The sequence below is a fragment of the Dendropsophus ebraccatus genome, chromosome 3, assembly GCF_027789765.1.
Source record: "Dendropsophus ebraccatus isolate aDenEbr1 chromosome 3, aDenEbr1.pat, whole genome shotgun sequence".
NCBI classification, from domain to species: Eukaryota; Metazoa; Chordata; class Amphibia; order Anura; family Hylidae; genus Dendropsophus; species Dendropsophus ebraccatus.
In genome coordinates this window covers 190,736,500-191,024,857 of record NC_091456.1, presented here as the reverse complement: position 1 = coordinate 191,024,857, position 288,358 = coordinate 190,736,500, and the positions used below count along the sequence as shown (strand labels likewise).

Genomic DNA, 288,358 nt, shown 5'->3' with positions numbered 1-288,358 from the left:
ACTAAGACCAAGATTAAATAGGCATATTGACTCCTGGGATCTGTCATTTGTACTACAGCAGTTATGTCTTCCTCCCTTTGAACCACTTGAAATGGTGGACTTGAAGTTTCTCACTTTGAAGTGCACTCTCCTTCTAGCAGTAAATACGGCTAAACGTGTAGGAGAGCTTCAAGCTCTTGGATCTACATCTCCATACCTCATAATTGCGGAAGACAAAGTCACCCTTAGGTTTTTGCCGGGGTTTATACCCAAAGTGGCTTCATTTGTTAATATCAATGAACCAATCGTCCTTCCAGTATACTCACCATCAGATCCATCCCAAGAGATAGCTCTTTATTGGATGTACCTAGAGTTCTAAAGATCGATTTAGACAGACTGGGTCCTTTAAGAAAGGATGAAAACCTACTTATTCTGTTTACAGGGAAAAACAAAGGAAAGAAGGCTTCCAAACCGTCCATTTCCAGGTGGATTTGTGAAGCGATTGAGTTATGCTACTCTACAGTTAATAAATCTCCTCCATCTTTTACCAGAGCCCACTCCACCAGGGCTGTCGCCTCTACTTGGGCAGAAAGATCATTGGTTTCTTTACAAGACATCTGCCAAGCTGCCTCTTGGTCTTCTACTTCTACATTTGTTAAAGGGGTTGTCCGGCGATAAAAAATTATTCACAGAATAACACACATTACAAAGTTATACAACTTTGTAATGTATGTTATGTCTGTGAATGGCCCCCTTCCCCGTGTCCCACCACCCCCACCCGTGTACCCGGAAGTGTGGTGCGCTATACATTACCTGTCACGTGCCGACCACGGTCTCCGATCCTCAGCAGTGACGTCTTCTTCGGGAGGCCGGCGGATCTTCCCGAGTGCCGGACGCCCTCTGCAGCGTCATCCGAAGCTTAGCCGCGATTGGCTGAGCATAACTGTGCTCAGCCAATCGCGGCTGAGCGGCTGATGACGCGGCCACGTCATCAGCTGCTCAGCCGCGATTGGCTGAGCACAGTTATGCTCAGCCAATCGCGGCTGAGCTTCGGATGACGCTGCAGAGGGCCGCCGGCACTCGGGAAGATCCGCCGGCCTCCCGAAGAAGACGTCACTGCTGAGGATCGGAGACCGTGGACGACACGAGATGCGGTGAGTATAATGCACCACACTTCCGGGTCTAGCGTGGGTGGGGGGAAACACGGGGAAGGGGGCCATTCCCAGACATAACATACATTACAAAGTTGTTTGTAATGTGTGTTATTCTGTGAATAATTTTTTATCGCCGGACAACCCCTTTAAGCATTACAGGCTGGATGCTAAACTTTCTACCAGAACAGCGTTTGCCAGATCGGTGCTTAATGCTGCTGTTCCGGATGTCCCGCCCTTAGGGGATGGTACTTGCTAATTCCCCTATCATTGTGATGCCAATGGGACGCAAGGGAAGCAAAAATTATAATGTTTATTTGTTTTCCCTAAGACCCATTGGCATCACAAGACTCCCTACCCTTGATTTTTTTCTTGTTTATTGACTGATGATTGTGGGGAGGAGGGACTACTTATACTTCCTGTGGGAGGGGTTAATGAAAATTCATTAAAGTTTGTTATGTTTTCATTAAATATTCCTTCGTCCCAGGGACTCGCAGGGGCGATAATACCCCTATCGTTGTGATGCCAATGGGTCTTAGGGAAAACAAATTAACATTATAATTTTTGCTTATCTAAAGAAAGTAGAGGAGTAAAGAGTATCATTACTACATACTGTTTTTCCCTCCTAGCCACAATTACCCAGATGGTGTCCACATGCTACCATACTTTTCCCTATCAATTCTATCATCACCCTAAGGGTCCTTTTCCACGGGCCGACCAGGGCCCGATCAACGATGTAAACGAGTGGCGATCTACTAGATCGCCGCTCGTTTACTGGGCCTATTCCACGGCCCGATGATCGTTGAGCGAGGGCTGCAGGGACATCGTTACCGATGTCCTTGCAGCCCTTGCAGCATCATACATTACCTGTCCAGGTTTCTTCTCCGCGCTGTCTTCTTCCCCGGGTCTTGCGCGCTCTAGCTTCAGAATGGCCGGTCAGCTGACAGGCCACACTCAGCCAATCACAGGCCGCGGCAGTCCTGGCCTGTGATTGGCTGAGCGCTCCGTCAGCTGACTGGCCATTCTGAAGATAGAGCGCGCAGGACCCGGGGATGAAGACAGAGCGGAGGAGAAGCCCTGACAGGTAATGTATGATGCTGCTGCTTGTCAAATCGTCGGTCGCCCACCGCGCACCGCTATTCAACCGTAGCGATGTGCGGTGGGGGAATGATGATTTTAGGTCTGGCCCTAAATGAACGATCAGACGATGACATGATCTTCAGCTGATCGTTCTCTCTATTTCACCTAACGATAATCGGCCGAATCCTGCCAAATGGGGCCGATCCAGCCGATTATCGTTACTGTGGAATAGGGCCCTAAGTCTCCGTCAACCGTTGGTTTCTTCACTGAGGTTGAGACGGGCCTCCCCCTAATAGGAAGACCCCCCTTTGTAGTCAGACTTTGCCTCAGGAGATGGTGGTGATTCCCTATTCTCCCCCTATTGATCAGGTAGTGGTTTGACCAGCTGCAATGTGACAGGTATATGTATACAGGATATTCTCTTTGCTATCTTTACTGCAGTGGGAATTGTTAAAAATACCTGATATGGACCCTCCCACCTTGTATTCTACCAATACTTCTTCCTTATGTTTTTTTTTTTTTTTTAGCAGGATCCAGTCTCCTGGTTTTTCAGCCAAAGGTGGATTCACAGCATCACCTGAAACAGTTAGAAATGGAAATCTCTTTATTGGTTAACATTCTGACCATATAATCTGCCAATGTTTGATCTGCCTCTTCATCCGATCTCTTAAAAAGTCTTAATTGTGGTATTATGTAGGTTTTCTGGTTACTACCGTGTTTCCCCGATAGTAAGACACCCCCGAAAGTAAGACATAGTTGGACTTTCGGGGGCTGGGCTAAAGTAAGACATACCCCCGAATGTAAGACATAGTACAGTACAGTCATGTGCAGCCGCTGGTGGTCCCTCTGATTGGCCCAGCGGATTCCTGACGAGGAGAAGCCACACCCAGCGCCGCTGGTGGCACCTCTGATTGGCCCAGCGGGTCCCTGAACGTGGAAGAAGAAACAGCAAGTAAGGCGTGCTGCTGATGATGAGAGGGGAGAGAGGAGCGCAGCGGCCCCCCTCCCCTCTCCATAGGTATGGCTGTAACCCGGCCCTGCTCTCAGTACCGTAGCAGCAGCACGTGGGTGTGTTTATTGCTGTAACCCAGCCCGGCCCCTGCTCATTCTTATGGAGAGGAGAGGGGGGCCGCTGCGCTCTCTCCCCTCTCAGCAGCACGGAATCAGCAGGGCCCCCCTCCCCTCTCCATAGCAATCAGCAGGGCTGGGTTACAGCCATACCTCCCAACCGTTGCTGGGCAGTGTGGTCTTAACCCTTTCCTTAACAGTGTGGCATTAATCCTCTCCTGGGCACTGTGGCATTAACCCTTTCATGGACACTGTGGCATTAACCCTTTCATGGGCACTGTGGCATTAACCCTCTCCTGGGCACTGTGGCATTAACCCTCTCCTGGGCACTGTGGCATTAACCCTCTCCTGGGCACTGTGGCATTAACCCTCTCCTGGGCACTGTGGCATTAACCCTTTCATGGACACTGCGGCAAGTCCCCATACGGTACATTGCATGGAGACTTGCTGCGATTGCTGTGGGATAATGTACGGGGATGTAATCCTATGGGAGACTGTGATATGAAATATTAGGAATTCTTATATCGTACACTATATTTTTGCCCATAGACATGAGCGCTTCCGGTTCCAGTGGTAAAAGGAAGAGCTACACCGTGGAGTATAAAAAAGCGATTGTCGAAGAATCTTGGGGCAAAAATTTAGTGGAGTTCTGCAAGAATAAAATGTTGGATCACCGACTGGTCCAAAAATGGCGTGCAGAATACACTAACCTGAGTGAAAAAGTGGAGAGCGGAATGGCTAAAAAGCGCAAGATTGGATGTGGCCGTCAGCCAATGTATACAGAGCTGGAAAGCCTGGTCTGTGAGTGGGTTGCGGACAGGAGAGCAAAGACATTGGTGGTGACCAGGGCTCAGATTCAGGAATATGCTCTTGCAGTGGCACCACAGTTTGACATTTCCCCTGAACAATTCAAGGCATCACAGCACTGGGTGGATAACTTTCTTGAACGCAATGACCTGTCATTGAGAAGAGCAACAACCCTCTTTAGGCTGGAAGATGCTGAGGTCGTTAAACGTGCATTTGCCTACAAGAAGTTTGTAGATGACATTGACTTCTCTAAGTACAGTCTGTGTAACATGATCGCCATGGATGAAACTGCCGTGTTTATGGGCCAAGCAGCTCAAACCACCATTGATCAACGAGGTGCCTCCTCAGTGTACGTTCCCTCCACCGCTTATGAAAGTGCACGTGTCACCTGCATATTGGCGATTCGTCTGGATGGCACTAAAGTAACACCGCTACTCATTGCAAAGGGCAAGAAGGAGAAGATTGAGCGGTTTTCTGGCATTTATGTGCTGGAAACTGAAAAAGCCTGGGCCACACAAGCTGCTATAAGGAAGTGGCTTGATGTAATGCTGCCGCTTGTTATGAGAGGGAACAAAAGAGGGATGCTGATCTGGGATGCAGCCAGCACACACCGCGCCAAAACCATGAAAAGCTTCCTTCATGAGCGGAGAATCGACCAAATCATGATTCCTGCAGGGATGACTGCTTATCTTCAGACTCTGGATATCGCCATTAACAAGCCGTTCAAGGACCATCTTCGTGCGGAAATCAATGACTACATTGAAAACCGAATGGAGAGGAATGTACGTGGGAACTTTGTAAAGCCCAGACTGCCAGAAATTGTGAACTGGGTGAAGAATTCATGGGATAAGATCACTGACACGTGCATTGCAAATGCACTGCGAGCTGGCTACCTGGACAAGACCTGCTCATTTCAGGACAGTGCCATTGCTACTCATGAGAGATATGGGCCAATCATTCAGCAGAAAATAGAGTCCCAAGAAAATCCACAGGAACCTCAGAGTGTGGATATTTATGATGATGTTCCTGAAGATGATGACATGGTTGTCATGGAATAAATCTGTTTTATCTTCAGTATAACATATTCAGACTGTTCGTTCTTACCGTTTTTCATTGTTGTACATGTTTTACATGGAAATACCGTCATGATACGGTTGTAACAAGACATTCTTGGCACTTGCTTTTATAAACCTGTTTTGTGGTGAATACCATACTGTTCAGGTTGTTAATAAATGTTAATTTTATGGTTAAAACAAAAATCAAAATTTTTTTTTCCAATATAAGACATACCCCAAAAGTAAGACATAGTGGGACTTTTGGGAGTAAAAAGAACGTAAGACACTGTCTTACTTTCGGGGAAACACGGTAGTGGTAATTTTTCCTGTCTTTTCCATGATCTTTCTGAGTTTACTCCTAAGTATACCATTACATCACTCCACCAAGTCCATGCCTATATTGAAATGTGTACTGTGGTTGTGGAAATTAGTAAAATTCCCTGTACACTGTTATGCACAAACATGGCAGGACAATTTATTTTTTTATTTTTTTTATTTTTATTTTTTTTTTAGTAATAAGTGAATCCGTATGCTGTAAATACCTTAGATATCACCTCTACCATCCCTCCTGTTGAGACATGGTTTGTCCCATGGCTCGATATTGCTGCATATCTGAAAAGATTACTAGGTAGGATGTATTTACCTAGTGGACATGCACCTTTATTTACCCATTCTGTTATTTACATCATCATCCCTAATATCAGGTTACCTAAATAAATTTCAATTAGTATCCAACTCCACTATGTGTACAGCACCAGGTATATATCTGCAGAGAATTGCAGGCTTTTCATTTTAATTTGTTTTCTCTTTTTCTTTTTCCTGGTAGGACATAATATATTTGTTAGGAGGAACAAAGAACTGTTACATCTACCTTAACCCCTTCAGGACCAGGCTAATTTTTGTTTTTGCGTTTTCGTTTTTTCCTCCTTGTGCTTAAAAGGCCATAGCACTTGCATTTTTACACCTACAGACCCACATGAGCCCTTATTTTTTGCGTCACTAATTGTACTTTGCAATGACAGGCTGAATTTTTGCATAAAATATGCTGCGAAACCAGAAAAAAATTATATGCGCAGTGAAATTGAAAAAAAAAAACACAATTCTTTTTCTTTGGGGGAATGTGTTTTTACGCCATGTGTCCTATGGAAAAACTGACATATTATATGTTCCTCAAGTCGTTATGATTAAAATGATATATAACATGTATAACTTATATTGTATCTGATGGCCTGTAAAAAAATTAAAACCATTGTTAACAAATATATGTTCCTTAAAATCGCTCCATTCCCAGGCTTATAGCGCTTTTATCCTTTGGTCTATGGGGCTGTGTCAGATGTAATTTTTTGCGCCATGATGTGTTCTTTCTATCGGTACCTTGATTGCGCATATGCAACTTTTTGATCGCTTTTTATTACAATTTTTCTGGGTTTGATGCGACCAAAAATGCGCAATTTTGCACTTTGGGATTTTTTTGCGCCGACGCCGTTTACCGTGCGAGATCAGGAATGTGATTAATTAATAGTTCGGGCGATTACGCACGCGGTGATACAAAACATGTTTATTTATTTATTTACTTTTATTTATAAACTGGGAAAAGGGGGGTGATTCAGACTTTTATTAGGGGAGGGGGCTTTTTATTCACAACAACACTTTATTAATTTTTTTACACATCTACTAGAAGGGTTATTTCCCCCCCCCCCTGGGGTTAGGGTTATTTCCCTCCCCCCCCCCCCTGGGGTTAGGGTTATTTCTCCCCCCCCCCTGGGGTTAGGGTTATTTCTCCCCCCCCCCTGGGGTTAGGGTTATTCCCCCTAGGGGACTTCTAGTATATACACTTTGATCTCTCATTGAGATTTTTGCTGTATACTTATACAGCAAAGATCAATGAGATCGGCACTCGTTTGCTTTCGGCTGCTGCAGCCGAAAACAAACGAGTGCCGAACCGGGGGCGGCGCCATATTGGAGCGGACCCCGGCCGGCATCAGGTACGGAGATCGCTCCTCTAGGACAACGTCCCAGAGGAGCGATCTCCCCCACTAGACACTAGGGAATGGCTGAATCCGGTAATCGGAGGCAGCTGTCATCTTTGACAGCTGCCTCCGATTATCTAATTAGCGGGCACGGCGATCGGACCATGCCCGATAATAGCCGCGATCCCGGGCTACATGAGGCACCCGGGATCGCAGCGGTTCAGAGCGGGGTCGCCGCGTGGCCCCGCTCTGAACGCCCGCACCCGCACGAGGACGTACAGTTACGTCTTCGTGCGGGAAAGGGTTAAAGGACTGTCATTCTCCTCTGAGACCCCACCTCTCTCCTCCTATCCCTCTATGTCACCAGTCTCCACCCACGTGAATTTGCACTCCTCTTGTTTCCCCAGTTAGCTGCTGTCTGGGGATAAACTCTGGCCAACTGGCTGGTAGTCACACAGTAACACAAAACATACAAAACAGTACAGACATGTCACGCAGACATGTACATCACAGATCACACATGGGCCCATCACACCATACATTTCCTTCAAAAAAGTAACACTAACCAAAAATGCGAAAATAGCCAAAACTACTATGCATTATGTATTCTTGCAAAAATATGATCCATCAAATCAAAATTGCACTACTAAGTATAGCACATTATTTTTTTTCCCTTTTTGGCCAAATTCCTGAAATGTAAGCAGATGGTTAATGACATTTTCACATGCTGGGGGCTTTCTCGATGTCATCCTGCAATTGTAAAAAAAAAAATTATCATTGGGCAGATCAGTACAACTTCTCAGATCTATCACCACGTGGATTTACTTTTCAACACATCAATTTAAATGGATCCATCACATCATATATGTTCCATCAACCTAAGATTCAAACAGCTTCACGGCGGAATATAACGTTTCTTGCAATTCGTAACACATATCACACACATAATATAATATATATTATTTCTTTTCATATATATATCTACAAAATGTAGCTGTGTCATCATAGAACATCAGACCAGCATTTATCTTACTAGTCTCCCCAGTAAGAGAACTCGCTCTGCTGTGACACTACTTCCCACACAGCTTTCCTAGGTGTTGTATCTCCTCACACAGCTTTCCTAGGTGTTGTATCTCCTCCCACAGCTCTCCTAGGTGTTGTATCTCCTCCCACAGCTCTCCTAGGTGTTGTATCTCCTCCCACAGCTTTCCTAGGTGTTGTATAGCAACAAGCAACTATCAGTACATTCCTTTAATCTTTAAAGGACAACTCCCATGAAAAGCTTTTTCCCAGTAATTGAAGCACATTACAAAGTTATATAACTCTGTAATATGCTTCAATCACCTATCTGCTACCCTTCCCTGTCTTTTCCCCCCTCCAGGAAGTGTACTAAACTCACACAGACCTAATCACTGTCGTCACCGTCACCAAGCTCTTCTCTCAGCTACTTCTAGTGACGATCAGCAGGAGGGCTGGGCTAGCTCCTGTTACAGCAGCCTCCCCCTCCCCTGCCTTGTCAGGTGACTCAGCTTGCTCAGCTCCCATTGGAGCAATAAAGAGCTATTTTTACAATATCTGGTAATAGTGATAAGAAATCGGTTTGTATAGGTGTCAATGAGCAGACTCCTAAATCTTACTCCGGACCCCTTCCCTGACATGACCTCTTCCTTTCTCACAAATTCCTTAACTGTGACTTCCTCCAGGTACAATTACTTATTTTAAGCAGCAAATATCAATGAGTATATCAATAATCCATATTAGAAGAAATCAAGTTAACCCTTTATAATATATTTTAAAGCATTTTTCTAACACGTACCTCGTCCTCCGCTCCTCCCTCCGTGATGGATCCGTCTGCTGCCATGGCGCCGGCCGAACGCCCGAGTGACTTCTGGCGTCCTCGGAATGCTGTGCTTTGCTGCCTCCTCCCCTTGCCGATGACGAATGGAGCCGACCAGAGCCCAGGGCCCCCGGACTGGGGATGCAGAGCCTGCCTGTTGAGCCACTCATCGCTGAACTTCTGTTCCTGGGTGAAAACTCGGGTAGGAATAAACAGGTTTGGCCCCCGGGCATGCCTGTATATTGACGGTTCTTTTCCGTGGATAGCTGAGTTGCGGGAATCGGAGCCGGATTAGGACAGGCAATCCTTGGACACCTCTGGTGGTGAACAGGGATATAAGAAGGACCCTTGGTAACTGGGGTCAGTTGTGTTGTGGGTGTGAGAGTGGACGCCAGCTGACCATATCTGGGAGAGCCCTTAGCTTTTACTCTTTTTTTCTGATTTTCCCTGCCTTTGCTGCACAGTAAGCGAATTGAATTACTTGCGAAATGCCTTTATTTTACTAACTGTTGAATGAACTGAAATGAAAAACTATGTTGGTATTATGAGGGTCAAAAAGGCTGAGGAAATTCTGGCATGTATTATCATTGTTAAGGTGATGCTCTTAGTGGATTTAGTCTGCAAGGGTCGGCTTTTGAATGTGTTAAAATTGGATTCCATCAGGTACAGCTTTGTCCAGAATAAAGGAGGTGGCGTTGTGGTGGAAATCTGAAAAAGCTTGGATTAGCAGGCACTCAAGGTGGACTCTGTGTGTGATAAATCAAACCTGACTGAAGGGCTTATTGCAGATTCTGTTTAGGATCTAGGTGCGAGTTGTGACTAATATGGTAACGCCATAAAGTTTATAGTATACGGATTGTATTGGGTAGTGACCTTGGCTTTCAAAAAAGGAATAAGAACTGCTGAAATGGATGAAATATAACTTTATGCACCTTTAAATTTTCCTATTTGTAGTGTTCTCCGGTCGGCAAGTACTACAAGAGAACTTTTTCTGCATACCTTCTCCATGGGTCACAAGGCACAGTCAAGGAAGTCTGGAGGCTCCACACTGGTTAAAGTTACTGGGAAAGCAACAAAAATGAAAAAATACTTAAATACTTGAAAAATACTTCTCTCCAGAAAAAACATCAGGGACAGACTAATATTCTGCAAGAGGTTCAGGGAGTGGACTGCTGAGGACTGGGATAAAGTCATTTTCTCTGATGAATCCCCTTTCCGATTGTTTGGGACATCTGGAAAACAGCTTATTCGGAGAAGACGAGGTGAGCGCTACCACCAGTCTTGTCTCATGCCAATTGTAACCGGCATCCTGAAACCATTCATGTGTGGGGTTGCTTCTCAGCCAAGGGAATCGGCTCACAGTTTTGCCTAAAAACACAGCCATGAATAAAGAATGGTACTAGAATGTCCTCCAAGAGCAACTTCTCCCAACCGTCCAAGAGCAGTTTGGCGATCAACAATGCCTTTTCCAGCATGATGGAGCACCTTGCCATAAAGCAAAGGTGATAAGTAAATGGCTCAGGGAACAAAACATAGAGATTTTGGGTCCATGGCCTGGAAACTCCCCAGATCTTAATCCCTTAACTTGTGGTCAATCATCAAGAGACGGGTGGGCAAACAAAAACCAACAAATTCTGACAAAATGCAAGCATTGATTGTGCAAGAATGGACGGCTATCAGTCAGGATTTGGTCCAGAAGTTGATTGAGAGCAGCCAGGGAGAATTGCAGAGGTCCTGAAGAAGAAGGGACAACACTGCAAATATTGACTTGCTGCAGTAACTCATTCTAACTGACAATATAAGCTTTTGTTAATAATAATAATAAACAATAATAGTAATATTTATTTGTATAGCACCAACAGATTCCGCAGCGCTTATTTAAATATATAAATACATTACAGGTTATATATTAAATTATACAATGAATTAAAATACCAAATTAGAGACCTGCTCTCAAGAGCGTACAAACTAGGATGACTGGAAGTAACACGAGAGGCAACAAGTGCTTTATTTGTCAATGTTCCAGTCAGTATACGTAGAATCTCCAAGTGCCTATAGGTGACTGGGCGAGCCAGTCACAAGCCATTTTCTGAGCTCAGATAACAAGGACAGTGTAACAAGCACCAAAGAAGTTGTAGAGAGGATGGAGAAGGGATAGCAAAGGGAGACGAGATTACAAAATGTTATAAGCACGCCTGAAGAGATGGGTCTTCAGGGCACGCTTGAAACTGGGGATGTTGGAAATAAGTATGAGGTCTTTGGGTAGGGAGTTCTAGAGAACTGGTGCAGCACGAGAGAAGTCTTGGAGGCGGGAATGAGAAGTTCTGATTAAAGAAGAGGTTAGTGTGAGATCATTAGCAGAACGCAGAGCACGGGAAGGATGGTAGGTGGAGATGTATGGAAGGACAGAGTTGTGGAGATGAGGGAGGAGATGTATGGAGGGGCAGAGTTGTGAAGATGAGGGAGGAGATTATGGAGGGGCAGAGTTGTGGAGATGAGGGAGGAGATGTATTGAGGGGCAGAGTTGTGAAGCGCTTTATGGGTGAGGGTGAGGAGTTTGAACTGTGTTCTATATTTAATGGGTAACCAGTGCAGGGACTGGCACAGAGGGGAGACGTCGGTATAGCAGCTGGAGAGGAAGATTAGCCTGGCTGCTGCGTTCAGGATAAACTGGAGAGGGGAGAGCTTAGAGAAAGGAAGACCGATTAGTAGGGAGTTACAGTAGTCAAGACGGGAAGGGATCAGGGCGACAGTCAGAGTCTTATTTTGAGATGAAGATGACAGGAGCGTGTAAGAGTTTGGATATAGGGAGTGAATGATAGATCAGAGTCTAGCATAACGCCGAGACATTGAGCTTGATGCACAGGAGTGATGCTAGTACCACAGACTGAGAGGGAGATGTCAGGTTTAGGTTTGTTAGAGGGAGGAAATACAAGAAGTTCAGTTTTAGAGAGATTAAGTTTGAGGAACAGAGAGGTCATAGTGTTAGAGAGAGCAGATAGACAGTCACTAGTATTTTGCAGGAAGGCAGGGGAGATGTCGCGGGAGGAGGTGTATAACTGGGTGTCATCAGCATAAAGATGGTATTGCAGGCCAAACCTGCTGATGGTCTGTCCGATGGGGGCTGTAGGGAGAAGAGGAGAGGACCCAGGACCGACCCCTGGTGAACCCCAACAGAGAGAGGTAAGGGAGAAGAAGTAGAGCCCGAGAAGGATACACTGAAGGAGCAGTCAGAGAGGTAGGAAGAGAACCAAGAAAGAACAGAGTCCTTAAGACCAAGAGAGCTGAGCATGGAGAGGAGAAGCTGGTGGTCCACAGTGTCAAACGCTGCTGAGAGATCCAAGAGAATCAGCAAGGAGTAGTTTCCTTGTGACTTGGCCTTCAGGAGGTTGTTTGACACCTTGGTGAGAGCAGTTTCAGTGGAGTGAAGGGGTCGGAAGCCAGACTGTAGAGGGTCAAGAAGAGAGTTATCAGAGAGATAGCGAATAAGGCGAGAGTAGACAAGACGTTCCAGGAGCTTAGAGATGAAGGGGAGATTGGAGACAGGCCGATAGTTGGCTGCACAGGATGGGTCTAGAGAAGGTTTTTTCAGTAACGGGGTAATAACAGAGTGCTTGAATGAGGAGGGAAAGATACCAGAGGAGAGGGAGAGGTTCAATATTTTGGTGAGGTGAGTAGTGACAGCGGGAGAGAGAGACTGCAGGTTGTGTGAGGGAATAGGGTCACTAGGGCAGGTAGTAGGACGAGAGGAGGAGTGTAGCTTGGCGACCTCTTCCTCTGTGTCTGGATCAAAAGCAGAGAGTGAAGAGAAGGTGGGAGAGGGGATGGGATCTATGGGGCTTTGGGGCTGGGAGGTGATGTCAGAACGGATGGTGTCAATTTTGGATTTGAAGTAGGAGGCCAAATCTTCACCGCAGAGGTCAGTGATGGGTGACTGAGCTTTGGGCTTGAGAAGAGAATTAAAGGTGTCGAAAAGGCGTTTTGGATTTTTTGACAGTGAAGACATGAGGGAGGTGACATAATATTGTTTGGCGAGGTGAAGGGCAGAGTAATAAGATTTGAGGGTGAATTTGTAATGAATGAAATCTGCGGAGGTTCTCGATTTCCTCCACAGACGTTCGACTGTCCTAGAGCACCGCAGAAGAAAGCGAGTTTCCGGGGTGTGCTAGGGCTGCCGGCATCTGTGGCGGGGTGTGCGGAGAGTAGAGGGAGCTACAGAGTCTAGGGTCACTTTCAGGGTGTTGTGGTAGTGTTTGGCGGCCATGTTTGGGCAGTTGAGGGATGAGATTGGGGACAGTGAGGATTGTAGGGAGTCTATGAGTTGTTGAGTGTTGATGCCACGCAGATTTCTATATATGTGTGGGGTAGGAGTGTCAGGAGGGGGGCGATTGTTAGTAATTGTGAAATAGAGGAGGTTGTGGTCGGATAACTCTGAGGGATCATTTGTGAAGTTGGAGGGAGATGAAAAAGTGGCGGAAGAAGATCAGGTCCAGGGAATTCCCACCCTTGTGTGTAGGAGAGTTTGTTAGCTGAGAGAGGCCGAAAGACGTGGTTAGAGAGAGAAGCTGAGAGGCGGGAGAGGACATAGGAGTATCGACAGGAATGTTGAGGTCACCCAGGATTAGTGTGGGAACTTCAGCAGATAAGAAATGAGGGAGCCAGGTGGCAAAGTGGTCGAGGAATTGTCGTGGAGAGCCAGGGGGACGATAGATAACAGTAACTCTGAGGGGAAGTGGGCGGAAGAGTCTGAGGGTGTGAACCTCAAAAGAGGGGAATGAGAGTGAGGGCTCAGGGGGAATGACCTGGAAGGTGCACTGCTGGGAGAGAAGACCAACTCCTCCGCCATGCCTGCCCTCAGGTGCCCTGGGGGTGTATTAGAGAAGAAGACCACCATAGGATAGAGCAGCAGGGGAAGCAGTGTCAGATGGTTGTAGCCAGGTTTCAGTGAGAGCCAGAAGGGTGAAGGATTTAGCGATGAAGAGAGTTTTTTGCACACGAAGCGAGAATTTAGGAGAGTGCAGGTAAAAGATACTGGAGAGACAGAGGGAGCAGAAGATGGCAGACAGCGGTTCTTGGTGAAGCTTAAAGAGTTACTTGAGGGAAGTAAGAGAGGGTCAATAGCGAGGCAGCAGGTGGTTTAGCAGGAGGTTAAAAGACTTGTGAGAGCGACTTCTGTGCTGCACAGTGGAAGGAGTTGTAGGGAGGTGAGTGAGAGTGTACAGAGTATGGGAGCAATACATAGGGGAAGGGAGGAGATATGATTGCAATTATATTTCTGTATGTGATAAAAACATCTGACAAACACACAAAAAGCAGAGGGCAGCAGATCATGTGAAAATATAAGATTTGTGTCATTCTCAAAACTTTTGGCCATGACTGTACACATTACTATTCTACTAGACATGAGAGAATTTACAGTAGGAAGGAAGGGAATCACTTTATTCCTATCTGACATCTGCTCATCAGGCTGCAATCTTTTATGTCTGCTCTGCTTCATGCCGCTCCTCCCCGAGTGCTGGGAAAAGATGGATCCAGTCCTATGAAAGTGGGAGAAGTTCTCCAGGACTGGATCCATCTTTTCAAGCAGACTTCAAAGCCGGCAGCCTGATGAGCAGAATACAGATAGGAAAGAAGCCATTCCCTTCCTTCCTACTGTAAATTCACTCATCTTTATTTTTTACTATAATAAGCAGATTTCCCTTCATCATCCTTTAGAATTCTTTATATTCATTTACCTCATTGTGAAGAGGAAAATGGCTGCTCCCTTTTGTGAATTTTTTCATGAACCACAAGATATGATTTCTGATTACAACATTTCCCACATTCTGAACATGAAAATGGCTTCTCCCCTGTGTGAATTCTTTGATGGGTAACAAGCTTTGATCTATGATTAAAGCTTTTCCCACATTCCAAACATAAAAATGGCTTCTCCCCTGTGTGAGTTCTCTGATGCGTAACAAGATTTGATTTCCGAAGAAAACATTTCCCACATTCCAAACATAAAAATGGCTTCTCCCCTGTGTGAGTTCTCTGATGCGTAACTAGACATGATTTCTCAGTAAAACATTTTGTACATTCTGAACATGAAAATGGCTTTTCCCCTCTGTGAGTTCTTTGATGCTTAACAAGATCTGATTTTGCAATAAAACATTTCCCACATTCTGAACATGAAAATGGCTTCTCCCCTGTGTGAATTCTTTGATGGGTAACAACCTTTGATCTCTGAGTAAAACATTTCCCACATTCTGAACATGAAAATGGCTTCTCCCCTGTGTGAATTCTCTGATGCGTAACAAGATCTGATTTCCGAATAAAACATTTCCCACATTCCAAACATAAAAATGGCTTCTCCCCTGTGTGAGTTCTCTGATGCGTAACTAGACATGATTTCTCAGTAAAACATTTTGTACATTCTGAACATGAAAATGGCTTTTCCCCTGTGTGAGTTCTTTGATGCTTAACAAGATCTGATTTCGCAATAAAACATTTCCTACATTCTGAACATGAAAATGGCTTCTCCCCTGTGTGAATTCTTTGATGGGTAACAACCTTTGATCTCTGAGTAAAACATTTCCCACATTCTGAACATGAAAATGGCTTCTCCCCTGTGTGAATTCTTTGATGGGAAACAAGCTTTGATCTATGAGTAAAACATTTCCCACATTCTGAACATGAAAACCGAGACTTTCCTGTCTTTTCTCTTTGATGTTCATCGTCTTCTCTGTAAATGTCAGCTTGCTGTGATGGAGCAGAAGATGGGACTTGTATAACAGGATGAGAGGAGAGATCTTTGCTGTGAGTGGCTGAGGGTGTATCTGGGATAGTGGACGGCTCCTCATATGTATCTTGTGTGATATGATCCTCTGAGGAGATCTGATGTCCCCCTGAGCTCCTGGTAGAATCATCTGCAAAGGAGAAAACACCATTTCTCTTATTTCCCAGTAATAGAAGCTTAAACATATTGCAGACATATGTAACATAATAAGAATGATCAGATCTGTTCCCATTCACCCAATGTATCTGTGGGCCAAATTTGGGGTCAGACGGTTCAGGCGTTTGGAAGTCTATACGGGACAGACAGACAGACAGACTTTCATTTTTATGATATAGATATACACACACATACATATACACTTACATGGGGACAAACAGGGGGCATGCCTGGCTACTTAGGGGCTTAGGGGGGAGATGTTGCCTTCAACATGGATTCTAAAATTTGAAATCCAGCTATGACAGGTTGATCCATCTTCCCTCCATGTCTGGTCACTGCAGATGGTATCAGGAAGCTGGACTGGAGGTTATTGCTGTTATATGCCCGAACACCTGGAAAGTTCCGGCCCCAATTAGATCTGGATTGTTATAGAAGATGGAAGAGGATTCTTGTTCTTCCAGATGAAGGAGCGATTCCCAGATATGTGATTGAGGAGGAACACAAGTGGAACGGGTAGACATAGGTCCAGTGTGGAAATGGAGGACCTGGAAGCAATAGGGCTCTGACTTGTCTATGTATATGGTATAACCTGAACGCTTAGTGCCGTGACCTGGGGTCGCTAGGTGTGGTTAGCAGCCGGCTAGTGTGGTGGTATTATTTAGGCACTTGTCACAGTGACCAGGAGTGGTGATTCCCACCCCCAGGTACACAACCACTAGGCTTTGACAAGGGTAGGACCAGGTGCGTACAGGTGCTAGTGCGACAGAGTCCAGTACCAGAAGATGACTTTACTTGAGAACTTCAGTGCAATCCAGGTGAAATATCTTTTGTAGGTGCAGGTACAGGTGATAGTGACTGATAGTAGAAGGTAGAAGAAGAAGAAGTGTCGCTTGACTTTGGATAGATTCAGGGACTGTCTAGGGGACCTTGCCTAATTGGTGCAGTACTCGGCCAGGATGGCTGTGTAAGATAGCCCAGTGTTGTGTAAGAAGAGGACCTCATACGGTTAGAATAAGTAGAGAATAAGACCACCTTTTGCCAAACTAGTCCAGTGACTGTCAGGTTTGGTAGCACGAGTCTCAGGCTTGAACTATTGGGCGAAGCTAACCCTGTTGGTCGGCAAGGGAGGGACGGTTTCGACACAGCAAAGGAGAGGACAACCCCAGGCGAAGCTCGGGATCCTCGGCACCGTCATGTGACTACGCTGCGGACGGGGCAGCATAAGAAGATCCGGCAGCAACATCCAGGGATGGTGCGCTGGTTTAACACGAGGCAGCTTCGCAGTCGAATGGCCCTGCAAACTGCGGTTCGCTGCTGGATGAGTGTGGGGCTGAGAGATTTGCCACCAGCCACCTTGGGAAAGCTCTTAGTACCTGTGGAGGCGGTAAGAGCTTTCTATAACCCTGAGCTGTAAGCCAGGAATGAACTAACTACTGCATACCCTCATACCCTCACTGATACCCCTGCATTCCTGTGTATATGACTGGGGGATCGGGGGAATTCCTGAGGTGCAATAAGTACTCCAAGAGTGACAAGTAATATCTGCAGGCTAGTATTGCCAGATCCAGCTCATAGCCGGAAGACTTCTAATTGTAATATTGCAGTATCTCCAAGGTATGAGGTCCGTCCTGTATTATAGAGCTCATGGCCGCTGGCTGGGGTCATTAATGACAACTAATGTTTATTTTGTAGACTTTTGTGGAGCAGTCCCCTGTTACCTTCCTCCTCCTGGATAAGAGATCAGGATGCCGACAAAAGCACAACCTAGGAGGCCGGGGGTGTTCAAGATCTGCAACAGCCCCAGAAGATAGAAAAATATTTAAAATCTCCTTTAACTAATACTAAGACTCGCGGCCAGAAAAATGTTTCCCCCAAAGCAGGGGCTGTGAGCAAAGGAGCTGGTTATGCTGGTCTAGAGTTAGAGGATGGAGCTTCTATCCCTGGGGGACTGGTGTCTGATGTTTAAAATCCTCTCAGAAGTACTGAGGTGTAACTCTGGAATGTCTGAGATGAGGATGCAAATTGGCGGACTGGTCACGGATGTGTCATTAATCCGGGACCATCTAAATAAAATTAGAGACCGGGTTCATAATGTGGAAAAAAAACTGTAGATCCCATACAGGCACAGTTAAAAAACCTGGAGGTTGAGATGAAATCCCTTAAATCTAACTATGGCTCAGTGACTAGTCGCCTCACAGACAAGGAGGACAGGTCTCGACGTGCCAATATTAGAATGGTGGGTCTCCCAGAGGGGGAGGAAGGGGAGAAGTGCATTGATTTCTGCGTCCAGTGGATAAAGGATAACATGGATGCCTCTCTCCTTTCACCGTATTTTGATGTAGAGAAGGTACATCAGTTGCCATTTAAGTCGCCGCCTCCGGGCGCCTCGCCTAGAAATTTGTTGGTTCACATTAAGTTTTTTAGGGATAGGGACATCATCCTTCGGCATTTGAGGCAGAACGGAGAAGTTCTATTTAATGGTAATAAGATTTCACTCTCTCCAGATTACTCAAAGGCAACACAGAAACAGATGGAATCTTTTAAAGATGTTAAAGGGAACCAATCAGCCCGTTTGGGCTGATATGGTTCCCTGGATCCTTGTATAATGATCCAGTAACGTACCTCTCTGCCTGTCAATCATCCCGCCGAGCGTGCTGACAGGCAGAGCGATGTGACTAGATATGAGCGGGGAGCCGCCCACCATGACTACTTCCCCGCTCGTATCTAGTCACGAGCCGGGGAATAAAAGTCATTTTCTCCATTATAAAGCACCTGCTGCAGCCGTGACCGGTACGTGCTGGGGCCGCTCCAGGTGCTTTATACAATGCTCAAGGGCTGATTGGTTCCCTTTAAGCGTAGCTTAGAGAATTAAATATTCCTTTTTCCCTTCTGTTTCCGTCAAAGCTTCAAGTGACCTATATGGATAGAGTCCATATATTTGTAACACCCTCTGATGTACTTGAATGGATTGAGAGCAAAGGGCGATTCCCCTTTCACAGCTAGAGCTAGATAGCGCCCTCAGATAATTTACTAGAAGCTCGGGCCCCGGGCCCGACGGCTTACCATTTGCGGTATATAAAAAATATAAAAAAGCTCTGTTACCTATTATGTATGAGTTGATTAAAGTGTAACTATAATTTCAGTAGCCAAAAAATGAAATTCCTCAAATAAAAAGCCCATGTGTTAACCTTTAAAAAGAGCCCTAAACTGCGTTGATAGCTTGTGCGCTCGCTGAGATATCACCAGTTGTTTGGCTCAGAAGAATAAATGAATTTTTCTTCTGGCTGACTGAAAGTGGGCGTGGCCTATCCCTCATCTCCCTGGCTGGGTCCCTCCATTCACTGACCAGCACCTTAGCAGATGTATCACACATAGCAGGATTAGATACAGCCCCAACATACAGTATCACAATGTAAGATTAGATACAGAGCCCTAGCAGATGGTATCACACACAGTGGGATTAGATACAGTCATCTGCTCTCATAACACTGTAGGATAATGTCAGCCATGGAGGTGGGGGCACCTGCTGCAGACATCTGATAGTGAGTGTTATATCTACCAATGAAGGACTACAGCTGTGTTGTGCTGGGACTTGTAGTCCTTCACTCAGTGACTCACCCACTCTCCCTCATGTAGTACATTGGAGTGATGGTGGCACTGGATACACTTGTCCCTCTATCCAACTCTTCCCCTGCGCTGCTCCTTACACACACAACACCCTCAGCTCTGCTTAGTCACCTCTGTGAGGGGAGGGGGAGGACGTGCTGCTAGGAGGTGGGGGAGGAGGATTTGTTTATGTTTCTCTCTGTGTCAGGGCTGTTATCTGATCCTCCTGTCAAGAGTCTGTACTCTAAGGATCTGCAGAGAGGGGGCGTGTCCAGCAGGAATGCAGAAATAAGTCAGAGGCAAAAACAGCTTAATGGGGACTTTATGCTTCATGTATTTAAAAAACTTTTCATTTTAGGTTATTAATGTATATTGCAAAAATTCTTATGACCTAAGCTAACTAAAACTGAAAGGTCAAAATATTTTATAGTTACGCTTTAACCCCTAGACGACCCTGGACGTAGGGTTACGTCATGGAAGTCTGTCCCCAGACGACCCATGACGTAACCTTACGTCCTGGGTGTTATTCCCGCTATGAAGCGCGCTCCGGAGCGGAGCGCGCTTCATAGCAGGTGGGGGCCGGCTGCAATCAGCAGCCGGGACCTCACCGGTAATGACACGCTGCAGCGATCGCGCTGCCGCGTGTCATTAACCCCTTAAACGCCACGATCGCGGCGTTTAAGTGTAAGTGACAGGGGGAGTCCCCTGTCACTTACCGATCGGGACCCCCGCAGTGTGACTGCGGGGGTCCCGATCGTTGAAACGGACTGCCGGAGGTCTCTTACCTGCCTCCGTACGGTCCGATCGGCGATCTGCTACACTGAGCCTGCACAGGCAGGCTCAATGAGCAGATCGCCGATAACACTGATAACACTGATTAATGCTATGCCTATGGCATAGCAATCATCAGTGTAGAAATCAAAGTAATGTATGTAGAAGTCCCCCAAAGGGACTTCAAAAGTGTAAAAAAAAAAAAGTTCAAAACACACTACCCCAAAACCCCTCCCCCAATAAAAGTCTAAATCACCCCCCTTTCCCATTATATAAATAAAACATATAAAAATGAATAAATAAACATATAATATACCGTAGCGTGCGTAATTGTCCGATCTATTAAAATATAACAAGCGTCATTGCGACCGGTAAACGGCGTACACGAAAAGAGGGGAAAAAGTGCGCAGATTACCGATTTTATGTTACATTATATATTAAAAAAATCAATAAAAAGTGATCAAAACGTCCGATCTTCACAAATATGGTATTAATAAAAACTAGAGATCATGGCGGAAAAAATGACACCACATACAGCCCCGTAGGTGAAAAAATAAAACCGTTATAAGCATCACAATAGGCCCATTTTATTAATATTTAATTGCCAAAAAAAAGTATTTCATAAAAAAATATATATATAACATTAGAGAATCTGTGTAACCTGCATATGGTTGTGTTCGTACTGACCTATAGAGTAATAGTATCATGTCGCTGTTACCATATAGTGTATTACGTAGACACAGGAACCCCCAAACGTTACCATATTGCATTCTTTCTTACGATTTCACCTATTTATATCTTCATAAATAATATATTTGGAATTCCATCATACATGTTATGGTAAAATGAATGACGCTATTACACAGTACAACTATTCCTGTAAAAAACAAGCACTTACATGGCCTGTAGATAGAAAACTGAGAGTGCTGGAGATCTTAGAAGGGGAGGAGGGAAAAACGAAAGCACTAAGATCAAAATTTGCGCGGTCCACTGGGTCATTTTGGGCCTGGTCCTCAAAGGGTTAAAGAATCCTGTTGTCAGGGCTGGGATAAACAGACAACAGAGGAACGTGAGCCCTGAGCTTACACCAACCTCTGTCCCTGCCTATTGCCCCACCCACGCTAGACCGTGGGGCGACAACCACGATGACTGCGATATAGACTGACAAGGGTGCAGGGGATGGAAGACAAGAGACAGACAAACAAACAGAAGAATGGTCAATAAGGCCAAGTCAAAACCAGGAAAGTGCGTCAGGACAAAATCACAAAGCTAAAAATAGTCAAAAACAACCAGTGGCGAAGTACAAAGGGATCAGGCAAAGAGATGGTCAGAACACAGAGCAAGGTCAGAACTGCAGAGATCAAATCACCAAACTAGCTAGTGCAGAGATATTCAAACACTGGCAACCAGCAGCCTGTTTGCAGACCTTAAATGCAGCCTGGAATCCCCACCCCTACAGGTGAGAGCAGGAGAAACTCCAGAGAGCAATTAACCCTTGGGTGACCAGGTCAGTACAACATGGCAATTGATTATAATGCTCGCGTTCTCCGGCGTGCACCTAATGATCGAGAACACGAGCGAGCAGCCACCTCACCTGCAGAGTCAGAGGCAGGACCGATGGCACGGACGCCATGACCGCCAGTACTGACACCTGTGGTCTGGGAGAACTAACCCCTTCGATGTATGAAGCAATGATTCTACTCATTTAAAAAAAAAAGGAAAGGACCCACTGGATGTTGGTTCTTATAGGCCGATATCCTTATTAAACACTGGTACTAACATTTTTGCGAAACTTATAGTCCAGAGGCTGAAGGACCTGATGCCAATATTGGTGAGTGAGGATCAGAGAGGATTTGTATCGGGCTGTTCAGTCTTCTCTAACATAGAAGAGACATTTGCTAACATACATATATCGAGGGGGTTGCCCCGCTCCATCCTGGAGGATATATATTTCCTATATCCCTGATAAAGATAGGGATGCTGTTGCTGTTGGAGACATGGCTGCTCAGGTGATTTCCAATGGGGATGTTGTTTTGGATGGGCCACTGAGGGCAGAAGTAAAGGTTAGTAAGAAGAGAAGGCATCTTCTAGTTGGTGACTCGATTGTTAGAGGTGTTGTGGTAGGACAGGAGGAGGATGTGTTTAGAGAGGTGAGATGTCTCCCAGGTGCTACTGTCAGGAGGGATAGGAGACGGATTGTGAACATTGTGAAGGCTGCTAGCATAGATAGCAAGATTGAATCTCAAGAAGAAAATCTAGGTTCCAGTGACCACCAGTGTCTATGGTTTGACGTACAAACTGACTACGTCCAATCCCATACTACAACAAGAGTATTGGATTTTAGGAAGACAGATTTTAATAAAATGGGGGAGTATTTAGATAAAGAATTAAGAGGGTGGGATAAAACATCGGGGGCGAGCACTCAGTGGGCAGAATTAAAAAATGTCATATTAAAGGCAACTAGACTATATGTACGAGAAGTTAGCAAAAGTAAAAGGAAGAAGAATCCATTATGGTTTACTAGAGAGGTTAAGGCCATTGTAAAAGGAAAAAAGGCAGCGTATAGGAAGTATAAGGAGACTGGGAATGAAGCTGACAGAGAGACGTACAAAAGTATACAGAAGGAGGCAAAGCAGATTATAAATGCTGCTAAGGCCTCAAAAGAAGAGGAAATGGCAAAATCTGTTACTGCGGGGAATAAAACCTTCTTCAGATATATAAGTGACAGGAAGAAGAAGAAGAATGGCTGCAGCATTACTAAAATAAGTAATGGGGAGAATACGTTTATTGATGGAGATAAGGAGGTCGCTGACTATTTGAATAGTTACTTCTGCTCAGTGTTTTCAGAAGGCGGCCTTCACAATCACAGGATGGTTGGACACAACATTGCCTCCAGCTATATGGGTTCGGCTCCAGTATTTTCAGAGGCTGAAGTTGCAGAGGAACTTGCCCGTTTAAAGCTGAATAAGGCGATGGGTCCAGATGGGATCCATCCCAGGGTTCTTAAAGAACTCAGATCTGTGATTGCTGCCCCCCTGACAGATCTGTATAACCAATCCCTGCTAACAGGAGATGTCCCCGATGATTGGAGAACGGCTAATGTTATACCAATCCACAAGAAGGGGAATAGAGAAGAGCCCAGTAACTACAGGCCAGTGAGCCTGACATCTGTAGTAGTGAAAATGATGGAAACTCTTCTAAAAAAGAAGATAATGGATCACCTAAGAATCAACAATTTGATGGATCCAAACCAGCACGGCTTTACTGAGGGCCGATCATGTCAGACTAATCTCATTGATTTCTTTGATTATGCCACAAAAGTGCTGGATGAAGGTGGTGCTGTGGATATCGCCTATCTGGACTTCAGCAAAGCTTTTGATACAGTTCCCCATAAAGAGCTGATAGAGAAGTTGGAGAAAATTGGACTAAATCCCTGGATAGTTCAGTGGATTTGTGGTTGGCTGAAGGATAGATATCAGAGGGTTGTTGTTAATGGTGAATATTCTGAGCAGAGACTGGTTACAAGTGGTGGCCACAAGGGTCTGTTCTGGGTCCTATTCTTTTTAATATGTTTGTAAGTGACATAGGAGAAGGGTTGATAGGTAAAGTTTGTCTGTTTGCTGACGACACAAAAGTGTGCAATAGGGTGGATATTCCTGGAGGTGTCAGTAATATGGAAAATGATTTAGCTTTGCTAGATACGTGGTCCAAACAGTGGAAATTGAAGTTCAACGTTTCCAAATGTAAAATAATGCACTTGGGGAGGAGGAATCCTCTATCCGAGTATCACATCGGCAGTACTGTGTTGGAAAAGACTTCAGAAGAGAAGGATTTAGGGGTAATGATTTCTGAAAGCCTTAAAATGAGTCACCAGTGCAACCAGGCTGTGGGGAAAGCAAATCGTATGCTGGGGTGTATAGCTAGAGGTATAACCAGTAGGAAGAGGGAGATTGTGATCCCGCTGTATAGAGCTCTGGTGAGGCCACATCTGGAATACTGTGTCCAGTTCTGGAGACCTCACCTAAAAAAGGACATTGATAAAATAGAACAGGTCCAAAGACGAGCTACAAAAATGGTGGAGGGTGTGAGGCATAAACCATATCAGGAAAGACTTAAGGATTTGAATCTGTATAGTCTGGAGGAAAGACGGGAAAGGGGGGACATGATTGAAACCTTTAAGTATGTTAAGGGACTAAATAAGGTTCAAGAGGGGAGTGTTTTTAGTAAAAAACTGAGCTCAAGAACAAGAGGACACAGTGAGAGGTTAGTTGGGGGAAAGATCAGAAGCAATGTAAGAAAATATTATTTTACTGAAAGAGTAGTAGATACCTGGAACAAACTTCCAGCAGAGGTGGTTGGTAAATCTACAATAACAGAATTTAAACACGCCTGGGATAGACATATATCTATCCTAAGATAATAAGGAAGAAAATACTAAAAGGGCGGACTAGATGGACCCAGTGGTCTTTTTCTGCCGACAATCTTCTATGTTTCTATGTCTATAGATGGTGTAAAGGCTATTGACAGGGTGGAGTGGGGATTCCTTTGGGAAACCCTTAGGACCTTTGGACTGTAATTCAATATGTGAAGATGTTGTATGTTAAGCCCATGGCATGTTTGCTGGAGAATGGAGCGGTGTCAAAGGCGTTTAGATTAGAGGGGCACCAGACAGGGCTGCCCCCTCTCACCCATCTTGTTTGCACTATACATAGAGCCCCTTTCTCAATTAATAAAAAAAGATCAACGTATAGAAGGTTTCGGACTAAAAGGTATAAGGAGCAAAGTTATTATGTATGCAGACGGCGTACTGATGTTCATCCGGGACCCAGGTCACGGCCTTCCAGCAGCAATGGAACAACTGGAGTTATTTGGTACAAGTACATACTCAGGTTTCCAAATCAACTGGTCCAAATCCGTACTGCTTGAGTTGGATCATCCCCAAATGGAGGCTCTGGCCAATCTGAGGAATGTAGATTATTTAGGTGTAAAGGTCTCTGCAAACTCAGAAAGGTACACTGCCTCAAACATTAAACCCTATTTAAATAAACTGGAGGGAGATACCATACTTTTACTTTACCGTCTGATTTGGGGGGCTGGTGTTTACCAGACTTCCGATTTTACTTTTTATGTATAAATTGCTGCAGATAAAACATAATAATAGTAATATTAATCTTTGGAGGAATGTAGTTTTCGGCCTTGAGAATCTGAGATATGAATCACTGTATCAATTCCTGGAATCCAATAGATGGTCCCTTGTATATTATAGAGAATGGAAGATGGTGAGAATGTGGGGCAAGGTTCGGGTGAAAATGAAGAAACTGTTGGGCATAACAGCTAGCACAAAGTACACCCCCTCGTGGGGAAATACACAACTGACACACTTAAATAGTCTTTTTGGTATAATCGCAGAATCACCTTAGTGTCTCATCTATTTCGGGATGGGGCCATAAAAACATTTGAGGAAATAAAGATAGAATTTTCACTTCAAGAGACTCACTGGCTGAAATATAGACAGCTGCAGCACGCACTTAATTCTACTTTAGGAGGGAGTTTGGCAATAGTCAAAAATGTTACTTTTATGGATGTGGTGGATGATTGCCAAGGGAATAAAAAAGGGGAATTTTAAAAAATTATTCACGATTTTCACAGAAAATTTATACACTGACTGGTTTAGGAATTATAAGAAAAGCACAGAGTGGGAAGAAGAAGAAGTGGGGGAGATTCCGGAGGTAGAATGGGATAACATTTTGGGAAACATTAGGAAAAGTAGTGTTAACAAAAATCACCAACTCATACAGTTTAAAATCATTCACGTCTGCATTACCATCTGTCCTTTCTATTGATTTTTTTTTAATTCAGAACAGGTACGCTGTAAGAGGAGGACAGTCACTATAGATGCAGCAACGTGAGACTGATAGTGATATATTGTCCGCTGGGACTGTGCTGTATATTAGAATTTAGGCTGAATGATTATATAGCTGGAAAACTGACAGGACACAGAGCTTATAATATTCCACACAGAATAGTTACAGCCGGTGACTGAGGAGAATGTGTGACTGTTCTCTGCATTTAGTGGTCACTACTCACCTGGGCGGTTACCTGTAGTGATGTCCTCCTTATACTGCTCATCACTGCTGTCATCTGTCTCCTCTTCATCCACCTCTTCCTTTACCCTAATGTCTGTAGCATTAAAACAGTTCAGTTTATTTCCTCTAGTAGCTTCCTCCTTATACTGCTCATCACTGCTCACATCTGTCTCTTCTTCTTCTTTTACTGTCACACCTGGAGCATTCATCTCAATTAGATCTTCCCCCTGATTCATAAGATATGAGAGAAATATAGTAAAAGTCATCAGAAAGTAGGAGAAGTCAGGTGGGATGTACAGATCATAGGGAACATCTCCATCTACCTGATCCTGATCCTGTGGGAGAAGAGGACGGGGACATCTCTCTGGTGCTGTTCTCTTACTGGATCTGACTGGAGGGAACACATACGGAGACTGAATTCATTCTTTCCATCCAGATAATACAGAGAGGAGGTGTGTATATAGTCCTGTCTATTACCTGCTGATGGGAGGGGCTGCTGATCCTCCAGCATCACATCCTTGTACTGATCCTTGTGTCCTTCTACATACTCCCACTCCTCCATGGAGAAATAGACCGCCACGTCCTGACACCTTATAGGAACCTGACACACACAATGATCACACACAGGGCCGGTTTTAGACTAGATGTGGCCCTGGGCAAAGTTGAAGGTGGGGCCCCAAATGCTGAAATATTTTAGCAACAATTTAAGGTCCCCATACATGTTACTCTTTTGTTGGTGGTACCTGTTGCTCCTGGTGGGTTCGGCCATCAGTGTAAGGTGTATGGGGCTCTCTGGACAGTCCTCTGAGAGATGATATCAGTGGACATAGGGGGTCAAGCTTGATGGAAAATCAACGCCCAACCTCTTTGTTCTCAGAGAGATAAGCCGCCATCAGATCTGTATGGCTATGGCTTTCCCCCTCTCATAGAGAACACAGAACACTCAGATGTGCCAAATTTCTGTGTATGGGGAGGACGGGACCGGATGGGACAGATAATTGTCAGCTGAAGGATTGTTCAGCCAGCAGTTATTGGAAGTGTACGGCCACTTTTAAGGCCGTATTACACGGCCTGATATTCTGCAGAAGTGAGCGCCAATCTGGTAGAATGGAGCTCGCTTAGAGAGCCTACTACATGGCTCTTTTATGATGCAGGAAAAGCTATGGAGGAGATTTATCAAACTGGTGTAAAGAAGAATTGGCTCAGTTGCCCCTAGCAACCAATCAGATTCCACCTACTTAGAATCTGAGTAATGAAAGGTGGAATCTGATTGGTTGCTAGGGGTAACGGAGCCAGTTTCACTTTACACCATGTTTGATAAATCTCCCCCTATGTGTATATATACAGTATATCATTAGTGATGTGTGTGCAATCCTTGCTGTATAAAGCAAACAATAAAGATATATATACTACCTGATCACGTTCCCCAGTGCCCTCAGGCCTTGTCTGTGATATATACTACCTGATCATGTTCCCCGGTGTCCTCAGGCCTTGTCTGTGATATATACTACCTGATCATGTTCCCCGGTGTCCTCACAGAGCAATAGCGTCCTGATTCGGACTATTTTCGCTCCATGTATTAGGCCCCTTACTCAGTTCAGAAGGTTACATGCCGGGACTGCCGCTACATGTCAGGACTGCCCCTACATGTCAGGACTGCCACTATATGCCAGGACTGCCGCTACATTCTGGGACTGCCGCTACATGTCAGGACTGCCGCTACATTCTGGGACTGCCGCTACATGTCAGGACTGCCCCTACATTCTGGGACTGCCGCTACATGTCAGGACTGCCCCTACATTCTGGGACTGCCGCTACATGTCAGGACTGCCGCTACATTCTGGGACTGCCGCTACATGCCGGGACTGCCGCTACATGTCAGGACTGCCCCTACATTCTGGGACTGCCCCTACATTCTGGGACTGCCGCTACATGTCAGGACTGCCCCTACATGTCAGGACTGCCCCTACATTCTGGGACTGCCCCTAAATGCCAGGACTGCCGCTACATGTCAGGACTGCCCCTAAATGCCAGGACTGCCACTACATTCTGGGACTGCCGCTACATTCTGGGACTGCCGCTACATTCTGGGACTGCCGCTTCATGCCAGGACTGCCGCTAGTGGTGTAAACAGAAGAACTATTTATATGAATTGCTTTAAAAAAAAAAAAAAAAAAAATCACTATAATCAGGACCAAATATTACCTCCATACCGTTATTGAAGAAAACTTTACTATATATAGGCCAATATTACCACCATAAAGTGACCGCCCCATAATGACTCTATATATACACTATATACAGACCAATATTACTGCCATAGAGAGACCACCGCATGACTCTATATACACTATATACAGACCAATATTACCGCTATAGACTTTCCACTGTATAATGAATGACTCTTTATACCCTGTATACAGACCAATATTATGTGGCTGTCACTCTATGGCTGTACTTTTGGTCTGTATATAGTGTATATATAGTGTCATTATGTGGTGGTCACTGTATGGCGGTAATATTGGTCTGTATATAGTGTCATTATGTGGTAGTCAATCTATGGCAGTAATGACTATATATACACTATATACAGATCAATATTAATGCCAAAGAGTGACCACTGCATAATGACACTATATACAGACCAATATTACCGCCATACAGTGACCACCACCTAAAGACTGAATACCACCTTATTTTTTTCTCAGTAAAATACACCGTATTGCCTTAGTGATGTCATCATACACTATACATAGGAACTGCAGCAATTACATAGGACTGATGAGGCCGGAGAATGGCTGCAGCTCCTATATACAGTCTATTCACCTCAACACTTGGGAGTCAGCAGTGCTTATACACACACACTAATATATATATATATATACACTCACACATCCATGAAAACACATTATACAGATACAAACCATCCAGTCCACACACACAGGACATGTAACACACACTGCATTAATCCATTATACACTTACATTCATACACATTACACACTACATATACAGTATACTTACTCTGTCTAGCATGCTGGGTGCAGTGGTGAATCCCCCATATGTACCATGCAGCAGGCTGTCATCCTCTCCTCCATCGTCCCGACAGCTCCACACCAGAGGAGGAAGTCACGTGCAGTAAGAGGAGCTGGAGGGAGGGGGAGGGGGAGCTACACACACGGAGCAGACACCAAGCAGCGTCCTGCAGCCTCTGCGTGACCCCTGATAGCAGCAGCCAAGGATCACTGCCAGACGCTGCAGGACGCTCTCCTACTGGAACTGCGGGAGGGGGCCCCTGGGGGATGGGGGCCCTGGGCATTTGCCCTGCTTGCCCCCCCCTAACGCCGGCCCTGATCACACAGTCATCCCCCCCACCCCTCCAGTGGTGTTACTGTATAATGTCCCAGCATTCCCAGCAGCCACAGTCTCACCTCTCCACTCAGCAGCTCCACCATCTTGTTGGTGACTTCTAGGATCTTCTCTTCCTCCATTTCCTCATGTATCAGGGGCCCCGGGATTGGGCTCAGGGTTCTTCCCCATCCTTCACACCCAGGGGCCCCACAGCGCCCACTAGAGGACTTCTTCACTACTGTGTAATCCTGTGTATGGAGAGACTTATTACTATCACTCCATCCATTCCCAGAATCCCTCACCTCTCCAGTCCTATCCATCTGTTATTCCATAGATAAGAATGATGTCATGATGACATCACTCCCAGAATCCCTCACCTCTCCAGTCCTATCCATCTGTTATTCCATAGATAAGAATGATGTCATGATGACATCACTCCCAGAATCCCTCACCTCTCCAGTAAGCCGGAAGAGAATCTCTAGGGTGAGGGTTATTATCCTCTCCGCTATCTTGCTCCTGTCTCTCTTCATCCTTGAGGAGTCAATTTGGAAAATGATCTCATGTAGAAGATATCAGCAGCTGATGTTACTGTAGGAACCTAAAGGGAACAGAGATGGGGAATGTAAAAACCACATAAAATTGTATGATAATAATAATAATAATAATAATAATAATAATAATAATAATAATAATAATAATAAAGCACATACTGGAGATAAAAAGAGAAAAATATTCACATTCCTGGACGTTCTATGGCAGCACAACAGTGGGTTAATTTTATATCCCGCGCAATGAGGCAGAAGAGACGTTCATTAGCTATACATAGTACTTAGGCCTTATTTACACGTTCCATGTTCCGCACAGATCTCTGGTATGATGCTGGGAGCGGGGGAGCTGTATGGATAGGCTCTGCGCTATGATGACAGAGCCACTCGGCTTCACGGTTCCAAAGCCAAACAACAAACATCAGCTTATCATAGACCTCACCTACCTCAACAAACATCTTCATGAGAAGCATTTCAAAATGGAAAACTCTGTCATCTCCATATTGCAACCAAGCGACTTCATGGCGACAATAGATTTGACGGATGCCTATCTTCACATACCCATATTACCTGTTATCCGGAAATTCCTCAGGCTTGCCCTCCAAACCAAGAAGGATATAATCCATCTGCAATTCACATGCCTTTCTTTTGGACTTTCTTCTGCCCCAAGGGTATCCACAAAAGTGGCGATAGTCCTGATGGCATCCTTGCGTCTGAGAGGGATCATGGTCGTCCCCTACCTCGACTATTGGCTGGTGAAAGCAGGATCAGAAGCTCTCCTTTCCTCCCATCTGCAGACTACACTTCAGCTTCTTCAGGACCATGAGTTTAATAGTCAACTCGGGAGAAATCATATCTCTTCTCAGAAAATTAAATGTCTTGAGTTTCGTCTAGACTCCAGCCGTATGTCTCTCCATCACCTGAGAGAATTTCAAAGATCCTATATGAAGTTTGGTTTTGGTTCAGAACCCCTTATCATCGGTGAGAGCAGCAATAAGAGTTCTGGGTTGTCTCACTTCGGCCTTGGACGTGGTTTCCTCGGCAAAGACTCCTACAAGGGACCTTCAAACTAGCATCCTCTAAGCCTGGAACAGGAGTCATTTTTCTCTAGACAAACTACTGTGGCTCTCTTGGTCAATTTACCAAGATCTGAAATGGTCACCTGAAAGAGGAGATATCTCTATATGTCGAGAACAGCTGGTTCTCAAAAGGTCTGGAAGAGGTGAAATTGAATGGAGCAAGAGCCATTTTCAAACATTTCTGCCCTGTCAGGCTTGGTTCTCTCTTGCATTAAAGAGGACCTGTCACCCCCCGTGACGGGGTGACAGGCTCCCAACCCCCAGCTAGATCCCCTTACACTTACCTCATGTCGCTGAGACCCGCTGCCAGAGCCGGTCCCGGGACAGAGATATCCCGGTCAGAAGCCGGCGCGCGTGCTGTGGAGATGGGTCCGGCGTCCATAGAGAATGAATGGAGCCGGACTCTTTGCAGCACGAGAACGGCTCCATTCATTCTCTATGGACGACGGACCTCTCTTCAGAATGCGCGTGCCGGCTTCTGACCAGGATATCTCCGTCCCGGGACCGGCTCCGGGAGCAGGACTCAGCGACATGAGGTAAGTATAAGGGGATCTAGCTGGGGGTCGGGAGCCTGTCACCCCGGCACGGGGGGGGGGGGTGACAGGTCTCCTTTAAGTCTCTCGAAAAGCAAATATTGGAAAATTCTCTTCCAACCAGATCTGCTTTCTTAGAGGCGGATCCACCATCTAGATACCAAGAGACTCCATATTATGTCTTGGTTTGTATATTATGTGACCTTCAGGAGGTCATCCGAGGTTCACTGAGGAAGTATTTTCCACCCTCTGCAATGCTAGAAAGCCAAGCACTCATAAAATTTATGCTAAAATTTGGAAGATATTCAAAGCAAGTCTACCATCAGGGATTTCTCTCACACAGAGTCTTCATTTCCTCCAAGAGGATCTCAAAAAGGCTTAAAGAGGATGTACCATCAGGGGAAGCCGGTGACAAGGTCCGTTTTTCGAACGGCGGCCCGGTTCCCGTGTATGGCGCCATTCTATGCACGGTAACTGGCCGGTGCTCAGGCACTGGAGGCGGGCCGGTCCCTCTCCTCTATGATGCGGCTCCATTGATTTTAAAAGAGCCGCGTCATAGAGGGGCAGGAATTCCCTCCCACTGTGGGCGGCCCGGCCTGCCTCCAGTGCCTGAGCACATACACGGGAACCGGGCCACGGTTTAAAAAACGGACCGCGGCACCAGCTTCCCCATGACAGCGCCATTCTATCAGTGTGTTAAATTCAAGAGGATGTACCTGATGGTACATCCTCTTTAAGGCTAAATAGTCTCAATCACCAGTTTTCCACCATCGATTCTTTTTTGAGTGGAAAATATTCTCGGGATTCCCTTGTGAGAACATTCTTTAAAGCTGGGAGAAATCTTAATCCACCAGTAAGGCACCAATTCCTTCCCGGGACCCAAAGGTAGTGCTGAATTTAGTTCCACCATCCTTTGAGGTCAGAATCAAGTTTCTTTCCTGGAAAGCCTTGTTCCATGTAGCCATCGCTTTTGCTCGACATACAAGTGAATTATAAGCCATATTTAGGGAATTTGGGGCACTGTCTTTCTCTGCACAGAATGCCAGGTTTTCTACCTGAAGTTTCTTCTACATTTAGATTTTTCTTTCTTCTACCCAGTCTGATGACTCTTCCATCTCACTGCTGGATTTTAGAAGAGCAGTCCTGTTAACTGGACATAGTTAAGTCATCGAAAAAAGCAGGACAGCTTTTTCTCTAGTATGTGTTGAGGTCTAACAGATGTAAGGTCAGTCTTCACTATCCAGATACATCAAAGAGACTACTGCCTTCTGTTATCAACAAGAGGATCTCCAAGTGCCACCAGTCTTGAGAGTGCACTCTACTCGCTCCACTGCAACTTGCTGGTTGTAGTCACAGTTCCATTGGAAGAGATCGGCTATGTGGGTAAGTGCATCCACCTTTGTAAAGCCCTACAGTCTAAATAAGTCTTATACTCCAAATGGGTTATCCAGTGCTACAAAAACATGGCCACTTTCTTCCAGAGACAGTCCCACTCATGTCTCCAGCTTGGGTGGGGTTTTGCTGCTCAGTTCCATTGAAGTGAATGGAGCTTAAAGGGGTTACCCAGCGCTACAAAAACATGGCCACTTTTCCCCCTACTGTTGTCTCCAGTTCAGGTGCGGTTTACAATTACTTCTATTTACTTCAATGGAACGGAGTTTAAAACCCCACCCAATCTGGAGACAACAGTAGGGGCAAAAGCGTCCATGTTTTTGTAGCGCTGGATTACCCCTTTAAGTGCAAACCGCACCTAAACAAGAGTCGTATTGTCTCTGAAAGAAAGCGACTATATTTTGGTAGCACTGGATAAGCCCTTTAAGTAAACCCTCCTTTTAACTCCTTCACGTCCACAATACGGCAATATACGTTCCGCTTCAATGTGATTGGCCGCACACACATTAATGTCCCTGATACCGGAGGTAATGACAGGCAGCCACAGTCACGAAGCTGCCCCGTCATTAACCTCTTAAATGTCACGATCTATAGCAATTGCGGCATGTAAGGAAGTCAGTGACAGCATGAGTGCTGATTTTTTTTTTAAATTATAAATCAGAAAAAACGTCTATAAAGGGGTCAGAATTTTTTGGTACCAATAAAAACTAGAGACCACGGCGCAAAAAGTGACACCATAACCAGCCCTGTAGGTAGAAAAATAAAAGTTTTATAGTTTTAAGAAGTTGAGGAGGAGAGTGCTGCTTTATTGTGACCTAGACATCTGTGAATCAATGACCTTCGGTCATAAAGGGGTTAAGTTACTTTTTAAGTCGAATTATTGTGCTGTCATATAATGTGCAGGAAGGGATAACATTTTCCTGGAGTCTGCAGGCAGCACAAGCTACCCCCCAATTGGGGTCCGGGTGCTGAGACCCCCGCTGATCGTTAGAATGAAGAAGCGCAGGCTTTGCCTCATCTCCATCTCACTGCTAAAGTAGCAGATGACAGAATTATAATGGAGCCCTATGGAAGTTCCAGTACAGCGACTACCAGAAGTTCCATTGGGCTCTGCTATAATTCTGCTGACTGCTACTTTAGCAGTGAGATGGAGATGAAGAGGCACAGCGCTTGCTTCATTCTAACGATCGGCGGGGTCTCAGCACCTGGACCCCGACCAATACAAACCTCTGACATGTCGCTATGAAATTGTATCCCTTTGTTTACGTGATAGGTACCCTTTAACAAACACAATAACCTGTTCTTGAACCACAAGACAGTTATCTGGCCTAAAAGAAAGGGCAAAAACAACTGTGTATGAACACGACCTAAATGTTATTTGGCTTATCCCAGAAGCCAAGGCCGGAGGAGAAGGCTGTACAGGGGCAGAGAGTCCAATAACTGTGAACCGATGGAGGAGGTGACTGTCCTCTCCCCAGGTCACACACCTGCACCTCTCCTACCTCCTGACCGGGCTCCATCCTGCCTCCTGTATAACAGATACTAAGGGGGGAGACTTAGGGCTCTATCTTATAGTAGGATTCTCCTTTGTTGACCAATCACCGCTAAGCTTTCATTTTACCAGAGCAGTGAGCTGTGATTGGTTGCTATGGGCAACAAAGGAGAATCCTACAATATGCGTAAGGCTGAAACATGACACAAATACAAATACAACAATAGCCCATACAGCGACCGCAACGGCGGAGAACAATACAACGGAGATTCATCCTTCACACCCAAAACTGTGGAATCCTGAAGGGGTTAATCCTCCTGCTGTCCCCCAGCTCCTCCACACATCCCTCCACCTGCAGAGCTGTACAGGAGCCGTGTGCTTACGGTAGATGCTATTTCCAAGTGAATCTATGTACCATTGATGATGTCACACTCATGTGACTTGTGTGGGAGGAGCTTATTTTTACCCGGCCTTTCTGAGCAGTAGTGAGGAAGCAGCCGGTCAGGGTCAGTCAGGACTGTGTTGCTGCAGGGTCTGTCTGTTTCCCGGGCTTTCTGTGAGGTAAAACACAACAGTAATGGCTGCTTATCCTGTGCTTCCAGGACCTGCCATGATGTCACAGTCATGTGATCAGTCACATGGAGGAGGGGGAGGAGTCACATGATCAGGGGCTGCTGCTCAGTGTATGCAGGACTCTGCTGTGCTGGATGAGCTGAAGTGATGTGTATGCTGCAGAGCTGTCTGTGTGTGATGTGTGTGGAGCAGAGCTGTGTGTGTGTGTGTGTTATATATGCCTGCAGAAGAGCCCTGTGTGTAATGTACATGTAGCTGAGCTGTATATGTGTGTAATGTACATGTAGCTGAGCTGTATATGTGTAATGTACATGTAGCTGAGCTGTATGTGTGCAATGTACATGTAGCTGAGCTGTATGTGTGTAATGTACATGTAGCTGAGCTGTATATGTGTAATGTACATGTAGCTGAGCTGTATGTGTGTAATGTACATGTAGCTGAGCTGTATGTGTGCAATGTACATGTAGCTGAGCTGTATATGTGTAATGTACATGTAGCTGAGCTGTATATGTGTAATGTACATGTAGCTGAGCTGTATGTGTGTAATGTACATGTAGCTGAGCTGTATATGTGTGTAATGTACATGTAGCTGAGCTGTATATGTGTAATGTACATGTAGCTGAGCTGTATGTGTGTAATGTACATGTAGCTGAGCTGTATGTGTGTAATGTACATGTAGCTGAGCTGTATGTGTGCAATGTACATGTAGCTGAGCTGTATATGTGTAATGTACATGTAGCTGAGCTGTATGTGTGTAATGTACATGTAGCTGAGCTGTATGTGTGTAATGTACATGTAGCTGAGCTGTATGTGTGTAATGTACATGTAGCTGAGCTGTATATGTGTAATGTACATGTAGCTGAGCTATATGTGTAATGTACATGTAGCTGAGCTGTATGTGTAATGTACATGTAGCTGAGCTGTATATGTGTAATGTACATGTAGCTGAGCTGTATGTGTAATGTACATGTAGCTGAGCTGTATGTGTGTAATGTACATGTAGCTGAGCTGTATGTGTGTAATGTACATGTAGCTGAGCAGTATATGTGTAATGTACATGTAGCTGAGCTGTATGTGTGTAAAGTACATGTAGCTGAGCTGTATGTGTGTAATGTACATGTAGCTGAGCTGTATGTGTGTAATGTACATGTAGCTGAGCAGTATATGTGTGTAATGTACATGTAGCTGAGCTGTATGTGTGTAATGTACATGTAGCTGAGCTGTATGTGTGTAATGTACATGTAGCTGAGCTGTATGTGTGTAATGTACATGTAGCTGAGCTGTATGTGTGTAATGTACATGTAGCTGAGCTGTATATGTGTAATGTACATGTAGCTGAGCTGTATATATGTGTAATGTACATGTAGCTGAGCTGTATGTGTGTAATGTACATGTAGCTGAGCTGTATGTGTGTAATGTACATGTAGCTGAGCTGTATGTGTGTAATGTACATGTAGCTGAGCTGTATATGTGTGTAATGTACATGTAGATGAGCTGTATATGTGTAATGTACATGTAGATGAGCTGTATATGTGTAATGTACATGTAGCTGAGCTGTATATGTGTAATGTACATGTAGCTGAGCTGTATGTGTGTAATGTACATGTAGCTGAGCTGTATGTGTGTAATGTACATGTAGCTGAGCTGTATGTGTGCAATGTACATGTAGCTGAGCTGTATGTGTGTAATGTACATGGAGCTGAGCTGTATGTTTACATGGTAGAGCTGTATATGTGTAATGTACATGTAGCTGAGCTGTATGTGTGTATGATATACAGTGGTTTGCAATAAATTAGAATATCAACAAAAAGTTTTTTTGTTTTTTTTTCTCCTCTCGCCCTATGACGGCACCCCTAGAGAGGACCGCCTCCTCCCATTGGACAGGAAACAGGACCACTGGGCCTTTAAAAGAAGCATTTCCTCCTGCTCGCTGGTTTTTCTCTTTTTAAAGAAGTTTTTAAGACTGGGGCACCCGGCGTACCTATGTTGCCGTCATCCCGGCTGTTTAAGTCTCCGCTGTAGGAGCCGCGGCCAAGTCTGTCCTCCGCCCCAGCACCTCCTGGAGAGGGTCCCCGTGTGACCCCGGCGCCTCCAGTCCCGAGCTGCGCTATCTCCTCTGAGTGTTGGGTCCTGGTTGTACCTCTGGGCGCAGCCGCGCGCGCGCGGCCTGGTGGTTCCTGGCGCCGCCGTTGGCGTGCGTGCGTGGCGCGCTTACGTCACGACGCAGGACGCTGGCGCCCCGGGATGACGTCACGCGCTTGGGCCTGTGAGTGGGATATCCTGCGGCCTTGCCGGCAGCATCCGGGCTTCGGCCTGTCGGGGGTGGGAGTTCCACACACACGGGAGGGTGTGCCGCATCAGCGCCGCGGCAGGGGGCGGAGCCAGCCGGTCTTCTGTCAGCAGGTGCCAGAAATAAAAGCTGGATTCTGTCTCTGAGGCAGTGTACATCCAGGAAAGCTTGCTGCTAGTACAGGTGTACTCAGCCACTGTTTGGTGGTTTTTTTTTTTTCTCTTTTCAACTCCTTAAAATTCCAATAAGAAGAATATCATGGAGTCACAAGGTGCTGAACCTTCGGATAATCCTCAACCTGAGACCATTGCGGTATGGTGTGGGTAAGAGGGGTTCCCCCCAATGGAGACTTGTTTCTTATTAGAGTCTAAAATAGGTTTTTTTCTCTCTCTCTCTCTCTGTATATCTAGGAGGTTGCTAGGAAAGCCAGAGCTAAACCTAGGGATTGCCCTATATGTAAGAAGAGACTAAGTAGTTCCTACACAAAGACCTTATGTGGTGGCTGTATGAATAGAATGTTGGATGACCAGGGGCCCGCATTCTTGAGAAGTATGAAAGGGTTAATTAAGAGGCAAATTCGGGTAGGTGTATTAATTCTTATTTTTTCCAAAAAAAAAAAAAAAGGGGGAGAGAGAGAGGAGGATATTTTATGGTGGATTTTTTGTGTATTACAGGCCTCTCTCCCTTCCACATCCACTTCTACTCTGCCTTCAGTAGATCCCGTGGTGGAGATTCCTCCTAGGGAGATCCCAGGTCCTAGTGGGGAAGCTCCGAGTATTCCCTATGAGGAGGTGGAGGATGAGGAGGAGGAAGAGGCTGAAGGGGATGAACAGCTATCTGGCCTGGAGGAACCAGGAGAGCTTTTACAGACCATAGAAACCCAAGGGGAGGATACGGCAAAAAAGCTCATGCCAGTTGAGCTGGTTGACAATATTGTAAAGGCTGTCAGGCAGACCATGGCCATAGAGGACAATCCACAGCCTAGGTCCATTCAGGACATCATGTTCGAGGGTCTGGCCCCCAGACAGCACCCGGTCTTTCCTATACATCAGAGGTTAAAGACATTGATTGCAAACGAATGGGCTCGCCCGGACAGAAAATTCTTTGTTCCTCGGGCTGTAAGTTCCACAAATTGTGGGGTTTTTTTTACAAAGAATGCCTTATATTGTTCCTCGTACTTATTTAGATTTTTTCCTTCCTTAGCATAAGAGAAAATATCCGTTTAACGCTGAGGAGATATTAACGTGGGAGGCAGCGCCTAAAATTGATCCTCCGGTGGCAAAATTGACAAGGAAGGATGCTTTGCCCTTTGAGGATTCCGCATCCATGAAAGACCCTATGGATAAAAGAGCAGAGGTCTATTTAAGGAAAAATTGGGAAGCAACAACTGCCACATTTAAACCTCTCATAGCTACTACCTCGGTAGCGAGGGCCACAGAAATCTGGGTGACACAACTAAAAGAACAGATTAGATCTGGGGCCACTAGAGAGGAATTACTGGACAAATTTCCCATCATAGAGGGTTCAATTTCCTTCATGGCGGAGGCCTCTGCGGACGCTTTAAGATTATCGGCCAGGTCGGCAGCCCTTTCCAATTCTGCGAGGAGGACCCTATGGCTTAGGGACTGGAAGGGAGATGTTACATCCAGAGCTAAGCTCTGTGCGGTCCCTTGTGAGGGCAATCTCTTATTTGGCTCGGCCTTAGAGAAGGTGCTAGAGAAGGCCTCAGATAAGAAGAAAAGCTTCCCACTAGTCTCTACACAAACATCCAGGCCTTCTAGAGGTAGAGGCAGAGGTGGCGCCCAAGTAGGAAGAAAGGAGTGGAGGCCCCCTAAGAAAGGTAGAGGTCTCATGTTTTCAGGAGGGGATACCTCTAAGAAACTATCACAATGACGCCAGATTCCTGTGGGAGGGCGATTACAATTTTTCTGTTCAGAATGGTTTGCTATTTCGAACAGTTCCTTTGTGTGTGACATAATAAAGTCTGGACTTAAGATTTCTTTTGTGTCCTCCCCAGGAGAAAGATTTATTATTACTAATGTTACCCCTAATCCTGAGAGACATACGGCCATGGTGACTGAGGTCAGGTCCCTAATAGAGAAACGGGTTTTAGTTCCGGTACCGGAAGACCAGAAAGGTAGGGGGTTTTATTCGTCCCTCTTTTTGGTTAAGAAACCCAATGGCTCCTTTCGGACCATTATCAATCTCAAACCCCTTAACCAGGTTCTCTCCTATGAAAAATTTAGAATGGAGTCCATCTCCACGGCTATTCTAAACTTGTCCCATAATTGCTATATGGCCACAATTGATCTTAGGGACGCGTATTACCACATCCCCGTTCATCCAGATCACCAGAAATTCCTGAGAGTAGCAGTGAATATAGAGGGATCGGTGTTTCACTATCAGTACACGGCCATGCCGTTTGGTATTTCCCAGGCGCCCAGGATTTTCACCAAAGTTATGGCTGAGGTTATGGCCCATGTCAGAGAAAGAGACATTATTATTATCCCATATCTTGACGATTTTCTTATGGTCGGTGAGTCCATGGCCTCAGTGACAGCAAACATCTCCATAGTGGAAGAGGTGTTCTCCAGGCTGGGATGGGAAGTAAATGATGAAAAATCTAATAAGACCCCATCACAGTATTGTAAATTTCTTGGAATCTGCCTAGATTCGGTTGCTCAGAGATCCTTTTTGCCTGAATATAAGATACTGTCGGTCATCCAAAAGGTCCAGGAACTAATAGACCACCCGGAAGTTGCTATTAGGAGAGCAATGTCAGTGTTGGGACTTTTTACCTCCTGCATCCCGGCAGTTCAATGGGCCCAGTATCATTCAAGGACCTTACAATTACAGATATTAGAGGTATGGAATAGAGATACTGACAATCTAGACGATGTGTTTGTTTTATCTCCACAGACTCTCAGGTCGCTCTCTTGGTGGACAGAACGACGCAACTTGAACAAGGGTATGCCTTGGAACGTACAGGAGTTACTAACGATAACTACAGACGCAAGCCCGTACGGTTGGGGGGCTCACTCAGACTCACTGGTTCTTCAGGGGGTATGGAACCCGGAGCACTCCAGACAGTCACAAAATGTGAGAGAACTAAGGGCAGTATTTCTGGCACTATCACAAGCACTTCCAGTCATCAGGGGAAGAAATGTAAGAATCCTCACGGACAATGCAACAGCAGTAGCCTACCTAAACCACCAGGGGGGCACCAGGTCAGTGGAACTAATGAAGATTTCCCACTTTATATTCAAGCTGGCAGAACTTCACCTTCTCTCCCTGTCAGCTCTGCATCTCAAGGGAGTAGACAACTGCAGAGCAGACTTCCTAAGCCGACATCAACTGCACCAGGGGGAGTGGGAATTAAATCAGGAGGTATTCCAGCAGATTTGCCTTCTATGGGGCTATCCGCAGATAGACCTGTTCGCCTCCCGTCAGAACAAGAAGACCAAAGCATTCTATTCCCTATGCCAGTCGGACAAACCACTAGCACTGGACGCTCTGGCACAGTCATGGCAGAAGGGTCTACTCTACGCCTTCCCGCCTATTCGACTCCTACCACGAGTCATCAGGAAGATCAGGCAGGACAAGGCACATATAATATTAATTGCTCCATTTTGGCCCAGGAGGGTATGGTTCACTTGGCTCCGCAAGATGTCTCTGGCGGATCCCTGGGTTCTACCCGAACGAATGGATCTCCTGAACCAGGGCCCAGTATACCATCCAGAAATAAAGAGCCTCCATCTGACAGCCTGGCTTTTGAAAGGCAGTTACTGAGAGACCGGGGACTCTCGAACGAAGTAATATCTACTATGCTGGCTAGCAGGAAAAAGGTCACTTCAGACATTTACTTCAGAACCTGGAGGACCTTTCTCCGATTTGTTGGTCATCCCATTAATGTCCTGGAACCACCCAACATCCCTCTGGTTCTAGATTTCCTACAAGAAGGTCTCAAAAAACACCTCAGGCCAAGTACTATTAAGGTACAGATTTCTGCCCTCAGTGTACTATATGACTATAAATTAGCAGAGCATCCTTGGGTCAAGCGCTTTGTTAACGCAGCAGTGAGGCTCCAACCGTCAGTAAGAAACAAGCTGCCGCCATGGGATTTAAATCTGGTGCTCTCAGGATTAACGACATCCCCTTTCGAGCCAATTGCAGAGATACAGATCAAATTTCTTTCCTGGAAGGTGGCATTCCTTCTAGCAATCACTTCCGCTAGAAGAGTTGGAGAGATCAGAGCTTTCTCCATCACTCAGCCTTACATGGTTATTAGAGATGATAGAATCACACTCTCCCCTGATCCAGCCTTTCTTCCTAAGGTAGTGTCAGAATTTCACAGATCTCAGGAAGTGATCCTTCCTTCCTTTTGTGTAGATGCATCTAATGATATGGAGGCTTCATTTCACTCGTTAGACGTTAGACGTGCTATAATACACTACCTTGAAGTTACCAGGGAATGGAGAATAGATAATAACATCCTGATAGCCTTCCAGGGGAAGAATAGAGGTAGGGCAGCCTCCTCACAGACTATATCTAGGTGGATTAGGCAGGCCATCAAGGAATGTTACAGAAGTAGTAATAAGGAACTCCCTACCTCTATAACAGCACACTCTACTAGAGCAGTCTCTACTTCATGGGCTGAGAGGGCCGCAGTATCTATAGAAGAGATATGTAGAGCAGCTACCTGGAGTTCCCCGCATACATTCTTCAGACATTACAGGTTACAACTTTCTCCTTCGGAGGATCTTAGCTTTGGCCGTAGAGTACTACAGGCGGTAGTCCCTCCCTAGGCGGATATTCCTAGTCTACTCTCCAGGGGTGCCGTCATAGGGCGAGAGGAGAAAATATAAAATTACTAACCGGTAATTTCTTTTCTTTGAGCCTATGACGGCACCCCGCCTATACCCACCCATTAGAAATTATTACACTTAATTAAGGTTATGCACATAGAAAGATAGTATATATTCTGAGATACTTTCACTTTCCTTGCACACATGTGTTACAATTGTTACTGTGTGTCCTTTTCTACATGTATGTTTGTTAAGCCTTCGCTCCTAGGTTCTTGCTAACAGACTGGCGTGAATGGGGCGAGATGCTTCTTTTAAAGGCCCAGTGGTCCTGTTTCCTGTCCAATGGGAGGAGGCGGTCCTCTCTAGGGGTGCCGTCATAGGCTCAAAGAAAAGAAATTACCGGTTAGTAATTTTATATTTTTCCAGTAATTCAATTCAAAAAGTGACCTCATATATTCTATAGAGTCATTACATACAGAGTGAAATTTTTCAAGCGTTTATTTCTGTTAAAGTTGATGATTATGGATTACAGCCAAGAAAAACCCAAAAGTCAGTATTCTAGAAAATTAGAACAATGAACCCAAAACACCTGCAGTGGCTTCCTAAGTGTTATAAAAGGTCTCTAAGGGTCCATTTACACAGAAAGATTATCTGCCAAAGATTCGAAGCCAAAGCCAGGTATGGATTTGAAAAGAGGAAAGATTCTAGTCTTTCCTTTATGAACCGTTCCCTGTTTATAGTCTGTTCCTGGCTTTGGCTTCAAAGATCTGTTAGATAAATCTCTCTGTGTAAACGCACCATTAGTCTGGTTTAGTATGCAACACAATCATGGGGAATACTGCTGACTTGAAAGATGTCCAGAAGGCAGTCATTCACACACTCCACAAGGAGGGTAAGCCACAAAAGTTCATTGCTAAAGAAGCTGGCTGTTCTCAGAGTGCTGTATCAAAAGTAGATTAATGGAAAGTTGAGTGGAAGGAAAAAGCGTGGTAGAAAAAGGTGCACATGCAACCGGGAGAACCGCAGTGTTAACAGGATTGTAACAAAAATGCCATTCAAAAATTTGGGAGAGATTCACAAAGAGTGGACGGCTGCTGGAGTCAGTGCTTCAAAAGCCACAAGCACATCCAGACGTCTGCAGGACATGGGCTACAAGTGTTGCATCCCATGTGTCACTCCTGACCAAGAAACAAGGCCAGAAGCGTCTTATCTGGGCCAAGGAGAAGAAGAACTGGACTGGTGATCAGGGATCCAAGGGGCTGATTTCAGAGGAAAGTAAATGTTGCATTTCATTTGGAAATCTCGTTCCCACAGTCTGGAGGAAAAGTGGAGAGGCCCAATCCAAGCTGCTGGAGGTCTAGTGTGAAGTTTCCACAATCAGTGATGGTTTGGGGAGCCATGTCATCTGCTGGGGTAGGGTCACTGGGTTTCATCAACACCAAAGTCACCGCTGCCGTCTACCAGGAAATCTTAGAGCACTTCATGCTTCCCTGCGCTGAAAAGATTTTTGGAGATGGAATTTTTATCTTCCAGCAGGATTTGGCACCTGTCCACACGGCCAAAAGTACCAATCCCTGGTTTACTAACCACAGCATCACTGTGCTTGATTGGTCGGCAAACTCGCCAGACCTTAACCCCATGGAGAATTTATGGGGTATTGTCAAGAGTAGAGATGAGCGAACCGGGTTCGAGTCCATCCGAACCTGAACGTTCGGCATTTTGATTAGCGGTGGCTGCTGATGTTGGATAAAGCTCTAAGGTTGCCTGGAAAACATGGATACAGCCAATGACTATATCCATGTTTTCCACATAGCCTTAGGGCTTTATCCAACTTCAGCAGCCCCCACTAATCAAATGCCGAAAGTTTGGGTTCAGATGGACTCGAGCATGCTCCAGGTTCGCTCATCTCTATTCAAGAGGAAGATGAAAGACACCAGAGCCAACAATGCAGACGAGCTGAAGGCCGATATCACAGCAAACTGGGCTTCACTAACCTCTCTGCAGTGCCATCAGCTGATCGCCTCCATGCCACATTGATGCCGTCATTCATGCAAAAGGTGCCCCGACCAAGTATTGAGGGCATTTACCGGACAGACTTTTCATTTGGTCGACATTTCTGTGTTAAAAACATTTTTTTTCAGTTGGTTTTGTATAATAATCAAATTTTCTGAAATACTGACTTTTGGGTTTTTCTTGGCTGTAATCCATAATCATTGACTTTAACAGAAATAAACACTTGAAAAAGTTCACTCTGTAATGACTCTATAGAATATATGAGGTCACTTTTTGAATTGAATTACTTAAAAAAAAATAATAATAACTTTGTTGATATTCTAATTTATTGCAAACCACTATCTATATACACAACATATACAGCTCTGCTACATGTACATTACACATATACAGTTATACGGTGTACACATACAGTCATGGCCAAAAGTTTTGAGAGACACAAATATTATATTTTCACATGATCTGCTGCCCTCTGGTTTTTATGTGTGTTTGTCAGATGTTTTTACCTGATACAAAAATATAATTGCAATCATATTATGAGTAACAAAAGCTTATACTGAACAGTTAGAATGAGTTAATGCAGCAAGTTAATATTTGCAGTGACCTCTTCAAGACCTCTGCAATTCTCCCCGGCTGCTCTCAATCAACTTCTGGACCAAATCCTGACTGATAGCCGTACATTCTTGCACAATCAATGCTTGCATTTTGTCAGAATTTGTTGGTTTTTGTTTGTCCACCCGTCTGTTGATGATTGACCACAAGTTCTCAATGGGATTAAGATCTGGGGAGTTTCCAGGCCATGGACCCAAAATCTCTATGTTTTGTTCCCTGAGCCTTTTAGTTATCACCTTTGCTTTATGTCAAGGTGCTCCATCATGCTGGAAAAGGCATTGTTGATGGCCAAACTGCTCTTGGACGGTTGGGAGAAGTTGCTCTTGGAGGACATTCTGGTCCCATTCTTTATTCATGGCTGTGTTTTTAGGCAAGACTGTGAGAGAGCCGATTCCCTTGGCTGAGAAGCAACCCTACACATGAATGGTTTCAGGATGCTTTACAGTTGGCATGAGACAAGACTGGTGGTAGCGCTCACCTCGTCTTCTCCCAATAAGCTGTTTTCCAGATGTCCCAAACAATCGGAAAGGGGATTCTTCAGAGAAAATGACTTTACCCCAGTCCTCAGCAGTCCACTCCCTGCACCTTTTGCAGAATATCAGTCTGTCCCTGATGTTTTTTCTGGAGAGAAGTGACTTCTTTGCTGCCCTCCTTGAGACCAGGCCTTGCTCCAAGAGTCTCCGCAGTCTCACAGTGCATGCAGATGCCCTCACACCTGCCTGCTGCCATTCCTGAGCAAGCTCTGCACTGCTGGTAGCCCTATCCCGCAGCTGAAACACTTTTAGGAGACGGTCCTGGCACTTGCTGGTCTTTCTTGGGCGTCCTGGAGCCTTTTTGGCAACAATGGAACCTCTCTCCTTGAAGTTCTTGATGATGCGATAGATTGTTGACTGAGGTGCAATCTTTCTAGCTGTGATACTCTTCCCTGTTAGGCCATTTTTGTGCAGTGCAATGATGACTGCACATGTTTCTTTAGAGATAACCATGGTCAACAAAAGAGAAACAATGATGCCAAGCACCAGCCTCCTTTCAAAGTGTCCAGTGGTGTCATTCTTACTTAACCATGACAGATTGATCTCCAGTCCTGTCCTCATCAACACCCACACCTGTGTTAATGGAGCAATCAGTGAAACGATGTTAGCTGGTCCTTGTAAGGGCCCTTTTACACAGAAAGATTATCTGACAGATTATCTGCCACAGATTTTAAGCCAAAACCAGGAACAGACTATAAACAGAGATCAGGTCATAAAGAAAAGCCTAAGATTTCTTCTATTTTCAAATCCAGTCCTGGCTTTGGCTTCAAATCTTTGGCAGATAATCTGTCAGATAATCTTTCTGTGTAAAAGGGCCCTAAGGCAGGGCTGCAATGATGTTGAAATGTGTTTTGGGGGATAAAGTTAATTTCCTAGGCAAATATTGACTTTGCAAGTAATTGCTGTTAAGCTGATCACTCTTTATAACATTCTGGAGTATATGCAAATTGCCATTTTAAAAACTAAAGTAGTAGACTTTGTAATAATTAATATTTGTATGATTCTTAAAACTTTTGGCCATGACTGTACATTACAGATATATACAGCTCAGCTACATGTACATTACACATATACAGCTCAGCTACATGTACATTACACACATACAGCTCAGCTACATGTACATTACACATATACAGCTCAGCTACATGTACATTACACACATACAGCTCAGCTACATGTACATTACACACATACAGCTCAGCTACATGTACATTACACATATACAGCTCAGCTACATGTACATTACACATATGCAGCTCAGGTACATGTACATTACACATATACAGCTCAGTTACATGTACATTACACACATACAGCTCAGCTACATGTACATTACACACATACAGCTCAGCTACATGTACATTACACACATATACAGCTCAGCTACATGTACATTACACACATACAGCTCAGCTACATGTACATTACACACATACAGCTCAGTTACATGTACATTACACACATACAGCTCAGCTACATGTACATTACACATATACAGCTCAGCTACATGTACATTACACACATACAGCTCAGCTACATGTACATTACACACATACAGCTCAGCTACATGTACATTACACACATACAGCTCAGCTACATGTACATTACACACACATACAGCTCAGCTACATGTACATTACACACACATACAGCTCAGCTACATGTACATTACACATATACAGCTCAGCTACATGTACATTACACATATACAGCTCAACTACATGTACATTACACATATACAGCTCAGCTACATGTACATTACACACATACAGCTCAGTTACATGTACATTACACACATACAGCTCAGCTACATGTACATTACACATATACAGCTCAGCTACATGTACATTACACACATACAGCTCAGCTACATGTACATTACACACATACAGCTCAGCTACATGTACATTACACACATACAGCTCAGCTACATGTACATTACACACATACAGCTCAGCTACATGTACATTACACACACATACAGCTCAGCTACATGTACATTACACACACATACAGCTCAGCTACATGTACATTACACATATACAGCTCAGCTACATGTACATTACACATATACAGCTCAGCTACATGTACATTACACACGCTGCAGACATACACTTACCGGCCACTTTATTAGGTACATCTGTCCAACTGCACGTTACCACTTAATTTCTAATCAGCCAATCACATGGCATGTACATGACATGTAGGCATGTAGGTCAAGACAATCTCCTGCAGTTCAAACCGAGCATCAGTATGGGAAAGAAAGGTGATTTGAGTGCCTTTGAACGTGGCATGGTTGTTGGTGCTAGAAGGGCTGGTCTGAGTATTTCAGAAACTGTTGATCTACTGGGATTTTCACGCACAACCATCTCTAGGGTTTACAGAGAATGGTCCGAAAAAGAAAAAACATCCAGTGAGCGGCAGTTCTGTGGGCGGAAATGCCTTGTTGATGCCAGAGGTCAGAGGAGAATGGGCAGACTGGTTTGAGCTGATAGAAAGGCAACAGTGACTCAAATAGCCAACCGTTACAACCAAGGTAGGCAGAAGAGCATCTCTGACCGCACAGTACAGAGATGGGCTACAGCAGCAGAAGACCACACCGGGTGCCACTCCTTTCAGCTAAGAACAGGAAACTGAGGCTACAATTTGCACAAGCTCATCGAAATTGGACAGTAAAAGATTGGAAAAACGTTGCCTGGTCTGATGAGTCTCGATTTCTGCTGCGACATTCGGATGGTAGGGTCAGAATTTGGCGTCAACAACATGAAAGCATGGAACCATCCTGCCTTGTATCAACGGTTCAGGCTGGTGGTGGTGGTGTCATGGTGTGGGGAATATTTTCTTGGCACTCTTTGGGCCCCTTGGTACCAATTGAGCATCGTTGCAACGCCACAGCCTACCTGAGTATTGTTGCTGACCATGTCCATCCCTTTATGACCACAATGTACCCAACATCTGATGGCTACTTTCAGCAGGATAATGCGCCATGTCATAAAGCTAGAATCATCTCAGACTGGTTTCTTGAACATGACAATGAGGTCACTGTACTCCAATGGCCTCCACAGTCACCAGATCTCAATCCAATAGAGCATCTTTGGGATGTGGTGGAACGGGAGATTCGCATCATGGATGTGCAGCCGACAAATCTGCGGCAACTGTGTGATGCCATCATGTCAATATGGACCAAAATCTCTAAGGAAGCTTCCAGCACCTTGTTGTATCTATGCCACGAAGAATTGAGGCAGTTCTGAAGACAAAAGGAGGTCCAACCCGTTACTAGCATGGTGTACCTAATAAAGTGGCCGGTGAGTATATAACACACACACAGACAGCTCTGCTCTACACACATCACTTCAGCTCGTCCTGCATACACTGAGCAGCAGCCCCTGATCATGTGACGACTCCTCCTCCATGTGACTGATCACATGACTGTGACATCATGGCAGGTCCTGGAAGCACAGGGGAAGCACACGGCTCCTGTACAGCTCTGCAGGCGGCTTCCTGACTTGTTTATCAGCTGCTGCTGGACTGTCCCGCCCGCTCCCTGCCCACAGTTTGTACTAATGCTGGGTCACTGCTCACCTCTTGTACTTTTTCTTCCCATTCTTTATTATACATTGTATCCTCTACTTTCTATTCATCTCTCCAGGATCCTCTGCTGATATCTTCTATATAAGAGACCGACCCATCAACCATGGAGAGAGACAGAGACAAGATGGCCGAGAGGATAATAACCCTCACCCTACACATACTCTTCCTGCTTACTGGGGAGGTGAGGGATTCTGGGAGTGATGTCATCATGACATCATTCTTATCTATGGAATAACAGATGGATAGGACTGGAGAGGTGAGGGATTCTGGGAGTGATGTCATCATGACATCATTCTTATCTATGGAATAACAGATGGATAGGACTGGAGAGGTGAGGGATTCTGGGAATGGATGGAGTAATAGTAATGTGTCTCTCCATACACAGGATTACACAGTAGTGAAGAAGTCCTCTAGTGGGCGCTGTGGGGCCCCTGGGTGTGAAGGATGGGGAAGAACCCTGAGCCCAATCCCGGGGCCCCTGATACATGAGGAAATGGAGGAAGAGAAGATCCTAGAAGTCACCAACAAGATGGTGGAGCTGCTGAGTGGAGAGGTGAGACTGTGGCTGCTGGGAATGCTGGGACATTATACAGTAACACCACTGGAGGGGTGGGGGGGATGACTGTGTGATCATTGTGTGTGTCAGGTTCCTATAAGGTGTCAGGACGTGGCGGTCTATTTCTCCATGGAGGAGTGGGAGTATGTAGAAGGACACAAGGATCAGTACAAGGATGTGATGCTGGAGGATCAGCAGCCCCTCCCATCAGCAGGTAATAGACAGGACTATATACACACCTCCTCTCTGTATTATCTGGATGGAAAGAATGAATTCAGTCTCTGTATGTGTTCCCTCCAGTCAGATCCAGTAAGAGAACAGCACCAGAGAGATGTCCCCGTCCTCTTCTCCCACAGGATCAGGATCAGGTAGATGGAGATGTTCCCTATGATCTGTACATCCCACCTGACTTCTCCTACTGTCTGATGACTTCTACAATATTTCTCTCACATCTTATGAATCAGGGGGAAGATAGGAACAATAATAATGCTCCAGAGACAGATGTGAGCGGTGCTGAGCAGTATAAGGAGAACATCACTACAGAGAAGGATCTGAAATATTTTAACGCCACGGTCAAGGTGGTAAAAGAAGAGGAGACATACATGAGCGGTGATGAGCAGTATAAGGAGGATGTTACCGGAGGGAAGAAACTGAACTGTTTTAATGCCACGGACTTAAGGGTAAAGGAAGAGACGGATGAAGAAGAGACAGATGACAGCAGTGATGAGCAGTATAAGGAGGACATCACTACAGGTAACCTCCCAGGTGAGTAGTGACCACTAAATGCAGAGAACAGTCACACATTCTCCTCAGTCACCGGCTGTAACTATTCTGTGTGGAATATTATAAGCTCTGTGTCCTGTCAGTTTTCCAGCTATATAATCATTCAGCCTAAGTTCTAATATAATATAGATGAGGATGTGACGCGGCTGCAGGTAATAACACATGATGTGTGTATAATATATGGAATACAGTCATATAATATGTGTGCGCTGTGCCGCCCTGTAGCTGGGTTGTGCTTCACTATCTGGAGAAAAGTGCGGCACTGCCAGCAGAACATTCCCCGTCTGATGAACATGTCTCCAGTTCTGTTAGAATTTCCCACACTTGAATAGTCGTGTCCCACCGGCCCCCGGACTGATGGCGTCTGTAGCTTTTATACATTTTCCCTCTATTTCAACCTTTAAACTCTATAACCTGCACTCAAGGTCATAGAGGACTTTTCAACGAGTTTGGCCAATATTCATAACCAAACTCAGCCTGAGAACAACATAGAGTTCCTGCAGATGATGTTATTACCCATAATGCATAGTGACGCTGGAGTCTTGTTTTACTCTCAATAATAGGAAATAGAAATCAGAGAAATGGTGTTTTCTCCTTTGCAGATGATTCTACCAGGAGCTCAGGGGGACATCAGATCTCCTCAGAGGATCATATCACACAAGATACATATGAGGAGCCGTCCACTATCCCAGATACACCCTCAGCCCCTCACAGCAAAGATCTCTCATCTCATCCTGTTATACAAGTCCCATCTTCTGCTCCATCACAGCAAGCTGACATTTACAGAGAAGACGATGAACATCAAAGAGAAAATACAGGAAAGCCTCAGTTTTCATGTTCAGAATGTAAAAAGATCTTTGCTCTAAAAAAAAATCTAAAGAGACATCAGAAAATTCACACAGGGGAGAAGCCATTTTCATGTTCAGAATGTGGGAAATGTTTTACCCGGAAATCAAATGTTCTTGAACATCAAAAAATTCACACAGGGGAGAAGTCATTTTCATGCTCAGAATGTGGGAAATGTTTTACTTGGAAATCAAGGCTTCTTGAACATCAAAAAATTCACATAGGAGAGAAGCCATTTTCATGTTCAGAATGTGGGAAATGTTTTACTCGGAAATCAAATGTTCTTGAACATCAAAAAATTCACAGAGGGGAGAAGCCTTTTTCATGCTCAGAATGTGGGAAATGTTTTATTTGGAAATCAAAGCTTCTTGAACATCAAAGAACTCACACAGGGGAAAAGCCATTTTCATGTTCAGAATGTGGGAAATGTTTTGCTTATAAATTAAGTCTTCTTGAACATCAACAAATTCACACAGGGGAGAAGCCATTTTCATGTTCAGAATGTGGAAAATGTTTTACTCGGAAATCAAATGTTCTTGTACATCAAAAAATTCACACAGGGGAGAGGTCATTTTCATGTTCAGAATGTGGGAAATGTTTTACTTGGAAATCAAGGCTTCTTGAACATCAAAAAATTCACACAGGGGCGAAGCCATTTTCATGCTCAGAATGTGAGAAATGTTTTATTCAGAAATCAGATCTTGTTAAACATCAAAAAATTCACACAGGGGAGAAGCCATTTTCATGTTCAGAATGTGGAAAATGTTTTACTTGTAAGTCAAATCAACTTAAACATCAAAAAATTCACATAGGGGAGAAACCTTTTTCATGCTCAGAATGTGGAAAATGTTTTGCTTATAAATCAAGTCTTCTTGAACATCAACAAATTCACACTGGGGAGAAGCCATTTTCATGTTCAGAATGTGGGAAATGTTTTATTCAGAAATCAGATCTTGTTAAACATCAAAGAATTCACACAGGGGAGAAGCCATTTTCATGTTCAGAATGTGGGAAATGTTTTATTCAGAAATCAGATCTTGTTAAACATCAAAGAATTCACACAGGGGAGAAGCCATTTTCATGTTCAGAATGTGAGAAATGTTTTACTGGGAAATCAGATCTTGTTAAACATCAAAGAATTCACACTGGGGAGAAGCCATTTTCTTGTTCAGAATGTGAGAAATGTTTTGGTCACAAATCAAGTCTTCTTGAACATCAACAAATTCACACAGGGGAGAAGCCATTTTCATGTTTAGAATGTGGATAATGTTTTACTTGGAAATCAAAGGTTCTTGAACATCAAAAAATTCACACGGGAGAAGTCATTTTCATGTTCAGAATGTGGGAAATGTTTTACTTGCAAGTCAAATCAACTTAAACTTCACAAAATTCACACAGGGGAAAAACCTTTTTTGTGTTCAGAATGTGGGAAATGTTTTATTCAGAAATCAGATTCTTTTAATCATCAAAAAATTCATACTGGGGAGAAGCCATTTTCATATTCAGAATGTGGGAAATCTTTTAGTCAAATCAAATATTCTTAAACATCAAAACATTCCCGTGGGGAAAAGCCACTTTCGTGTTCACAATGTGGGAAATGTTATGGTCATAAATTAAATCCTCTTCGACATCAAAACATTCACACGGGAGAACTTATTTTCGTGTCCAGAATGTGAAAAATATTTTGCTCTGAAATTAACCTGGTAGCCATTAAAAAGTTCAAACAAGGAAGAAGCCGTTTTCAGGTTTAGAATGTGTGAAATGTTTTACTCAAAAAACAATTCTTGTTGAGCATCAGAGAATTCACACGGGGAGAAGCCGTTTTCATGCTCAAAATAGGGTAAATGAATATAAAGGATTGTAAATAATTATGAAGGAAAATCCTAGTTAAACATCACACAGGGCTGATGACTGTATGTTGTAGGAGTAATGCCAGGAGGTGCTGCAGGAGTAATGCCAGGAGGTGCTGTAGGGGTAATGCCAGGAGGTGCTGCAGGAGTAATGCCAGAAGGTGTTGCAGGAGTAATGCCAGGAGGTGCTGTAGGGGTAATGCCAGGAGGTGTTGTAGGAGTAATACCAGGAGGTGCTGCAGGGGTAATGCCAGGAGGTGCTGTAGGAGTAAGGCCAGGAGGTGTTGCAGGAGTAATGCCAGGAGGTGCTGCAGGAGTAATGCCAGGAGGTGCTGTAGGAGTAATGCCAGGAGGTGCTGCAGGAGTAATGCCAGAAGGTGTTGCAGGAGTAATGCCAGGAGGTGCTGTAGGGGTAATACCAGGAGGTGTTGTAGGAGTAATGCCAGGAGGTGCTGCAGGGGTAATGCCAGGAGGTGCTGTAGGAGTAATGCCAGGAGGTGTTGTAGGAGTAATGCCAGGTGGTGTTGTAGGAGTAATGCCAGGAGGTGTTGCAGGAGTAATGCCAGGAGGTGCTGTAGGGGTAATGCCAGGGGGTGTTGTAGGAGTAATGCCAGGAGGTGCTGTAGGAGTAATCTAATATCAAGTCTGAACACCGGTTAAATAACACACAGGGGGTGTAGCGTGTCTATCTTGGGAGTTGCTTTACTCCTTAACCAGTAACGTGTATGCATGAATTTGACCCACGTGTTTGTAATGATACCTTAGGGGTGTCAAATGGGGGTGGGGGGTACCTGATGATATTAAGGCCGGGACCAGGGAAAAGCTGGATTTAAATCACTGATCCCTATTATAACAGTAACAAGAATGTAGATGGTATAAACTACACCCGAGAGGCAAATACGTAGCTGATAATAGCGCCAACAGGGAGAGCGGGTGGAGAGCTTATGGGTACAGGAGTACGGCTTATGGGTATAGGAGGGAGGCTTATGGGTATAGGAGGACGGCTTATGGGTATAGGAGGGGTGCTTATGGGTATAGGAAGGTGGCTTATGGGTATAGGAGGGAGGCTTATGGGTATAGGAGGGAGGCTTATGGGTATAGGAGGGGGGCTTATGGGTATAGGAGGGAGGTTTATGGGTATAGGAGGGTGGCTTATGGGTATAGGAGGGAGGCTTATGGGTATAGGAGGACGGCTTATGGGTATAGGAGGGAGGTTTATGGGTATAGGAGGGTGGCTTATGGGTATAGGAGGGAGGCTTATGGGTATAGGAGGACGGCTTATGGGTATAGGAGGGAGGTTTATGGGTATAGGAGGGGGGCTTATAGGTATAGGAGGAAGGCTTATGTGTATAGGAGGGGGGCTTATGGGTATAGGAGGGAGGTTTATGGGTATAGGAGGATGGCTTATGGGTTCAGGAGGGAGGTTTATGGGTATAGGAGGGCGGCTTATGGGTATAGGAGGGAGGTTTATGGGTATAGGAAGGTGGTTTATGGGTATAGGAGGACGGCTTATGGGTATAGGAAGGTGGCTTATGGGTATAGGAGGGAGGCTTATGGGTATAGGAGGCCGGCTTATGGGTATAGAAGGGAGGTTTATGGGTATAGGAGGGGGGCTTATAGGTATAGGAGGAAGGCTTATGGGTATAGGAGGGGGGCTAATGGGAGAAGTACGGCTTATGGGTATAGGAGTACGGCTTATGGGTATAGGAGGGGTGCTTATGGGTATAGGAGGACGGCTTATGGGTACAGGAGGGGGGCTTATGGGTATAGGAGGGAGGTTTATGGGTATAGGAGGGAGGCTTATGGGTACAGGAGGGGGGCTTATGGGTTCAGGAGTACGGCTTATGGGTATAGGAGTACGGCTTATGAGTACAGGAGTACGGCTTATGGGTATAGGAGGACGGCTTATGGGTACAGGAGTGCGGCTTATGGGTATAGGAGGGCGGCTTATGGGTATAGGAGGGGGGCTTATGAGTACAGGAGTACGGCTTATGGGTACAGGAGTACGGCTTATGGGTATAGGAGTACGGCTTATGAGTACAGGAGTACGGCTTATGGGTATAGGAGGACGGCTTATGGGTACAGGAGGACGGCTTATGGGTACAGGAGGACGGCTTATGGGTACAGGAGGGTGGCTTATGGGTATAGGAGGGCGGCTTATGGGTATAGGAGGGGGGCTTATGGGTATAGGAGGGGGGCTTATGTGTGTACTTCAAGCTCTTTTTCCATTCACCTTATATCTATATTATATTATATGTAATTGTGAGACTAAAATGTGTTTCATTTCATGTGCATGCAAGAAAACTGCGACGAAACCGCGGATATCATACACTATGGAGGTCCAGGACAAGGATATCATACACTATGGAGGTCCAGGACAAGGATATCATACACTATGGAGGTCCAGGACAAGGACATCATACACTATGGAGGTCCAGGACAAGGATATCATACACTATGGAGGTCCAGGACAAGGACATCATACACTATGGAGGTCCAGGACAAGGATATCATACACTATGGAGGTCCAGGACAAGGATATCATACACTATGGAGGTCCAGGACAAGGACATCATACACTATGGAGGTCCAGGACAAGGATATCATACACTATGGAGGTCCAGGACAAGGACATCATACACTATGGAGGTCCAGGACAAGGATATCATACACTATGGAGGTCCAGGACAAGGATATCATACACTATGGAGGTCCAGGACAAGGACATCATACACTATGGAGGTCCAGGACAAGGATATCATACACTATGGAGGTCCAGGACAAGGATATCATACACTATGGAGGTCCAGGACAAGGACTCTCTCAACAGTACAAAGGACTGATTGAACCCTTGCACCTCCTTCAACCGTTGTGCCTTGCGGAGTTCGGCAAAGAACCATAAAGAATGGACAATGGGGGTGAAGGGGAGGTGGATGGTGCTAATGCAGGATATGGAAACAACATGGCTCCTCCTACCTTTTTTCTAAGTTCTTCGTCAAGATATAACTACGAGATTCTCACTGAATAAACAGAATCAGCTTGAACACTGTGGCGGTATCATGTGTTTGGTTGATACTCGCGGCAGACTGCAGCTGCCATACTACTTTACCAATTTGGCCCAGGTATAGCTGAGAGGCTTTATTCTAAGTCTCACCCTAACAACACTCCTTGGTTCGGGGTCTTTAGCTGGGAGATATGACAGCAGGGGCGTGTCTAGAATGGAGTTGGTCCTGTGAGGTATGATTTCCCACCAAGGGGCGTGGCTGGGCCCAGGAAGGGGCGGAGTCTCCTTGTTTCAGTACTGAAACAGGAAGGAGCTGTCTGGTTTGGCGGGAGATGTGGAGAAGTGCTGTTTACTTCTACAAGTTGGATATTTCATTTTAACATGGAACTGCATTGAGGTAGATACTGTCTGTAGATGCCCTGACTGGGTTTGTGGGGACTGAGGGATGCACTGTTACATGGGACTGACGGGGTTTGTGGGGACTGAGGGATGCACTGTTACATGGGACTGATGGGGTTTGTGGGGACTGAGAGATGCACTGTTACATGGGACTGACGGGGTTTGTGGGGACTGAGGGATGCACTGTTACATGGGACTGACGGGGTTTGTGGGGACTGAGGGATGCACTGTTACATGGGACTGACAAGGGTTTGTGGGGACTGAGGGATGCACTGTTACATGGGACTGACGGGGTTTGTGGGGACTGAGAGATGCACTGTTACATGGGACTGACGGGGTTTGTGGGGACTGAGAGATGCACTGTTACATGGGACTGAGGGGGTTTGTGGGGAATGAGGGATGCACTGTTACATGGGACTGACAGGGTTTGTGGGGACTGAGGGACATGATGTAAATGCACTGTTACATGGGACTGACGGGGTTTGTGGGGACTGAGGGATGCACTGTTACATGGGACTGACTAGGTTTGTGGGGATTGAGGGATGCACTGTTACATGGGACTGACTGGGTTTGTGGGGACTGAGGGATGCACTGTTACATGGGACTGACTGGGTTTGTGGGGACTGAGGGACATGATGTAAATGCACTGTTACATGGGACTGACTGGGCTTGTGGGGATTGAGGGACATACTGACGGGGTTTGTGGGGACTGAGGGATGCACTGTTACATGGGACTGACTAGCTTTGTGGGGATTGAGGGATATCATGTAAATACACTGTTACATGGGACTGACTGGGTTTGTGGGGATTGAGGGATGCACTGTTACATGGGACTGACTGGGTTTGTGGGGATTGAGGGATGCACTGTTACATGGGACTGACTGGGTTTGTGGGGATTGAGGGATGCACTGTTACATGGGACTGACGGGGTTTGTGGGGACTGAGAGATGCACTGTTACATGGGACTGACGGGGTTTGTGGGGACTGAGAGATGCACTGTTACATGGGACTGACGGGGTTTGTGGGGACTGAGAGATGCACTGTTACATGGGACTGAGGGGGTTTGTGGGGAATGAGGGATGCACTGTTACATGGGACTGACGGGGTTTGTGGGGACTGAGGGACATGATGTAAATGCACTGTTACATGGGACTGACGGGGTTTGTGGGGACTGAGGGACATGATGTAAATGCACTGTTACATGGGACTGACGGGGTTTGTGGGGACTGAGGGATGCACTGTTACATGGGACTGACTAGGTTTGTGGGGATTGAGGGATGCACTGTTACATGGGACTGACTGGGTTTGTGGGGACTGAGGGATGCACTGTTACATGGGACTGACTGGGTTTGTGGGGACTGAGGGACATGATGTAAATGCACTGTTACATGGGACTGACTGGGTTTGTGGGGACTGAGGGATGCACTGTTACATGGGACTGACTAGCTTTGTGGGGATTGAGGGATATCATGTAAATACACTGTTACATGGGACTGACAAGGGTTTGTGGGGACTGAGGTATGCACTGTTACATGGGACTGACGGGGTTTGTGGGGACTGAGGGATGCACTGTTACATGGGACTGACTGGGTTTGTGGGGATTGAGGGACATACTGACTGGAGGCACTGTTACATGGGACTGACAGGGTTTGTGTGGACTGAGGGATGCACTGTTACATGGGACTGACTGGGTTTGTGGGGAATGACTGGGTTTGTGGGAACTGAGAGATGCACTGTTACATGGGACTGACTGGGTTTGTGGGGACTGAGGGACATGATGTAAATGCACTGTTACATGGGACTGACTAGGCTTGTGGGGATTGAGGGACATACTGACTGGATACACTGTTACATGGGACTGACGGGGTTTGTGGGGACTGAGGGTTTCACTGTTACATGGGACTGACTGGGTTTGTGAGGACTGACTGGGTTTGTGGGGACTGAGGGATGCACTGTTACATGTGACTGACTGGGTTTGTGAGGACTGACTGGGTTTGTGGGGACTGAGGGATGCACTGTTACATGGGACTGACTAGGTTTGTGGGGATTGAGGAATGCACTGTTACATGGGACTGACTGGGTTTGTGAGGACTGACTGGGTTTGTGGGGACTGAGGGATGCACTGTTACATGGGACTGACTGGGTTTGTAGGGACTGAGGGACATGATGTAAATGCACTGTTACATGGGACTGACTGGGCTTGTGGGGATTGAGGGACATACTGACTGGATGCACTGTTACATGGGACTGACAAGGGTTTGTGGGGACTGAGGGATGCACTGTTACATGGGACTGACGGGGTTTGTGGGGACTGAGGGATGCACTGTTACATGGGACTGACTGGGTTTGTGGGGACTGAGGGATCCCTTCAGAAACTCCAGTCTAGTCACCTCACTACTGATTCGTCTACATTGGAGTTGCTCCTGTGAGGTTCTCCTTTCAGCAACTCCAATCTAGTCCCTCCACTAGTGAGTGAGCTAGAAGGGAGGACCTCACAGCAGTAACTCCATTCTACATGTGATACTGCTCCATGTTACAGGCCTAGGAAAAAGGAGTGATGTTTTTACATTGGGCTTAGGCTCCATTCACATCAGTTTTCCCCTCCGTTGCCGGGATCCTTCGGCTGTCAAAATAATCTGCTGACGTATCCCTGCACAGAGGGGAATGGGCGCCATTCATTTCAATGGATTGTACAGCTAGTGACTCCGTTTGGGTCATTTTGTGCTGTCAGAGTTTTTTTTGGGTCAAAAAACACACACTTTTTATTATAGTAATAATTGCAGTTTACTCCCAAATTACCCCTAACCCCTCCCCAGATTGCTGTAACCACCCCAAATTACATGTACCCACCCCAGATTACCTATAAGCACTTCAGTTTATCAGTAACAATCCCAGATTGTCTGTAACCCTTCCAGGTTGCACATAACCCCCCCAGGTTCCCCGTAATCATGCCAGATTACATGTAACCTCCCCCCAGATTGCACGTAACCACCGTGCGTCGCCTCTGACCACGCCACGTCGCCTCTGACCACGCCGCGTCGCCTCTGACCACGCCACGTCGCCTCTGACCACGCCACGTCGCCTCTGACCACGCCACGTCGCCTCTGACCACGCCACGTCGCCTCTGACCACGCCACGTCGCCTCTGACCACCGCACGTCGCCTCTGACCACCTCACGTCGCCTCTGACCACCCCATATTGCCAATGACCCCCTCCAGATTGCGGTGCCCATGCCAGATTACAGGTAACCACCCCAGATTGCCTATAAGAACTTCAGTTTATCCAAAACCACCCCACGTTGCCCGTAACCACCCCAGATTGTCTGTAAGCACTGCAGGTTGCCCGTAACCACCCCACGTTGCCCGTAACCACCCCAGATTGTCTGTAAGCACTGCAGGTTGCCCGTAACCACCCCACGTTGCCCGTATCCACCCCAGATTGTCTGTAAGCACTGCAGGTTGCCCGTAACCACCCCACGTTTCCCGTAACCATCCCAGATTGTCTGTAAGCACAGCAGGTTGCCCGTGACCACCCCACGTTGCCCGTGACCACCCCACGTTGCCCGTGACCACCCCACGTTGCCCGTGACCACCCCACGTTGCCCGTAACCACCCCACGTTGCCCGTAACCACCCCACGTTGCCCATGACCACCCCATGTTGTCCATAACCACCCCAGATTACCTGTAACCACCTCAGGTTGCACATAACCCCCCCAGGTTCCCCGTAATCATGCCAGATTACATGTAACCTCCCCCCAGATTGCACGTAACCACCGTGCGTCGCCTCTGACCACGCCACGTCGCCTCTGACCACGCCGCGTCGCCTCTGACCACGCCACGTCGCCTCTGACCACGCCACGTCGCCTCTGACCACGCCACGTCGCCTCTGACCACGCCACGTCGCCTCTGACCACGCCACGTCGCCTCTGACCACCGCACGTCGCCTCTGACCACCTCACGTCGCCTCTGACCACCCCATATTGCCAATGACCCCCTCCAGATTGCGGTGCCCATGCCAGATTACAGGTAACCACCCCAGATTGCCTATAAGAACTTCAGTTTATCCAAAACCACCCCACGTTGCCCGTAACCACCCCAGGTTGTCAGTAAGCACTGCAGGTTGCCCGTAACCACCCCACGTTGCCCGTAACCACCCCAGATTGTCTGTAAGCACTGCAGGTTGCCCGTAACCACCCCACGTTGCCCGTATCCACCCCAGATTGTCTGTAAGCACTGCAGGTTGCCCGTAACCACCCCACGTTTCCCGTAACCATCCCAGATTGTCTGTAAGCACAGCAGGTTGCCCGTGACCACCCCACGTTGCCCGTGACCACCCCACGTTGCCCGTGACCACCCCACGTTGCCCGTGACCACCCCACGTTGCCCGTAACCACCCCACGTTGCCCGTAACCACCCCACGTTGCCCATGACCACCCCATGTTGTCCATAACCACCCCAGATTACCTGTAACCACCTCAGGTTGCCCATAACCACCCCAGGTTGCCCGTAACCACCCCACATTACCTGTAATCTCATTTTTTTTTATTTTATTTTAGTAACTGCGCTATTCTAATAACCATTACTAGCTGCGGTTTTGCTCCAGCAAATTGGCGCTCCTTCCCTTCTGAGCCCTGCTGTGTGCCCATACAGTGGTTTATGCCCACATATGGGGTACCGTTGTACTCAGGAGAACCTGCGTTACAGATTTCGGGGTACGTTTTCTCTCCTGTTCCTCGTCAAATTGAGAAATTTCAAACTAAACCAACATATTATTGGAAAAATTCGAGTTTTTCATTTTTACTGGCCAATTTTGAATACTTTCCTCTAATACCTGTGGGGTAAAAATGGTCACCACACCCCAAGATGAATTCTTTGAGGGGTGCACTTTCCAAAATGGGGTGACTTTTGGGGGGTTCTCTTCTGCTGACACTACAGGGACTCTGCAAACGCACCTGGCGCTCAGAAACTTCTTCAGAAAAATCTGCACTGAAAATGCTAATTGGCGCTCCTTCCCTTCTGAGCCCGGCTGTGTGCCCATGCAGTGGTTTATGTCCACATATGGGGTACCGTTCTACTCAGGAGAACCTGCTTTACATATATTGGGGTGACATTTCTCTCCTGTTCCTCGTGAAATTGAGAAATTTCAAACTAAAGGAACATATTATTGGAAAAAATCGAGTTTTTCATTTTTACTGTCTACTTTTGAATACTTTCCTCTAATACCTATGGGGTCAAAATGCTCACCACACCCCAAAATAAATTCTTTGAGGGGTGCACTTTCCAAAATGGGGTGACTTATTTGGAGATTTTACTCCGCTGACACTACAGGGGCACTGCAAACGCACCTGGCGCTCGGAAACTTCTTCAGCAAAATCTGCATTGAAAAAGCTAATTGGCGCTCCTTTCCTTCTGAGCCCTCCTGTGTGCCCATGCAGTGGTTTATGCCCACATATGAGGTACCTTTTCACTTAGGAGAACCTGCGTTACAAATTTTGGGGTACTTTTTTCCTCTTGTTCCTCATAAAATTGAGAAATTTCAAACTAAAAGAACATAATATTGGAAAAAATCGAGTTTTTCATTTTTACTGTCTACTTTCGAATACTTTCCTCTAATACCTGTGGGGTCAAAATGGTCACCACACACCAAGATGAATTCTTTGAGGGGTGCACTTTCCAAAATGGGGTGACTTATGGGGGGTTTTCTCTCTGCTGACACTACAGGGGCTCTGCAAACGCACCTGGCGCTCAGAAACTTCTTCAGCAAAATTTGCATTGGAAAAGCCAATTGGCGCTCCCTTCCTTCTGAGCCCAGCTGTGTGCCCATACAGTGTGGTTTACGCCCACATATGGGGTACCGTTGTACTCAAGAGAGCCTGCATTACAAATTTTGGGGTGCTTTTTGTCTCATATTTCTTTTGAAAATGAGAAACTTTAATCTAAACGTATATATTATTGGAAAATTTAAATTTTCAATTTTTTTACTGCCTAATTGTGAATACTTTCCTCCAGCCCCTGTAGGGTTAAAATGCTCATTATACCCCTAGATTAATTCTTTAAGGTGTGTAGTTTCCAAAATGGGGTCACTTATGGGGGTTTTCAGGATACCAGACTTCTAAATCCATTTAAAAAAAGAACTGGTCCCTAAAAAAATCAGTTTCACGAAAATGTGATAATTTGCTGATAAATTTCTAAGCCCCATAACAGCCTAAAAAAGTAAAATATGTTTACCAAATTATGCCAGAATAAAGAAGACATATTGGTAATGTGACTTAGTAACTAATTTATGTGCTACAACTTTCTCTTTTTAGAAGCAGAGAATTTCAAAGTTCATAAAATGCAAATTTTTAAAATTTTTCATGATATTTTGATGTTTTTCACAAAAAACACACAAAGTAGTGACCAAATTTTGCCACTAACATAAAGTGCCATATGTCACGAAAAAACAATCTCAGAATCGCTAGCATACGTTAAAGCATCACTGAGCTATAAGCGCATAAAGTGAGACAGGTCAGATTTTGAAAAATTAGCCTGGTCATTAAGGCCCAAACTAGCTGCAGCACGAAGGGGTTAATATTTGTATGATTCTTAAAACTTTTGGCCATGACTGTGCAGCTCAGCTACATGTACATTACACACATACAGCTCAGCTACATGTACATTACAGATATATACAGCTCAGCTACATGTACATTACACACATACAGCTCAGCTACATGTACATTACACACATACAGCTCAGCTACATGTACATTACACATATACAGCTCAGCTACATGTACATTACACATATATACAGCTCAGCTACATGTACATTACACACATATACAGCTCAGCTACATGTACATTACACATATACAGCTCAGCTACATGTACATTACACATATACAGCTCAGCTACATGTACATTACACACATACAGCTCAGCTACATGTACATTACACACATACAGCTCAGCTACATGTACATTACACACATACAGCTCAGCTACATGTACATTACACATATACAGCTCAGCTACATGTACATTACACACACATACAGCTCAGCTACATGTACATTACACACACATACAGCTCAGCTACATGTACATTACACACACATACAGCTCAGCTACATGTACATTACACATATACAGCTCAGCTACATGTACATTACACACATACAGCTCAGCTACATGTACATTACACATATATACAGCTCAGCTACATGTACATTACACATATACAGCTCAGCTACATGTACATTACACATATACAGCTCAGCTACATGTACATTACACATATACAGCTCAGCTACATGTACATTACACACATACAGCTCAGCTACATGTACATTACACACATACAGCTCAGCTACATGTACATTACACATATATACAGCTCAGCTACATGTACATTACACACATACAGCTCAGCTACATGTACATTACACACATACAGCTCAGCTACATGTACATTACACATATATACAGCTCAGCTACATGTACATTACACATATACAGCTCAGCTACATGTACATTACACACATACAGCTCAGCTACATGTACATTACACACATACAGCTCAGCTACATGTACATTACACATATATACAGCTCAGCTACATGTACATTACACATATACAGCTCAGCTACATGTACATTACACATATACAGCTCAGCTACATGTACATTACACATATACAGCTCAGCTACATGTACATTACACACATACAGCTCAGCTACATGTACATTACACACATACAGCTCAGCTACATGTACATTACACATATATACAGCTCAGCTACATGTACATTACACACATACAGCTCAGCTACATGTACATTACACACATACAGCTCAGCTACATGTACATTACACACATACAGCTCAGCTACATGTACATTACACATATACAGCTCAGCTACATGTACATTACACATATACAGCTCAGCTACATGTACATTACACATGTACATTACACACATACAGCTCAGCTACATGTACATTACACATATATACAGCTCAGCTACATGTACATTACACATATACAGCTCAGCTACATGTACATTACACATATACAGCTCAGCTACATGTACATTACACATATACAGCTCAGCTACATGTACATTACACACATACAGCTCAGCTACATGTACATTACACACATACAGCTCAGCTACATGTACATTACACACATACAGCTCAGCTACATGTACATTACACATATATACAGCTCAGCTACATGTACATTACACATATACAGCTCAGCTACATGTACATTACACACATACAGCTCAGCTACATGTACATTACACACATACAGCTCAGCTACATGTACATTACACATATACAGCTCAGCTACATGTACATTACACACATACAGCTCAGCTACATGTACATTACACATATACAGCTCAGCTACATGTACATTACACACATACAGCTCAGCTACATGTACATTACACACATATACAGCTCAGCTACATGTACATCACACACACACAGCTCTGCTCCACACACATCACTTCAGCTCATCCAGCACAGCAGAGTCCTGCATACACTGAGCAGCAGCCCCTGATCATGTGACTCCTCCTCCTCCATGTGACTGATCACATGACTGTGACATCATGGCAGTTCCTGGAAGCACACGGCTCCTGTACAGCTCTGCAGGCGGCTTCCTGACTTATCAGCTGCTGCTGGACTGTCCCGCCCACAGTATGTACTAATGCTGGGTCACTGCTCACCTCTTGTACTTTTTCTTCCCATTCTTTATTATACATTGTATCCTCTACTTTCTATTCATCTCTCCAGGATCCTCTGCTGATATCTTCTATATAAGAGACCGACCCATCAACCATGGAGAGAGACAGAGACAAGATGGCCGAGAGGATAATAACCCTCACCCTACACATACTCTTCCTGCTTACTGGGGAGGTGAGGGATTCTGGGAGTGATGTCATCATGACATCATTCTTATCTATGGAATAACAGATGGATAGGACTGGAGAGGTGAGGGATTCTGGGAGTGATGTCATCATGACATCATTCTTATCTATGGAATAACAGATGGATAGGACTGGAGAGGTGAGGGATTCTGGGAGTGATGTCATCATGACATCATTCTTATCTATGGAATAACAGATGGATAGGACTGGAGAGGTGAGGGATTCTGGGAATGGATGGAGTGATAGTAATGTGTCTCTCCATACACAGGATTACACAGTAGTGAAGAAGTCCTCTAGTGGGCGCTGTGGGGCCCCTGGGTGTGAAGGATGGGGAAGAACCCTGAGCCCAATCCCGGGGCCCCTGATACATGAGGAAATGGAGGAAGAGAAGATCCTAGAAGTCACCAACAAGATGGTGGAGCTGCTGAGTGGAGAGGTGAGACTGTGGCTGCTGGGAATGCTGGGACATTATACAGTAACACCACAGGAGGGGTGGGGGGGATGACTGTGTGATCATTGTGTGTGTCAGGTTCCTATAAGGTGTCAGGACGTGGCGGTCTATTTTTCCATGGAGGAGTGGGAGTATGTAGAAGGACACAAGGATCAGTACAAGGATGTGATGCTGGAGGATCAGCAGCCCCTCCCATCAGCAGGTAATAGACAGGACTATATACACACCTCCTCTCTGTATTATCTGGATGGAAAGAATGAATTCAGTCTCTGTATGTGTTCCCTCCAGTCAGATCCAGTAAGAGAACAGCACCAGAGAGATGTCCCCGTCCTCTTCTCCCACAGGATCAGGATCAGGTAGATGGAGATGTTCCCTATGATCTGTACATCCCACCTGACTTCTCCTACTGTCTGATGACTTTTACAATATTTCTCTCACATCTTATGAATCAGGGGGAAGATGGGAACAATATTAATGCTCCAGAGACAGATGTGAGCGGTGATGAGCAGTATAAGGAGGACATCACTACAGGGAAGGATATGAACCATAATATTGCTATGGACGAGATAAAAGAAGAGACAGATGACAGCAGTGATGAGCAGTATAAGGAGAACATTACTACAGGGAAGGATCTGAACTATATTAATGCCACAGTCAAGGTGGTAAAAGAAGAGGAGGAGACATACATGAGCAGTGATGAGCAGTATAAGGAGGAAGTTACTGGAGGGAAGAAACTGAAGTGTTTTAATGCTAAAGACATTAGGGTAAAGGAAGAGTCGGATGAAGAAGAGACAGATGACAGCAGTGATGAGCAGTATAAGGAGGACATCACTACAGGTAACCGCCCAGGTGAGTAGTGACCACTAAATGCAGAGAACAGTCACACATTCTCCTCAGTCACCGGCTGTAACTATTCTGTGTGGAATATTATAAGCTCTGTGTCCTGTCAGTTTTCCAGCTATATAATCATTCAGCTTAAGTTCTAATATACAGCACAGTCCCAGCGGACAATATATCACTATCAGTCTCATGCTGCTGCATCTATAGTGACTGTCCTCATCTTAGGCTCCAGTGCACACGGAGCAAAAGTGGCAGAATTGTCCATTGGTGTGTTTCTTTGTTAACTCATTTCATTGAGAAGTAAAGTCAGAAATAATAAAGCATACAGTACAGAAAACATCTCACAGTAATGGTAACATGGCATATAGCATCAGTGGTACAAATCCCAGATATATGATGGTCAAACAACAACCAAGTTACAGTCACACAGTATAAATTGTCCAACAGTAATCTGCTCCTCACTCCAGCAGTGCAGGCCGGCACAATTTTTAAGGAAATCGACAGGGGTTGTGATCACAAACAGTTATGTAATCTGCTCACTTTTATTTATTTTGTATAATTATACAGTTACATCAGTGTTATACATACCGCCGAGCTGTGCTCCATGTTCCCTTTGTGATGATATTTGTATTTTTCTTTCTTTAAAAAGAGACCAAACACAGAAAGTCCCAGCGCTCACAGACATGGCTCGGTAATGGCTGACAGTGATGTTCAGCAAGAACTAAAATGCTGGAGAGCTTGTTACTAGAATTGAGAATTTTTCAATGCCTGAGTTATGACCTTTGACCATTATACTTAGTGTAGATGCAGGAAAGGCCTCCGACAAGACCTCATGGCCCTTTATTCCCACCACTATTCAGCGTAGAAGGTTTGGTTCTATATTCTCCCAATATATTATAGCTTATACACAAACTGACCGCAACTCCAGATTAATCATTTACAGTCTTAAAGCGACTCTGTTCCCACAATCTGTCCCCCCCCAAACCACTTGTACCTTGGGATAGCTGCTTTTAATCCAAGATCTGTCCTGTGGTCCGTTCGGCAGGTGATGCAGTTATTGTCCTAAAAAACAACTTAAACTTGCAGCCCTGTGTCAAACTGGCGTGGCCTAGAGTGTGTGTACCCAAGCCTTTCACCGCCTTTCTGCCCCTCCTCCCGCCCTCCTCATCATTAGGAATTCTCTGGGCAGTATTTTTCCTATTCATCACATGAGTGGGATCATTAAAGGAGAAGTCCGGCCAAAATTATTTTTTGATATGTTATTACTTATGGAAAGTTAGACAAATTTCTAATGTACATTAATTATGGGAAATGCACATATAGGATTATTTCCCTTAATGTAGTAGATCAGGAAGTGTTAGAATTCTCTCAGAACCAGTGACGTCACGACGAATGGTGTAATTCCTATGGAGTGTCTATTCCTATGGAGCGCACTATATATAGAAGTCTATGGGACTTTATTGTTTGTATGGATGTCTATGTAAACTAATGTAATGTAATGTAGTGTGATTTATTGAATAAACACATTTATGGAATACTTTGGGGAGCAAGTGTCCTTGCTCCCCAAAGTATTCCATAAATGTATTCAATCAGTACATTTGCAAGGCATCGAGCAGGGAGGGAGAGAGGGGCCTGTGCATCTACCTTCTCCCCAAAGTATTTTATAAATGTATTCATTCAATAAAGCACACTACATTACATTACATTAGTTTACATAGACATCAATAGAAACATCCCATAGACTTCTACATATACAGCGCCCCCTGCTGGACACTCACTTGGAATTACACCCTTTGTCGTGACGTCACTGTATCTGAGAGAATTCTAACACTCCATGATCTACTAAATCAAGGAAAATAGCAGTATATGAGCATTTCCCATAATTAATGTACATTAGAAATTTGTATAACTTTCCATAAGTAATAACATATTAAAAAATAATTTGGGCCGGACTTCTCCTTTAAGGCACCTGTGCAGTGTTCAGACAGGTGATGAATAGGAAAAATACTGCCCAGGGCATTTCTAATGATGAGGAGGGATGGAATGGCAGTGCAAGGCTTGGGTACACACACTCTAGGCCACGCCAATTTGACACGGGGCTGCAAGTTTAAGTTGTTTTTTTAGGACAATAACTGCATCACCTGGCACACGGACCCCAGGACAGATCTTGGATTAAAAGCAGCTATCTGAAGGTACAAGTGGTTTGGGGGGGTCAGATTGTGGGTACAGAATCGCTTTAAAGGACAACTCCGGCGCTGATTCACTTCCTGGTTTGTCTAAGGTGCCCCTCCCCCCCCCCCCCCCCCCAACACACACAAACGCTCTTCTCTCTCTTTTCAAGTTGTGATCTGCCCCCAGTAATGCCATGCTGGTTGGGGTCCAGCAGGTTATTGGTATGTAGGGGATCAATAGTCCTATTTTTTAACTACCATCTGTATGCTGATGACAGCCAGCTATACTCCTCTTCCCGTGACATTGTCTCCGTTCTCTCTAATACTGTGACCTCTCGATTTCTCAAACTTAAGCTCTTACACCAACATCTTCCATTATCAGAACCTCTCACTCCGGCCTCCAGGACTTCTCTCGTGCTGCACCAGTTCTCTGGAATTCATTACCCAAAGACCTCAGACTCATTTCCAACACCCACAGTGTCAGACATGTCCTGAAGACTCATCTCCTCAGGCTTATAACATTCCCTAATCTCGTCTTCCCTCTGCTATCCCCTCGCCTTCTACCCTATATCTCCTCTTGTTCCATGTATGTATTACCTGTACTCAGACATTGGCCGGGGACTGGCTCACCCAACACTTACAGACACTTTCTGACTCTGTATAATGGCTGGACCATCGGCAAATAAAGCCCCCCCCCCCCCAGTCCTCCCAGTCTGTAAGCTCTCGCCAGCAGGTCTCTCACTCCCTTTGTATCTTTATTTATATATTTTAATGATTTAATTCTACAATGTGTAAATGTAACCTCTGTATTGTGTGTGTATAAAAAAAAAGCTGCAGAATCTGTTGGCGCTATACAGATGAATATTATTATAATTATTATTATTATTTTTAGTTTGAGAAGAGTTTCTGTTACTTTTCCTACTAAGGACGTCATCTCCCCGGCTACTTTTCCTACTAAGGACGTCATCTCCCCGGCCTCCAGCTTCTAGATTCTTCTCCCTGACACTTCCTGTGGATGGGAACAGATCTGATCATTCTTATTATGTTACATAAAAAAGAGTAACTTTCCATGTCTGCAATATGTTTAAGCTTCTATTACTGGGAAATAAGAGAAATGGTGTTTTCTCCTTTGCAGATGATTCTACCAGGAGCTCAGGGGGACATCAGATCTCCTCAGAGGATCATATCACACAAGATACATATGAGGAGCCGTCCACTATCCCAGATACACCCTCAGCCCCTCACAGCAAAGATCTCTCATCTCATCCTGTTATACAAGTCCCATCTTCTGCTCCATCACAGCAAGCTGACATTTACAGAGAAGACGATGAACATCAAAGAGGAAATACAGGAAAGCCTCAGTTTTCACATTTACAACATGAAAAATATCTTACGGGGGAGAAGCCATTTTCATGTTCAGAATGTGGGAAATGTTATATTTGGAAATCAACTCTTGTTAAGCATCAGAAAACTCACACAGGGGAGAAGCCATTTTTATGTTTGGAATGTGGGAAGTGTTTTTATCAGAAATCATCTCTTGTTGTGCATCAGAGAACTCACACAGGGGAGAAACCTTTTCCATGTTCAGAATGTGGCAAATGTTATGCTGGGAAAACAGGTCTTGTTATCCATCAAAGAACTCACACAGGGGAGAAGCCATATTCATGTTCGGAATGTGGGAAAGGTTTTATTGAGAAATCACGTCTTGTTATGCATCTGAGAACTCACAGAGGGGAGAAGCCATTTTCATGTTCGGAATGTGAGAGAGGTTTTAATCAGAAAAGAGACCTTGTTGCACATCAGAGAACTCACACCGGGGAGAAGCCATTTTTTTGTTCGGAATGTGGGAAATCTTTTACTCGTAATGAAAATTTTTTAAGACATCTGAGAACTCACACAGGGGAAAAGCCATTTTCATGTTCATAGTGTGGGAAATGTTTTAATTAAAAAAAACGAAAAGGGAGAAGCCATTATCTTGTTCACAATGACGTAAATAAATCTAAAGAATTTTAAATGATTATGAAGGAAAATCTGCATTTTATAGTAAAATAGTTCAGTGTATAGTATTAGTAACTGTACTCACTGCACTTACTGACAGCAGCTCCCTGTGTACCCCATAGAGCTATAATCAGGCTCCCCTCCTCCAGCCTGTGCCATCCTGCTCTGTGGTGATTCTGTCCATAAGATGGCCGTGCCCATGCCCCTCCCCCAGTGTCCTCCATAGACACATACAGGCTTTATGGGCCACAAATAACACATCTTGGACACTATAAGACACACAGAGGATGGAAGTAATAGAGAGGAGCAGCTGGAGGGGAAAGAGGATAGAAGTGAGAAGTGTTGTGTGCAGGAGATGGTGTCATACTACCTGCTGGACTTTTATTCCATTCATCATATCGGAACAGTGACGACAAACATAAGGGAACAGTCCTAAAGCCTGGATAAAAAAGAAAAATAATTCTATCAACATAAACTGCTCAAAAATACAGGGAACCCTCAGATAACCCCTCCTAGGTCTGAGGGAATGAAATCTTCTCAGTGATACTTTGTTCTGTACAACCCCAACAAACGTCCTGCCAATTATATCAAGTGCAACAATGTCCAAAACAACCAAAGAAATTGCACAAATAGATTAAAATATAACAAAAGTCTTTTATTTCAATAATCAATTCATAAAAACACATAAAAGAAAGATATGGGATAGAACACAGAGGTCATAACCCAGAGGGGGAGGAAGATATCAGTGTGGTATTAAAGGGGTACTCCGGCCCGAGGGTATTTTTAAGCTATGGCCAGGGAGGGGGTGGTTATAAAGGGCGACAATCACTTACCTCCTGTCAGGGCTGCAGCGGCGTCCTGTGCTCCGGGCCGTCGCCGCAACCTCCCTCTGTCCCAGGCAGCCGCCGGTGTCCGTGTGCAGGGAACCGGCGCTGCGGCTAGTTTGGCCCCCGGGGGCGCCTTACCTCACCCCGCTCCTGTCTCCGTCTGTCCCCGCCTGTCACAGGTTTAAAGGGCCAGTCCGCCTCCAATTGGTAGTTGCACATAATCACTCCCTATAAATCCCAGCATGCCCTGTCCCTCGTGTTGGAGCCTCCACATGCTTCCCATAGCGTTTTGGCCCAGCCCCCTGTTGTTCCTGTCCGCTGCCCTTGTCCCTTGTTTCTGTCTGTTGTCCTTGTCCGAGGTTCCTGTACATGGTCCCTGCCACCTGCGGTTACGCCTAAGACCACTGTCTGCACAGTCACCTGCCTACTGCCCCTGCTTCACCTTGCCCGCCGTCACTAGCAAACCAAACCAGGGCGTCGCCTGCCGCAGCAAGCCCATCCCGCCTTGCGGCGGGCTCTGGTGAAAACCAGCGGCCCCTTAGACTCCGCTCCCTGGTGTGGTTTATGCCATTGCTGGTGACGTTACAGAGGATCCACGACTCCCAGCGTTACACCTCCCCGGTTCCAGCGCCGGGTCCCGGGTTGCGCCACCCCGTACACCCGGGGACTCTGCTACGGCCGCTGAATGGCTGAGCTGCCTTGAGACGTCAGCTCACACCAGGAAGCGGCCACAGGACGGGTGTACGGGGTGGCACAATCCAGGACCCGACGCTGGAACCGGGGAGGTAAGTGATAGCTGCCGTCTATAACCACCCCCTCCCCGCCATAGCTTAAAAATACCCCCGGGCCGGAGTACCCCTTTAAATGCAAATAATATAGAGTAGTATACTGTGGTGGGTTTGAGCACACCACCACCATCTGGTGGTCACTACTTGTATGGCAACCTGAAGCACCCAAAATCAAGATATAATTTAAATAGTGCTGGGATTAATTACTAAATGAAATAGACTAATGGTGCATTTACACAGACAGATTTATCTGACAGATTTTTGAAGCCAAAACCAGGAACAGACTATAAACAGAGAACAGGTCATAAAGGAAAGACTGAGATTTCTCCTCTTTTCAAATCCATTCCTGGCTTTGGCTTCCAAAATCTGTCTGTGTAAACACACCATAAACTAGGGAGGGGAACTGTATGTAGCCCCTACACATGTGGGGAACCTACAGTCAGATTTAGTCAATCACAATATAATTTATAAGAGACCCCAAATTAGAATAACAAAATTAATTCATATACAGCCATACAAATGAACGCTATAAACCAACACTGAAATCCTAACCCCGCTGCCGATCCGGTAGGTGTGAACGCAGTGTAAACAGGATAACGTCCGTTTACTTAGTGCTTCGGTGTTAAAAATAGGTTTCTTCTTCAATAGCAACAATAGGTGTAGACAGGAGAGTAAGGAAGTGTTAGTCTGTGAACAGAAGAGCATGGAGTAGTGGAGCATCTTGAGGGCCTTGCCCAATGTAGTACTGTGCTCTGCCAGGGATAGCGTAGCTGGGTGTAATAGAGAAGAAGAGGAGAAGATACTCGTACTCACATTTACTGAACCGCCCAATGCTCTACAGTGTAGAGGTACCCGGCCTATGAGGGTAGTACGAGGTCCCAGGTCCCTGTGCTGGGTTGAGCAGACTCCTTGAAGCTTTCCAGGATAGCCGTGCGTTACGCAGTGGAATACATAGGCTAACTGCTGCTTTGTTCCACTGGGGTCAGTGCCTAGCTGGAGCCAGATCACTGTGTTCCTCACAGGACGTCCTTTGCCTCCTGAGGTCGAGTACTGCATGCTAGTGGTTGCTTGCTCTGAGAGAAGGAAAAAAAGTTTGAGTCTCTAGGTCCCTGACAAGGGTCCTAGCCGGAGCCAGGCCCTGCCCTTACTGCAGCAGGAACTGTGTCTTGTAGTCTTGCTCTGTCTGTTTAGACTGATTAGAAGGAACCACCCACCTGGAGTTAGACTCCCTTTTCTTTTCAAAAACTTTTTTTTATTGAAAATAGACATAGACGCATTTTTTTGCATTACTAACAACAGTATTATGATGGCCCGACAGGAGGCCGAAAAGAAAGAGAAGAAGTACAAAGTGCAAATTCAATAATGTTTTGGCAAAAGATCATAATTCCATTCTCCCCCAGGACTAGATATTTTGCAAGCGTCACAATAGTAGAAAGCAAGATAAGAAGTTTTTTTTCCCCAATATTCCAACTCAAATCCCCTTCCCAACCATCCCCCCCCTTCCTCTCTCGTCCATATGAAGCATTCCTTAACTAGTCCTTCTATCTGGTATCTGCTTCCTTACCACTCCGTACATCTGAAAATTTTCATAAGGTCCTCTATCTCTCCAGATGTGAGATGATATTTAGACTCCCTTTTCTTAGGCATCTTAGGCTTTCCTGTGATTGGTGGGGGCTGGGCGTGTGAGAGAAAAGGGATAGGATAGGGTAGAAAAAGGAGGGGAAGTAGTCTGTACCTACAATTGGACAAGATAATAAAGTGACAAAAAAACCATTAACTCAGTACTGTTCTGAGCTGTGCACAGAATAAGTTACTAAGAAAACACAGTGACACCCAGTGGGTAAAACACAGAATACACTTAGACCATCTCCGAATCTGTGACCCTGAGAGAGAACTTTACACAGGTGCATAGGAAACTTAGTAAAACACCTTGTGCTGGGGCACTATGCATACATACTGGTTTTGTCATATTCATACTGACCCACTTGAATAAAGGTAACATGCATGCGGGGGGGGGGGGGTAGTTTTATCTTTTTCCCATTTCCACAATAACAGCAGATAAATATACAACCCCTCCCACGAAAAATAAGTTGTCAGGAACCGAGCCGCGCACTCGGCCCCTGCTTCTGCCGAGGTGCACGGTTCGGTTGTGAGGGACGCCAACGGTGTACTTAGCAGCTGGACTGCTGTTTGTGTGCTGCAGTGTTTTTTTTTTACCTTAGTCCGTTCCTGGTTTTTGTTACATTCTTTGTTTGTCGTCTGTGATCCGGTCCGTGTTTTCCCTGCACTTTCCTTGCTGTGGCTTTATCACTAATTGTTTCTGCCTGTGTTCGTATTGACAGCTGACCTGGCCAGTCAGCTGTCAGCACCTAGTTTCCTGTCCACTATAAATCCCAGCCCCTGGTCTCAGTCCAGGGCCTGTGAAAGAGCTTTGTGCCTGGATCAAGTGTTTCTCTGTTTGCCACTGATATTTCTGACCTTGGATTTAGTACCCTGACTTTGCTTACTGCTTCTGATTTTGTACTTTAGCTGCCCGATTGTTGCTGACCTCAGTCTGCTGACTACTCTTTATTGTGTTTGTTTGTCTTGCCTTGTCCTGTGTTGCACTTATTCTAGTGTAAGGCTTTGTCGACCAGTTGTCCCTAGCTGTTAGAGCTTTAAGGCAAGTAGGCAGGGACAGCGGGGCAGGCGCAGCTCAGGGCTCACCTGTCCTTGTCTCCTGTCCTACCTGACATTTTCACAGGCCCCTTTTTTACCAGGTGAAGGCATGAGCACCGATAACTTGGTCGCAGACCGTCTGGAAGCTTTGACCACTCAGCTGGAGGGTGTTGCTGGATTGGTGGCATGTCTTGCTAGTCGGGTTGATGCTATAACTACTTCTGCTTCCCCCTTCTGCTGCGATGCCCCAGTCCTCAGCTGAAGCTCCAGTCCAAGTGGTAGAGCATAAAACCAAGATGCTCTTGCCCGACATGTTTCAGGGTGACACTGGTAGATTTGTATTCTATATTTCAGACATAATCCCTTTCTGTCCGACGCTGAGAAAGTGGCCCTTATGGTTTCGCTACTCCAGGGACCACCACTGGACTGGGCTCTATCTCTCCCTGCGGGGGCTCCCGAATGGAATTCAGTGGAAATATTTTTGCTGTCCCTGGGCCAAATCTATGACGATCCCAACCGGGCCGCAGTGGTAGAATCTCATCTTCTGTCCATCCAGGAGGGGAGCCGCTCTGCAGAAGAATATTGTGCAGAGTTCCGTCAATGGTGCATCCTGACTGGATGGCCAGATTCCCCACTTAGAACCCTTTTTCGACAGGGACTGACGCCATTAAGGTTGTGATTGTTAGCCATCCCACTCCAACCTCCCTCAGTGACTACATGACTCTTGCTGTTACTAATGTCCAAAATAACAGATTATACCAGCTCACTGTGTGTCTGTAGGATTAGCAGGGTGGGTCCCAGAAAGTGCAGAGCAGGTGGAGAAATAGTCCAGGCCTTTCACTGGGATAATGAATGCAAAAGAGGGAAGTCCACAGCTCCATGCAGTGAAAAAATCGTAGAAAACTTTATTCCATAAGCTTTAAAAATCCATACAATGATTAAAATAGCGCTGACGCGTTTCGGAAAAATAATTCCTCAATCATGGCAGTTACAACATGCTATTGCACAGACTTCAATACAAGAGTAAATGAACACCAAAATACAGAACACGCCCACATCTGGGCGGGACAATGCAGTCACATGTCAAGGGTAGATCATGTAGGCTATATGACATGTGTTATCCAACATAAATCACGTTGCATAGTCAAATACAAGCATGGACATAACAAATTCAAAGGGAATAGGCATGGCATGGCATAAAAAAATAAAATAAAATTTAAAAAAAATATTTGAGAAAAAAAAAATTACAAAAAAGGATAATGTGCTCAAAATATGTAAAAAAGATTATTTTTGGGAATCCTTCCAGCTGGAGCTCTGGTGCCTAGACGCAGTATCCAAAAAGCCTCCCTCTTTCTTAAAGGGGTATTCCCCCCAAAATTATTTTTGCATTAATACTTTGCTCACCCGTAGCTTTCCACCTTTCCAATATAAATTTATTACGGATTCTGCACAGTTTTGCTGTTATCTAGGTGCCCCCACCCCACGGATTGCATAGAATCATCAGCTCTCAGTCCACTCCGACACGCTCCCTGCTCCTGGCCCCCACCCTCCGAGACGGCATCACGTGTCCTCCTTCTCTTCAATGGGCCGGGTTAGCGCTTCTAACCCAGCACACTGAAGAGAGGGAGGGCACTGAGACAGTGACAGCTGTTGCTGCTGAGCACTGTCACCCTCTCTGACAGCAGATTGTACCCAGCCCCAAGCTCACCCCACTGTGTGCCCCCCCATCCCTCCCTCAGTAGAGGCCGTGGTGGCGTTCGCCCGCTGCTCACCCCGGTGCTCCTGTGCACCTGCAGCTGTGTCCGCCCACCCGCCCGCCACCCGCTCGCCGGGAGCTCCTGTGTGTGATCTCCCGGTGGCCGCCCACCCCCTGCTCACCGCTCACCCCGGAGCTCCTGCAGCAGCGGCGCCCACCGCTCCTGTGCACCTGTGCTCGCCCGCCCCCCACTCACCCCCAGGAGCTCCTGTGAGTGATCTCCCGGTGGCAGCCCGCTCAGAGCTCACCCGGCCCCGCAGCCGCCACCCGCCCGGTGAGTGCGCCCCCCCCCCCAGAACGCTCGCCCCCCCCCCGCAAGCTCGCGGTCCCCCCCCCAGTAGAGCGCCGGGCCACCCGACATCCGCACCCCCTTGCAACTCACCCATCCCTCTCAGCTCTGCTACATTGTGGGGGAGAACGACCCCAGAGCTGGGGGAGGAGAGGCAGCTGGAGGAGTATGCGTGTGGGGGTCTGGCAGCTGCCGTGGAGAGGATAGGAGTAGTGATGCTGCTGCGGCTTGACCCTGAGGCAGGCAGCTCTGGGAACAAGATGGCGCCTTTCCGCCTAAAGGGGGAAGACGGGGAGGCCCTGTGGCCGGCAGACCGTCCAAGACTCACCCGACCCGTTGGGTATACCGATGCCTCAGGGGAGATGCCTGGAGAGGAGGCTGGCGGCTGCGGTCCTGTCCGCACTGGCAGTCGGGGTATTCTGGAGCTGGATCCCCTGGCTCTGCTCCACACTCGTGGGCAAGATGGCGCCCGTCTCCCTTTCCCCCTCTGACCTGAGCGCGTCTGCGGGCCCCCTATCGTCTTTTTTAGGGAGGTGAGAGCGGGGGACGGTCCAGGCTGCGAGACTGGCTGGGCAAGAGGCTGTAGCTGGGCGGATGTAGCCGATACCTCCTCCGGGTGTGTGGGCCAGGAGCAATGGCCGCCGCTGGGCCCTGAGACAAGGAACCGATCTAGCGTCTGCAAACGGCTCTTCCTGCAGACCTCTGACTCGGCGTGCTGCTGCTGGTCCGTGAGGGTCTACCCCATGTGTGATGGGACTCAGTTGGGGTGCTGGGAAGGCTAATTTTAATGCTGCATGAACGGAGCTCCAGCACCTCATGTCTGCTCACATGGCTGGCTCGCTCCGCCCCCCGACTTATACCTTTTTAACAAGGAGGACTTAAACAAGTTGATTAGATCTGTGAAATTGGCGGTCGAATCTGAAACCACTTCCCAGAAGAGGTCTAAAAGGGAGTCGCTTTACTATTTTCCTGCTGTTGAAAATAGAGTATTTCCCAGCCATCCTTTGCTTAAAAGTCTTCTCCAACTTGATTGGAAAAAAACAGATAAGCGAGTAGACCCTGGAGCGAGATTCAAATATATCTATAGATTGGACCCCTCAGAAACTGAATCTTGGGAGCTTCCTACTAAAATTGACTTGGCGGTGGCTAAGCTGTCAAAGAATGCCGTGTATCCTTCGGACGAGGCTACATTGCTAAAAGACCCCATGGAAAAGAAAGCGGATTCGCTTGCTAAGAAAGCTTACTCATCAGCATCATACTCAGCTAAAGCTTCACTAGCAGCTGTTCCAGTGGCTAGAGCTCTGCGCACCTGGCTGAGCCAACTCACCAGAGATCTAGAGGATAGTGTACACAGGGAAGAAATCCTGAGCTATGAAACGAGCATCCGAGTTCTTATGCGATTGTCCTCTGGATATCCTTCGTCTGTCTTCACGTAGCCTTACGTTGACCAATTCCATCCGCAGGTCCTTATGGATAAAACAATGGTCAGGGGATCTTTCTTCAAAAGCAATTTCTGCTCATTGCCGTTCAGCCCAGAGAGTTTGTTTGGTACAAAACTTCACACTATCCTAAACGACATTAACGGGGGAAAGGGCCCTGTGTTCCCTTCTACTTTCAAGAAGCAAGATTCTAGGCCGTTCCACAAAAGGCGAAGCTCCCCCAAGTTTAAAAGGAATTACAAGCCATTTCGTTTTTCGTGTCCAAAAACAAGGCAGAGATTCCACGAATTACTCCAAAAAAGTGAAGTTGCAGTCCAAAAAATCAGACCAATGACGCCAGGCCTCCAGTCCCTCCGGTGGGTGCAAGGCTTCAACAATTTTCTCCCGTCTGGCAAGAATCCACAGAAGACAAATGGGTCCAGAGTGTAGTTTCTTCTGGCTACACCCTAGAATTCAAAACCGCTCCTCGTCAAAAATTTAATCTAAATACTGCATCCGATCCTCATCTTCTTTCACTGGTTCAGGAATTTGTGACAAAAGGTTCTCTAGAAGAAGTTCCGTTCAGCCAAAGACACCAAGGGGTCTATTCCAGGCTCTTCACTGTTCCGAAATCAAACGGAAAGTTCTGCCTTGTCATAGACTTGACATATCTCAACAAACATCTGCTGGTGAAACATTTCAAGATGGAAAATATCAAATCAGTGGTGGCTTGTCTTCAACCAAACGACTTCCTAGCTCTTATAGACCTCACGGATGCCTACCTTCATGTACCGGTACTACCAGCGCATAGAAAGTTCCTAAGGGTGGCTCTTCAAGTTCATTAAAGTCAATGGCATCTGCAGTTTACTTGTCTACCCTTCGGCCTGTCTTCCGCGCCGAGGGTATTTACCAAGGTGGCATTGTTTTTGACAGCCTCACTTCGCCTCAAGGGGATATCCGTCATACCATACTTGGACGACTGGCTCATAAAAGCAGATTGCAACGCTCTTCTCCAAGTTCATCTAGCAACAACTCTCAAATTCCTTCAAGATCATGGGTTCCTGATCAATTGGGAAAAATCCCGGCTTATCCCTTCTCAATCGGTCCAATACCTCGGATTTGTTGTAGACTCCCGCCAGATGTCCTTGACGCTATCCACCGAGAGAGCTTCGAAGATTCGGGCAGAGGTCAAGTACCTAATAGACCATCCCAGAACTTCGATAAGGCGAGGAATGAGGACTTTGGGTTGCCTAACGTCGGCCATAGATGCCGTGAAATGGGCTAGTTTCCACACAAGAGAACTCCAGGACAACATTCTATCAGTCTGGAACCGGACATCATACACTCTAGACAACCAACTGTTCATCTCCAATCAAACGAGACAAGATCTTCGCTGGTGGCTACATCCAGACCGTCTTCTGGCTGGTGTATCTCTTCTTCCTCAGAAAAGGATAACACTCATAACGGATGCCTCCTCTTGGGCTTGGGGTGCGCATGTAGAGAACAGCTGGGTCCAGCGGCCTTGGTCCCCCCAGAAGAAGGTGATGTCCTCGAATTGGAGGGAGCTCCGGGCAGTCAGACTAGCCTTGATACACTTCCATCCGCTTCTTCTTCACAGAGAAGTTCTAGTCCAGAGCGACAACATGGCAACAGTTTTCTACAAAAGAAAACAAGGAGGCACAAGATCGGCCACACTGATGTCGGAGTGCAGGCAACTTTTGCACTGGACAGAGAAGAATCTGGCAGGCATCTCGGCAGTACACGTCAGAGGTCATCTGAATGTGAAGGCGGATATGTTGAGCAGACATGCCCTGCTTCCAGGGGAATGGAGCCTCAATCCCAAAGTGTTCTCCCAGATCACTCAGAAGTTCGGGTATCCAGAGATAGATGTCTTCACCACAAGCTTGAACGCAAAACGCGAAAAGTTTTGTTCGCTGTCGAGACACAATCCGTGGGCCCTGGACGGGATGTCCATATGTTGGAGCATAATATTCGTATATGCCTATCCTCCCATCCCTCTGATTCAGAGAGTATTGGAGAAAGTGAAACACAAGAAAGTCAAAGCATTACTGATCATTCCACTCTGGCCTCGCAGGGCCTGGTTCGCGCTCGTGTGGGTTCTATCGAGAGGGAAGGTTCTGGAGACTACCACTTCAACCAGATCTCCTGTCTTAGAGGGGAATGCTCCATCCGGATCTGAAACGCTTGCAATTAACAGCTTGGTTGATGAATTGAGTCGGCTGCGCCATGAAGGTTTTTCAGAAGAAGTTATTGCTACCCTCTCTAAGGCAAGGAAGCCTAATACATTAAAGACCTATGATAGCGTGTGGAAAATCTTCACATCCAAGCTGGACACTCCCTCTGTCGTCTCCCTACCATCAATTCTCCATTTTCTGCAGGAGGGATTGAAAAAAGGTTTGAAGTTAAATACCCTCAAACTCCAATTCTCTGCAATTAATGCTCACCTGAATGGGAAGTTTTCCAACAATCCACTTGTACGTACATTTTTTAAAGCTGCAAAGAATATAGCACCACCAGTACGCCGTCCTATACCATCTTGGGATCTTACAGTGGTCTTGAAGCATCTAGTGAATGCCCCATTTGAGGAAGCAGATATTAACCCCTTAAGGTAAGAGGCCCAATCAGATGACAGCATGTGCCAGCGGGCGCAGCGGGACAGATTAGCGCAGTGCTTCCCAACCTTTTCCACCTCGGGGCGCCCCTACTAAATGATGTTCTACAAAATAAGAAAACCGTCATACAGTGACTCACCGGTGACGTCTTCTTTGATCTGAGGCGTCACTTTCCCTTTTCCTCTCCATCCGGCCCAGTCCTCCATGATGATTCCTTCCAGATACATTTCATCCCCTTAGAACCTGCGAGACAAACAATTTAGGCTCCGCACATTTCTAGCAACTTCCTTACCTTCCTCCCTCCTGTAGGCTCCCATAGTAACTGCACTGTTTGGTGTAATGTACGGCCATTATTTCAATATAACAGCCTTTGTTTTAAAATAACAGCAAATATTTGCCATTATATGGCGGCCATCCACTCAATTTCACCATTGTGTGAACAGATCCTTTCTGTGTTTTTAATCCACTCCTGGTTTTGGTTGCAATATGAGGACCACAATACTGACTGAAATATACGTAGTGTGAACCCAGCCTAGAGCTGTATATGTGTAATGTACATGTAGCTGAGCTGTATATGTGTAATGTACATGTAGCTGAGCTGTATGTGTGTAATGTACATGTAGCTGAGCTGTATGTGTGTAATGTACATGTAGCTGAGCTGTATGTGTGTAATGTACATGTAGCTGAGCTGTATATATGTGTAATGTACATGTAGCTGAGCTGTATATATGTGTAATGTACATGTAGCTGAGCTGTATATGTGTAATGTACATGTAGCTGAGCTGTATATGTGTAATGTACATGTAGCTGAGCTGTATATGTGTGTAATGTACATGTAGCAGAGCTGTATATGTGTAATGTACATGTAGCTGAGCTGTATGTGTGTAATGTACATGTAGCTGAGCTGTATGTGTGTAATGTACATGTAGCTGAGCTGTATATGTGTAATGTACATGTAGCTGAGCTGTATAAGTGTAATGTGCATGTAGCTGAGCTGTATATGTGTGTAATGTACATGTAGCTGAGCTGTATATGTGTAATGTACATGTAGCTGAGCTGTATATGTGTAATGTACATGTAGCTGAGCTGTATATATGTGTAATGTACATGTAGCTGAGCTGTATATATGTGTAATGTACATGTAGCAGAGCTGTATATGTGTAATGTACATGTAGCTGAGCTGTATATGTGTAATGTACATGTAGCTGAGCTGTATATGTGTGTAATGTACATGTAGCTGAGCTGTATATGTGTAATGTACATGTAGCTGAGCTGTATGTGTGTAATGTACATGTAGCTGAGCTGTATGTGTGTAATGTACATGTAGCTGAGCTGTATATGTGTAATGTACATGTAGCTGAGCTGTATGTGTGTAATGTACATGTAGCTGAGCTGTATATGTGTAATGTACATGTAGCTGAGCTGTATGTCTGTAATGTACATGTAGCTGAGCTGTATATGTGTAATGTACATGTAGCTGAGCTGTATGTGTGTAATGTACATGTAGCTGAGCTGTATGTGTGTAATGTACATGTAGCTGAGCTGTATGTGTACACAGTAGAGCTGTATGTGTGTAATGTACATGTAGCTGAGCTGTATGTGTGTAATGTACATGTAGCTGAGCTGTATATGTGTAATGTACATGTAGTTGAGCTGTATGTGTGTAATGTACATGTAGCTGAGCTGTATATGTTTGTAAGGTACATGTAGCTGACCTGTGTATGTGTGTAATGTACATGTAGCTGAGCTGTATATGTGTGTAATGTACATGTAGCTGAGCTGTATGTGTGTAATGTACATGTAGCTGAGCTGTATGTGTACACAGTAGAGCTGTATGTGTGTAATGTACATGTAGCTGAGCTGTATATGTGTAATGTACATGTAGCTGAGCTGTATGTGTGTAATGTACATGTAGCTGAGCTGTATGTGTGTAATGTACATGTAGCTGAGCTGTATGTGTGTAATGTACATGTAGCTGAGCTGTATATGTGTGTAATGTATATGTAGCTGAGCTGTATATGTGTGTAATGTACATGTAGCTGAGCTGTATATGTGTAATGTACATGTAGCTGAGCTGTATGTGTGTGTAATGTACATGTAGCTGAGCTGTATATATGTAATGTACATGTAGCTGAGCTGTATATGTGTAATGTACATGTAGCTGAGCTGTATATGTGTAATGTACATGTAGCTGAGCTGTATATGTTAATAAGGCAAGGTGATGTGATGTAACCTGCTTACACCGTACCTGTGGGACTACACCTATATATACAGGTCTCTGAATTAGAAGATGATCTGTGTGTGACAGGAAGATGGTCTGGAAGAAAGAAAGGAATGGGGACTCTCACTCACAATTATATTTTCTAGGAACTCTGACGCATATATTAAGTTTGCAATACTTGAATACACTGCGCATGAGTAACATTGTAACATATATCATTGTCTGAAAACACAGGCTTTGTTATGTCTGAATTAGCTGTTGAACTTGTTATCACTTCTAGTCCGGTGGCCATTTTATCTCCTGGCATTCCTACCCTTCCCCCTGTGCCCATACTAATTAGTGTCATTGAGGGGGCTGGTACAGGACTCTCCGATAGAGATTTTTTTTTTAGTATTAACAATTTTGTGATGATTCTAACAAACTAGTATAATACACTAAACCAAGCTTGGGCCCAATCATGACCTTATATTGTTTTATCCCTAGTAAAGCCAAACCCATATCCATGGCTAGGTAACTATGCCGCCTCCAGTGTGCCCCCCCCCCCCCCCAATATTACTGCTGCACCTCTGTTGCCTCTTTATGTGGATTCAAATGAGGAATAGAGGTAAATGGAAATGGGAGTAGCCCATTTTGATTTAAAAAAAAATTCTAAAACACTGCACAAACTTTATATTTTTGATGACTAAAGATGTTTATTGTGTTTTTGTTACTATTGTGTTTGATATTTCAAATCTGAAAGATGAAAATGTAATTAAAAGCTCAAATATTAATAAAAGTTTAAAAGTTTTCATTGTAGATAATCCCAGATTTTACAAAGATGGATGACACAAGACACAAGGATATACGGTTACCACGCAGCACCCTGTCTGAGGTGTGAGGACAATCACTGAAACATGTAAGATGGTTGGAGGTAACTGTGCAGATGTCTATATGAAGCCCACCATTATGGGTTAATGGGCAAATTAGAGATTTTGTTGGGTCCCTGGGTAAACCAATGAGTTAAAACTTTTCAAAGAAGAAGAAGAGCTGCCATAGAGGGCGGCTGACGCAACGTTCAGGTTCACACAGTCATCTCCAGAGATGGATGATGGACGAAGCTGCCGATGCTGTAGTTTTTGTGCTCTTCCGAAGGTTACCGTACATAGGGTACAAGAGAATGGGGAGATGTTTCCGGTCTCTTCCTGAGGTAACCGTACATAGTGTACAAGGGAATGGGGAGATGTTTCCGGTCTCTTCCTGAGGTAACTGTACATAGTATACAAGGGAATGGGGAGATGTTTCCGGTCTCTTCCTGAGGTAACCGTACATAGTGTACAAGGGAATGAGGAGATGTTTCCAGTCTCTTCCTGAGGTAACCGTACATAGTGTACAGGGGAATGGGGAGATGTTTCCAGTCTCTTCCTGAGGTAACTGTACATAGTGTACAAGGGAATGAGGAGATGTTTCCAGTCTCCTCCTGAGGTAATCGTACATAGTGTACAGGTGGATGGGGAGATGTTTCCGGTCTCTTCCTGAGGTAACTGTACATAGTGTACAAGGGAATGGGGAGATGTTTCCGGTCTCTTCCTCAGGTAATCGTACATAGTGTACAAGGGAATGGGGAGATGTTTCCGGTCTCTTCCAAGGTAACTGTACATAGTGTACAGGTGGATGGGGAGATGTTTCCAGTCTCTTCCTGAGGTACCTTTACATAGTGTACAAGGGAATGAGGAGATGTTTCCAGTCTCTTCCTGAGGTAATCGTACATAGTGTACAGATGGATGGGGAGATGTGGATCTGTTTGTTTTTAAGTCTTTTCCATAGATGAGCAGTGACAAGCTGAGAGACCAGCAGATGGAGAAGAGGTACAGAGTGTGCTGGCTGCATTGTATCTCGCTGTGAGTTATTAGAAAAACCAATCCTCAAAGGTACTTGCCCAAATGGATATATTTTTAATATCATCGGCAATGCCAACGTGGTCTGGTGAGAGGTGCACTATATGAACTTTTCTTCCTTTCTATATCAGTCATTTTTAAGAGACCTTCTAATTCAGGGGCTACACTGAGCTGTAGCCCATAACGATAAAAAGACAGTATTGAAGTAATTATACATATCCATATATATCTAATATTTGCTCAGATTTCATGATCAATTGTTTTTATCCCATTTATTATACCATTAGGGCCCTATGGTAATTGTTTATGTATTTTTATTGTGTTGATTTGATTGTGTTAATTTTATTACATTGTGTTTTTTCTTAATTAATATTAAAAATATATCCATTTGGGCAAGTACCTTTGAGGATTGGTCATATCTATATTTTTCTATCTCGCATTTTTCCACCCATGGTACTGGGTTGACCATTGACCTCAGGTTTAGCACAGTATAGTGAGCTCCACTATCTTCTTCTTTTTTCTTATTAGAAAAACCAGCAGAAGGAAGCCATGTGTAATGTAATGTAGTATATTCACATTGGGCGGCCCAGGGGTCAACAAATATAGCAAAGAGGTTTGTGTAGAATTGTATTATCTACACCTGTCATAACCTACTTTAAGTAACACCGTAAAGTGCCTGTCTGCATAGTCTGTGACCATCCTGCCTGTTTCAGGGAATGTAAGTGGACCTTGTCTGTATTGATGTCTTCTTTACAGGCCAGCCAAAGCTATGGGAGAGAACAAAGCCAATGTCTGAGGTGATACTAGTGGCCTTAAAATAAGAATAACTGAGGCCAAGAGTCCAAGTGGCTGTAAAGAGGCCTGTCAGTCAAAAGACAGGTTTAAGAATTCATATCAATGTTACTAAACGTGAGAAAAAGGATCATGTGATATATGATTTTCATAAAAAGACTTTGAAACCTTAGATGATGTATAGTATGTACTTTGTTTTTATTTCTATGGTGGTTATTTTATGTATAATATGTGATGATCTCAGTGAAACAAGAGACAATCCAAATATTATATCGGTAATAAGCGCCCAGTTACTTCATATTATTGGTATATAGTAACATAGTAAATAAGGTTGAAAGAAGACAAGAGTCCATCAGGTTCAACCTAGGGAAATCCTACTGTGATCCAGGGGAAGGCAAAAACCCCTATGAGGCAGACGACAATTGCCCCATCACATGGAGAAAACTCCTTCCTGACTCCAATGGCAACCAGAATAATCCCTGGATCAACGTATCACCGGAAATCTAATGCCCATAACTTATAATATTATATTGTTCAAGAAAAGCATCAAGTCATCCCTTAAACTTCTTTAATGAATCGGCCATGACAACATCATGTGGCAGAGAGTTCCACAGCCTTACCGCTCGTACCGTAAAGAACCCGCGTCGATGCTGATGATGAAATCTTCTTTCCTCAAGAATTGTATATGTATTACGGTATATGATTATTTACAGGAAGAGATGTGACCAGTCATTAGACCTGTGTGATCTAATCATAAAGACGTTTTCTAGGTACAAAATGAAGTAAAAAGAGGTGGAAATTCTGAGAATCCTGTACTGAAGATTGTGAATTCACTAATTGGTTATTATAAGTGAATCTAGTGGTTACATAGTAGGTCACATTGTAGAGATGTTATTGCATTTATCTGTTGTGCTGTTTTTGGTTTATGTGTCAATCAATTTTTTACTTTTGCTATGAGATAAGATTTGCTCACATCTAAACTTTTCCTTTTCAGAAACTTTTTAGACCTGCTAGTTGTTGTGACTTTCCAATACCCACATGATGCCGCAGTGGTAGAGTCCTTGTGATAGAGTCACGTCTGTTATATGCAGTAGATAGCTTATTGTCTGATCACTCAGTTTCACAGGGAGACGTAGGAGAGTGGCAGGAGACTAGGTTAGGTACTAGAAGGAGGATGTCCTACCTCTAAGGCCAGTCCTACAGTAAAGGGACCTAGAGCAGGTGACTACATCTGTAGTCAGGATTAGGGACAGGAGTGATGAGACAATAAGGTTTGGTTAGTTAGATATTTATCAGGTGATTGGACGGATATGCTGCCACTATGTAAATGCAACTAAGAATTGTATTTGTATCAGCACCAGCGGCAGCTAATGATTATTGATTATTATTGTCATAATTATACTGTAATTCTACATCTGATCCCACTACCAAACCTACCTGCCATTCCATGTAAATCCAGGCCCGGCAACAATAAATAACTCAGCAGCATAACATTGTTGAGCAACAGATCCATCCTGGACTTACCATCTCACACTGCGTAGCAACCTAGGTGAGATGTACACCCTCGAACACTTCTCCAGTGACATGTCTACATATCCCCCCACTTTTTTTTCAGACCGGAGGGCTGAGCGTTTTGTCCCCAGAGACAGTGTACCCTTGATAGGGCGTCAGCATTTGCCTGTAACTTTCCTGGCCTGTGTTCTACAGTAACATTAAAGTTTTGTAGGGACAGAAACCATCTAGTCACCCTCGCATTTTTCTCTTTGTTTAGCTTCATCCATGTTAGGGGGGCATGGTCTGTCACTAACTTGAATCTCCTGCCTAGTAAGTAATACCTCAGGGACTCTAGGGCCCACTTCACTGCCAGACACTCTCGCTCCACAATGGCGTAGTTTTTCTCGGCCGGGGATAGCTTCCTACTCAAGTACATCACCGGGTGCTCCTCGCCATTCACGACCTGTGAGAGAACGGCATCTAACCCTGTGTTAGAGGCATCTGTCTGGACCAGAAATTCTTGCCTAAAGTCAGGGGTAACTAGCACAGGTTGTTGGCACAAGGCAGACTTGAGGCTTTGAAAAGCCTTCTCGGCCTCGAGTCCATGTCACCATTGCTGACTTACCTCCCTTTGTCAGGTCAGTTAGCGGGGCTGCAACTGAGGCAAAGTTTGACACAAACCTATGGTAATAGCCCGTAATACCCAGGAAAGCTCTGACCTGTTTCTTTGTCAAGGGTCTAGGCCAATTCTGTATTGCCTCAATTTTTTTATAGCTGTGGTTTAATTAACCCTCTCCCAATAATGTAGCCCAAGTATTTGGCCTCTACTAAGGCTAATGCACACTTCTCTGCATTTATGGTTAATCCCGCATCACTTATGGCATCTAACACCGCCTGGACCTTACAGAGGTGACTTTCCCCAATCAGGGCTAAAAATGACCACATCATCGAGGTAGGCAGCGGAGTAATCACTATGTGGTCGCAGAATCAAGTCCATCAACCTCTGAAAAGTGGCAGGGGTTCCATGTAACCCGAATGGCATCACTACATACTGGAAGAGCCCATCAGGGGTGGAGAATGCCGTCTTCTCTTTAGCCTCACGAGTAAGTGGGATCTGCCTGTAGCCCTTTGTGAGATCAAGGGTAGTTATGTACCTGGCATTACCCATCCTTTCAATCAACTCATCTACCCTGGGCATGGGGTACGCATCGAACTTGGAGATCTCATTTAACTTTCTGAAATCATTACAGAACCTCCAAGTTCCATTGGGCTTTGGGATTAGCACAATCGGGCTGGACCACTCGCTCTGGGACACCTCAATGACTCCTAGGTCAAGCATACGTTTTACCTCGGCTGATACCGCCTCCCTACGTGCTTCTGGTTCTGCTTCTTGAGGTTTACTCTGCTTCTAAGCTCAGTTTCAATGTGATGATGAATAAGATGTGTACACACTGGAAGGTCAGAAAACTTGTCTTTGTTTTTCTGCAAAAACTCCTTAGTCTCCTGCTTCTGTGACACTGATAGAGTATCGTCAATCTTGACCGGAGGGGTTGGTTGTGACAAATTATTACAGTGTTTGTCGCCACCAAGGATTCCGTCTTTCCAGGGTTTGATCAAGTTTATGTGATAAACTTGGAAAGGCTTCCTTCTACCTGGTTGGTGTACCTTGTAGTTTACCTCACTGATCTTTTCTACAATTTCATAGGGACCCTGCCACTTCGCCAGGAATTTACTTTCTACAGTGGGAACTAGTATGAGGACCTGGTCACCTGGGTTGAACGTTCTGATTCTTGCAGAATGATTGCAAATTCTACTTTGGCCCTCTTGCGCCCTCTGGAGGTGTTCTTTTACTAGGGGCATTACAGTGGCTATACGGTCCTGCATTTGTGCTACATCCTCTATAACACTCTTGTATGGGGTGGACTCACTTTCCCATGTCTCTTTTGCAATATCCAACAAACCCCTAGGGTGACGACCATAGACCAACTTGAAAGGAGAGAACCCTGTGGACGCTTGGGGCACTTCCCTAATAGCAAACATCAGGTAAGGTAGTAAGTGACTCCAATCACGACCATCTTTTTCCACCACTTTCTTTAAAGGGGTTATCCAATTGTCTCCAGTTCAGGTGTGGTTTGCAATTAAGCTCCATTTACTTCAATAAAACTGAGTTTCAAAACCTGCACCCAAACTGGAGACAACAGTAGGGGGAAAGTGGCCATGTTTTTGTAGCGCTGGATAACCCCTTTAACATATGTTTCAGGGTTTTATTAAACCTCTCCACTAATCCATCTGTCTGGGGATGATATACAGAGGTACGTAGGTGTGAGATTTTAAACAGTTTGCATAGATCCTTCCATCATCTTTGACCTAAACGGGGTACCCTGGTTGGTTAAGATTTCTTTGGGAATCCCCACCCTGGAAAACATATAAAACAACTCACGTGCAATTGTTTTAGATGCAGTGTCTCTTAAGGGCACAGCCTCAGGATAGCGGGTCGCATAATCTAAGACAACCAAAATGTACTGGTGTCTCCTTGCCGACTTTACAATGGAACCCACCAAGTCCATTGCAATGCGGTCAAAAGCTACCTCTATGATGGGGAGCGAAACCAAAGGACTGCGGAAATGTGACACTGGGGCGCTAAGCTGACATGTGGGGCAGGACTCGCAGTATTCTTTAAGGTCATCATAAATCGCAGACCAATAAAACCTCTGGAGGACTCTCTCCTGCGTTTTGTCAGTCCCCAAGGACATGATTATGGGCCATGTCCAATACCTGACGCCGGTACGGCTTAGGAACCAGAAGCTATTTCACAACCTCGTCATTAATCTTAGTGACTCTATAGTAGAGATTGTTAGTCACAGAAAAATGTGGACATCTTTTCTCAGCTTCTGGTTCCTGAGGTACCCCATTCATAACAGCAACCTGCTCTCTCGCATTTCTGAGAGTGGGGTCCTGTAATTGTGCAGTACCAAAATTATCCCTAGACACCTCTAAGTCTGGAACATTCTGCGCAGTGGGAGGAGCCTCTTCCTCACCAGCCAGGGCCTGCAAAGGAAAAGCATCATTTTCATCCTGTACATTTTTATTATTTACCGTGGGTAATGCATTAGACCGAAGGGTATCCTCACTCCTTTCAGGGAATTTTCTTTTCCCCCATAGAGCCCAGAACAATGGAAAATCACGCCCCAATGTCACATTATGCATGAGGTTTTTAACCACACCCACTTCATATTGTACAGCGCCTAGTTCAGTCCCGACATTAGCCAGTACTATAGGGTAAACCTTTGTATCACCATGTATGCATACCACGCTCATATGTCTTTCTGACATAAAGTCCCCAGTCACCAGGCTGGCATGCACCAAGGTGACAAGGCTTCCTGAGTCCAGCAACGCCTTAACAGGGAAGTCATTGACAGTAATGTTGCAGACTTGCGGTTCAGTCTCTAGTCCAGGGACTGCAACAAATGCGAAGGGTCCGCATATAGCGACTGACGCCGGCTAGCGTCACACTCCATGGGCTCATTGGTAAGAGGGCAATGGGCAGACATGTCCCGTCTCATGGCATCTCCAGCACTGGATAGGGCCTGATCTCCTTGGAAGGGAGACCTTTTTTGGGCCACGTAGCCACCCGAGACCATCACCAGTCTTTTGCCGCTGAGACACCTCCTGAGCGCTCTTCCCTCTATCAGCACCCCTCCACACTCCCCCAATAGATGGAAGTCTCTTACCAGCTGACAGCACAGATCTGGCACTCCGGGGAGGTGAAGGTGCTGCAGGAACATCACAGAGGTAGTCCTTAGTCGCCTGGAACCTCTCCACAAGGTTGACAAGTTCGTCGGCACTCTTAGGGTCGCCTTGTCCCACCAAGCATTGCAGATCGGCAGGAAGTGCGCGGAGGTAGCGATCCATCACGACCCTCTCTAGGATCTGTGCAGGAGTGGAGGTGTCTGGCTCCAGCCACTTTCTTGCCAAATGAACCAGACTGTAGCTCCAGTTGCGGACTCTCCGGGCACGGACAGCAGCAGTAACTCCTAGTCGGGCAAGTATCTCTGCTCTTAGCCGAGGCTAGTCCTTGACCTCTTGCTCACTAAGGTCATAGTAGGCCTTTTGAGGTTCGTCTGTTAAATAGGGAGCAATGACTTCTGCCCACTCAGTGGATGGTAACTTCTCTCGCTCAGCCACATGCTCAAAGACCGTTAAGTAGGCCTCAACATCGTCATCAGCAGTCATCTTTTGCAGTGCACGCTGTACAGCTCTTCTCACAGACAAAGTCTCTGGAGCAGCTACGGCCGCTGGCTGGGGATTAGCACCTGCAGGCGCCTCTTGCTTTGCTATCAGGTGCTCAATAAGTTTCTTTTGTTGAGCCATTGCTTGCTGATGTGCAGCCATCGCCTGTTCATGGCACAGGTTAGCGTCTTTTAGAGCCTGTTGCTGTTGCAGACTCACTTGCATTAACTGCTTCATCATCTCCTCCATGTTGCTTGTCTGTTTTTGGAGTGAAGCAGCAGCCTTCACCCAGGACATAAGCAGCTGTAGCCAAGTTGATGCACACCGTTGCCCCTAGCAACCGATTTGCCGGCTCCGCAGCACCAATTGTAGGGATCTTCCCGGGGGATGGTGTGTTTGGACACAGTTCACAGCAGACTTGGACTTATAAAATAACAGCTTAGCGTTTATTTGCAGCATAAACCGCCCAGCAAACAGAAATACAGCAGCACCGTGCTTTTAAGAACCAAAACAAACAAAAAGGTCTTGCCCGTCTGGGCGCTTACTAACACATTTCTCACGTATCTGATAACGTGGCGTCTTTCGTCTGGATATTGCAGGGTGTATACTAGCTCCAGCAGCGGCAGCATTCTCAGCTTCCACCAAACACACACAGGCTGATCACTCCTGGCGGAGAGCAACCACCTGCAGCTCTGCACAACAGCCACACTGCAGGGAGCTGGTGAAGGCTACCAGGTCTGGACAGACAGGAGAGGGTTACTCTGCCTGGCAGGTCAGTTCCTGTCAGAGGGCAGGGATGTGGTTGCACACTAGAGGGCAGGGATGTGGAGGGGGCACACTAGAGGGCAGGGATGTGGGGGGGGGACACTAGAGGGCAGGGATGTGGGGGGGCACACTAGAAGGCAGGGATGTGGGGGGGGCACACTAGAGGGCAGGGATGTGGGGGGGCACACTAGAGGGCAGGGATGTGGGGGGGCACACTAGAGGGCAGGGATGTGTGGGGGCACACTAGAGGGAAGGGATGTGGGGGGGGACACTAGAGGGCAGGGATGTGGTTGCACACTAGAGGGCAGGGATGTGGGGGCACACTAGAGGGCAGGGATGTGGAGGGGGCACACTAGAGGGCAGGGATGTGGGGGGGGGACACTAGAGGGCAGGGATGTGGGGGGGCACACTAGAAGGCAGGGATGTGGGGGGGGCACACTAGAGGGCAGGGATGTGGGGGGGCACACTAGAGGGCAGGGATGTGGGGGGGCACACTAGAGGGCAGGGATGTGTGGGGGCACACTAGAGGGAAGGGATGTGGGGGGGGACACTAGAGGGCAGGGATGTGGTTGCACACTAGAGGGCAGGGATGTGGGGGCACACTAGAGGGCAGGGATGTGGGGGGGCACACTAGAGGGCAGGGATGTGGGGGGGCACACTAGAGGGCAGGGATGTTTGCAATGTCTGCACACATCCCCTGCTCTCGCTTACTGCGGTACCTGTGGACACTCAAAGCATGAGGCTTGTCAAAGCAGAGGGGAGGGGGGATTTGTAAAGGGAGCTTATTTAAGGTGCAACAGACAGCCTGAACCTCGGCCACCAGGAAGATTAACCTTTGCTGCTGGCCGAGGTTCAGGCTGTCTGTTCCACCTTAAATTAGCTCCCTTTACAAATCCCCCCTCCCCTCAGCTCCGGGAAGCTCCCAGCTGTCAGGCCTCCGTTCCTCCGTGCATACTCATGTGTGCACACTCAGGCCGGTCAGGAAGCGCAGCCACCGAGAGTGTGCACACATGAATATGCATAGGAACAGCTCCGCGGACGGACGGAGAGCGAGCGGGCATCAGAGTCTCACCAACCTCACACTGAGAAGCGCAGCCGTAGACGCAGCTCCTCACACCGGCTGCATGACAGGGGGGACAGGAGGCTGAGGTGTGACGGGCTGCGGGTCATTAGCAGCGGGGGTCTGTTACACATAGTAGCCGACCCCACTGCTTCTGGAGAGGCTCAGGATGGGTCAGATGCCGCATCTGCACAGTTACATAGCCGACACTAGCCATCGCTGTGTGCGGCTATAACTTATCCCTGCAGTGAGCGGAGGAAGGGGCGGACAGAGGAGGTGACACCAGGGGGCAGCACTCTGCTAGCCGCCGGCTATGTTCTCTGCTCTATACTTTATGTTAAGCTGCGTTATTAGGCAGCTTAATATAAAGTATCGATACCAGGAAATCCTGGTACCGAATGGTTTTTTTGCCCGAAATATCGATAGTGGTATCGATATTTCGGTGTATTGTGCATCCCTACTTTGGCCGTGTTACATTGAGGAGTGACGAAATCCTCACCTCTCACCAAGTGTAATTTACCATTTCTAAAGACTAGTTCACACAGAAGAAATTACCGCTCCCAAAGTCTTTTTTTATTGTTTTTAGCATCGCACCACATGCAGATATAGACAGTCTACGCTGCATTTTCCACATTTTTCCCCATAGATTAATACAGAGGGGATAAAACATCATTTCTATATACATATTGGTGATTTTTGGATTGTTTTTCCCCCAATTCTTCAACAGAAATTCTGGCACAAGATAAAGAATCACATGACTGTAGGGGATAAAACACAAGAGGAAAGAAATATTTATAGTAATTTATACATAAAGGGGTATTCCGCTCATACATAACTTTTCATATGTTGCTGCCCATGGTGAGACTAACAATTCCTTCCATACTTGTTATTATCTATTCAGTCTCCTTCCCCCAGTTCTCAGCTGCTGCTTTCTGCTGAAGACACAAAAATCTGAGTATGAGGTTTTCTCTCTGTCTCCCCCTCCCTTCTGAGACGCTGATGTAAACAAGTCCCTGGCAGGCTTTGGCTATGTTCCCACAACATCAGTCAGTCAGTGCAATGACGGCTATTAGTACATTATTCCAGTTCAGGTGGACTGATCGCTCATTGGATGTATCTTTAATTGAAAAGTCCTTTGAATTTAATACTTAAGACGGTGAAGAAAGAAAAACTGTGTGTGAACAGCTAAAATGTAACGTCCTTTATTTGCATTGCCTCCTGGGAAACATGAATATGCAAAAGAGGAGCCCGTGGAGCCTCATTAAAGAGTCTCAAAACACAGGACTAGCCAGATATCCCTCCGGGAAGGACCTGACTAGTCCTGTGTTTTGAGACTCTTCAATGAGGCTCCACTTTTGCATATCCTTTGTTTGCAAAAGACGCAAAAAGAAAAAAAGCAGACCATTTCTCTTATTTTTACTTGGTGTGATCATAGCCTTTATCTGCAACTCTGTAGCTTCTTTGTAATGCAGAAGTTGCAGATAGGGACTTGTTTACATCAGCCGTCTCAGATGGGAGGGGGAGACGGAGAAAAAAGCTCACACACAAATTTGTGTGTCTGCAGAAAGCAGCAGGTCAGAACTGGGGGAAGGAGACTAAATAGATAATAACACGTGAGGAAGGAATTGTTAGTCTCACCATGGGCAGAGGGGAGGAGGCTGATTATAGCTCTATGGGGTACACAGGGAGCTGCTGTCAGTAAGTGCAGTGAGTACAGTTACTAATACTATACACAGAACTATTCTACTAGACATGAGCGAATTTACAGTAGGCAGGAAGGGAATCACTATCTGACATCTGCTCATCAGGCTGCAATCTTTTATGTCTGCTCCGCTCCGTGCCGCTCCTCCCCGGGTGCTGGGAAAAGATGGATCCAGTCCTATGAAAGTGGGAGACGATTTGTTGTTGTTTCCGATGTGTTTATACCTTACATCTTGAAGTATGTGATTTTGTGTATTGCTTTATACTGTATATACCTATTTGTAAAATAAAAACGAGTTAAAAAAAGAAAGTGGGAGAAGGTTCCCAGGACTGGATCCATCTTTTCAAGCAGACGTCAAAGCCGGCAGCCTGATGAGCAGAATGCAGATAGGAAAGAAGCCATTCCCTTCCTTCCTACTGTAAATTCACTCATCTCTATTTTTCACTATAAAATGCAGATTTCCCTTCATCATCCTTTAGAATTCTTTATATTCATTAACCTCATTGTGAAGAGGAAAATGGCTTCTCCATGTTGTGAGTTCTTTGATGGATCACAAGATGTGATTTTGAATTAAAATATTTTCCACAATCTGAACATGAAAATGGCTTCTCCCCTGTGTGAGTGTTTTTATGGTTAAGAAGAGTTGATTTCTGAGCAAAACACCTCCCACATTCTGAACATAAAAACGGCTTCTCCCCTGTGTGAGTTCTCTGATGCGTAACAAGATCTGATTTCTGAATAAAACATTTCCCACATTCCAAACATGAAAATGGCTTCTCCCCTGTGTGAAATCTCTGATGCGTAACAAGAGCTGATTTATGTTTAAAATATTTCCCACATTCTGAACATGAAAATAGCTTCTCCCCTGTGTGAGTACTCCGATGCACAACAAGAGCTGATTTATGTTTAAAATATTTCCCACATTCTGAACATGAAAATGGCTTCTCATTTTTGTGAGATAATTGATGTGTATCAAGAAATGATTTGTGAGCGAAACATCTCCCACATTTTAGGCACAAAAATGGCTTCTCCACTGTGTGAGTTCTTTGATGGGTAACAAGACTTGATTTCCAAGTAAAACATTTTCCACATTCTGAACATGAAAATGGCTTCTCTCCTGTGTGAATTATTTGATGGTTAACAAGCTTTGATCTCTGAGTAAAACATTTTCCACATTCTGAACATAAAAATGGCTTCTCTCCTGTGTGAATTATTTGATGGTCAACAAGCTTTGATCTCTGAGTAAAACATTTGCCACATTCTGAACATGAAAATGGCTTCTCCCCTGTGTGAGTTCTCTGATGCTTCACAAGATCTGATTTCTGAGTAAAACATTTCCCACATTCCAAACATGAAAATGGCTTCTCCCCTGTGTGAGTTCTCTGATGTCTAACAAGAGATGATCTCTGAGTAAAACATTTCCCACAATCTGAACATGAAAATAGTTTCTCCCCTGTAAGATATTTTTTATGTTGTAAATATGAAACCTGAGTCTTTCCTGTATTTCCTCTTTGATGTTCATCGCCTTCTCTGTAAATGTCAGCTTGCTGTGATGGAGCAGAAGATGGGACTTGTATAACAGGATGAGATGAGAGATCTTTGCTGTGAGGGGCTGAGGGTGTATCTGGGATAGTGGACGGCTCCTCATATGTATCTTGTGTGATATGATCCTCTGAGGAGATCTGATGTCCCCCTGAGCTCCTGGTGGAATCATCTGCAAAGGAGAAAACACCATTTCTCTGATTTCCCAGTAATAGAAGCTTAAACATATTGCAGACATGGAAAGTTACTCTTTTTTATGTAACATAATAAGAATGATCAATTGCAATGACGTCCCTGACCCGGCCGGCCTCTGGCTACATACGTCCTCGGTAAGTGTTCAGAATCTTCCACACAGCTCTCTGGATGACCCTCCCCGAACAAGAGACGTCACAGCGACTCCCCGGTCCAGGACCGATACTGTCAGTGTGGAGGAGGTTTCTCCCCAACACAGAACACACTGACTACTATTGGCCGAGCAAAGCACATAGCATGTGACTGCCGCATCCTATCACAACCAGTAAGACGAGCATGCGCTGTTGTAAGTATATCCCTGAGTGTCTCTGCTCTGTATCTGTTCTCTTCACTTTGCTCACAAGCGCAGAGAGTATGTACATAGCAGAGACACCAGGGGGTGCAATGAATCCAGCAGCATCGCTAGGACAATTTAGAAAGTGTTTGCAAAGAGTAGAGAGTATGTATGGGCCACAAGAGTTTTCTTTTTGTATCTCCCCCTCTGCCCCCTGCATGAGCTCTCAGCGATCTGAGGTCTATGAAGAATAGAATCCCCTCCAGGGATCCAGGGGGACACAGAGGGACACTGAGCATCCTCCTGCCATCATCCTCTCCAGCAGCCACAGCCCGCACAGCACAGGGAGGGTCGTGACATCACCGTGTTATCCAGGAAGTGACATCACCGTGTTATCCAGGAAGTGACATCACCGTGTTATCCAGGAAGTGACATCACCGTGTTATCCAGGAAGTGACATCACCATGTTATCCAGGAAGTGACGTCACCATGTTATCCAGGAAGTGAAGCCTTGATGTAGTAGTAAGTGCAGGGAAAAGCACTTTATAAGAATTTACCGTAATAAGTGTAGATTGGTAATGTGATAATTTTTTGGGGGGCAATACAATACTGTAATAAAAACTTTTGCTGGACTTGTCTTTTTCCCTCCAGCTGTCCACAACAAACAGGGGAGAGTGAGACACCAAGTGGAGATATTGCAGAAAGGCAGCCATTATCCCAGAGTGTGACACCTCCCAGATTGAGTCACCTATAGACAGGTGGTATACAAGATGTGGTGGCTCAGCTGTACTGGGACACTACATTACCTAAAGCCTGGAGGTCGCCCAACAAAGGGGAGAGAGTAGAGAGAAGGTTCCTGATGATAAGAAGTACATCCTCTGCTAATGCAGTCATGGTAATATCACAGAGTATGGTGGTGACTGTGCGGAGGGTGTTACAGGGTGTATGTGGTATAGTAAGAGACAGCGAGGGATTAGAGAGAAGGGGGAGAGGGGGCAACCTTGTGCCGTTACTGTGAAGATGTCGAAGGGCGAAGTATTACGTCTGCTAAACTGGAGTTGACGTCAGTTTCTGTATAAGCTATAATATATTGGGAGAATATAGGACCAAACCGTCTACGCTGAATAGTGGTGGGAATAAAGGGCCATGAGGTCTTGTCGGAGGCCTTTCCTGCATCTACACTAAGTATAATGGTCAAAGGTCATGAGGGGTCATATACTCGGCATTGAAAAATTCTCGATTCTAGTAACAAGCTCTCCAGCATTTCAGTTCTCGCTGAACATCACTGTCAGTCAGTACCGAGCCATGTCTGTGAGCGCTGGGACTTTGTGTTTTTGGTCTCTTTGTTTTGAACAAAGAAAAGACTAAATATTGTCACAAAGGAGCAGGGACACTTTCGTTTTAACACATAAAAAAAAAAAGTCAATATATTACATAACTTCTTGCAATCATAACCACTGGTGATTTTTTTTTCATTTTCACAACAGGTACGCTGTAAGATGAGGACAGTCACTATAGATGCAGCAGCAGGAGACTGATAGTGATATATTGTCCGCTGGGACTGTGCTGTATATTAGAATTTAGGCTGAATGATTATATAGCTGGAAAACTGACAGGACACAGAGCTTATAATATTCCATACAGAATAGTTACAGCCGGTGACTGAGGAGAATGTGTGACTGTTCTCTGCATTTAGTGGTCACTACTCACCTGGGCGGTTACCTGTAGTGATGTCCTCCTTATACTGCTCATCACTGCCCACATCTGTCTCTTCTTCTTCTGCCTCTTCTTTTACCCTTATGTCGGTAGCATTAAAACAGTTCAGATCATTTCCTTTTCTAACTTCCTCCTTATACTGCTCATCACCACTCACGTATGTCTCATCTTCTTCTTTCATCATCATATTTGTAACATTTATAGAAATCAGATCCTTCCCTATAGTGATGTTCTCCTTATACTGCTCATCACTGCTCACATTTGTCTCTTCTTCTTCTTTTACTGTTATATCTGTAGCATTGATCTCAATTACATCTTCCCCCTGATTCATAAGATGTGAGAGAAATAAAGTAAAAGTCATCAGACAGTAGGAGAAGTCAGGTGGGATGTACAGATCATAGGGAACATCTCCATCTACCTGATCCTGATCCTGTGGGAGAAGAGGACGGGGACATCTCTCTGGTGCTGTTCTCTTACTGGATCTGACTGGAGGGAACACATACAGAGACTGAATTCATTCTTTCCATCCAGATAATACAGAGAGGAGGTGTGTATATAGTCCTGTCTATTACCTGCTGATGGGAGGGGCTGCTGATCCTCCAGCATCACATCCTTGTACTGATCCTTGTGTCCTTCTACATACTCCCACTCCTCCATGGAGAAATAGACCGCCACGTCCTGACACCTTATAGGAACCTGACACACACAATGATCACACAGTCATCCCCCCCACCCCTCCAGTGGTGTTACTGTATAATGTCCCAGCATTCCCAGCAGCCACAGTCTCACCTCTCCACTCAGCAGCTCCACCATCTTGTTGGTGACTTCTAGGATCTTCTCTTCCTCCATTTCCTCATGTATCAGGGGCCCCGGGATTGGGCTCAGGGTTCTTCCCCATCCTTCACACCCAGGGGCCCCACAGCGCCCACTAGAGGACTTCTTCACTACTGTGTAATCCTGTGTATGGAGAGACACATTACTATCACTCCATCCATTCCCAGAATCCCTCACCTCTCCAGTCCTATCCATCTGTTATTCCATAGATAAGAATGATGTCATGATGACATCACTCCCAGAATCCCTCACCTCTCCAGTCCTATCCATCTGTTATTCCATAGATAAGAATGATGTCATGATGACATCACTCCCAGAATCCCTCACCTCTCCAGTCCTATCCATCTGTTATTCCATAGATAAGAATGATGTCATGATGACATCACTCCCAGAATCCCTCACCTCTCCAGTCCTATCCATCTGTTATTCCATAGATGAGAATGATGTCATGATGACATCACTCCCAGAATCCCTCACCTCTCCAGTCCTATCCATCTGTTATTCCATAGATGAGAATGATGTCATGATGACATCACTCCCAGAATCCCTCACCTCCCCAGTCCTATCCATCTGTTATTCCATAGATAAGAATGATGTCATGATGACATCACTCCCAGAATCCCTCACCTCTCCAGTCCTATCCATCTGTTATTCCATAGATAAGAATGATGTCATGATGACATCACTCCCAGAATCCCTCACCTCCCCAGTCCTATCCATCTGTTATTCCATAGATAAGAATGATGTCATGATGACATCACTCCCAGAATCCCTCACCTCCCCAGTCCTATCCATCTGTTATTCCATAGATAAGAATGATGTCATGATGACATCACTCCCAGAATCCCTCACCTCCCCAGTAAGCAGGAAGAGTATGTGTAGGGTGAGGGTTATTATCCTCTCGGCCATCTTGTCTCTGTCTCTCTCCATGGTTGATGGGTCGGTCTCTTATATAGAAGATATCAGCAGAGGATCCTGGAGAGATGAATAGAAAGTAGAGGATACAATGTATAATAAAGAAGGGGAAGAAAAAGTACAACAAACCCGGCACAGCGATAGGAAGAGACAAGTTATGAATGTGTAAGATGTTTGAGCTCCTGTGATGTCAGAGAAAGAGAAATTAACAAATATAAGTCTGGGAGCGCTTAAAGGGATTATCCAATGTGATCCCTCCATACTGCCCCCCTCCCCCTTAGCACAGCTGGATGCCCCCTCTCCCCTGAACACTGTAAATCTCCTACCTGTCTGGCAGCCAGTGGGCAGATCCCAGGAGGCAGCAGCAGCAGCAGCAGAGCACACTAGCAGGAGGAGGGGGAGGGGCAGGAAGGATTTCCACCTGTACCTTGTGTCTGGTCCCTCCTCCTCTCCAGTGATTGGTGCTCAGGAGGAAAGGGGCGGGGCTGAGAGGTGAGCAGTGACCCAGCATTAGTACATACTGTGGGCAGGGAGCGGGCGGGACAGTCCAGCAGCAGCTGATAAGTCAGGAAGCCGCCTGCAGAGCTGTACAGGAGCCGTGAGCTTCCAGGACCTGCCATGATGTCACAGTCATGTGATCAGTCACATGGAGGAGGAGTCACATGATCAGGGGCTGCTGCTCAGTGTATGCAGCCAGTATTCGGAGGATTTTTCTTTCTCCTGGTTTAGCGATTATTCTTACAGAAAATTGATAATATTCATAACCTGCCCATAACTGAGGAGCCCTGAGGAGATTGGTGATAAACATGGCCAAAAGGAGCCCAAGGTTGGCATAAAAATGGGCATCAAAGTGCAAACACAGAATTATGATTTAAAAATAAAATTGACTTCGGGCCACTGATCTCACACTGATACTACACAGAGAGGGGGGACCCCGCATCACACTGATAATATACAGAGAGGGACTCCGCATCACACTGATAATATACAGAGAGGGGGGACCCCGCTGCACCACAACGGCATCGAGGATGAAGATAAGAGACATCCCGTCATCCATGGCGTCTCCGCTGCAATAGGGACATATCAGCAGGTTACATTACTCCCACTCCAGAGAGTTCCCCTTTAAGGCCAGTTCACACAGAGTAAAATCGGCGCAATTCGGAGTCGTAACTCTCCGCTGCTGAATCCCGCCTGCCTTAGTGATATACAGTCTGTCTATTGGAGGGATCGCGCGCCTTCGCTCTCCGCGTCTCTTCACTCAAACAATCTTTGAGCGGAGAGATGCGGAGAGCGGAGGCGCGCAATCCCTCCAATAGACAGACTGTATATCACTAAGGCAGGCGGGATTCAGCAGCTGAGAGTTACGACTCCGAATTGCGCCGATTTTACTCTGTGTGAACTGGCCTTAAAGGGGAACTCTCTGGAGGTGAGAGTAATGTAACCTGCTGATATGTCCCTATTGCAGCGGAGACGCCATGGATGACGGGATGTCTCTTATCTTCATCCTCGATGCCGTTGTGGTGCAGTTTGGCTTTTGCTCCACTGTACAATTACACCCTTAGGAGCACTGGAGCTACTCTCTGTGTGTTATCACTATGATGCTGGGCGTCCCTCTCTGTGTATTATCACTGTGATGCTGGGCGTCCCTCTCTGTGTATTATCACTGTGATGCTGGGCGTCCCTCTTTGTGTAGTATCAGTGTGATGCGGGGTCCCCCCTCTCTGTGTATTATCAGTGTGATGCGGGGTCCCCCCTCTCTGTGTAGTATCAGTGTGATGCGGGGTCCCTCTCTCTGTGTAGTATCAGTGTGAGATCAGTGGCCCGAACTCATTTAACCCTTTGAAAACACCTGTTACTTATTCAAAATAGGAAAAAATGCCGTCTGACCACTTTGATGCCAGTTTTTATACCCAGAACCACTTTGGGCCAGGCTGGACTCTCTTGGATGTGATGCGGGGCCCCTCTCTCTGTAGTATCAGTGTGATGCGGGGTCCCCCCTCTCTGTATATTATCAGTGTGAGATCAGTGGCCCAAAGTCAATTTTATTTTTAAATCATAATTTTGTGTTTTCACTTTGATGCCCATTCTTACGCCAACTGTGGGGTCTTTTTGGCCATTGTTATCACCAATCTCCTCAGTTATGGGCAGGTTATGAATATTATCAATTTTCTGTAAGAATAATAGCTAAACCAGGAGAAAGAAAAATCCTCTGAATAAGAAACCAACTTCAGCCTCGTAGGACCCTGTGTGTAATGTACATATAGCTGAGCTGTATGTGTGTAATGTACATGTAGCTGAGCTGTATATGTGTAATGTACATGTAGCTGAGCTGTATATGTGTAATGTACATGTAGCTGAGCTGTATATGTGTGTAATGTACATGTAGCTGAGCTATATATGTGTGTAATGTACATGTAGCTGAGCTGTATGTGTGTAATGTACATGTAGCTGAGCTGTATGTGTGTAATGTACATGTAGCTGAGCTGTATATATGTGTAATGTACATGTAGCTGAGCTGTATATATGTGTAATGTACATGTAGCTGAGCTGTATATGTGTGTAATGTACACGTAGCTGAGCTGTATGTGTGTAATGTACATGTAGCTGAGCTGTATATGTGTGTAATGTACACGTAGCTGAGCTGTATGTGTGTGTAATGTACATGTAGCTGAGCTGTATATGTGTAATGTACATGTAGCTGAGCTGTATATATGTGTAATGTACATGTAGCTGAGCTGTATATATGTGTAATGTACATGTAGCTGAGCTGTATATGTGTAATGTACATGTAGCTGAGCTGTATGTGTACATAGTAGATGGTGGAGATTGGGGTCACTCTGTGTCGCCTTCGGCCGTTGTTTGTCCTTGAGAAAGTGATGTGATATCTTGATACGTGTTGGGATATGAATAGAACCTAGTGAATAATATACTGAACCAGTTATTGATTCGGATGTCCCAGTGTTTCTCTCCAGATGCTGAAAGATGTTACAGGGAGCAGAGACTGATATGGACGTCCGCTGAGATCAGAACGAGAACCTGGAGGTGGGGGGGGGGGGGGGGGGGGAGCGTTCCAGAACTCCCCTCCTGAGTGTAACCTCCGCGCTTCCTTCTATAATGATACTTACTTACGGTTTCATCTGATGTCACCTTCGCTCTCCATTGTTTGTGTATTGTTTGGTATTTCGGAGCTCGGGGAAGTGGGAGATCACCCCAGGAGGATGGCAGCGAGCCGGGCAGAGGTCTCTTTGGGCGTGTTGCATTTAGGAGTAACGAAATCCTCACCACTCACCAAGTGTAATTTACCATTTCTAAAGACTAGTTTAGGGGGGGGGCGTATGCGCGCTGCTCGGCGGTGAGGACGTACCTTGTGAGCTCCGCTCTACCTGCATCTCTAAGAGCAAAACTCAGCGGCTCCGCAGCTTCTAACCTTGTCCTACCTGTCGAGGAACATGTCTAAAACATACAAGAAAGATAAAAATCACCTTACCCAATCGGTGTTGCAGTCCATTCCAGATATCTTCTGCGACATGCAAGGCCCACAGGATGACTCCGGCGCCATCTTAGCTTCCTCCCAGGCCTTGGAGGAGACAGATGGCGCAGATCAGCTGCCTGATCCACAGGACACTCCAGTACTATTCTGGTTTATCCAAAGCATGTTCCGACATGAACTCCAAAAGGTCTTGGCAGAATTTAGCTCACAGATCCAAGAACTGGGTCAGTGGGTCTTCTGACCCATTAGTCCCTGACCTCCCTGAGAAGATGCTATGCTTTGACCGAATACATTGCGTTCTCACTAGACCATGTAATGCCGACATCCCTCGTGATGTCATTCTGCGCCTCCATTATCCAGCGGTGAGAGATGCTATAATGGCTGTCGCCCACAAACTGGACCCCCTACTGGGGATGTCGCCATTGGTGCGCTTGTACACGGACCAAGGCGCGGAAAGAAGGTAGTTTCAGCCTATAACTCTGACCATGCTGAAGCACAATGTGAAATATCGCTGGGGTTTCCCATTTTCATTAAGCTTAACCATCAATAATCGTGCATACATCGTCCGCACCTTGTTGGAGGCCCGAGAGGCTCTAAAGACAATTCCTTGTGAGGACTCTATACCTAAACCTCTAAGACCCCAGAATACCTGGAATGTGGTCTGACTCAACATCCGCAGACCTGTGGCCCATGCCGGAGAAGACTCTACTCCAACCTGATTATCTTGATTTTACATCGGGATGATAACTGCTAATAACTATATTTTGCCTTTTCTCTTTTTGCATTTTTTCATTTCACTGATGGGAAGGTGACTGGTTGCGTTGCCGGTTTCAGATAGTCACCCATGTTGCCTACCATGTTTGGAAGCTGCTGGCTGGACGGATTTCCACCTATCCTTCCAACACACTTTGGAATATTATTTCTGTGTGTGGTTTTCTTGTTTTGTCTTTTTTTCTGTTTGTATAGTTGGAGCAATCTGTCCTGCACTATGCCCAACGAGTATGTCTGCACTTATCAAGATGTCTATGTACCTGCTATATGGGACCAAGCTTCACAAATTCTGCTCTCTACCCTTGGGGGAGAGAAGGGGTTTCTTAACCCCTTCGTGCTGCAGCTAGTTTGGACCTTAATGACCAGGCTAATTTTTCAAAATCTGACCTGTCTCACTTTATGCGCTTATAGCTCAGTGATGCTTTAACGTATGCTAGCGATTCTGAGATTGTTTTTTCATCACATATGGCACTTTATGTTAGTGGCAAAATTTGGTCACTACTTTGTGTGTTTTTTTGTGAAAAACATCAAAATATCATGAAAAATTAAAAAAAATTGCATTTTATGAACTTTGAAATTCTCTGCTTCTAAACAAGAAAGTCGTATCACATAAATTAGTTACTAAGTCACATTACCGATATGTCCTCTTTATTCTGGCATAATTTGGTAAACATATTTTACTTTTTTAGGGTGTTATGGGGCTTAGAAATTTATCAGCAAATTATCACATTTTCGTCAAAGTTTCCAAAACTGATTTTTTTAGGGACCAGTTCTTTTTTAAAATGGATTTAGAAGTCTGGTATCCTGAAAACCCCCATAAGTAACCCCATTTTGGAAACTACACACCTTAAAGGTGTAACCACGTCATCAGCTGCTCAGCTGCGATTGGTTGAGCACAGTTATGCTCAGCCAATCGCGGATGAGCTTCGGATGACGCTGCAGAGGGCAGCCGGCACTCGGGAAGATCCGCCGTCCGCCCGAAGAAGACGTCACTGCTGAGGATCGGAGACCGTGGTCGGCACGTGACATGTGAGTATAGCGCACCACACTTCCGGGTACACGGGTGGGGGTGGTGGGACACGGGGAAGGGGGCCATTCACAGACATAACACACATTACAAAGTTGTATAACTTTGTAATGTGTGTTATTCTGTGAATAATTTTTTAGCGCCGGACAACCCCTTTAAAGAATTAATCTAGGGGTATAATGAGCATTTTAACCCTACAGGGGCTGGAGGAAAGTATTCACAATTAGGCAGTAAAAAAAATGAAAAATTAAAATTTTCCAATAATATATACGTTTAGATTAAAGTTTCTCATTTTCAAAAGGAACATGAGAGAAAAATCACCCCAAAATTTGTAACGCAGGTTCTCTTGAGTACAACGGTACCCCATATGTGGGCGTAAACCACTGTATGGGCACACAGCGGGGCTCAGAAGGAAGGGAGCGACAATTAGCTTTTCCAATGCAGATTTTGCTGAAGAAGTTTCTGAGCGCCAGGTGCGTTTGCAGTGCCCCTGTAGTGTCCGCAGTAAAATCTCCCAATAAGTCACTCCATTTTGGAAAGTGCACCCCTCAAAGAATTCATTTTGGGGTGTGGTGAGCATTTTGACCCCACAGGTATTAGAGGAAAGTATTCAAAATTAGACAGTAAAAATGAAAAACTCGAATTTTTCCAATAATATGTTGGTTTAGTTTGAAATTTCTCAATTTCACGAGGAACAGGAGAGAAATGTCACCCCAATATATGTAACGCAGGTTCTCCTGAGTAGAACCGTACCCCATATGTGGGCATAAACCACTGTATGGGCACACAGCAGGGCTCAGAAGGGAAGGAGCGCCAATTTACTGGAGCAAAACCGCAGCTAGTAATGGTTATTAGAATAGCGCAGTTACTAAAATAAAATAAAAAAAATGAGATTACAGGTAATGTGGGGTGGTTACGGACAACCAGGGGTGGTTATGGGCAACCTGCAGTGCATACAGACAATCTGGGGTGGTTACGGGCAACGTGGGGTGGTTACGGGCAATGTGGGGTGGTTACGGATAAACTGAAGTGCTTATAGGTAATCTCGGGTGGGTACCTGTAATCCGGCATGGTTACCGCAATCTGGAGGGGGGTCATTGGCAATTTGGGGTGGTCAGAGGCAACCTGCGGTGGTTGGAGGAAACCTGCGGTGGTCGGAGGCAACCTGCGGTGGTCAGAGGCGACGTGGCGTGGTCAGAGGCGACGTGAGGTGGTCAGAGGCAACGTGCGGTGGTTACAGGCAACGTGGGGTGGTTACGAGCAACGTGGGCTGGTTACGGGCAACCTGCTGTGCTTACAGACAATCTGGGGTGGTTACGGGCAACGTGGGGTGGTAACGGGCAACCTGCAGTGTTTACAGACAATCTGGGCTGGATACGGGCAACATGGGGTGGTTACGGGCAACCTGTAGTGCTTACAGACAATCTGGGGTGGTTACGGGAAACGTGGGGTGGTTACGGGCAACTTGCAGTGCTTACAGACAATCTGGGGTGGATACGGGCAACGTGGGGTGGTTACAGGCAACCTGCAGTGCTTAGAGACAATCTGGGGTGGATACCGGCAACGTGGGGTGGTTACGGGCAACCTGCAGTGCTTACAGACAATCTGGGGTAGTTACGGGGAACGTGGGGTGGTTACGGGCAACCGGCAGTGCTTACAGACAATCTGGGGTGGTTACGGGCAACGTGGGGTGGTTACGGATAAACTGAAGTTCTTATAGGCAATCTGGGGTGGATACCTGTAATCTGGCATGGGCACCGCAATCTGGAGGGGGTCATTTGCAATTTGGGGTGGTCAGAGGCGCCATGGCGTGGTCAGAGGCAACGTGGCGTGGTCAGAGGCAACGTGCGGTGGTCAGAGGCAACGTGCGGTGGTCAGAGGCAGATGTGGTGGTCAGAGGCAAGGTGCGGTGGTCAGAGGCATCGTGGCGTGGTCAGAGGCAACGTGCAGTGGTTACGCGCAATCTGGGGGTTACATGTAATCTGGCGTGATTACGGGAAACCTGGGGGGGTTATGTGCAACCTGGGGGGGGGTTACAGACAATCTGGGATTGTTACTGATAAACTGAAGTGCTTATAGGTAATCTGGGGTGGGTACATGTAATTTGGGGTGGTTACGGGCAATCGGGAGGGGGTCACTGGCAATTTGCGGTGGTTACGGGCAATCTGGAGGGGGTCACTGGCAATTTGGGGTGGTTACGGGCAACGTGCGGTGGTTATGGGCAACGTGCGGTGGTTACGGGTAATCTGGGGGGGTTAGGGGTAGTTTGGGAGTAAACTGCAATTATTACTATAATAAGAATTGTGTGTTTTATTTTTTTTGTATGTTTGTCACTTTTTGTACTTTACATATTCATTTTCACTGTATTACTATGATTACTGTGATATTTTCTATCACAGTAATCATAGTTCAGTGACAGAGACCAAATTGGTCTCTGCCACTTAAAATTTTCCAGAGTTGGCTGGTTGTGAAGCGCATGCGCACTTCATAACCAGCCAGGACGTCGAGGAGGACGGATCTCCAGGATCAGGTAACGTATATGGGGAAGGGGGGGGGTGACTGGGGGACGGGGGTGACAGGGGGGTGGGGGGCGACTGAGGGGGTGGGGGGACATCACTTTTTATCCCCTGTCACCAATCATTCATGGTGACAGGGGATAAAAAGTGCCGGCGGCACAAGGTACAAGCGATCAGCGGTATATAGTATATACCGCTGATCGCTTGTACCGGGACCCCACAGGGGGGTCCCCGATGACTGCCCCATGCTCTCCGCTACCTCCGGTGGCAGAGAGCATGGGGCTTTCATTCATTTAAACTTTTCCATCGTTCGCAGGGATGGCGGCGGCCATCTTCGAAATGATGGCCGCCGGGGGGGGAGTTAGTGATCGCCCTACTAGGGGGGGCTGATCTGAGGTCTGGGGGACACTTATTTCATCTCCCCCCGCCGTGGATTCACGGCGGGGAGAGATGAAAGGCGGCGGCACCGGTAATCACCTTTACCGACGCTCGGTAAGGGGGGGGGCGGGACGGACCCCACACACTGCCCCAACCCCTCAGCTACCTCCGGTAGCTGGGGGGATGGGGTGGGGGTCGTCCCGGCCCCGCAGCCTTATTCTCTGCCATCGCCGTAAAAAGCTGATGGCAGCAGAATAAGGACCCTTAGTGACCGCCGTAAAAAGCCGTATCGGCGGTCACTAAGGGGTTAAGCTAACTTTTAGTACAGTGTTTGATACGTAGAGTACTGTCCCATAGAGGTTGCCCTTATTACTCCCCCTCACACCATCATTATACAAGGATAGACTGGATGCTGACGAATGCCATGGCACTCCCGACCTTACTATATGCCCGACAGGTTTTATCAGCATGGTCGGATCATGACATGGTGTTGGCCGAATCTGATATGGTTGGTAAACTTTCCACGCCTTTCCGTTGGTGTTTAAATGAATCACTGCTTACAAATCCACACATATGTTCACAACTACGGGACGATTTTCAGACTTATCTACAGGCTAACACTACGTCATTGTCGGACCCTGGCTGGGTATGGTTGGCCCATAAGGCCTATATGAGGGTTAGGATTATATCAGTGGCTACTGGGGTTAAGCGTGACCGCAATAAACCTCAACTCACCTTAGAGAATAAGCTTTGCTTGTCTATAGCCCATCAACGTAATTCAACGCTATATCTATATAAAGCTTTTTTGTATACTAAACATCAACTAAATGGAGGACGGAGAAGGCACTTCGGTGGACACAGGCTACATATTACAGATGGACGAACAAGCCAGATAAGCTCTTAGCCAAGATGTTAACACAAAAACAGAATCTCAACCAAATCCATAAATTACAGTTACGTCCTGGGGTTAACTCTTCCCATCCTGACCGTATCTATAGCACTTTTCATTCTTTCAGCGTTTATATGCTGATCCATCTACCCCCTCTCAGACTCGGATACAGGATGATTTAGCTTCTTTTCCTCTGTCCACTTTGCCGGAAGAGTAATAACATCGGAAGAACTTCACGAAGCTATAAAGAAGTTTAAATTAGGCAAGGCTCTTGGATCAGATGGTTTCTCAGCTCTTTATTATAAAAAATTTTCTTGCCTCCTGATAAAACCTCCTGTCCTTTTTTTTTTTTAACTCTCTCCCCGACCTTACTTCTCTCCCTACTGAATTTCTTGACACCTTAATTACTGTAATCCCAAAGCCCAATAAAGATCCTTCTCTTTCTACTAACTATCGCTCAATCTCACTTATTAATTTAGACGCCAAACTCCTTCTATTCTTTCTGCCGGTCTTAACTACTTTCTTTCTTCTTTAGTCCATCTGGATCAAGTGGGGTTCATCCCGGAGAGACAGGCCCCAGACAATGTCAGGAAGATCCTTGGTATTATCCAATGGTCTAAGGCTCACTCCACTCCGTTAATGCTTTTCGCACTTGACATAGAAAAGGCTTTCGACAGTGCTAGGCCGTATGGGATTTAGGGGCTGTTTTATCCACATCCTTTGCCTACTTTACTCCTCCCCTTCTTGAACTCCCCTTTTCTCAGCTCCACTTAATGCCTATAGCACGTGGAACTCGTCAGGGGTGTCCATTGTCCCCGGCCCTTTTTGCGCTGGGGATGGAGCCCCTGGCGATCTCCATATACCAAAATCCTGATATTCAAGGAATACACATAGCCTCTAGAATGCACAAATTGCACCCTTTTGCAGATATTTCTTTACTTTCTCTTTTTTTTTTTTTTATGAGATCTTTTTTATTGAAAGAAAACACAAAAAGTGTTCTGTTTTCACCCCCCCCCCCCCAAAAAAAAAGGGATATACATACAGTAGTGAAATATGTAGGTAGCCAAAACAGGCAAGTAAAACTAGGCTCATAATGCAGACCTGAATAGATACTGTTATAACGGGGCGTCCCCCAGCCGTGTTCATCCAGTAGCAGACAAAATAAAATGAAAAAAAGGGTAAGACCAAAAACAGATGGCGCAAGTGCATTTGCACTCCAATACACTCCTAAAGACATGTGAAGAAGGTGATCCACATTAGTCAGAGTTACCAGGTCTCCTAGCAAAGCTAGCATGCTGGTCAGCAAATAGAAGAAAGGCCTCAAACGGATTCCTTCGAAGGAGTCTAGAAGGAATACCAGGGGCGTCGATCCTTCTCCCTTCTTCAAGCGGATAATACTATTAAGTTTAGCAATTAGTTCCGCAATCGTAGGTGCGGTAGGTTGTATCCAGTGTTTGGCTATTAATTTACAAGCTTGGTAAAGGACTCTACAAATCGCCAGCTCTATGCCTGTGGGCTCATCATCCTCACCTATCAGACCCAAGACACACTTCAGCGGCTCCAAGGGTATTGCAACTCCAAATACACGTCTTATTAAAGCCACCACCTCCCGCCAGTAACCCTCCAGCTCCACACAACTCCACATGGATGGATTATATGGGCATCTCCCATACCGCACCGGGGTCAGTTCGAGTCAGCACGAACACCTATTTTAAAGAGAAATAGAGGGGTCCTGTATACTCAGGAACAACTGGGAGAGTCTGTGTGCCTCGGAACTCGCCAATTTAGGCGTTATAGCTAAGACAGTGGACATTGATCATCCGTTATGGGACCCACATCCATCTCCCATTGCTCCTTGATCGTCCGAGGTCTACTGGACATATAGGAGTCCAAGAGCTCTCTATAGATAAGAGTAATCATACCTTTGTAATCTGAAGCAGTTAACACCGTGTCTAAAAGGAAATGAGAAGTTATGTTCGGAAGAGATCTATAAAATTGCATGGCGCAACTGCAGATATCTAAAGAAAGACAAGTGTGGTAAATGAAAGTTCTCCTGTAGTTCGGCAAAGAACTTGAAGGCTCCCTCATGAAACAGCTGCAAGAGAATATTCAAGCCACTCTGTTCCCAGAACAAAGCTCCATCCAATTCGAGCAGATGCGGGAACCCAGTATTTCGCCACAGCGGAGTGTATTTAGTATATTGTCCGCACTCTAAAAAGCGTTTTATCTGCGCCCAGACCTTACGCAGCATGGGCAGTAAAATTGGTACGTCCGGGGTCTAGTCTGAGATTCGATCTCCAACAGATATATCAGAGCTCTGCCTCCAGAAAGTTGCTGGAACAGTAGCCCTGTAGGGACCATGTATTCCGATCCACCCCAACCCCGGAGCTGCTAAAATTGTGTGGAAAGTTCGTATAGATATGGGTTAGGGACAGCAAGGCCGCCTCTATCCTTTCCCCGCTGCAATGTGTCAAACCTAATTCTAGGTGTCTTTCCATCACATATAAGCTCTCTAAACAGGGACTGTATACGCTTAAAATGTACCATGGGCACCCAGACTGGCGCATTATGTAAAATAAAGAGGAGTTGTGGCATCAAAATCATTTTAATCAGGTTGGCCCTGCCCGCCACCGAAAGAGGGAGTTTACACCACAGTTTAATTTTCTGAGCAGATTTTGTCAGTAAGGGGAACAAGTTGAGAGAAAGGTATTTAGAAACATCCGAAAATATCTGGATGCCCAAATACCGAAATTCAGACACTATAGGGATGGAGACGTCTCCCACCTGGGTTAGTAACTGGTTAGGAAGGGGATCTAAGGGTAATAGTGCCGACTTGTCCCAGTTGATTAGTAAGCCGGCATATTTTCCAAAGGTACCTATAAAGTTCATGACAGGTGACAAGGAGCGACGAACATCGCCTAGAAACAGTAGCATGTCATCAGCATATAATGCTATACGGTCCTTCATGTCGCCGTGTCTGAACCCAACTATATCATCTGAGGCTCGAACCAAACAGGCCAATGCCTCTATCGCCAAGGCGAAAAGAAAGGGGGATAGGGGACACCCCTGTCTAGTTCCCCGTTGTAAGGGAAAGGACTTGGATAGAAGACCATTCACCCAAAGATGAGCCAATGGTGCCGAGTACAACAACTGTATCCATGAAATGTAGTTAGGGCCAAAACCCATACGGTCAAGTACGCACCATAGGTATTCCCACTCGACGCTGCCAAAAGCTTTGGCAGCGTCGAGTGAGAGCACAGGCGCCCCCCGTCCGCTCACGCGGAGCCTGTAAATAATAGTATAGTCATCTGATATTATCAGCAGTGCATTTGCCTGGCATAAAGCCTGTTTGATCTCGGTGAACCAGATGAGAGATGACCTGGATGAGTCTATTGGCCAAAGTCTTAGCAATTATTTTAACGTCTGTACAGGGCAGTGAAATCGGTCTGTAAGAACTCTTACTCGGTTTTGGTATGAGGACCACTATTGCCTCTCTCATGGACTGAGGCAGCAAATTCAATTCTGCGGAGGAGCTGAAAGTGGCCAGAAGCGGGTCTAATAGGCACTCACTGTGTGTCTTAAAGAATTCTCCTGGTAGACCATCAAGTCCCGGGGGTTCTCTCATTTGGAAAGTCCTTCAATGACACCGCCAGCTCCTCCACCGTTAAAGGACTATCCAGCCGCTCCCTCTGAGCCTGTGTCAATTTGGGAAGGGAAACGTCAGAAACAAATGTCATTATTTCATCTGAGGTACATGTCAATTTAGAAAAATATGTGTCCTTATAAAAAGATACCATTTCCTGTAATATGTCTCCATCTCCCGTAATCAAGTCTCCATTTGTCCCAGTTTTCTTTACTTTCTCTTACTAGCCCTTTAACGTCCCTCCCCAACTTATTTCGTACTCTGTCTGACTTTGATAAAGTATCTGTTCTCCGTATTAACCAGAATCAGAACCATCTAAATCAGAAACGCTCTACTGTAATATTCCAGACTCTCAACAAAAACTGATACAAATGAATTTTGGATTTCAACCCCAATCCCGTACCCTCCTATACCTCGGGATAAAACTTACTAGTTCTCTGAATACTCTAACTATGCCTCTTTGTCCACAACAGTTAGATCTGATCTTCGTAAATGGAATGTCCCTCATCTGTGGTGGTTAGGCAGGATAAATGCGGTCAGGATGGCGGTCACTCTGGGTACTGTACTATTTTCGCTGATTGCCACTTCCCCTGGTGCGCTCCGACCTAGATGGACTACAGCGTCACGTACTGAAATTTATATGGAATGGTAAAAGACCTCGTATTGATAATAAAATTATGCTAATCCATAAAGAGGCAGGAGGTCTCTCGGTTACTCATTTTGGTCTCTACTATATGGCTGCCCGTCTAGCACAACTTTTGTTGATACACTCTAAAGAACATCATCCTAGCTGGGTTCTCCTTGAATGTGATTTAGTAAGTCCCTACACACATTCAGAGCTGATGTGGTCGCGCTTACCCTCGTTGCCTCGTCTGCACGCCTCGGCCCAAATAGTACTCTATTCTTTGGAGAAAAGTTAGATTTGGGAAAAAATTTATGGTCAGCTGTTTCCCCCGGCTCCTTATTTTAGAGAACCCTATGTTTATACCCCATGGAAGATTTTAGACGCCTCATGATCTCCAGTGGTAGAATCTTATAGAATGCGGCAGATATTTTCATTTTTACAAACTTATCGCCCTCCGGCCACTGAATGTTCCCCCTCAGATTTTCAATGTACAGCCCTTTATTTTCCTAATAACAGAGGTATGCTGTCACTCTTATATTCTATGTTGGCTTCCCCACCAAATGGCACAAAACCTCCCTACATGACATTCCCTAGATGTCCCACCTGTGACCCTCCAGCTGCTGCAAAGCTACAATTCCTATCATGCCTGGATAACCAATGCCTAAAGGGGTCCTCTAGCATTAGAAAAACACGACCACTTTCTTCCAGAGACAGCACTGCTCTTGTCTCCAGCTTAAAGTGACACTGTTCCCCCCCTTTTTGCATTCTGACTACATTTAAAGTGACACTGTTAGCCCCTTTTTGCATTCTGACTTCTCTACACAGGTGTAATGGGTTAATTTACCAGTTTTCATACCTTATTTTATATCATACGTCATGGTGCTTGTTCAAGTAAAAAGTGATCTTTTATCAACTGCAGATTGTGTTACCTGGGCGGGGCTTCACAGCAACAGCGCAACATAGCCCCGCCCATAGCACCACTGTTGGTCCCACCCCCTCAACGACCATTGGAACAGGCTGGCCTAAAGGTCTAGGCCCCACCCCCTCTAGGTCGGCCCATACCAATTTGCGTTGAGGAGGTGGGGCCTATGTGCTGATGATGTCACGGAGGGCCCACTTAGCACAATCCGCAGATGATAAAAGATCACTTTTTACTTAAACAAGCACCATGACGTATGATATAAAATAAGGTATAAAAACTGCTAAATTTACCCTTTACACCTGTGTAGAGATGTCATAATGCAAAAAAGGGTGTGACAGTGTCACTTTAAATGTAAACCACACTTGACCTGAAGACGAATGGTGCTGTTTCTGGAAGAAAGTGGCCATGGTTTTCTAACCCCTTTAAGCGTAGGTCGTACATGTATGATGGAGATTGTAGTTCATCTGTGAGTCAAGCAATACCCACAAGAGGTTTCTGCTGTGGTCTTTTTTCCCCATAGATTAAAATGCTGTGTCGGTCGCTGGGGGACTAAAGGAACCATTCAGGTGAGGTAAGTATAGCTTTTTTTTTGTTTTAAATACAGATGGAGGGGCAGGAGAATGATGAAGTGGGTAGTAGTATGGTGATGAGGGGCAAAAGGATGAGAAGGGAACTACTATGATGATGGAAGGGCAGGAGGATGAAGGGGGTAGTAGTATGATGGGGTAGAAGGATGATGAGGGGTAATATTATGATGGAGGAGCAGGAGGATGAAGGGGGTAGTAGTATGATGATAAAAGGGTAAAAGTATTATGATGAAGGGGTAGTAGTATGATCTTGTAGGTGCAGGAGGATGAAAGGGGGAGTAGTATGATGATGGCAGGGCAGGAGGATGAAAGGGGTAGTAGTATGATGATGGAGCGCAGGAGGATGAAGGAGGTAGAAGTATGATGATAGAGGGGCAGGAGGATGAAGGGGTAGTAGTATGATGATGGGCAGCAGGAGGATGAAGGGGTAGTAGTATGATGATGGAGGGGCAGGAGGATGAAGGGGTAGTAGTATGATGATGGAGGGGCAGGAGGATGAAGGAGGTAGAAGTATGATGATGGAGGGGCAGGAGGATGAAGGGGGTAGTAGTATGATGATGGAGGGGCAGGAGGATGAAAGGGGTAGTAGTATGATGATGGAGGGGCAGGAGGATGAAGGGGTAGTAGTATGATGATGGAGGGGCAGGAGGATGAAGGGGTAGTAGTATGATGATGGAGGGGCAGGAGGATGAAGGAGGTAGAAGTATGATGATGGAGGGGCAGGAGGATGAAGGAGGTAGTAGTATGATGATGGAGGGCAGGAGGATGAAGGGGGTACTAGTATGATGATGGAGGGCAGGAGGATGAAGGAGGTAGTAGTATTATGTTGGAGGGGCAGGAGGATGAAGGAGGTAGTAGAATGATAATGGAGGGGCAGGAGGATGAAGGGGTAGTAGTATGATGGGCAGCAGGAGGATGAAGGGGGTAGTAGTATGATGATGGAGGGGCAGGAGGATGAAGGGGTAGTAGTATGATGATGGAGGGGCAGGAGGATGAAGGGGTAGTAGTATGATGATGGAGGGGCAGGAGGATGAAGGAGGTAGTAGTATTATGTTGGAGGGGCAGGAGGATGAAGGAGGTAGTAGAATGATAATGGAGGGGCAGGAGGATGAAGGGGTAGTAGTATGATGGGCAGCAGGAGGATGAAGGGGGTAATAAAATGATTATATGGGGTGCAGCTGCATCATATGGGCACAACCTACCAGTATATACAGCCAGTCATTGGAGTGCTATCTCTATAGCCTGCTCTGAGTGTAGGACAAGGGAGTTATCACAGATCCAGATGAATCCAGGATAGGGCCGGGTCAGTATGTCGCTTTTTACCGATTCTTCTTTGGTGGGCCCCAAGGATCATTTCCTCTGGTGGGCCCCAGGTATCCCAGTCCGACACTGATTATAAGTGAATCTAATGGTTACATAGTAGGTCACATTGTAGAGATGTTATTGCATTTATCTGTTGTGCTGTTTTTGGTTTATGTGTCAATCAAATTTTTATTTTGCTTTTGCCATGAGATAAGATTTGCTCACATCTAAACTTTTCCTTGTCGGAAACTTTTTAAGGTTGGTTGTTGTGACTTTCCAATCCCCACATGATGCCGCAGTGGTAGAGTCCTTGTGATAGAGTCACGTCTGTTATATGCAGTAGATAGCTTATTGTCCGATCACTCAATGTCACAGGGAGACGTAGGAGAGTGACAGGAGACTAGGTTAGGTTCGAAACGGAGGATTGTTCTACCTTTAAGGCCATCCTACGGTAAAGGGACCTAGTGAAGGGGGCTACATCTGTAGTCAGGATTAGGGACAGGAGTGATGAGACAATAAGGTTTGGTTATTTTGATAAAATCCGGAGAGGTATTTGTCATATATATATATTAGTTTGGGTATTGATAATAAGCTTTTATTTGTTTTGTTGTAACTAAGCTGTATATTGACGTATACTGTACAGACTCACCCATTGTTTTCTTTTATAGGATTGTTGGTAGAACAACCCCCCGGTCAATCTGCCCTATTAGTATTTTCTTTTGGTTTTGCAGATCTACCTATCTCATCTGCTGAAAGTTTGTTCCGCCATCTATAACTTTCAATAAAACATATAGTACTATTTTTGTCTATCCTATGGTGATGCCCATAAACTAATGGGAGTCCTTCAGGGTCTCATCCAAGTGGTCTTATGCATAATACTGGTCTGTTTGTCAGTAAAAGTGTTGATGTGTATTCTCTCTCTCGTATGAAACCTCAAGGAACAAGAAGAGGCTTCACCCTCATATAGGTGACTAACGTGACTATGTTTTCTTTCTCTTATTGGTTCTCTTGAATCTGTGCCGCCTGGACATTTCTGGAGGTTGGATGCTGTACTAGTGCTCGGAGGATGGGTTCACCCATGTTCCCTTGATCAACCCGCGGCTGAGGACAGAATCCTTAAAACCTCCGGCTACGACCCAACCACCAGTGATGACCCACGTCCATGCTCCACGGATGTCAAATGGGGGATTGATAGGTTAACTCATATGATTCTAATATCTGAGACATTCTGAGTTAGCATTTCTTACGTAAAAACTTCTTTTCATGGACACTGCTGACCATCTATGGATTGACCTAAACTTATTGTGACAAGGCACAAGGTATGGTGGTCGATGACAGATACGTGTCACCGTGGTTCAAGGCCTCGGTGGAGTAGGCCGGATAGAATTGGTCAGTAACCATAGGTTACGGACAGTTTTTTCTAATTTAGTATACCTGCTTTCAAGCAGTTGTTCCGGGCCGGCTTTTACTGGAGCAGTCTCAGAGTTGGGTGGGATGACTGCTCCCACGTATCCATCCCGGGTTTTCCCTGGCCTATAACAGCCAGGAGACTAGGTGAGCTGGGGGTGGTGTGTAACTCCAGGGCTGGAGCTTGTTTGGAGGTTCTGCTGTGTTGGTTCCAGGCAGAGAAGCTGGAGAATCTGCTGTAGCCTAAAAAGACTGTTCTGGTGAGAAATCCTGTTTTCGTTTAACCCTTTGTGCCTGAAGCAAGGCTATCCTTATGTTATTTGCACCTGCTGAAGAGAAGCTATTTTGTTACTGCTTGGACTTTGTGAAATAAAACCCAGTGATTTTAACTCTGCTGTGTCTGTGATACCTGTGACGGAGCTAACCCCCCACAAGTGGTGTTTGGATGCGGGCATCTAGCGCTCCCAGAAGAGTCACAGAGAGTTTATAAAGACTTTGCATGTCCTGGGTTAAAGCAGTGGCAGGAGTGCAATCAGGATCTCCCAGCATGGAGGAGCTGATAAAACAGTTGGTGCAGGCTAATCAGCAGCAGCAGCAAACCAGCGCCCAGCAGCAGAGAGCCCACATGGAGGCCATGCAAGCCCAACAGGAGACCAATAAACTCCTGCTCCGTCAGCTTGCCGCACTGACCGAGACATCCCAGAGGAAAGAGGAGGTAGCTCCTTCTGGGAAAGAGGACATTGGCAGAACCCGGGGTCAGGGAGGCGCTACAAAAGATGACACCGGAGGACGATGTTGAGGCCTTTTTGACCATATTTGAAAGAGTAGCAGAGAGGGAAAAATTACCTCCAGAGCAATGGGCGGAGGTCCTTGCGCCTTACCTGAGCGGGGAGCCTCAGAAGGCCTATTTTGATTTACCACTACCAGAGGCCAAAGACTACAGCAAACTAAAAGCGGAGATCCTGGCCCGCATGGGTGTGAACCTGGCTGTTCGAGCCCAACGGGTGCAACACTGGGCATATAATAAAGATAAGCCACCCAGGTCACAAATGTTTGACTTGTTTCATCTTGTACAAAAATGGCTGCAGCCAGAGTCCTGCACCCCAGCACAGATGGTGGAAAGAGTTGTCATGGACCGGTTCATCCAAACTCTGCCAAGGACCATACAATGCTGGGTTGCCCAGGGAGACCCCCAGTGTGCAGATGACCTGGTGAACCTGGTGGAAAGATACCAGGCAGTGGAAGTGTCCTATGAGAGACAAGGTGGGGGAAAGTCATCTTCCATGCGTTCCCGAAGTGGTCCAGACCCCTCAAAAAAGTGGCATAAACCCTCTGCAGAGTGCCGTATCCGAGACACGGTAGATCCCCAATCTGTCCCGGGGAGGCAGCCTCGCCCCGTAATTTGCTGGAGGTGTCATGGCCAGGGGCATATTGCAGCACACTGCCCTCTGTCTTCAGAACCGATGGACTGCAACGTAGGCCGCCGTGGTTCTTGGTTCGCCTGTCCTGCCTATAGTGCCGTACCTCACCCCAAAGAGGGTCCCCAGGTCTGTCAGGTAACGGTAAATGGGGTTGCAGTGTTTGGCCTTTTAGACTCGGGGAGTTTGGTGACCCTACTAAGGGCCACACTCCCACATGTGCTTGTTCCTGGGAAGCGGGTGGGGGTACAGTGTATCCATGGGGACACTAAAGACTATCCGGTTGCCCAGGTCACCATATCTGTGAAGCAGACCACCATATCCCATACTGTGGGAATTGTCAAAGGTCTAATGTACCCCATAATCGTGGGAAGAGACTTTCCTTTGTTTTGGGACTTGTGGGGCAAGGCCTTAGACTCTAAAGCAATCATTAATAAAACTGTTGATGTGTATGATGGGGTCACACGTGAATTTCCTCTAACTGTGTTAGTGGGGACTGAGGATGAGGAATCGTCCTCTGAAACTCATATCCCTGATCTAGCAGTGTCCCGAGAAAATTTTGGGACTGCTCAGCTCAGGGATCTGACATTAAAGAGTGCCATGGAAAATGTCACTGTGATAAATGGTGTTCCCCAAGAACCAGGTGCAGACCAAAGGTTTCCTTATTTTGCTATGAATAATGACCTGCTGTATCGTGTACATAAAATAAGGGATGAGGTGGTAGAGCAACTGCTGGTACCAGGCCCATATAGACGGATGGTGTTGGACATGGCCCACTCCCATGTGTTGGGAGGTCACTTGGGTGTAGATAAGACCCAGGAGCGTATTTTGCAAAGATTTTATTGGCCAGGATGTTACAGGGAGATAGCAAATTTTTGTCAGTCATGTCCAACCTGCCAAATAACCGCTCCGGTCTCTCATTTCCGTAGCCCATTAGTACCCCTGCCCATCATAGAAACACCATTTGAGCGCATAGCCATGGACATTGTAGGCCCGTTAGTGAAATCTGCTAGAGGCCACCAATACATTTTGGTTATCCTGGACTATGCTACACGGTACCCAGAGGCCGTACCCTTAAGAAATGCCTCATCAAAATGTATTGCACGAGAATTGGTCCATATTTTTTCCAGGACAGGGCTGCCTAAAGAGATCTTGACCGATCAGGGAACACCCTTCATGTCACGGGTTATGAAAGAATTATGTAAAGTCCTGAATATAAAGCAACTACGAACATCTGTATACCATCCACAGACTGATGGGTTAGTAGAGCGTTTCAATAAGACGCTGAAGGCTATGTTAAGAAAGGCTGTAGAGAAAGATGGGCGAGATTGGGACTGTCTGATACCCTATCTATTGTTCTCTATAAGGGAAGTCCCTCAAGCCTCCACAGGGTTTTCACCCTTTGAACTCTTGTACGGACGACACCCTCGAGGGTTACTGGATGTAGCTAAAGAGACCTGGGAAAGCGAGGCAACGCCATATAAAAGCATAATAGAGCATGTTGCACAAATGCAAGAAAGAATAGCAAATGTTATGCCAATAGTAAAGGCCCATCTTCTCCATGCTCAAGAAGCCCAAAGTAGGGTATATAACAGAACAGCCAGGATTAGACAGTTTCACCCTGGGGATCGGGTACTTGTACTGGTACCCACAGTGGAAAGTAAATTCCTTGCGAAGTGGCAGGGACCGTTTGAAGTCCTTGAAAAAGTAAATGAGGTTAATTACAAAATACACCAGCCAGGTAAAAGGAAGCCCATCCAGGTATATCATGTAAACCTCCTCAAACCCTGGAAAGATAGGGATTCTATAGACACACCTTGTTTCCTTACTCAGCCAGAGGTGGGTTTCCAAAATGTCACTATTGCAGACACCCTTTCACCGTCTCAGAAACAGCAATGCAGGGAACTCTTAGAACAGAATAAGGATCTGTTCTCTGAGCTACCTGGTCTCACCTCCGTGATTGAGCATGAGATTGTCACAGACCCTCATATTAGGGTAAACCTAAAACCTTATAGAATACCTGAGGCCCGTAGACAAGTGGTTTCCCAAGAGGTAGAACGAATGCTAAAGTTGGGTGTTATAGAAGAGTCTAAGAGTGGGTGGTCAAGCCCAATAGTCTTAGTGCCAAAACCAAGTGGGGAGTGGCGCTTCTGCAACGACTATAGAAAGCTTAATGAGGTCTCCAGTGTGGATGCATACCCGATGCCACGGGTGGATGAACTCATCGAAAGGCTAGGTCCAGCCCGGTACATCACCACCTTGGACCTCACAAAAGGGTATTGGCAAATCCCCCTGTCTAAGGAGGCCAAGGAAAAGACTGCCTTTTCCACCTCGGAGGGATGCTACCAATACACCAGAATGCCTTTTGGGTTGCAGGGAGCTCCTGCCACATTTCAAAGGGCGATGGATCGCATACTGATCCCTCACAAGAAGTATGCCGCTGCATACCTAGATGACATTGTGATATTTAGCCGTGACTGGGGAAGTCATCTAGAAAAACTGCAGGCAGTCTTAGATGCCCTAAGGAGAGCGGGATTTACCATCAACCCCCAAAAATGTGCGGTTGGGATGGAAGAGGCCAAATATCTGGGGTACGTTGTAGGTAGAGGCTTAATTAAACCTCAGATTAACAAGGTCGAAGCCATACAGAATTGGCCCCGCCCACTAACAAAAAAACAAGTAAGGGCATTCTTGGGTATCGTAGGCTACTACAGACGGTTTGTCCCAGACTTTGCCACAATAGCAGCTCCATTAACTGAACTTACAAAAGGGACCCAGTCAGTTATGGTTAAATGGTCACCGGAGGCAGAGAGAGCCTTTAATGAACTAAAACTTGCCTTATGCAAGCAGCCAGTCTTGGTAGCACCCGATTTCTCTAAGGAATTTGTGGTCCAGACGGATGCGTCCGATGTAGGCCTGGGTGCAGTAATGTCCCAGGACATAAATGGAGAAGAGCACCCAGTTATGTATCTCAGCCGTAAACTTTCCCCTGCCGAGAAAAATTACTCCATTGTAGAAAAGGAGTGCCTGGCCATTAAGTGGGCATTGGATTCCCTTAAGTATTACCTACTGGGCAGAAGGTTTAAGTTGGTTTCTGACCATGCCCCACTGAAATGGATGAGAATGAAAAAGGGGAATAATGCCAGGATAACACGCTGGTTTCTGGCATTACAAGATTATTGTTTCAATGTGGAACATAGAGCAGGTAAATTGCATGGTAATGCAGATGCCCTGTCAAGGGTACACTGCCTGCTGGTTGAAAGTGCCCAGCCCCACGGCTTTGGGCAGAGGGGGGGGGGGGTATGTGACAAGGCACAAGGTATGGTGGTCGATGACAGATACGTGTCACCGTGGTTCAAGGCCTCGGTGGAGTAGGCCGGATAGAATTGGTCAGTAACCATAGGTTACGGACAGTTTTTTCTAATTTAGTATACCTGCTTTCAAGCAGTTGTTCCGGGCCGGCTTTTACTGGAGCAGTCTCAGAGTTGGGTGGGATGACTGCTCCCACGTATCCATCCCGGTTTTCCCTATAACAGCCAGGAAATGAGGTGAGCTGTGTGTGGTGTGTAACTCCAGGGCTGGAGCTTGTTTGGAGGTTCTGCTGTGTTGGTTCCAGGCAGAGAAGCTGGAGAATCTGCTGTAGCCTAAAAAGACTGTTCTGGTGAGAAATCCTGTTTTCGTTTAACCCTTTGTGCCTGAAGCAAGGCTATCTTTATGTTATTTGCACCTGCTGAAGAGAAGCTATTTTGTTACTGCTTGGACTTTGTGAAATAAAACCCAGTGATTTTAACTCTGCTGTGTCTGTGATACCTGTGACGGAGCTAACCCCCCACATTATGTTACGGATACGTACATGAGTTGTCTGTGATTTTAAGTTGTAAGCAGAACTGCAGCTGCTAATTGTAATCTGAAACCATCCTATACCTGGGTAGTTGACTTTTCTCCATAGAGACAGGTCAACATCTAAATTTAACCTTATCAGAAGGTGGATGATGGCATCATCCACCCCAATGCCCGGCCGATAAACAAACTGGAGAGGGTCCATGGCTGGGCTCACTAGAGGGCGGAGATGTGTGAGAACCAATCTCTCCAAGACCTTCATCAAGTGGGATGTCAGTGCTACAGGTCTATAGCCTTTCAGGTCCCTTGGATGTGGTGTCTTTGGAACTGGTACCACATATGATGATTTCCACAGTTGTGGTACCATTTCTAGCTTCAGGCTCATATTAAACATATATGTAATAATACCACACAGCTGGTCCCCACAAGTCTTAAAGGGGTAGAGCGGTGCTAGACAAATATTCACTAAATAATGCACATTACAAAGTTATACAACTTTGTAATGTATGTTATATTAGTGAATGGCCCCCTTCCCGGTGTTTCCCCCCACCCACGTCAGACCCGGAAGTGTGATGCACTATACTCACCTGATTCGTGTCGACCCCCATCCACCATCTTGGGACAATGATGTAATCTTCTGGAGGCCGGCCGGAGCGCTCCATCCGTCCCTCATGCCGGCCCCCCTCTGCCGCGTCATAACTTTGATCTTTCTGATCATCGGTGATGATGTCCCTGCAGCCCTCGCTCAACGATCATCGGGGCCGTGGAATAGGCCCAGTAAACGAGCGGTGATCTAGCAGATCGGCGCTCGTTTACATCGTTGATCGGGCCCTGGTCGGCCTGAGGAATGGGGCCCTTAGGCAGAATACAGATGCAATTCACACAGAGAGTCCTACACCAAAATACCTGACTATAGGCAAGAAAACACAGCAGCCACACCTACTCTGGGACACTACAACTGTACTAGTCAGGGCCGGATTAAAGGGAGGGCACAAGGGGCACGTGCCCCGGGGCCCCCACCACACAGGGGCCCCCACCAGCCCGAACCCGGAAGCAGAGTTCCGGGTTCAGGCTGATATCAGGACCGGCGAATGTAGTTGTTAGAAGGAGGTGTAAAGGACCTGCTGTGTCTGCAGCAGAGCGATGGGGAAGGACCGGTGGTGGCGTCATAAGGGGCGGGGCTGAGAACGGGAGGATGCTGGTGGATGAAGGATGCTGGTGATCATTGTCATGTGACTTGAGGGGGCGGGGTTCACTTATACCTCCCCTCTGTATGCTGGGAGTTGTAGTCCTCTTATATCTCCTCCTGTAATGTCCTCTGATCTCCCATAATAACAGGCTGGCCATGCTTGGAGTTGTAGTCCTCCTAAATCTCCTCCTGTAATGTCCTCTGATCTCCCATAATAACAGGCTGGCCATGCTGGGAGTTGTAGTCCTCTTATACCTCCTCCTGTAATGTCCTCTGATCTCCCATAATAACAGGCTGGACATGCTGGAAGTTGTAGTCCTCATACCGCTTCCTGTAATGTCCTCTGATCACCCATAATAACAGGCTGGACATGCTGGAAGTTGTAGTCCTCATAGCGCTTCCTGTAATGTCCTCTGATCTCCCATTATAACAGGCTGGACATGCTGGAAGTTATAGTCCTCATACCGCCTCCTGTAATGTCCTCTGATCACCCATAATAACAGGCTGGACATGCTGGGAGTTATAGTCCTGTTATATGTCCTCCTGTAATGTCCTCTGATCTCCCATAATAACAGGCTGGCCATGCTGGGAGTTGTAGTTCCCCCCGGTATACCTCATGAAATGCCTCCTGATTGTAATAATGTCTGGCAACTCTTTCTAGCAACTCCATTGCTCTAAGGTGAAGAAGCTAGAATACAGACTCCAGGGGGAGGACCTCCTTTTAGCAACTTCATTCTAGTCTCATCCCTGCGTGGATCACGTCATCGCGCATCGCGTGGATCCACAAGACGCACACAAGAGAGAAGACAGGAGGGAGAAGAGGACCCGTCCCCCACCCGCATTAGGTGAGTATGATTTTATTTTTTTATGTTCTTCTATTGAGAGAGAGCAGGGGGCATTTCTATGGGGGCTGAGCAGGGGGCATTACTATAGGGGCTGAGCAGGGGGCATTTCTATGGGGGCAGGGGGCATTACTATAGGGGCTGAGCAGGGGGCATTTCTATGGGAGAAGAGCAAGGGGCATCTACTATGGGGCATTACTTTGGGGCAGAGTACATTACTATAGGGGCTGAGTAGGGGCTGAGCAGGGGGCATCTACTATGGGGCAGGGGACATTACTATGGGGGCATGGGACATTACTATGGGGCAGAGCATGGGAGATTACTATGGGGGCAGGGGACATTACTATGGGGGGCAGGGCAGGGGACATTACTATGGGGGCAGAGCAGGGGACATTACTATGGGGGGCAGGGCAGGAGACATTACTATGGGGGCAGAGCAGGGGACATTACTAGGGGGGCAGCGCAGGGGACATTACTATGGGGCAGAGCATGGAGCATTTTTATGGGGGCAGAGCAGGGGGCATTTCTATGGGGCAGAGCAGAGGGCATTTCTATGGGAGAGAGCAGGGGACATTACTATGGGGTCAGAGCAGGGGGCATTTCTTTGGGACAGAGCAGGGGACATTACTATGGGACAGAGCAGGGGACATTACTATGGGGGGAGGGCAGGGGACATTACTATGAGGGCAGAGCAGGGGACATTACTATGGGGAAGAGTAGGGGACATTACTATGGGGAAGAGTAGGGGACATTACTATGGGGAAGAGTAGGGGACATTACTATGGGAAAGAGCAGGGGACAATACTACGGGGGCAGAGCAGGGGACATTACTACGGGGGCAGAGCAGGAGACATTACTATGGGGGGAGGGCAGGGGACATTACTATGGGGGCAGAGCAGGGGACATTACTATGGGGACATGGCAGGAGGCATTACTATGGGGACATGGCAGGAGGCATTAATATGGGGACAGAGGGCATAGCATGGGAACATTATTACTATATGGGGGGCACAGCATGGGACCCACAAACCTCCTTACTTTACTGCACATGACACCAAACAGCAGAGTTACTACTGTATGAAAGCCTATGGGTGGGAGAAAGGGAAGGAAGTTACTGGAAATGTGCGGAGTCTAAGATGTTTGTCTGACAGGTTCTGAAGAAATGAATTGTAGCTTGAAGAAATCATCATGGAGGTCTGGGCAAGATGGAAAGGAAACGGAAAGCGATCACCTCAGATCAAAGAAGACGTCACCTGTGAGTTACTGAATTACATTTTTTTTCTGGTATTTTGTCAAGTGCTGGGTTCTTACATTGCGTTATTAACACAATGTGAGAACACACCCTAATAGTCAGCCCTCCCTGCTCCTGTCTCTAGGACTGGCATCTTCCTCTGCACTGCAGCCTCTAGTGACCATCACGTGCATAACAGAGGAGGATGCTGAGCCATACAGCGAGGAGGGGTCTGTGCTAATTCGCTTACAGTAAGCTGCTATATGTATGAATCGCGATATAGTTTGTTTTTGTTTTTTTTAGGGGGGGGGGGGAGTGGGGGCCTCCACCAACCTTAATCCAGCCCTGGTACTAGTACTATACTGTATATGCCTCCAGCAGTCTTATACAGTACAGGATGGAAGATGGTGGTGCACTGCCTGTACTACTACTGTACTGTATATGCACTCCAGCAATCTTATACAGTACAGGATGGGAGATAATGATGCACTGCCTGTACTACTACTGTACTGTATATGCCTCCAGCAGTCTTATACAGTACTGTACAGGATGGAAGATGGTGGTGCACTGCCTGTACTACTACTGTACTGTATATGCCTCCAGCAATCTTATACAATACAGGATGGGAGATGGTGGTGCACTGACTGTACTACTACTGTACTGTATATGCACTCCAGCAATCTTATACAGTACAGGACAGGAGAATGGTGGTGCACTGCCTGTACTACTACTGTACTGTATATGCACTCCAGCAGTCTTATACAGTACAGGATGGGAGATGGTGGTGCACTGCCTGCACTACTACTGTACTGTATATGCAGTCCAGCAGTCTTATACAGTACAGGATGAAAGATGGTGGTGCACTGCCTGTACTACTACTGTACTGTATATGCTCTCCAGCAATCTTATACAGTACAGGATGGGAGATGGTGGTGCACTGCCTGTACTACTACTGTACTGTATATGCCTCCAGCAGTCTTATACAGTACAGGATGGGAGATGGTGGTGCACTGCCTGCACTACTACTGTACTGTATATGCAGTCCAGCAGTCTTATACAGTACAGGATGAAAGATGGTGGTGCACTGCCTGTACTACTACTGTACTGTATATGCTCTCCAGCAATCTTATACAGTACAGGATGGGAGATGGTGGTGCACTGCCTGTACTACTACTGTACTGTATATGCCTCCAGCAGTCTTATACAGTACAGGATGGGAGATGGTGGTGCACTGCCTGCACTACTACTGTACTGTATATGCAGTCCAGCAGTCGTATACAGTACAGGATGAAAGATGGTGGTGCACTGCCTGTACTACTACTGTACTGTATATGCTCTCCAGCAATCTTATACAGTACAGGATGGGAGATGGTGGTGCACTGCCTGTACTACTACTGTACTGTATGTGCCTCCAGCAATCTTATACAGTACAGGATGGGAGATGGTGGTGCACTGCCTGCACTACTACTGTACTGTATATGCAGTCCAGCAGTCTTATACAGTACAGGATGAAAGATGGTGGTGCACTGCCTGTACTACTACTGTACTGTATATGCACTGCAGCAATCTTATACAGTACAGGATGGGAGATGGTGGTGCACTGCCTGTACTACTACTGTACTGTATATGCTCTCCAGCAATCTTATACAGTACAGGATGGGAGATGGTGGTGCACTGCCTGTACTACTACTGTACTGTATATGCAGTCCAGCAGTCTTATACAGTACAGGATGAAAGATGGTGGTGCACTGCCTGTACTACTACTGTACTGTATATGCTCTCCAGCAATCTTATACAGTACAGGATGGGAGATGGTGGTGCACTGCCTGTACTACTACTGTACTGTATATGCACTCCAGCAGTCTTATACAGTACAGGATGGGAGATGGTGGTGCACTGCCTGTACTACTACTGTACTGTATATGCTCTCCAGCAATCTTATACAGTACAGGATGGGAGATGGTGGTGCACTGCCTGTACTACTACTGTACTGTATATGCAGTCCAGCAGTCTTATACAGTACAGGATGAAAGATGGTGGTGCACTGCCTGTACTACTACTGTACTGTATATGCTCTCCAGCAATCTTATACAGTACAGGATGGGAGATGGTGGTGCACTGCCTGTACTACTACTGTACTGTATGTGCCTCCAGCAATCTTATACAGTACTGTACTGTGTAAGAAATGGACCTTAGGAAATATATATATCTTATAGTCTTGGGTATATTTTATAAGGTATCTATTTATTGGAAACAAGATGGAAGACTACAGACGTAGCCAGGGTTAACCTGATCTCTGACACAACACTTGTATCAGAGAGCTTTGTTTAGTTTAGTTAAACGTGTCATTGTGATCAGGTTGGCACAGGCTACATCTGTATATGGTTGTATTTTTCCCAAACATGAATGCTAAATACCCATTGTAGGCCGAGATTCTCGCATCAGATAGTCACTTGGTGTCACAGGTAGAGTGTTTACAGATGCAAGATAACACTGTGATACCAATTGGCAAATTGTCTCTGCCATGATCAAAGGCTTTTGGGACAAAGAGGTGGAGACAACACGTCTGTGAGAATAGGGACAAAACAATGGAGGATGTGACATAAAAACAGGGCTCAGGAGGGAAGGAGGACAGGAAGGAGAGGAGCAGGACAGGAAGGGGAGGTCACAGGGAGTGGAGACCAGACCTGAAGGAGATGGAGACCTGTGTGGTTGGGAGCTCATGATGTGGTAACTATGGTTGTATTTCATATTGTTGAGATGTAATATGTTAGTTTTGGTCTAATGTAATGTTTATTGTTTACATGGTATTGTTGTAATTCTTATCTTTCTGCTCTTTTATATGACTGTACAACTTTTATAGCAAATATAAAATCAGTATTCCACTCGGACAATATGTGATTTACTTTACACTCGCTCTTGTATTTCATTTACTGGCCCAACCTCGAATCTAGACCCAGTAAGGGGGTGGTGTGTATATATACGTATTATCTATACTCTAGATATATATTTATATATACATAATATTTCTTACAACTGTATGTGAAGCCTCACCAGTGCTAAACTCACCAGGTACAACCCACCATCCACACTTACAATGTTCAGATACCAAGTAAAGTTCGAATTCCAAACGTTACTTCTGGGTAAATTTTCATTTGAATACTGAATAGTTCAAATTCGGAAATTAATGATATTATAAGTTACTGTACAGTATAGCAATCAGCATGTGGTGTATAATGAATAGTAACTGTATAACCCTGATAACACAGCAGCAGCTGGATATGTGATATATAAGTTACTGTACAGTATAGCAGCATGTGGTGTATAATGTATAGTAACTGTATAACCCTGATAACACAGCAGCTGGATATGTGATATATAAGTTACTGTACAGTATAGCAATCAGCATGTGGTGTATAATGAATAGTAACTGTATAACCCTGATAACACAGCAGCTGGATATGTGATATATAAGTTACTGTACAGTATAGCAGCATGTGGTATATAATGTATAGTAACTGTATAACCCTGATAACACAGCAGCTGGATATGTGATATATAAGTTACTGTACAGTATAGCAGCATGTGGTGTATAATGTATAGTAACTGTATAACCCTGATAACACAGCAGCTGGATATGTGATATATAAGTTACTGTACAGTATAGCAGCATGTGGTGTATAATGTATAGTAACTGTATAACCCTGATAACACAGCAGCTGGATATGTGATATATAAGTTACTGTACAGTATAGCAGCATGTGGTGTATAATGTATAGTAACTGCATAACCCTGATAACAAGCAGCAGGTTATAGATACAGGATGGAGCTGCAGATCCCCATAATGCAGTAGCGTAGTACAACATGCTAGAATAGAGAAGCAGGGCTGCTGTCAGAGGTCTGTGTGGTCACATGACAGCAATGGGGAAGGGGGTGGGTTCAGCATGGACCAATCAGGAAGTGAGAATCACAGAGCTGTGCAGAAGGACAGTGACAGAAACTTCTCTACACAGCAGTGTGTAAAGCTGAGTGTCAGTGCAGGCACATTATAGCAGCAGTGTGTATAGCTGAGTGTAAGTGCAGGCACATTATAGCAGCAGTGTGTATAGCTGAGTGTAAGTGCAGGCACAGTATAGTAGCAGTGTGTATAGCTGAGTGTAAGTGCAGGCACATTATAGCAGCAGTGTGTATAGCTGAGTGTAAGTGCAGGCACATTATAGCAGGAATGGAGAGGATGGGAAACACAAGGGCTGACAGACTGTAGGGAGCAAGAAGGAATGAGTAGGGCAGATGTGGGCACATAAATGCAGAACTTTCTGTCCGGGGTGAGAAGGGTTACAGCTATTTTGAGATTACCTCCACAGTCCTGTCCCCTGATGTAAGCCCCAGCCTGAAGTGCATCTGCTATGATATGGAAGGTGAGGGAGACTTCCTGGGTCAGAGTACAGAGCTGTAGACCACCCTGTGCAGGCCATGCCCTCCTCAACTTTCCCTCCCACCCAGTACAGGGAGCTCTTTAACCAAGTTACAATTTTGAAAAACTGTGATCTCTTCTTGCAAAACGCTCTTAATCCAAGTCACTCTGAAACCAAGGTACCACATTATATATATATATATATATATATATATATATATATATATATATATATATATATTCTATACATACATACATGGTGGGCCATAAGTATAAATACACCCTGATAAAAATGGCAGTGGTTGCTGATATCACCTTACCATTTGTGGCATGGGAGGGGGAAAACATTTGAGGCCAGGTGAGGCCCATCTGCAAAGTTGCCATTTTGGATTCAACTTTTTCAATGAGAAGGGGGTCATGTGACACATCAAACACATAGAGAATTGCAAAAGAAAAACAATGGTGGGCTAATTTTTAACATAGCTTTATTTATTATTGACATGATTTTTTAGTGTTACAAGCATTGACACGTCGCAGTGGTTAAGGAGCGGACAAGGATAATCACAGCGAGTTCATCAGCAATATGACCTTAATTTAATCCTCCCAGCATTTAAAAGAAGCAACAAAGTTGCAGATGAAGCCTGCCAGGACTGTGCTGCAAATGAGAGCTGAACGAGCACACTAATCCCTGACAATAGTAAAATCATTATAAAATATTGTAATATATACCTTCAAACACCTCCTGGCATTACTCCTACAGCACCTCCTGGCATTACTCCTACAGCACCTCCTGGCATTACTCCTACAACACCCCCTGGCATTACTCCTACAGCACCTCCTGGCATTACCCCTGCAGCACCTCCTGGCATTACCCCTGCAGTACCTCCTGGCATTACTCCTACAGCACCTCCTGGCATTACCCCTGCAGCACCTCCTGGCATTACTCCTACAGCACCTCCTGGCATTACTCCTACAACATACAGTCATCACCCCTTTGTGATGTTTAACTAGGATTTTCCTTTATAATTATTTACAATCCTTTATATTCAGTTACCCCATTTTGAGCATGAAAACGGCTTCTCCCCTGTCTGCATTCTCTGATGCTCAACAAGAATTTTTTTTTTTTTGAGTAAAACATTTCCCACATTTTAAACCTGAAAACGGCTTCTTCCTTGTTTGAATTTTTTGATGGCTAACGAGTTAATTTCAGAGCAAAATATTTTCCACATTCTGGACATGAAAATAAGTTCTCCCCTGTGTTAATGTTTTGATGTCGAAGATGGCTTAATTTATGACTAAAACCTTTCCCACATAGTGAACACGAAAGTGGCTTCTCCCCGCGGGAATGCTTTGATGTTCAAGAATATTTGATTTGTCTAAAATATTTCCCACATTCTATATATGAAAATGGCTGCTACAAAGTGTGAATTCTTTGATGTTTAACAAGATCTGATTTCTGAATAAAACATTTCCCACATTCTGAACATGAAAATGGCTTCTCCCCTGTGTGAATTTTTTGATGTTGAAGAAGCTTTGATTTCCAAGTAAAACATTTCCCACATTCTGAGCATGAAAAAGGTTTCTCCACTGTGTGAATTTTTTTATGTTTTAGTTGATTTGACTTGTAAGTAAAACATTTCCCACATTCTGAACATGAAAATGGCTTCTGTCCGGTGTGAATATTTTGATGTTCAAGAAGCTTTGGTTTACAAGTAAAACATTTCCTACATTCTGAGCATGAAAAAGGCTTCTCCCCTTTGTGAATTTTTTGATGTTCAAGAACATTAGATTTCCGAGCAAAACATTTTCCACATTCTGAACATGAAAATGGCTTCTCCCCTGTGTGAATATGTTGATGTTCAAGAAGACTTAATTTATGAGAGAAACATTTCCCACATTCTGAACATGAAAATGGCTTCTCCCCTGTGTGAGTTCTTTGATGTTCAAGAAGCCTTGATTTCCAAGTAAAACATTTTCCACATTCTGAGCATGAAAAAGGCTTCTCCCTTATGTGAATTTTTTGATGTTCAAGAAAATTTGCTTTCAGAGCAAAACATTTCCCACATTCTGAACATGAAAATGGCTTCTCCCCTGTGTGAATATGTTGATGTTCAAGAAGACTTAATTTATGAGCAAAACATTTTCCACATTCTGAACATGAAAATGGCTTCTCCCCTGTGTGAGTTCTTTGATGTTCAAGCAGCTTTGATTTCCAAGTAAAACATTTCCCACATTCTGAGCATGAAAATGGCTTATCCCCTGTGTGAATATGTCGATGTTTAAGAAGACTTGATCTCCGAGTAAAATTTTTTCCACAATCTGAACATGAAAATGGTTTCTCCCCTGTGTGAATTTGTTGATGTACAAGAAAATTTGATTCATAAGCAAAACATTTCCCACATTCTGAACATGTAAATGTCTTCTCTTCTGTGTGAATTTTCTGATGTCTCTTTAGGCATTTTTTAAGAGCAAAGATTTTTTTACATTGTGAACATGAAAACTGAGGCTTTCCTGTATTTGCTCTTTGATGTTCATCGTCTTCTCTGTAAATGTCAGCTTGCTGTGATGGAGCAGAAGATGGGACTTGTATAACAGGATGAGATGAGAGATCTTTGCTGTGAGGGGCTGAGGGTGTATCTGGGATAGTGGACGGCTCCTCATATGTATCTTGTGTGATATGATCCTCTGAGGAGATCTGATGTCCCCCTGAGCTCCTGGTAGAATCATCTGCAAAGGAGAAAACACCATTTCTCTGATTTCTATTTCCTATTATTGAGAGTAAAATAGGACTCCAGCGTCACTATGCATTATGGGTAATAACATCATCTGCAGGAACTCTATGTTGTTCTCAGGCTGATTTTGGTTATGAATATTGGCCAAACCCGTTGAAAAGTCCTCTATGACCTTGAGTTCAGGTTATAGAGTTTAAAGGTTGAAATAGAGGAAAAATGTATAAAAGCTACAGACGCCATCAGTCCGGGGGCCGGTGGGACACGACTATTCAAGTGTGGGAAATTCTAACAGAACTGGAGACATGTTCATCAGACGGGAAATGTTCTGCTGGCAGTGCCGCACTTTTCTCCAGATAGTGAAGCACAACCCAGCTACAGGGCGGCACAGCGCACACATATTATATGACTGTATTCCATATATTATACACACATCATGTGTTATTACCTGCAGCCGCGTCACATCCTCATCTATATTATATTAGAACTTAGGCTGAATGATTATATAGCTGGAAAACTGACAGGACACAGAGCTTATAATATTCCACACAGAATAGTTACAGCCGGTGACTGAGGAGAATGTGTGACTGTTCTCTGCATATAGTGGTCACTACTCACCTGGGCGGTTACCTGTAGTGATGTCCTCCTTATACTGCTCATCACTGCTGTCATCTGTCTCTTCTTCATCCGACTCTTCCTTTACCCTAATGTCTTTAGCATTAAAACACTTCAGTTTCTTCCCTCCAGTAAGTTCCTCCTTATACTGCTCATCACCGCTCATGTATGTCTCCTCTTCTTTTACCACCTTGACCGTGGCATTAATATAGTTCAGATCCTTCCCTGTAGTGATGTTCTCCTTATACTGCTCATCACTGCTGTCATCTGTCTCTGGAGCATTTATATTGTTCCCATCTTCCCCCTGATTCATAAGATGTGAGAGAAATATTGTAAAAGTCATCAGACAGGAGGAGAAGTCAGGTGGGATGTACAGATCATAGGGAACATCTCCATCTACCTGATCCTGATCCTGTGGGAGAAGAGGATGGGGACATCTCTCTGGTGCTGTTCTCTTACTGGATCTGACTGGAGGGAACACATACAGAGACTGAATTCATTCTTTCCATCCAGATAACACAGAGAGGAGGTGTGTATATAGTCCTGTCTATTACCTGCTGATGGGAGGGGCTGCTGATCCTCCAGCATCACATCCTTGTACTGATCCTTGTGTCCTTCTACATACTCCCACTCCTCCATGGAGAAATAGACCGCCACGTCCTGACACCTTATAGGAACCTGACACACACAATGATCACACAGTCATCCCCCCCACCCCTCCAGTGGTGTTACTGTATAATGTCCCAGCATTCCCAGCAGCCACAGTCTCACCTCTCCACTCAGCAGCTCCACCATCTTGTTGGTGACTTCTAGGATCTTCTCTTCCTCCATTTCCTCATGTATCAGGGGCCCCGGGATTGGGCTCAGGGTTCTTCCCCATCCTTCACACCCAGGGGCCCCACAGCGCCCACTAGAGGACTTCTTCACTACTGTGTAATCCTGTGTATGGAGAGACACATTACTATCACTCCATCCATTCCCAAAATCCCTCGTCTCTCCAGTCCTATCCATCTGTTATTCCATAGATAAGAATGATGTCATGATGACATCACTCCCAGAATCCCTCACCTCTCCAGTCCTATCCATCTGTTATTCCATAGATAAGAATGATGTCATGATGACATCACTCCCAGAATCCCTCACCTCTCCAGTCCTATCCATCTGTTATTCCATAGATAAGAATGATGTCATGATGACATCACTCCCAGAATCCCTCACCTCTCCAGTCCTATCCATCTGTTATTCCATAGATAAGAATGATGTCATGATGACATCACTCCCAGAATCCCTCACCTCTCCAGTCCTATCCATCTGTTATTCCATAGATAAGAATGATGTCATGATGACATCACTCCCAGAATCACTCACCTCTCCAGTCCTATCCATCTGTTATTCCATAGATAAGAATGATGTCATGATGACATCACTCCCAGAATCCCTCACCTCTCCAGTCCTATCCATCTGTTATTCCATAGATAAGAATGATGTCATGATGACATCACTCCCAGAATCACTCACCTCTCCAGTCCTATCCATCTGTTATTCCATAGATAAGAATGATGTCATGATGACATCACTCCCAGAATCCCTCACCTCTCCAGTCCTATCCATCTGTTATTCCATAGATAAGAATGATGTCATGATGACATCACTCCCAGAATCCCTCACCTCCCCAGTAAGCAGGAAGAGTATGTGTAGGGTGAGGGTTATTATCCTCTCGGCCATCTTGTCTCTGTCTCTCTCCATGGTTGATGGGTCGGTCTCTTATATAGAAGATATCAGCAGAGGATCCTGGAGTGTAAGAATCTGAATAGAAGAAAGAGGAAACAATGTAACACAACTCATCACAAGCATGAGCAAAAAAAAAATGTTCTGGCCCCAGTAATGTATCAAAACAGGACAGAAAACTACCCAGTCCTGAAGGGGTTAATCCTCCCGCTGTTCCCCAGTTCCTTCCCTCCACCTGCAGAGCTGTACAGGAGCCGTGTGCTTCCAGGACCTGCCATGATGTCACAGTCATGTGATCAGTCACATGGAGGAGGAGGAGGAGTCACATGATCAGGGGCTGCTGCTCAGTGTATGCAGGACTCTGCTGTGCTGGATGAGCTGAAGTGAAGTGTATGGAGCAGAGCTGTGTATGTGTGATGTGTGTGGAGCAGAGCTGTGTGTGTGTGATGTGTGTGGAGCAGAGCTGTGTGTGTGTGATGTGTATGCAGCAGAGCTGTGTGTGATGTGTGTGGAGCAGAGCTGTGTATGTGTGCTTGAGAAAGGCTCCACTGAGGAGCGGAAAGGTTGCATGGGAATTTGCCATGTATGGAATAACAACACGTTTCTTGGAGTGCTGCAAGAGTTCCTGATACATATTGAAGTTGGAGGGTCTGTTTCGTCAAGTCCCTATATATACTCCAATCCCTGAGCTGGGTATCTGTAGATTTGGACACAGTTTCTCCCTGGAGGAATAATGCTTGAATAATTTATTAAATAGGAAAGTCTTTGAATCTTGTAGCTTAGAGAGGAGTGCACTGAGGGTTACTATAGGATTATTGGGGGCCTCTACTTAGGCCCTGAGGTACTGAGCTGTGGGCTCTGGGAGAGAGTACCTGCACCCATGGGTATAAATCTTCCATCTGTTTGCTGTCTATGAGCACATAGTGACATAGAGCAGGAACGTAGGTCCCAGCTTATGGGTGAAGCTGTCCGTCGGGGGGAGCCATAGGGAAATCTAGCAAATTGCAGTGGAGTCTTTGCTTTATCTGCTTTACCTAGTCACTGACTAGTAGTCCTGCATTGGTTGTCAGGAGAGAGAACATAGCAGCCACCCAGTGTAAGTAGACGCGGTCCCTTCAGTCCTTTTCACCTCAGTCTCCTCTGTAGGTCTCTAGCCAAACATAAGAGAAACAGATTGCTGAACTTAGGGAGACCAGCCAAACGACAACACTGCCGGCTGCTAGTGAAAGCACTCAATGCAGTGAAGTCCTAGGTGCATTGCCCCCTGGGAAACATGAATATGCAAAAGAAGAGCCCGTGGAGCCTCACTGAAGAGTCTCAAAACACAGGACTAGCCAGATATCCCTCCGGGAAGGGCACAGCCAAGGGGCAGCTCCTGTTAGGAAACCACCATATTAAGTGGCCCTATAAGTCAATGTAATGACAAGGGATAAACCAAGGCCAGGTACCCATCCACATACAGCTGTTTCGGGGTGTTGCCCCTCATCAGTGTGGAGCAGGATTCTGGCTAGGTGGGAGCAATGCCTAGTAGAGCCATTAGGGGCATTAATACTATAAGGCAAAACATGGGGGATTATTACTATGGGGCTGAACATGGTAGGGGGCAAGGCCGGCTCCAGGTTTTTGTGGGCCCTTGGGTGAGAGAGCCTCAGCGGGCCCCTTTGTATAGCACACCTTGGGGCACACCTACCAAATAAAGTTTGACAAAATACTGAAAAAAAAACGTAATCCAGTAACTCACAGGTGACGTCTTCTTTGATCTGAGGCGATCGCTCTCCGTTTCCTCTCGATCTTGCCCAGACCTCCATGATGATATCTTTAAACTACAATTCATCTCTTCGGGACCTGTCAGACAAACATGTTAGACTCCGCACATTTCCAGCAACTTCCTTCCCTTTTTCCCACCCATAGGCTCCCATACAGTAGTAACTCCACTGTTTGGTGTCATGTGCAGTAAAGTAAGGAGGTTTGTAGGTCCCGTGCTGTGCCCCCCCATATAGTAATAATGTCCCAATGCTGTGCCCCCCCATATAGTAATAATGTCCCAATGCTGTGCCCTCCATATAGTAATAATGTCCCAATGCTGTGCCCTCCATATAGTAAAGATGCCCTCTGTCCCCATAGTAATGTCCCCTGCCCCATAGTAATGTCCTCTGCCCCCATAGTAATGTCCCCTGCCCTTATAGTAATGCCCCCTGCCCCATAGTAATGTCCTCTGCCCCCATAGTAATGTCCCCTGCCCCATAGTAATGTCCCCTGCCCCATAGTAATGTCCTCTGCCCCCATAGTAATGTCCCCTGCCCCATAGTAATGTCCCCTGCCCCATAGTAATGTCCTCTGCCCCCATAGTAATGCCCCCTGCCCCATAGTAATGTCCTCTGCCCCCATAGTAATGTCCCCTGCCCCATAGTAATGTCCCCTGCCCCATAGTAATGTCCTCTGCCCCCATAGTAATGTCCCCTGCCCCATAGTAATGTCCTCTGCCCCCATAGTAATGTCCCCTGCCCCCATAGTAATGTCCCCTGCCCCCATAGTAATGTCCCCTGCCCCATAGTAATGTCCCCTGCTCCCATAGTAATGTCCCCTGCTCCCCATAGTAATGCCCCCTGCCCCCATAGTAATGCCCCCTGCCCCCATAGAAATGCCCCCTGCTCTCCCTCAACACAAGAAAACAAAAAAATAAAACCATACTCACTAATCCGGGCGGGGGACAGGTCCTCATTACATGAGGTATACCGGGGGGAACTACAACTCCCAGCATGTCCAGTCTGTTATTATGTGAGATCAGAGGACATCACAGGAGGAGGTATAAGAGAAGGACTACAACTCCCAGCATGGACAGCCTGTTATTATGGGAGATCAGAGGACATCACAGGAGGCGGTATAAGAGGAGGACTACAATTCCCAGCATACAGAAAGAAGGTATAAGTGAGCCCCGACCCCTCATGTCACATGACAATGATCACAGGTCCTTCATCCATATGCAGCCTCTCCCGTTCTCAGCCCGGCCCCCTTATGACGTCACCACAGGTCACACAACCCCCCCCCCCCCACACACACACACAGACACCCGGACTCAGGGTCGGCAGCACCCTCCCCCCCAGGTGTCCGGAGGTTGGTGATGAGGCGAGCGTCTGGCTCACTGCTCGGGCAAGTGTCGGGGGCCCCCCTGAGCGGCCTTGGGTCCCGGCACTTGCCCGAGTATGCTGGTCGCTGACGCCGACCCTGGTAGGGGGGATTATTACTATGGGGCAAAACATGGGAGGAGAGATTATTACTATGTGGCAGATTATGGGAGGGGGATGAGTACTATCGGGCAGAACATGGGAGGGGAAAATAATACTGTGGGGCAGAACATGGGAGCGGGGATAAGTACTAAGGGTCAGAACATGAGGGGAATTATTACAATCTGGCAGAACATGGGAGGGGGGATTAGCACTATGGGCCAGAACATGTGAGGGGGCATTAATACTATAGGGCACAACATAGGGGGTTATTACTATGGGGCAGAACATGGGAGGGGGAATTAGTACTATGGGGCAGAACATGGGAGGGGGATAAGTACTATGGGGCAGAACATGGGGGGGATTATTACTATTGGGCAAAGCACAGGGGGGTTATTACTATGGGGCAAAACACGGGGGGGGGATTATTGCTATGGGGACAGCAAAGGGGGGAATATTACTATAGGGACAGCAGGGAGGGGGAGAAATTACTATGTGTTGTGAAGTTGTTGTAAAAGTGCGGAGCCTAGGATGTTTGTCTGGCAGGTTCAGAAGAGATAAATTGTAGCTGTATGAAATCATCATGGTGGTCGGGCCAGAAGGAGAGGAAAAGGAAAGTGACGCCTCAGATCAAAGAAGACGTCACCTGAATGGCTTTTTTTTGCCTAAAGTTGAAAATGCTGGAATAAAACTGCTGTATGTCATAATACACACACACTGCTTCTTCATAGCAACAACGCTTTAAGCAAGATTCACCCTGTATTCAAAACTACCTAGAAACGGCCCTGTACCTCACAGCCACCTCAACTCTGCTACCTCACAGGCACCTCAACTCTGTTACCTCACTGATACCTCACAGCCACCTCAACTCTGCTACCTAACTGATCCCTCAACTCTGCTACCTCACAGCCACTTCAACTCTGCTACCTCACAACCACCTCAACTCTGCTACCTCACAGCCACCTCAACTCTGCTACCTCAGTTATCCATTGAAAGGAATGAAGTATTTTACCCTCTTAATTTTTTTCCGGTTATTCATAGTTACATTTTCTGTACTGACTTGTCCCATGTATTTAGTTTCCTCTTCTGGATGGTAATTCCAGCTTCCCCTCGCCTGTATAGGAATACAAATTAACGCAAACATCTCCTATTGACTTTAATAGGGTTCGAGTTCGAATCGAACCTCAAACCGAATGCACCTACTGTTTGAGGTTTGACTCAAACTCAAACTTTTTTACTGTTCGATCATCACTAGTTATCTACTGTATGGAGCAATATTGGGGATGAAGTACTATTTGGGACACTATTACACTGTTATAGGATACACATGGGGTAAATAATGAGGTAGCTACTGTGTGGGGGGCACTCTTATAGGGCAGTATAAGGGAAATAATAATGCATGGGCTACAGAAGGTGGCATTATTACCATTGGGGGTACTATAGATGGGTAGGTGGTGCTATAAAACTGTAGAGCTTAGGATGTGTGTCTGAGAGATTCTGTGAAGATGGTTGTGATCATTAGAAATCATCATGACCGCCTGGGCCAAGTGGGGAAGAAAACGAAAGAAGAAGCCACCAATCAGGGAAACCGTCACTTGTGAGTGACAGGATGTAGAGTAACTGTGCTGTAATATACTCCACGTATGGAGGTATACATGGTCTGCATACAGGGTGTTGTATACAGCAGCGCTTCTCAAACTGTCAGGCGCAGCTCACAGTCCGGTGAGGCGCGAGGTTCCTGTCTGTTCCGGCACCAGGGGCGTTGCTAGGAAAAAAAAGCATAGCCCCAAACTTTTTTTGGCCAGGATTTGGTGCGCAGGACGGCACCATTACAGCTGGAGCTGCTGCTGTGTCCGGGCTGTAGCGGCTTCCTGTGGGACCCGGTCACCCCGTAGTGCAGTCGGACATACTGCTGGCTCTATCTGTAGGAGGTGCCAAGGAGACACTGACGCGGACATGGGGCGCTCTCTCCGCAGGACCTGCTAGTCTAGTGAACCTGTCGCCGGTCGCGCTTCCAGATTTGAAATCCACCGCTAATCCAAAAGTTCGGGCCTATTTGGGTTATTATTTGTGGGGCACTAGTGGGGTTATTAATTATTTGTGGGGCACTCTGACAGTGCCAGGAGCACCGCATGCACAGAAATGGGGTAATGAGGAGAGAGGGAGCTGACACAGAAATAGGAGGTTAAGAATGGAATCATGCTGGTGTGTGTGGAAGCTGCCATGCGAGTAGAGGGGTGGGTTACGGAGAAAGGAGTGCTGCACTGTGGTGCTAGATTACAGGTGGAGCAGTAGGTGGTGTTGGGATATAATGTGCACTACATGGCAGTATTAAGCATTGCATAGTAGTATGTGTTTGTTGGTGAGGCCCGAGCATCAATATGGAGCCCCAGGTGAGGCCCGAGAACAAAAAGTTTGAGAAGCAATGGTATACAGTATGATGGTGTTAGTTATTATGTGGTCATGGTATGGTGGTATTATTTGTCCCCTGTATTGTCTTATTGGTATAATTACCCTTGGTTTTGTGGTGTATAATGTATAATAACTGTATAACCCTGATAACACAGCAGCAGCTGGATATGTGATATATAAGTTACTGTACAGTATAGCAGCATGTGGTGTATAATGTATAATAACTGTATAACCCTGATAACACAGCAGCAGCTGGATATGTGATATATAAGTTACTGTACAGTATAGCAGCATGTGGTGTATAATGTATAGTAACTGTATAACCCTGATAACACAGCAGCAGCTGGATATGTGATATATAAGTTACTGCACAGTATAGCAATCAGCATGTAGTGTATAATGTATAGTAACTGTATAAGTTCAGTGTACAAGTATCCAACACCACTACGTTGCATATATCGTGAGTGTGCGATAGTAGAGAAAAGTACACTCACATTTCAGTAGTCTTCATCTTGACTTTATTTGTTGCATTAATCGGGATTTGGCTGTGTGTGGTCAGAACACTGGAGGTAGCTGGAGGTTAGGCGTCCTCTCCCTGCCGCGCGACGTTTCGGAAGGCGGGGCTTCCTTACTCAGGCGCATGAGTAAGGAAGCCCCGCCTTCCGAAACGTCGCGCGGCAGGGAGAGGACGCCTAACCTCCAGCTACCTCCAGTGTTCTGACCACACACAGCCAAATCCCGATTAATGCAACAAATAAAGTCAAGATGAAGACTACTGAAATGTGAGTGTACTTTTCTCTACTATCGCACACTCACGATATATGCAACGTAGTGGTGTTGGATACTTGTACACTGAACTGTTACATGCCAAAGAAGTGGGAGTTGGCAGTATCCACGTTGATTGCTCATTAGTGAGCCTGCTTGTGGTCTGTAGCCAGACATTGCGCTTTGTTCTAGTAACTGTATAACCCTGATAACAGCAGCTGGATATGTGATATATAAGTTACTGTACAGTATAGCAATCAGCATGTGGTGTATAATGTATAGTAACTGTATAACCCTGATAACACAGCAGCAGCTGGATATGTGATATTATAAGTTACTGTACAGTATAGCAGCATGTGGTGTATAATGTATAGTAACTGTATAACCCTGATAACACAGCAGCTGGATATGTGATATTATAAGTTACTGTACAGTATAGCAGCATGTGGTATATAATGTATAGTAACTGTATAACCCTGATAACACTGCAGCAGCTGGATATGTGATATATAAGTTACTGTACAGTATAGCAATCAGCATGTGGTGTATAATGTATAGTAACTGTATAACCCTGATAACACAGCAGCTGGATATGTGATATATAAGTTACTGTACAGTATAGCAATCAGCATGTGGTGTATAATGTATAGTAACTGTATAACCCTGATAACACAGCAGCTGGATATGTGATATATAAGTTACTGTACAGTATAGCAGCATGTGGTGTATAATGTATAGTAACTGTATAACCCTCATAACACAGCAGCAGCTGGATATGTGATATATAAGTTACTGTACAGTATAGCAGCATGTGGTATATAATGTATAGTAACTGTATAACCCTGATAACACAGCAGCAGCTGGATATGTGATATATAAGTTACTGTACAGTATAGCAGTATGTGGTATATAATGTATAGTAACTGTATAACCCTGATAACACAGCAGCAGTTTGTAGATACAGGATGGAACTGCAGATCCCTATAATGCAGTAGCGTAGTACAACAGGCTAGACTAGAGAAGCAGGGCTGCTAACAGAGATCTGTGTGGTCACGTGACAGCAATGGGGAAGGGGTGTGTGTTCAGCATGGACCAATAGGGAAGTGAGAATGACAGAGCTGTGCAAGAAGACAGTGACAGAAATTTCTCTATTCAGGAATGTGTATAGCTGAGTGTAAGTGTAGGCACATTATAGCAGCAGTGTGTATAGCTGAGTGTGAGTGCAGGCACATTATAGCAGGAATGGAGAGGATGGGAAACACAAGGGCTGACAGACTGTAGGGAGCACGAAGGAATGAGTAGGGTATATGTGGGCATATAAATGTAGAACTCTCTGTCCGGGGAGAGAGGGGTTACAGCTATTGCAAGATTACCTCCACAGTCCTGTCCCCTGATGCAAACTCCAGCCTGAAATGGATCTGCTATGATTTGGAAGGTGAGGGAGACTTCCTGGGTTAGAGTACAGAGCTGTAGATCCCGCAGCGCCCCCCCTGACTTTCCTTCCCACCCAGTACAGGGAGCCCTTAACCTTCCTCTAGTGTTAGCTTTCTGTTACTCTTTCTTATGTTAATGGGTCGGTTTTGACCCGTGTCTTAAATCACCCCTAGGATGCCCTAAAAACATTTATTTTTGATCCATTTTGTTTCTTACCTCTTAGTTACCTTGTTAGGGTTTCTCATCCATGGAAGGATTGATTTTAATAATTTTGTTGTGGCCCCCTGGGCCTTTCATTTGAAAGCATACCCTTCATTTTCAATATAAAAATATTGTCAAATGAACCTCAAGAGAATAATATAAACTTTAAAAAGTTTGTTATATTACCTGACTATTACTGAAGGGTTTTAGAACACATTTCTTAAATGTAAAAAATATATACATATGTATATTTTATATTATTAACTCTAGTAACAACTATGGTGTTACGGGTCATATCTAACTACTTTATGAAAAGGGCAATAAACAGATTTTTTTTTAATAGAACTTTAATACAAATAAGAGATGAAAATTATATTATTATTATTATTATTAATAATAATAATAATAATTAGCTTTTCTAGGTCAAACAAACAACAATCAATCAATCAAGCAAATCAAATCAACAGAAATCAAGTACTAGTTTTTAGATGTGTAGCAAAGTGACCCTTTTTGTGTGTTCTTTGCAGAGGTATTTTTTGCAGGTGAAGCGCGATGTGTTTGTCTTTCTCTCCTTATTGCTAGGGCAGACCTGACACCTCTTTCTTTTAGAATCAGGTGGTGTCACTGGGGTTGTGGCTTTTGTGGTTGATGTTGAGGCAGGGTGAGGAGGATGCTGGTGATGATGCTCTTTGTGTTACTGTGGGTGTGGACGAAGCACTTGTTGAGCTCTGGAGTTGTCGGACCAAGGCCGCAGCGGCTGGGTCTCGGGGCACTCGTTCCCTTTGGTCAATGTGCGCCTTGACAAGGGCTCTTCCTATTTCCTCAAGAAACATCCTCCGCTTGTGTTTTTTCTTTGAATTCCATCCTTGGAGAATGTGGGTCCACAACACAAAAGCATTGTATGCTGACACATCAAGGATGTTGTAGAATACAACCATTGGCCAACTCCTAGTCATTCGCTGGCAAGTGTAGGTGGCAGTCAGCTTGTCCAGGTTGTCCACTCCTCCTTTGTTTTTGTTACAGTCCAGGATGATTCTGGGCTTTTCGTCACTTCCTGATGACACAGCTGCATCTTTGTGAAGGTCATTCCACATGTTGCCATAGACTTTTTTTCTTTTAAGGTTTGTGATAGCAATAATGCCTTTTTTTTTTATTGACAATGGCATTAGGGATGGTCCGTACGAATCCGAACTCTTGGTAATGATTCCCGCTGTTTGCCTGCTCCGTGCAGCGGGCGGATCCAGCGGGAGGACCACCTGGAAAACTGGGATACAGCCATAGCCATAGGCTGTATCCCAGTTTTCCAGGCGGTCCTCCCGCTGTATCCACCCGCTCCACGGAGCGGGCAGACAGCGGGAATATGATGCCCAGTGTTTAGGTTCATACGAACCCGAACCTCGGAAAGTTCGGACCATCCCTAAATGGCATAAACAGATCAAAACATGTCTTGATGTCACTTACTCTTGTCACAGCAAACCTTATGATCCTAGGGGTCATTTTTATGACATTTGCAGCATCTGCCCTGCCATGTACAGTACATCTGGAGGTACTGAGCTCCAACTGATCTTGCCACTTTTGGATTTGAATCTTACCAGCGGGAGCAGTTTCAGCACCGGTGACCTCCTCATCAGACTGATCAGAACTGTCTGTGTCTTTCGGTTGATACTCCACATCATCTTCCTCCTCAGAAACCTGTTCATCTGTATCACTTTGCTGCTGTGTGTCCTTGGATTCATTATCATCCAAGATATAATCCAGAATTTGGCTTGCATCTAATCTTCTCCTCATTGTTGCATGGTGTAAACTGGAGATGTATACTCTGCAAAGTACCAACTCTAAGCTGATTTGGCCATACATGCCTGGACATGTCCCTAACTCAAGTTGTTGGAGGTAGAGCTGGCTGTGGGCTGTTGGTTTATTTTGTGTTTATGAGTTCAGTTTTGGGACTTATTATTGTTTTTATACTCTTATATTACACCTGGGTCGAAATTGACCCCAAAAACACAAATGTTATATTTTTAATAAGAGCATTTTACAATTTAGTAAAATAGATTTATTTTATTGTATTTTGTTTAAAAATAAGTTTCTGACAAAGTCAAAAAGTCTTGATGCAATAAACAAATGTATGTAGAATTTGTATGCATTTAAAACCTAAAACGGGTCGGTCACGACCCTAACACTAGAGGAAGGTTAACCAAGTTAAAATTTTGAAAAACTGTGATCTCTACTTGCAAAACGCTCTTAAACCAAAGTGCAACCATATATATATATATATATATATATATATATATATATATATATACACACTCACCGGCCACTTTATTAGGTACACCTGTCCAACTGCACGTTACCACTTAATTTCTAATCAGCCAATCACATGGCGGCAACTCAGTGCATTTAGGCATGTAGACATGGTCAAGACAATCTCCTGCAGTTCAAACCGAGCATCAGTATGGGGAAGAAAGGTGATTTGAGTGCCTTTAAACGTGGCATGGTTGTTGGTGCCAGAAGGGCTGGTCTGAGTATTTCAGAAACTGCTGATCTACTGGGATTATCACGCACAACCATCTCTGGGGTTTACAGAGAATGGTCCGAAAAAGAAAAAACATCCAGTGAGCGGCAGTTCTGTGGGCGGAAATGCCTTGTTGATGCCAGAGGAGAATGGGCAGACTGGTTCGAGCTGATAGAAAGGCAACAGTGAATCAAATAGCCAACCGTTACAACCAAGGTAGGCAGAAGAGCATCTCTGACCGCACAGTACGGCCAACTTTGAGGCAGATGGGCTACAGCAGCAGAAGACCACACCAGGTGCCACTCCTTTCAGCTAAGAACAGGAAACTGAGGCTACAATTTGCACAAGCTCATCGAAATTGGACAGTAGAAGATTGGAAAAACGTTGCCTGGTCTGATGAGTCTCGATTTCTGCTGCGACATTCGGATGGTAGGGTCAGAATTTGGCGTCAACAACATGAAAGCATGGATCCATCCTGCCTTGTATCAACGGTTCAGGCTGGTGGTGGTGGTGTCATGGTGTTGGGAATATTTTCTTGGCACTCTTTGGGCCCCTTGGTACCAATTGAGCATCGTTGCAACGCCACAGCCTACCTGAGTATTGTTGCTGACCATGTCCATCCCTTTATGACCACAATGTACCCAACATCTGATGGCTACTTTCAGCAGGATAATGCGCCATGTCATAAAGCTAGAATCATCTCAGACTGGTTTCTTGAACATGACAATGTGTTCACTGTACTCAAATGGCCTCCACAGTCACCAGATCTCAATCCACTAGAGCATCTTTGGGATGTGGTGGAACGGGAGATTCTCATCATGGATGTGCAGCCGACAAATCTGCGGCAACTGTGTGATGCCATCATGTCAATATGGACCAAAATCTCTGAGGAAGCTTCCAGCACCTTGTTGTATCTATGCCACCAAGAATTGAGGCAGTTCTGAAGGCAAAAGGAGGTCCAACCCGTTACTAGCATGGTGTACCTAATAAAGTGGCCGGTGAGTGTATATATATACAGTGGGGAAAAAAAGTATTTAGTCAGTCACCAATAGTGCAAGTTTTCCCACTTAAAAAGATGAGAGGCGTCTATAATTTACATCATAGGTAGACCTCAACTATGAGAGACAAAATGAGAAAAATCCCGAAAATCACATTGTTTGATTTTGTAAGAATTTATTTGCAAATTATGGTGGAAAATAAGTATTTGGTCACCTACAAACAATCAAGATTTCTGGCTCTCACAGACCTGTAACTTCTTCTTTAACCCCTTAAGGTCAAAGCCTATTTTTGTTTTTGCGCTTTTGCTTATTCCATTTTAAGTTTAAAAGTCCATAGCGCTTGCATTTTTTCACCTAGAGACGTATATGAGCGCTTATTTTTTGCGAAACCAATTGTACTTTGCAATGACAGGCATTATTTTTCCATAACATATGCTGCGAAACCGGAAAAAAATCATTTGCGCTGTCAAATTGAAAAAAAAACAAATTTGTTTTGATTTCGGGGAGTTTTGCATTTACGCCGTCCATCCTATGGTAAAACTGACTTGTTATGCACGTTCCTCAAGTCGTTACGAATACTATGATATATAACATGTATAACTTATATTGTATCGGATGGCCTGTAAAAAATTCAAACCATTGTTAACAAATATACGTTCCTTAAAATCGCTCCATTCCCAGGCTTATAGCGCTTTTATCCTTTGGTCTATGGGGCTTTGTGAGGTGTCAGTTTTTGCGCCATGATGTGTTCTTTCTATCGGTACCTTGATTGCGCATATACGACTTTTTGATCGTTTTTTATTACATTTTTTCTGGATTTGATGCGACCAAAAATGCGCAATTTTGCACTTTGGATTTTTTTTGCGCTGACGCCGTTTACCGTGCGAGATCAAGAATGTGATTAATTAATAGTTCGGGCGATTACGCGCGCGGCGATACTAAATATGTTTATTTATTTATTAATTTATATTTATAAAATGGGAAAAGGGGACTTGTATATAGACAGCACTGATCTCTCATAGAGATCAATGCTGTGTATATACACAGCAAAGATCGATTAGATCGGTCATAGATTACTATGGCCTGCTGCAGGCCATAGCAATCTATTGCCGAGCCGGGATCAGCGTCATTCCGACGCTGAGGCCCGGCACGGGCAGAAGAACGGATCTCCCCCCCGCGATCGCATCGCGGGGGGGAGATCCGTCCCACTAGACACCAGGGATGTGTTTACCTAAGCCTCTAAGTGCAGCTGTCAGGTTTGACAGCTGCACTTAGAGGCTTAATTAGCCGGCGCGGCAACGGGATCCGCGCTGGCTAATAGAGGCACTGCCCGGCTGCACGTGTCAGCCGGGATCAGCGCCGTTCAGATACGACATGGGTTGCTAAGGGGTTAAGAGTCTCCTCTTTCCTCCACTCATAACCTGTAGTAATGGCACCTGTTTAAACTTGTTATCAATATAAAAAGACACCTGTGCACACCCTCAAACAGTCAGACTCCAAACTCCACTATGGTGAAGACCAAAGAGCTGTCAAAGGACACCAGAACCAAAATTGTAGCCCTGCACCAGGCTGGGAAGACTGAATCTGCAATAGGCAAGCAGCTTGGAGTGAAGAAATCAACTGTGGGAGCAATAATTAGAAAATGGAAGACATACAAGACGACTGATAATCTCCCTCGATCTGGGGCTCCACGCAAAATCTCACCCCGTGGGGTCAAAATAATCACAAGAACGGTGAGCAAAAATCCCAGAACCACGCAGGGGGACCTAGTGAATGAACTGCAGAGAGCTGGGACCAATGTAACAAAGCCTACCATCAGTAACACACTATGCCGCCAGGGACTGCACTGATCCTGCAGTGCCAGACGTGTCCCACTGCTTAAGCCAGTACATGCCCGGGCCCGTCTGAAGTTTGCTAGAGAGTATTTGGATGATCCAGAAGAGTATTGGGAGAATGTCCTATGGTCTGATGAATCCAAAGTGGAACTGTTTGGTAGAAACACAACTTGTCGTGTTTGGAGGAAAAAGAATACTGAGTTGCATCCATCAAACACCATAGCTACTGTAAAGCATGGGGGTGGAAACATGCTTTGGCGCTGTTTCTCTGCAAAGGGGCCAGGACGACTGATCCGGGTACATGAAAGAATGAATGGGGCCATGTATCGTGAGATTTTGAGTGCAAACCTCCTTCCATCAGCAAGGGCATTGAAGATGAAACGTGGCTGGGTCTTTCAACATGACAATGATCCAAAGCACACCGCCAGGGCAACGAAGGAGCGGCTTCATAAGAAGCATTTCAAGGTCCTGGAGTGGCCTAGCCAGTCTCCAGATCTCAACCCTATAGAAAACCTTTGGAGGGAGTTGAAAGTCTGTGTTGCCAAGCGACAGCCGCAAAACATCACTGCTCTAGAGGAGATCTGCATGGAGGAATGGGCCAACATCCCAACAACAGTGTGTGCCAACCTTGTGAAGACTTACAGAAAACGTTTGACCTCTGTCATTGCCAACAAAGGAGATAGAACAAAGTATTGAGATGAATTTTGTTACTGACCAAATACTTATTTTCCACCATAATTTGCTAATAAATTCTTACAAAATCAGACAATGTGATTTTCGGGATTTGTTTTCTCATTTTGTCTCCCATAGTTGAGGTCTACATATGGTGTCAATTACAGACGCCTCTCATCTTTTTAGGTGGGAGAACTTGCACTATTGGTGACTGACTAAATACTTTTTTCCCCCACTGTGTATATATATATATATATATATATATATATATATATACCCACAGGATGGGCCATAAGTTAGGATACACCCTGATAAAAACGGAAGCAGTTGCTGATATCACCTTACCATTTGTGGCATAGGAGGGGGAAAACATTTGAGGCCGGGTGACGCCCATCTGCAAAGCTGCCATTTTCGACTCAACTTTTTCAGTAAAAAGGGGGTCATGTGACACATCAAACACATAGAGAATCACACAAGAAAAACAATGGTGGGCTCATTTTTAACATAGCTTTATTCATTATTGAGTTATTGACATGAATTTTTATTGTTACAGGCATTGACACCTCGCAGTGGTTAACCAACAAGGAGCGGACAAGGATAATCACAGCGAGTTCATCAGCAACATGACCTTAATTTAATCCTCCCAGCATTTAAAAGAAGCAAAGTTGCAGATAAAGCCTGCCAGGACTGTGCTGCAAAGGAGAGCTGAACGAGCACACTAATCCCTGACAATAGTAAAATCATTATAAAATATTGTAATATATACCTTCAAACACCTCCTGGCATTACTCCTGCATCACCTCCTGGCATTACTCCTGCAGCACCTCCTGGCATTACTCCTACAACACCTCCTGGCATTACTCCTACAACACCTCCTGGCATTACTCCTACAACACCTCCTGGCATCCTGGCATTACTCCTACAACATACAGTCATCAGCCCTATGTGATGTTTAACTAGGATTTTCCTTTATACTTATTTACAATCCTTTATATTCATTTACCCCATTTTGAGCATGAAAACGGCTTCTCCCCGTGTGAATTCTCTGATGCTCAACAAGAATTGTTTTTTAAGTAAAACATTTCCCACATTCTAAACCTGAAAACGGCTTCTTCCTTATTTGAATTTGTCGATGGCTAACGAGTTATAATTCCAGAGAAAAATATTTTCCACATTCTGGACATGAAAATAACTTCTCCCCTGTGTGAATGTTTTGATGTCAAAGATGACTTAATTTATGACCATAACATTTCTCACATTGTGAAAATGAAAGTGGCTTCTCCCCGTGGAAATGTTTTTTGATGTTCAAGAATATTTGATTTGACTAAAAGATTTCCCACATTCTGAATATGAAAATGGCTTCTCCCCTGTGTGAATTTTTTGATGTTTAACAAGATCTGATTTCCCAATAAAACATTTCTCACATTCTGAACATGAAAATGGCTTCTCCCCAGTGTGAATTCTTTGATGTTTAACAAGATCTGATTTCCCAATAAAACATTTCTCACATTCTAAACATGAAAATGGCTTCTCCCCAGTGTGAATTCTTTGATGTTTAACAAGATCATATTTGTGAATAAAACATTTCTCACATTCTGAACATGAAAATGGCTTCTCCCCTGTATGAATTCTTTGATGTTTAACAAGATCATATTTCTGAATAAAACATTTCCCACATTCTGAACATGAAAATGGCTTCTCCCCTGTGTGAACTTTATGATGTTCAAGAAGCGTTGATTTCTTAGAAAAACATTTCCCACATTCTGAACATGAAAATGGCTTCTCCCCCGTGTGAATTCTTTGATGTTTAACAAGATCTGATTTATGAATAAAACATTTTCCACATTCTGAGCATGAAAATGGCTTTTCTCCTGTGTGAATTTTTTGATGTTCAAGAAGGCTTGATTTGTGACCAAAACATTTCTCACATTCTGAACAAGAAAATGGCTTCTCCCCCGTGTGAATTCTTCGATGTTTAACAAGATCTGATTTCTGAATAAAACATTTCCCACATTCTGAGCATGAAAATGGCTTCTTACCTGTGTGAATTTTTTGATGTTCAAGAAGGCTTGATTTGTGACCAAAACATTTCTCACATTCTGAACAAGAAAATGGCTTCTCCCCCGTGTGAATTCTTTGATGTTTAACAAGATCTGATTTCTGAATAAAACATTTCCCACATTCTGAGCATGAAAATGGCTTCTTACCTGTGTGAATTTGTTGATGTTTAAGAAGATTTGATTTCCAAGTAAAACATTTCCCACATTCTAAACATGAAAATGACTTCTCCCCTGTGTGAATTTTTTGATGTTCAAGAACATTTGATATCCGAGCAAAACATTTCCCACATTCTGAACATGAAAATGGCTTTTCTTCTGTGTGAATTTTCTGATGTCTCTTAAGATATTTTTTTAGAGCAAAGATCTTTTTACATTGTGAACATGAAAACTGCAGCTTTCCTGTATTTTCTCTTTGATGTTCATCGTCTTCTCTGTAAATGTCAGCTTGCTGTGATGGAGCAGAAGATGGGACTTGTATAACAGGATGAGATGAGAGATCTTTGCTGTGAGGGGCTGAGGGTGTATCTGGGATAGTGGACGGCTCCTCATATGTATCTTGTGTGATATGATCCTCTGAGGAGATCTGATGTCCCCCTGAGCTCCTGGTAGAATCATCTGCAAAAAAGAAAACACCATTTCTCTGATTTCCCAGTAATAGAAGCTTAAACATATTGCAGACATGGAAAGTTACTCTTTTTTATGTAACATAATAAGAATTATAGAATGGCAGAAGCGAAAACGGGCGAGCTCTCCCACTGACACACTGAGGCCAGTGGAGATTCCGCTAATTCCAAGGCTTTTGCTCCGTGTGATCTGGCTCAGAGTAACACAGGCCTCCAGCGTCACTATGCATTATGGGTAATAACATCATCTGCAGGAACTCTATGTTGTTCTCAGGCTGATTTTGGTTATGAATATTGGCCAAACCCGTTGGAAAGTCCTCTATGACCTTGAGTTCAGGTCTTATAGAGTTTAAAGGTTGAAATACAGGGAAATGTATAAAAGCTACAGGCGCCATCAGTCCGGGGGCCGGTGGGACACGACTATTCAAGTGTGGGAAATTCTAACAGAACTGAAGACATGTTCATCAGACGGGGAATGTTCTGCTGGCAGTGCCGCACTTTTCTCCAGATAGTGAAGCACAACCCAGCTACAGGGCGGCACAGCGCACACATATTATATGACTGTATTCCATATATTATACACACATCATGTGTTATTACCTGCAGCCGCGTCACATCCTCATCTATATTATATTAGAACTTAGGCTGAATGATTATATAGCTGGAAAACTGACAGAACACAGAGCTTATAATATTCCACACAGAATAGTTACAGTCGGTGACTGAGGAGAATGTGTGACTGTTCTCTGCATTTACTGGTCACTACTCACCTGGGCGGTTACCTGTAGTGATGTCCTCCTTATACTGCTCATCACTGCTGTCATCTGTCTCTTCTTCATCCGACTCTTCCTTTACCCTAATGTCTGTAGCATTAAAACAGTTCAGTTTATTCCCTCCAGTAAGTTCCTCCTTATACTGCTCATCACCGCTCATGTATGTCTCCTCTTCTTCTTTTACCACCTTGAACGTGGCATTAATATAGTTCAGATCCTTCCCTGTAGTGATGTCCTCCTTATACTGCTCATCACTGCTGTCATCTGTCTCTGGAGCATTAATAATGTTCCCATCTTCCCCCTGATTCATAAGATGTGAGAGAAATATTGTAGAAGTCGTCAGACAGGAAGAGAAGTCAGATGGGATGTACAGATCATAGGGAACATCTGCATCTACCTGATCCTGATCCTGTGGGAGAAGAGGACGGGGACATCTCTCTGGTGCTGTTCTCTTACTGGATCTGACTGGAGGGAACACATACAGAGACTGAATTCATTATTTCCATCCAGATAATACAGAGAGGAGGTGTGTATATAGTCCTGTCTATTACCTGCTGATGGGAGGGGCTGCTGATCCTCCAGCATCACATCCTTGTACTGATCCTTGTGTCCTTCTACATACTCCCACTCCTCCATGGAGAAATAGACCGCCACGTCCTGACACCTTATAGGAACCTGACACACACAATGATCACACAGTCATCCCCCCCACCCCTCCAGTGGTGTTACTGTATAATGTCCCAGCATTCCCAGCAGCCACAGTCTCACCTCTCCACTCAGCAGCTCCACCATCTTGTTGGTGACTTCTAGGATCTTCTCTTCCTCCATTTCCTCATGTATCAGGGGCCCCGGGATTGGGCTCAGGGTTCTTCCCCATCCTTCACACCCAGGGGCCCCACAGCGCCCACTAGAGGACTTCTTCACTACTGTGTAATCCTGTGTATGGAGAGACACATTACTATCACTCCATCCATTCCCAGAATCCCTCACCTCTCCAGTCCTATCCATCTGTTATTCCATAGATAAGAATGATGTCATGATGACATCACTCCCAGAATCCCTCACCTCTCCAGTCCTATCCATCTGTTATTTCATAGATAAGAATGATGTCATGATGACATCACTCCCAGAATCCCTCACCTCTCCAGTCCTATCCATGTTATTCCATAGATAAGAATGATGTCATGATGACATCACTCCCAGAATCCCTCACCTCCCCAGTCCTATCCATCTGTTATTCCATAGATAAGAATGATGTCATGATGACATCACTCCCAGAATCCCTCACCTCTCCAGTCCTATCCATCTGTTATTCCATAGATAAGAATGATGTCATGATGACATCACTCCCAGAATCCCTCACCTCCCCAGTCCTATCCATCTGTTATTCCATAGATAAGAATGATGTCATGATGACATCACTCCCAGAATCCCTCACCTCTCCAGTCCTATCCATCTGTTATTCCATAGATAAGAATGATGTCATGATGACATCACTCCCAGAATCCCTCACCTCTCCAGTCCTATCCATCTGTTATTCCATAGATAAGAATGATGTCATGATGACATCATTCCCAGAATCCCTCACCTCTCCAGTCCTATCCATCTGTTATTCCATAGATAAGAATGATGTCATGATGACATCACTCCCAGAATCCCTCACCTCCCCAGTAAGCAGGAAGAGTATGTGTAGGGTGAGGGTTATTATCCTCTCGGCCATCTTGTCTCTGTCTCTCTCCATGGTTGATGGGTCGGTCTCTTATATAGAAGATATCAGCAGAGGATCCTGGAGTGTAAGAATCTGAATAGAAGAAAGAGGAAACAATGTAACACAACTCATCACAAGCATGAGCAAAAAAAAATGTTCTGGCTCCAGTAATTAATCAAAACAGGACAGAAAACTACCCAGTCCTGAAGGGGTTAATCCTCCCGCTGTCCCCCAGCTCCTTCCCTGCAGAGACTCCACACATCCCTCCACCTGCAGAGCTGTACAGGAGCCGTGTGCTTCCCCTGTGCTTCCAGGACCTGCCATGATGTCACAGTCATGTGATCAGTCACATGGAGGAGGAGGAGTCACATGATCAGGGGCTGCTGCTCAGTGTATGCAGGACTCTGCTGTGCTGGATGAGCTGAAGTGAAGTGTATGCAGCAGAGCTGTGTGTGATGTGTGTGGAGCAGAGCTGTGTATGTGTGCTTGAGAAAGGCTCTACTGAGGAGCGGAAACGTTGCATGGGAATTTGCCATGTATGGAATCAGGGCCGGCCTTAGGGAAGATGGCGCCCCGTGCGAAACTTTCTTTTGGCGCCCCCCCGCCCCTGTTGATACCCCCTTATAGTGACATACACTAAATCTTACAGCCTCCCACCCCTCCAGACAACCCCCACAATAAAACCACAAACATGACGGGAGGCTGTAGTATTTAGATACGATATACTAAATCCTACTACAACGAGTGCCACCCCTAAACCCCAGCCCCCCAAACCACCCGACCCCCGATAGTAGTACGATCTATGATTTATCGAACATGGTGTAAAGTGAAACTGGCTCAGTTGTCCCTAGCAACCAATCAGATTCCACCTTTCATTTTCCAAAGAGTCTGTGAGGAATGAGAGGTGGAATTTGATTGGTTGCTAGGGGCGACTGAGCCAGGTTCACTTTACACCATGTTTGATAAATCTCCCCCTATCTATCTATTATCTATCTATCATCTACCCCCCCAACTGTTATATATGTGACCTTTTCATCACTTTTTGAAATTTTCTCTGCGATGTGACTTCACTAAAAAACAGCAAATTTGGACTTGGCCTGTTGGGATATGCTGGGTGCAGTAGTTATGCACTGTTTAGCTGTTGGGGTATGATGGGGGCAGTAGTTATGCACTGTTTAGCTGTTGGGATATGCTGGGGGCAGTAGTTATGCACTGTTTAGCTGTTGGGGTATGTTGGGGACAGTAGTTATGCACTGTTTAAGCTGATAGGATATAGATAGGGAGATAGATAGATAGATAGATAGGAGGGAGATAGATGGATAGGAGGTATGCACTGTTTAGCTGTTGGGGTATGCTGGGGGCAGTAGTTATGCACTGTTAAGCTGTTGGGGTATGCTGGGGGCAGTAGTTATGCACTGTTTAGCTGTTGGGGTATGCTGGGGGCAGTAGTTATGCACTGTTTAGCTGTTGGGGTATGCTGGGGGCAGTAGTTATGCACTGTTAAGCTGTTGGGGTATGCTGGGGGCAGTAGTTATGCACTGTTTAGCTGTTGGGATATGCTGGGGGCAGTAGTTATGCACTGTTTAGCTGTTGGGATATGCTGGGGGCAGTAGTTATGCACTGTTTCAGCTGATAGGATATAGATAGGGAGATAGATAGATAGAAAGATAGATAGGAGGGAGATAGATGGATGGATGGATAGATAGATAGATAGATAGGAGGTATGCACTGTTTAGCTGTTGGGGTATGCTGGGGGCAGTAGTTATGCACTGTTTAGCTGTTGGGGTATGCTGGGGGCAGTAGTTATGCACTGTTTAGCTGTTGGGGTATGCTGGGGGCAGTAGTTATGCACTGTTTAGCTGTTGGGATATGCTGGGGGCAGTAGTTATGCACTGTTTAGCTGTTGGGATATGCTGGGGGCAGTAGTTATGCACTCTGATGGAATAGTCCCTCTTGATGTAGAAGGTCTCTGCGGAGCGGAAGCTTCCAGTATTCTCCCTTCGATAGTGTTAACGCGAGCGGAAACCATGCCCTCCGGGGTCAGTATGGAAGAATAACAATGGCCCTTGCTCTGTCGTCCCGTATCTTCTTCAGTACCCGAGGTATTAATGGTACTGGAGGAAAGGCGTAGATGAACGTTTCCGCCCAACTGATGGAGAGACCGTCCACTGCCACTGGGTGATCTCTCCTGGACAGAGAGCAGAACCTTGGTAACTTGGTGTTCTTTTGGGTAGCCATCACATCCAGAGCTGGACGACCCCACTTGCTCACTATCAACTCGAAGACCTCTGGGTTCAGCTCCCATTCGCCTGGAAGTATAATTTTCCGGCTCAGAATATCTGCCTTGGTGTTCAGTACTCCTCTGATATGGACTGCTGATATCGACATCAGGTTGTTCTCTGCCTAAATCATCATACGTCTGCATTCTTGTTGTAACGTTGGACTCCTCGTACCCCCTTGCTTGTTCAGATAATAAACACAAGTGATGTTGTCTGATTGAACCTGCACTGGATGATTGTGCAGAAGTTGTCCGAAGTGAATTAAAGCCAGTCTGATTGCCCTGAGCTCCTTTAGATTGGACGACATATTCTTTTCTGATGGGGACCACCTTCTTTGCATCCACTGAGAGCCGACATGGGCACCCCAGGCTGAGCCGGAGGCATCCGTAGTGAGGATCAAAGGAGCTGGAGTTATCAGACTCTTCCCTTGTCGAAGTCTCGTCTTGGCGAGCCACCACCTCAAATCTACTTTCACTCTGGTTGATATTGGGATACAGTAGTCCAGGCTGTCTGGAGATCTCTCCCAATGACTCAGGATATGGTCTTGTAGGACTCTGATATGTGCTCGAGCCCATTGGACTGCTTCTATCGCTGAAGTCAACATACCCAGGACCCTCATGGCGAACCAAATAGAGCATTCTTGATAGGAACACAGGCTTCTGATTGCTTGTTGTGTTTTGAACACTCTGTCTGGAGATAGAAAGAGACGCATCTGAACGGTATCGATGAGGAATCCCAGGTAAGTAATTCTCTGGGTGGGCAGTAGACGGGACTTCTTTTCGTTGATAATGAATCCGTGGTCTTGCAGAACTTTCAGAGTCATTTCGAGATGGTGGAGAAGAAGATCTTCCGTGGGGGCTCTCACAAGCCAATCGTCGAGGTAGGGAGTTATGTATACTCCTTGGGTTCTGAGATGAGCGGTGAGCACTACCGCAATCTTGGTGAAGACCCGCGGAGCTGAGGTGATCCCGAATGGGAGACAGGTAAATTGATAGTGGAGTATCTGGCGGTGTTGTAGAACTGCCACTCGAAGAAATCTCCTGTGAGATTTTAGTATAGGTACGTGCAGGTAGGCGTCTTGAAGGTCTATGGTTGCAAGATAATCGTTCCTCTGAATCGCCAAGACTGCCGTCTGAATGGATTCCATCTTGAACCTTTTCTTTAGGAAAATTTTGTTTAAAAAGGTAAGGTCGATTACAAATCTCCAGTCTCCACTGCTTTTTGGTACGGTAAAAATTGGGGAGTACACTCCTTGGCTTCTTTCTGCGACGGGTACTTCTTCCAGGGCTCCTTTTTGAATAAATTGGTCTAATAAGTGATGTATTACGGTGTTTCGACTTTTGTTTAACAGAAACCGGTCGGGTGGAAATTCTCTCAATTCCAGTGAGTAACCTCTTGATATTATGGAAGTCACCCATGCATCTGATGATGTTTCTGCCCAACGATTTGCAAAATGTTGAAGCCTGGCTCCAACTTGTGGAGACTGGGACTTGGCGTCATAAGGGCTCCCCTTTAGGGGTGTCAGGCTTTTTCTTGCTGGACTGGCCTGACTGCTGCTTTCCTCCATACTGTTTTCTACGCCCGGAGACGCGAAAATTAGACCGTCTTACTGGTGACCTGCGGAATTTTGTTTTGTAGGATTTAAAGGGTTTTGGTTTTTGTGGAAACCCTACTCCTTTGTTGTCACTCAAATTTTTTAAGATGCCATCCAGTTGCGGGCCAAAAAGCGAAGATGGATGGAAGGGTAAAGAAATAAAGTGTTTTTTTGAGAGAATGTCCCCTGACCACTGCTTCATCCATAAAGCCCTTCTGGCTGAATTGGATACGGCCATTGCTCTTGATGAAAATCTGAGGTTGTCTAAGGGGGCATCACAGAGAAAATCAGCTGCAGATTTTACAATGTCCATGTTATGCATTAAATCTTCCCTGGAAACATCGGACTCAATATCACGGAATAGGTCACTTATCCAAATGCGCAAGGCTCGGGCCACCGGGACAGTTGCCATAGACACTCTGGAGGATGCTGCTGCTGCAGAATATGTTTTTTTACAAAGAGTATCAGCCTTTCTTTCCATAGGATCACTCAATAATGCTGAGTCCTCAGATGGATAGTATGATTTCTTTGATAGTCGAGCAGCATGCAAGTCCACTGCGGGCGGAGACACCCATTCCTCTGTGATCTCTGGATCGAGTCTGTAGGTAGATTTAAATTTGGAGGTGGAGTCTGATTTTTCTTGTTTATGCCAGACACTCTGAAAGCATTCTTTCACAACTGGATGGAATGGAAAAACTTTATTTTTTGTATGTGGAAAGTAGAAAAGTTGATCTCTTTTCGGTTTTAGTGAGACATTTTTGTCGGTCTCCAAAGTCTTTTTTACGGCTGATAACAACTTTGGTACAGCCTCCTTTTGGAGAATAGAGATGTCATCAACTATTTCAAAATCAGAAAAATCAGACTCTTCAATGTCAGAGTACTCATTATGCTCTGGGGAAGAAGCGGCAGCTTTGGATGGAGACCCACGAGACTTATGGGTATGAGCCTGAGCAGAAAAAGAAGCTTTTAATTCTTTAAAGGTGTCAGTCATTTGATCTTTAAACCAGTTTAGAAATTCTCCGGTTTGCATCCCGGTATTTCTTGGAGCTGAGATGCAGGCAGCACAAGAGGATCGCTCCCATGAATCTGGCATCGGTTGCTGACAGGCAGCACAGATATTATGCCTTGACTTCCTTCTACTTTTCCTTCTAGGGCTCGACATCCTAGAAAAAAACACAGGGAGGTATTGAGTAATCACATAGGAGAATGTTACAGGGGGCCCCCGTTCTTTCCCAATACCTTAAACAACAGAGGGATCTGCTGCCCGGCTGAGCGCAGTCCCCTGACTGAAATCGCGGGCTTTTAAACCCTGCATCTGCGCAGAAACGCCTTCCAGACGCCGCGATCCTGCGCATGCGCAGGATGCCGGAGGTTGCGGTGCCGCCATCTTGGTTTCTGGTCCGAGCTCCGAAACCGGAAGTTGCGCCGCCGCCATCTTGGTTTCTAGTGAGGATGCCGGAAACCGGAAGTTGCGGGTCCGCCATTTTGGCAGGAATAAACGTCGGATCAGGAGGCGGCACTGGAGGCGGACTCAGGAGGCGGATACAGATGAGTAACAATAAGAGGCGCTATATTAGTGATCATCATGAACAGTAATATGAAGCTTACCCCCTATAAACAGTGCAATGAGCACTGTACCATGGCTGGTCTGAGATTTTTTAAGGTGCCACAAGACCAGACACATGGGACGGCTGAGGGACGGGCATAATGCTCGTATACGGCCGCATCAGATAAACCCCAGGGACCCACAGCAGGCAGGTATAGAGGCATGCACCATTTCTTCATGTCCGAGAAGAGAAAAAAATACAGTGTCCTGTGGTCTCTCTAGTCCTCTTATAGGGTGATCAGCAGATGCTTGGAATTAATCTATTTGTGTTTAATTGCTAGATTAACCCTCTTCTGTCCGGGTCAACGGGAATCCATTAACCCATGAGTATGTGCTGCCGTAGGACGACCAGGAAATATATATATTATATATATATATATACACTCACAAGCCACTTTATTAGGTACACCTGTCCAACTGCACGTTACCACTTAATTTCTAATCAGCCAATCACATGGCGGCAACTCAGTGCATTTAGGCATGTAGACATGGTCAAGACAATCTCCTGCAGTTCAAACCGAGCATCAGTATGGGGAAGAAAGGTTATTTGAGTGTCTTTGAACGTGGCATGGTTGTTGGTGCCAGAAGGGCTGGTCTGAGTATTTCAGAAACTGCTGATCTACTAGGATTTTCACGCACAACCATCTCTAGGGTTTACAGAGAATGGTCCGAAAAAGAAAAAACATCCAGTGAGCGGCAGTTCTGTGGGCGGAAATGCCTTGTTGATGCCAGAGGTCAGAGGAGAATGGGCAGACTGGTTCGAGCTGATAGAAAGGCAACAGTGACTCAAATAGCCAACCGTTACAACCAAGGTAGGCAGAAGAGCATCTCTGAACGCACAGTACGTCGAACTTTGAGGCAGATGGGCTACAGCAGCAGAAGACCACACCGGGTGCCACTCCTTTCAGCTAAGAACAGGAAACTGAGGCTACAATTTGCACAAGCTCATCGAAATTGGACAGTAGAAGATTGGAAAAACCTTGCCTGGTCTGCTGAGTCTCGATTTCTGCTGCGACATTCGGATGGTAGGGTCAGAATTTGGCGTCAACAACATGAAAGCATGGATCCATCCTGCCTTGTATCAACGGTTCAGGCTGGTGGTGGTGGTGTCATGGTGTTGGGAATATTTTCTTGCCACTCTTTGGGCCCCTTACCAATTGAGCATCGTTGCAATGCCACAGCCAACCTGAGTATTGTTGCTGACCATGTCCATCCCTTTATGACCACAATGGACCCAACATCTGATGGCTACTTTCAGCAGGATAATGCGCCATGTCATAAAGCTAGAATCAACTCAGACTGGTTTCTTGAACATGACAATGAGTTCACTGTATTAAAATGGCCTCCACAGTCACCAGATCTCAATCCAATAGAGCATCTTTGGGATGTGGTGGAACGGGAGATTCGCATCATGGATGTGCAGCCGACAAATCTGCGGCAACTGTGTGATGCCATCATGTCAATAAGGACCAAAATCTCTGAGGAATGCTTCCAGCACCTTGTTGAATCTATGCCACGAAGAATTGAGGCAGTTCTGAAGGCAAAAGGGGGTCCAACCCGTTACTAGCATGGTGTACCTAATAAAGTGGCCGGTGAGTGTATATATATATAAAGTGGGGAAAAAAAGTATTTAGTCAGTCACCAATAGTGCAAGTTTTCCCACTTAAAAAGATGAGAGGCGTCTGTAATTTACATCATAGGTAGACCTCAACTATGAGAGACAAAATGAGAAAACAAATCCCGAAAATCACATTGTCTGATTTTGTAAGAATTTATTTGCAAATTATGGTGGAAAATAAGTATTTGGTCACCTACAAACAATCAAGATTTCTGGCTCTCACAGACCTGTAACTTCTTCTTTAAGAGTCTCCTCTTTCCTCCACTCATAACCTGTAGTAATGGCACCTGTTTAAACTTGTTATCAGTATAAAAAGACACCTGTGCACACCCTCAAACAGTCAAGACTCCAAACTCCACTATGGTGAAGACCAAAGAGCTGTCAAAGGACACCAGAACCAAAATTGTAGCCCTGCACCAGGCTGGGAAGACTGAATCTGCAATAGGCAAGCAGCTTGGAGTGAAGAAATCAACTGTGGGAGCAATAATTAGAAAATGGAATCATACAAGACCACTGATAATCTCCCTCGATCTGGGGCTCCACGCAAAATCTCACCCCGTGGGGGTCAAAATAATCACAAGAACGGTGAGCAAAAATCCCAGAACCACGCAGGGGGACCTAGTGAATGAACTGCAGAGAGCTGGGACCAATGTAACAAAGCCTACCATCAGTAATACACTACGCCGCCTGGGACTCAGATCCTGCAGTGCCAGACGTGTCCCACTGCTTAAGCCAGTACATATCCGGGCCCGTCTGAAGTTTGCTAGAGAGCACTTGGATGATCCAGAAGAGTATTGGGAGAATGTCCTATTGTCTGATGAAACCAAAGTGGGACTGTTTGGTAGAAACACAACTTGTCGTGTTTGGAGGAAAAAGAATACTGAGTTGCATCCATCAAACACCATAGCTACTGTAAAGCATGGGGGTGGAAACATCATGCTTTGGGGCTGTTTCTCTGCAAAGGGGCCAGGACGACTGATCCGGGTACATGAAAGAATGAATGGGGCCATGTATCGTGAGATTTTCAGTGCAAACCTCCTTCCATCAGCAAGGGCATTGAAGATGAAACGTGGCTGGGTCTTTCAACATGACAATGATCCAAAGCACACCGCCAGGGCAATGGAGTGGCTTCATAAGAAGCATTTCAAGGTCCAGAAGTGGCCTAGCCAGTCTCCAGATCTCAAACCTATAGAAAACCTTTGGAGGGAGTTGAAAGTCTGTGTTGACTCAAAACATCACTGCTCTAGAGGAGATCTGCATGGAGGAATGGGCCAACATACCAACAACAGTGTGTGCCAACCTCGTGAAGACTTACAGAAAACGTTTGACCTCTGTCATTGCCAACAAAGGATATATAACAAAGTATTGAGAGGAATTTTGTTACTGACCAAATACTTATTTTCCACCATAATTTGCAAATAAATTCTTACAGAATCAGACTGGTTTTCTGGATTTGTTTTCTCATTTTGTCTCCCATAGTTGAGGTCTACATATGGTGTCAATTACAGACACCTCTCATCTTTTTAGGTGGGAGAACTTGCACTATTGGTGACTGACTAAATACTTTTTTTCCCCACTGTATATATATATATATATATATACACCCACAGGATGGGCCATAAGTTAGGATACACCCTGATAAAAACGGAAGCACTTGCTGATATCACTTTACCATTTGTGGCATGGGAGGGGGAAAACATTTGAGGCCGGGTGACGCCCATCTGCAAAGCTGCCATTTTCGACTCAACTTTTTCAGTAAGAAGGGGGTCATGTTACACATCAAACACATAGAGAATCACACAAGAAAAACAATGGTGGGCTCATTTTTAACATAGCTTTATTCATTATTGAGTTATTGACATGATTTTTTATTGTTACAGGCATTGACACGTCGCAGTGGTTAACCAACAAGGAGCGGACAAGGATAATCACAGCGAGTTCATCAGCAACATGACCTTAATTTAAAGGGGTTGTCCGGCGATAAAAAATTATTCACAGAATAACACACATTACAAAGTTATACAACTTTGTAATGTATGTTATGTCTGTGAATGGCCCCCTTCCCCGTGTTTCCCCCCACCCACGCTAGACCCGGAAGTGTGGTGCATTATACTCACCGCATCTCGTGTTGTCCACGGTCTCCGATCGTCAGCACAGTTATGCTCAGCCAATCGCGGCTGAGCTTCGGATGACGCTGCAGAGGGCGGCCGGCACTCGGGAAGATCCGCCGGCCTCCCGAAGAAGACGTCACTGCTGAGGATCGGAGACCGTGGTCGGCACGTGACAGGTAATGTATAGCGCACCACACTTCCAGGTACACGGGTGGGGGTGGTGGGACACGGGGAAGGGGGCCATTCACAGACATAACATACATTACAAAGTTGTATAACTTTGTAATGTGTGTTATTCTGTGAATAATTTTTTATCGCCGGACAACCCCTTTAATCCTCCCAGCATTTAAAAGAAGCAACAAAGTTGCAGATAAAGCCTGCCAGGACTGTGCTGCAAATGAGAGCTGAACGAGCACACTAATCCCTGACAATAGTAAAATCATTATAAAATATTGTAATATATACCTTCAAACACCTCCTGGCATTACTCCTGCAGCACCTCCTGGCATTACTCCTACAACACCTCCTGGCATTACCCCTGCAGCACCTCCTGGCATTACCCCTGCAGCACCTCCTGGCATTACTCCTGCAGCACCTCCTGGCATTACTCCTGCAGCACCTCCTGGCATTACTCCTGCAGCACCTCCTGGCATTACTCCTACAACACCTCCTGGCATCCTGGCATTACTCCTACAACATACAGTCATCACCCCTTGGTGATGTTTAACTAGGATTTTCCTTTATACTTATTTACAATCCTTTATATTCATTTACCCCATTTTGAGCATGAAAACGGCTTCTCCCCTGTCTGCATTCTCTGATGCTCAACAAGAATTGTTTTTTAAGTAAAACATTTCCCACATTCTAAACCTGAAAACGGCTTCTTCCTTATTTGAATTTGTCGATGGCTAACGAGTTATAAATCCAGAGAAAAATATTTTCCACATTCTGGACATGAAAATAACTTCTCCCCTGTGTGAATGTTTTGATGTCAAAGATGACTTAATTTATGACCATAACATTTCTCACATTGTGAAAATGAAAGTGGCTTCTCCCCGTGGAAATGTTTTTTGATGTTCAAGAATATTTGATTTGACTACAAGATTTCCCACATTCTGAATATGAAAATGGCTTCTCCCCTATGTGAATTTTTTGATGTTTAACAAGATCTGATTTCCCAATAAAACATTTCTCACATTCTGAACATGAAAATGACTTCTCCCCAGTGTGAATTCTTTGATGTTTAACAAGATCTGATTTCCCAATAAAACATTTCTCACATTCTAAACATGAAAATGGCTTCTCCCCAGTGTGAATTCTTTGATGTTTAACAAGATCATATTTGTGAATAAAACATTTCCCACATTCTGAACAAGAAAATGGCTTCTCCCCTGTGTGAATTCTTTGATGTTTAACAAGATCTGATTTCTGAATAAAACATTTCCCACATTCTGAACATGAAAATGGCTTCTCCCCTGTGTGAACTTTTTGATGTTCAAGAAGCGTTGATTTCTTAGTAAAACATTTCCCACATTCTGAACATGAAAATGGCTTCTCCCCCGTGTGAATTCTTTGATGTTTAACAAGATCTGATTTCTGAATAAAACATTTCCCACATTCTGAACATGAAAATGGCTTCTCCCCTGTGTGAACTTTTTGATGTTCAAGAAGCGTTGATTTCTTAGTAAAACATTTTCCACATTCTGAGCATGAAAATGGCTTCTCCCCTGTGTGAATTTTTTGATGTTCAAGAAGGCTTGATTTGTGACCAAAACATTTCTCACATTCTGAACAAGAAAATGGCTTCTCCCCCGTGTGAATTCTTCGATGTTTAACAAGATCTGATTTCTGAATAAAACATTTCCCACATTCTGAGCATGAAAATGGCTTCTTACCTGTGTGAATTTTTTGATGTTTAAGAAGGCTTGATTTGTGACCAAAACATTTCTCACATTCTGAACAAGAAAATGGCTTCTCCACCGTGTGAATTGTTTGATGTTTAACAAGATCTGATTTCTGAATAAAACATTTCCCACATTCTGAGCATGAAAATGGCTTCTTACCTGTGTGAATTTGTTGATGTTTAAGAAGATTTGATTTCCAAGTAAAACATTTCCCACATTCTAAACATGAAAATGACTTCTCCCCTGTGTGAATTTTTTGATGTTCAAGAACATTTGATATCCGAGCAAAACATTTCCCACATTCTGAACATGAAAATGGCTTTTCTTCTGTGTGAATTTTCTGATGTCTCTTAAGATATTTTTTTAGAGCAAAGATCTTTTTACATTGTGAACATGAAAACTGCAGCTTTCCTGTATTTTCTCTTTGATGTTCATCGTCTTCTCTGTAAATGTCAGCTTGCTGTGATGGAGCAGAAGATGGGACTTGTATAACAGGATGAGATGAGAGATCTTTGCTGTGAGGGGCTGAGGGTGTATCTGGGATAGTGGACGGCTCCTCATATGTATCTTGTGTGATATGATCCTCTGAGGAGATCTGATGTCCCCCTGAGCTCCTGGTAGAATCATCTGCAAAGGAGAAAACACCATTTCTCTGATTTCCCAGTAATAGAAGCTTAAACATATTGCAGACATGGAAAGTTACTCTTTTTTATGTAACATAATAAGAATTATAGAACGGCAGAAGCGGAGACGGGCGAGCTCTCCCACTGACACACTGAGGCCGGTGGAGATTCCGCTAATTCCAAGGCTTTTGCTCCGTGTGATCTGGCTCAGAGTAACACAGGACTCCAGCGTCACTATGCATTATGGGTAATAACATCATCTGCAGGAACTCTATGTTGTTCTCAGGCTGATTTTGGTTATGAATATTGGCCAAACCCATTGAAAAGTCCTCTATGACCTTGAGTTCAGGTCTTATAGAGTTTAAAGGTTGAAATAGAGGGAAAATGTATAAAAGCTACAGACGCCATCAGTCCGGGGGCCGGTGGGACACGACTATTCAAGTGTGGGAAATTCTAACAGAACTGGAGACATGTTCATCAGACGGGGAATGTTCTGCTGGCAGTGCCGCACTTTTCTCCAGATAGTGAAGCACAACCCAGCTACAGGGCGGCACAGCGCACACATATTATATGACTGTATTCCATATATTATACACACATCATGTGTTATTACCTGCAGCCGCGTCACATCCTCATCTATATTATATTAGAACTTAGGCTGAATGATTATATAGCTGGAAAACTGACAGGACACAGAGCTTATAATATTCCACACAGAATAGTTACAGCCGGTGACTGAGGAGAATGTGTGACTGTTCTCTGCATTTAGTGGTCACTACTCACCTGGGCGGTTACCTGTAGTGATGTCCTCCTTATACTGCTCATCACTGCTGTCATCTGTCTCTTCTTCTTCTGCCTCTTCCTTTACCCTGATGTCTGTAGCATTAAAACAGATCAGTTTCTTCCCTCCAGTAACTTCCTCCTTATACTGCTCATCACCGCTCATGTATGTCTCCTCTTCTTCTTTTACCACCTTGACCGTGGCATTAATATAGTTCAGATCCTTCCCTGTAGTGATGTCCTCCTTATACTGCTCATCACTGCTCACATCTGTCTCTGGAGCATTAATAATGTTCTCATCTTCCCCCTGATTCATAAGATGTGAGAGAAATATTGTAAAAGTCATCAGACAGGAGGAGAAGTCAGGTGGGATGTACAGATCATAGGGAACATCTCCATCTACCTGATCCTGTGGGAGAAGAGGACGGGGACATCTCTCTGGTGCTGTTCTCTTACTGGATCTGACTGGAGGGAACACATACAGAGACTGAATTCATTCTTTCCATCCAGATAATACAGAGAGGAGGTGTGTATATAGTCCTGTCTATTACCTGCTGATGGGAGGGGCTGCTGATCCTCCAGCATCACATCCTTGTACTGATCCTTGTGTCCTTCTACATACTCCCACTCCTCCATGGAGAAATAGACCGCCACGTCCTGACACCTTATAGGAACCTGACACACACAATGATCACACAGTCATCCCCCCCACCCCTCCAGTGGTGTTACTGTATAATGTCCCAGCATTCCCAGCAGCCACAGTCTCACCTCTCCACTCAGCAGCTCCACCATCTTGTTGGTGACTTCTAGGATCTTCTCTTCCTCCATTTCCTCATGTATCAGGGGCCCCGGGATTGGGCTCAGGGTTCTTCCCCATCCTTCACACCCAGGGGCCCCACAGCGCCCACTAGAGGACTTCTTCACTACTGTGTAATCCTGTGTATGGAGAGACACATTACTATCACTCCATCCATTCCCAGAATCCCTCACCTCTCCAGCCCTATCCATCTGTTATTCCATAGATAAGAATGATGTCATGATGACATCACTCCCAGAATCCCTCACCTCTCCAGTCCTATCCATCTGTTATTCCATAGATAAGAATGATGTCATGATGACATCACTCCCATAATCCCTCACCTCTCCAGTCCTATCCATCTGTTATTCCATAGATAAGAATGATGTCATGATGACCATACCTCCCAACCGTCCCGGATTCAGCGGGACAGTCCCGATTTCGGGGTCCTGTCCCGCTGTCCCGGAACGGCCCCCTTGTGTCCCGCTTCCCAAAACATACCTGTCACTTTAACTGCGAGCGCTCCTGATGGAGAGCTTGCAGATACGGGCTGTGCACAGCTTCCTCTAGTGGCCGGAAGCTGCATTCTGCCTCCGGTCACTAGAGCCCTCTCTCATCCCCTGCGTTCCGGCGCGGAGCAGAGGAGTGATGTCTGCCCAGAGCCGAGATGGAAGGAGACGCTGGAGGGCTGAAGCACAGAACTTCAGTAAGTATGTGCTTAGCGAGGGATGGTGTAGGAGGCTAGCTGACAGGGAAGGTGTTGGACATAGTGAGGGGTCCCTGGGGGGTGCCGCAGTTACATGTGGGAGGGGGGTGCCGCCGCTGCTGCCACACACTGATTACTGACTCACACTGAAGGCCATCTGACACTCAGCAGCTGCGGCCTTCAGTATCAGTCAGTGGCCACTGACAGGTCACATTCTCTGTCCCTTTCAAAGCCCTGAGCAGGCAGCTCACATACCGCACAGCCCCCGAAGCTCTTATCTCCAGCCCCGCGGCACTGGCATTCATCTTCTCCCCTGCTTATCTTCTCCCCTGCATATCTTCTCCTCGCTGATGATGAGGTCACCTGTCCGGGACAAGCAGGAGAGAAGAGAGTGCAGGGGCCGCGGGACTGGAGATAGGAGCTGCGGGGGCTGGGAGCTGTGTGTGAGGCTGTGCAAGTAGCCACTTCTTTTTATCTATCTATCTATCTATCTATCTATCTATCTATCTATCTATCTATTATCTATCTATCTATCTATCTATCTATCTCCTATCTATCTATCTATTATCTATCCATCTGCAGGGGCCAGGGCGTTGCACATCTATCTATCTATCTATCTATCTATCTATCTATCTATCTAGATGATGATAGATAGGAGAAAGATAGATAGATAGATAGATAGATAGATAGATAGATAGATAGGAGATAGATAGATAGGAGATAGATAGATAGATAGATGATAGATAGTTAGGTAGGAGATAGATAGATAGGTAGGAGATAGATAGATAGGTAGATAGATAGATATATAGGAGATAGATAGATAGATAGATAGATAGATAGATAGATAGATAGGAAATAGATAGATAGATAGGAGATAGATAGATAGATAGATAGATAGATAGATAGATAGAGAGATAGATAGATAGATAGATAGGAGATAGATAGATAGATAGATAGGAGATAGATAGATAGATAGATAGATAGATAGATAGATAGATAGATAGATAAGATATAGATAGATAGGGGATAGATAGATAGATAGATAGGAGATAGATATATAGATAGATAGATAGATAGATAGGAGATAGATATATAGATAGATAGATAGATAGGAGATAGATAGATAAGAGATAGATAGATAGATAGATAGGAGAGAGATAGAGAAAGAAGTGTTTATTCCATCAACATGCAAAGCATTAACAAATAGTGCAGCACAGCAAACACACAAACGCTACGTTTCAGCGAGTCAATCACCATTTTGAAGTGTGACAATGGCGATAGACTCACCGAAACGTTGCGTTTATGACTGATTTAGGGGCGTGTCTTTGGGTGGGGTTAGGGACGTGTCCATGTCCCTCTTTCCTCTCGCCTAAAGTTGGGAGGTATGATGATGACATCACTCCCAGAATCCCCCTCACCTCTCCAGTCCTATCCATCTGTTATTCCATAGATAAGAATGATGTCATGATGACATCACTCCCAGAATCCCTCACCTCTCCAGTCCTATCCATCCGTTATTCCATAGATAAGAATGATGTCATGATGACATCACTCCCAGAATCCCTCACCTCTCCAGTCCTATCCATCTGTTATTCCATAGATAAGAATGATGTCATGATGACATCACTCCCAGAATCCCTCACCTCTCCAGTCCTATCCATCTGTTATTCCATAGATAAGAATGATGTCATGATGACATCACTCCCAGAATCCCTCACCTCCCCAGTAAGCAGGAAGAGTATGTGTAGGGTGAGGGTTATTATCCTCTCGGCCATCTTGTCTCTGTCTCTCTCCATGGTTGATGGGTCGGTCTCTTATATAGAAGATATCAGCAGAGGATCCTGGAGTGGAAGAATCTGAATAGATGAAAGAGGAAACAATGTAACACAACTCAGCACAGGCCTGAGAAAAAAAAAACAGTTCTGGCCCCAGTAATGTATCCAAACAGGACAGAAAACTACCCAGTCCTGAAGGGGTTAACCCTCCTGCTGCCCCCCAGCTCCTTCCCTCCACCCGCAGAGCTGTACAGGAGCCGTGTGCTTCCCCTGAGCTTCCAGGACCTGCCATGATGTCACAGTCATGTGATCAGTCACATGGAGGAGGAGGAGTCACATGATCAAGGGCTGCTGCTCAGTGTATGCAGGACTCTGCTGTGCTGGATGAGCTGAAGTGATGTGTATGCAGCAGAGCTGTCTGTGTGTGATGTGTGTGGAGCAGAGCTGTGTATGTGTGTGTTATATATGCCTGCAGCAGAGCCCTGTGTGTAATGTACATGTAGCTGAGCTGTATGTGTGTAATGTACATGTAGCTGAGCTGTATATGTGTAATGTACATGTAGCTGAGCTGTATATGTGTAATGTACATGTAGCTGAGCTGTATATATGTGTAATGTACATGTAGCTGAGCTGTATATATGTGTAATGTACATGTAGCTGAGCTGTATATGTGTAATGTACATGTAGCTGAGCTGTATATGTATGTAATGTACATGTAGCTGAGCTGTATATGTATAATGTACATGTAGCTGAGCTGTATATGTATAATGTACATGTAGCGGAGCTGTATGTGTGTAATGTACATGTAGTTGAGCTGTATATGTGTGTAATGTACATGTAGCTAAGCTGTATATGTGTAATGTACATGTAGCTGAGCTGTATATGTGTAATGTACATGTAGCTGAGCTGTATGTGTACACAGTAGAGCTGTATATGTGTAAAGTGCATGTAGCTGAACTGTATGGGAGGGCCGGAATCACGGGCACTTTCCTAATGTACATCAGGAAAGTGCCCGGGATTCCGGATCGCAACCACTGGCACCCTGCCACCGCCCGATCACCCCGCCGCGCCGCTCGACATCCCCCCCTGCGCCCGGTCATCATCCCGCGCTGTCTGACTTCCCCCCCCGCGCCCGATCACCCCGCCGCGCCATCCGACTACTTCCCCCCCCCCCCGGACCAGACTGGACATCAGCTGTCACCCCCCCCACACCCCACCCCACCCCTGCGAACCGGACCCGACCGGACATGACATCTGCTCGGGCCATCCAGGTTGCAGAAGTACAACTCCCATCATGATCTGTCAGCAGGGACATGATGAGAGAAGTAGTTCTGCAACCTGGATGGCCACAGGCTGCGGAAGTACCACTCCCATCATGACCTGCCAGCAGGGGCATGATGAGAGTAGTAGTTCTGCAACCTGGATGGCCACAAGCTGCAGACCTACAACTCCCATCATGCCCTTACTGGCAGGTCATGATGGGAGTTGTACTTCTGCAACCTGGATGGCCACAGGCTGCAGAAGTACAACTCCCATCATGACCTGCCAATAAGGTCATGATGGGAGTGGTACTTCTGCAGCCTGTGGCCATCCAGGTACACTAGGGGCTGTGTGTTGGCATACTACACCATATTGGGAACACTTTTTTTTTCTCATCAGGAAATTCTGAAGGTTTTTCCTGATGATAAAAACGGATTACTGTCAGGAAATCCTGATACTTTCCTGATGACATTTGTGACCTCCTGATCAGGATCTCCTGACTGTAAAAACTGACACAGACGTGTGAATGGGGCCTTACCAGTTTTTCTAAAAGATGGTCTATTATCAAGATAGGAAACTACATTTCCCATCATGCAATGCTTATGCCTGATGATGGTGAAGTAGCAGAGCTGAGATGGTGTAGCAGAAGTGAGATGGTGTAGCAGAGCTGAGATGGTGGAGATGGTGTAGCTGAGATGGTGGAGATGGTGTAGCAGAGCTGAGATGGCGGAGATGGTGTAGCAGAGCTGAGATGGTGTAGCAGAGCTGAGATAGTGAGCTGATGGAGCCGCGGGTGACGGGGGGGACAGTGAGCCGTGGGTGACAAGGGGGGGGGTGCCTCCAGTAATCGCCGTGCGGGTGATGCGGGCCAGCATCGAGGGTGACAGCGGGTGCCGTGATTGAAGCCAGCCGCTGGCGATTGGGGGAAAGTTACCCGCAGTGGCGCCGGGAAGCGGCGGGGGTGACGGGAGGTGCCACGATTGAGTCGTGTGGGGGGGGGGGGGGGTGCCACGGTTATGGAGTGATGGAGCTGCGGTTGACGGGGGACAGTGAGCCACAGGGGGGGGGTTGCCGGCGGTAAACACAGCGTTCTGCGGGTGAGTGTCATGAGTGAGGGGTCACAGTCAGGGGGTGAGCTCTGGGGGGAGGGCACACGGTACTGGTGGTTGCTGTTAGGGAAACAGTGACAGCAGCCACCGCCATCCTCCTTCACTTCAGTTTGGCTTGGTTAGAAGCGCTAACCCGGCCCATTGAAGAGAAGGAGGACACATGATGCCGTCTCGGAGGGTGAGGGCCAGGAGCATGGAGCGGTGTCGGAGTGGACTGAGAGCTGATGATTCCATGCATTTGGTGGTGGTGAATGTACCTAGATAACAGCAAAACTGTGCAGAATCCATAATAACTTTATATTGGAAAGATGGGAAACTATGAATAAGCAATGTATTAACCCTTTGAGGACCAGGCCCAAAATGACCCAGTGGACCGCGCAAATTTTGATCTTAGTGTTTTCGTTTTTCCCTTGTCGAGGTGCCTTCCCAAAGAAGGCCTACTGTTGTTGGCTGTTTCCTAATTAAGTTGGAGAATGGGTCCGGATCCCCTCTCCCACACCATGCACTTAGAATGAGGACACAGACTACGTATCTTGCAAACAAGTCTGGTGTGTTTTCATCTCTGAGAACCCACCTTTATTTATACAGGAAAAACCAATGGATATGAATGTAAAATGCAAAGTCATACACTATGCAAGTCATCAACTTCAAAAGAACGAATAACTACGGATATATTTTGATACAATAAGATTAAATGTTCAATTAAAATTGTTTACATAAGATGTTGATACATACATAAGGATGCTAATACTAAAACATTTGTTATCTGCATGTGAATTCTAGAATAACATTTATTATCTGCTGGGAACAGACGGTGGACCAGCTATATGTCCTTGAACAGGATTCAGTCTCATAATCTGAAGTTCGTGAGAAAAGAGTTTCATGAGAAAAGAATTTATTTTTCTTCCTTCAAACTTTGGATGGATTAACTCATTCCTCTCAGTTGTTACCAGCATTCCTTCTTTGTACCGTACTGATTCTTCAATGATGTCTCAATCACAAGGCTCAATGGAAGATGAACCATCAAAAAAGCGTCTAAAGAAAAAACATACTCTTACGACAGATCCAACTTCTTCATGTTTGGAAATTGAACAAAGTCTACAATCCATAGCTAAAGATTATTCAATCTCGTCTCAAACCTTTTCATCACAGCTATCTCATATTCTTCCCCAAACAATAATACGCCCAGATACACGAGATTTTGCTACCAACACTATACCATCAATCTTTAGTAAACATAAAAAAATTCAAACAAGTGTCACAAAAAAAAACAAAAAAGTTATGTGCCGTTGTTTAGTTTCTAAAGATGATATCTTAAGGTCTGGGTCAAGGTCAACCAAAACTTCAGCCGTGGAAAGTGTGGAAGCGCAACAACTGTTACCTTCAGAATTTACAACTGGAGCTCCAACGGAGGATTATACAGAAACAATTTCAAATCCTACATCAGTGTTCCAAACAGAACAGATTGAGGAATTTCCATCTGTAAGTACTATGACTTCCCAAACAGAAGGATATACATCTGCACCAACCACTTCTACTCCTTTTAAATTGGATATTCCAACATCAACAAAAATGTCAAAAAAAATTTCTGATCATACCTATTCGTTAAATTTTGAATTTGACACTGATCTGATTGAACAAGAATTCTGTCCAGAAACTATGACTACTACAAGTGACATTAATTTAAAAGGCGCAAATTTGCCACCAATATCACCAATTATGTTGAGGCCTGTTTCCTCAAGTCACTTAGTGGAAAGCCCGATTATTGCGCCAACAGAGCATGACACTTCAATTTCAACTTATATTGACCCAGAAGACACAACTTTCAACATTAGTGACTGTGAGGATGACCCAGAAGAATCCTTTTTGGTTAGAACAGACGATGAAACTGACTTAGGTAAAGATTACGAAGACATTACATCTCCCGATAAAGACGCTGTAAGGGATCGAAAATTTTTGGTGTTTGAGTCTTGCCTAAAAAAATTAATTTGCTTGATCCCTTGTCCATCCAAAAAGAAATGCATAGCACCAATTGTCAAATACAAAAAAAAATTACAAGGCAGTTACATGTCCATTCATGTATTGTGTGCTAATGGACATGAGCGGCCATTGTGGGAAACACAACCTAAATTAAATAATACACCTGCTGGAAATATATTGTTAACCACGGCCACTGTTTTAAGTGGAAGTAGTTTTTTGAAAGTGCAAAATTTTTTGAAATTACTCAACATGTATAGTATTTCAAAAACAACATTTTTCAGAATGCAAAGGGAGTACATTTTTCCAGCAGTAGACACTGAATGGAAAAAGGAGAAATCAAAAGTATTACAAGAATTAGGCAATTCACCTGTCTACCTAACAGGTGACGGTCAGTGTGACTCTCCAGGATTTTCCAAATACTGCATTTATTCACTTATGGATGCAGAAAGCAAAAAAATTTGCAATTTTTCAATAGAGCAATTGTTACCGTCTCTATCATCTGTGGCACTAGAAAAAAAAGGCCTTTCAAAATTGCCTTGAAGAATTAATTGAAAATAACTTACGCATTGCAGTGCTTGCCACCGACCGCCACGTGGCGATTAGAAAACTTTTGCGCGTTCAATATCCTGATATTGAACACCAATTTAATGTTTGGCACCTTTCAAAGTCTGTTGGTAACAAAATTTACACTGCTTCTAAATCAAAATATGCTGACATTTTAAGCAGTTGGGTACAGCCAATTAAAAATCACATGTGGTGGTGTTCACGACACTGTGAAAAAAATAAGGAGGTATTGTTAGAACGTTGGAAGTCTGTAGTCCATCACGTGACTAACGAGCATTCTTGGACTGAGGAAGATTTAAGCAAAAGCTGTAACCACCCAACATTGTCTGATGAAAAAATTGCAAATACAATGTGGCTCTCCAAAAATACACCAGCACACGATCTTTTGGTCAAAATTGTAATGAACCCTGTGATTTTGCGAGATATTCAACAGATTTCACATTTTTGCCATACTGGTGAACTGGAGGTGTATCATAATCTTTGCCTCAAATACCGCCCTAAGAGATTACACTTTTTTTTGACTCTATGGTTGCCAGAACCCAACTAGCCGCTCTAGACCACAACAGAAACATTGGAAGAATTCAAGCTACGGTGAGGAAGGAAAGTGCACATGGTGATGCTGTTGGGTCTTTACGGCACAAAGTTGTGTATTCTAAAGGGCGCAGGGCGTGGGTTGTCAAAGCAATCTATGAACCCACGTCTCAAGAGTTTCTTTATGAGGTGATGGATACCGTTGTTGAAATGGTCTTGGATCCAACAATTAGCACTTGGCAGTCGAGACGTCCATCTTTGCCAACTAACATCGCTCCAGTGCCCCGACCTGACAAAGCTGCAATCATTTCAGAACATACATCAAGATTTGAATAATACTGAGATTACAATGACTGATGTAGCTAACTTGAAAAAATATTGATTACAATATCTGCTGTTATTTTGTTCATTAAATTTATTTTTTTAAAAAGAATTGTTATATTTTGATGACTAAGATAAACACCACCAATACTGATTTATTGTAAACATGTTTTTTTTATTCAAAATTTTAAATAAACTTTCTATTTTGTTAAATAACAATTTAAATTTTTTTTTTATTAGATATGTAAACAACTTATAATATCATAAATAACATTATAACTTAAAGTATTTTACTAACATGTTAAATAAAATTGCCTCATAAAAAAAAATAAAGTGCTTTATCGCAGTAACCAAATAGTAACCTTGTAAGTAAAGATCAGCAAACCGGCAGAGGTTCATGTTTTTATGATCGTGAACTGTTGGCATCTGATTCCCGCTGTATACCCGCTCCGTGAAGAGGGTGAATACAGGCTAACGACCGCTTAAAAAACTGGGATACAGCCATTGGCATAGGCTTTATCCCTGTTTTATAGTCGATCTTTAGGCTGTATCCACCCTCTGCAGGGAGCAGGCAGACAGCGTGAATCAGAAGCCAGGAGTGTAGGTTCATACGAACCAGAACCTGGGCCGGTTCCCTCATCTCTAATAGTAATTAACTGAAACATATTTTTTAAAAATTCAATGCAGAGTGCATATGAAAGGAATTATATTCAGTAAACCTTTTAAAACCTGTGTAGCTGTCCGAGGGATCTGGATATCTCTCCCTTATTTTGTGTACCGCGCAAGAAGGAATTGGGACTCGATTATGTTTGCCCAGTAGCCCATAAATCAACGAGCAAAAAGATCTATAGGCTGCCCAACGTAGATGTCTAAAAAAGATAAAAAATATATATATCAGCCACTTTAAAAAAATGAAACAATAGAAAAACACATTAGTAATAAATGTTTTAGACTAACCTATTTCGATTTTTAGAAAAATCTTTTTCAACGACAACATTTCCCATTCCAAGAAAGTTTTGCAAAGTTCTTTCATCAAGAACCCATGCTTCAAAATCAGGGTGTGAACATACACATTGATATTCTCCTTTAAAATGCATAATCTGGGAAAACTCATGGCAGCAAAGACTCCTCCACGTTCTGCATGACCCGGCATTCCATACAGTGACACCAATTATTATTTTGCAGCCTTCCCTCGGTGTCTGGTATAATAACTGGTCTCCGGTCATTTGGACCCCATTGAGGGTCGTTTTGAAAAGAGTAGGGATCCAATCGGTTCTCAACATCCACTCTTTCTTGTAGTCTATTTAAAAGTTGTTGAAATGCCTAAAAAAAAATAAAAAATAAAATAAAATCGTCAAAGTAAGAAATAATTATCGGAGGCAGACACGTTCTTTTTTCACAACTGATTTTCAAAACAGCCTGTTTAATCCGCCATGTGAACATGGCCTTGTACTGCATTACTGTCCGGATGATCTTTCATGCCATGTTCATATGGCGTAAGAGAGCGGCCCGTATCTTGAAAGATCCTCTCGGCCCATAATGCAGTACCGGCTGGATGATCTTTTCGGCCGAAGAGTTCGGATGCGGGCACATCCGCGTGCACCCGCATCAGAACTTCACACAGCACACAATGAATCAAGCGGCCGGAGCCGCTCGCTTCATCGTGTGAAATTACAGATCTTTCTTGCGGACGCAGAAAAATGACAGGTCTGTTGTTTGTGCCACTGTATGGGATCCTGGACGGAGCGTATACTATGTGTATACGCTTATGCCGGGATACCATAGAAAATAAGGCAGTGTTCCACACCGTACAAAGTACGGCTGTTGTTGCCAATGGGAACAACAGCCTGATCCAATAGACAGCAAAAATCTCCCTCTATGTGTATAAATTCCTGCCGTGATTCCATAGGTGGCTATTTATTATTAATCTTTTTTGTGTGCATATATATATATATATATATATATATATATATATATATTTATATTAGCTTACTGTATCATTGGCGTATCTATTTGGTGTTGGAGGTGGTATTTCCTCCTCTTCTTCCTCCTCAGTCTGCAATATATGATAAAAATCAATCTAACAACAAATTATGACAAAAATAAATAAATACTTATAAAATTGTACTTTATGGATAGGGCCTTTTAGCACTAGTATTATATATATACTTTATTATACTCACCAGATTTGAATTCCACTCTGAGATTTCTGAAACCGTTTCAGTGAGGACACTGTCCTCTTCACTCGACAAGCCGTATGTTGACTGAATATAAAGAAAATGAAAATATAATCTTTGTTGAATTGTTATATATATATATATATATGGGAAGTATATATAGTGAGCTGGTGAGTGGTAGTATATATAGTGAGCTGTTGAGGGGAAGTATATATAGTGAGCTGGTGAGGGGTAGTATGTGTAGTGAGATGGTGTGGGGTAGTACGTATAGTGAGCTGTTGAGTGGTAGTATATATAGTGAGATGGTGAGTGGTAGTACGTATAGAGAGATAGTGTGGGGTAGTACGTATAGTTAGCTGGCGAGTGGAAGTATATATAGTGAGATGGTGAGTGGTAGTATATATAGTGAGATGGTGAGGGGTAGTATGTGTAGTGAGCTGGTGAGGGGTAGTATATATAGTGAGATGGTGAGGGGTAGTATATATAGTGAGCTGGTGAGTGGTAGTATATATAGTGAGCTGGTGAGGGGTAGTATATATAGTGAGCTGGTGAGGGGTAGTATATAGTGAGATGGTGAGGGGTAGTATGTGTAGTGAGATAGTGTGGGGTAGTACGTATAGTGAGATAGTGTGGGGTAGTACGTATAGTTAGCTGGCGAGTGGTAGTATATATAGTGAGATGGTGAGTGGTAGTATATATAGTGAGATGGTGAGGGGTAGTATGTGTAGTGAGATGGTGAGGGGTAGTATATATAGTGAGCTGGTGAGGGGTAGTATATATAGTGAGCTGGTGAGGGGTAGTATATATAGTGAGCTGGTGAGGGGTAGTATGTGTAGTGAGATAGTGTGGGGTAGTACGTATAGTGAGATAGTGTGGGGTAGTACGTATAGTGAGCTGGTGAGTGGTAGTACGTAGTGAGCTGGTGAGTGGTAGTATATATAGTGAGCTGGTGAGGGGTAGTATATATAGTGAGCTGGTGAGGGGTAGTATATATAGTGAGCTGGTGAGGGGTAGTATATATAGAGAGATGGTGAGGGGTAGTATGTGTAGTGAGATAGTGTGGGGTAGTACGTATAGTGAGATAGTGTGGGGTAGTACGTATAGTGAGATAGTGTGGGGTAGTACGTATAGTGAGATAGTGTGGGGTAGTACGTATAGTGAGATAGTGTGGGGTAGTATATATAGTGAGCTGGTGAGTGGTAGTACGTAGTGAGCTGGTGAGTGGTAGTATATATAGTGAGATGGTGAGGGGTAGTATATATAGTGAGATGGTGAGGGGTAGTATATATAGTGCGATGGTGAGGGGTAGTACGTATAGTGAGATAGTGTGGGGTAGTACGTATAGTGAGCTGGTGAGTGGTAGTATATATAGTGAGATGGTGATGGGTATTATATATATCCATAGAGATAAATATATATGTATATATGTATTCATATATATATACACACACACACGCACACTTGGTTTAAAAGTAACTTGGTTTAAGAGCGTTTTGGTTTAAGAGCTCACAGTTTTTCAAAATTGTGACTTGGTTTAGGAGCATTGCTTTGGTGTAAGAGCTCCCTGTACTGGGTTGAAGCGCGAGTGGGGGAGGGGCATGGTCTGCATAGCGGGGTCTACAGCCCTGTACTCTGACCCAGGAAGTCTCCCTCACCTTCCAAATCATAGCAGATCAACTTCAGGCTGGGACAGGGACAGGACGGTGTTTACTGAGCAGCGTCCGGAAATAATGGACACGCACATAATTAGAACGAGCGTTCTAAATATCGGGCGTTAGGGGATGTATGAACACTGCCGGCGGCATTGCATTGACTTCAATGCAATGCCGCCCTTGAAGAAAAGGAACGATGCTGAGGCAATTGCAATCTTTACGTAAAAAAGAAAGTTGTGTGAAAATAGCCTTATAGAGAGAGACATAAAATTCTATATTTAGATATTTTTTTTAATCAAAGTGTTTGATGTTGTGTGATATATATATATATATATATATGTGTGTGTGTGTGTGTGTGTGTGTATATATATATATATACATATATATATGTGTTTATACATATATACATATATATATATATATATGCAGATACATATGTGTGTATATATATATATATATATATATATATATATATATATGTGCATATATATATATATATATATATATACACATATGCATGCATATATATATATATATATATATAAAATTTTTATGTATAAACAGCTAAGTATAAATATATCTTTTAGTTTATAAAGTATTTTTAGGGATGATATAATCATTTATAGATAATTACCATTTTATTAGGTAATGTGGAATGTGCAGGCCAGGCCGTGTTGAATCTGCTGCTCCCACTGTGCAGTCTGGAAAACAGATTGCACAGTGAGAGCATGCTCAAAAGAGAATTCAGCTGTGTATTGCTATAAGTACGTTAGGGAGTTTTCAAGGGGCGGGCTTGAGGAAGGAGGAATACTAGAGGAGGGGGGCGGAATACAAGATGAGTGGGCGAAATACAAGATGAGGGGGCGTACTGGGACAGCCAATAGGACGACGATTGAACTGCAATGGGTTATGGGACGCGTCGCGTGACGTCATCACGCGCTACGCACCCGAAACCCGGAAGTGAGCGGAAATTTGAACCGGAGCCCGGGCTGCTGACGGGGCCCAAGAAAGCGGCGATTTCAAGCGCAAACAGTGTCAGGTAGGACAGAAAGTTATATACAACAGTTGGTTAAGTTTATTTGAAAAAATTGTATTGTGGGAGTTGTCCTTTAAAGATGTTACTAGCAGAAAGAGGAAGTGTGTGTGATAGGAGGATATTATTGCATTTTTATTCCTAGCAATACAGCACCACATGGAAGTATCACAAGAGCCCTCAAAGGATTGACCGCTCTGTCTGATGAATTATCTGAAAATTCTGGATACGATGATCCGTTTACCTCTTGGATGGAAAGCTGGTTCGGAAGGTGGTCAGGACTGGTAACTTCGACCTTAATATCCATAGGCATTGTTGTAGGTATCCTAACTACCTGTGGATGTTGCGCTATATCCCATGCATAAGAAGACTCATACAGAGACTAATTGACACTTTGCTGAATAAAACGATGTATCAACAGATCAACCCTTCCATGTGTGAGAATGGGTATGGACTCGGAGATGTATAATTGGAAATCATATATCATTGTGGACTTTTGGTGCTGGATTCTTGATGATTCTATTTTTATATTTTGTATGCACAGGAGGGAATGTTAGAAAAATTCTATATCTGTACTCATATTTCTTATCTCCAGTATATTTGATAGGTTAATCATACTAAAATATATTCATAGAATAGTTATGCACTAATGAAACTTAAGTTATTGCGCCCAATCCTAAGTATTGAGAAGCTTATAGAGGCAATATATATAATTAACATATATACTGTATTACTGAAGAGGTATATAATGGGTTAAGTGTTGAACTTTAAAGACGTTTAGAGAAGTAAGATTGTGGGAGGTGCAGACGTGTGGAAATAAAGCTAAAACGCCTGGCTTAACGTCCTGTACCTCTAGTTCACTTCTGTTTTCGTTTTCCACTGAAACTTCGGTCTTAACCGCACATTTCCTGTATATAAGCTGAGGGGACGTTGTAATTCTTTGCACTTGGTTGAAGCACTTGCCCTTGTTAACAAGTAATAAACCTTACCCTTAATTCAGATCATCCGTGTCCCGTGGTTGATAGACAAAGAAAATTCTCCTGACTCAGCCCCTCACAGCAAAGATCTCTCATCTCATCCTGTTATACAAGTCCCATCTTCTGCTCCATCACAGCAAGCTGACATTTACAGAGAAGACGATGAATATCAAAGAGAAAATACAGGAAAGTCTCAGGTTTCATGTTCACAATGTAAAAAATGGTTTACTCGTAAAGGAAACCTTGAACGACATCAGATAAACCACAAAAACGAGAAGCCATTTTCATATTCAGAGAAATGTGAGAAATGTTTTGCTCATAAATAAACATCAAAAAGTTCACACAGGGGAGAAGTTGTTTTCATGTTCAGAATGTGGGAAATTGTTTACTGGGAAATCATCTCTTCTTCAACATAAAAAAAATTCACACAGGCGAGAAGCCATTTTCATGTTCAGAATGTTGGAAATGTTTTACTCATAAATCAGGTCTTCTTAACCCTTAGACGACCCAGGGCGTATAGTTACGCCATGGAAGTCTGTCCCCAGACAACCTAGGGCGTAACTATATGTCCTGGGTGGTTCTCCCGCTATGAAGCGTGCTCCGGAGCGGAGCGCGCTTCACAGCAGGTGGGGCCGGCTGCAATTAGCAGCCAGGACCTCACCGGTAATGACACGCTGCATGCGACCGCAGCGTTTAAGTGTAAGTGACAGGGGGAGTCCCCTGTCACTTACCGATCAGGACCCCCACTGTGTGACTGCGGGGGTCCCGATCGTTAAAACGGACCGCCGGAGGTCTCTCACCTTCCTCCCTGCGGTCCGATCGGCGATCTGCTGCACTAAGCCTGCACAGGCAGGCTCAATGAGCAGATCGCCGATAACACTGATCAATGCTATGCCTATGGCATAGCAATCATCAGTGTGTGTAATCACACTAGTGTATGTAAAAGTCCCCCAAAGGGACTTCAAATGTGTAAAAAAAAAAAGTTAAAATCACTAACACACTACCCCAAAACCCCTCCCCCAATAAAAGTTGAAATCACCCCCCTTTCCCATTATATAAATAAAACATATAAAAATAAATAAACAAATAAACATATAATATACCGTAGCGTGCATAATTGTCCAATCTATTAAAATATAACAAGCGTCATTGCGAACGGAGAACGGCGTACACAATAGGGGAAAAAGGAAGCAGATTACCGATTTAATGTTACATTATATATATTAAAAAAATTAATAAAAAGTGATCAAAACGTCCGATCTTCACAAATATGGTATTAATAAAAACTAGAGATCATGGCGGAAAAAATGACACCCCATACAGCCCTGTAGGTGAAAAAATAAAACCGTTATAAGCGTCACAATAGGCCCATTTTATTTATAATTAATTGCCAAAAAAAAAGGATATCATTTAAAAAAAATATATATAACATTAGAGAATCTGTGTAACCTGCATATGGTTGTGTTCGACTGACCTATAGAATAATGGTATCATGTCGCTTTTACCATATAGTGCATTACGTAGACACAGGAACCCCCCAAACGTTACCATACTGCATTCTTTTTTACGATTTCACCTATTTATATCTTCATAAATAATATATTTGGGATTCCATCATACATGTTATGGTAAAATGAAAGACGCCAATACACAGTACAACTATTCCTGTAAAAAACAAGCACTTACATGGCTTGTAAATAGAAAACTGAGAGTGCTAGAGCTCTTAGAAGGGGAGGAGGGAAAAACGAAAACACTAAGATCAAAATTTGCGCGGTCCACTGGGTCATTTTGGGCCTTGTCCTCAAAGGGTTAAACATCAAAGAATTCACACAGGAAAGAAGCCATTTTCATGTTTAGAATGTGAGAGATGTTTTGGTTACAAATCAAGTCTTCTTGAACATCAGAAAATTCACATAGGAGAGAAGCCATTTTCATATTCAGAATGTTCAAAATATTTTAGTCAAGTCAAATATTCTTGATCATCAAAACATTCCCACAGGTAGAAGCCTATTTCATGTTCAAAATATGGGAAATGTTTTAGTCATGAATCAAGTCATCTTCCACATCCAAACATTCACACTGAGGAGACGCCATTATCATGTGTAGAATGTGGAAAATATTTTGCTCTGAAATTAACTCCATCAAAAAAGTCAAACAAGGAAGAAGCCGTTTTCATGTTTAGAATGTGGGAAATGTTTTACTCAATAAATATTTCTTGTTGAGCATCAGAGAATGCACACAGGGTAGAAGCCGTTTTCATGCTCAAAATGTGGAATTGTTAAAAAGAATCAAAGAACTCACCAAAGGGAAAAGCCATTCTCATGTTCAGAATGAGATAAATGAATATTAAGGATTCTAAATGATTATAAAGGAAAATCATCCTGGCATTACTCCTGCAGCACCTCCTGGCATTACTCCTGCAGCACCTCCTGGCATTACTCCTGCAGCATCTCCTGGCATTACTCCTGCAGCACCTCCTGGCATTACTCCTGCAGCACCTCCTGGCATTACTCCTGCAGCACCTCCTGGCATTACTCCTGCAGCATCTCCTGGCATTACTCCTGCAGCATCTCCTGGCATTACTCCTGCAGCACCTCCTGGCATTACTCCTGCAGCACCTCCTGGCATTACTCCTGCAGCACCTCCTGGCATTACTCCTGCAGCATCTCCTGGCATTACTCCTAAAACACATCCTGGCATTAATAAGAGTTATGTTCCAGGGTTAACCCACTGGTAACTGTCATTGCATGCGTGTAACACGGTCAGACCCATCCTGTTTAAATTTTGAAGGCTGAACTCGTAGATTTGTCAAGCCAGTGATAGGGCAGCCGACAATCTAAAGGAAAGAGGGAATCCCATACACCCCTCATTACAAATAAAGGAGGGCATATGCACACACTCTAAAAACCAAAGCCTGGTGGTGACCCCATGAAAAAGTTCACACAAAACCCGTGGTGACATTTCTCATATTGGTAAGGAAGAGCCTGTTTTTGTTGAAAATAAAGATAGAAAACAATTTCATAAACCGCTGAAGGCATGAAACTAAAAGATAATGGGGGAGATTTATGAAACATGGTATAAAGTGAAACTGGCTCAGTTGCCCCTAGCAACCAATCAGATTCCACCTTTCATTCCTCACAGACTGTTTGGAAAATGAAAGGTGGAATCTGATTGGTTGCTAGGGTTAAAAACCAAGCGACAGCAGCCTGGTAACACCAGGGTGGGAAGGGCCATTGGTTTAGGCCCTCCCCAGCCTAAGTATTACCAGCCTGCTGCCGCCTAGTCCAGGAGCGCCAATTTTGACGCTGCGGGACCACTGGCACCCGGCTCTTCCCAGTACCCCTGGTGGCATTGGGGACTGGGGTAATAATGGGGGGTTAGTGTTAGCCATTTTATACCGGCTAACATTAGGCCCTGACTTAGTAATGGATTCCGTCTATCAGACAGCTTCCACTACTTAGTCTGTAAAGTAATGGAAGAAAACACAACACACCGAGACAATTTTTTTTATTCAGATAAAAACACCCCCACACCCCGCGTTGACCATTTTATTGTACATTAAAGTCCGCCGGTCATCGACGTAGTCCAAACGAATCCGATGTAATCCTCTACATACCAGTATCTGAAAAAGAAAAAAAAAACACAAGCAAAAACAAATAAGTAAGGGGTTAAGTCCATGGCAGCCAGACTGTAACTCCCATGCTGGAGGTCACCCAGCTTTCCCAGCATCCTGTAAGGGTAACCCCTACAGGATCCTAGAAAAGCTGGGTGACCTTCAGCATGGGAGTTACAGTCTGGCTTCCAGGGACTTAACCCCCTGGGGAACAGACGGTTGTGGCACCTGCACCAGCAAGGAAGGGGGTTAAGTGCCCACCTTCCTTGCTGGGGCAGATGCAGTGCGCTCTGGGGGGTTACCTGCTGCTGCTTCCTCCATTGTTGCTAGCTGTTCCGGGATGTCCTCGTAAGCCCCGCCCACTGCATCGGATGCGACCGTATAGGGGTCGGAGCTTATTGGGACAGCTAGCAACAATGGAGGAAGAAGCAGCAGGTACCCCCCCCCCCCCCCCCCCATGGAGATTGCACTGCATCTGCCCCAGCAAGGAAGGGGGCACTTAACCCCCTTCCTTGCTGGTGCAGATGCAGTGCTAGGACAGTCAGGTTCCCAGGGGCTTAAGCCCCTGGGGACCAGACTAACTTCTGTGCCAGGATTTTAAATTTTCCGCCCAGAAGCAGCCGGCTTTCTGCTTCTGGGTAGAAAACCCCCGTAGGCAGAGAATCCCGTCTTAATGAGGGGATTCCCTGCTCCTGTACTGTAACGAGGGGTGCGCTATGCACCCCTCCTTACTGTACAGCCCCAGGGGGTTAGTAGTGATGCTGCTGCATCACTACTTAACCCTTTACACTCTGTGGACCGGGTGCATAGCTCCACATTATAGGTGGTGAAATAGACCACCTCTAGTGTGGAGTGAGTTTGCGACACGTGCGACTATTTTAGATAGTCGCACATGATAAATCATGCCTACTTTCAGTGTAAGCTGAAGTAGGCATGATCAGTCTAAGTAGGTGAAATGTCGCAAAATTTTGCGCAGCTATGAGGGTGCGCAAAATTTTGCAACATTTTCACTCCAAAAAAGTGGCCTACAATGTTAATAAATCTCCCTCCATGTTTAATAAATCTCCCCCAATATCAATGCCAAGCATGATGGACAATTCTGCTGGATCCAAGGTGGGCGAGAGCCTGATGTGACCTTCTTATAAATTTGTGGAGGAAGTGACGAAGTCACGAAGTCTTCCTAAGAGGCCCCTTCAAGGAGTATCTATCTATAAGAGGGCAAATGTCATAGCAAACCAGGGTATATTTATAAAAACCACTAAGCCACCAAGTTGAAAATATGGCCCAGGCATGACATGATGGAGATGGAGAAGGGGTCAGTGCTGCAGAACAAGGAGACAGTACTCCAACATATACCCATGTTTGAGACGCTTTTAATAAATTAAAAAAAAAAATTACATTAAAATTTTAATTTGAATTGAAGATTAAAAAAAACGCTACCTCCACGGATTGCAGAAGGCATGAAAATTATCACTCCTGACTTGGTGGAGCAGTGACAAAAAATAAGTCTGGCAGCTCTGGCAAACGAGGGTATATTAAGTATTTGAATTGAGTTTTAAATTAAATTTAAAATTGAATTTGAAATGGACAATACTGACAATGCTGTGATCCTGGTAAAACAGCAACGAGATCCTGTGATGCTGCGTTTACACGGAACGATAATTCGCCCAATCGTACGATTAACGATGTCGGAGTAACGATTTTTTTCTTCATAACGGTCAGCGTTTAGACGGTACGATATATCGTACGGAAAATTCGTTCTGCGATCGTTTTGCAATCGCTTAAGCCTATCTCGCACATAGGAAAAATCGGTGAACAACTGTTTACACGGAACGATATGCGAATTTTTTGCGAACGACGATTTTAGAACATGTTGTAAGATCAAAATGAACGATTTCTCGTTCGTCGTTTGATCGTTCGCAGCGTTTACACATACAATTATCATTCGAATTTGATCGTTATCGATTGTGAATGGGAGACAGCTGGTGACCGTTTTCTTTTTTTTTTAAGTAAGTATAGCAGAGCGCCAAAACTTGCCATGCTACAATTAGAATGTAACAGCAAATAGGTCTGGAGAATTATCACCTGCCTGCCTGTCTCTCTAAGTAGATGATGTGCTGGTAGGCAGCCTATTCACTGTATGGATGAAGCTACAGTGGTACCTTGGTTTAAGAGTAACTTGGATTAAGAGCATTTTGGTGTAAGAGCTCACAGTTTTTCAAAATTGTGACTTGGTTTAAGAGCTCCCTGTACTGGGTGGAAGGGCGAGTGGGGTAGGGGCATGGTCTGCATAGCGGAGTCTACAGCCCTGTACTCTGACCCAGGAAGTCTCTCTCACCTTCCAAATCATAGCAGATCCACTTCAGGCTGGGGCTTGCATCGGGGGACAGGACTGTGGAGGTAATCTCTCCATAGCTGTAACCCTTCTCTCCCTGGACAGAGAGTGCTGCATGTATGTGCCCACATATGCCCTGCTCATTCCTTCATGCTCCCCCCCCCCCCTCCTCACTGCTGTCATGTGACCACACAGACCTCTGGCAGCAGCCCTGCTTCTCTATTCTAGCCTGTTTTACTACGCTCCTGCATTATGGGGATCTGCAGCTCCATCCTGTATCTACAAACTGTTGCTGTTTTTTCCGGTTTATGCAATTACTTTACATTATACTCCACATGCTGATTGCTATACTGGACAGTAACCGATAATATCACATATTTAGCTGCTGTGTTATCAGGGTTATGCAGTTACTATACATTATATACCACATGCTGCTATACTGTACAGTAACTTATATATCACATATCCAGCTGCTGCTGTGTTATCAGGGTTATACAGTTACTATACATTATACACCACATGCTGCTATACTGTACAGTAACTTATATATCACATATCCAGCTGCTGTGTTATCAGGGTTATACAGTTACTATACATTATACACCACATGCTGCTATACTGTACAGTAACTTATATATCACATATCCAGCTGCTGTGTTATCAGGGTTATACAGTTACTATACATTATATACCACATGCTGATTGCTATATTGTACAGTAACTTATATATCACATATCCAGCTGCTGCTGTGTTATCAGGGTTATACAGTTACTATACATTATACACCACATGCCGCTATACTGTACAGTAACTTATATATCACATATCCAGCTGCTGTGTTATTAGGGTTATACAGTTACTATACATTATATACCACATGCTGATTGCTATATTGTACAGTAACTTATATATCACATATCCAGTCGCTGTGTTATCAGGGTTATACAGTTACTATACATTATACACCACATGCCGCTATACTGTACAGTAACTTATATATCACATATCCAGCTGCTGTGTTATTAGGGTTATACAGTTACTATACATTATATACCACATGCTGATTGCTATATTGTACAGTAACTTATATATCACATATCCAGTCGCTGTGTTATCAGGGTTATACAGTTACTATACATTATACACCACATGCTGCTATACTGTACAGTAACTTATATATCACATATCCAGCTGCTATGTTATCAGGGTTATACAGTTACTATACATTATATACCACATGCTGATTGCTATATTGTACAGTAACTTATAATATCACATATCCAGCTGTTATGTTATCAGGGTTATACAGTTACTATACATTATATACCACATGCTGATTGCTATATTGTACAGTAACTTATATATCACATATCCAGCTGCTGTGTTATCAGCCGACATCTCCCTCTCAGTCTGTGGTACTAGCATAACTCCGGTGCATCAGGCTCGATGTCTGGGGGTTATGCTAGACTCTGACCTATCCTTCACCCCCTACATCCAAGCTCTTACACGCTCCTGTCATCTTCATCTCAAAAACATCTCCAGAATCTGCCCATTTCTCACCACTGACACTGCTCAGACTCTGACTGTCGCCCTGATCCATTCTCGTCTTGACTACTGTAACTCCCTACTAATCGGTCTTCCTTTCTCTAAGCTCTCCCCTATCCAGTCTATCCTGAATGCAGCAGCTAGACTCATCTTCCTCTCCAGCCGCTATACCGACGTTTCCCCTCTGTGCCAGTCACTGCACTGGTTACCCATCAAATCCAGAATCCACTTCAAACTCCTCACCCTCACCCATAAAGCTCTCCACAACTCTGCCCCTCCATACATCTCCTCCCTCATTTCCACCTATCATCCTTCCCGTGCTCTGCACTCTGCAAATGATCTTACCTTAACATCTTCCATAATCAGAACATCTCATTCCCGCCTCCAAGACTTCTCTTGCGCTGCACCAGTTCTCTGGAACGCCCTACCCAAACACATCAGACTCATACCCAATACTCACAGTTTCAAGCGTGCCCTGAAGACTCATCTCTTCAGGCTCGCCTATAACATTCCCTAAACTGTTTCCCCCTTCTGTTGTTTTCCTTGCTCTATCAATGACGGTTCCTGCACTTTATATGTTTACTTGCATCAGACATTGGCGTTGTTACTGGCTTATCCTGTATTTCTAACTATGTACAATGGCTGGACCATGGACAAATAAAGCACTTATGCCTGGTGTCAACCCAAATTTATAGTCTGTAAGCTCCAACGAGCAGGTCTCGTTTATACTTTGTATTTTTGTTTTTATTTATGTTCTTATTTATTCCAATTTAACTGTGTATTATGTACCTCTGTACTGTATGCATAGAAAAAAAAAAGCGCTGCGGAATCAGTTGGCGCTATACAAATAAATTTATTATTATTATCAGGGTTATACAGTTACTATACATTATACACCACATGCTGCTATACTGTACAGTAACTTATATATCACATATCCAGCTGCTGTGTTATCAGGGTTATACAGTTACTATACATTATACACCACATGCTGCTATACTGTACAGTAACTTATATATCACATATCCAGCTGCTGCTGTGTTATCAGGGTTATACAGTTACTATACATTATATACCACATGCTGCTATACTGTACAGTAACTTATATATCACATATCCAGCTGCTGTGTTATCAGGATTATACAGTTACTATACATTATATACCACATGCTGCTATACTGTACAGTAACTAATATATCACATATCCAGCTGCTGCTGTGTTATCAGGGTTATACAGTTACTATACATTATACACCACATGCTGATTGCTATATTGTACAGTAACTTATATATCACATATCCAGCTGTTTATAAATGTTTGTTTCATGTGTTTCATGTGTTTTATCTGATATTCAAACAAAAAAAAAAAAATCATTATTATAGGGGTGTTCCACCAATTGTCTGCATATCAGTGATTTCTTATGGAAAAATTTGCTTTAGTTTAAGTGTGGATTTGGATTACAAGCGCGGCCCCGGAACAAATTATGCTCCTAATCCAAGGCACCACTGTATATGCTATGGTATGTAGTAGCCCTAAGAAGGGCTTTTGGGGTCTTGGGTGCCTACAATCACTTAAAATCCTAACTGTCCCTACTCCAAGATTCATCCCTCAACTTGTCCTGCGACAATTACAACGTAGGAGCAAATAGTTGTACTGCAGCCTATTCTGCGCAATTCGCAGCTGCCTGTCAGGGAGAATAAGCAGCTGATGTGCTGGTAGCCGGCCTATCACTGTATAGATGGAGCTACAGTATATGATGTGCTGTGTATTAGCCCTAAAATGGCTTATGTGGTCTTGCCTGCCTACAATCACCTAAATCCTAACTTACTCTACTCCAGGATTTCTCTGTCACTAGGTTCAAGATGGCATCTGATGACGAGCAGCAGGAGCTCAGTTCTTGTAGTTGGAAGTCATGCTGCGTTTACATGAAGCGATAATTCGCCAGATCGTAAGATTAACAATTTTGAAGTAACGATTTTTATTTATAACGATCAGCGTTTAGATGGAACGATATATCGTATGGAAAAATCTTTTTGCGATCGCTTAAGCCCATCTCGCACATAGGTTAAATCGGTGAACGACTGTTTACACGGAACGATCTGCAAATTTTTTGCGAACGACGATTTAAGAACATGTAAGATCATCGATCATCGTTCGAATTAGATCGTTATTGTGCAAATTCGAACGATAATCGTTCCGTGTAAACGCAGCATCACATGAGTAAGTTATCCAATCAATGTAGTTGCTGTTCTCGTGATGCCTGCATGCTCTTAGGGCCAAGCACAGCCTCCATGCATGGTTATTGGCTAGGAAAAAGTATAAACCATGGCGGGAGGAGAATAACATTTTTACTGCGTTTTCGATCGGATATTCCATTGAAAACTAATTGATCGAATAGCTACAGCAATACAAAAATTAAAGAAAAGCTGTACTGTACTGGAAAGGCGGCCCTCAGGTCATTAAGGGCCCTATTCCACCAACAGATCTGACGACAGATTATCTGCCAAACCCAGGAGTGGATTTGAAAAGAGGAGAAATCCAGTCTTTCCTTTATGACCTGTTCTCTGTTTATAGTCTGTTCCTGGGTTTGGCTTCAAATCTTTGGCAGATAATCTGTCGTAAGATCTGTTGGTGGAATAGGGCCTTAAGGTTCTGGGATAGAGTTACCAGCCTCTACACAGCGACTCAACTGATCCCATTGCTTTTCTGTGTGATTCAGGTCTAAGGGTGTCTTTACACAGAGAGATGTATCTGACAGATTTCTGAAGCCAAAGCCAGGAACTGGCTATAAACAGAGAACAGGTCATAAAGGAAAGACTGAGATTTCTCCTCTTTTCAAAACCATTCCTGGCTTTGGCTTTAAACATCTGTCTCTATTAGAGAGGAGCTAACCGTCGGACTTTTGGTCCGACGTCATCGGCGCACTCTCGGCATGCCTTTGATCCCGGCCGCATAGTTGCGCTCCCGTGAATATGCGGCCAGGATATTACAGGGAATTCGACAGTGATTCCCTGGAATATCCTGGCTGCACATTCCCGGGAGTGCAACTATGCAGCTGGGATCAAAGGCATGCCAAGAGAATGAACTGCTTTCGGCCCAAAAGTCCGAACAGTTCGCTCATCTCTAGTCTCCATGTGAGGTCCCCCAGTCTCCAGCAGCCGCTCCATGTGAGGACCCCCAGTCTCCAGCAGCTTCTCCATGTGAGGTCCCCCAGTCTCCAGCAGCTTCTCCATGTGAGGTCTCCAGCAGCAGCCGCTCCATGTGAGGTCCCCCAGTCTCCAGCAGCAGCCGCTCCATGTGAAGTCCCCCAGTCTCCAGCAGCCGCTCCATGTAAGGTCCCCCAGTCTCCAGCAGCCGCTCCATGTGAGGTCCCTCTGCCCTATACACTATAACATCACCACTGCCAAATGCCCTACATTCATGATATCACTGATATGACAATATCAGTATAGTGCTATTTCACCTTGAAGCCAAATTTCCTTAACGTTTTGTAATGTATACATTACACACATACAGCTCAGCTACATGTACATTACACACATACAGCTCAGCTACATGTACATTACACATATATACAGCTCAGCTACATGTACATTACACACATACAGCTCAGCTACATGTACATTACACACATACAGCTACATGTACATTACACACATACAGCTCAGCTACATGTACATTACACACATATACAGCTCAGCTACATGTACATTACACACATACAGCTCAGCTACATGTACATTACACACATACAGCTCAGCTACATGTACATTACACATATACAGCTCAGCTACATGTACATTACACACATATACAGCTCAGCTACATGTACATTACACATATACAGCTCAGCTACATGTACATTACACATATACAGCTCAGCTACATGTACATTACACATATACAGCTCAGCTACATGTACATTACATATATACAGCTCAGCTACATGTACATTACACACACATATACAGCTCAGCTACATGTATATTACACACATACAGCTCAGCTACATTACACATACACAGCTCTGCTCCACACACATCACACACATATACACAGCTCTGCTGCACACACATCACTACAGCTCATCCAGCACAGCAGAGTCCTGCATACACTGAGCAGCAGCCCCTGATCATGTGACTCCTCCTCCTCCACGTGACTGATCACATGACTGTGACATCATGGCAGGTCCTGGAAGCACGTGGCTTTTGTACAGCTCTGCAGGTGGAGGGAAGGAGCTGGGGGACAGCGGGAGGATTAATGCCTTCAGCACTGGGTAGTAGTTTTCTACCCTATATTAATACATTACTGGAGCCAGAACTGTTTTTTTTCTCAGGCCTGTGCTGAGTTGTGTTATATTGTTTCCTCTTTCATCTATTCAGATTCTTCCCCTCCAGGATCCTCTGCTGATATCTTCTATATAAGAGACCGACCCATCAACCATGGAGAGAGACAGAGACAAGATGGCCGAGAGGATAATAACCCTCACCCTACACATACTCTTCCTGCTTACTGGGGAGGTGAGGGATTCTGGGAGTGATGTCATCATGACATCATTCTTATCTATGGAATAACAGATGGATAGGACTGGGGAGGTGAGGGATTCTGGGAGTGATGTCATCATGACATCATTCTTATCTATGGAATAACAGATGGATAGGACTGGAGAGGTGAGGGATTCTGGGAGTGATGTCATCATGACATCATTCTTATCTATGGAATAACAGATGGATAGGACTGGAGAGGTGAGGGATTCTGGGAATGGATGGAGTGATAGTAATGTGTCTCTCCATACACAGGATTACACAGTAGTAAAGAAGTCCTCTAGTGGGCGCTGTGGGGCCCCTGGGTGTGAAGGATGGGGAAGAACCCTGAGCCCAATCCCGGGGCCCCTGATACATGAGGAAATGGAGGAAGAGAAGATCCTAGAAGTCACCAACAAGATGGTGGAGCTGCTGAGTGGAGAGGTGAGACTGTGGCTGCTGGGAATGCTGGGACATTATACAGTAACACCACTGGAGGGGTGGGGGGCATGACTGTGTGATCATTGTGTGTGTCAGGTTCCTATAAGGTGTCAGGACGTGGCGGTCTATTTTTCCATGGAGGAGTGGGAGTATGTAGAAGGACACAAGGATCAGTACAAGGATGTGATGCTGGAGGATCAGCAGCCCCTCCCATCAGCAGGTAATAGACAGGACTATATACACACCTCCTCTCTGTATTATCTGGATGGAAAGAATGAATTCAGTCTCTGTATGTGTTCCCTCCAGTCAGATCCAGTAAGAGAACAGCACCAGTGAGATGTCCCCGTCCTCTTCTTCCACAGGATCAGGTAGATGGAGATGTTCCCTATGATCTGTACATCCCACCTGACTTCTCCTCCTGTCTGATGACTTTTACAATATTTCTCTCACATTTTATGAATCAGGGGGAAGATGGGAACAATATTAAGGCTCCAGAGACAGATGACAGCAGTGATGAGCAGTATAAGGAGGAAATTACTGGAGGGAAGAAACTGAACAGCTTCAATGCTACAGACATTAGGGCAAACCAAGAGGCGGATGAAGAAGAGACAGAAGAGACAGATGACAGCAGTGATGAGCAGTATAAGGAGGACATTTTTTTTGGGAAGAATCTGAACTATATGAATGCTACAGACATAAGAGCAAAAGAAGAAGAAGAGACAGATGACAGCAGTGATGAGCAGTATAAGGAGGAAGTTACTGGAGGGAAGAAACTGAACTGTTTTAATGCTACAGACATTAGGGTAAAGGAAGAGACGGATGAAGAAGAGACAGATGACAGCAGTGATGAGCAGTATAAGGAGGACATCACTACAGGTAACCGCCCAGGTGAGTAGTGACCAGTAAATGCAGAGAACAGTCACACATTCTCCTCAGTCACCGGCTGTAACTATTCTGTGTGGAATATTATAAGCTCTGTGTCCTGTCAGTTTTCCAGCTATATAATCATTCAGCCTAAGTTCTAATATAATATAGATGAGGATGTGACGCGGCTGCAGGTAATAACACATGATGTGTGTATAATATATGGAATACAGTCATATAATATGTGTGCGCTGTGCCGCCCTGTAGCTGGGTTGTGCTTCACTATCTGGAGAAAAGTGCGGCACTGCCAGCAGAACATTTCCCGTCTGATGAACATGTCTTCAGTTCTGTTAGAATTTCCCACACTTGAATAGTCGTGTCCCACCGGCCCCCGGACTGATGGCGTCTGTAGCTTTTATACATTTTCCCTCTATTTCAACCTTTAAAGAGGATGTACCACCAGGTAAATCCTCTTTAACCTGAACCCACTCACCGAACGACGCCGACACGAGGAAGCCGGTGCCGCGGTCCGTTTTTCACCGCCCCCAGTGGGAGGGAATTCCCTCCCCTGTATGACTAGGCTCCATTCATTCCAAGGGAGCCGCGTCATACACATGAGGAAATTCTCTCCCACTGGGGGCGGCCCAGCCGGCCTCCAGTGCTTGAGCATCGGCCGGTTCCGGTGCATAGAACGGCAGCGTGCACGGGAGACGGGCCTCATTCCGAAAAACGAACCGTTGCATCGGCTTCCCCGTGCCGGCGCCGTTCGATCAGTGGGTTCAGGTTAAAGAGGATGTACCTGGTGGTACATCCTCTTTAAACTCTATAACCTGCACTCAAGGTCATAGAGGACTTTTCAACGAGTTTGGCCAATATTCATAACCAAACTCAGCTTCAGAACAACATAAAGTTCCTGCAGATTGTGTTATTACCCATAATGCATAGTGACGCTGGAGTCCTGTTTTACTCTAAATAATAGGAAATAGAAATAAGAGAAATGGTGTTTTCTCCTTTGCAGATGATTCTACCAGGAGCTCAGGGGGACATCAGATCTCCTCAGAGGATCATATCACACAAGATACATATGAGGAGCCGTCCACTATCCCAGATACACCCTCAGCCCCTCACAGCAAAGATCTCTCATCTCATCCTGTTATACAAGTCCCATCTTCTGCTCCATCACAGCAAGCTGACATTTACAGAGAAGACGATGAACATCAAAGAGAAAATACAGGAAAGTCTTGGTTTTCATGTTCACAATGTAAAAAGATCTTTGCTCTTAAAAAATACCTAAAGAAACACCAGAAAATTCACACAGGGGAGAAGCCGTTTTCTTGTTCAGAATGTGGGAAATGTTTTGCTCGTAAATCAAATTTTCTTGTACATCAACAAATTCACACAGGGGAGAAGCCATTTTCATGTTCAGAATGTGGGAAATGTTTTATTCAGAAATCAGATCTTGTTAAACATCAAAGAATTCACACAGGGGAGAAGCCATTTTCATGTTCAGAATGTGGAAAAATTTTTAGTCGGAAATCACATCTTCTTAAACATCAACAAATTCACGCAGTGGAGAAGCCGTTTTCATGTTCAGAATGTGGGAAATGTTTTATTTGGAAAGCAATGCTTCTTGAACATGAAAGAACTCACACAGGGGTGAAGCCTTTTTCATGTTCAGAATGTGGGAAATGTTTTACTCGAAAATCAAATGTTCTTGAACATCAAAAAATTCACAGAGGGGAGAGGCCTTTTTCATGCTCAGAATGTGGGAAATGTTTTACTTGGAAATCAAAGCTTCTTGAACATCAAAGAACTCACACAGGGGAGAAGCCATTTTTATGTTCAGAATGTGGGAAATGTTTTGCTAATAAATTACGTCTTCTTGGACATCAACAAATTCACACAGGGGAGAAGCCATTTTCATGTTCAGAATGTGGGAAATGTTTTACTCGGAAATCAAATGTTCTTGAACATCAAAAAATTCACAAAGGGGAGAAGTCATTTTCATGTTCAGAATGTGGGAAATGTTTTATTCAGAAATCAGTTCTTGTTAAACATCAAAGAATTCACACAGGGGAGAAGCCATTTTCATGTTCAGAATGTGGGAAATGTTTTACTCGGAAATCAAATGTTCTTGAACATCAAAAAATTCACAGAAGGGAGAAGTCATTTTCATGTTCAGAATGTGGGAAATGTTTTATTCAGAAATCATATCTTGTTAAACATCAAAGAATTCACACAGGGTAGAAGCCATTTTGGTGTTCAGAATGTAGGAAACCTTTTACTTGGAAATCAAATCTTATTATTCATCAAAGAATTCACACAGGGGAGAAGCCATTTTCTTGTTCAGAATGTGAGAAATGTTTTAGTCAAAAATCAAATCTTCTTCAACATCCAAAAATTTACACAGGGGAGAAGCCATTTTCATATTCAGAATGTGGAAAATATTTTAGTCAAATCAAATATTCTTGAACATGAAAAATTCCCACGAGAAGAAGCCACTTTCATGTTCACTAAGCCACCTTCAACATTAAAACATTCACACCGGAAAGAACTTATTTTCATGTCCAGAACGTGGAAAATATTTTGGTTAGCCATCAAATTCAAACAGGAAAGAAGCTGTTTTTAGGTTTAGAATGTGGGAAATGTTTTACTCAAAAACAATTCTTGTTGAGCATCAGAGAATGCAGACAGGGGAGAAGCCATTTTCATGCTCAAAATGGGGTAAGTGAATATAAAGGATTGTAAATATTCATCTGTTCTACATGTTATTTGAAATAAAAAAAATCATTATTTTTGGGGGTGTGGAACCAATTGTTTGCATATCAGTGATTTCCCATGGGAAAATTTGCTTTGGTTTAAGAGTGGATTTGGATTACAAGCACGTTCCCGAAGCGAATTATACTCGTAATCCAAGGCACCACTGTATATAATAATACTTCGGTGTTCAAAAGTTTCTGAATTTGAATTTGAACACATGCAGCAAGGACCCGTGCAGCAAGGACAGGTAAAGTATGCTTACAGCGGGGGAGCCGGCCGGGAGCAGAAGGGGTTAAGGGCGGTATAATTACATACTCGCTGCGGTCGTTTAGACCGCAGCAAGTATGTAGTGTATGGGAACTGCCAGGACCTGCCGGGCTCGCAGCGAGATTCTCGCTGCGAGCCCGTTCGTGTGAATATACCCTAAATGTACTTAAGTTAACGTATGAGTATCCGCTTTTATTTTCACTGCCGGACAGTGCCAAGAGGGGGTAAACCTCCTTCTTTTACTTTGCCACAGTGGTTTGACACCTCCATATCGGTTATCCAAACTGTTGGAACAGCGCCGCTGGCAGAAGTACAGGCCCGGGCGGCCATCTACTGTTGCTGCACTGATGTGGTGAGGGTAATAATTGGTAAGGGCTGGAGTGCTCCTTTATAGGGAACCAATTAGCACAATTGTGCTGATGTGGTTTCCAGCTGCACAGTATAGATCTACTATGCAGCTCCCCGAGGCTACCAGCCACTGAGTATAAGATGCTGGGAAAGCTGGGTGACCACATCATACTGAGTACAAGATGCTGGAAAGCTGGGTGACCTCCGTCATACGGAGTATAAGATGCTGGGAAAGCTGGGTGACCTCCATCATACTGAGTACAAGATGCTGGAAAGCTGGGTGACCTCCGTCATACTGACTACAAGATGCTGGGAAAGCTGGGTGACCTCCATCATATGGAGTATAAGATGCTGGGAAAGCTGGGTGACCTGCATCATACTGACTACAAGATACTGGGAAAGCTGGGTGACCTCCATTATACTTACTACTATACAAGATGCTGGGAAAGCTGGGTGACCGCCATTATACTGAGTACAAGATGCTGGGAAAAGCTGGGTGACCTCCATCATACTGACTACAGTATGTTGGGAAAGCTGGGTGACCTCCATCATACTGACTACAGGATGCTGGGAAAGCTGGGTGACCTACATCATACTTACTACAGGATGCTGGGAAAGCTGGGTGACCTCCATTATACTGAGTACAAGATGCTGGGAAAAGCTTGGTGACTTGAGTATACAGAGAGAGGACAGGGGATCCCCCTCACCCATGTACTGTTCAGGGCCTGGTACCCATACAGACCCCCCCCCCCCTCCCCTGCATATATGGGCACCAGGCCCTGAACAGTACATGGGAGGGGGTACAGGATCCCATCTCCCCTCACAATACTGCTTACTAGGCCATGGTGCAGGAGAGAGGGGATGCTGTATAATTCATAATAAATATCCCACCCAGGTACTGTTCTGGCCTAGTGGATGCCCCTCGCCCCCTTTAACCAGCGACCCTCCTTATTTCCCTTACCTAGGCCATGGCAGATGAAGGTCCTCTCCTTCAGACCCAGGCAGGAGGGGGCAGTCTGTCCTCTCTTCCAGGGCAGCCCTCTCAGATCCTTGCAGGGAAATTGTGAGCTGTGCTGCCTGCTCCATCAGTGAAGGAAGAGCAACACGAGTCAGCCTCCACACCCTCTCCCGCGGTGACCGTGGCTCCGCTCTCGCGACCATAACCCCGCCCACTCACCAGCGGCCACTGTCTCCTACAGTGATATGCAGAAACGGCCCTGCCTTACTGACATCTGGCTGCCGCAGCCCTTGATATACTGGGGGGCTGTCCCAGGGGGGCATATGCCACCATCCCCCCTGGCCCAGCCCGCCCCTGAGTACAGTAGTAGTATAGGCAGTGCACCACCATCTCCCATGCTTCACTGTTAAAGATTGCTGGAGTGCATGTACAGTACAGTAGTAGTACAGGCAGTGCACCACCATCTCCCATCCTGTACTGTATAAGATTGCTGGAGTGCATATACAGCACAGTAGTAGTACAGGCAGTGCACCACCATCTCCCATCCTGTACAGTACTGTATAAGATTGCTGGAGTGCATATACAGTACAGTAGTAGTACAGGCAGTGCACCACCATCTCCCATCCTGTACTGTATAAGATTGCTGGAGTGCATATACAGTACAGTAGTAGTACAGGCAGTGCACCACCATCTTCCATCCTGTACTGTATAAGATTGCTGGAGTGCATATACAGCACAGTAGTAGCATACCTCCCAACCGTCCCGGATCTAGCGGGACAGTCCCGATTTCAGGGTCATGTCCCGCTGTCCCGGAACGGGCCCCAAGTGTCCCGCTTCCCAAAATGTACCTGGCCCTTTAATTGCGAGCGCTCCTGATGAGCGCTCCCAGATGCGGGGCTGTGCACAGCTTCCTCTAGTGGCCGGAAGCTGCATTCTGCCTCCGGTCACTAGAGGCCTCACTCATCCCCTGCGTTCCCGCGCGGAGCAGAGGAGTGACGTCACCGGCAGAGTGGTGAGAAGAAGGAGAAGCTAGAGCCGGCTGTAGCACAGAGTGAGTATGTGCTTATTCTTTTTTTTAATCAAAGAAGGGATGGTGGGGGGAGGCTAGCTGACAGGGAAGGTGTTCATCATGGCAGTGCTGGGGTGGGGGGGTTCTTCATCACGCTGTCTGACTGCTCTGCATTCCGGCTGGGGTCAGAGGGGGGGGGGGGGGTGCAGTCAGACAGCAATGTGATCAGCAGTGACGAGGACCGCTGCCAGACTGGAGGGGTAGGGGGCCGCAGTTACAAGCAGGGGGGGAGGGGGGAGTGCCGCTGCTGCCACACACTGACCACTGACTGACACTGAAGGCCCATGACACTCAGCAGCTGCGGCCTTCAGTATCAGTCAGTGGCCGCTGACAGAGTGAGATGCTGTGTCCCTTTCAAAGCCCTGAGCTTACATACCGCACAGCTACCAGCCCCCGAAGCTCTTATCTCCAGCCCAGCGGCACTTGCATTCATCTTCTCCCCTGCTTATCTTCCCCACTGCTGCTGATGACGTCACAGGAGTGAAGAGAGTGCAGGGGCCTCGGGACTGGAGATATGAGCTGCAGGGGCTGGGAGCTGTGTGTGAGGTGTGCAAGTAGCCACTACTGGGGAGAAAGCCACTGCTGTGCTGCCATGTGAGTATCTTTTTTTATTTTTCTGGTACACATCTATCTATCTATCTATCTATCTATCTATCTATCTCCCATCTATCTATCTCCTATCTATCTATCTATCTCCCATCTATCTATCTCCTATCTATCTATCTCCTATCTATCTATCTATCTCCTTATCTATCTATCTATCTATCTCCTTATCTATCTATCTATCTATCTATCTATCTCCTATCTATCTATCTATCTATCTATCTATCTATCTATCTATCTATCTCCTATCTATCTATCTGTCTATCTATCTTCTATCTATCTATCTATCTATCTAATAGATAGATAGATTGATAGATAGATCAAAGATAGATGATAGATAGATAGATAGATAGACAGGCAGGCAGGCAGGCAGATAGATAGATAGATAATAGATAGATAGATAGGAGATAGATAGATAGATAGATAGATAGATAGATAGGAGATAGATAGATAGATAGATAGGAGATAGATAATAGATAGATAGATAGGAGATAGATAGATAGATAGATAGATAGATAGATAGATAATAGATAGATAGATAGGAGATAGATAGATAGATAGATAGATAGAGAGGAGATAGATAGATAATAGATAGATAGATAGATAGGAGATAGATAGATAGATAGATAGGAGATAGATAGATAGGAGATAGATAGATAGACAGGCAGATAGATAGGAGATAGATAGATAGATAGATAGATAGATAGATAGATAGATAGATAGATAGGAGATAGATAGATAATAGATAGATAGATAGGAGATAGATAGATAGATAGATAGATAGATAGATAATAGATAGATAGATAGAGAGGAGATAGATAGATAATAGATAGATAGATAGATAGGAGATAGATAGATAGATAGATAGGAGATAGATAGATAGATAGATAGATAATAGATAGATAGATAGAGAGGAGATAGATAGATAATAGATAGATAGATAGATAGGAGATAGATAGATAGATAGATAGGAGATAGATAGATAGATAGATAGGAGATAGATAGATAGATAGATAGATAGATAGATAGATAGATAGATAGGAGATAGATATGGTGCGTTTACACACAGAGATTTATCTGACAGATTTTGGAAGCCAAAGCCAGGAATGGATTTGAAAAGAGGATAGATCCCAGTCTTTCCTTTATGACCTGATCCCTATTTATAGTCTGTTCCTGGTTTGGGCTTCAAAGATCTGTCAGATAAATCTGTCTGTGTAAACGCACCATTAGATAGATAGATAGATAGATAGATAGATAGATAGATAGATAGGAGATAGATAGATAATAGATAGATAGGAGATAGATAATAGATAGATAGATAGATAGGAGATAGATAGATAGATAATAGATAGATAGGAGATAGATAATAGATAGATAGGAGAGAGATAGATAGGAGAGAGAGAGAGATAGATACATAACAAATGTCAGCAGCACAAGCCATGATGTTGTTGCCAGCAAATTAAATCTTGACCAGAGATAGATGTCTATACCATACGGATACTTCACGGCACTCCAACTTCTATGTTGCAAAAGAAGTGTTTATTCCATCAACGTGCAAAGCATTAACAAATAGTGCAGCACAGCAAACAGTCACAAACGCGAGGTTTCGGCGAGTCAATCACCATTTTGAAGCGTGAAAATGGTGATCGACTCGCTAAAACAGTGCGTTTATGACCGATTTAGGGGCGTGTCTTAGGGTTTAGGGGCGTGTCTTTGGGTTGGGTTAGGGGCGTGTCCATGTCCCTCTTTCCTCTCAGCCAAAGTTGGGAGGTATGGTAGTAGTACAGGCAGTGCACCACCATCTCCCATCCTGTACTGTATAAGATTGCTGGAGTGCATATACAGCACAGTAGTAGTACAGGCAGTGCACCACCATCTCCCATCCTGTACTGTATAAGATTGCTGGAGTGCATATACAGCACAGTAGTAGTACAGGCAGTGCACCACCATCTCCCATCCTGTACTGTATAAGATTGCTGGAGTGCATATACAGCACAGTAGTAGTACAGGCAGTGCACCACCATCTCCCATCCTGTACTGTATAAGATTGCTGGAGTGCATATACAGCACAGTAGTAGTACAGGCAGTGCACCACCATCTCCCATCCTGTACTGTATAAGATTGCTGGAGTGCATATACAGTACAGTAGTAGTACAGGCAGTGCACCACCATCTCCCATCCTGTACTGTATAAGGCTGCTGCAGTGCATATACAGCACAGTAGTAGTACAGTAGCAGTGTCCCAGAGTAGGTGTGGCTGCTGTGCTTTCTTGCCCACCTATAGTCAGGTATTTCTGTGTAGGACTCTGGGTGAATTGTATCTGCATTCTGCCTGTATCTTCTATTAATACCAATGATTTCTATTTCTGCTGCACTGCTTATTATATGCCACTAGATGTCACTATATTACATGTATTATTTGCACAGCTGAAGGAAAGGGTTAACACACCGTCATTTATGTGTGAGGAGATATTCCTCTAACCCATGGGCCTCCAAACTCCGGCCCTCCAGCTGTTGCAAAACCACAATTCCCATCATGCCCGGGCAGCTAAAGCTTTGGATTTGGCTGTCCAGGCATGATGGGAAATGTAGTACTGCAACAGCTGGAGACCCATGCCCTAACCAATCAGTGAGCTGGGTGCCTCAAGTGATCTGGCCAATCAGGGAAGAGTTCAAGAGTTCTGCTGCAGGCATATATAACACACACACACACACAGCTCTGCTCCACACACATCACACACACACAGCTCTGCTGCATACACATCACTTCAGCTCATCCAGCACAGCAGAGTCCTGCATACACTGAGCAGAAGCCCCTGATCATGTGACTTCTCCTCTACCATGTGACTGATCACATGACTGTGACATCATGGCAGGTCCTGGAAGCACACGGCTCCTGTACAGCTCTGCAGGTGGAGGGAAGGAGCTGGGGAACAGCCGGAGGATTAACCCCTTCAGGACTGGGTAGTTTTCTGTCCTGTTTGGATACATTACTGGAGCCAGAACAGTTTTTTTCTCAGGCCTGTGATGAGTTGTGTTACATTGTCTCCTCTTTCTTCTATTCAGATTCTTACACTCCAGGATCCTCTGCTGATATCTTCTATATAAGAGACCGGTGACCCATCAACCATGGAGAGAGACAGAGACAAGATGGCCGAGAGGATAATAACCCTCACCCTACACATACTCTTCCTGCTTACTGGGGAGGTGAGGGATTCTGGGAGTGATGTCATCATGACATCATTCTTATCTATGGAATAACAGATGGATAGGACTGGAGAGGTGAGGGATTCTGGGAGTGATGTCATCATGACATCATTCTTATCTATGGAATAACAGATGGATAGGACTGGGGAGGTGAGGGATTCTGGGAGTGATGTCATCATGACATCATTCTTATCTATGGAATAACAGATGGAGAGGACTGGAGAGGTGAGGGATTCTGGGAGTGATGTCATCATGACATCATTCTTATCTATGGAATAACAGATGGATAGGACTGGAGAGGTGAGGGATTCTGGGAGTGATGTCATCATGACATCATTCTTATCTATGGAATAACAGATGGATAGGACTGGGGAGGTGAGGGATTCTGGGAGTGATGTCATGATGACATCACTCTTATCTATGGAATAACAGATGGATAGGACTGGAGAGGTGAGGGATTCTGGGAGTGATGTCATCATGACATCATTCTTATCTATGGAATAACAGATGGATAGGACTGGAGAGGTGAGGGATTCTGGGAATGGATGGAGTGATAGTAATGTGTCTCTCCATACACAGGATTACACAGTAGTGAAGAAGTCCTCTAGTGGGCGCTGTGGGGCCCCTGGGTGTGAAGGATGGGGAAGAACCCTGAGCCCAATCCCGGGGCCCCTGATACATGAGGAAATGGAGGAAGAGAAGATCCTAGAAGTCACCAACAAGATGGTGGAGCTGCTGAGTGGAGAGGTGAGACTGGGGCTGCTGGGAATGCTGGGACATTATACAGTAACACCACTGGAGGGGTGGGGGGGATGACTGTGTGATCATTGTGTGTGTCAGGTTCCTATAAGGTGTCAGGACGTGGCGGTCTATTTCTCCATGGAGGAGTGGGAGTATGTAGAAGGACACAAGGATCAGTACAAGGATGTGATGCTGGAGGATCAGCAGCCCCTCCCATCAGCAGGTAATAGACAGGACTATATACACACCTCCTCTCTGTATTATCTGGATGGAAAGAATGAATTCAGTCTCTGTATGTGTTCCCTCCAGTCAGATCCAGTAAGAGAACAGCACCAGAGAGATGTCCCCGTCCTCTTCTCCCACAGGATCAGGATCAGGTAGATGGAGATGTTCCCTATGATCTGTACATCCCACCTGACTTCTCCTACTTTCTGATGACTTTTACAATATTTCTCTCACATTTTATGAATCAGGGGGAAGATCTAATTGAGATCAGTTGTACAGATTTGACTGTAAAAGAAGAAGAGACAGATGAGAGTAGTGATGAGCAGTATAAGGAAATTAATACAGTGAAGAATCTGAGCCATAATATTGCTATGGACAAGATAATAAAAGAAGAGGAGACAGATGACAGCAGTGATGAGCAGTATAAGGAGGACATCACTACAGGTAACCGCCCAGATGAGTAGTGACCACTAAATGCAGAGAACAGTCACACATTCTCCTCAGTCACCGGCTGTAACTATTCTGTGTGTCATGGGATTCCACAGCCAAGCAGCTGTATGCAAGCTCTACATAGCCAAGAATAATGCAATTTAATGAACAAGTCTGGGTTTCTTGAACAATACCAGTCTGAAGAACGTGTCCTCCGTTCCATTTTAATTTTCCCCAGACTGATGGGGTCTCTAGCTTTTATACACTTTTTCAACTTCTCAAACTCTACATAAAAGTAGTTATTGGTATGTAGGTGGTTAACAGTACTCTTTTTTTTAGAAGAGTTTTTACCTTTTTACTGCTTAGGCCTGTGATTTTTCAGTTCAGTAATTTTTCAGGACCGTATATTATGTCCACAATCGGCTAAATATCCGTCCTTAGTGCATCCCTTACCTATATTTTTTAAGGATCCCATCAATGTCTATTGCCGCATTGTTGCGCATTTAAAGCTGCACTGGCACATGTCCTATATACAGATCCATATATCTACAAATAGTGTGATTAGCCCAATAGAAATTAATGGACCCTAATTTTTTCCACAATTACGGACAAATTTACCGAACATTTGAATAAGACCTAAGGATTTCGGCTAACCTGCCTTCAGCTTCTACATGCTTCTTCCTGACACATTGTGATCATTGTTAATATGTTACATAGTGTCTGCAATATGTTTGTTATATGACTCAAAGATTACAGAAATGGTGTTTTCTCCTTTGCAGATGATTCTACCAGGAGCTCAGGGGGACATCAGATCTCCTCAGAGGATCATATCACACAAGATACATATGAGGAGCCGTCCATTATCCCAGATACACCCTCAGCCCCTCACAGCAAAGATCTCTCATCTCATCCTGTTATACAAGTCCCATCTTCTGAATCATTACAGAAATCACACCTTGTTGAGCATCAAAGAATTCCCACAGCTGTGAAGCCATACTCATGCTCAGAATGTGGGAAATGCTATACTCACAAATCAAAGCTTCTTGGACATGTGAGAAATCACACTGGGGAGAAGCCATTTTCATGTTCCGAATGTGGGAGATGTTTTACTGTGAAATCAATGCTTGTTAGACATTTAAGAATTCATACGGAGGAGAAGCCATTTTCATGTTCAGAATGTGGGAGAGGCTTTGTTCAAAAATCAGATCTTGTTAAACATCAAAAAACTCACACGGGGGAGAAGCCGTTTTCATGCTCAGAGTGTGGGAAATGTTTTACTCAAAAAACTAAGCTGGTCACACATGTGAAAATCCACACAGGAGAGAAGCCATTTTCTTGTTCAGAATGTGGGGTGTGTTTTACTCAGAAATCGAAACTGGTCGAACATCAAAGAATTCACACAGGGGAGAAGCCTTTTTCGTGTTCAGAATGTGGGAAATGCTTTTCTCAGAAACCGTATCTTGTTGAGCATCAGAGAACTCACACTGGGGAGAAGCCATTTTCATGCTCAAAATGTGGGAAATGTTTTACTCAGAAATCAACTCTTGGTAAACATCAAAGAACTCACACAAAGCAAAGGGGAAGGGAGGAGGGTAGCAAGGCTGGAGTGGACACCATGCTCCTCCCCTGACACACACAGGAGAGTCAGCTGTCCTGTACTGTAAGGCTCCTGGCTGGTCACTGGCAGCTTCCTGCAGCATCTCTGCGCTACAGCTTATTGCTACTAGCAGAGGCTTGCATCACAGAGGCTGTAGAGTGCTGTGCTACTGGAGCCACCTTACAGGATGCTACCTTTACACCACCACCCCCTCACCCCTGGGTGAGAACATCTGCAGGCAGTGTGGAGATCACAGCCTGCTGTTCCCATGGACATGGGGGTGAATTTATCAGGGCTTTGCGCCTATTTTATTGGATAATTTGATTTTTTTTGCCCATTTTTGGTCTAAGTTCTGTTCATGAATGAGTATTTAACGGGTGAATAATTTTTAGATGCAATTTATTTTTATTTTTTTTAAATCTGCCTGTTTTGAGTATTCACCCAAAAATCCGCATAATCCTGGATTTGCCCCAAACTTATCATATGGTGCAGGTCTATGTTTGGTGAGTACCAGGTGAATTTTTTGGGGATTTACTGTGTAACTTTTTACTTAGACTCAAATTAGACTCCTTAGTAAGTGTCCGCATGGTCAGTTGTGCACCACTGCACCCAGCTAGCTGCTGTATATGTAGTGTGTAGTATTTAATATGTATTTGTATAACAAATGTATTGTATTGTGTTGTACGCCCAGGTATGGGCCATTCACGTTTTAAATCTTAATTTATTTATTTTTTTTACTAAATAAACATTTTCCTTGAAGGCGCCTCAGTTGCGTATTTTAACCTGCTCCCTCCGACACCCCCCCTCCCCCCTCCCCCCCCCCCCCCCCGAGGCCATGCAAGTGTTTGGGCGGCTCGGGGGACACCATAGCAACCCAGACGCTGCTTAATGTGTCTTGGCTGCTATAGTGTATAACAATCAGGCCCCTGCACTGAGGCATGGGTCTGATCGTATGAATGAGCTGTCATTGTACTGACAGCTCATTCACTCTATAATACATTACAGCACTGCTCGTGCTGTAATGTATTATAAATGTACCTGCAAAAGTTAAAACACACACAAATACATAAATAAATACACAAATAAATTAAATAAATATACACATTCCCCATCCCCCTTTAGAAATGATCCCCTATAAATGAGATATATATATTTGGTATCGCCGCATCCGTAATGACCCCGTCTATTAACTCGTTACATTAATTATCTTGCCAGATTAATGGCACAAAGATAAAAAAAACTAATCAAAATGACTTTTTTTTTTGTTAAATTGTGGTTTTTATTCATACCACCTCATAACAAAATTTATAAAAAATGATCAGGGTGTCACATGTCCCCCAGAATGGTAAAGATGGAAACATCAACTTGTCTTACACAAATATTTTGGCACCGCAAGGCCATGGTAGAATGGCTAAAAAAAAACAATTAAAAAAAAGGCCCCATAATTCCCCAGGTCTCTGTCATGTCTGCGGCCTGTGGTTGAGTCAGGTGACGCACTGCGGCCGCATATGAGGGATTTCTAGAAACATTGGAATAAGGGGAATCAATAGTGAGTGGTATTTCTCAGTTAGTATTTGCTGTGTTAGAAGAAAAAAATAATTAAAATGGAATATCTGCCAAAAAAAAAAAAAAAAAATTTAATTTCCCCTCCCAGTTGCTTAAATTTCTGCAAAACACCTAAAGGGTTAATAAACTTATGAAATGTTACTTTAAATACTTTGAGGGGTGCAGTTTTTACAGTGGAGATATTTATGGGGGTAACTAACATACAGGCCCCACAAATCCATTTCAGAACTGAACTGGTCCCTAATAAAATCAGAATTGTAATTTTCATGAAAGTTTGCAAAATTTTGAAGCCCTCTAACATCCTAAAAAGTAAAAGGACGTTCACCAAGTGACGTCACCATAAAGTAGACATGTTGTAGATGTTGCAGTAATAATTAGTTTATGTGATATGACTATTTTTCTTAGAAGAGAATTTTGAATATAAAGAAATGTAAATTTTTCAAATTTTTGCGCAAATGTTGTGTTTATTACAAAAAAAAACTACTGAGTGTATCAACCAAAGTATACCACAAACATAAAGAGGAATATGTCACGAAAAAACAATCTCAGAATAACCACGATAATTAAAAGCATCGCAGAGTTATCACTACATAGAGAGACAGGTCAGATTAGAAAAATAGGCCCTGGTCATTAAGGCCAAAACAGGCTGCGGAGGCAAGGGGTTAAAGCAGGGTTATCCACCTAAGAGCAAAAAATGAAATGCTAGCTCTTCTCACCCACCAAGTCCCCCTGAGTATTTTGAGCCGTCTCCTGTCTTTCTAGCTGCTGCCGTTCCTGAGTTACAAGTTTTTCTAAAAGCCGATCTATAACCAAGATGGAGCCGGCCAGGAAACTACATTTCAAATCAAGCATCTCCCTGATTGGTCCATTTGTGTACTTGCTCCCTTAGCTTTCTTTCCTGCCCACTGCTATAGTACAGTAAATACAGCTGTTTTTTTCACAGACTTTGCATTGAATCTCTCCAATATTCCATACTAGCTGATGGTATAGCAGAGCTGACGCGCGTATGGTGTATCTATGTGCTGCATAACGGGCATATGTTTACTGGGCGTGGGGGACGTTGTGTATGTTTAGATCTCTGCTTGCTGAGCTCTAAAGGGAGGCGGGAAGAGGGAGCTGAGCGGGGTCAGAATAGACTCAGAGTAGAATATTTCAGATTGTTTTTGTTACCCCTTTAATGAAGAAGATGCACATTACCCAGCAGCTCTGGCCTTATTGGTGGATATGCATGGGAACCTCCTGAGCTCCACAGACTGTGGAGGACGGAGGGCTTGGAACTTTGTAAAATTATGTTTAAAGTTTTTAAATATAGTTCAAAAACTTTATTAAACAATGTCTTGAAGTGATCAAAATACCTGTGTGGATGGAATTACGATGCTCTCTAAACCTAACAAAAAGCTGGCGAATTGTCTTCCCTATGTAGAAATGGCCGCAGGGGCACAAGATGGCATACACTACAAAAGTAGATCTACAGGTAATAAGTTGTCTAATTTGCCATCTCATGCCTCCTATGGTCACCTCCTTACCCTCCTGCAAGAAGCTGCAAAAAGAACAGAAACCGCATCTATAATTTCCCTTGGGGGCAGCATTATCTAACCAGTTATAATTGTTTTTTAGAACTATCTTTCTCGGTTTAGTAAGTGCATCTCTAATGGTACGGGTCCGTCTATAAGGGAACATTGGTTTTCTCAATGCAATTTCCCTGACATCTTCGTCTCCTTCCACTAAATGCCAATGTTTTCATATAGCACTTTGGATGATGTTGTTCATTTCTGTGTATCTAAATGAGAAGACAAATCTCCTGTCACCTCTTCTCTTTTTCTTTGTCCGCAGCATATGTTCCCTAGAGCTACACAGAGCTCTGTTTTTTGCTGTGTTATTCAGGGGGTAACCTCTCGCTTCTAATCTGTCACTGAGTTCCTGAGCCTGATGTAAGAAGCCCTCATCTGTGCTATTTAGGCGGCACAGTCTTAAAAACTGACTATATGGGATGGATCTCTTGACGTGAGGGGGGTGGAAGCTGTCAAAGTGAAGAAGCGCATTCGTGGCTGTGGGTTTACGAAATCCAGAAGTAACTATCTGACCTGCCACCACCTGGACCCTCACGTCAAGGAAATCCAAAGAATCTCCACCAAACACTGCTGTGAAAGCCATATTCATTTTCATGTCTTTATTGAGACAGACTGAAACCCTCCTGCCACGTAATGCCTTGTAGAGCCTGCAAAAAATCGCCTGTATCTTTAAGGTAAGCAGGAATATCAACCAGAAGGGGACGTAACAACCAATCAATATATTTGGACAAACCCTCAGTCACCGAGCCGATCCCCGCAACGATTGGCCGACCAGGGGGTCGGCTCGATGACTTATGAATCTTAGGCAAAAAATACCAAGATGATTTACAGGGGTGGGCGTAAAACAATCTCTCACCACAGTGCTTAGAGATCACTCCTGACTCTACAAACCTTCTCAATAGAGATTGTAATTGGCTCATATACTTTTGTGTAGCCTCTTCTTTGAGGGGCTGATACACAGATAAATCATTTAGAAGTCGCGAAGCTTCTTCTATATAATAAGTCTGACTCATAACTACTGTGTTTCCTCCTTTATCCGCTTTCCTGACAACCAAATCGGGGTGGGAGGAGAGCCAGTCAAGGGCTCGTCTCTCAGCTACCGAGAGGTTGTCAGTACACGGCGGATAAAGTAGTGCTTTAACCTCATTGCGAACTAAGGTAGAAAAAAGATCTAACGTACCTCCTGGTTGCAATGGGGGGCAAAAATTAGACCTATTGCCCCCTGTAAACTCTCCCACTTCCATGGGGGCATCCCTAGTAGCAACGGATTCCTCAGTCAATTCCATCAATAATTGGGCACCTCGGGCCACATCATCCGGAAGGGACGTCGTGACACTAAAGCCGAGGGGACCAATCACTGCTGGTATTTCCCCTATTTGTCTTATGGGGACAGCTGGCGGTTTCTTAGAGAAAAATTTACATAGATTAATCTTTCTTATTGCTCTAAACAGGTCTATTTCCAACTGAGTATCATCAAATTTCTCTGCAATACAAAAATTTAACCCTTTAGACAAGACCGACACACAGTCATTAGATAATTCAATGTTAGTAAGATTAATCACATTGTTTTTAGGTATCATACCCGTATTACTTAATGAGTCCACGGAACTTGTTTTCTTTTCTGGCCCTGTTGCCACCGGGGAGGTCTTTTTCCTCCTGCCCCTTCTGGTACGTTTCCTAAAGGGCCCGAGGCACCCCCCTTAGGTCGAGCTCCCTGTTGTTGGTAACCACTCGAGGAATTCTCTGGTGCACTCGAGTCTGAATCTGTGGTCCAGTAGTCACCACTGCGTTTTTTTGGTTTTATGTTTTTACGTTTTTGTTTTTTGATATTTCAGTCAAAGACTCTACCTGAGTCAAAGTCAATTTTATCACGTAAAAACTTGTCCATTTTCTTTTCTTTTACTTCCATCTGGATGGCAATAGTTTTTTTATCTAATCTGGAAATAAATGCCGCTGCTTGTTCTTCAGATTGCCTTGTACGCAATTCCAATTTAGCCTTACACAGGTCTGTGGTAACTTTTTCGTACTCCAGTTGGTTCCGCTTATAGATCATTTGCAACAAATTATGTGAATGGAGTAAATGTGCTGCTTTCCATTCTTGCATCAAACTCTCATCCTCTAGGAATTGGGCTGGTTCTTTATAAAACCGAAGACCTCTTGGGACCCGATTGCATTCCAGATAAGAGCATAAAGAATTAATTGTCCAAAAGAGGCGCACTTCTTTTTCCGCTAGAGAAATTACTCTCTGTTCCAAAGATTTAAAACTAAGTAACTGCAGTTCATCTTTCGTATTACATAACAAAAAGAACGCATATGTTGTAATTATCTTCCTGAAATAAAGCATCTACTTCGCTGATCTGGTGAGTGCAGTGGATTTCTCTATTGGACTACCTTATTATCACTGCATCTTGTACTTTACCCACGAGCACCATCACAGCGAGCCAGTTATTAGCGGTGCTGTGTCTGCGGGGCCTGATAGCCGTAGTGCCTGCTCTTTCTTCCCCTTTTTGGCTGATTTACAGATGAGACTTTGTATAACCATTTTTGTATTCTGAATAAAGGTCAGTAGTAACAGAAAACCCAGAGTGCGCTGAGTGTTCCTATTGGTCGACCTTAGATTCCTCCCATTTAATAAGGGGTCATTTTACTTCTCTAACACTGACACTACAAGCATTTTGCCTTTTTTTTCCCTTAACCCTTTCACGACCTGGGGTCATTGATTCCTCAATGCCCAGGTCGTTTTAGGACATCAGCTTATGGGATCATAATGATCCCATAAGCTGATGTTCCTATGTCTGCCCCCTCTCCTCTGTCCCCTGCCGCTGTTACTATCTTGTAACAGCGACAGGGGAGGGGGCATAGCTCACGGGTGTGCACCCAGCCTTCCTTCCTGACCCCCAACGGCTTCCGTAGCCAGGAAACTGGAAGCCTGGAACTCTGAAGGGTGTACTTTCTAAAATGGGGTGACTTATGTTTTTTTTTTTCTCTGCTGGCACTACAGGAGCTCTGCAAACGCACCTGGCGCTCAGAAACTTCTTCAGCAAAATCTGCACTGAAAATGCTAATTGGCGCTCCCTTCCTTCTGAGCCCAGCTGTGTGCCCATACAGTGGTTTATGCCCACATATGGGGTACCGTTCTACTCAGGAGAACCTGCATTACAGATTGTGGGGTGAATGTTCTCTCCTGTTCCTCGTGAAATTTAGAAATTTCAAACTAAAGGAACATATTATTGGAAAAATTTGAGTTTTTCATTTTTACTGTCTACTTTTGAATACTTTCCTCTAATACCTGTGGGGTCAAAATGGTCACCACACCCCAAGATGAATTCTCTGAGGGGTGCACTTTCCAAAATGGGGTGACTTATGGTGAGATTTTACTCCGCTGGCACTACAGGGGCTCTGCAAACGCACCTGGCGCTCAGAAACTTCTTCAGCAAAATCTGCACTGAAAATGCTAATTGGCGCTCCTTCCCTTTTGAGCCCGGCTGTGTGCCCATGCAGTGATTTATGCCCACATATGGGGTACCGTTCTACTCAGGAGAACCTGCGTTACAGATTTTGGGGTACTTTTTTTCTCCTGTTCCTTGTGAAATTGAGAAATTTCAAACTAAACTAACATATTATTGGAAAAATTCAGGTTTTTCATTTTAACTGTCTAATTCTGAATACTTTCCTGTAATACCTGTGGGGTCAAAATGCTCACCACACCCCAAAATGAATTCTTTGAGGGGTATACTTTCGAAAATGGGGTGACTTATGGGGGGGTTTCTCTCTGCTGAAACTACAGGGGCACTGCAAACACACCTGGCGCTCTGAAACTTCTTCAGCAAAATCTGCATTAAAAAAGCTAATTGGCGCTCCCTTCCTTCTGAGCCCCGCTGTGTGCTCATACAGTGGTTTACGCCCACATCTGGGGTACCTTTGTATTCAGGAGAACCTGCGTTACAAATTTTGGGGAGCTTTTTTTCTCATGTTCCTTTTGAAAATTAGAAACTTTAATCTAAACGTATATATTATTGGAAATTTTAAATTTTTAATTTTTTTACGGCCTGATGGTCAACACTTTCCTCCAGCCCCTGTAGGGTTAAAATGCTCATTATACCCCTAGATTAATTCTTTAAGGTGTCTAGTTTCCAAAATGGGGTCACTTATGGGGGTTTCCAGTATACAAGCCTCCTAAATCCATTTAAAAAAAGAACTGGTCCCATTTTGGAAATTTCATGAAAATTTGATATATTGCTAATAAATTTCGAAGTCCCGTAACACCTTAAAAAAGTAAAATATGTTTACCAAATTATGCCAGAATAAAGAAGACATATTGATAATGTGATTTAGTAACTAATTTATGTGCTATGTCTTCCTTTTTTAAGCAGAGCATTTCAAAGTCCATAAAATGCAAATTTTTAAAATTTTTCATGATATTTTGATGTTTTTCACAAAAAAAAACACAAAGTAGTGACCAAATTTTGCCACTAACATAAAGTGCCATATGTGACGAAAAAACAATCTCAGAATCGCTAGCATACTTTAAAGCATCACTGAGCTATAAGCGCATAAAGTGAGACAGGTCAGATTTTAAAAAATTAGCTTGGTCATTAAGGCCAAAACAGGCTTTAGAGGCAAGGGGTTAAAGGTGTTATCCACCTAAGAGATAAAAAAAATAAAAATCTCCAAAACCCTGCTGGTGTTACTCAACAAGTCTCCTTGAGTATTTTGAGCCATCTCCTGTCTTCCTAGCTGCTGCCATTTCTGAGTTACATGTTTTTCTAAAATCCCATCTATAGGAAACTACATTTCCCATCATGCATCTCCCTGATTGGTCCGTTTGTGTACTCGCCCCCTTAGCTTTCTTTCCTGCCCACTGCTGTCATTATTATTGGGGTAGGTGAACACTGTGGAAAACACGGAGGACTTAAGCAGATTCCGCCGCTCGTCCCAGCACACTCCCGTTTCTCTCATCGCCTGTGCCATAGACTCCATTCTATGGGCAGGCAGATTCCGCCGTCCGTCCAAAGAATTAACACAGAAAAATGTGACAGCTTACCGCAATGGTTAGATGCAGACCCAATACATTTTTCTGTGTTCTTGAGTGTTTGCAATTTCAGCCATAGCAACGTGATCCTGCCTAGTGTGAATGGTGTTCTAGGAGAGCTGACCAAATTTGTCATTTTTGCCTGTGTTCCAGATGGCGGAGCTGCTGCCACTACTTGGTCGTGCGCTCCACCTATCCCACCCAGGTGGTTATTATATTTGCCAGTATTAGTTGGGTCTTGCATGCCCAGAGCATAGGCTTATTATATGTCATGGAGAGGTGATAGTACAGTGTAGGGTCCATCCCGGCATGAGGCCACCTTATCGTGGTGGGGTGGTTTACACTGTCTGCAAATTGTAACCAAGAGCCTCATTATTTTTATGGAGATTTTTTTTAGTAGTTTTAGTAGTTATCTTGTTATTAGCGGTGAGCTGTTACATTTTTATGTGTTTTCGCTCTGTACATTGTACCATCACCACTAAATGCTCTACTTTCAAGTTCTAATATCAATGTAGCGTCAACTTTTTATGTTTAAAGGGGAACTCCACATAAGGAAAATTTGTTTTCTATTAAAAGTTATATAGATGTGTCTATACAATGTATTACCTTATCTGTACAGTTCTGCCACAGAACTGATAGAAATCCAGGAAGTGAAGAAAAATGTCCTCTGGCCCAATTCAAATTGTCTTCTGCTTAGGAGACAAATATTCCATGTCTCTGTCTCACATTGTGTGTGTTTGCTGAGGACAGGCTGATTATGCAGACAGGGGGCAGGACGTGATGTCCCAGGAGGCTTGGCTGGATCCCCCAATCCCCTGAGTGATTCACCATCTCTGACCGGCCAGAAGCAGCTGCTGCACTGATTTCACTGATTGTCCAGAAGTGTGCAGTGAAATTAGGGCTGTGTTCACACATGTTGGAGTTTCATTGCAGTATTGCAGCAAATTCACAAACATGATGCAGTAACACAAGTAAATGATGGTAAACGGCAGAGAGGATCAGAGCCGGCACTGCCAATCCCACCTGGAGAAAAACGGAGGCATAAGCAGTATATCCCATGTAACACAATATCAGATAAAGTTTTTATTGTGGGGCTCAGCTTCAAAGATAAAAGATGCTTGATCATGCGTAAAATGAAAAGGAAAAAAAAAATTAAATTAAAAAAGTTTCTTACTTTATTCCAATATCAGCGTTACAGGTAGAGAATACAGTGTGCTGTGTGGTGTTACAGGTAGAGAATACAGCGTGCTGTGTGGTGTTACAGGTAGAGAATACAGCGTGCTGTGTGGTGTTACAGGTAGAGAATACAGTGTGCTGTGTGGTGTTACAGGTAGAGAATACAGCGTGCTGTGTGGTGTTACAGGTAGAGAATACAGCGTGCTGTGTGGTGTTACAGGTAGAGAATACAGCGTGCTGTGTGGTGTTACAGGTAGAGAATACAGTGCTGTGTGGTGTTACAGGTAGAGAATACAGTGTGCTGTGTGGTGTTACAGGTAGAGAATACAGCGTGCTATGTGGTGTTACAGGTAGAGAATACAGCGTGCTCTGTGGTGTTACAGGTAGAGAATACAGCGTGCTGTGTGGTGTTACAGGTAGAGAATACAGCGCGCTGTGTGGTGTTACAGGTAGAGAATACAGCGTGCAGTGTGGTGTTACAGGTAGAGAATACAGTGCTGTGTGGTGTTACAGGTAGAGAATACAGCGTTCTGTGTGGTGTTACAGGTAGAGAATACAGTAGGCTGTGTAGTGTTACAGGTAGAGAATACAGCTTGCTGTGTGGTGTTACAGGTAGTAACTGTGTGCTGTGCGGGTGGGACCACAATGAAATCATAAATTACTGTAAATAATTCAGTAACACAATCAAACTGCATTGGAACCAGTACTGCATTCTGGGAACTGCTCAACCAGGAAATACAGAAACATAATACAGAACAAAACCCTCCAAAACAAATGGATTTTTGGGATGGATAGGTAAGTAATGCTGTATGTTTCTGCAGACGTTTTATTTTTTTAACCTCTACCTGGAGTTCCCCTTTAACAAAAATTTCACCAAGCCAAATAGCCCTAATATTTTGTGAGTAGTTTATATATTACACATACAGCTCAGCTACATGTACATTACACACATATACAGCTCAGCTACATGTACATTACACACATACAGCTCAGCTACATGTACATTACACACATACAGCTCAGCTACATGTACATTACACACATACAGCTCAGCTACATGTACATTACACATATACAGCTCAGCTACATGTACATTACACACATACAGCTCAGCTACATGTACATTACATATATACAGCTCAGCTATATGTACATTACACACATACAGCTCAGCTACATGTACATTACACATATATACAGCTCAGCTACATGTACATTACACACATACAGCTCAGCTACATGAACATTACACATATACAGCTCAGCTACATGTACATTACACACATATACAGCTCAGCTACATGTACATTACACATATACAGCTCAGCTACATGTACATTACACATATACAGCTCAGCTACATGTACATTACACACATATACAGCTCAGCTACATGTACATTACACATATACATTACATATATACAGCTCAGCTACATGTACATTACACATACAGCTCAGCTACATGTACATTACACATATACAGCTCAACTACATGCACATTACACATATACAGCTCAGCTACATGTACATTACACACATACAGATCAGCTACATGTACATTACACACAGGGCTCTACTGCAGGCATATATAACACACACATACACAGCTCTGCTCCACACACATCACACACACAGCTCTGCTGCACACACATCACTTCAGATCATCCAGCACAGCAGAGTCCTGCATACACTGAGCAGAAGCCCCTGATCATGTGACGACTCCTCCTCCATGTGACTGATCACATGACTGTGACATCATGGCAGGTCCTGGAAGCACACGGCTCCTGTGAATCTAGGTACCTGGTACATTAAATCACTTGGAAATAGCTTACTCAGTGTGAGGCTGCTTCTTCACTACTGCTATGAAAGGGCGGGAAAATTTAAGCTCCTCCCACACAAGTCACATGAGCGTGACGTCATCAAGGGTACATAGATTCACTTGGAAATAGCGTCTACCCTCCTGTACAGCTCTATGGGTGGAGGGAAGGAGCTGGGGAACAGCGGGAGGATTAACCCCTTCAGCACTGGGTAGTTTTTTGTCCTGTTGTGATACATTACTGGAGCCAGAACAGTTTTTTTCTCAATCCTGTGCTGAGTTGTGTTACATTGTTTCCTCTTTCTTCTATTCAGATTCTTCCACTCCAGGATCCTCTGCTGATATCTTCTATATAAGAGACCGACCCATCAACCATGGAGAGAGACAGAGACAAGATGGCCGACAGGATAATAACCCTCACCCTACACATACTCTTCCTGCTTACTGGGGAGGTGAGGGATTCTGGGAGTGATGTCATCATGACATCATTCTTATCTATGGAATAACAGATGGATAGGACTGGGGAGGTGAGGGATTCTGGGAGTGATGTCATCATGACATCATTCTTATCTATGGAATAACAGATGGATAGGACTGGAGAGGTGAGGGATTCTGGGAGTGATGTCATCATGACATCATTCTTATCTATGGAATAACAGATGGATAGGACTGGAGAGGTGAGGGATTCTGGGAGTGATGTCATCATGACATCATTCTTATCTATGGAATAACAGATGGATAGGACTGGAGAGGTGAGGGATGGTGGGAATGGATGGAGTGATAGTAATGTGTCTCTCCATACACAGGATTACACAGTAGTGAAGAAGTCCTCTAGTGGGCGCTGTGGGGCCCCTGGGTGTGAAGGATGGGGAAGAACCCTGAGCCCAATCCCGGGGCCCCTGATACATGAGGAAATGGAGGAAGAGAAGATCCTAGAAGTCACCAACAAGATGGTGGAGCTGCTGAGTGGAGAGGTGAGACTGTGGCTGCTGGGAATGCTGGGACATTATACAGTAACACCACTGGAGGGGTGGGGGGGGATGACTGTGTGATCATTGTGTGTGTCAGGTTCCTATAAGGTGTCAGGACGTGGCGGTCTATTTCTCCATGGAGGAGTGGGAGTATGTAGAAGGACACAAGGATCAGTACAAGGATGTGATGCTGGAGGATCAGCAGCCCCTCCCATCAGCAGGTAATAGACAGGACTATATACACACCTCCTCTCTGTATTATCTGGATGGAAAGAATGAATTCAGTCTCTGTATGTGTTCCCTCCAGTCAGATCCAGTAAGAGAACAGCACCAGAGAGATGTCCCCGTCCTCTTCTCCCACAGGATCAGGATCAGGTAGATGGAGATGTTCCCTATGATCTGTACATCCCACCTGACTTCTCCTCCTGTCTGATGACTTTTACAATATTTCTCTCACATCTTATGAATCAGGAAGAAGATGGGAAGAATATTAATGCTCCAGAGACAGATGTGAGCAGTGATGAGCAGTATAAGGAGAACATCACTACAGGGAAGGAACTGAACTATATTAATGCCACGGTCAAGGTGGTAAAAGAAGAAGAGGAGACATACATGAGCGGTGATGAGCAGTATAAGGAGGAAGTTACTGGAGGGAAGAAACTGAACTGTTTTAATGCTACAGACATTAGGCTAAAGGAAGAGACGGATGAAGAAGAGACAGATGACAGCAGTGATGAGCAGTATAAGGAGGACATCACTACAGGTAACCGCCCAGGTGAGTAGTGACCACTAAATGCAGAGAACAGTCACACATTCTCCTCAGTCACCGGCTGTAACTATTCTGTGTGGAATATTATAAGCTCCGTGTCCTGTCAGTTTTCCAGCTATATAATCATTCAGCCTAAGTTCTAATATAATATAGATGAGGATGTGACGCGGCTGCAGGTAATAACACATGATGTGTGTATAATATATGGAATACAGTCATATAATATGTGTGCGCTGTGCCGCCTTCCCCCCCCTTCCCCCACTTTCCGACCCCCGGTCCCCCCCCCCCAACCCAACTCCCCCCCCCCCGGATCGTCACGGCCCTCTTCTGCGGGGCGGCATCTGGTGACAACGACGTCACAGCCGGGGGCGGTCCGGGTCTTCTGCCTCCTTGGCGTCATTCATTGAAAGTGAATGGGTGAATGGGAGAGAAAAGGCTGCTGGTGCACATGCGCACCAGCAGCCTTTTCATTGGCTGGAGCGCATCACATGGCTTCCAGCTTGCTCAGCCCTGATTGGCTGAGATTGCTGGAAGCCATGTGATGTGCTCCAGCCAATGAAAAGGCTGCCGATACGCAAGCGCACTGGCAGCCTTTTCTCTCCCATGGACCCGGAAGTAAGATACATCGCTGGACGGCGGACGAATGGAGTGGCGATAGTCACCGAAGGGATGGTGAGTATGGTGTCTGTGTGTGTCTGTGGGTTTTTTTTGGGGGGGTCCCGCCGGAGTTGTTAAACTTTATAACCTGCACTCAAGGTCAAAGAGGACTTTTCAACGAGTTTGGCCAATATTCATAACCAAAATCAGCCTGAGAACAATACAGAGTTCCTGCAGATTATGTTATTACCCATAATGCATAGTGACGCTGGAGTCCTGTGTTACTCTATGAGCCAAATCACACGGAGCAAAAGCCTCGGAATTAGCGGAATCTCCACCTGCCTCAGTGTGTCAGTGGGAGAGCTCGCCCGTCTCCGCCTCTGCCATTCTATAATTCTTATTATGTTCACAAGCCCAAAAGACAGAAATGGCTGCACATCGCACCCATGGCTGACACGAAAGCTTATTCAGCTACATTTAAAACCAACATCAGAAGTTAGTATATAATTTGGCCAAACCATATTGCCTCATGTACCACGTGCAGGTCTTCTGATACACATGAGTCCCTAATCAAAAAACATCACTGTGCCGGTCAGCGACCACAATCCCCGCAAAGCGTGCGCAAGCAGAGAAGGGGGGCCACAGAATGGCCCTGCAACCCCATTGTCACAGGACCAGACCCTGAAGGGCCCCCACAGGCCCCGCAGGCGCCACTGGCGGAAAAAGTGGACGCCAAGCAACACAAGTGTGAACAAGCTCTTACCTTTCTCCATTCCTCTGCAGGTAGAATGGAAGAATACTAGGAGATCCTCCCCTTATGTACACAGGTGCTTCCTGCTAATTTGGATCACATGGGTCTTACAAAGCACAAGTGCTAGCCTCAATGAAAAAAGGGACAGAATACATAAAATATGCACAAGCCAAAAAGACAGAAATGGCTGCACATCGCACCCATGGCTGACACGAAAGCTTATTCAGCTACATTTAAAACCAACATCAGAAGTTAGTATATAATTTGGCCAAACCATATTGCCTCATGTACCACGTGCAGGTCTTCTGATACACATATAATTCTTATTATGTTACATAAAAAGAGTAACTTTCCATGTCTGCAATATGTTTAAGCTTCTATTACTGGGAAATAAGAGAAATGGTGTTTTCTCCTTTGCAGATGATTCTACCAGGAGCTCAGGGGGACATCAGATCTCCTCAGAGGATCATATCACACAAGATACATATGAGGAGCCGTCCACTATCCCAGATACACCCTCAGCCCCTCACAGCAAAGATCTCTCATCTCATCCTGTTATACAAGTCTCATCTTCTGCTCCATCACAGCAAGCTGACATTTACACAAAAGACGATGAACATCAAAGAGAGAATACAGGAAAGCCGCAGTTTTCATGTTCACAATGTAAAAAGATCTTTGCTCTTAAAAAATACTTAAAGAGACATCAGAAAATTCACACAGAAGAGAAGCCATTTGCATGTTCAGAATGTGGGAAATGTTTTGCTTATGAATCAAATTTTCTTGTACATAAACAAATTCACACAGGGGAGAAACCATTTTCATGTTCAGAATGTGGAAAAAATTTTACTCGGAGATCAAGTCTTCTTAAACATCAAAAAATTCATGCAGGGGAGAAGCCATTTTCATGCTCAGAATGTGGGAAATGTTTTACTTGGAAATCAAAGCTGCTTGAACATCAAAGAACCCACACAGGGGAGAAGCCATTTTCATGTTCAGAACGTAGGAAATGTTTTGCTTATGAATCAAATTTTCTTGTATATCAACAAATTCATACAGAGGAGAAGCCATTTTCATGTTCAGAATGTGGGAAATGTTTTACTCGGAAATCAAATGTTCTTGAACATCAAAAAATTCACAGAGGGGAGAAGCCTTTTTCATGCTCAGAATGTGGGAAATGTTTTACTTGGAAATCAAAGCTTCTTCAACATCAAAGAATTCATACAGGGGAGAGGCCATTTTCATGTTCGGAATGTGGGAAATGTTTTACTTTCAAGTCAAATCAACTAAAACATCAAAAAATTCACACAGTGGAGAAACCTTTTTCATGCTCCGAATGTGGGAAATGTTTTACTTGGAAATCAAAGCTTCTTCAACATCAAAAAATTCACACAGGGGAGAAGCCATTTTCATGTTCAGAATGTGGGAAATGTTTTATTCAGAAATCAGATTTTGTTAAACATCAAAGAATTCACACTTTGTAGCAGCCATTTTCATATATAGAATGTGGGAAATATTTTAGTCAAATCAAATATTCTTGAACATCAAAGCATTCCCGCAGGGGGAAGCCACTTTCGTGTTCACTATGTGGAAAAGGTTTTAGTCATAAATTAAGTCATGTTCGACATCAAAACATTAACACAGGGGAGAACTTATTTTCATGTCCAGAATGTGGAAAATATTTTGCTCTGAAATTAACTCGTTAGCCATCAAAAAATTCAAACAAGGAAGAAGCCGTTTTCAGGTTTAAAATGTGGGAAATGTTTTACTCAAAAAACTATTCTTCTTGAGCATCAGAGAATGCATAAAGGGGAGAAGCCGTTTTCATGCTCAAAATGGGGTAAATTAATATAAAAGATTGTAAATAATAAAAGAAAATCCTAGTTAAACATCACACAGGGGTGATGACTGTATGTTGTAGGAGTAATGCCAGGAGGTGTTGTAGGAGTAACGCCAGGAGGTGCTGTAGAAGTAATGCCAGGAGGTGTTGCAGGAGTAATGCCAGGAGGTGCTGCAGGAGTAATGCCAGGAGGTGCTGCAGGGGTAATGCCAGGAGGGGGTTGAAGGTATATATTACAATATTTTATAATGATTTTACTATTGTCAGTGATTAGTATGCTCGTTCAGCTCTTTCATTTGCATCTTCAGTTGCACAGTCCTGGCAGGCTTCATCTGCAACTTTGTTATGTTCATCTGCAATCTTTTTAATGCTGGGAGGATTAAACTAAGGTCATGTTGCTGATGAACTCTGTGATTATTCTTCCAGACATTACAAAGTTGCAGATGGGGACTTGTTTACATCATCTGTGTCAGAAGGGAGGGGGAGAAAAGATCACAGATTTTTGTGATATTTTTAGGTGTATACATAGATATAGATAAATATATACAGTATGTGTGTGTGTGTATATATTTTGTGTGTATATACCTTACCGTTTGTGGCATATTAGTACATCGGAGGGAAAAAACATTTGAGGGCAGCTGACGCCCATGGCAGCCATCTGTAAAGCCGCCATTTTGGATTCAACTTTACTTTTTTCAATGGGAAGGGGGTCATTTGACACCTCAAACACATAGAGAATTACACAAGTAAAATAATGACGGGGTCATTTTTACTGAAGCTCCATTCATTATCGAGTTATTGACATTGGGATATGCAGCAACAACAGCAATTCACTAAAGGATGTGCTCACACTGCTGCCCATTGTGTTGAACTGTCAACGTGATTCTGTTCGAGAGCAATACCACAGGAGAAATGCTGCCACAGGCCTCCTGTATCCGTTGTTTCAGGTGTCCCACATCCTGGATCTTCACGGATCACACCACAGCCCTTGGGGGCCATTCCACTGGGCCACGGCGGCCAATCCACTTCCCAGGAAACTGCTCATCGAGGAACGTTCGGATCTGACATCCGTAATGTAGTGGTGCACCATCTTGCTGGAAGAACTAAGGGAATGTGCCGGCTTCAGTGCACAGAGAGGGAAACACATCATCATGGAGCAATTGCAGATACCCAGTGGGATTTAGGTTTCCATTGATGGAGAATGGCCCCACTATCTTCATAGCCCATATACCACACCAGCAGTTTTTGTGTTCCAACACATTTGGAGGGATCTGTCCAGTGTGGGTTACTGTCGGACTGTTAGTTTTTTATAACGTCACTAATCACATAAAAGTTTGCCTCATCACTGAACAGAACCTATTGTGTAAACCAGGAATGGGGAACCCTCCGCCCTCCAGCTGTTGCAAAACTACAATTCCCATTATGCCTGGACAGCCCAAGCAAAGGGTTGTGTACTGCGGTCACCAGACATCAACACAATGTCTGTCTGCTCCTTGTTGGTAACCACTGCGACGTGTCAATGGCTGTAACAATAAAAAAAATCATGTCAATAACTCAATAATGAATAAAGCTATGTTAGAAATGAGCCCACCATTGTTTTTCTTGTGCAATTCTCTATGTGTTTGATGTGTCACATGACCTCCTTCCCATTAAAAAAGTAGAATCCAAAATGGCGGCTTTGCAAATCGGTGTCACCCGTCCTCATATGTTTTTCCCCTCCCATGCCACAAATGGTAAAGTGATATCAGCAACCACTGCCATTGTTATCAGGGTGTATCCAAGTGGTACCTTGATTTAAGAGTAACTTCTATTAAGAGCATTTTGCAAGAAGAGATCACAGTTTTTCTAAAGTTTAACTTGGTTTAAGAGCATTGCTTTGGTGTAAGAGCTCCCTGTACTGGGTGGGAAGGGGAGTGGAGGAGGGGCATGGTCTGCATAGCGGGGTCTCCAGTCCTGTACTCTGACCCAGGAAGTCTTCCTCACCTTCCAAATCATAGCAGATTTATTTCAGGCTGGGGCTTGCATCAGGGGACAGGACTGTGGAGGTAATCTCACTATAGCTGTAACCCCTCTCTCCCGGACAGAGAGTGCTGCATTTATATGCCCACATATGCACTGCTCATTCCTTCATTCTCCCTACAGTCTCTGTTAGTCTTTGTGTTTCCCATCCTCTCCATTTCTGCTATAATGTGCCTGCACTTACACAGCTATACACATTGCCATGCCTCCCAACTGTCCCGGATCCGGGGGTACAGTCCCAATTTTGGGGTCATGTCCCGCCGTCCCGGGCCAGCCCCCATGTGTCCTGCTAGCCCCCCCCCCCCCCAAGATTAGCCCCTGCACCCCAGTTACACTGGCAGAGCAGGAGACGTCGGCTTCCTGCTCTGCCAAAACACTTGTGGCTGAAGGTGTCATTCTGCCTCCGGCCACAAGAGGCTGCTCTCTCCCCCACAGCTCCGGCACATGAGTGACGTCACTCATCCACACAGAGCAGGGAGAAGAGACACTGGAGGATAGAGGAGCCCAGCTGCAGAGGTGAGTATACTGTATGGGTTTTTTTTGTTTTGTTTTTTTACTGTACAGGGGGCGTTGTCCACATGGGAAAGAGAAGTACTCAGGGGGCAATGGCTACCTGAGGGGGGGCTTACTAGCAGGGGGCAATTGCTACCTGGGGGAGGGCTTACTACCAGGGGGCAATGGCTTACTCAGGGGGGGCTTACTAGCAGGGGCAGTGGCTAACTGAGGGGGGGGTCCTTTACTACCAGGGGGCAATGGCTACCTGAGGGGGTGGGGCTTACTTACAGGGGGCAATGGCTACCTGAGGGGGGGGCTTGCTACATGGAGGGGGGGTGTTACTACCAGGTGGCAATGGGAGCTGCATACTGCTCCAAAACTACAACTCCCAACATGTCCTGACAGCTGCATACTGCTCCATAACTACAACCCTCAGCATGTCCTGGTAGCTGCATACTGCTCCACAACTACAACCCCCAGCATGTCATGGCAGTTGCATACTGCTCCACCACTACAACCCCCAGCATGTCCTGACAGCTGCATACTGCTCAACTACAACCCCCAGCAAGTCCTTTTAGCTGTGTACTGCTCCATAACTACAACCCCCAGCATGTCCTAACAGCTGCATACTGCTCCATAGCTACAGCCCCCAGCATGTCCGGACAGCTGCATACTGCTCCACAACTACAACCCCCAGCATGTCCTGACAGCTGCATACTGCTCCACAATTACAACCCCCATCATGTCCTGACAGCTGCATACTGCTCCACATCTACATCCCCCAGCATGTCCTGGCAGCTGCATACTGCTCAACTACAACCCCCAGCATGTCCTGACAGCTGCATACTGCTCCATAAGTACAACCCCAGCATGTCCTGACAGCTGCATAGTGCTCCACCACTACAACCCCCAGCATGTCATGGCAGTTGCATACTGCTCCACCACTACAACCCCCAGCATGTCCTGACAGCTGCATACTGCTCCACAACTACATCCCCCAGCATGTCCTGACAGCAGCATACTGCTCAACTATAACCTCCAGCATGTCCTGACAGCTGCATACTGCTCAACTACAACCCCCAGCATGTCTTGACAGCTGCATACTGCTCCACAACCCCAGCCTACAACCCCAACTGGGAGAGGGGATGTACTACCAGGACAGGAGGCAATGGCTACATGGAGGGGGGTGCTACTACCAGGGGACTGAGAGTTTTAGCTACTATATGGGGAATACAAAGAGGTCTTACTACTATATGAGGGCACAGAGGGGCCTAAGTACTATTAGAGGGTCTACAGTAGGCCTAAACACTATAGGGTGGCATAGAGTAAGCACTGTTACAGTACAGAGCAATATAGATGGGGACTTTGTATAGATGTGAGGATGGTGCAAAAGCAAAAAGCCTAAAATATTCTGGCAGATTCTTCAGGGATGAGGTATTGCCAGAAGTGGTTTTCATGATGGACTGTACCACATGGAGAAGAAAAGAAAAAGTGAGCAATTCCGATCAGAGAAGATGCCCCCCTGTGAGTCACTGAATGTAGCTGTACTGTAATCACGTATATGGTGTAAAGTATATGGTGTAAGGAGCCTGTGCACCATTTGTATCTACCTCCATATGGGTCAGTGTAGTGGAGATACTGGTCTTTGTATGGTGGATGTTATGTAGTAATGGTATGGGGGGTATAAGTCACGATGTGGTGAAGGTGTGGTAATATATATTTTTTTTATATAATGGTAATAGGTGACCTGGATATGGGGGCATGGTTATGGGGAGGGCGTGTCTATAGGGGGAGTGGTGCATTGCCGTGACTGTCCCTCTTTCCTCCCAGCAAAAGTTGGGAGGTATGACACTGCTGTATAGAGAAGTTTCTGTCACTTTCCTCCTGCACAGCTCTGTGATTCTCACTTCCTGATTGGTCCATGCTGAACACAACCCCCTTCCCCATTGCTGTTATGTGACCACACAGACCTCTGGCAGCAGCCCTGCTTCTCTATTCTAACCTTTTGTACTACGCTACTTCATTATGGGGATCTGCAGCTCCATCCTCTATCTACAAACTGCTGCTGTGTTATCAGGGTTATACAGTTACTATACATTATACACCACATGCTGCTATACTGTACAGTAACTTATATATCACATATCCAGCTGCTGTGTTATCAGGGTTAAACAGTTACTATACATTATACACAGTGGCGGAGCTACAGTGAAGGCAGGGAAGGCGACTGCTATGGGGCCCCTGCATGAAGGGGGCCCGAGGGAGCCTGCCCTGCCTTCATGGTAGGTACCCCACTCCCCCAGGGGTCCAGAAAGGAAGAGGGACCCCCACTGCACTGTTCAGCCCCCTCACTGTAGTGCCGGGTGAGCGGGCCGAACAGAGGAGCAGGACCTGCCAGACGGCACAGGAGAGGGATTAAGGACCTTTGGGTCACATGACCCAAAGGTCCTCAATACTTATATGTGAAGATCAGCCCGGACTACAGGAGGAGGAGGATTTATGGGGGCTCCATACAGTTTTTTGCTATGGGGCCCCATGAATCCTAGGTACGCCCCTGATTATACACCACATGCTGCTATACTGTACAGTAACTTATATATCACATATCCAGCTGCTGTGTTATCAGGGTTATACAGTTACTATACATTATATACCACATGCTGCTACACTGTACAGTAACTTATATATCACATATCCAGCTGCTGTGTTATCAGGGTTATACAGTTACTATACATTATACACCACATGCTGCTATACTGTACAGTAACTTATATATCACACATCCAGCTGCTGTGTTATCAGGGTTATACAGTTACTATACATTATACACCACATTAGTGATGTCACGATACCAGAATTTTCAGTTCGATACCGATACTAACATTTTTATTTCGATACTCAATACCAGTTCGATACTAAAATATAAAAAAAAAACACAACAATAGAAATATAATACTCCCTAGACAGCGAATATAATAAACCTGAAATGTTTTCTATACTCTTCAGGCCTGCACTATTACAGAGATACCAATTTATGGAGCTTTTTTTAATTTTATTACGTTAAAAGTAAAGGTTTGCGTTTTTTACATAACTGTGTACAGAGTACAGCGATCACTCAGACAACTCCGCTATACACTGCTCACTCGGCTCCGCTATACACTACTTAGCCGGCTCCGCTATACACTGCTCACTCGGCTCCGCTATACACTGCTCATTCGGCTCCGCTATACACTGCTCACTTGGCTCCGCTATACACTGCTCACTCGGCTTTGCTATACACTACTTAGCCGGCTCTGCTATACACTGCTCACTCGGCTCTGCTATACACTGCTCACTCGGCTCTGCTATACACTACTTAGCCGGCTCTGCTATACACTGCTCACTCTGCTCTGCTATACACTGCTCACTCGGCTCTGCTATACACTGCTCACTCGGCTCTGCTATACACATACTTATGCTGATGTCGGCACCTCACAGCCCCTGCACCTCCCCCACCTGCCAGCCGGCTGGATCCTCACATGTGTCCTCTCTCTCGGACCTCCCGCTCTCCCTCTCTAGCCTTCTCCTCCTTCCTCCTCTCTCCCTCTCAGTCCTCCTCTCCCTCTCCAGCCGCGGAGACCTCCGTGCAGCTCCGGCTCCTCTGCATAAATCATTTCAGCGGGGGTCTGCTACACACAGTAGCCGACCCCTGCTGCATATGGAGCGGGCTTAGGAGGGGTCAGGTGCCGCTGTCAGTGTGACAGCGGCATCTACACAGTTACATAGCCGGCACTAGCAATCGCAAAGTGCCGGCTATTTAAAATTGGCGCCGCCGGGAGCGGAAGGAGAGAGAACAGAGGAGAAGACTGCAGGGGCAGTGAAAGGCACATAGAGAACACGGCCGGCGCTCAGCTAGCCGCCGGCCGTGTTCTCTGCGTTATACTTTATGTTAAGTTGCTTAATAGTGCAGCTTTAACATAAAGTATCGATACCAGGAAATCCTGGTACCGAACCGTTTTTTAGCCCGAAATATCGATAGTAGTATCGATATTTCGGTGCATCGTGCATCCCTACACCACATGCTGCTATACTGTACAGTAACTTATATATCACATATTCAGCTGCTTCTGTGTTCTCAGGGTTATACAGTTACTATACATTATACACCACATGCTGATTGCTATACTGTACAGTAACTTATAATATCACATATCCAGCTGCTGCTGTGTTATCAGGGTTATACAGTTACTATACATTATACACCACATGCTGCTATACTGTACAGTAACTTATATATCACATATCCAGCTGCTGTGTTATCAGGGTTATACAGTTACTATACATTATACACCACATGCTGCTATACTGTACAGTAACTTATATATCACATATCCAGCTGCTGTGTTATCAGGGTTATACAGTTACTATACATTATACACTACATGCTGCTATACTGTACAGTAACTTATATATCACATATCCAGCTGCTGTGTTATCAGGGTTATACAGTTACTATTCATTATACACCACATGCTGATTGCTATACTGTACAGCAACATATATCACATATCCAGCTGCTGTGTTATCAGGGTTATACAGTTACTATACATTATACACCACATGCTGATTGCTATACTGTACAGTAACATATATCACATATCCAGCTGCTGTGTTATCAGGGTTATACAGTTACTATACATTATACACCACATGCTGCTATACTGTACAGTAACTTATATATCACATATTCTGCTGTTTCTCATTGTTTGTTTAATCTGTTTTACATGTTATTTAAAATAAAAAAAATCATTATTTTTGGGGTGTGGAACCAATTCTCTGCATATCAGTGATTTCTTATGGGAAAATTTGCTTTGGTTTAAGAGTGGATGTGGACTTCCCGATGATCTGTGTTGCCATAAAAGAGACGTACCTCATTCCCAGTCGGGGCTCATAGTTGGTATCTGTTAAGTACTAATACTGGTATCTGTTATATATTTGGATCTACTACAATCTTTTGATGGAAATGTCTGAGATTTGCCTAGTCTGTCTAACTGTTGGTTTACTTTTGTTGAAAATTCAATAAAAATTTACAATTATAAAAAAAAAAAAAAAAAAAAAGAGTGGATGTGGATTACAAGCACGGTCCCGGAACAAATTATGCTCGTAATCCAAGGCACCACTGTATATAATAATACCTCGGTGTTCAAAAGTTTCTTAATTCGAACTGTTCAATATTCAAACAAAAATTTACTCAGAAGTAACGTTTTGGAATTCGAACTTTACTCGGTATCCGAACATTTTTTGGAAGCGTGTTGCGAAGGAAAAATATTTGCGAACGCTTTACGAACGTTTATGGCAATGTTCACACATTTCCTTTGTATTTCTTGCGCAGCGTTACATACGTGATTCCAATGTGCGTCCGTAGAGCGTCATGTTATTCGTGCGTATCATGCATTACGCTGTACGAACGCTAGGCCGCAGCAGAGCAGAGATTAGGAGTGAGAAAAATGTCCAGGCGATCATCCCCTTTTGGCCATGAATAGCTGAAGCTCATGGTCCAAATCATGGACCAAATGGATTATGGGCTAGAACGTGTCCCTGTCACTAACCCTAATACACATAAAAGGCGTATAATAAAAAAGGTGGTACGTGCCCTCAAGCAGAATCTCAACAAGAGAAGGACCCCCGTCCAAATCCCCCAAAAATGGTCGGACCTAAAATATAAGAGTCCCCGGAAATTTGCAGAGATATATGAGTAATATGCTGTGAGCCTGATAGTGGGATGTGTAATATACTGGAGTTGTGATACTGGGATATGTAATATACTGGATTCCTGAGAGTGGAATATGTAATATACTGGGATCTGCTATTGGGGTGTGTAATATACTGGGGACTTTCACGACCCTTTTACTTTGTACCCATAGAACCCCCACCCGATTGCCAACATATAGGCCCACATACAGTATATCATATGTTCCCTTCACCTGTCATGTGCAGCCCACAGCATATGGCCCTCCTCTCATAATATAAGTATTGAGCTTTTTAGGAATAAAACAGCTTAGGATGATGATGCTGATGATGACGTCTATACCTTTTTTTTTTTTTTTTTTTTAATCTAATGGAAGAGTGAAGGCGGCGGCACGGCAGAAGGGCAGCTGTTCGTCCCACAGCGGATAAAAGTTGGGAGTTGGGACTGTCTTGTAAGTGTTAACATTTGCATGTATATATACAGTCATGGCCAAAAGTTTTGAGAATGATACAAATATTAACAGTCTACTGCTTCGGTTTTTAAAATGGCAATTTGCATATCCTCCAGAATGTTACAAAGAGTGATCAGCTTAACAGCAATTATTTGCAAAGTCAATATTTGCCTAGAAAATGAACTTTATCCCCCAAAACACATTTCAACATCATTGCAGCCCTACCTTAAAAGGACAAGCTAACATCGTTTCAGTGATTGCTCCATTAACACAGGTGTGGGTGTTGATAAGGACAGGGCTGGAGATCAATCTGTCATGATTAAGTAAGAATAACACCACTGGACACTTTAAAAGGAGGCTGGTGCTTGGCATAATTGTTTCTCTTCTGTTAACCAGTCCTCAGGAGTGGACTCCTGAGGACTGGGGTAAAGTCATTTTCTCTGATAAATCCTCTTTCCGATTGTTTGGGACATCTGGAAAACAGCTTATTGGGAGAAGACGAGGTGAGCGCTACCACCAGTCTTGTCTCATGCCAACTGTAAAGCATCCTGAAACTATTCATGTGTGGGGTTGCTTCTCAGCCAAGGGAATCGTCTCTCACAGTCTTGCCTAAAAACAGCCATAAATAAAGAATGATACCAGAATGTCCTCCAAGAGCAACTTCTCCCAACCGTCAAAGAGCAGTTTGACGATCAACAATGCCTTTTCCAGCATGATGGAGCACCTTGCCATAAAGCAAAGGTGATAACTAAATGGCTCAGGGAACACAGTGGGGGGGCACTTTTTTACTGGGAGGAGGTGGCTACAGAAAAAGACGTCCACTTACCTCCCCGGTTCCAGCGGCGGGTCCTGCATCGCGGCGCTCCGGTGCCCGACCGCTTCGGGGTGTCTGACGCGGGCCCGAGATGTGACGTCTCATGTCCGCTCAGCCACTCAGTGAAGGAGGCGGGATCTGAGCGGACTTGAAACGGATCCCGTCTCCACTAAGTGGCTGAGCGGACCTAAGACGTTACGTCTCGGGCCCGCGTCAGACACCCGGAAGCGGTCGGGCACCAGAACGCCGCAATGCGGGACCCGCCGCTGGAACCGGGGAGTTGTCTGAAAAACATAGATACAGCCATACACCCATACTGTTTTGCAACAGCTGGAAGGCCAAAGGTTCCCCATCCCTGTTCTAGTGTATAGGAGCTGTCCAGGCATGATGGGAAGGCCGAAGGTTCCCCATCCCTGTTCTAGTGTATAGGAGCCGTCCAGGCATTATGGGAGTTGTAGTTCTGCAACAGCTGGAATGCTGAAGGTTCCCCATCCCTGTTCTATTGTATAGGAGCTGTCCAGGCATGATGGGAGTTGAAGGTTTGCCACAGCTGGAAGGCCGAAGGTTCCACATCCCTTTTCTATTGTATAGGAACTGTCCAGGCATGATGGCAGTTGTAGTTTTGCAACTGATGGAGGGTCGAAGGTTCCCCATCCCTGCTCTATACAAAAAGCACAGCTGTCCAGTTAAGTTTCTTGTAAAGGTGAAGTCCAATGAAACTAACTGGGGCATTATGTCATCCTGAAGCTGCTAAACAGGGATACAGACCTCCTGCTCAGGGGCCCACCAATGGGTAGGGCCCACCGGGGGTATCCCATGCTCCCCTGTGGGCCAGTCCGAGCCTGCTTGCAGCGCAGGCCGAGTGCGTTACACGCCACATGTGCTCGGAAAAGGGAAAAGAGGAAAGTCGCTGATACGGGGGAGCGTGTGGCAGATCTTTGTTTTTATTTATTTGTTTATTTTGGATAGTTCATACCACACCACCGAGGACAGACCCTCCCACACCGCCATCACTGAGAAGCCCAGCCCCTCTGACCCCATCGCCAGCAAGGACCCCATCTCCCCAGAGGACGCCTCCAACCATGAGCTCGTCTTCAAATGGTAGGTAAAATAACACGTGGTACAGCTTGAATTTCTTTCTAGAAAACATCAGCTAATTTGTGGTTTTATTTTTTTTTAGTCTAAACAACCAATGGGCTGTCCCCACCAGACGGATAACTCTCCTATTCCTCCTCTTCCTCCTCCTCTCCCCATCCCCGCCTAACCGACAGTACACACCCAACGTGAGTGATACCCTCCAAAGTATGGGCACCCTCCTCTTCCACATCCTCCTCCATCTTGTCGTCGCCCCGTTTTTCCTCCTGGCCTTGCTGCTGAGAAGCTGACAACAGTGTGCAGTGTCACACTGCAAAACGTCTCCTGCCATCCTGACCTCCTCCCTACACAAGTTGCTCTGCTTTGTGGACAGCAGGGTTTCTTTGATGACGCATAGGAGAGGAATGGTTAGGCTCACTATAGTGTCATCCCTGCTGACCCTCTTCATGGAGCCTTCAAATATGCGCAAAACTTCACATGTCTGCCATCCATGCCCAGTCATGGCTTGCAAACTGAGGTAGCTGAGTGGTAGGCACGCGGAGATTTTGGAGCTGGTATTCCATCAGAGCTCTCTGTTGTTCACACACCCGGGCCAGCATATAATAGGTGGAATTCCAGCGAGTGGTGACATCGCAGATTAGCCATTGTGATGAGGCAAATTGAGGCATTGCTGGATCTTCCTCAGGCTAGCAGCGGGTCCGTAGGCGGGTGCCGCACTTTCACCAGTAGCTCGGGGAAGTTGGGGTACGTTTTCAGGAAAGTGAACCACCAAATTAAAAACGTGGGCCAGGCATAGTACGTGCGTGAGTTCTCTGAGCTCCAGAGCCGCTACCAGATTACGGCCGTAATCACACACGACCATGCCTGGTCTGAGCTGCAGCGGCAACAACCACCTTTTCATCTCCTGCAATAGGCTGTTCAGCACCTCTCGGGAGCTGTGCTATCTATCGCCCAAGCTGAGGAGCTTGAGCACGGCCTGCTGCCGTATCCCCACGCCAGTCCTGCAGCGCCTCCATGCAGTGGCTGAGGAGGATGGTAAGGCGGAAGACGAAGCGAAGGAGGTGGTGGGCTTGGCAGAACCTGTGCCGGCAATTACCTTGGGGGGTCAGAGGTAGTCCCTCCCAGTTTGAGACCCAGTCCCAGCTTCCACCACATTGACCCAATGTGCCGTGATGGATATGTATTGTCCCTGACTGCAGGCGCTTGTCCACGAGTCCGTAGTGAGGGGGACCTTGGCGCCCACTGAGTATCTGGAGGGCCCGCTTGATGTTACCGGACATGTGCTGGTGTAGGTCTGTCCAGTGCTTGCCTTCCAAATGGCGCTGCATACCTGAGGTGGCGACTTATTTTGGAATGGCACAGTGAGCACACTGCGCTCCATTTACCATTGGTGCAGACATTAAAAAATGTCCAAACCAAAGAGACACGGCCCTTCGAGGTGGGAGCTTGGCCCGGGGGGCTGATACGGGCCTCCGCTCTGCTGCCTCTCACCTGCCTTCGTTCTATGTTTCCTCTACCTCTGGACACCCCTGTTCCTCGAGAAGCAGTTTGGGGGGCTGCACGGGCCTCCGCAACTCCACAACTTTCGCCGCTGGACGACTCCCCAGGCCAGGTTGGGTCGGTCACTATGTCGTCAACCACAACTACATCACTGTCATCCTCCTGTTGCCCAACAGACAGACCCATTGCCTCCCTGAATGGCAATTGTGTCTCGTCATCATCGTCATCTATGCAGATTCCACCTGGTGGGTGCCGTCTCTCAACACCATCACCTGGAGATGGCGGATGCTCCAAACTTTGGGCATCAGTGCATATAAAATCCCAGTATTCTGGCAGTTCTGATGCCAGAAAAGGACCAGAAAACAGCACCGGGGACTGGGCAAAGGTGACCTCAATGTTTTCAGAACATTGGGCAGGTTGGGAGGAAGGAGGGTTACATCGAGGTTTCTGCAGTCCAGACTCTTGGCTGCCGACGGGACTGGACTCTGTGGACATTTGGGTGGAAGCATTATCTGCTATCCATTTGACCACCAGTTCCTGCTGGTCTGGGCTTAACAGCGGTGTACTCTGCCCTATGCCTAGCGGGTTAAGGAACTGAGGGATGTTGGAAGAACGTAAACCTGCCTGCCCCTCAGCAGCAGCCGTTGATTGTCTGGGTGCTTGCACATGACTTGTGCCTGAACCGCCTCTTCCGCGTCCATGGCCCCACCCCTTTGCACTACCCTTCTTCATTGTTGTTAAGATGCCCTCAGTGGGCTATAAAAAGACTATGTATCACGTGCCCTTAGTGGGCATCTAGAACAGTATATATCACGTGCCTTTTACTGGGCTACTGGAACAATATAAATCACGTGCCTTTTACTGGGCTGCTGGAACAGTATATAGGACGTGCCTTTTTCTGGCCCACTGGAACAACATGTATCATGTGCCTTTTATTGGGCTACTGGAACCATATGTATCACGTGCCTTTCACTAGGCTACTGGAACAGTATATATCAGGTGCCTTATATAAGATTTTTTACAGTATAATGTTGGTCTAGCCTTAACCCATAGCTGCACCAGGACGTTATTGAACGTCCTCGTGCCGCTATGGGAGTTCAGAGGGGGGTCGCGCGGCGACCACCCTCTGAACTGCCGCGATCCCGGGTGCCGCGTGTAGTCCGGGCTCGCGGCTATTAGCGGGCACGGTCCGATCGCCGTGCCCGCTAATTAAGTACTTAGAAGCAGCTGTCAAAGTTGACAGCTGCTTCTAAATACTTGCTTTTATTCATACCTGGTGGTCTAGTGGGGGGATCGCCCCCCTGCGGCGCGATTGCGGGGGGGCGATCCCTGCATCCATCCCGGGCCGGGGTCTGCTCCGTAATGGCGCTGATCCCGGCTCGGCATTCTATTGCTTTTGGCTGCAGCAGCCAAAAGTAATAGAACACCGATCTCATGGATTCATGCAGTATAACTATACTGCATGGATCTCTATGAGAGATCAGAGTACATATACTAGAAGTCCCCCAGGGGGAATAACCCCAACCCCAGGGGGAATAACCCTAACCCCAGGGGGGCTTCTAGTATATGTGTAAAGTAAAAGAAAAATGTATTTTTAATAACACAAAACCCCCTCCCCTAATAAAAGTCTGAATCACCCCCCTTTCCCCATTTTATAAATAAAAATAAATTAATTAATAAACAAACATGTTTGCTATCGCCGCGTCCGTAATCGCCCAAACTATTAATTAATCACATTCCTGATCTCGCACGGTAAACGGCGTCAGCGCAAAAAAATCCCAAAGTGCAAAATTGCGCAATTTCTGTCGCATCAAATCCAGAATAATTGTAATAAAAAGCGATCAAAAAGTCATATATGCGCAATCAAGGTACCGATAGAAAGATCACATCATGGCGCAAAAAATGACACCTCACACAGACCCATAGACCAAAGGATAAAAGCGCTATAAGCCTGGGAATGGAGCCATTTTAAGTGACGTATATTTGTTAACAACGGTTTGAATTTTTTACAGGCCATCAGATACAATATAAGTTATACATGTTACATATCGTTTTAATCGTAACAACTTGAGGAACATGCATAACAAGTCAGTTTTACCCCAGGGTGAATGGCGTAAAAACACATTTCCCCCAAATAAAAGAAATGCGTTTTTTTTTTCAATTTCACCACACTTTGAATTTTTTTCTGGTTTCCCGGCACATTTTAGGCAAAAATTACATCTGCCATAGCAAAGTACAATTAGTTGCGCAAAAAATAAGGGCTCACTTGGGTCTCTAGGTGGAAAAATGCAGGCGCTATGGCCTTATATACACGAGGAGGGAAAAACGAAAACGCAAAAATGAAAACTGGCTGTGTCCCCTAAGGGTTAAATCTTTCATTTTCCCAAGGGGTTAAAAGAGGAAAAAAAAACACACAAAATGCGTAGAACAATTTTCCCTGAGTCTGTAAATACCACCCATGTGGACATAAAGCACCATGTGGGTGCAGGGCAAGCCTCCGAAGGGAAGGAGCGCCATTTAAATTTTGGAGGCTGGATTTGGATAGAATGGATGATGAATGCAATGTCACATTTAGAAAGCACTTGTGCTGCCAAAACAGTGGAAACCCCCCACAAGTGACCCCATTCTGGAAACTATACCCCTCAAGGAATCTAACAAGGGGGTGCAGTGAAGATATTGACCCCTTGATGACGGGCACATTTGTGCCATAAAAGTGAAAAAAATGAAGTTTCACTTTCACGTCACATTGTTTAAAATTTGTGCCCATCACCAATGGGGTCCATATTCTCAAGTGGGGCATTTCCGTAATCGGGAGAAACTGCGCTAAATATTTTGTGTTTCTATTTATCCCCTTGTAAAAATTAAAAATTGAAGGCTAGAACAAGGTTTTAGTTTAACAAAAATTTATTTTTCCATTTTCACACCACATTGTTCTGAAAATCTGTGAAACACCTATGGGGTACAAATGCTCATCGCACCCCTTGTTACATTCCTTGAGGGGTGTAGTTTTCTAAATGGTGTCCATTTAGGGGTGTAGTTTATGTTTTGGTACCCCAGAGCCTCTGCCAACCTGAAGTGGTACAGTCAAAAATGATCAAATATAACGGAGGCGTTGAAATTCACTAGGCGCTCCTTTATATCTGAGGCTTGTGGTTGTGTCAAATAGCGCAATAGGGCCACATATGGGGTATTTCTATAAACTGCAGAAACGGGGCAATCAATATTGGGGTGCATTTCTCTGGTAATAGGTTTATAATTATGAAAGATATTAGATTGCAGAACAGAACAAAAAAAAAAAATATTTCAATTTCCTTACACACTCAGCTTTTATTTCTATCACTCACCTAAAGGGTTAAAAACTTTCTGGATGTGCTTTTGCAGAGTTTGGGGGGTGCAGTTTCTGAAATGGGGTGCTTTGTGGGGCTTTCTAACATACAGTCCCCTCAAATACACTTTAAACCTGAACGGACCCCTAATAAAATCTGATTTAAAAAATTTTGTGAAAATTTGGAAAATTGCTGCTAATGTTTTAAACTACTTATTGTCTAAAATAATTGAAAGAAAGTTTAATAAATGCCGCCAACATAAAATAGACAAATTGCTAATGCTATTCAATATGTAATTTATATGGCATAACCAATTTTTTGCATTAATACGTTGCCCACCCGTAGCTTTCCAATATAAAGTTATTACGGATTCTGCACAGTTTTCCTGTTATCTAGAAGCACTCACCCCCACCGTTTGCTTAGAATCATCAGATCTCAGTCCAACCCGACACACTCCCTGCTCCCGTCACTCACCCTCCAAGACGGCATCACGTGTCCTCCCTCTCTTCAATGGGCTGGCTTCTAACCCTGCCTATTGAAGTGAGGGAGGACACTGACAGCTGCTGCTGCTGTCTCCCGACTGCCTCCCCCCAGGTCACCTGTGTGCCCCCTCGCCCCTAAACACACCTGTGGCCCTCACACTGTGCCCCCTGACGTTGTTGCCCCCCCCCCCAGCAGCTCACCTCGGCAGCCCCCCCTTCCGGGACTCACCCGCAGCACCTCGGCCCAAGCCCCCCCCCCCCCGTCTCACCCGCGGCACCACCACCCCCGTTCCCACCCGCAGCACCTCGGCCCAAGAACTCCCATCCCCCCCCCCCCGGGTCTCACCCGTGGCACAGCTGGCAGGGAGCGGCGGTACCAACACCCCCGGACCCCACACAGCTCAGTACAGCACCCACCCGCCGCCGGGATGCGGGGGGTGCTATGCGGCGTCCGATCCCCTCCCCCCGATACCAAATACATCACCCCCCCCCCTCCAATACCAAATACATCACCCCCTCATCAGATCTGCAGCGCCGGGCCGTCTCTCAGCTTCCATCACAGCAGCTGCAGCAGCTCACCGTACTCTGTCCCGCACAGAACGCTGTGAGCTCCTGCTGCTGATGGAAGCTGAGAGACGGCCCGGCGCTGCAGATCTGATGAGGGGGTGATGTATTTGGTATCGGAGGGGGGTGATGTATTTGGTATCGGAGGGGGGGGATCGGACGATTAGTGAGCGCCGCTCACTAATCAGGAGCTCCTGATGAAGAGAGCGAAACGTGCGTCGGACTTGTGGGCCGGACGGGGGTAAGATCTCAGTGTGTGTGCGGTGACTGGGCGCTGGTGTGTGGTCACATATGAACTGCAATGATATATGGCGTTTTACTTTTGGCGCTCCTTTGTTAGTTGGTGGCCAGCTGAGAAATTACATACCTGTTTTCCTCTCTAGATTATATAGTACTGGTTTAGCTGTCCACTTCTATGTTGAGGTGTTCTAGTTCAACATTACTGCCTGTACTTTACTATTAGTGACCACCAGATGGCAGCGTTGTAATTGGCACATATTACACTATAGCACTTTAGCATATATGTATGTGTATGTATATATATGTATATATATTGGTGTTGGTTTACCGCACTCAGATCTTCCTCCCCCTCTGGCCTTAGTGTTATCTGTGTCATTCCCCATAAAAATTTTGAGTTTTTAATATTATGTATATGATGTATATGGTAATAAAGGATTTGTTATACTTCTAGATTATTTGTGCAATTTCTTTGGTTGTGTACATCATGGACCAATCAGACGTAAGCATTGCATGATAAGAGATGTAGTTTTCTAGCTGGAGCCATGTTGGATATAGTTCGGCTTTCTAAAAAACTTGTAACTCAGGAACGGAAGCAGCTAGAAAGACGGGAGATTTCCCGATTTAGCTCTTGGGGGGAATACCCCTTTAAGGGGTTTAAAGAGTCACTGTCGTATTTTTGTTTTTGCAGAAATCAATAGTCCAGGCGATTTTAAGAAACTTTGTAATTGGGTTTATTAGCCAAATCTGCCATTATCTGCATGTAAAAAGCCTTTTCCCAGGTCCCCCCCTCCTTCCTCTTTTTCATCCACTCTGAAAAATCTGAAAATTGTGACTTGTTGCAGGAGACGTCCCCTGTCTGTTCTAGGGAGAGGGGAGGGGGAGGAGGAAGGAGGGAGTTACAGCAGAAAGCAGATAACAGAGGATTACAGGCACGGAGCTGGGTGACAGCTGTAATCCGAGCTCAGACAGGTCACTGGTGATGGTCAGAACAGATAACAGGTGAGGGATTTGTAGATTAACTCTTTGTTGTCCTGTTTTGGTCTTTTCTTTAGCTCTCTCCATAGGAGAACAATGAAGACAGGGGAAGAGCTTCAAACTGCTTTTTCATGATAAAAATGCATTTTTCGGATAATAAACCCAATTACAAAGTTTCTTAAAATCGCCTGGACTATTGATTTCTGCAAAAAAAAAATTCACGACAGTGACACTTTAAAAGAAGCGACAACGTTGCAGATGAAGCCTGCCAGGACTGTGCAACTAAAGCTGCAAATGAAAGAGCTGAGGGAGCACACTAATCCCTGAGAATAGTAAAATCATTATAAAATATTGTAATATATACCTTCAAACACTCAAACAAAACCTCCTGGCATTACTCCTACAACATACAGTCATACTGTCATCACCCATGTGAGTTCTCTGATGTTTAATTGAGATTTTCCTTTATAATCATTTACAATCCTTCTACAATCCTTTATATTCATTTACCACATTCTGAGCATGAAAACAGCTTCTCCGCTGTGTGCATTCTCTGATGCTCAACAAGAATTATTTTTTGAGTAAAACATTTCCCACATTCTAAACCTGAAAACAGCTGCTTCCTTATTTGAATTTTTTGATGGCTAACAAGAGTTCGTTTCAGAGCAAAATATTTTCAACATTCTTAACATGAAAATAAGTTCTCCCTTGTAAATGTTTTGATGTTGAAGAGGACTTGATTTATTATTAAAACATTCCCCACATTTTGAACATGAAAATGGCTTCTCCTCTGTGAGTTTTTTGATGTTCAAGAAGCTTTGATTTCCAAGTAAAACATTTCCCACATTCTGAGCATTAAAAAGGTTTTTCCCCTGTGTGACGTTTTTGGTGTTGAAGAACATTTGATTTCCGGGTAAAACATTTCCCACATTCTGAACATGAAAATGGCTTCTCCGCTGTGTGAGTTCTTTGATGTTCAAGAAGCTTTGATTTCCAAGCAAAACATTTCCCACATTCTGAACATGAAAATGGCTTCTCCCCTGTGTGAATTTGTTGATGTTTAAGAAGAATTGATCTCTGAGTAAAACATTTCCCACATTCTGAACATGAAAATGGCTTCTCCGCTGTGTGAGTTCTTTGATGTTCAAGAAGCTTTGATTTCCAAGTAAAACATTTCCCACATTCTGAGCATTAAAAAGGTTTTTCCCCTGTGTGACGTTTTTGGTGTTGAAGAACATTTGATTTCCGGGTAAAACATTTCCCACATTCTGAACATGAAAATGGCTTCTCCGCTGTGTGAGTTCTTTGATGTTCAAGAAGCTTTGATTTCCAAGCAAAACATTTCCCACATTCTGAACATGAAAATGGCTTCTCCCCTGTGTGAATTTGTTGATGTTTAAGAAGAATTGATCTCTGAGTAAAATATTTCCCACATTCTGAACATGAAAATGGTTTCTCCCCTGTGTGAATTTGTTGATGTACAAGTAGATTTGATTTATAAGCAAAACATTTCCCACATTCTGAACATGAAAATGGCTTCTCCCCTGTGTGAGATCTTTGATGCTTAACAAGATCTGATTTCCGATTACAACATTTCCCACATTCAGAACATGAAAATGGCTTCTCCCCTGTGTGAATTCTTTTATGGGTAACAAGATCTGATTTCCGAGTAAAACATTTGCCACATTCTGCACACGAAAATAGTTTCTCTCCTGTGAGATATTTTTTATGTTGTATATATGAAAACTGCGGCTTTCCTGTATTTTCTCTTTGATGTTCATGGTCTTCTCTGTAAATGTCAGCTTGCTGTGATGGAGCAGAAGATGGGACTTGTATAACAGGATGAGATGAGAGATCTTTGCTGTGAGGGGCTGAGGGTGTATCTGGGATAGTGGACGGCTCCTCATATGTATCTTGTGTGATATGATCCTCTGAGGAGATCTGATGTCCCCCTGAGCTCCTGGTAGAATCATCTGCAAAGGAGAAAACACCATTTCTCTTATTTCCCAGTAATAGAAGCTTAAACATATTGCAGACATGGAAAGTTACTCTTTTTTATGTAACATAATAAGAATTATAGAACAGCAGAAGCGGAGACGGACGAGCTCTCCCACTGACACACTGAGGCCGGTGGATTCCGTGTGATCTGGCTCATAGAGTAAAACAGGACTCCAGCGTCACTATGCATTATGGGTAATAACATCATCTGCAGAAACTCTGTGTTGTTCTCAGGCTGATTTTGGTTATGAATATTGGCCAAACCCGTTGAAAAGTCCTCTATGACCTTGAGTGCAGGTTATAGAGTTTAATGGTTGAAATAGAGGGAAAATGTATAAAAGCTACAGACGCCATCAGTCCGGGGGCCGGTGGGACACGACTATTCAAGTGTGGGAAATTCTAACAGACCTGGAGACATGTTCATCAGACGGGGAATGATCTGCTGGCAGTGCCGCACTTTTCTCCAGATAGTGAAGCACAACCCAGCTACAGGGCGGCACAGCGCACACATATTATATGACTGTATTCCATATATTATACACACATCATGTGTTATTACCTGCAGCCGCGTCACATCCTCATCTATATTATATTAGAACTTAGGCTGAATGATTATATAGCTGGAAAACTGACAGGACACAGAGCTTATAATATTCCACACAGAATAGTTACAGCCGGTGACTGAGGAGAATGTGTGACTGTTCTCTGCATTTACTGGTCACTACTCACCTGGGCGGTTACCTGTAGTGATGTCCTCCTTATACTGCTCATCACTGCTGTCATCTGTTTCTTCTTCATCCGCCTCTTCCTTTACCCTTAAGTCTGTAGCATTAAAACAATTCAGTTTCTTCCCTCCAGTAACTTCCTCCTTATACTGCTCATCACCGCTCATGTATGTCTCCTCTTCTTCTTTTACCACCTTGACCGTGGCATTAATATAGTTCAGATCCTTCCCTGTAGTGATGTCCTCCTTATACTGCTCATCACTGCTCATATCTGTCTCTGGAGCATTAATATTTTTCCCATCTTCCCCCTAATTCATAATATGTGAGAGAAATATTGTAAAAGTCATCAGACAGTAGGAGAAGTCAGGTGGGATGTACAGATCATAGGGAACATCTCCATCTACCTGATCCTGATCCTGTGGGAGAAGAGGACGGGGACATCTCTCTGGTGCTGTTCTCTTACTGGATCTGACTGGAGGGAACACATACAGAGACTGAATTCATTCTTTCCATCCAGATAATACAGAGAGGAGGTGTGTATATAGTCCTGTCTATTACCTGCTGATGGGAGGGGCTGCTGATCCTCCAGCATCACATCCTTGTACTGATCCTTGTGTCCTTCTACATACTCCCACTCCTCCATGGAGAAATAGACCGCCACGTCCTGACACCTTATAGGAACCTGACACACACAATGATCACACAGTCATCCCCCCCACCCCTCCAGTGGTGTTACTGTATAATGTCCCAGCATTCCCAGCAGCCACAGTCTCACCTCTCCACTCAGCAGCTCCACCATCTTGTTGGTGACTTCTAGGATCTTCTCTTCCTCCATTTCCTCATGTATCAGGGGCCCCGGGATTGGGCTCAGGGTTCTTCCCCATCCTTCACACCCAGGGGCCCCACAGCGCCCACTAGAGGACTTCTTCACTACTGTGTAATCCTGTGTATGGAGAGACACATTACTATCACTCCATCCATTCCCAGAATCCCTCACCTCTCCAGTCCTATCCGTTATTCCATAGATAAGAATGATGTCATGATGACATCACTCCCAGAATCCCTCACCTCTCCAGTCCTATCCATCTGTTATTCCATAGATAAGAATGATGTCATGATGACATCACTCCCAGAATCCCTCACCTCCCCAGTAAGCAGGAAGAGTATGTGTAGGGTGAGGGTTATTATCCTCTCCGCCATCTTGTCTCTGTCTCTCTCCATGGTTGATGGGTCGGTCTCTTATATAGAAGATATCAGCAGAGGATCCTGGAGTGTTGGGAGATGAATGGAGAGAAGAGTAGACAATGGATAATAAAGGCTGCAAGTAAAAATTACAACTTGTCCGGCACAGGAATAAAAAGAAACAAGTTATAAATACGTAAAGACGTTCAGTCTCTTGTGATGCTTTAAAGAAAGAGAGAAAAAAACATCATCCTCACAACTCAAAACTGCAGAGCTGTACAGGAGCCGTGTGCTTCCAGGACCTGCCATGATGTCACAGTCATGTGATCAGTTACATGAAGGAGGAGGAGTCACATGATCAGGGGCTGCTGCTCAGTGTATGCAGGACTCTGCTGTGCTGGATGAGCTGAAGTGATGTGTATGCAGCAGAGCTGTGTGTGTGTGATGTGTGTGGAGCAGAGCTGTGTATATGTGTGTTATATATGCGTGTAGCTGAGCTGTATATATGTGTAATGTACATGTAGCTGAGCTGTATGTGTGTAATGTACATGTAGCTGAGCTGTATATGTGTGTAATGTACATGTAGCTGAGCTGTATATGTGTAATGTACATGTAGCTGAGCTGTATATATGTAATGTACATGTAGCTGAGCTGTATATGTGTAATGTACATGTAGCTGAGCTGTATATGTGTAATGTACATGTAGCTGAGCTGTATATGTGTAATGTACATGTAGCTGAGCTGTATGTGTGTGTAATGTACATGTTGCTGAGCTGTATATGTGTAATGTACATGTAGCTGAGCTGTATATGTGTAATGTACATGTAGCTGAGCTGTATATATGTAATGTACATGTAGCTGAGCTGTATATATGTGTAATGTACATGTAGCTGAGCTGTATGTGTGTAATGTACATGTAGCTGAGCTATATATGTGTGTAAGGTACATGTAGCTGAGCTGTATATGTGTAATGTACATGTAGCTGAGCTGTATATGTGTAATGTACATGTAGCTGAGCTGTATATATGTGTAATGTACATGTAGCTGAGCTGTATGTGTGTAATGTACATGTAGCTGAGCTGTATATGTGTGTAATGTACATGTAGCTCAGCTGTATATGTGTAATGTACATGTAGCTGAGCTGTATGTGTGTAATGTACATGTAGCTGAGCTGTATATGTGTAATGTACATGTAGCTGAGCTGTATGTGTGTAATGTACATGTAGCTGAGCTGTATGTGTGTAATGTACATGTAGCTGAGCTGTATATATGTGTACTGTACATGTAGCTGAGCTGTATATAGGTGTAATGTACATGTAGCTGAGCTGTATATATGTGTACTGTACATGTAGCTGAGCTGTATGTATGTAATGTACATGTAGCTGAGCTGTATATATGTGTAATGTACATGTAGCTGAGCTGTATATGTGTGTAATGTACATGTAGCTGAGCTGTATGTGTGTAATGTACATGTAGCTGAGCTGTATGTGTGTAATGTACATGTAGCTGAGCTGTATGTGTGTAATGTACATGTAGCTGAGCTGTATATATGTGTAATGTACATGTAGCTGAGCTGTATGTATGTAGTATATATGTTACAAAACGTTAAGGAAATTTGGCTTCAGGGTAAAATAGCACTGATATTATACTGATATTATATCATGAATGTAGGGCACTTCGCAGTGGTGATATTACAGTGTACAGGGCAGGTGTGTCTAGTCCATACAGAACTCCCCTACACTGTGAATGTGAATAGTACAGAGACAGCCCATACTACTGGTATAACATCAGTAATCCAGTCATTGTGTCTTTGCTTGAACAATACCGGCCTAACGTCACTTTCATGGAGGACAATGCTGCAGCTTTTTGAGGTCATAGCATCATTAGAGAACGGCTGCTGGAGACTGGGGAACCTCACATGGAGCGGCTGCTGGAGACTGGGGGACCTCGCATGGAGTGGCTGCTGGAGACTGGGAGACCTCACATGGAGTGGCTGCTGGAGACTGGGGGACCTCACCTGGAGCGGCTGCTGGAGACTGGGGGATCTCACATGGAGCGGCTGCTGGAGACTGGGGGATCTCACATGGAGCGGCTGCTGGAGACTGGGGGACCTCACATGCAGGGGCTGCTGGAGACTGGGGGACCTCGCATGGAGTGGCCGCTGGAGACTGGGGGACCTCACATGGTGCGGCTGCTGGAGACTGGGGGACCTCGCATGGAGTGGCTGCTGGAGACTGGGGGACCTCACATGGAGTGGCTGGGATACAGGGGGATCTCACATGGAGCAGCTGCTGGAGACTGGTGGACCTCACAGGGAGCGGCTGCTGGAGACTGGGGGACCTCACATGGAGCGGCTGCTGGAGACTGGGGGACCTCACATGGAGCGGCTGCTGGAGAATGAAGGACCTCACATGGAGCGGCTGCTGGAGACTGGGGGACCTCACATGGAGCGGCTGCTGGACACTGGAGGACCTCACATGGAGTGGCTGGGACAATGGAGGACCTCACATGGAGCGGCTGCTGGAGACTGGGGGACCTCACATGGAGCGGCTGCTGGAGACAGGAGGACCTCACATGGAACGGCTGCTGGAGACAGGAGGACCTCACATGGAGCGGCTGCTGGAGACGGGAGGACCTCACATGGAGCGGCTGCACTTTCTCTTTGGTGCCTTTACAGAGAGAGATTTATGAGACAAATGTTTAAAGCCAAAGTTAGGAATGGCTTTGAAAAGAGGAGAAATCTCAGTTTTACCTTTATGACCTGTTCTCTGTTTATAGCCTGTTCCTGGCTTTGGCTACAAAAATCTGTCAGATAAATCTATCTGTCTAAAGACACCCTTAGACCTGAATCACACAGAAAAGCAATGGGATCAGCTGAGTCGCTGTGTAGAGGCTGGTAACTCTATCCCAGAACCTCAATGACCTGAGGGCCACCTTTCCAGTATAGTGGGATGCCATGCCTTGTTACCAGCAGGCAGCTCAAGGGCACATGATAAGTTATTGAGACTGCTAACACATGTAATGTACTGAACTGGTTCACTATAGATATGGTCCAAGATAAATAAACTTAATGTAAATAAAGCTCCAGGGCCTGATGGATTGCACCCCACAGTTCTTAGGGAACTCAGTTCTGTAATTTCTCTACCCTTGTACGAAATATTCAGTGATTCTTTGCTGATTGGTATTGTGCCGAGGGACTGGCGTAAGGCAAATGTAGTGCCGATCTTCAAAAAGGGCTCTCGAACTTCCCCAGGTAACTATAGACCCGTAAGCTTAACGTCCATTGTGGGGAAACTATTTGAAGGGCTTATAAGGGACTACATCCAGGAATATGTAGTGGCTAATAGTATTATAAGTGATAACCAGCATGGTTTTACTAAGGACAGAAGCTGTCAAACCAACCTAATACAGTATGTTTCTATGAAGAGGTAAGTAGAAGCCTGGATGGCGGCGTGGCTGTGGATATCGTGTACCTGGATTTTGCAAAATCGTTTGACACAGTTCCTCATGGGCGTCTGATGGGTAAGTTAAAGTCTATCGGTCTGGAAAGTTTACTGTGTAACTGGATTGAAAACTGGCTTAATAATCGTACCCAGAGAGTGGTGGTCAATGATTCCTACTCCGAATGGTCCCCGGTAATAAGTGGTGTACCCCAAGGGTCAGTACTGGGCCCTCTTCCGTTTAACTTGTTTATTAATGATATTGAGAATGGAATTAACAGCAATGTTTCTATCTTTGCAGATGACACCAAGCTTTGTAGTACAGTACAGTCTATGGAGGATGTGCAGATGTTACAGGATGACTTAGACACACTGAGTGTTTGGGCGTCCACTTGGCAAATGAGGTTCAATGTGGATAAATGTAAAGTTATGCCCCTGGGTACTAATAACCCACATGCATCATATGTCCTGGGGGGAGTTACTCTGGGAGAGTCGCTGATGGAGAAGGATCTGGGTGTACTTGTAGATAATAGACTACAGAACAGCACACAATGTCAGGCAGTGGCTTCTAAGGCCAGCAGGATATTGTCATGCATTAAAACAGGCATGGACTCACGGGACAGGGATATATTATTACCGCTTTATAAAGCTTTGGTGCTGCCCCATCTGGAGTATGCCGTCCAGTTTTGGAAGCTGATTTATAAAAAGGATGTTCTAGAGCTGGAGAGGGTACAAAGACGGGCAACTAAACTAATAAGGGGAATGGAGCATCTTAGTTATGAGGAAAGATTAAAAGAATTACATTTGTTTAGTCTGGAGAAGAGACGTTTAAGGGGAGATATGATTAATTTATTTAAATATATAAATGGCCCCTACAAGAAATATGGGGAAAAGATGTTCCAGGTAAAACCCCTTCAAAGGACAAGAGGGCACTGCCTCCGCCCAGAGAGACAAGAAGGCGCTGCCTCCGCCCAGATAGACAAGAAGGCGCTGCCTCCGCCCGGAGAGACAAGGGGGCGCTGCCTCCGCCTGGAGAGACAAGGGGGCGCTGCCTCCACCCAGAGAGACAAAGGGGCGCTGCCTCCACCCAGAGAGACAAGGGGGCACTGCCTCCACCTGGGGAAACCTTCGGAGACGACAAGCCTTCTTTACAATGAGAACTGTGAATCTGTGTAACAGTCTACCACAGGATCTGGTCACAACAAAAACAGTATGACCCAAACTTCTAAGGGCCCTATTATACGGGATGATTATCATGCGGAAAATAGTTAGATTGTTCAAATTTAAATGATTATCGTTTTTTGTAATTGCAGGTAATGATCGAAAAATCGTTGGTGTGTCGTTGATCATTGATTTAGATCTGACTCTAAAATCATCGTTAATCGTTCACCAATCGTTCAGTGTAATTCCACATTATTTCTTCTTTTGCTGGGATCAGATGGAGTAAATGATCGTAGTAACAATCGTAACCATCGACTATCGTTCTGTGTTATATATATTTAACAATTTCAGGATAATAATAAACAATCTCTTTTGCCGTCGTTTATCGGTAATAGTTAAAAATCGCTTAGCCTAAAAGGACCCTAAGTCAGGCATGTCAAACTCTGGCCCGCGGTGCCAGGATTTTTGGTCCACTGAGGAAATCAATAGATCTCCTTAAGCTGGCCTTCAGGACTGCAGCAGATTATGATATGGATTGTCCGGACGGCAAACCGGACCACCCATATTATAATCTTCTAGGGTACAGGGGAGCCGGAGAGGTGCCCGGCCTGCTGTCAGTCAGTGGCAGCATTGCGGTAACTTGTGAGCAGCTGAGGATCTCGCACTTCCTCTGATGAGTGTCATCCATACTAGGATTTCCTTTAAATGTCATTCTCTATGGGCGTCGGACTCATCTCTGGTGAGCGCGCGCATGGCTTCCGACAGGGATTTCTCGGCAACGGGACGGGGTCCGGGACTTCAAGGAGGCGGTAAGTTTAAGGGGCTTCACCGGAAAGTTGGTCGGGCTTTACCCCGGCAGCCGCGGTGACAGGTCTCCTTTAAGGAAACTAATACCACATGGGCTACAGCAGGAGGAATTCTTACCTTTTTGGTCACTATGTATGAGGAGCTTGTATATATAGGTGGCTAGGAGGTGCTATATAATTGTGCTCTACTGGAATCCACATCACTGCTGTACGTATCACCCATGATGTATGATATCATTTATGATGAACACACACGCTTAAAAAAAAATCAAGGTTGGTCAGCGACTTTTTACATTTATTTAATTTCCCCCCCCCGCCGCCGCCCTCCTTTTTCAGTTAACCCTGGAACATAAGTCTTAGTAATGCCAGGAGGTGCTGCAGGAGTAATGCCAGGAGATGCTGCAGGAGTAGTGCCAGGTGATTTTCCTTTATAATCATTTAGAATCCTTAATATTCATTTACTTCATTCTGAACATGAAAATGGCTTTTCCCTTTGGTGAGTTTTTTTTTTTTTTAGGACCTGTTTTCTGAATAACAAAAAATTCCACTTTCTGAGCATGAGCTTCTCCCCTGTGTGCATTCTCTGATGCTCAACAAGAAATAAATATTTATAGAGTAAAACATTTTCCACATTCTCAACATGAAAACAGCTTCTCCCTTGTTTGAATTTTTTGATGGAGTTAATTTCAGAGCAAAATGTTTTCCACATTCTGCACATGAAAATGGTGTCTCCCCAGTGTGAATGTTTATATGGAAGATGACTTGATTTATGACTAAAACATTTCCCATATTTTGAACATGAAATTGGCTTCTCCCCATGGAAATACTTTGATGATCAAGAATATTTGACTTGACTAAAATATTCTGAATATTAAAATGGCTTCTCTCCTATGTGAATTTTTTGGTGTTCAAGAAGACTTGATTTGTAACCAAAACATCTCTCACATTCTGAACACGAAAATGGCTTCTCTCCTGTGTGAATTCTTTGATGTTTAAGAAGATCTGATTTCTGAATAAAACATTTATCACATTCTGAACACAAAAATGGCTTCTCTCCTGAGTGAATTCTTTGATGTTTAAGAAGAACTGATTGCTGAGTAAAACATTTCTTACATTCTAAACATGAAAATGGTTTCTTTCCTGTGTGAATTCTTTGATGTTTAAGAAGATCCGATTGCTGAGTAAAACATTTATCACATTCTGAACATGAAAATGGCTTCTCTCCTGTGTGAATTCTTTGATGTTTAAGAAGATCTGATTTCTGAGTAAAACATTTCTTACAATCTAAACATGAAAATGGCTTCTCCCCTGTGTGAATTCTTTGATGTTTAACAAGATCTGATTTCTGAGTAAAACATTTCCAACATTCCGAACATGAAAATGGCTTCACCCCTGTATGAATTTTTTGATGTTGAAGAAAAGATGATTTCCAAGTAAACCCTTTCCCACATTCTGAACATGAAAATGGCTTCTCCCCTGTATGAATTTTTTGGTGTTGAAGAAGAGATGATTTCCAAGTAAAACATTTCCCACATTCTAAACATGAAAACGACTTCTCCCCTGTGTGAATTGTTTGATGTGAAAGAAGACGTGATTTATGAGCAAAACATTTCCCACATTCTGAACATGAAAATGGCTTCTCGTTTTTGTGGTTTATCTCATGTCTTTCAAGGTTTCTTTTACGAGAATTATTTCCTTGATGTTCATAGTCTTCTCTGTAAATGTCAGCTTGCTGTGATGGAGCAGAAGATGGGACTTGTATAACAGGATGAGATAAGAGATCTTTGCTGTGAGGGGCTGAGGGTGTATCTGGGATAGTGGACGGCTCCTCATATGTATCTTGTGTGATATGATCCTCTGAGGAGATCTGATGTCCCCCTGAGCTCCTGGTAGAATCATCTGCAAAGGAGAAAACACCATTTCTCTTATTTCCCAGTAATAAAACCTTATACATATTGCAGACATGGAAAGTTCAGGACTCTGATAGGTTCCTTATAAAGAGCTGATATCTGTTATTACATCTGAGAGTAATGGAGTTATCCAGGATGAGAATAATAGAGCTGATTATCTTCTCCTAGAATCATCCCCGCTGATCAGTTGTTCTCCCAATGGGAAAAATCTGAGAAATGTGGAAAAGCTGACAATCTACTAGAGGTAACTGAGGTTCTCTATGCTATCACTAACCCACGATATATAGGACTGGACAGGAATAATATGTAAATGAAAACAAAACTCTCTCTATATATATAAGCACATGTGGTAGTAGAACAAGATGTGGTTTAAACATCAATAAAAAAAAATATGCAATAAAATAAATAGGGTCCTTTGTGGTGAAAAGTAGGAAAATACATCCTTAAAAATCCTTCAATTAACATGGAGACAAATAGCTGGGCCCTACCCATACCTGCTGGGGTCTGAGCCATGTTAACCCTATAAATGCGGAGATCAAAGCAATCGCAGCATCTATAGGGCAGAACAGAGGAAGAGTTTTCCCTCTTTTCAACATTGAGACTGTGTGTAGCCTAAAGTAAAAAAAAATAAAAAAATTATATACACACACACACACACACACAGTGGTACCTTGGTTTAAGAGTAACTTGATTGAGAGCATTTTGCAAAAAGCGCTCACAGTTTTTCAAAATTGTAACTTGGTGTAAGAGCATTTGTTTAAGAGCTCCCTGTACTTGGTGGGAGGGGGAGCGGGGGAGGGGCATGGTCTGCATAGCGGGGTCTACAGCCCTGTACTCTGACCCAGGAAGTCTCCCTCACCTTCCAATTCATAGCAGATCCACTTCAGGCTGGGGCTTGCATCAGGGGACAGGACTGTGGAGGTAATCTAGCCATAACTGTAACTCCTCTCTCCCTGGACAGAGAGTTCTGCAATTATGTGCCCATATCTAACCTGCTCATGCCTTCATGCTCCCTGCAGTCTCTGTCAGCCTTTCTGTTTCCCATCCTCTCCATTACTACTATAATGTGCCTGCACTTACACTCAGCTATACAATCTGTTATATATAATGTGCCTGCACTTACATTCAGCTATACACACTGCTGCTAAAATGTGCCTGCACTTACACTCAGCCATTCACACTGATGTATATAAAGTTTCGGTCACTGTCCTCCTGCACAGCTCTGTGATTCTCATTTCCTGATTGGTCCATGCCGAACACACCCCTTCCCCATTGCTGTCATGTGACCACACAGACCTCTGACAGCAGCCCTGCTTCTCTATTCTAGCCTGTTGTACTACACTACTGCATTATGGGGATCTGCAGTTCCATTGTGTATCTACAAACTGCTGCTGTTTTTTTGAGTTTTACGCACTTATTATATATTATATACTCCACATGCTGCTTGCTATACTGTACAGTAACTTTTATTCAGAATAAAAAATAATTTTTGGGGGAGGGGGAAGTGTGGAACCAATGGTCTCCATATCAGTGATTTCTTATGGGAAAATTTGCTTTGGCTTAAGAGCAGATTTTGATTGCAAGCGCGGTCCCGGAACAAATTATGCTCCTAATCCAAGGCACCACCGTATATATGTGTATATAGATAGATAGATAGCAGGGCTGTGGAGTCGGAGTCGGAGCTAGCTTTGGCTGGAGTCGGAGTTGGAAAAAAATGTACCGACTCCAGCTTTAACCCCTTAACGACATCGGGCGTAAACTTACGCCCTCGCGCCCTGGTACTTGGCGCATCAGGGCGTAAATTTACGCCCGATGTTTCCCCGATCGCTGCGTGTTCACACACAGCGGTCGGGGAAGATGGCCTGCTATAAATCATAGCAGGCCATCATAGCTTCCCGGCACGGGGGGTGGTTAACACCCCCCGTGCTTACGATCGCCGCTATAGGCTGATCAATTCAGATCAGCCAATAGCGGCGCTCGGAACCTTTCCGGGTCATCGGCGACCCGATGACCCGGAAAAAAATGGCGGTCGGTGCTGTCCGAGGACGGCACCGACCGCCATTACTGTAAAAAGTAATGGTGATCGCCGTGCCACCGGCCCGATCGCCGTGAACGGCCGGCCGGCCGTTCACGGCGATCGGGCCGGTGGCGCGGCGATCAGAGTCCCACAAAATAGTAAATACCTGCCCTGGACCCCTCAGCTAGGTAGCCGAGGGGTCCAGAGCAGGTATTTGTACATTACTCACCTGTCCCGGGCTCCTGATCGGCGTCTTCCGGGTTCGCGGCGTCTTCGTCTTCGTTCGGGTCTTCGGCTTCTTCCGTGACGTCACGTTCGGCTTCTCTCGGCTATTTTCGGCTCCAGCGTCGGCTCTTTCCGTATTTTGCGCTCTGCTGCCCTCTACCGGCTGATATGTGTAATACACTTATCAGCAGCTACAGGGATGTTCAGAATGTAGAAATTTTTTATTTTTTTTTTCAAATTTTTTTTTTTTCTATTTTCCGCACCCTATCGCCGCTGAGTGTTGATCAGCATCGCACGAAAGTGCGCTGCTAATCAGCAACTCCTCCTTTTTGGCGTAGGGTGTTTTTTTTCTATATTCTACTGCCACAGTCTGCTAATAAGTGCCGCACATAAGTGCGGCATTTATCAGCAACTCCTTTGTTGGCGTAGGTTTTTTTTTTATACTTACTGTAAAAAAACACGTAAAAAACACTACATTACACCACACTACATTGAATAAAGTTTGACACTACACCACTACATACCCCATATACTAGTCCCCGTATAAAGATGGCCCCCAGGGTGTTTTCGGTGTCAGAGGGATACGTTATTATTGCCTCCGACACCGAAACAGCCAGTAAGGATGAATGGGAGGATCCTTCTTTCCTCCATTCATCCTCATCATCCAGTGACGTGTCTGGGGGTAGCGTAGCGTACGCTGCCTCCCAGACACGTCTTTTCCGCCAGTACCGTCCCAATAAGAGATGACGGTATGGAGTGAAATTCTACAAACTCTGTGAGAGTACCTCAGGGTACACTTACAGATTTAGGGTACGTGCACACTGCGGAATGGCGAAGGATAACCCTTTGTGCATTCCGCAGCTGGCACCCACCGGCGGACTGATGCAGGGGCGCGTCTCCGCCCGTGTCATAGACTCTATCCTATGCACGGGCAGATTCCATCATCCGTCATTCCATCAACACGTTGGACGCAGAGCGGAATCCGCCCGTGCATAGAATGGAGTCTATGACACGTGTGGAGACGTGCGCCTGCATCACTCCGCCGGTGGGTGCCAGCTGTGAAATGCACGAAGGGTTATCCTTCGTGATTCCGCAGTGTGCACGTACCCTTATAGTGTATGAAGGAAGGGACACCCGAATCCAGCCCCCAGATGCCCCCCCCCCCCCCATCCTCGGAGTTAGTGGAAAGATCGTCCGGGAACTGATCTTCCCACTGCTGGATAAAGGTCACCACCTGTACGGGGATAACTTTTATACCAGCGCCCCCTCTTCTGGTCCCTCGCTGCCCAAGCTACTGTAGCTTGCGGCACAATCCAAACATATCAGAAACAGTAATAAAGCCCTAATATTTAGCAGCCATGGAGCGGACCCAGCGCTTCTGGATATGAAGGACCCCGTATCGCACCAGGACAACATTTTCCAGGTGACGTCCCCCACACTGGAGAAAGGGAGACCCCAGAAGAAGTGCAGAGTGTGGCGTAACAGGGGGATCAGGAAGGACAACATTTTCCAGTATGACGCCTGTCCTGATCACCCCGTCCTCTGCATACTGGATCGCTCCAAGGCGCACCACACGTCATTGGGGTTCTACATTATCTAAATTCTGTCCCTTATTTCCTATTTCAGGGGTCACGTTGATCCAGGGATTATTTTGATGGCCATTATGGAGTCGGGAAGGAATTTTTCCCAGTGATGAGGCTACTGTCGTCTGCCTTACGAGGGTTTTTTGCCTTCCTCTGGATCAACACAGGTTGAATTTGATGGACACCTGTCATTTCCAACCTTATAAACTAATAGTTGGCCTAATACCCCCAAATAAATTAGAATTGTCCCTTTTCCCCAGCTAAATAGGTATGGCCGCCATTCCCATTAGAGGATGCCATGATGCAATTATAGAGCCTCTGTGCGGCCAGGACAGTAGAAACCCCCCACAAGTGACCCCATTCTGGAAACGACACCCCATAAGGAATCTAACAAGTGGGGCAGCGGGGATATGGCCCCCTGGTGACGGCCACATTTGGGACGTGAAAATGAAAAAAATTGTATTTTTTATTTTCTCGGCACATGTTCTACGTAAGTGCCCGTCACCAGTGGGGTCCATATGCTCACTGCACCCCTTGTTAGATTCCTTATGGGGTGTAGTTTCCAGAATGGGGTCACTTGTGGGGGGTTTCTACTGTCCTGGCAGCACAGGAGCTTTGTAATTGCGACATGGCCTCCATCCTCCATTCCAGCCTCTAAATGGCGCTCTGTCCCTTTGGTGACTTGCCCTGTGCCCATATGGCACATTATGCCCACATGTGGGGTATTTTCGTACTCAGGGGACACTACCCTACACGTTTTGTGTTCATTTTCTTTTTTAACCCCTTGTGGAAATGGAAAAAAATCAAGGCTAGACCAACATTTAGTGTAATTTTTGTAAAATTTTTACTCTAAATCATTAATCTTGTCATGTTTTTTCATTTTCACAAGGGGTTAAAAGATAAAAAAAACATTTAATGTGTAGAGCAATTTCCCCTGAGTACGAAAATACCCCACATGTGGACATAAAGCGCCATGCGGGTGCAGGGTAAGCCTCCAAAGGGAAGGAGCGCCATTTGGTTTTTGAAGGCTGGATTTGGATGGAATGGATTTCGAGGGGCCATGTTGCATTCAAAAGGCCCCTGTGTTGCCAAGACAGTTGAAACCCCCCACAAGTGACCCCATTATGGAAACTGCACCCCTCAAGGAATGTAATAAGGGGTGTAGTGAGCATATGGACCCCACTGGTGACGGACACAAATGTGGAACAATGTGGCGTGAAAATGAAATATTACATTTTTTACACTATAAGGCTGGGTTCACACTGTATACTTCAGGCAGTATTTGGTCCTCAAGTCAGGTCCTCATAGCAACCAAAACCAGGAGTGGATTGAAAACACAGAAAGGCTCTGTTCACACAATGTTGAAATTGAGTGGATGGCCGTCATATAACGGTAAATAACTGCCATTATTTCAATATAACAGCCGTTGTTTTAAAATAACAGCAAAAATTTGCCATTAAATGACGGCCATCCACTCAATTACAACATTATGTGAACATAGCCTTTCTGTGTTTTCAATCCACTCCTGGTTTTGGTTGCTATACAGCCTCACAAATACAGCCTCAAATATACATAGTGTGAACCCAGCCTAATGTTGGTTTAGCCTTGAATATATCATTTTCACAAGGGGTTAAAAGAGGGAAAAAAAACAAAATGTGTAGCGCAATTTCCCCCGAGTCCGTAAATACCCCACATGTGGACATAAAGCGCCATGCGGGTGCAGGGTAAGCCTCCGAAGGGAAGGAGCACCATTTCGTTTTTGGAGGCTGGATTTGGCTGGAATGGATTTTGAGGGGCCATGTTGCATTCAAAAGGCCTCTGTGTTGCCAAGACAGTTGAAACCCCCCACAAGTGACCCCATTATGGAAACTGCACCCCTCAGGGAATGTAACAAGGGGTGTAGTGAGCATATGGACCCCACTGGTGACGGGCACAAATGTGGAACAATGTGGCGTGAAAATGAAATATTACATTTTTTACACTATAATGTTGGTTTAGCCTTGAATTTATCATTTTCACAAGGGGTTAAAAGAGAAAAAAAAACACACAATATGTGTAGAGCAATTTCCCCCGAGTCCGTAAATACCCCACATGTGGACATAAAGCGCCATGTGGGTGCAGGGCAAGCCTCCGAAGGGAAGGAGCGCCATTTGGATTTTGGAGGTTGGATTTGGCTAGAATAGATGATGAACGCCATGTCGCATTTACAGAGCCCTTGTGCTGCCAAAACACTGGAAACCCCCCACAAGTGACCCCATTCTGGAAACTGCACCCCTCAAGGAATCTAACAAGGGGTGCAGTGAGGATATGGACCCCTTGATGACGGGCACATTTGTGCCATGAAAGTGAAAAAATGAAATTTTTCCCTTTCACGTCACATTGTTCCACATTTGTGCCCGTCACCAGTGGGGTCCATATGCTCACTGCACCCCTTGTTAGATTCCTTGAGGGGTGTAGTTTCCAGAATGGAATCACTTGTGGGGGGTTTCCAGTGTCTTGGCAGCACGAGGGCTCTGTAAATGCGACATGGCCCTTGAAATCCTTTTCAGTGAAATTCAGCTTCCAAAAGCCAATTGGCGCTCCTTCCCTTTGGAGGCTCGTCCTGCGCCCCCTTGGCACTCTATCGCCACATGTGGGGTATTTCCGTACTCGGGAGAAACTGCGCTACACATTTTTTGTCTTTTTTTGCCTCTTATCCCTTTAAGAAAATGAAAAATTGAAGGCTAGAACAACGTTTTAGTGTAAAAAATAAATTTTTCTTTTTTCACGCCATATTGTTCGGAAAATCTGTGAAGCACCTGTGGGGTCCAGATGCTCACCGCACCCCTTGTTACATTCCTTGAGGGGTGTAGTTTTCTAAATGGTGTCCCTTTAGTGGTGTTTTTTAGGTTTTGACACCCCAGAGCCTCTGCCAACCTGAAGTGGTACAGTCAAAAATGACCAAATATAACGGAGGCGTTGAAATTCACTAGGCGCTCCCTTATATCTGAGGCTTGTGGTTGCGTCAAATAGCGCAATAGGGCCACATATGGGGTATTTCTATAAACTGCAGAAACGGGGCAATAATTATTGGGGTGCATTTCTCTGGTAATAGGTTTATAATTATGAAAAATATTGGATTACAATAAAATCTCTGCACAGAAAATTAAAATTTTCAAATTCCTTACACACTTAGCTTTTATTTCTGTGACTCCCCTAAAGGGTTAAAACACTTTCTGGATGTGCTTTTGCAGAGTTTGGGGGGTGCAGTTTCTGAAATGGGGTGCTTTGTGGGGCTTTCTAACATACAGGCCCCTCAAATACACTTTAAACCTGAACAGGTCCCTAAAAATATCTGATTTTGAAATTTTACTGAAAATTTGGAAATTTGCTGCTAATGTTTTAAGCTTCCTATCGTCTAAAAAAAATGAAAGATAGTTTAATAAATGCCGCCAACATAAAGTAGACATGTTGCTAATGCTATTTAATATATAATTTATGTGGTATAACCACTTTCTGTATACGCAAAAAAGTTTCAAAGTTGGAAAAATGCATTTTTTCACATTTTCTCACATTATTTGTTTTTTTTTCATAAAGATTTGTTATGAGTATCGACTCCAATTTACCAGAAATGTAAAGTACAATATGTCACGAGAAAACAATCTCAGAATCAGCCGGATAGGTAAAAGCATCCCGAAGTTATTAATGAATAAAGTGACACTGGTCATATTCATAAAATTTGTCTCTGTCATTAAGGCCATTTCAGGCTCTGTCCTTAAGGGGTTAAAAACATCTTTAAAAAATGTAGAATTGAATTTTGATATGAATTTTACAAGTTTTGCTCATGAATATATATTATGAGCAACATTCTAATAGGACACTGGCCCTATTAGATAAGGGTGGTCGGGGAATATATCAGTAATAGGACACTGGCCCTATTACATAAGGGTGGTTGGGGAATATATCAGTAATAGGACACTGGCTCTATCACATAAGGGTGGTCGGGGGATATATCAGTAATAGGACACTGGCCCTATTACATAAGGGTGGTCGGGGAATATATCAGTAATAGGACACTGGCCCTATTACATAAGGGTGGTTGGGGAATATATCAGTAATAGGACACTGGCCCTATTACATAAGGGTGGTCGGGGAATATATCAGTAATAGGACACTGGCCCTATTACATAAGGGTGGTTGGGGAATATATCAGTAATAGGACACTGGCCCTATTACATAAGGGTGGTCGGGGAATATATCAGTAATAGGACACTGGCTCTATCACATAAGGGTGGTCGGGGGATATATCAGTAATAGGACACTGGCCCTATTACATAAGGGTGGTCGGGGAATATATCAGTAATAGGACACTGGCCCTATTACATAAGGGTGGTTGGGGAATATATCAGTAATAGGACACTGGCCCTATTACATAAGGGTGGTCGGGTAATATATCAGTAATAGGACACTGGCCCTATTACATAAGGGTGGTCAGGGAAATGTTGTCGGTCACTATTAAGCATTTTGTTTCTGAGCTGGAAGAGTCCATTGTGTGTGGGGAGATCTGTGCTGTTCTCTTCCTGGATGCTGGATGACTGTATATGAGCAGCAGTGTAATATGAAGATATCCTGTGTAATATAGAGGAGGAGACATAAGTAGTGTAGCAGTAACCTCAGTCCTCAGTGTGGTGTTTTCTCTCTGGGAGAGGATTTGGTGTTTTTCTTCAGTGTTCTTTGGCTGCAGCTGTGTGTGTGTGTGTGTGTGTGTGTGTGAGTGCATGTGCTATGGCTGCAGTAGGCTGTGTGTGTGCTATGGCTGCAGCAGGCTGTATGTATGTGTGCGTGTGTATGTGGTGTGCGCTAAGGCTGCAGCAAGCTGTGCGTGTGTGCTATACCTGACCCCCTGTATATCACTATGGCTGACCTCTATACTACAGATATCTGGCATTGTTAGCAGTGTTTCTTTAAGTATGGTGAATATATAGTTAGAAACATAGAAGACTGTAAGCAGGAAAAGACCACCTGCTCCATCTAGTCTAGTTCTGTGTTGTTCAGGACATGGAGGCTGGAGACTGGCTGCATTCACTGCACACACAGGAGAAGCTGCTGTATATACAGTATTTCTTTATTCCCTCAGAAGTCGCCCCAGGATCATGTAGGACATTAGGGAGAAGCTGCCGAGCCAGTGTGATATATACTCCCTGAAGGTCTGACAGTCCATTTATGAAGGAGCAGGAGTTGGTCAGTCCCATCTAAAGTTCAGGAGTCAAAGCTGCGGCTTACCAACTTCACAGCCCTGATAGATAGTGAAATACACACATATTCCCCATATCCCTAATGAAATAATAAATGTAGGGAAAAAAAGTACACATATTTATTAGCGCCGCTCAGAAAAATGCTAATTGTGTCATTTTCTCATGATATGGGGGCATTCTTCACAAGAAAATTGTATGGAAATCAGCCAAAATTTACTACTAATCTGAAGTCTGAAATCTGAAGTACAATACATCACAAAAATACAATCACATGGATAAGTTATAGCATAACTGCGCTATAACCACATAAAGTGAGACAAGTCGCATTTCAAAAATGGGCTCTGCTCCTTAAAGAAGCAGTTCAGGTTTTTATTTTCGGCCCCCCCCCGGGTAGCCGCTGTCATGTATACTTACAGAAGATGATCGGTGTCCCGCGGCGTCGCTCCGGTCCCGTTCAAATCTGGCGCGCGCTCACTTCCGCCGGCGCTGTGACTCCTCTTCTCGGCCTTGTAATTTGAACGCCGGAAGTCACGCGCTTCCATAGCGAATGCATGGAAGCGAGTGACTTCCGGCGTATAATCACTGGTCAGAGAAGAGGACTCGCAGCAGCCGGCGGACGTGAGCGCGCCCGATTTGAACGGCACCGCGGGACGGGAACTGACCTACGGGAACGGGACACCGATCATCTTCTGTAAGTATACATGACAGCGGCTTCCCGGGGGGCGGGGGGGCCGAAAAAAAAATGAACTGCTTCTTTAAGGCCATTTCTGAAACGGTCGCTAATGATGTCCGTGCAGCCCTTCCTGCGTGATAATAGAGTCGTGCGTATCAGATCGGTGCTCGCTTACTGTTCGGTAAGGCTGTGTAATACGGCCCTTAGGGAGAAACTATTCATAGTTCTGAGCGAACATGTTGTATGAATGACACTAATTGTTCGTGTTCTCTGATCACAAACAATTTGTTCGATGATCGCAATGGTTATACAGATCACTTTTAAACGTGCAAACTTTTATCTCTGATCATTCTATTTTGTATGTTGGATTGACCAAGGTGAAGCGTACTTGGTACAGGACTATACACACACAGTGCGATTAGGCACAAGAATCTTTAAATTTTTAAGTGATTGCAAACGCTTGTATTTTTGAGTGCCAAAATCTATAAAAGACATAAGAAAGGCATAAGTTGCCATGTCATTTGAAGAAATTGCCAATATTACAGATAAAATAGCTGAGACTCTCACAGATAATGAAAGGAGCAGTATACTCCAATCTGCAGAATCAGCAGGCTTGGGATTTGAACAAGTAAAAAGTACTACAAAGGTTAACTATTCCCGGAAGCTCGAGCAACTGCTCACACATGTGAGACTAATATGCTGCTCCATGCATCTACTCTCACTGAATACGTGAAAGCAAAACGAATCCCTAGGGGACTAAGAAGCAAGCTGAAACCAGTATTACTTAAGAATGATGTATTATATCAACAGAAATGGTTTGCGATATCTAACCAATACTCTATAGATTTAATGTACCTAACTATTCAACACCTCCAACTGGCACTGAAAGACATTAAAACTGAAATGACCCAATATGATCGGGAGTTCAAAGAAACAGCTACATTAGAGGAGTATGAGAAAACAAATCTAGAACTAAGGAAAAATATTGAATTACTCAAAGCTTCTTTATTTCAGAATAAACTCAGCAAGTTTGAACGGGACTCTCAAGATTATTTACATAATCGAGTATACACCTGGGCTGAAGAGAGAAGAGGACGACGCCCTTTCCAACGTTCTATGCGGGACTCCAGTTCAGACAGTGCGTCTTCCAACCAAAGTGCTACTGCAGTAAGGAATACTACTGATAAAGTTTTTTTTAGGAAAAAACAAGGGACAACCATTAAAGACCGACACGTCCAGTGGAGCGAGACCGAAGACATCGGCAACAGTAACAAAAAAGAAAGCGGTGAGCTAATTGTTAATTTATCATCCCGTACATTGACCCAAGCTGAAGCCAGTGTGTTCAACAAGGGGTTAGGCTTTGTTCCTACACAATCTATGACTAAATTTGACTTTATGGTCGACTTTTACAGATGTGTCGGGCTATGCGCCTAAAAATGTATTTTATGGGCACTGAAAAAAGAAAAAAAGTATACTAGTATAAAGATTCCTAAGAAATGTAAAAATAAGTCCAACTTTGATCCAACAATTGAAAGCACACTGTTGACTAATTTTGAAAAGGTTGTTGTTGAAGAGATTATGGCTGATTGGGATACTGTGGGTGGCTGTGATCGCTCCAATATAACCGTGGAGGAACGTAAAGCTCTGTTCTCTTTGAAAAACGACAAAAGCATTATAATAAAAAAAGCCGATAAAGGCGGTGCCACGGTTATATTGGACCGATCAGACTACCTACAAGAAGCCCAAACACAACTTGCTGATGAAATGGTGTACAAAAGGTTGTCTACAGATCCCACAAAGAATTTTTGAGATGGACTAGTAAATCTGGTAAATGAAGCGTACGATCAGGGGATCAAAGACAGGGAAATCTGTTCCATGTTGATAAATCAAAATCCTAGGATTCCGGTCCTATATCTACTCCCTAAAATACACAAGCGACTAGATCATCCTCCAGGTCGCCCGATTATATCTGGAACAGACTCCCTGTTTTATGCTCCAGCTTCGTACGTGGATCAATATCTACAAGAAATGGTTAAAAAATTACCACGATGTCTCAAAGATACCACTGACCTCCTTGTCCGATTAGAAGCTCTTGATGTCAGAGACGTGACTTTTGTCGGCACTCTTGACATCAAGAGCTTATACACTAATATACCATGTCCTGAAGCTCTAGAAGTAGTACGTAAAAAATGATGTGAAGATGCGACATTGGACAATTTTACGAAGATTTGTGGAAGATTTGTGGATGACGTCCTGTTGTTATAGACTGGTACAAGAGAAGAACTTGATTCTTTTACCCAACATCTGAATGCTGCACATGAGTTGATAGAATTTATAGCAGAAATACATGAGACTACAGTTCAATATCTAGATGTAGAATTGACAATACAGAATAGCCAAATAGATACTAAACTATATACAAAAGAAATGGATAGAAATAACCTTTTGCACAGAACTAACCACCATGCCCCTATGACGTTTAAGGGAAATCCTAGAAGTCAGCTAATGCGTGTTAAGCGTATTTGTAAAGATGAAACAACATGTGAGGCACAAGGGGTTAAAATGGTGGAAAAGTTTTGTGCAAGAGGTTATAAAAAGAGTGAAGTAAAGAAAGCATGGGAAGAAGTCAAAGTAATACCTAGAGAGAAACTAATGAAGACACAGGAGAAGGATAAAAAAGAGGGACAAATAATGTTTCAATCCAAATATGATAAAAATTATTTTAAAATATTGGAGTATGTTGAAACATGACGACAAATATGGCAAACTGTTTAAGGAACCACCATTATTTGTATATAGAAAAGGACAGTCAATAGCAAATATGGTAGTGAAATCTGATATAAAAGGGCCATCAAAAACCAGACAAATGAGATTAAGAACTTGTCGCAAGGGGACGTTCGCTTGTCTATCCTGTCAGAATTGTAATGGTATCATCAAAGGGGATAGTGTGAATCATCCCCAAAAAGGGAACAAAATCATGTTGAGGGGCATGTATACATGTAGGACAGCTAACGTTGTCTATATGTTGCGTTGGTCATGTGGGCGTGACTACGTAGGGCAGACTATGAGAGAAATCCGACTGAGATTAAATGAACACAAGTCTGCCATACGTACATATGCACAAAAATCACAGAAGAATGAAGGGTTGGATGATTCCAAAAAATTCGGAGAAACATCAGTGGCACGTCATTTCCATGAATTTAATCATAAAGTATATGATCTTAAGTGGCTCATTTTGGAGGAGGTACATGGTATAAGTAAAACTGAGATTAAAAAGAAATTGTTACAGAAAGAAACATACTGGATATACTTACTAGAGAGTCTACATCCCAAGGGACTCAACGAGATTTGCAATTTCTCTGTATTTTTGTAAGATAAATGCGTATGTCATCATGTTTTGGTTAATATGACGTTTAACCCCTTAACGACAAAGGGCGTATAGGCACGCCCTATTGCCGGTAAGGGCGTTCAGAGCGGGGCCGCGCGGCGACCCCGCTCTGAACCGCGGCGGTCCCGGGTGCCGCGTGTAGCCCGGGACCGTAGGTATTAGCGGGCACGGTCCGATCGCCGTGCCCGCTAATACAGTAATCAGATGCAGCTGTCAAACATGACAGCTGCATCCGATTACCGGATCCAGCATCTCCCTGGTGTCTAGTGGCGGAGATCGCTCCTCCGGGATGTTATCCCGGAGAAGCGATCTCCGTTTCTGAAGCCAGCCAGGGACCGCTCCAAGATGGCGCCGTCCCCGACTCGGCACTCGTTTGTTTCCGGCTGCAGCAGCCGAAAGCAAACGAGTGCCGATCTCATGGATCTCTGCAGCATATCTATGCTGCAGAGATCTCAATGAGAGATCAAAGTGTATATACTAGAAGTCCCCCAGGGGGGCTTCTAGTATATGTGTAAAAAAAATAAGAAAAGTGTTGTTGTGAATAAAAAGCCCCCTCCCCTAATAAAAGTCTGAATCACCCCCCTTTTCCCAGGTTATAAATAAAAGTAAATAAATAAATAAACATGTTTGCTATCGCTGCGTGCGTAATCTCCCGAACTATTAATTAATCACATTCCTGATCTCGCACGGTAAACGGCGTAAGCGCCAAAAAATCCCAAAGTGCAAAATTGCGCATTTTTGGTCGCATCAAATCCAGAAAAATTGTAATAAAAAGCGATCAAAAAGTCGTATATGCGCAATCAAGGTACCGATAGAAAGAACACATCATGGCGCAAAAAATGACACCTGACACAGCCCCATAGACCAAAGGATAAAAGCGCTATAAGCCTGGGAATGGAGCGGTTTTAAGTGACGTATATTTGTTGACAATGGTTTGAATTTTTTACAGGCCATCAGATACAATATAAGTTATACATGTTACATATCGTTTTAATCGTAACGACTTGAGGAACGTGCATAACAAGTCAGTTTTACCCCAGGGCAAATGGCGTAAAAACACATTTCCCCCAAATAAACAAAATGCTTTTTTTTTTTCAATTTCACCACACTTTGAATTTTTTTCTGGTTTCGCAGTGTACTTTATGCAAAAATTCAGCCCGTCATTGCAAAGTACAATTAGTGACGCAAAAAATAAGGGCTCATGTGGGTCTCTAGGTGGAAAAATGCAAGTGCTATGGCCTTTTATGCACAAGGAGGAAAAAACGAAAACGCAAAAATCGAAATTGGCTCTGTCCTTAAGGGGTTAATAATGAGGGCGATTACTAAAGTAAAGAACATAGTTTTTCAGTAAAGTTTAGTAGCCATCTTTATTAGTGTATAACTTTCAACTTTTGTATCTGATTGTTTTTAGTAATTTATATGCAAATGATCTACTAGTATAAATTGGTGAAGGGTGCACTACTGGACTATGCTTGAGAAAGGGGGCGGACCCCGAAACGTAGCAGCACGCTCAGTCGTCATACCGTCTGAAGAGAGTGAGAGTCTCAGAGGAGGAATGGAGCCGGGAGGAACATGGCTTAAACATCTGAAACTCCCGAATCCTGCGCGCTGTGGTGATGTGTTATGTTACATTTTTGTACAAGATGTTATTTTATATTGCATAAGAAAAAAGAAAAAAAGTAAAATAAGAAAAAAGTTTCTGAAGACTAAAGTGTCCTGATCATTCTATTGAACTTTTATCTCCCGCCAATTTGAAAAAGCAAATGAATGTGTCAGGAAGACAAGTTCACTACTGGCATTACTGTGATTGGCCGTACGAATAGTGTCATTACGTACGTTATGTACATGCGATAAAAACACAACGTTGAGGCAAATTTTCTCACAGTCTTTGCTGATTCTTGTGCCTTTCAGTAGGTAGAGTGAAGCGAGCAGGGACAGCAACTAAATTTAGTAAGGCAGCAATATTGACAGTGGTAGTTAGTTAGTGTAGGGAGGGAGAGCTGACCGAGTAGGGCTTAGAACTTTGTGATAGTGTCAGTATGACAGAATCCAGAGTTTTAGCACTATAAGGATTCATTTCTTAACTCTGCAGTGACCAGGCGTTCTTTGCAAAAAAAAAACTAAAAACCTAAAAGTTCTTTTTAGGTCAAATTTTTTTTCCCCATACAGCTGCTCAGCCGGGAAGCCCTATGCTATGAAGATCCCGGTGGGCACAGTTTCTGTGCTGATACTAATATCAGATAAGGTTTGGTCTGTGCAGTTATGGAGTCAGCAAAGCGTTGGCAACTTTTATGCAATATCCTCCTCAGCTGTCAGACTACAGTGCGGTACTTTTTTCCAGATTGACTGAAACACAACCCAGCTACAGGGCGGCACAGCGCACACATATTATATGACTGTATTCCATATATTATACACACATCATGTGTTATTACCTGCAGCCGCGTCACATCCTCATCTATATTATATTAGAACTTAGGCTGAATGATTATATAGCTGGAAAACTGACAGGACACCGAGCTTATAATATTCCACACAGAATAGTTACAGCCGGTGACTGAGGAGAATGTGTGACTGTTCTCTGCATATAGTGGTCACTACTCACCTGGGCGGTTACCTGTAGTGATGTCCTCCTTATACTGCTCATCACTGCTGTCATCTGTCTCTTCTTCTTTTATTATTATCTTCTCTATAGCAATATTATGGCTCAGATGTTTCCCTGTATGAATGTCCTCCTTATACTGCTCATCACTGCTGTCATCTATTTCTTCTTCATCTTCCTCTATCTTGTCTGCAGCATTAATAGAGTTCAGATCCTTCCCTGTAGTGATGTTCTCCTTATACTGCTCATCACTGCTGTCATCTGTTTCTTCTTCTTCTTTTACGGTCATATCTGGAGCATTGATCTCAATTATATTTTCCACCTGATTCATAAAATGTGAGAGAAATATTGTAATAGTCATCAGACAGTAGGAGAAGTCAGGTGGGATGTACAGATCATAGGGAACATCTCCATCTACCTGATCCTGATCCTGTGGGAGAAGAGGACGGGGACATCTCTCTGGTGCTGTTCTCTTACTGGATCTGACTGGAGGGAACACATACAGAGACTGAATTCATTCTTTCCATCCAGATAATACAGAGAGGAGGTGTGTATATAGTCCTGTCTATTACCTGCTGATGGGAGGGGCTGCTGATCCTCCAGCATCACATCCTTGTACTGATCCTTGTGTCCTTCTACATACTCCCACTCCTCCATGGAGAAATAGACCGCCACGTCCTGACACCTTATAGGAACCTGACACACACAATGATCACACAGTCATCCCCCCCACCCCTCCAGTGGTGTTACTGTATAATGTCCCAGCATTCCCAGCAGCCACAGTCTCACCTCTCCACTCAGCAGCTCCACCATCTTGTTGGTGACTTCTAGGATCTTCTCTTCCTCCATTTCCTCCTGTATCAGGGGCCCCGGGATTGGGCTCAGGGTTCTTCCCCATCCTTCACACCCAGGGGCCCCACAGCGCCCACTAGAGGACTTCTTCACTACTGTGTAATCCTGTGTATGGAGAGACACATTACTATCACTCCATCCATTCCCAGAATCCCTCACCTCTCCAGTCCTATCCATCTGTTATTCCATAGATAAGAATGATGTCATGATGACATCACTCCCAGAATCCCTCACCTCCCCAGTCCTATCCATCTGTTATTCCATAGATAAGAATGAGGTCATGATGACATCACTCCCAGAATCCCTCACCTCTCCAGTCCTATCCATCTGTTATTCCATAGATAAGAATGATGTCATGATGACATCACTCCCAGAATCCCTCACCTCCCCAGTCCTATCCATCTGTTATTCCATAGATAAGAATGATGTCATGATGACATCACTCCCAGAATCCCTCACCTCTCCAGTCCTATCCATCTGTTATTCCATAGATAAGAATGATGTCATGATGACATCACTCCCAGAATCCCTCACCTCCCCAGTCCTATCCATCTGTTATTCCATAGATAAGAATGATGTCATGATGACATCACTCCCAGAATCCCTCACCTCCCCAGTCCTATCCATCTGTTATTCCATAGATAAGAATGATGTCATGATGACATCACTCCCAGAATCCCTCACCTCCCCAGTAAGCAGGAAGAGTATATGTAGGGTGAGGGTTATTATCCTCTCGGCCATCTTGTCTCTGTCTCTCTCCATGGTTGATGGGTCGGTCTCTTATATAGAAGATATCAGCAGAGGATCCTGGAGAGATGAATAGAAAGTAGAGGATACAATGGATAATAAAGAATGGGAAGAAAAAGTACAAGAGGTGATCAGTGACCCAGCATTAGTACATACTGTGGGCAGGGAGCGGGCGGGACAGTCCAGCAGCAGCTGATAAAGAGCTGTACAGGAGCCGTGTGCTTCCCCTGTGCTTCCAGGACCTGCCATGATGTCACAGTCATGTGATCAGTCACATGGAGGAGGAGGAGTCACATGATCAGGGGCTGCTGCTCAGTGTATGCAGGACTCTGCTGTGCTGGATGAGCTGAAGTGATGTGTATGCAGCAGAGCTGTGTGTGTGTGATGTGTGTGGAGCAGAGCTGTGTATGTGTGTTATATATGCCTGCAGCAGAGATGTGTGTGGAGCAGAGCCCTGTGTGTGATGTGTGTGGAGCAGAGCTGTATGTGTACATAGTAGAAACATAGAAGATTGTCGGCAGAAAAAGTCCATTGGGTCCATCTAGTCTGCCCTTTTAGTATCCATCTCTACAAACCAGGGGTGTAGCTAGGGGTTCAGCCTGGGGGGGGCGAGTGAGTCTGAGTGGGCCCCCAACCAACGTTACCCACAGAAAACCTCAAGGCTTTCTGAATAAAGGGAATATTCTTCTACATTACTAAGTGAATAAGGATAAAGAGCAGTGTAAGAGGCTACTACATTTCATATATAGAATCACAAAAAAAAATTAAAGGGCTTATCTAAGATTAGAAAAATATAGCTGCCTTCTTTCAGAAACAGCACCACTTGTGTCCTCAGTTTGGGTTTGGTATTGCAACTCAGTTCCAATAAAGTGAATGGAGCCAAGTTATAGTACCACAGACAACCTAAGGGCAGGGGTAGCAGGAGAGGGGATACATATATATATATATATATATATATATATATATATATATATATATATACAGGGCTGAGGGGAAAGGGGATATATATATACAGGGCTGGGGGGAAAGGGGATATATATATACAGGGCTGGGGGGAAAGGGGATATATATATACAGGGCTGGGGGGAGGAGAGGGGATATATATATATATATATATATATACAGGGCTGGGGGGGAGAGGGGATATATATATATACAGGGCTGGGGGGAAAGGGGATATATATATACAGGGCTGGGGGGAAAGGGGATATATATATACAGGGCTGGGGGGAGGAGAGGGGATATATATATATATATATATATATACAGGGCTGGGGGGGAGAGGGGATATATATATATACAGGGCTGGGGGGAAAGGGGATATATATATACAGGGCTGGGGGGAGGAGAGGGGATATATATATATATATACAGGGCTGGGGGGGAGAGGGGATATATATATACAGGGCTGGGGGGGGAGAGGGGATATATATATACAGGGCTGGGGGGGAGAGAGGATATATATATACAGGGCTGGGGGGGAGAGAGGATAGATATATATATATATATATATACAGGGCTGGGGGGGAGAGGGGATATATATATACAGGGCTGGGGGGAAAGGGGATATATATATTATATATACAGGGCTGGGGGGGGGAGGGGATATATATATATACAGGGCTGGGGGGAAAGGGGATATATATATACAGGGCTGGGGGGGAGAGGGGATATATATATATACAGGGCTGGGGGGAAAGGGGATATATATATACAGGGCTGGGGGGAGGAGAGGGGATATATATAAATATATATATATATATATATATACAGGGCTGGGGGGGAGAGGGGATATATATATACAGGGCTGGGGGGGGGAGAGGGGATATATATATACAGGGCTGGGGGGGAGAGAGGATATATATATATATATATATATACAGGGCTGGGGGGGAGAGGGGATATATATATACAGGGCTGGGGGGGAGAGAGGATAGATATATATATATATATATATATATATATATATATATACAGGGCTGGGGGGGAGAGGGGATATATATATACAGGGCTGGGGGGAAAGGGGATATATATATTATATATACAGGGCTGGGGGGGGGAAGGGGATATATATATATATATATATATATATATATACAGGGCTGGGGAGAGAGAGGATATATATATATATATATATATATATATATATATATATATATATATATATATACAGGGCTGGGAAGGAGGGAATATATACAGTGCTGGGGGAGGGGGGACTCCAAAGTGCTGTAAACGGACTTGGGAGGGTGTACATACTGTGCTGAGGGAGGTGGCATTTGGGGGGGTGCTGGGGGTCCTATACAGAGTTCAGGGCAATGTTGGGTGGGGGAGGGGGTCACTAATCTGCTATAGGGAAGGAGCACCTGCACAGTGTTGGGGTGTAACTGTATGCCATCAGACCGGCTGGAGGGCATTACATGACAGGGAGCAGCCATTACATCCTCTCACCTCTCTCTGTGCTGCTCTTATCTCCTGCCTCTGGGTGGCCCAGTCCGAGCCTGGATGGCGGGATCCCTCCAGCTGCTGTCTCCCCTCCCCCTCATACAATGCTCTGCAGCCAGTGAGGGAGAGGAGGGGCCAGCAGCAGCGTGGAGGAGGAAGTAAGCAAGGAGAAGAACCAGCCCTGGCCGGGCATGGCGTCCGACAGCTAAGCAGGCCCCTTGGGAGCATGGGGCCCCGCTGTTGCCAGGTGCTGTTGCCTTCTTGGGGGCCCCGGCCTTTACAGACATGTGTTAAAGCAATAGCTTTTGCAGACAGCATTAACTGTCTGAGATCTCAGTGGGCCTGGGAGCAACGGCCCCCCCTGCACCCCCCAAATTTCGCCACTGCTACAAACACATGGCCACTTTTCCCCCTCTATTGTCTCCAGGTCAGGTGCGGTTTGCAATTAAAGCGACTGTACCATCAGGCCTGGGCTGAAGCACTGGAGGCGGACCGACCCACCCCCAATGGGAGGAAAACTCCGCCCCTCTATGACACTGCTCCATTACAATCAATGGAGCTGTATGATAGAGGATTGGGGGTTTGCTCCCATTGGGGGTGGGTCAGCCCGCCCAGGCCTGATGGTACAGTCGCTTTAAGCTCCATTTACTTCAATGGAACTGAGTTGTAAACCCCACCCAATCTGGAGACGAGAGGGGGAAAAGTGGCCATGTTTTTGTAGAGATGGATAACCCCTTTATTGTAGATTTACCAACCACATCTGCTAGAAGTTGGTTCTAAGTATCTACTACTTTTTCGGTAAACTAATATTTTACAGTAGAGCTGTATATGTGTAATGTACATGTATCTGAGCTGTATATGTGTAATGTACATGTAGCTGAGCTGTATATGTGTAATGTACATGTAGCTGAGCTGTATATATGTGTAATGTACATGTAGCTGAGCTGTATGTGTGTAATGTACATGTAGCTGAGCTGTATGTGTGTAATGTACATGTAGCTGAGCTGTATATGTGTAATGTATATGTAGCTGAGCTGTATATGTGTAATGTACATGTAGCTGAGCTGTATGTGTGTAATGTACATGTAGCTGAGCTGTATATGTGTAATGTACATGTAGCTGAGCTGTATATGTGTAATGTACATGTAGCTGAGCTGTATGTGTGTAATGTACATGTAGCTGAGCTGTATATGTGTAATGTACATGTAGCTGAGCTGTATATGTGTAATGTACATGTAGCTGAGCTGTATATGTGTAATGTACATGTAGCTGAGCTGTATGTGTGTAATGTACATGTAGCTGAGCTGTATATGTGTAATGTACATGTAGCTGAGCTGTATGTGTGTAATGTACATGTAGCTGAGCTGTATGTGTGTAATGTACATGTAGCTGAGCTGTGTGTAATGTACATGTAGCTGAGCTGTATATGTGTAATGTACATGTAGCTGAGCTGTATTTGTGTAATGTACATGTAGCTGAGCTGTATGTGTGTAATGTACATGTAGCTGAGCTGTATGTGTGTAATGTACATGTAGCTGAGCTGTATATACGTAATGTACATGTAGCTGAGCTGTATATATGTGTAATGTACATGTAGCTGAGCTGTATATGTGTAATGTACATGTAGCTGAGCTGTATATGTGTAATGTACATGTAGCTGAGCTGTATGTGTGTAATGTACATGTAGCTGAGCTGTATGTGTGTAATGTACATGTAGCTGAGCTGTATATGTGTGTAATGTACATGTAGCTGAGCTAGGGCTGGGCGATAATGGCCTAAATCAATATCGCGGTTTATTGTACATGTAGCCGCGGTAACGATAAATTGAACGATAAGTATGACACGCCCCCTTTAAAAGCCACCCCCCTTTGAAAACCCCATTTTCCGATGGTAATACAAACGTGAATTTACTCCATAGAACAATGTGCAGCAAACTTCACAAGTAATACACAATATTTTGGCACCTCCTACACCATTTTCAAGTGGCACTTGAAAATGGCATAGGAGATGCCAAAACATTGTATATTACTTGTGAAGTTTGCTGCACATTGTTATATGGAGTAAATTCACGTTTTCACGTTTGTATTACCATCGGAGTATTTTTTACTAGCTGACTTGATCCAAGGTCTGGGATTTGTCTGCTGGCACCCAGTTTGTTTATTGTGCTGCCTATATTTTTTGCTATATCTATCTTTATACTGTGGGGAGATTTATCAAACATGGTGTAAAGTGAAACTGGCTGTTGCCCCTAGCAACCAATCAGATTCCACCTTTCATTTTCCAAAGAGTCTGTGAGGAATGAAAGGTGGAATCTGATTGGTTGCCGGGGGCAACTGAGCATGTTTGATAAGTCTCTCCGTGTGTGTGTGTGTGTATATTATATATATATATATATATATATATATATATATATATATATATATATATATAATATTATATATACAAACACACGTCCAAAATTAGGGTACCGGCACTCCAAATGAAGAATAAGTGTTTTATTTCAGCTCACAGGAACAAACTAGCCTTGGATAGGAGGTAGATAGATAGATAGATAGATAGATAGATAGATAGATAGGAGATAGATAGGAGATAGATAGGTAGGAGATAGATAGATAGATAGATAGGAGATAGATAGATGGATAGATAGATAGATAGATAGGAGATAGATAGATAATAGATAGACAGATAGGTAGGAGATAGATAGATAGATGGATAGATAGGAGATAGATAGATAGGTAGATAGATAGATAGATGGATAGATAGGAGATAGATAGATAGATAGATAGATAGATAGATAGATAGGACTCCTATCTATCTATCTCTTTCTACCCAATATCTGCCCCCAGTCACAAGCTGTTCTGGACCCCCCCACCCCCTCTCCCGCACATACACTTGGGGTCAGGTATAGGTCGGCACCTCCATGCTCCACCGGGCACCGCTCTCTCTCTCTCTCTCTCTCTCTCTCTCTCCTGCACGGCTACTTTGCATATCCTTTCTTCTCTCCTGCACAGGAATCCTCTGCCCCCGTACCTCAGTGTTGTAGCACATATATCTGCCGGCAGCGTCACCGGCAGAGCGTCACACACGGCTGCTTCCAGCACTGCCAAAAGATAACGGGACGCCGAGGATTCCTGTGCGGGACAGAGTGCGGTGCCTGGTGGGGGGAGGATGTGCCGACCCATACCTGACCCCAGCAGCCACTTTATGTACGGGAGAGGGGAGGCAGGGCACACCGTGCAGCTTCCAGAGCCGCCCGGAAGCAGCGGCAGCGCTGAGCACACAGCCTGTGCGCAGCCTGTCACATCTCCAGTCTTCCTCCTCAGGAAGATTAAACGGAGTGGAGCAGAGCATCCGGCCGCCGGTGAGGAGGAGGAGGAGGGAGGGGGGAAATACCGCAGATACCGTCCTGGCAGAGTTGAGGTCGGTTAACCGACGCCAGAGACGGTATCGGTATTTTTGCGGTATACCGCCCAGCCCTAAGCTGAGCTGTATGTGTGTAATGTACATGTAGCTGAGCTGTATATGTGTAATGTACATGTAGCTGAGCTGTATGTGTGTAATGTAGCTGAGCTGTATATGTGTGTAATGTACATGTAGCTGAGCTGTATATGTGTGTGTAATGTACATGTAGCTGAGCTGTATATGTGTAATGTACATGTAGCTGAGCTGTATATATGTAATGTACATGTAGCTGAGCTGTATGTGTGTAATGTACATGTAGCTGAGCTGTATGTGTGTAATGTAGCTGAGCTGTATATGTGTGTAATGTACATGTAGCTGAGCTGTATATGTGTAATGTACATGTAGCTGAGCTGTATGTGTGTAATGTACATGTAGCTGAGCTGTATATATGTGTAATGTACATGTAGCTGAGCTGTATGTGTGTAATGTACATGTAGCTGAGCTGTATGTGTGTGTAATGTACATGTAGCTGAGCTGTATGTGTGTAATGTACATGTAGCTGAGCTGTATGTGTGTGTAATGTACATGTAGCTGAGCTGTATGTGTGTGTAATGTACATGTAGCTGAGCTGTATGTGTGTGTAATGTACATGTAGCTGAGCTGTATGTGTGTAATGTACATGTAGCTGAGCTGTATGTGTGTAATGTACATGTAGCTGAGCTGTATATGTGTAATGTACATGTAGCTGAGCTGTATGTGTGTAATGTACATGTAGCTGAGCTGTATGTGTGTGTAATGTACATGTAGCTGAGCTGTATATGTGTAATGTACATGTAGCTGAGCTGTATGTGTGTAATGTACATGTAGCTGAGCTGTATGTGTGTGTAATGTACATGTAGCTGAGCGTACATGTAGCTGAGCTGTATGTGTGTAATGTACATGTAGCTGAGCTGTATATGTGTAATGTACATGTAGCTGAGCTGTATATGTGTGTAATGTACATGTAGCTGAGCTGTATGTGTGTAATGTACATGTACAGTGAGTCCAAGAAGTATTTGATCCCTTGCTGATTTTCTTTGTTTGCCCACTAATAAAGACACTATCCTTCAGCACTTTTAATGGTAGATGTATTCTAACATGGAGAGACAGAATATCAAGAAAAAAATCCAGAATATAATTTTAAAGAATATATTTTAATTAATTTGTATTTCAATGAGGAAAATAAGTATTTGATCCCTCTTGCCAAACACACTCAATACTTAGTGGCAAAGCCTTTGTTTGCAAGCACAGCGGTGAGACGTTTGTTGTAGTTAACCACAAGTTTAGCGCACACACCAGGGGGAATTTTGGCCCACTCTTCTTTGCAGATTCTCTCTAAATCATGAAGGTTGGTGGGCTGTCGCTTGGCAACTCTGACCTTCAGCTCCCTCCATAGATTTTCGATCGGATTGAGGTCTGGCGACTGGCTGGGCCACTCCATGACCTTAATGTGATTTTTCTTGAGCCAATCCTTTGTTGCCTTTGCTGTATGTTTAGGGTCGTTATCATGTTGGAAGACCCAACCACGGCCCATTTTCAGAACCCTGGCAGAGGGGAGGAGGTTGTCCCTCAGGATTGTGCGGTACATGGCTCCATCCATCTTCCCAGTGATGCGGTGAAGTAGCCCTGTACCCCTGGCAGAGAAACACCCCCAAAACATTATGCTTCCACCTCCATGCTTGACGGTGGGCACAGTGTTCTTGGGGTCATAGGCAGCATTTTTCTTCCTCCACACATGGCGGGTGGAGTTGAGGCCAAAAAGTTCAATTTTGGTCTCATCTGACCACAAAACCTTCTCCCAATAACTTGGTTCATTTTTCAAATGACCATTGGCATACCTGAGGCGCGCCTCCACATGTGCTCTCTTCAGCAGGGGTACCTTCGGGCACTGCAGGATGTGAATCCATTGTTGCGCAAAGTGTTGCCAATTGTTTCCTTGCAAACTGTGGTCCCAGCTGCCTTCAGGTCATTTGCTAACTCCTGCCGAGTGGTTGCAGGACGATTTCTGACTGTTCTCAGCATCATTGCCACCCCACCAGGCGAAATCTTCTTTGGAGCACCGGGCCGAGGTCTGTTGATTGTCATGTTATACTCTTTAAACTTTCTGATAATTGCACCAATAGTTGTTACTTTCACATCCAACACCTTAATAATCTTTTGGTAGCCCATTCCAGCTTTGTGAAGGTCAACAATTCTGACTCTGAGGTCCTGTGACAGCTCTTTGGTTTTACCCATGTTGGAGACTTGAAATCTGTGTGATCTGTCTGATTCTGTGGACAGTTGTTTTTCACACAAGTGATTAGTGAGAACAGGTGGCTTCAGGTCAGGTAACAAGTTGATTGGGAGTGTCTAACTGGTCTGTAAAAGCCAGAACTGCTAATGAATACTAAGGGATCAAATACTTATTTCACTCCATGAAATATATTCCTTAGATTTATTTTCCTTAGATTTATTTTCTGTTTAACCCTTTAAGGACATGGCCCATTTTCGTTTTTACGTTTTCGGTTTTTCCTCCTTGTGTTTAAAAGGTCATAGCACTTGCATTTTTCCACCTAGAAACCCACATGACCCCTTATTTTTTGCGTCACTAATTGTACTTTGCAATTACAGGCTGAATTTTTGCATAAAGTACACTGCGAAACCAGAAAAAAATTCGAAGTGTGGTGAAATTGAAAAAAAAAACGCATTTCTTTTATTTGGGGGAAATGTGTTTTTACGCCATTCACCCTGGGGTAAAACTGACTTGTTATGCATGTTCCTCAAGTCGTTACGATTAAAACGATATATAACATGTATAACTTATATTGTATCGGATGGCCTGTAAAAAATTCAAACCGTTGTTAACCAATATACGTTCCTTAAAATCGCTCCATTCCCAGGCTTATAGCGCTTTTATCCTTTGGTCTATGGGGCTGTGCGAGGTGTCATTTTTTGCGCCATGATTTGATCTTTCTATCGGTACCTTGATTGCGCATATACGACTTTTTGATCGCTTTTTATAAAAATTTTTCTGGATTTGATGCGACCAAAAATGCGCAATTTTGCACTTTGGGATTTTTTTGCGCTGACGCCGTTTACCGTACGAGATCAGGAATGTGATTAATTAATAGTTCGGGCGATTACGCACGCGGCGATAGCAAACATGTTTATTTATTTATTTATTTGTTTACTTTTATTTAAAACCTGGGAAAAGGGGGGTGATTCAGACTTTTATTAGGGGAGGGGGCTTTTTACTATTAACAACACTTTTTTTTTTTTTTTACACATATACTAGAAGTCCCCCAGGGGGGCTTCTAGTATATACACTGTGATCTCTCATTGAGATCTCTGCAGCATAGATATGCTGCAGAGATCCATGAGATCGGCACTCGTTTGCTTTCGGCTGCTGCAGCCGGAAACAAACGAGTGCCGAGCCGAGGACGGCGCCATCTTGGACGTGTCCCCGGCCGGCGTCAGTAACGGAGATCGCTCCTCCGGGACAAGGTCCCGGAGGAGCGATCTCCCCCACTAGACACCAGGGAAACGTTGCCTCCGGTAATCGGAGGCAGCTGTCAACTTTGACAGCTGCCTCCGATTAGCTAATTAGCGGGCACGGTGATCAGACCGTGCCCGCTAATAGCAGCGGTCCCGGGCTACTCGCGGCACCCGGGATCGCGGCACTTCAAAGCGGGGCCGCCGCGCGGCCCCGCTTTGAAGTGCAAGTGAGGACATAGGACGTACCGGTACGTCCTATGTCCTTAAGAGGTTAATATTCTGTCTCTCCATGTAAGAATACATCTACCATTAAAAGTATAGAATGATCATGTCTTTATTAGTGGGCAAACAAAGAAAATCAGCAAGGGATCAAATACTTCTTGGACTCACTGTAGCTGAGCTGTATAGGAAAATTTCACAGAAATGTCTATACTTTTTAATTGAAGGATACATCACATCACATAACACCTACAGATTAGAGATGAGTGAGTAGTAAGGGAGAAAAATGCTCGACTCTTGGAAATCAAAATTCAACCACTTAAAGGTCACCAAGTCCGCCATAACACCTGTGGAAATGATGCCAACAACTCTGGAATGTAACTGGGACCGCAGGGGCAGCTGCCTGGCTGCATCTAACACGCCAAAGTCGCAGTATTACACCACTATCACAGCCTCTCAACTATACACTCCAAACACAATGGGGGAGATTTATCAAAGGGTGTCAAATTTAGACTGGTGCAAACTGCCCACAGCAACCAATCACAGTTCCTCTTTCCTTTCACCACAGCTGGAAGCTGAGCTGTGATTGGTTGCTGTGGCCAGTTTGCACCAGTCTAAATTTTACACCTTTTGATAAATCTCCCCCAATATATCCTCTATGTAAAGTGGAAAAAAACAGTAGTGTGGACAGAAAGCCACATTTTAAGTCAAAGAAACATTTTCCTGCCCCCCTTTAAATCACGTTGCCTATGACAACCACAGATGGCATAGGGAAGGGGCAAAGCACACCGCACCCACCGCTATCTGTCATTGTGTGTGTTATGCGGTCAGACACGTCCTATTTAAATTTTCAAAGTCATCTTCCACTTCCATCTGCCCTTCATTACTCATAAGGGAGTGTGGGTCTCATGGCACACAAGGAGTATACAGCCGTATACCTTCTCTATGATGTATTAGGAGAATGCCCTACAGCAGGCAACAGGCGTTAGACTTTTTTATGTTGCGCACAGCACGCAGGACAGTAGCACCACGCTTATATTTTTTGCCTTGGCACCCAAGTATACAGCTGTATACCCTATACACTGCAGCCTATTCCTCACTCTGCACTCCAGCTGCCTGTCTGAACACACTGATGTGCTGCTAGCCGGTTTAATATTAGTATATCTTTAGATAAATATATTCCTTCTATAGTTTTAGCCCTAACAAGGACTTTTGGGCGTCTCTCCTGCCTAAAATCACCTAACACCTGACTGTCCCTGCTACACACTGTCTCCCTGTCTAACACCTGGCTGTCCCTGCTACACACTCTCTCCCTGTCTAACACCTGAGTGTCCCTGCTACACACTGTCTCCCTGTCTAACACCTGACTGTCCCTGCTACACACTGTCTCCCTCTCTAACACCTGAGTGTCCCTGCTACACACTGTCTCCCTAACACCTGACTGTCTCTGCTACACACTGTCTCCCTGTCTAACACCTGACTGTCCCTGCTACACACTGTCTCCCTTTCTAACACTTAACTGTCCCTGCTACACACTGTCTCCCTTTCTAACACTTAACTGTCCCTGCTACACAATGTCTCCCTAACACCTGACTGTCCCTGCTACACACTGTCTCCCTGTCTAACACCTGACTTTCTCTGCTACACACTGTCTCCCTGTCTAACACCTGACTGTCCCTGCTACACACTGTCTCCCTGTCTAACACCTGACTGTCCCTGCTGCACACTGTCTCCCTAACACCTGACTGTCCCTGCTACACACTGTCTCCCTTTCTAACACCTAACTGTCCCTGCTGCACACTGCCTCCCTCTCTAGCTCCAAGTCTCATCTGAAATCGAATCTCAAATCCACTATTTTATTACTGTGAAGGTCACATGGTTTAGCCAGCCAATGAATGCAGGTGGTTTTCTATCACTTCCTGTGTGCTCCTAGTGCCTGTCCCCCCACGGCAGTTATTGGTAAAAAAAAAAAAACGCCGGGGAAGGTAGGAGGGGAATCGAATTTTTACTGCGTTTTTTATTGAATACTTGATCGTTGTCGTTGTTTTGTGTACTACTCGATTGAATGATTACTCGATCAAGTAGTACTTGCTCATCTCTACTACAGATGTTTGTATAAGGCCACAATGTCACATGATACATCTGAATATAACAATTTTTAGGATCCATCTTGCACCACATGATGGAATAATATGGAAGTTTGGGCATATTATACAGTAAGAAATCAGACACTTTCTATAGCAACATAAAAGGTTTAATCATTTAAAATGTAATGCCAAGTCAAAAAGAGTAGTACTCACTCATCTCTAGCAATAACCATTGCTACCTATATAAATTTAACTATAAGTCAAATATCCCTAACTTTCCGTGGTCTATGAGGTCTCCGATGAAATTGCCTCTTCTGTTGCTAAACAAGGAGATCCTAGGGTGTCCATTTCTGGGGATCCTTCTCTGAAGCTTCCTCCTGTAGCCGAGGTCTCCTGTGATTCTGAGGTTGTCTCTCAGTCTGTCGCCCTCCCACATGGTGAACCGGAGAAGGACGAATGTTTTGTGGCTGATAATTCTATTAGTAAATGTAAATAAGGTTTTGATTCCTCTGATAATTGCCCGTATTACATCTATCAGGGAGGTCACTGGAGGAGGAGCAGGACAAAAAAGTTCACAAAAACGACTAGTTGTTCTTGTTGACTCTTCATTCTCCATTCCTAGAGAGATTTAGAACTACTCAAAGGGGTTGTTCAGTGTATAGTATTAGCAACTGTACTCACTGACAGCAGCTCCCTGTGTACCCCATAGAGCTATAATCAGACTTTTCTTCTCCAGGCTGTGCCGTCCTGCTCTGTGGTGATTCTGTCCTTAAGATGGCCGACATGGGGGAGAATGTGACCATGCCCAGCACCGTGACGACACCGTCATATAGGCTCTGCCCCTCTGTGACATCATCTTAACGGCCCACCCTGGAGGCCTAGGCCCTGCCCCCTCCCACGTGCAGTAAATATACCTAATCCCTACTTGAGCTCCTTCTGATGGCTAATTATTATGATGTCATAGAGGGGGTGGGTCCTAGGCCACTATGACATCACGAAAAGGTGTGGCATGTAGCACTGATATAGGCAGGGATATGGGAAATCGTCCATCAACGATAACATGCATTTTTCATCTGAGAGAACAACACGAAATCCTTTATATAGTAAGGTATGAAACGTCCAGAATATAAGCTTAAGAATGGTGATGAGAACTCCTGATATGTAAAGGGGATGACAATATCACTTTAAATGTCTAACAAGCATTGATTTCACAGTAAAACATTTCACACATTCTGAAAACAAAAAATCTCTCCACCCCTGCATGAAATCTTAAGATGTTTTACAAGGTTTGACTTCACCTTTAAAAAATAAAAATAAAAAATTGTTGATATTAAAACACTTCCCACATTTATTGCATAAATACGGTTTTGCAGATATGCAGATTTAATAATAATTTATAATCCTTTTATTTATCTCATTCTGAACATGAAAATGGCTTTTCCCTTTTGTGAGTTCTTTGATGTTTAACAAGATATGTTTTCTGAGTAAAAGATTTTCCACATTCTGAACAGGAAAACGGCTTCTGTCCTGTATGAATTTTTTGATGTTCACGAAAATGTGATTTCTGAGCAAAACATTTCCCACATTCTGAACATGAAAATGGCTTCTTCCCTGTGTGAATGTTTCGGTGTCGAGCACGACTAGATTTATGACTAAAACATTTACCACATTCTGGACAAGAAAATGGCTTCTGTCCTGTGTGAACTTCATGATGTTCAAGAAGATGTGTTTTTTGAGCAAAACATTTCCCACATTCTGAACAGGAAAATGGCCTCTCCCCTGTGTGAATGTATTGATGTCGAAGACTACTTGATTTATTACTAAAACATTTCCCACATTCTAGACATGAATATGGCTTCTTCCCTGTGTGAATGTTTTGATGTCGAAGTTGACTTGCTTTATTACTAAAAGATTTCCCACATTCTAAACATGAAAATGGCTTCCCCCCAGTGTGAATTTTTTTATGTTCAAGAAGACGTGATTTCTTGGCAAAACATCTCCCACAGTCTAAACATGAAAATGGCTTCTCTCCTGTGTGAATTCTTTGATGTTCAAGAAGACGTGATTTCTTAGAAAAACATTTCTTACATTCTGAACATGAAAATGGCTTATCTCCTGTGTGAGTTCTTTGATGTTTAACAAGATCTGATTTTTGGATAAAACATTCCACACATTGTGAACATGAAAATGGCTTCTCTCCTGTGTGAATTCTCTCATGTCTCTTAAGAGATTTTTTATGGGTAAAGCATTTTTCACATTGTGAACATGAAAACTGACGCCTTCTTATGATTGATCTCTGATGTTCGTCGTCTTCTCTGTAAATGTCAGCTTGCTGTGATGGAGCAGAAGATGGGACTTGTATAACAGGATGAGATGAGAGATCTTTGCTGTGAGGGGCTGAGGGTGTATCTAGGATAGTGGACGGCTCCTCATATGTATCTTGTGTGATATGATCCTCTGAGGAGATCTGATGTCCCCCTGAGCTCCTGGTAGAATCATCTGCAAAGGAGAAAACACCATTTCTCTTATTTCCCAGTAATAGAAGCTTAAACATATTGCAGACATGGAAAGTTACTCTTTTTTATGTAACATAATAAGAATTAACAGATCTGTTCCCATCCACAGGAAGTGTCAGGGAGAAGAATCTAGAAGCTGTAGGCTGGGGAGATGACGTCCTTAGTAGCAAAAACAAATTGAAGATCTTAAAAAAAAAAAAAAAAAAATAGGGTTATTGACTAATTGAATAATATAGCTGTTTTTTTTATCCTAGAAACATTACCACACAGAGAGGGCTGAGATATCTTTGATATGACTAACTCAAAAAGTCATATAAAAGTGTAAAAAACAAATGTAAAACAACAGATTGTACAGTCCTTCAAGTATCTTCTAAATGCCCATATATACGACTAGACAGGAATAAAATATAGATTAAAAAAAACACAAGGTTTTCTATATATAAGCATATGTGGTGGTAGAACAAGCTGTAGTTTAAAGATCATAAAAAAAATGCAATAATCCACAAGGGCCTCATGGTAATAAGTAAAAAAAAAAAAAAAACACCCTTAACGCATTCTCGACCATGGTCGTAATTGTACATTCATCTTTTCAGAGCGTTCCCCCTCATTGGTGAACAATACAGCCCTGGGATGAAACAGGCACAGGAGCTGTGTCCGTGCCCTCTGTAGTGGGTCTCAGTGTCAGTGATAGCCGGGCACTCGCCATAACTGCTGGGGTCTGAGCCGCTATAGCAACATAAAGTGAGACAGGTCAGATTTTAAAAGTTGCCCTGTGGTCCTTAAGGCCATTTCTGCACTGGATCCGAAGGGGTTAAACAATCCTTATAAAACTAGCATCACAATTTATAGATCAGTATACGGGGATAAATCCATAATGTGCTTTGTGTAGACAATAGGTCCAAGTAACAGTTACAAGTGTTTGATTGTTGTCCCAGGACAAAGGAGGTCACCTGTAACTGAGCGTGCATACATCATATGTTCATATAGTTCATGCAGGTGACGTGTAACTGAGCGTGCATACACAGCACCATCATGTAGATCCTGCACTGCCTGTCTGTATTTGTAGGATGTATATACGATTGTCTCATATAGTTTATGCAAAGACTATCCTGGTAGCTGTATCTGCAGAGTGGATATATTGATCATACAAAGTACAATACTATTGCGGTGGTTAAAAACCTAAAAATTCAAGCGGGAAAGGATGTGCCGCTATAGAGCTCCCGGGTGCTTCCCTCTAGTATCGACATTTCTCCCTGCCATCCGCTCCCATCAACTCCATACCGGCCTAACAGGATTCTAGGCACTGTCCAGTTGTTGCAGGGGACACCCGAACCAGGAAACTGCCCTCCAGCCACAGCCAGAGCCGGGAACAACCACCACCCTCCTCATCACAGCGGCATCAGAAGGGACTGACACCACCAGGTACTAGACAGCACACTTGGAGGGCAAGGTACTGGCCATTGTTGGACTGAGGTATGTGGGGCCCACCAGAGGAAATGATCCTGGGGCCCACCAATGAAGAAGTGAGAAAAAACATGTCAGCCAGTGTTTGTGCAGGTTCTAAAGCTGGGGGCCCACCGGAGGATTCTTTGGTCCTCTGGTGGGCCAGTCAACCTTGGAATCACCAAAGGCGGAACACATAAAGAGGCCACATTTCATTTTAGCTTTGACAGTATTTTATACCAACTTTTCTGTACAGCCTACTAACGCAGGTCAATAGGAACACCCTACACTCTGGATTCCAGGTCCGCTTCCCTTCTATATTAATCTGCCCGTGTTCACACAGCCTTAACTACTCCGGTCAGCGAACCTTGTTGCTATATAACTCTTACATGAGAGTTTAAGGGAACCTGTCACCCCCCGTGCCGGGGTGACAGGCTCCCGACCCCCCACTACAGCCCCCTATACTCACCTGATCCCGCCGGGTCCCACTTCTGGATCCGGTCGGGCCATTGAGATCTCAGCGGCGGCAGCCCGGCGCGCGCGCTGAGAGAGGAGTCCAATGCTCATAGAGAATGACTGGTGAGTCCAGCGCTCCGTCATTCTCTATGAGCGTTGGACTCATCTCTCAGCGTGCGCGCCGGGCTGCAGCGGCTGAGATCTCCGTGACTCGACCGGATCCAGAAGCGGGACCCGGCGGGATCAGGTGAGTATAGGGGGCTGTAGCGGGGGGTCGGGAGCCTATCACCCCGGCACGGGGGGTGACAGGTTCCCTTTTAGTAACTACCATGGGGCAAAGAAACCCTCCTCATCACTACATCATCAGTAATGATCCCCGACATTCCTACTCTCACTAATTCACAAAAACTTCCAACACGAGACAGTAAATTTATTGCCAAAACGTCTTCTGGAGGTGCGAAAAAACCTAAACATATCAACACGGCCGGCCATGATGGACGCATTCAAACAAATAATCTTTTGGTACACGTTATGTACCATCCTCCTCCTCTACCATACCCCATTGAATCTCTTAATTTGGTACTCGAGTCTACACTTTAGGCTGTGGACTTTAAGATGAGACTGCAACCAAGCCCCCTCCTCACCCCCTCCCCCAAAATAAAATTATTCTGATAATCCGTCACAGATTATATGCATTGTTTTAACAATTTAATTGTATCTTATTCATTCTTAACGGTTCAACTCTATTCTGTAATGGTTCCAATGCGATATCATGCGAATATGCCTCATGAAACCACGGTCACCAGTGGGCAGGGTCCTGGATAGGGTGCACCACGGACCCGACAAACTATGGGTTTAGCTTGAGCAAGCTACAGCGAGGATAGACCCCTCCAATATCCTGTGGCTCCCAAGCACTGCCCTAAATCCCAGTCAAGCTTCACAGTGGTCCCATGTGTCTAAGGGTACTATTACACGGAACGATAATCAGACCGACCCTGATACAGGTTCGGACCTATAATTGTCGGGTGCCGACCGCGCATCACTACGTGTAATAACGGTCCAGAAACTCTGCGTTTTTCCTTGAGTGGCCACGTTTCCGTGAACGGAATCTCCAACCCCGGATTGGGTGGAGACATCTCTGCAAAAGGAATGTCGAGCCAGAAAATTCTTTGACCTATGGAAACCTATTATCAGATTACTCCCACATCATATCAAAAGATGCTTCAACACAACCACATGGGTTTTTAG

The 288,358-nt window shown here is 44.7% G+C and overlaps 7 protein-coding genes and 1 pseudogene across 7 annotated transcripts; 3 read left to right on the top strand and 5 right to left on the bottom strand.

The window, feature by feature from the left end:
• Positions 1 to 12,672: 12,672 nt before the first annotated feature.
• Positions 12,673 to 29,438, bottom strand: LOC138786623 (oocyte zinc finger protein XlCOF22-like). The gene is made up of 3 exons (XM_069963604.1): positions 29,409 to 29,438; positions 26,343 to 26,568; positions 12,673 to 15,849 (listed from the first exon to the last, which is right to left on the bottom strand). The coding sequence occupies exons 1-3, from the start codon at positions 29,436 to 29,438 to the stop codon at positions 14,684 to 14,686; spliced, it is 1,422 nt and encodes a 473-aa protein (XP_069819705.1). The 3' UTR covers positions 12,673 to 14,683.
• A 20,722-nt stretch (positions 29,439 to 50,160) lies between these two features.
• Positions 50,161 to 53,192, top strand: LOC138786622 (oocyte zinc finger protein XlCOF7.1-like). The gene is made up of 2 exons (XM_069963603.1): positions 50,161 to 50,470; positions 51,091 to 53,192. Exons 1-2 carry the CDS (start codon positions 50,161 to 50,163, stop codon positions 52,599 to 52,601), a joined length of 1,821 nt encoding a protein of 606 aa, XP_069819704.1. The 3' UTR covers positions 52,602 to 53,192.
• A 12,465-nt stretch (positions 53,193 to 65,657) lies between these two features.
• Positions 65,658 to 209,471, top strand: LOC138786862 (zinc finger protein 665-like). The gene is made up of 5 exons (XM_069963929.1): positions 65,658 to 66,163; positions 66,250 to 66,317; positions 196,110 to 196,533; positions 197,528 to 198,752; positions 208,256 to 209,471. Exons 1-5 carry the CDS (start codon positions 66,079 to 66,081, stop codon positions 208,743 to 208,745), a joined length of 2,292 nt encoding a protein of 763 aa, XP_069820030.1. The 5' UTR covers positions 65,658 to 66,078; the 3' UTR covers positions 208,746 to 209,471.
• On the bottom strand, positions 94,831 to 98,852 carry LOC138787594 (oocyte zinc finger protein XlCOF22-like). Its single transcript, XM_069964940.1, has 2 exons — positions 98,845 to 98,852; positions 94,831 to 97,178 (listed from the first exon to the last, which is right to left on the bottom strand). The coding sequence occupies exons 1-2, from the start codon at positions 98,850 to 98,852 to the stop codon at positions 95,978 to 95,980; spliced, it is 1,209 nt and encodes a 402-aa protein (XP_069821041.1). The 3' UTR covers positions 94,831 to 95,977.
• Positions 132,364 to 168,599, bottom strand: LOC138787593 (uncharacterized). Its single transcript, XM_069964939.1, has 13 exons — positions 168,309 to 168,599; positions 166,082 to 167,529; positions 160,903 to 161,231; positions 159,757 to 160,826; positions 158,208 to 159,644; positions 157,888 to 158,099; positions 154,080 to 154,491; positions 151,952 to 153,301; positions 146,202 to 146,516; positions 145,235 to 145,663; positions 134,849 to 135,118; positions 134,524 to 134,605; positions 132,364 to 134,290 (listed from the first exon to the last, which is right to left on the bottom strand). The coding sequence occupies exons 1-13, from the start codon at positions 168,469 to 168,471 to the stop codon at positions 132,916 to 132,918; spliced, it is 8,892 nt and encodes a 2,963-aa protein (XP_069821040.1). The 5' UTR covers positions 168,472 to 168,599; the 3' UTR covers positions 132,364 to 132,915.
• An 11,107-nt stretch (positions 209,472 to 220,578) lies between the features above and the next one.
• Positions 220,579 to 226,368, top strand: LOC138786747 (gastrula zinc finger protein XlCGF57.1-like). The gene is made up of 3 exons (XM_069963768.1): positions 220,579 to 221,067; positions 221,154 to 221,621; positions 223,384 to 226,368. Exons 1-3 carry the CDS (start codon positions 220,983 to 220,985, stop codon positions 224,442 to 224,444), a joined length of 1,614 nt encoding a protein of 537 aa, XP_069819869.1. The 5' UTR covers positions 220,579 to 220,982; the 3' UTR covers positions 224,445 to 226,368.
• A 16,334-nt stretch (positions 226,369 to 242,702) lies between these two features.
• Positions 242,703 to 287,493, bottom strand: LOC138786621 (zinc finger protein 585A-like; annotated as a pseudogene).
• LOC138786791 (zinc finger protein OZF-like) lies at positions 252,198 to 253,942 on the bottom strand. The gene has a single exon (XM_069963846.1). It carries the CDS (start codon positions 253,753 to 253,755, stop codon positions 252,673 to 252,675), a length of 1,083 nt encoding a protein of 360 aa, XP_069819947.1. The 5' UTR covers positions 253,756 to 253,942; the 3' UTR covers positions 252,198 to 252,672.
• Positions 287,494 to 288,358: the final 865 nt, after the last annotated feature.

What these genes read in the sequence shown, in the direction of transcription:
- LOC138786791 (XM_069963846.1), bottom strand. Translation starts at nt 253,755, where the DNA reads ATGTATAAGGTTTTATTACTGGGAAATAAGAGAAATGGTGTTTTCTCC.
- LOC138786622 (XM_069963603.1), top strand. Translation starts at nt 50,161, where the DNA reads ATGAATCAGGGGGAAGATAGGAACAATAATAATGCTCCAGAGACAGAT. An exon ending in CACTACAGGTAACCTCCCAG is followed by an intron (nt 50,471 to 51,090) that starts GTGAGTAGTGAC and finishes TCTCCTTTGCAG; the next exon opens with ATGATTCTACCAGGAGCTCA.
- LOC138787593 (XM_069964939.1), bottom strand. Translation starts at nt 168,471, where the DNA reads ATGAGCGGTGATGAGCAGTATAAGGAGGAAGTTACTGGAGGGAAGAAA. An exon ending in CACTACAGGTAACCGCCCAG is followed by an intron (nt 167,530 to 168,308) that starts GTGAGTAGTGAC and finishes TCTCCTTTGCAG; the next exon opens with ATGATTCTACCAGGAGCTCA. An exon ending in ATGAACATGTCTCCAGTTCT is followed by an intron (nt 134,291 to 134,523) that starts GTTAGAATTTCC and finishes GTGACGCTGGAG; the next exon opens with TCCTATTTTACTCTCAATAA.
- LOC138786747 (XM_069963768.1), top strand. Translation starts at nt 220,983, where the DNA reads ATGGAGGAGTGGGAGTATGTAGAAGGACACAAGGATCAGTACAAGGAT. An exon ending in GCAGCCCCTCCCATCAGCAG is followed by an intron (nt 221,068 to 221,153) that starts GTAATAGACAGG and finishes TGTTCCCTCCAG; the next exon opens with TCAGATCCAGTAAGAGAACA. An exon ending in CACTACAGGTAACCGCCCAG is followed by an intron (nt 221,622 to 223,383) that starts GTGAGTAGTGAC and finishes TCTCCTTTGCAG; the next exon opens with ATGATTCTACCAGGAGCTCA.
- LOC138786623 (XM_069963604.1), bottom strand. Translation starts at nt 29,438, where the DNA reads ATGGAGGAGAGGATGACAGCCTGCTGCATG. An exon ending in GGATGACAGCCTGCTGCATG is followed by an intron (nt 26,569 to 29,408) that starts GTACATATGGGG and finishes CTTATGAATCAG; the next exon opens with GGGGAAGATCTAATTGAGAT. An exon ending in CACTACAGGTAACCGCCCAG is followed by an intron (nt 15,850 to 26,342) that starts GTGAGTAGTGAC and finishes CCTTTGCAGATG; the next exon opens with ATTCTACCAGGAGCTCAGGG.
- LOC138786862 (XM_069963929.1), top strand. Translation starts at nt 66,079, where the DNA reads ATGGAGGAGTGGGAGTATGTAGAAGGACACAAGGATCAGTACAAGGAT. An exon ending in CACTACAGGTAACCGCCCAG is followed by an intron (nt 196,534 to 197,527) that starts GTGAGTAGTGAC and finishes TCTCCTTTGCAG; the next exon opens with ATGATTCTACCAGGAGCTCA. An exon ending in CATCAAAGAATTCACACAGG is followed by an intron (nt 198,753 to 208,255) that starts GTAGAAGCCATT and finishes TAGACATTTAAG; the next exon opens with AATTCATACGGAGGAGAAGC.